Source organism: Ceratotherium simum, chromosome 6 (genome assembly GCF_057802395.1).
Source record: "Ceratotherium simum simum isolate JZ-2026a chromosome 6, ASM5780239v1, whole genome shotgun sequence".
NCBI classification, from domain to species: domain Eukaryota; kingdom Metazoa; phylum Chordata; class Mammalia; order Perissodactyla; family Rhinocerotidae; genus Ceratotherium; species Ceratotherium simum.
Genome location: NC_141905.1, coordinates 79,581,945 through 79,825,737, shown reverse-complemented (window position 1 = coordinate 79,825,737; position 243,793 = coordinate 79,581,945). Strand labels below are relative to the sequence as shown.

The following is a 243,793-nucleotide window of genomic DNA, read 5'->3' as shown; positions in this document are numbered from 1 at the left end:
TGGTTAACAGAGAGTTTATTTTGAGAAAGTCAAGGAACCTTGTTAATTTTTTGTTTGTTCTTCTGACCTCACCAAGAGTGGGATTGCCAGACGCACATAAACCCCATTTGATCCCCCTCAACGATGGCTGTGGGAAACTAACGTCACAGACGGTGAGTGGTAGAACCACGTCTCTCGTCTCCTAGTCCAGCGCTCGTCCTGCCCAACTGCAGGAGCCTCGATCAACAAACGTGCACCGCGTGCCCATGACGTTGCCAGCCTGTGGTTGTGTCCTGGGGAACCAAAGAGACCTGGGGAAGGAGAAGGACCCTGGGGGACTAGACAACCACGATTCTAACCCCCTTACAGTGTGAATAAGTGGGATCTTAGTACTATCCACCAGACGTCAGGGCCCTGCGGTGCCTCCCGTGCCGGCCCGGAGGCGCTCTAACCACTGCGCGCGCGCCGCGGCCCGCCGCCGGCCTCCCGCCACAGGCGTCGCTGTGCGCTCGCGCGGCCTGGAGCCGCGTTCCGCAGGGAGCAGGCGCTCGCGCCGAGCAGAGGTTTCAGTTTCTGGCGCGAACTTCCGCCGTTCCGAAGTTGCACGGCGAATTGGCGCGATGTCGGGGGACAGCAACGGCCGCCGGTCCGAGGGCAGGGGCCGGGGTCGCGACCCACACCGGGACCGCACGCGCTCTCGCTCCCGCTCGCGGTCCCCGCTGTCGCCCGTGTCCCGCCGCGGCTCCGCGCCCGAGCGCAGGGAGGCCCCGGAGCGCCCGAGCTTGGAGGAGGCAGAGCCGTCGGATTCCGGGGACGAGCTGGTGGACCCGGCGAGCTTGGAGGCGGAGACCGACCACGGCCTGTGCCGCCAGATCCGCCATCAGTACCGGGCGCTCATCAACTCGGTCCAACGTAAGGCGGGGCGCGGGGCGGCGCGGGCCGGGCGGGCGGGGGCAGGTGCCGGGCGCAGGCCCCGCGCGGCCCGGTGGTCAGCGGCGCCCGAGGCCAGCCGCGCCGCCTGGCCGCGCCTCGATTGGCTCACAGAGTGCTCCCCCTCCGTCGTGTCGATCGAGCTGCGCGACCTTGGCGGGGGCGCGCAGGGCCCCGAGGGGCAGGACGGCGCGGCTGGAGGCCAGGCGCAGTGGGCGACTCGCCCGAGCCCAGACGGCCAGGAAGGGGGAGAGGCGGGACGCGGTCCCCGGGCTCCCATCCTTGCATTCAGCAGGTCCCCAGCGTGTGGTCGCCGGCCCAGCAGCGGCGCCCGGGAACTGTGAGAAATGTAAATCCTCGGACCACACCCCAGACCTACCCAGTCTGAAACTGAGGGTGGCCCGCCCATCTGTTGTTGGCCCTCCAGGGGCTTCTGTGGTTTGCCGAGTTTGAGAACCACTGTTAGTAGGGGAGCCCTTTGGGTGAAGGTTTGAGGGAGCCGGGTCATGCTATTTAAGGCGTACGGTCACCTTTCTCTTTCCGTGCGGTTTGGTTAACAAAGATAAAGATATTTGGCCTTCCTGCAGGTGGTCACTTTGTCAACTTGTCAGTGAATGTCGAGCGCATTTCCCAAAGCTTGTATTTTTTTAAATAGAAAACCGAGAGGATATACTGAATGCCAGCGACAAATTGACAGAGGTCCTTGAAGAGGCTAACACTCTGTTTAATGGAGGTAATTCGTTTTATGTATGGAAGCTTTTTGTTATAAGTTTCAGGATCATTTTAATTAGTTTTATATAAGAGCTAAATTATTGACATGAAACAGTTCCCACGTTTATAATAGTACTTGGATAGTTTTGGAACCTTTCACTGTAGTGATAATACTGGCTTCCCATTCCCTAAGCATAGCCTAAGGCTTCATGGCAAATCCTGGGGGCTGTGATCTGTTTTAACAACTCCCCAGGTGGTTCTATTGCTTGTTGAGGTTTGCGAACTTGCATGTGTTTTTATCTTTCTGTTGTATTTACTGCTATATCCCCAAGATATATTTGTTGAATGGGTGAATTAAAGAACTGAGCTGGTCTCTGACATCCTGTTTCTTTCCTGTCCTCCTCCCAATCTCCCCCACCCCCCACCCCAGCTCCTTGCTTTTAGTCCACCTATATAACCCAGTGGGGGTGGCCATGTCTACAAGTGGACTTGTAGGTCTCCACTCAGGGCTCAGTGTGTGTGTGTGTGTGTGTGTGTGTGTGTGTGTGTGTGAGAGAGAGAGAGAGAGAAATTTCAGAGCACTGAGCTCTAGACCATGGTGGGGGGGCTTTGAAAAGTAATCTTGGTTTGAATTAAAAGCAGCAGCAGTGTTAGTGGTAGCAGCAGTCTGTTGGATGACAGAGGACAAGTCAGGGCTACCCTCTGATGTGGGCACTGGGTCACAGAGCCCTAGGGCAAGTCCCCAGACCACTTTTCCCTCTGGGCCCTCTCTAACAGTTGTGTGGGGATAGAGAGGGGGAATGCAGACAAATGCAACAGTAAAGAAGAGTCATCAGAACTTGCCCGACCACAATTCCTCATGTTCTTTGAGGACCAGAACTTTTATTTCTAGTCATTCCCTAGTGTGGCTAATGGTTTAGATGTTGTCCCCTTTTAGCATTTTTCTGTCTGTATGCTCTCAGACATGGGTCTGCCTTGCTCTGACCACAGCCTCCTTACCATTCCCCACCTTGGTCTACCACATTTGCTAAATCTCGTCAAAAGCTTCCAGAACTGAGCCTTTCCGTTTCACCTGGTTACATTCCTCCTCTACCCTCTTTAGCTTTTCTTCTCTCCCACGCCTGGATCCCCAGTCAGTCTCCTCGGGGTTACTCTTGCCTCATTCACTCCCATGACGTCTTACTGTGCATCTTACCAGTTCTTGATCCACACGTCATTTCCCCCTCAGCTATTTCCACTGTGCTGACTCGGTCACCTCTTTAAGACAAAATGATTCACTCAGCTGGACTCCAGGAGTTGGTCAGCAAACACAGAATTCTAGATCCTTGGCATTCATGGATTTGATAGTCTTCATTTTAACCCGTTAGAGGCCTTAAAGGCACTCGTGACAGAGATGTGCACTTTTCTCATGTAAGTGCAGCAAGGCTAATGGGTGAGGGAGATCTAGAAGAGCCCAGGAGTGAGTCTCCTGCAGCTGCCTCTGCTTTGTTCTCTCACTCAGTGTCACTTCCACAGTAACTCTCCAAAATAAAATTGAGGAAAAAAATGATGTATAAAAACAAAAACTGGAGTCAACAAGTTCACCAGCTGAGGAGTGTTCAGGAAATCAGTGATTCAAATGAAATGGCCTCAAGGAGCAAGCCAGGCATCGGCATTTCTGCATTTGAACTTGGCCGTGTTCGTCTCTTCTTGGCTTCCTTTTCACCTTTGCAGGTGTTCCCAGAGCACTTTTTCACACTCCCTGTTCCCTACGGAATCTGATTAAGCCCAGTCCCCTCAGCGCTGCCTGTTTCCTCCAGTGGACCCTTCCCTCATCTCCCCAAACTTCATCCTCGGTTTTCCTGCCCCATTCCCTCTGTCTCCTTTTATTTAAATCTTGTTCTCTCAACAGCTTATCTTAAATCCCCTATCCTCTATCAAACGTTTTCCATCATCCATCCTCAGAGGTCACTGCCCTGCTGCCTGTAGACTGCATTTGGTGGTGCTGGTGCTGCCATGCGGAGGTGTGAGTCTCCTGCTGCCCACCCAGCACAGAACCATTATTTCACTTGAGGCTTCTTGACAGCTCACCTATTGCTGGTCAGCAAACCACCATGCCAAGCACAGCGCCTTACAAGTAGAGGGCAGTCAGTTGGCCTTACCTCAGCACGGGTGGTAATAGTGACTAGGATGGGTTCCTGGAGTCAAAGGGAAAAGCCAGTGTTAGAGATGATAGAGGTTTTGTTAAACTGGGGTTAGAAGAGATTGTGGTTCGGTTCACAGGAGTAGGAACACTGGAGACAGAGCTGGCTTTGAGGAAGACTGGTCAGCGTTGATTCCAGATTTTGGTGAGTTGGGCAGGGGAGTCAGTTTTTAGAGGGAGATGGGGATGTTTGAGATTTTTTTTTTTTTGAGCCAGTGGGAAATGCCGAGTAAGTACGTAGTTGGAAATTTAGGGAAAATACCTGTGGATGTGTGTTTTGTAATTAGTGTGTTTTCCTTCTTTTTTGACTAGTGTCCAGAGCAAGAGAAGCAGTCCTCGATGCCCATTTTCTTGTTCTGGCTTCAGATTTGGGCAAAGAGAAAGCAAAGCAGCTGCGTTCTGATCTGAACTCGTTCGATATGTTAAGATACGTTGAAACTCTAGTAAGTTCAAAGCTACAGAATCTTAATAAAAAAATGTTTCATCTGCCACATATTGTATAATTATCTCCTTTGCTTATATCCATACGTAAATGGGTTTCCGTTTCACTTCACTGTTGGTCTCAGATTCCTCTAGAGAGATCTTACCAAACTAAACAGATGACAGTAGAGCTGTGTGGTGGAATTTAGGGTGGGAGCTCAGAGCAGTGTGAACATCTCTTAGCTTTCTAAGACTCTGGGTGCTATGTTTATTTACAAATGGCCATTTTTTCCTGAACTATCAGTTCATAAGTGTTCCAGTGACCTGGGACCTTTGTCCTAAGCTGGGCAAAAGCCCACACTGCAGGTAGCAGAGCTCAGCTGAAGATGAGTTGAGCCTGGTGGAGGGGGCATGTTTTGGTCTATCTTTGAGGATATTTCAGAACCATACAGATAGATATGATTGGAGTTTTGCTTTTTTGAGTTTTTGTTGTTGTTGTTTTATTTACCTTTCTTTGCCCCTTAATAAGTTTGAATGTTTGTTTCCTGAAATTTTTAAAACTTTTCCTTGATGGATTTACCAAAAAAAGCACAGTGATACTGACCTCATATCTTACTCTGTTGGCTTTTTTTTCTTGGTTCTACTCTGAGCCAATCTCTGTCCTAGCATCGCTGCTAGGATGTTGAATTTCTGACTGGATGTTTGTTAAATGGTTATTGAAATGATTTAGTATCATGAGGTCTGACCAGAAAAATTCATTATCTTGTAAAGGTATGAGGCAGATGAGATTTTCGTTGTTTTTAAAACCTTAAAAATTTTAAAATTTAAATTTGACTTACTTAAATTTAAAACCTTAAAATTTTCTTTTTTTTTTTAACTTTTTTTATTGTGAAGTATAATGCATTTAGAAAAATGGACACTAATGTACAGCTCAGTAAATAAAGTGACCATATACTGGGTTATTTTTTTTAAAGTTACTTTTATTTATCAGGGTAAATTCTGTACTTTAAATAACATATCAAAATAAATTCCAGAAGTCTTAAAGCATTCAGTGTAAAACCTAAATTAATAGCTGTTTAGACTCTGGGTGGGAAGACCTTTCCAAGTATAACACTAAGTATAGAGACTATAAAGAAAAGATTGATAGATTTGACCAGACAAAAGCTGAAACGTCCTCCGACAAGCGTGTTGTAGCATGGGGCAGCAGGGCAACTGAAAGGAGCTGACCATACCTCTCTGACTGGGTTCTCGTAGCCTCTCTTTTCTTCAAAGTTCGATTACCTTTAATAGGGCTTTTTGATTATTGTTTATATATGATATTACCATTTTAATTTGATAACTCTTAGGCATTTTATAATGTAGTAAGTGTATTTTCATAAAAGTAAATTTAATATACATTTTCTATAAGACAGTGTGAGATAAGAGAATTATTAGACTTCCGCCAACTCCTCCCAGGAAGGCAATTTTAAGATGAACGATTCTCTCTCTGATGCTAGGCCACTGCTCTCTGGATATACTGAGACACAACCTGACTAGATGTCTCTAGGAGTTTGGCTAAAGATGAAAATCTGAAAGCCAGCTAAACTTCCCTATTCTGTCTTGGAATTTTTGATTTGGGATGTGATTTTATATTTTTATGGTAGTAGTTTTCCTAATACTTTAGAAAATGAACTACTTGTGATCCAGAAATCCCCAGTGGGCTTAGTTCTTTTGGCATACCTAAACCCTTCAGCCTGCCAATGGGCTAGAGCAGGGTTTCTCAGCCTTGGCACTGTGGACATTTTGGGCGGGGTGAGTCTTTGCTGTGGGGACCTGTACTGTGTGTTGTAGGATGCTGAGCAGTATCCTGGCCGCTACCCACTAGATGCCAGAAGCACCCCCCTGCCCAGTTGTGACAACCAAAATGTCTCCAGATATTGCCAAAAGACCCCTGGGGGGCAAAATTATGCTGGTTGAGAACCATTGATCTAGATCATCTCACTTTCTCACCAAAAGGTTCTAAGTGCATTGAAGAATATTTTCTGCCAAAAAGAAGTTACCTTTGAAAACAGGAATTTGTATATAAAATTATCTTTATAATAAGAAATTTAGCCAACATGTTAGGACACTGAAAACTGGCTTTGCCTCTGGTCTGTTAAAGTTTAGCGATACGGATTGTTGGATGTGGTGAGTGATTGCTCATGGCTTAACTGGGGTTTTTGTTTCCCTTCATTTTTGTAGCTGACACATATGGGTGTAAATCCGCTAGAAGCTGAAGAACTCATCCGTGATGAAGATAGTTCTGATTTTGAATTCATAGTCTATGACTCCTGGAAAATATCAGGCCAAACAGCAGAAAACATCTTTAATAAAACCCATACATTCCATTTTCTGTAAGATTATTTTAAAAATCCGACAGACCAGCCATTTGTAAATCTTAAATTGTTTTTTATTGTAGGGACAAAAATTATTTGGTATTATAGAAGTGACGATCATGATGCCATTGTTTGGAGACTTTCTAAACTTTGATTCAAAAGCTCATGAAATCTTGATGTGGATGGAACCTCATCCTGCTTAATTTAAGCAGGAAAGGCCATGGGCCAGAACCTCCTTACCAAGGTGCTCTGCTGGCTGCTTTGCTTTCTAGCATGTGAGACTTTGGGTCTGTGGCATAAAGTTGGGCTTTGTTTTATCGTCTTTAAAATCCTTATCATGTAGGAGGATGATACCTCCTATGGATGGTATCTTAAGATTCCACCAATGTATGTAAAGTGCCATTTATTATAAGTCCCTGTTGGATGATCACTGACCTATATTTGAAGACTACTTGAGTCACTGTCACATAAACTGCCAGTTCATTTTTTGGATACAACTCTAATTTGGAAAAGTTTTTCTTTATACTCAAATCAAACTGGCTTCTGTCTTAATTTCCTAGCTCAGTCCTATGGAAAAACTAAGAACAGCTCTTACTGGTTCTTTCGTAAGACAGCCTCACACACACTGGTCCTGTGCCTCAGTAGACACTTCCTCTAGGGTAACCAACCAAGTTGTTTCCTCCGTAAGCGGTATAGTTCCTGGGCATTTGTCTGTTCTGATTCACCCTTCTAAACCTCCTGAGATGGTTAGCATCTCAGTTAGAAGGTTTAGGAGATGCAGATGTAGTAGGTCTGTGGTGTGGGGCCAGGCATCTGTTTTTAACAAGCCTTTGGGTAACTCAGGTGCCCAGAACCACTGTATATATTATAGCATAAAGATGAAACTTCTTTATTATAAGATAAAGTCCAAAGCTTTGTTTTTTGCTGTTGAGTTCTAGGCTGTGTCATAAATCCTAGGATCTAAAGATAGCCTTTTGTGGTGTGACTTATTAAACTTTATCTCATCATCCAGCCCCACTTCCAGCCACAGTGAATGACTTACAACTTTGTGCCCTTGCACTTGCTGTTCCCTTGGTCTACAATGTCCTTTCCCCCATCTTTTTCCATCCGGTAAGATGTACTTGTACATAGGTTCCAACTTGGAAGCCCTCAGTAACTTCCCCAGACAGGTATCAGTATAGGATCAGATTTCCCAACCAGATCACTCCTGTGTCTGGGTAGATATCTCTGCCCAAATGCTCACACAGCACTTGAGTAACACTCTATTACAGCACTATAGGATCTACCATATTATGCTGAAATGGATCTGTGTGCGTGAATATACATCTGGCCATCTACACTGTATACTTTGATCTCCACATGGGTCCATATTCTCAGAGGCCTTGATCTACATGACACATCTATTACTGTAGCTTGAGTCTACATTAGGGCTTTTTTGGGGGAGTGGAGTGCAGGAAGTCCAAAAGGGAAAGGAATCCCAAGGCCTTTGCTTGACCTGTAATCCTAAAACAGGTGTGTTCTGTAGTCCCAGGCTGTGAGCCTTCACCCTAGCTCCCCTAGTCCAAAAGCTTTTAACTCCAGTGGAGCTGTTTGTTCCCTTTCCCCACAATTTCATCCTTCCCCTGATCGCTGAAGTTGGCTTTGCAAAATAGTAGGCTAGCTGGGAAGACCACAAGCATATTCACTGGCTTACTGTTCAGAGCAAAATATGAAGGTGTTGGAGGAGGTATCTGTGGTTGAGTAAAGAAACACAGGGAGCAGAAAGGATGTCACAAACCTGACAAGAGTCTTGGTCTGATGTCAGCTCTTATTATCGCTGATGCCTAGTCTGAATTTGACTATACCATGGCAACTGCTTTCAGATAGTGAAATTTGTTTAAAAAACAGAAAAAGACATGAAAGCATATTTTTCATTAGGTTGGGTTCAATACAAGGAGAGTTCCCTGTGCCAAAGCCACGAGCCAATCGTCCAAGAAAAGTTCCTATGATAGAACAACATAAGGAAATGCCTTCCCAGGTTTGTTTTTTTAAATGTTGCTTTGCAAAATACCTAAAGTTAAAATAGCCATTAATATAGTGTACATGCAATTGGGCCATCTTTTCTAAGCTTTCGAGTCTGGAGTCAGGTTTGGTCACTTAAATGTTTAGCCTTTTAAACATTTTATTGGATTGACCACTTGTCTTAGTTTTAACTCATTTCTGTAGTTTGGATCAGTTCTAAACCAGGGTTTCTCAACCTCAGCACTATCAACATTTGGGGCTGGTAATTCTTTGTTGTGAGGGGCTGTCTTGTGCACTGTAGGATGCTTAGCAGCATCCTTGGCCTCTTCCTACTAGATGCCAGGGGCATCCCTCCTCCCCAAGTTGTAAAAACCAAATATTGGCACACGTCCCCAGGGGGGCAAAATCACTCCCAGTTGAGAACCACTGTTCTTTTTTTGTCTCCTGAGGAAGATTTGCCCTGAGCTAACATCTGTTGCCAATCGTCTTTTTTTTGCTTGAAGAATATTAGCCCTGAGCTAACATCTGTGCCAGTCTTCCTCTATTTTGTATATGGGACACCGCCACAGCATGGCTGGTGAGTGGAGTAGGTCCATGCCCAGGATATGAACCTGCAAACGCAGGCCACTGAAGCAGAGTGTGTGAAATTTTAACCACTCAGCCATGGGGCCGGGCCTGAGAATCACTGTTCTAAACTGCCCTTTCTGTATTGTGCTATTTTATGTTCAATGTGAAAATGCTTGATTTGGTAATGTTACTCTTCTATTAAAAAATTAATATAAAAATGTTACTGAAACTAGAAATTTTTTTTTTTTTTGGTGAGGAAGATTGGCGCTGAGCTAACATCTGTCTCAGTGTTCCTCTATTTTGTACGTGGGACGCTGCCACAGCATGGCTTGATGAGTGGTGTGTAGGTCCACACCCAGGATCTGAACCCGCAAACCCCAGGCCGCCGAAGTGGAGCGCGGGAACTTAACCACTACGCTACCAGGCCAGCCCCTAGAAAATCTTCTTAACTTTAAATTTTAAGATGAGAATAAAAACTGCTAGCAATCCCCAATAAAAGACATTTAGAGGAGTTTGGGTGTATAAGAGAGCAGAAAAGGTTAACAGGCAGGCAAGTAGGTCAGTCTGCTTGATAACGACTTTATATTTTCAGCTAAAAAGAATGGAAGAATCTCATCAAGAAGCAACAGAAAAAGAAGTAGAAAGAATCTTGGGATTGTTGCAAACATATTTTCGAGAAGATCGTAAGTATGATAGAAGTTCAAAATGGAGCACTTCATATTTATCAGATGTGTCACTTTCAGAGAGAACTTATTATTTAAAAGGCATTTTCAGGTAGATGTAATGTTTGAATCATTGTGATTTTTTCTTGGCATATGTATTTAATGAGGCATCTCCCCTTTAGAAATTCCATGTGAGAACGCTGGTGAAGTAACTTTTCATTGTTATTTTTAAAAGATGGGGTACTTTTCTGTTACAAAAGAAAAGAAGCCATAAAAGTGAGAAAAGTAAAAAGTCAAGTACCTATTCCACCTCTCCTCACTCCCCAGAGGTAGCCACTTGTAAAACGTGTATATTTTCAGATTATCTTATGTTTATGTTGGTCATATAAATATATACATAAGTAGTTGGGATTTCTTGTATTTTTAAATGCTTTCTTCAAAGCTAATCGTAATACACACATTCTTCTGCAACATGACTTTTCCCATGTGGTCATTCTTCATATCAATACGTATAGGTCCCCCTTATTGTTTTCAGTGATTCCCACTGTATGGCTTGTCATAAATACATTTAGCAAATCCTCTATTAGTGGATGAGTAAGTTCTTTGTAGCATTTTACTCTTGTATAAACTGCTGAGGTGAAAAATCTTGTAGACAGCTTTGTGCACGTGCACTAATACTCCTGTAGGACACCTTTTGGAGGAGCATTGCAGGTCGGCACACATTTTTAACAGACATGCCACATTGCCCTCCAGCAGGGTTGTATCGACTGACACTCCCACAGCAGGATGAGTCCCATTTCCTTTCTCTGGCTGACACTAGAGAGTATTGGTCTTATTGATAAGCAAAATCATTTTTCCTGTTTTGAAGAATTTCTTCCTCTTTTGTCCATAGCTGATACTCCTATGTCCTTCTTTGACTTTGTGGTTGATCCACATTCTTTCCCCCGCACAGTGGAGAACATCTTTCACGTTTCCTTCATTATAAGGGTAAGATTTAAGATTATGTCTCAAATTGCTTTTATACACTTTTATAAGGATAAATAATAAAAGCTATAGATAGGAGCTGGCAAAGGTATCTGTCCTAACCAGTATGTATTTTAGACCCATTGTGGTAAAACATTAATTGACATGTAGGCAGAAGAAACGAGCTAAAACAAGAAACAAGTTGTGTGCTTGTTTTTATGTTTTAGAAATTATGTAGTGAAAGAATTGGCAAAATTTGAATATGGAACTATAGATTAAATAACTATATGGTATAAATGTTAAATTTCCTGGATTTGATAGTTTTCATGTTATGTAAGAGAATATTCTTGTTCTCAAGAAGTGGACACTGAGGTCTCAGGGAAAAGGGGCAGGTTGCCTATCATTTACTGTCTCATAAAAATTAATAATATAATATATATAGAGAGGGATAGTGATAAAGTAAATTTGGCAAAGCTCGGTCAATTGGTGAAGCTGGGTGAAGGATATTATAAGAAGTCTTTACAGTAGTCTTGTAACTCTTTAAGTTTGAAATTATTTCAAAATAGAAGGTTCAAAAAAATGTACTATGGAAATCTGCTTTAGACTATCTTTAGTCATATATCAGGTTGCATTCCTGCACATGTAAGATGAATTTAATTTTAACCTTATCTTAGATAAAAATCTTGTGTTGACCAAAATATTTTCCCAGAAATGATAACAAAGGCATATTTTGTCAACAGTAAATGATACAATTATGCATAATAAAATGTGGAGTATTCACAAATATGTATGAATCACTTAAAGAGGCAAAACAGAGATCTCAGGATAGAAGATGTGTCTGGACAAAAAAGCTGATTAGAAACCTGATAGATACCCCAGGTAAAGAAAGATATTAGAGAAGTCTTGTCCATATAATCTCCTCATTATTGTTGTGGTACATTTTGATTGTCTGAAATACAGAATTTTCTAATTAAGTAATTTTTTTCATCCAATGGCTATAGGTTTTGAATCTAAATTTTAGTCTTCTAAAATCATGTTTGTGTTTTAGGATGGTTTTGCAAGAATAAGACTTGACCAAGACCGATTGCCAATCATAGGTAAATGATACTACATTCAGAAAAATTACTTTTAGAGAAAACATATTTGTTTTTAGAGTTTATGTAAATTAAGTTTACATAAGTTTATGTTTATGTAAATTAAGTCTTGTAAATTTAGAGTTTATGTAAATTAAGAGTATGTAAATTAATGGAGTTTATGTAAATTAAGTTGAATGTAAATTGAGTTTTCATTTTACGTAACAAACTTTTACAATGCTGTGTCTTGCTCAACTGAAAATACTGAAAACGTGGCCATAGTTTAAAATCAATAGACTCATTTATGTCATTGACTCAGCATCTATTGCTGTAAAGATTGATAAAAAATAACATAATTTCTCTCAAATTTTAATATAGAAAGTTAGTAATTACAGTTATTTTTGTAGTTTCCTTCTTTCTAACTATTTTTCTCTGAAGCCAGCTCCTTCTCCTCTCCCTGAGAGAATCTTTAATTCTTAGTTAATAATTTCACACTCTCCATTACTCTTTTCCTTCTGAGGTCTCCGGTGGAGAATGAAGTATTTCATTGCCCTTCTTGTTACTTTAAAAGTTCTCAATTTCATATTGGACTCACTAGGGCTTAGCTGGTGCAGAGATGTTCAAATGATTAGAGCATGTTACTCTACTACAACAACTCGATGCCTGAAATCCTAATAAGTATGTCATAAGTACCTTCTTGATACAGGTTTCATTTCTGTTATCAGCTTCTGTTCAGCTTACCTCTTCTGATTTGATAACCTTTGACAACTTTGTCTTTCAACAGAGCCTGTTAATATTAACGAAGAAAATGAGGGCATTGACCAGAACACCCAAATTAGGAATCAAGGAATTATAGCTTTGAGTTATCGAGACTGGGAGGTAAAGCTCTGCATGTTGCCCCTGGGTAGTTCTGTGTCCGATGTCATTTTGTGTAAACCCGGTGCCCACATGTTCTTTGTTCTCTGCCAGGAGATTGTGAAGACCTTTGAGATCTCGGAGCCTGTGATTCCTTCAGGCCAGAGCCAGCAGAGGCTGAGTGCTGATGCCAGCTGAAGGTACCATTTTCTGTGGGATAGTGCACATTTTTATTAAACTTTACTTGGCATTCCAAACCATCTTACTTTTTCACATTTTGGTGAAATTTGGATTTTGCCTCCCTCTAGTGCCCCATTCTTAGAACTGTGTGTGCTGATGAGAAAGGCAGACCAGGACCTAGTGGTTGCAAATTCCCTTCTTTGGAGTGATTACTTTGGTGTTCTTAAGATGTGCAGTTGACAGAGGCAGAGCAGGAGTTTGTTTTTGGTTTGGCTTCCCCCCCCCCCCAAAAAACTGATAAATTAGATAAGTGGAAATTTGAATCCTCCCATCTGTTTTGTTCGCTGTCCCACTAGATTTGCTGGTTTTATACGTACAAAGCAGAAAAGGAGAATTAGGACAGAATTACCTTGGAATGATATTAGTAAATGGGCATTTCTGAAATTTGAGTTAGGCTATGAAATAATTCTTCATTTTTATGAAGGAGAATATTGTTTTTTTTTTTTTTTTTTTAAAGATTTTATTTATTTATTTTTTTCCCCTTAAAGCCCCAGTAGGTAGTTGTATGTCACAGCTGCACATCCTTCTAGTTGCTGTATGTGGGACGCGGCCTCAGCATGGCCGGAGAAGCGGTGCGTCGGTGCGCGCCCGGGATGCGAACCCGGGCCGCCAGCAGCGGAGCGCGCGCACCCAACTGCTAGGCCACGGGGCCGGCCCAAGAATATTGTTATAAGGAAATCTTAGTAATGATCTGGCATTCTGTACTACAAACAGCTATGGATGGGAATCAGGAGACCTGGATTCTGTTGGCCCTGCCCCTTACTCTTAAAACATTGGGCAAGTCACTTGATCTCACTCAGCTTCATTTTCCTTATCTGGAAATATATCTATAAAATGGGGGGATTTTGAATTAGATAATTGCTAAGGTTTTTTGTTTTTAGCTCACGTTTTCTATGGTTTTGAGATTAAAATCAGCTTTTTAGTACTTAATGTATACTCTTAATATGTGCCTTAATTAATTGAGCTTCTTTTTTCCTAAGATAATTGAGGGAAAGTGAATAGATATAAGATATATAATGTGGGTTAACCTGGGCCCTACTCACTGAGGAAGGACTAGTTGTTAGATTTCATTTATGTATATTAAATGAAATTTTGATTTATCATTTATAAACTGTTAACCAGCTATTTTTTTCCTCCTTTTTTAGGACTCGGATGGATAGTGAAATCCAAAAAGGAAAGCAGCGTGTATTGTATATATTGTATGATTAAACATTTTTAAAGACAGATTGTTTTTAGTAAAATGTAGCTTTTGATAGTTAATGAATTTGTCATGGTTGTCTTTGATTAAAGGAAATTCACTGCCATATTCACAAATAATTGTAGTTACTCTTTATTTTCCCATCACGGGAGAGTTTCTCCTTTCCCCATTCTTGTCCCACTGAAAGTTTTTTAGTTAGGTTGTTACTGGTTTATGGATCATTATGGTTCTTTTTATATATCTTTAGCTGTAAAGTTAGCTAGTCAAGTCAAGAAATTACGGTTGGGTTGAACCATATGCAATTGTTTTTGTAGGTAAAACATGTCACATATCAGCAATTTCATATGGTTCAGCCTATGATTTACACACAAGAAAGTATTCAATCCTCTGCCAAGCCAGGCTGGACTACCTTCCCAGCAACACCAGCCCTGGATGCATTTCACCAGCAGTCTTCTGTTTGTACCCAAGGGCTGCTGATTGCCACAGAGGAAACCATATAACGGTGGAGTAGTGCGACTCCCATGCTTCTCATCTGTGCTGGGCCTTCAGGTCTGTCGATGTTTTCTGAGTCCCTAGTTGGTTCCTTTTCCCACTCCCCAACATTCTACATCGATCCTTTCTTATTCCTTCCTTCTGGTGTCAGGCAGTCGAGATGTCTCTTCTGTGGAAGGCTCTGGATTCTAGCTCTTCCTGCATCCTCAGGTCTCTGCTCTGTCAGTCATCCCTTCTCTGTCTCTAGTGCTTTCCCTTCAACCATGCTCATTTCTCATCTTAAAAAAGCATTGTGACCCTTCTCAAGTTACTGTTCTCTCTCTTCTTTAAGTAAGTATCACATGCTGTCTCCCCTTTTGTCAGTCCTGAAACCATGCAGTGTCGCACCTCCTTTCTCATCGTTCTGCTGAGGCTATTTTATGCCAAATTTATTAGCAATTCTTTTGCAAACTTAAATCCAACGGATAAATGCTGTGCATTTGACACTTGACAATGTACTCCTTGAAAACTGTACATCCTCATGTCCGATGCTTTCCCTGGTTCCCCTTCCACCGTCTTACTCTCATGATTTATACTACATCTGTATCCTGAACATTCCCAAAACTTTATTTGACTAACTTCTCTAAAAAGCTACAGATACATGTAACTAATGGCTTCTTGGGCAACCTATGGGCTGTTTTAAACATATATATAATTCAGCCCCCAAATCTGTACTCCTTGTAATCCCTATACTGGTACTTTTACTACTTTATATTCCTCAGACAGAAACCTAGGGTTTCTTTTCTCTTTCCCCCCCAACAACCTCTACCTTAATTGGTCACTGATTCCTATCTGGTCTCTTGATTCTCTCCATCTTGCCCAGGTTTCTGCTGCAGACTTCCATCTGGTGCCCCCACATCCTGTCCTTCAAATGTCTTGTACATCTTCGACACCACTTGTCAGGTTCTCAGTGATTCCCCATTGCCTTCGAGATTTGAAAAGCCTGAGCTCTTAAGTGATGTTCAAAGCCTTGCGTGATCAGGCCCTTTGCCTACGTTTCTAGTCTACTTCCTCCTCTCTAAACTCTGGCCATCTCTTTCATTTTGGTTAAACAGCTTTATTTGAGATATATTTCACATACCATACTATTCACCCATTTAAAGTGTACAATTCATTGTTTTTTCAGTCTAGTGTTCACAAGACTGTGCAACCATTACCACAATCTAATTTAGAACATTCTTGTCCCCCCCAACCCTGTAACCCAGTAGCAGTCACTCAGCCTTCCTCACCTACCCTTCTGACGCCTTAGCCCTAACCAACTGATAGTGTACTTTCTGTCTAAATTTGCCTATTTCTATCTCCATAAATTTGCCTCTTCTGGACATTTCACATAAATGGAATCACACAACATGTGGTCTTAACATTACAGTTTTCAAGCTTGAGTGTTGAGAGTGCCTTCCTCCTTCCCTTTCATTCGTCTTCTTTCTACTTGTTTCAAACACGCCTCATGTAAGAAACTTCAAAGTGGTTACCTTTTACAAACCAAGGTGACAACGCTGTTAATTTACATTTTGTACCTTTCTGTAACTGAGTTTTCTAATTGTGCACTTTTTCATTATTTTTTAAAAATTATCAACAGAAGGGGGGCTGGCCCCGTGGCCCAAGCAGTTAAGTGCGCGCACTCTGCTGTGGCGGCCCGGGGTTTGCCGGTTCGGATCCTGGGCGTGCACCGACGCACTGCATGGCAGGCCATGCTGTGGCGGTGTCCCATATAAAGTGGAGGAAGATGGGCATGGATGTTAGCCCAGGGCCAGTCTTCCTCAGCAAAAAAAGAGGAGGACTGGCGTGGATGTTAGCTCAGGACTGGTCTCCTCACACACACAAAAAAATTATCAACAGAAGTTATCTGGACAGGGAGATTTTGGGCCACTTTTTCTTTAAACTTCTGAATAGAAAACAACTAATATATGTTATCTTTAAAAAATCAAACTCAGGTCACATCCCCAAAGCCCTTCTTTTCCTCCAGAACTTTGTGTTTTAATAGCACCTTGTTCTCACCTCAGTCATCCTGTGTGTGCTCCTCCTGGTGTTTATTTGCATGTCTCTTCAAGTGGAGTCCCCCAGGGCCAGGTTGTGCCTTATTTCTGTGCTGAGGGTGGCTGGTGGGAGGTAGGCATCCATGTTGAATGAGGCCCTGCTTTCCTCACTGCTCCAAGGAGTCATCCTCCAAGGTGCCAACTCAGGCTCCACATAAATTGCTACCCTGCTCTCTCGTCCATATTCTCAGTATAGGTTTTTATACTACAGAATTGGACATGCGCTGCTTTATTTCTTTTTTGTTCTTTTCCCCAAAAAGATTATAAGCCCCTTGAGAGGCTACTGCCAAGAGTCTTGGATCTCTAGCAGGCTAGGGCTTAGGCTTAGGTATATGACATCCCATTAAATTTTAGCTGAATTGGAGATAACACAAGACAACGTGGTATCTGCATAATAATTATAACAGGCTTTTACACCTTCTGTCTATAGTTACCTCTGCAGAGAGGGAGCCAGGCCTCTTTAGTCAAGATCAACTCAGAAGCTGTCAAATTGTAGGCTTTTTTTTTTCACATAAAAATACTTGTTTAGTTTTTATGAGCAGTGTTAATGTAAAAGAACAGTGAAAGTTATACTGAAGGATAGAGGTGTGTGATAGACTTTTCAGAGTCTTGGAGTGCTAGATTAAAAAACGACTCCAAATGTTTCTGAAAGGAAGAGTGTTGAATTTGTGCTGTCTTGGTGACTTGTTTAAGCAATAGAATATGGTAGAAGTGATGTCCTGGGACTTCTGAGGCTGGGTCATAAGCAGCCTTGTAGCGTCTGACAGGTCTCTTGGAGCCCTGAGTCACCATGTAATAAGTCCAACTATCACATGGCCCTGAAACCACATGAAGAGGGGAGACAGAGGGACCAGCTAAGCCCAGCCTTTTGTCGTCCCTGCCAAGTGCAATGTAGGGGAAGAGATCTTGGACCCTCCAGAATAGCCCAGCCATCATCTGAATATCCCCATGCAGCTCCAGTGGTGCCACATGGGGCAAAAAAATTGCCCAGCTGAGCTCTGCCTGAATTCTTGATACAGAATTGTGAGACATAATAAAAAGGTGGTGGTTTTAAGCTACTAAAACCACTACTAAAAGTTTTGAGGTAGGTACACAGATAGGTGAAACATTTCAGAATGCTGTGCTTGTGGTTTAACTTTTTTTTTTTTTCCCAGTTTGATGCACTAAGAAAATTAGGGGGTATAGGATTTTACTGCACTAACAAATATGAAAGTATGCTAAAAAAGAAATACAATAATCTAGAAAACAATTTAAACTTTATTTTTCTCCAGTTGACTTCTCAAAAATGGTGGCATACTCAAGAGCTCTCTTTGGAATGTTTTTTTAATTTTATCTTCTTTTTTTGACTTTTCCATCAGAATAGTCACTTCTATAATTGCTTCCTGGTAAGGCTGGGCAATTGGATAGGCTGTGACCCATTCAAATTCTTTGACTTCCTCTTTCTCCGCTTGAGATTTTAGGAAAGGAAGACCCTGGGAGGAAAGTTTCTGAGCACCTCGTTTATCATTTCTTTGTTCTGTGAGTTCTCTCCCTCGCATCATTCGATCGCGGTGTCCCTTTATCTGTTTCTTTGCCCACGCCACCTTGTGCTTTTTGGTTTTAGTTTTGGGTGTTTTCTGCATATTTTCAGTCTTTTCATTCTTCTCGAGTGTTAATATTTGGGGGAAAAGTATTTCACTTGGAATTCTTTGAGGGAGTAGTTGATACTTGTGGTCCTTGAGGCCTCTGGCACGTTCGGCTCGGTATATGTGTTTCTCTATCTGGTTCAGCTCCCTCTCAGGCACTAGATAGTCCCATTTTTTAGCATCTGTTGTTTCACTTTGTGGTCTCTTTTCGTCTAGTTTAGTTTCCCATTTTGGAACCACGTATTTCCATGCTTCTTCCAGCATCATTTCTTGATGTCGTTGATAGTAGTATGCCTCTGCTCTGGCAAACCGGAAGTCAAAAGACACGGCCTTAAGTTTATGAAGTGTTTCATTCTCCTTTTGAAACTTTTGGGCTAACAGTTTCCTCACTTCTGAAGAATGGACACCACCTAAACTCTTGTCAAAGGAAAGTATTAGAACTTTTTAAGTTGGATGTCCTTTATTATACACAGTCCATGGCACAGCTCGCAAGTGGCTGTTAGCCCTGCCTGGCACTCCTACAGCATGCCCCAGTTAGGGTCTCTTAACCGTGTGTCATGTCTTCCTCTCAGACCTCCTGCACTCTCCTCCCCCAGCATTCCCTCCTTGTTGAAGACTTGCCTTATGCTTCCTTGAGAAAACAGAAGCAGTCACTCAGGCACGCCCTTCTCTTCCCACTGCCAGAACCACCACCATGCATCATGCCGGACTCTGTCTTCCTGCCTTTATAAGGGAAACACTGCCCCTTCCTCTGTCAAAAGCCAGTTCTTCACCTGTGCTTGTTGAGCTTCAAGAACATCAATTTGTGATTACCGAATTCCCTTTCCTGCTTCATCACAATTCCCCATCTACTGGATCACTCCAAAAATATGCTTCAGTATACATCATCTTTAAACAAAAAAGGAAAACTCTTCCTTTACTGCACATCCCTCTCTAGCTTCTACCCACTTTTTTGTTCCCCTTCACCTTGAAGCAGTTACCTATAGCCCCTCTCCACTTTCTCACCACACATTTTCCCCTCAATCCTCTTCAATTGGATTTGCATCCCCGTACTTCTCTGAGAGTGCTCTCATCTAGGTCATGAGTGATCTCATAGTGACAAATGCAGTGGTCCTATCTCTGTCCCTGTCATTCTTGACCTCTCAGCAGCATTTCTACAGAGGTGACCACTCTCTCCTCCTTGAAATACTTTACTTTCTTCTGGCTTCCAGGCTATGGCCAAGTGCATGTGTCTAAGGCTATCTTGGAACCCCTAGACTGTTCCAGCCATTAGCTGAATATCCCAAGTGAATGAGTATCCCCTCATCCTCTTCCTACCTCATGGTCACAACCTCCATCTGCTTTGCTGGTTCTGTCTTTTAAGTGTAATGCAGGAAAACATAGCAGAGAAGTTGTCACTTAAGATAGAACTCAGTAACATTACGCTTCCTTGGACACAGACAGTCTCAATCATTCAACAAGGTGACCTACCCTGTTCCAGCACTGCTCTAGAGAGTGGGAATAAGGGAGGAGCAAGACAGTTGAGGCACACAAGGCTGCCCTGTGCTCACCTCTCAACTTCAGACCTAGATACTGTCTACCTGACATCTCCACTTGGCTCTTCCTCCAAAGTGTTTTCTTCAGTTTCCTCCTTCTCAATGCTGTTACTTCTAACTTCAAAATGCCCCCACCCTAGGGTAGCAGTCTAACCAGCTTCCCTGAATCCATACTTCTCTCCCTCTGCCCCCAGCCCCACTAGACCAGTCACACAGCAGCCAGAGTGATCTTTGTATTACATAAATCTGAGCACGTCACTTTCCTGCGTAGAAACCTGGGATAGCGTCCTATTGCTTTTAAGACAAAATCCCAAATTCCAGTTTGGCGTACATAATCTGGTTCCTGATTGCCTCTAGACAACCTTCTCAGCTCGACTGCGTGCTCACTCTGCTACAGCCACAGTGACTTTTCTGTTCCTCAAAAACCATATTTTCTTTCCCACCTGAGTATTTTCATGTGCTCTTCCTTCATATACTCCCACACACACAATGTAGCAGCTCTGACTGTGGTCCTTATGTACATAATTTTTAGATTTCAGCTTAAATGTCACTTCCTGAGACCTTCCACATACTCATTCAAAAAAAGTCCCATTGTTTCATGACACTATCACAGTCTGTGCTAACTGTTTAATGTCCACGTCCCTCACTAGACTAGCCCTGTGAGGGCAGGGGCCGTGTTTATTTTGTTCAGGGCTGTCCCGCCACCACCAAACGCTGAACTAAACATAACAGGCAACACACTCTCCCTTGAAATGCTCAGGCTTTCTCTACCTTGGTGATAAACTTTTTATGATTGTATTACTGGCTCCAGAGTTCATGGTAAATGTATTTCCTCACCTTAATCTTCTTTTCTAGTGGGGACTGGGAACCTACTGCAATCCGAGGGTCTTGAGTATTTTTGGCCCAGGCCAACCTGGAAGATCAAAAAGAGAAATTATACTAGGATTTACAGAAAGGTTTCAGGAAACATGCTCTGGTGTGAATTGTATGACAGAGTTGATTTGGGACTCACTTTTCATATGTAGCAAAAGGCATTTCTCTGTGCCAATAGGAAAGACTCTACGATATCTTTAACTTCTATCTTTCCTTGAAGCATGGAAGGAATGCTCTCTGATACCACTATAAACAAAGAGCCACACTGTGTTTGAGGTTGAGACTGTCAGAAGCACCTTTATTTTAACACTGGAGAGGGGAGGCTGAGTTGCTATTTCAAATTCCACAAACCACTGGTTGTGTATATTGTTGGTAGAACAAAGAACTTACCTTTGATGAGAAAATAAGTTTTCAAAGTTGGTAAGTCCATTTTAAGTTCAGTTATGCGTAAAGTTATTAACAATATAACTTAGAAGCTATCATTAATTTCCAACAACTAACTATAACATATTTAGTTATGATTCTCAAAGGTTTACATTTTAGATAGATAAAACAATTTGATGGCAAGAAAGTTTTTTTAATTTAATGCAGAAAAATACAGCAGAGAAATCTGTCAATTAATATAGAGCACAGTCACATTTAGGCATCTGCAAGACCTCATTATTTTTTTTTTATAATTTTATTTATTTATTTAATTATTCCCCCAAAGCCCCAGTAGATAGTTGTATGTCATAGCTGCATATCCTTCTAGCTGCTGCATGTGGGACGCAGCCTCAGCGTAGCCGGAGAAGTGGTGCGTCAGTGCGCGCCCGGGATCCGAACCCAGGCCGCCAGCTGCGGAGCGCACGCACTTAACCGCTAAGCCACAGGGCCGGCTCAAGACCTCTTATTTCTTAACCTGCTTAGTTAGAAAATAGGTTCTATGTTTAGCAATCTAGGTTGTAAATATTCTTTTTCTCTGACTTGTCTTAGCAGCAAAAGAGAAGGATTTTGTGACAAAGAACTGGAAAAAACAAAACTATATTTGCCTTTTAAATAAAGCTAATTTCTTTAAAAGACATTTCTGCTTTTCTATTTTTCTTTTCTACGAGGTTCTTATATTATTTCCCTAGGAACATTTATTGAGTTTACTATACACTAGGCATTGTGCTAGGAATGTAAATGGATTCTTTTACTTAATCTTCCAAACAACCATTTGAGGTGGGTACTCCTTATCCCCCATTTCATGGCAAAGAGGACTGAGACCAAGAGAGATTCAGTGACTTGTCAAAGGTCCCAGGGTTAGTTTCAGAGGCAGGATATGTGCCTGTGTGACTCGAGAGCACAGAATTTTCATTCCTGTGCTACACTTGTTCCAGATAAATGAATATTCTCCTGCCTCTACGCAAAATGGAAGGAAAATAATACCCACTGTTCTTCTGCACTCAGATCCAACCATTCTGAGTCTGTCACCGAAAGAGGGTGTGAGGGTGGGGTCTGCACTGCTGGTTGATCCTTCCATAGACCCCCACTGCATCCTCTCCTCATAGCACCTTTGGTCGCTTCTGCTGTTCTTGTAGCATCATGCTGTTTATCTCTGTTGTCTTTTGTTTCAGCCATTGCCCTATCAATTGCCAGCTTTACGAACAACATCTTTGCTCTTCACTCTCTTCCTCTCAGCATCTGCTCTCCCAGCTCTACCCTCTAATCTCTCCTCTATTCTGTAAAGTACTGTCTTCCAGCCATTAAAATTTCTGGCCTTCTTTCAGACTTGCAACTATCTACTGTTGATCCTTTGGGATGCCTTGGTTGATTTCTAGGGCAACCAGAAGCAGTCACAAACTTTTTTGTGTCATCACTGTCCTAGATTGAGACTACTGTGAGGTGGTAGGTGAAGACATTGTCTGGTTGGCAGGGAATGAATTTCAGTGTGAGCTGGGCTGAACAGCCACAGACAGAAAGTAGAAGGGGCTGTGTTTCACAGACATAGGCATCCTATCTCAGTGCCATTAGAGAAAGCATCTTTCAAGGCAACAGGAGTATCTTCTTCATTTTTGCTCTCTTTTGGAATATATATTGTGTATCCTCCGTGGAAATGCGATCGGAGTGGATCCTGCACACTCACAGTAGTTGGTAGAGGTCTGACGAAGGTGTGAATGGCCCAGTCATGTGGTCTCATCATCATTTAGCTGGTGTGTCACAGCTAAATACTGCTGCTGCTATGGAGGTTTTGAGCTTTAATACCATTTAATATAATTTTAGTCACATATTGTTTAATTATGATCATTACTGGTCATTAGTTAAAGACAAAGAAGCAGAAAATACACCTGTTTAAATACAAATGAAAATGATTCTGTATACTCACTTCAAGATACTCTTCACCATATATGTAAGCTGCATCCATCCAAAGTCCTCATGTAGCCTATTAAGATGTCTCTAGTTCTTAAAAAAATGTGACAAGGAGAAAATATAGTGATTAATTACAACCTGGCTTCTTATTTATTAGGAATAAAATCTATCGCTTCCAGGGCCCGGCCCCGTGACGTAGTGGTTAAATTCAGCGCGTTTTGCTTTGGCAGACTGGGTTCGCGGGTGCAGATCCTGGGCATGGACCTACACCACTCATCAACCACGCTGTAGTGGTGACCCACATATAAAGTAGAAGAAGACTGGCACAGATGTTAGCTCAGGGCTAATCTTCCTCAGCAAAAAGAAAAAAAAAATCTCTCTCTTCCAAAATGTGCTGTTTGTAGAGATGTGCTTGAAACTATAGCCCCAAACTCATATTCAGAAATAATACAGTTACAAAAGTAAATATAAGTATTTTATGCTTAAAAAAATCAAAGAATTTCAAACATCAAGTCATGACAGTAGTTTCTATTTTCACACCACAGCACTAAATTAAATTGCAATCTACATTTTAATACTCACTTGCTTCCCAAACCAAACAAGATATCCATTTTAAAACTGATAAAAAGTCTTGCTGCTTAGATGTCAAACTCATATGATATTAATTCAGCCAAAATTTTTATAACACCTGTGACCTGACAGCATCATACTACCACTACAAGTTCCTAATATTCATTGAATATGAATAAGGCACTGTGTGAAGTGCTAAAAGGCAATATCTTACTTATCCCACTGTGAAAACAGAATAATAGAAGTCTCTTTTTTGATAAAGAAAAATATGCAATTCTTAACGTGAGCCTCTCCTTAAGTAAGGAATCAGCTTAATTAAAATAAAACTTATATAAAGACAATCACATGGACCTAAAAGTACTTTTAATCTAAGTACTATGTTGTAAATTGTTTCTCTTTGCTGATAAGAGAAACTGAGGGATAAAAAATATTTAAAAGCCAGGGAGATAAACAAAGAACATTCTTGACGGCAAATCAGTTTGGAAATACTAGAGTTTGGAACAAGACTAGACTTTGCCCTAACATAAGCAAAAGACGGCATGAGTTGTTTTTTTTCTGTGATAGATATAAAAAGAAAAGGACTTGGCTAACAAATATTTTATCATATATCTAAATTTTAATCCTTTGTCAAAATCATGAAATATATTTAAATAGTTATGGGAAGTCCTAGCTGGGGAAGGAGATGATTATGTTTCCTGAACCAAAATTATTGTTAACCACTTCTTATGTCACTGAACTTGAAATAAACTTCACAGTATAATCACAGATTAACTTCTGGCATTGGAAACAGCACCTTGCCTGCTGTCTCCATTTTGCAGGAGTTTGAAAACAAACTTAAATAAAAAATAAAAGTGCCTCTGATAGTATCTCAACATAAAACACTGACAACCCAACCACCCTATGAGGTAATGTTGTTATTCTCCCCATTTTCCGTATCAGGCAATGGCAGCTAAGAGAGTTAAGTGATTCATTCAAGGCCACGCAGCTGCCAAGTGGGAGACTGAAACTTGAACATGGATGTCTAAAAGCAAAGCTTGTGATCATAAGCCCATGCCATCCCACTTAACCTTGGAATACTGGAGGAGTGGAAACACAATCCTCACCTTTGCAGCGCTTACAGTCCAATTAGGGAGGCAAGAAATGTACATAGGTGCACACATGATATAGAGGTACAAATGGGATGCTTAAGTATCGGGAGAAAACAAAGGGCAGGAGTCATTAGTGTGAGGTGGGACTCAACAAGGAGGACTTCTTGGGGAGCACATTCTGAGCAGAGTGGCAGAAATGTGGGAGACACTCCTGAGACAAGCCAAGCAAGAGATGACTCAGTCCGAGTAGCTGTTAACTAGAGAAGTTGCACATGCAGAGTACTATATGGAGGGAGGGATGCTGGAGGCCAGAATATAGAATACAGTATAAGAGGAGAGACAATGGAAACAGAATATGACATAGAGGAATTTTCATGACTTCCCAGAACAAATAGAGAACTATGAAATGTTGTTAATAGGAAAGTGACTAAAAAGAAATGGCACTAGAGAAAAGATCCTGAAACTGTAGGGCCCAGAAGAGACACAAGGTGTAAGCAACCACAGAACTGTCTTCCAAATTGGCTGTACATTTTGCATCCCCACTAGAATGAATAAGAGTTCCTGTTGCTCCACATCCTTGCTAGTATTTGGTGTTGTCAGTGTTCTGAATTTTAGCTGCAAGAATTGGAGCTGCAAGAACTTGGTTCTAGACCAGCATTGTTCAACAAAAATAGAATGCAAGCCACAGATGTAAATTCTTCCAGGAACTACATTTAAAAGAGAAAAAAAAAAAAAAAACACAACAGGTGAGATTAATTTTAGTGATATATTTTATCAGGGCAAAACATATCCAGAATATACAAAATATTATCATTTCAACATGTAATCAAGTTAAAAATTTTACATTGTTTTTTAACTAATAACTTAATTTTTTTAGAGCAGCTATAGGTTTACAGAAATATTGATCAAAAAGTACACTCTTCCCCCAAGTTCCCCCTATTTATCTCTCGTATTAGTGTGGTACACTTGTTATAATTGATGAACCAATATTAATACATTATTATTAACCGAAGTCCATTGTTTACATTAAGGTTCACTCTTTGTGTCACACATTCCATGGGTTTTGACAAATGTATAATGACAGGTGTTAATCATTACTACCACATACAGAATTGTACCACTGCCCTCAAAACCCCACCATGTTCCAGCTATTTGTCTCTCCCTCACTCCGTGCCCTAAACTCCTAGAAACCACTGATCTTTTTACTCTCTCCATTGTTTTGCCATTTCCAGAATTTCACATCGTTGCAATCATACAGTATGGCTTTTTCATACTGAAAAGCCTTCTTCAAATTGGCTTATTTCACTTAGCAATATGCTTTTAATGTTCCTCCATGTCTTTTCATGGCTTAATAGCTCATTTCTTCTTGTTGCTGAATAATATTCTATTGTATGGATGTTCCACTGTTGGTTTATCCATTCACTTATTGAAGCACATCTTGGTTGCTTCCAAGCTTTGGCAATTATGAATAAAGCTACTATAAATATTTGTGTGCAGGTTTTTGTGTGGACATAAGTGTTCAACTCAGTTGGGAATATACCAAGGAGCACAATTACTGTATGGTATGGTAAGAGGATATTTACTTTTGTAAGAAATCATCAAACTGTCTTCCAAATTGGCTGTACATTTTGCATCCCCACTAGAATGAATAAGAGTTCCTGTTGCTCCACGTCATTGCTAGTATTTGGTGTTGTCAGTGTTCTGAATTTTAGCCATTCTAATAGGTGTGTAATGGTATTTTATTATTGTTTTAATTTGTAATTCACTAATGACATGATGCTGAGTATCTTTTCATATGCTTATTTGCCATCTGTTTATCTTCTTTGGGAGGTATCTGTTCAGATTTTTTGCCCATTTTTAACTGGGTTGTTTTTCTTATTGCTGAAAAATTTAAGAATTCTTTGTATGTTTTAGATACAAGTACTTTATTAGATAAGTGTTCTGCTAAGATTTTCTTCTAGTCTGTGGCTTGTCTTTTCATTCTTATAACAGGGTCTTTCATAGAGCAGAAGTTTTTAATTTTAATGAAATACAACTCAATTTTTTCTTTCATAGATCACGGTTTTAGCGTTCTACCTAAAAAGCCATTGCTAAACCCAAGGTCACCTAGATCTTCTATGTTATCTTCTAGGAGTTTTTAGTTTTGTGTTCTACATTTAGGCTTATGATCCATTTTGAGTTAGTTTTTGTGAAAGATATAAGGTCCGTGTCTAGATTTATTTGTTTTGCACATGGATGCCCAGTTCCAGCACCATTTGTTGAAAAGACTGTCCTTTCTCCATTGAATTGCCTTTACTCCTTTGTCAAAGATCAATTGACTATATTTGTGTGGGTCTACTTCTGGGCTTTCTACTGTGTTCCATTGATCTACTTGTTTGTTCTTTAGCCAATACCACATTGTCTTGATTACTGTAGCTTTATAGTAAGTCTTAAAGTCTGGTAGTGTCAGTCCTCCAACTTTGTTGTTCTCCTTTAACATTGTTATTAGACTCAGGTTATTCTGAGTCTTTTGCCTCTCCATATAAACTTTAGAATCAGTTTGTTGACACCAACAAAATAACTTCCTGGGATTTTGATTGGGATTACACTGAATCTAAAGATCGAGTTGGGAAGAAATGACATCTTAACAATATTCATCTTCCTTTCAATGAACATGGATCATCTCTACGTTTACGTAGATCTTTGATTTTTTTCATCTGAGGTTTGTAGTTTTCTGCATATAGACCTTGTACATATTTTGTTAGATCTGTACCTAAGTATTTCATTTTTTTCCTGGTGCTTATGTAAATGGTACTGTGTTTTTAATTTCAAATTCCAATTGCTCATTTCTGGTACATAGGAAAGTCATTGCCTCTTGTCTATTGATATTGTATTCTGCAACCTTGCAATAATTGGTTATTAGTTCCAGGAGATTTTTGTTATTGTTCTTGTTGATTCTTTGGGATTTTCCATTTGGCCAATCACGTCATTTGCGAACAAAGACGATTTTACTTCTTCCTCCCGATCTGTATACTTTTTATTCCTTTTCTTGTTTATTGCATTAGCTAGGATTTCCAGTATGATCTTGAATAGGAGTAATGAGAGGGGACATCCTTGCCTTGTTCCTGATCTTATCGAGAAAGCATCTAGTTTCTCATCAAGTATGATGTTGTAGGTTTTTTGTAGATGTTCTTTATCAAGTTGAGAAAGTTCCTCTCTACTCCTAGTTTGCTGAGTTTTTTTTTTTATGAATGGGTGTTGGATTTTGTCAAGTGGTTTTCCTGCATCATTGATATGATCATGTGATTCTTCTTCTTTAGCCTATTGATGTGATGGATTACATTAATTGCTTTTGTAATGTTGAACCAGCCTTGCATATCTGGAATAAATCCTACTTGATGGTGGTGTATAATTCTTTTTATAGATTGTTGGATTCTATTCACTAATATTGTGTTGAGGATTTTGCCATCTATGTTCATTAGAGATATTGGTCTGTAGTTTTCCTTTCTTGTAATATCTTTGTCTGGTTTTGGTATTAGGGTAATGCTGGCCTCACAGAATGAGTTAGAAAATTCCCTTTGCTTCTATCTTCTGGAAGCGACTGCAGAGAGTTGGTATAATTTCTTAAACATTTGGTAGAATTCACCAGAGAACCCATCTGGGCCTAGTGCTTTCTGTTTTCAAAGGTCATTAATTATTGATTTTACATCTTTAGATATACGCCTATTCAGATGATCTATTTCTTGAGTTTTGGTATTTGTGTCTTTCAAAGAATTGATCCATTTTCTTTAGGTTATCATATGTATGGACATAGAGTTGTTCATAATATTCCTTTATTATCCTTTTAATGTCCATAGGATTAGTAGTGGCGGTCTTTCTTTCGTTTCTGATATTGGTAATTTGTCTTCTCTCTTTTTCTCTTAACCTCACTAGAGGTTTATCTATTTTATTGATCTTTTAAAAGAACCAGCTTTTGCTTTTGTTTTCTCTATTGATTTCCTGTATTCAATTTCATTTATTTTTTGCTTTAATTGTTATTTCTTTTTTCTGCTTATTTTGGATTTAATTTGCTCTTCTTTTTCTAGTTTCCTGAAGTAGAAGCTTCGATTATTGATTTGTGGTCTATTTTCTAATACATGCATTCAATGCTAAAAATTTCCCTCTAACCACTGCTTTTGCTGCATCCCACAAATTTTGATGTCGTATTTTCATTTTGTTCAAAATATTTCTAAATTTCTCTTAAAACTTCTTCTTTCACCCAAGTGCTATTTAAAAGTGTTTAATCTCAGTATTTTGGAATTCTCCAGCTACCTTTCTGTTACTAATTTCCAGTTTAATTCCATTGTGGTCCAAGAACATACTTTGTATGATTTCTATTGTTTTTAAATTTGTTAAGGTGTTTTTTATGGCCCAGAATGTGGTCTATTTTGGTGAATGTTCTATGTGAGCTTGAGAAGAATGTGTATTCCGCTGCTGTTGGATAAAGTACTCTATAGATGTCAGTTAGATCCCGTTGATTGATGGTCTTGAGTTAAATTATGTCCTTACTGATTTTCTGCCTGCTGGATCTGTTAATAACTGATAAAGGGATGCTGAAGTCTCTAACTGTAATAGTAGATACATCTATTTCTCCTCACAGTTCGATCAGTTTTTACCTCATATATTTTGCCACTCTGTGCTAGATGCATACACATTAAGGACTGTTATATCTTCTTGGAGAATTGATTCCTTTATCAGTAAGTAATGCCCCTCTTTATCTCTAATTTTCCTCACTCTGAAGTTTACATATCTGAAATTAATGTAGCTACTCTGGCTTTCTTTTGATTAGTGCTAGCAACAGCATATCTTTCTCCATCCCTTTACTTTTAATCTATCTGTGTTTTTATATTTAAAGTGGGTTTTTTTTGTAGATAACATATAGTTAGGTTTTATTTTTTTTAATCCAGTCTTACAGTCTGTCTTTTAATTGGTATACTTAGCCCATTGACATTTAAAATGATTTGATATAATTGGATTAATATCTACCATATTTATTACTGTTTTCTATTCATTGCTCATATTGTTTCTTTTTTTTGTCTTCCACTCTTTCTGCCTTCTCTGGTTTTAATTAAGCATTTCATGATTCTACTTTTTTCCTCCTCTTTTGGCATAGCAATTATACTTCTTTTTTGCTTTTTTAAGTGGTTGTCCTTCAGTTTGCAGTACACATATACAACTAACCCAAGTTCTTTCAAATAACACTATACCACTTCACAGGCAGTGCAAGTCTCTTATAACAGTCTACTTCCAGTTCACTTCCTCTCCCCTATCCCTTATAACACTGCTGTCATTCACTTCACTTATCCAGAAACTATAATTATCCTATACAAGTTGCTATTATTATTTTGAACTATCTGTTATGTTAGATTAAGATTTTAAAAAATGAAAAATTTGATTTTACCTCCATTTATTCTTTCTCTAATGCTCTTCCTTTCTTTATGTAGATCTGAGTTTCTGACCTATATTATTTTCCTTCTTTCTGAAGAATTTTTTTAACATTTCTTGCAAATCAGGTCTACTGGCAACAAATTCTTTCCATTTTTGTTTGTCTGAGAGTCTTTTCTTTCACTTTTGAAGGATAATTTCGCTGGATACAGAATTCTACGTTGTTTTATTTTTTTCTTCCAACACTAAATATTTCACTTCCCTCTCTTCTTGCTTGCATGGTTTTTGAAGAGAATTCTGATGTAACTCTTATCCTTGCTCCTCTATAGGCAAGGAGTTTTTTTTCCCCGATTTTCCTGTTGGTCTTTGATTTTCTGCAGTTCGAATATGATATGCGTACAGGCAGATTTTTTGGCATTTATCCTGCTTGGTATTCTATACTGCTGCAATAAAAAAATTCAAATACATTCAAATAAAATAAAAAGTTCAGTTCCCCTGTCACATTAGCCAAATTTTAGGTGCTCAATAGGTACATGTGGCTAGTGGAGAGGGCAGCTCTAGACAGTGAAGGGAAGCGGTCTAATCTGAGGCCTCTTGGCAGTGAGTGGCCCACAGAGGAAAACATCTTCTAGGACTCCACCACCAGCAGCAGCACCTGAGAACGCTGGTGCTCCTACCCACCTCCCTGCCTCTGCTCATACCATACCTCCCTCCTAGAGTGCCCATCTTCTCTGTATTTTACTCTTTTTTCCCTGGCTTAACTGAGGTCCTATCTACTCACAACACTTTCTTCAGAAGGAAAGACGAATGTGTTTCACTTCATTCCCTTTAATTCAAGAAACATTAACTGGGCTTGTCACCATGCAGATTCTTTCACATCGTCAGGGCCTAGTACTGAGCCTCACTTTTATGCTTTGCAGACTTGATTTCACATTCAGTGATACAAAAAATGTTAATGGGACCAAACGTGCCAGAGTTGTCAGCATTTTATTCTGTCAAGTAAGAAAATTAAAAACAAAGACAACTGTCTATTATGGGCAATTTTATAAATAAAAGGACATTCTAATAGTGCCCTCCTCTCCATCTCCCCCACAAAGTTCCCCCCCACAAAGGGGGAACTAAATGAAGCTTTGCATTATTTTTCTCATTTGGGCCTGGAACATGAAAACTTTGTCTCTGACCTTCAGCAAAGTAAAGACATCTAGGGACCACTGCCCTATGTAAGTCCAAACCTAGTATTTGTTATCTCTTTTCCTCTTCAATTTATTTTATTTTTATCACCTATTCCCCCTCCTATATGTCTCTTACTAGTTGTATGACCTTGGGCAAGTTATTTAGCCTCTCTGGTCTTTGTTTCCTATGCTGTGAAGGATTAATAGCATTTAATAATCCTATGCTGTAAGGATTAAATCAGTTAACACATATACCTAGGGCTGTGGACATTCTCATTGTTGTTCAAGGCTGTTATGTCCTAGAGTGCCCTGGCTGAGGTTGGTCTAGGGCTTGGGATAAGGTTGGAGCTTCAAAGAGACAGAAGTGAAGTGGGACAAGACTATAAGAAAAGACCAAATAGCCTCCTGGCCTCCTACTCTCTGTCCTGAGCATGGCACTCTGCTCTCTGTTCATTTCACAGGCCCTTATTTTCATTCAAAATGAGAGCCTGTCCAAAAGGACTGGGAATAGTCAAACCTGCCATAATGAACAAAATGGTCAGTCTTAAGAACATGAGTACTGAGATTTAGCAAGAAGCCTTCAAGTCTGAGGAGTTGAAGGAGCTGGAGAAACCTAGAGGGGCCCTGAAAACCTCCTGCATGCTACACAGCTATCCCTTAGATTCTTTCCCATTGTGTGGGGAACCAGTGATGCTTAGCAACGGAACAGGTCACTGCCACAAAGAAACCTCTTCAACTTAACTAGGCACATATCTAGCACAGTGGACCTTGGGGTCAAGAATGTTGAACCTGACCTTAAAAGTTTACCACTGCTTCTCCAAGTTTCATGATTTCACTTTTTTAAACACTGCAAAAAGATAATCAGCTTTATTGTTGCTGGGAAAATATAAAGACAGACAGGCTTAAATTATCTGTACACACAGAAGTAAAGACTAAGGAACATTATACCTTGTTGCAGGTACTGCTTTTTATACTTTGCCCCAGACTTTCACTCTCTAAGAAATCCTCTTAAAAATAGTGGTTGCAAACTGGAGGCCCATGGGGTGAATTCAGCTTATATAAATGTTTTGTTTGGCCTGTACATTAAAAGAAATTCTTTTAAAGTAACATTTAAAAGTAACATTTAAAAATGATACTTTAAAAAACAATCTAGATTTCCAGCTTTTCTTTAAAAGTTGTAACATATGGTGGCACCCGGCTTACAGTGGCACGAGGCAGCAAGTGGGTTTGACAGTTGTTTCCTTCAAAAGTGTTAAGCGTTCTTTCAATTTACCCACCCCAGCCACCATAGAATGCCTGCAAGCGCACTTGAACCTATGGGCATTTGAGTGCTTGCCGGTTTGGAAGAAGCCCGAGTTGGCTACCCACATGGTGTTCAGGGTAACTTTTAAACTGAGACCTGCAGAAATGACTGAGTGATCACAACCTCCGTGCCTCAGTTTCCTTATCTGTAAAACGGGGCTGACAACATGCAGTTGCGGGAAGGCCTGGCGAGGCAGCACGCAAAGGGCTGGCCCTCACTCGGGGCCCGGGGACACGAGTGCCATCCAAGCTAACGTCCTGGGAGGCCCCCGAGGAGGGACGCGGAGCTGGGGCACCGGGACGCACCGCGCCGGGCCTCGCTCTCCACTCCTCCCACCCGCGGGCCCCGGGCGCCGAGAGGCGTGGCCGGCCCGCGCGGACCCCGGCGGCGGCCATGGCCTCGGTGGTGGAGTACAAGGGGCTCAAGGCCGGCTACCACTGCGGCTACTGCGACGCCGAGGAGGGCAAGGCGTCCTGCGGTGAGTGTCCCTGTCGACGGGGCTGACGCGGCCGCCTCGCGTCCAACCCCCGCACCGCCCGCCGCGGCCCCGGCCAGCCCCTGGCGGGGAGCACCCAGGCCCGGCTCCCCTGCTCCCGCTTCCCTTCCCCACTCGTTTCTTCCCCGATCGTTTCCCTTCAGGCTCGGTCTCTCCGCCTCACCCTCACCGAAGATGGCTGTCCCTCGCGGAGAAGGAGCGGAAATAGCGAAGGGCTGCCCTCGGTCAAGATGGCGCGGGGGGCGTCGGCACCCAGGGACTCCCGGCGAGGCCCGGCCTGCGGGCGCCCGAGCGGCTTCGCGCGCGCCTCGGGGGCGCCCGGGCGGCGCGGTGCATTGTGGGGTGGCGGCGGCGGCGGCGGTGTGGGGCTGGGCGGCGTCGCGTTTGGAGGGCCGAGACCATGGCTTCTTGGGCCGCTCTTTCGCCCAGCATCGTGGAGTATTTCGAGGGCGAGGACTTCTACCGCTGCGGCTACTGCAAGAATGAGTCGGGCAGTCGCTCCAATGGTGAGCGGGTCGGGCCGGCGGGCGGGGAGGGCGCCGCGGCCTCGGGGGCTCCGCGGCCGGCCGGCGTCCTTGGGGGTCGCGCCGACCGGCTCCAGGGACCGCGGCGGCCGGAGCCCCTGTCCCGCGGAGAGAGTGCGGAAGGCGGCTGCCCTGGAAAGGCTGCGACTGTCAGACTAAAAATGGACCTCACCTCTGATTCAGCAGGGAAGCTTCTAGGTGCTTATTCCTCACACAGGTGCCCGGACGTAGTGAGTGTCTCGCAGTAGCTAAGCGTGGAAGCGGGTGTCCATCATCAGTGGGAGACGGTAGCTCGATGATGGCATGCCGTGCCGGGGAGCTCTGTGCTGTGGTCGTTCACGGCTGGGGCTGACCTGTAAGTGCTGGGCTGATGTGGGAGCATCCCCGATAGGCAGCGCAGAACGCGGGGTGCAGGACTGAGTGTCGGGTGATGCTATTTGTGTAGGAGGAGGTGTGTGTGCACGTGGGCGTGGGCATCCATGGATAAAACGTCTTTGGAAGAATATACAAGACCCCGGTGACCGTAGTCGCTGCGGCGAGGGAGCCTGTTTGTACTGTTGTGTTGGAGAATTTTCCCAAGTGCTTATATGCCCTGTCATTTCTCCACCCACCTCGATGACGACGACAACAAAGCCAGCCTACAGTTTTTTTTTTTTTTTTTTACCCTCTTCGTGATTCAGGTTTCTTTCGGAAGATTTCTTGTTTGTGAACAAAACATTGTGTTTATTTCTTGCTGTGTCGTGCATTGGCAAATGTAGAATCTCTTATTTTAAAGAGTAAGCCAGCATTGTGGAAAATCCATGAAGGTGTAAATTTAGATAGTTTCCATTTAAAAAAAATTTTAAATGCCCTACAGTAGGGGAATGATTTGCACGATTATGGTGTGTCCATTTGCTTATTAATTAAAAGTGTTTTTAAGGTGCTTTTGAGGGTAAGGGGGAGTAGAATGTAATACAATGCAATCATTAGGAGTGACGATTATGAAGACAAGCTAAGCGGAAAATGTTTAGAGGGTAGGGTTAAACGGAGAAAATAAACAAGAAGCAAATGACATGTGGCATGGTTACAGCTCTGGGAGGAAAAAACCCAGGAGAAGCACACCATGGCGACAGTGGTTGCCTTAGGGCATTCGAGATTCCTCTCTTTTCTTTTTCACAATTTTAGTGACTATAATATATATGTAATAAATAATTTATAGTAAACATGTCTAAAATTAGTATTTTAATAGATCCTTAATTATTTTTTCCAATAATTTTAGTAAGAGAAAATTGATTAGTATAGATATCCTTTGTTTAAAGTCCTGTAGAAGAAACCGCTTTCAACCTTTTAACCTAAGGAGATAACTATCATCTCAATTTTAATTCTAATAATAATCTTTACTATAGGACATCCACCTATTGGGTAGGTAGGATTTATTATGCCTATTTTACTGATGATGAAGTTGAGCATCATAGAGTAACTTGGTGTTTATGGCCCCTGCCAGGCTTCTGGACATTTCAGTCGCACTCTGGTGTCCATATTTTTCTCACCACGTCCTGCTCTACCAAGCCTACCTCTGTCTTTATGTACCTCTGATGCAATTTACTGTTTACAAGAGAAAAATCATTTTTCTTTTAACATTAACTCAAATATACCTTTTAATGTTTTCTCACAGTCTTCATTTTTTTCATGGTTGCATATTTTTCCATCATATTGATAACATCATAGTCCCTGTAATCACTTTACTGTTCCTGGGTATTTGGGTTGTTTTCAGTTTTTATACTTAAAAGGAATATTGCTTTATACTTTTGTCCTATTTTCAATTTCAAGACTGCTGTTAAACATATATAAAAATCAAGAGAATTTATATGCACAGGAAAACGTTTGCTTTCTAATTCTTTGGAAGAGACTAACTTATTAAATTATTGGAGATATTATTATGGCTTAAAGATGCAATGTAATCTAATTGCCACAAGGACCTAAATTTATGGTGTCGTAGAGACTGTTGACTAATCCTGAATTAAATGTAATCACTTTGATGTGTTTGGTTTTTTAAATTAAGATAAATGTATTTTTCATTTGTGTTGTGTATTATGTGAAACTAACAAGTAATGAAATATGTGCAAACTTTCATTTCTCCCAGGTGAGCTAAATGTTTTTGGCTTAATATTAAGGCAAAAAAAATTATTATATATAAATATATATTATTATATAAAAAATATTAAGGCAAAATTTAAATACATTTAAAAAATAATGCTTTGCATTAAAAAAAGTAAAAAGTTTAACCTGCTGTAATTAACGTGCCACTTATTTTTTTAGGCATGTGGGCACATTCCATGACAGTACAGGATTATCAGGATCTTATAGACCGAGGATGGCGAAGGTAAAGCTCTTTACTAGAAAAGCACTTCTCTTATTACTCAGATGATTCTTATAATGGAAAAAGATTATTTGCCTTTAAAGTGTTTTCCTGTTCTTGGAAAGAGGTTTAAGAAATTTTTTATTCTTTGGTATAGTGATTTTGTTCTTTCTTCTTTTAAAGATGTTTATTAGGAAAACTTTCAAATATACACAAACAGAGAGAGTACATTATAATGAACTTCATGTACCTATCACCAAGCTTCAGTGGTTGTTAACATTTTGCCAATCTTGTTTCATCAATTCTCCTTGTTCCCTGTGCTGGACTGAATGTTGTGTCCCCCTGAAGTTCGTATGTTAAATCCTAACTCCCAGCGTGCTGATATTTGGAGGGGGGGCCTTTTGTTTTGAAGATGGAATCTTCGTGAATGGGATTAGTGCCCTTTAAACAAGACCACAGAGAACTCCCTTGCTACTTTTGCCACGTGAGGATACAACAAAAAGATGAATCAGGAAGCTTGTCTTCACCAGACACCAAATCTGCCAACACCTTGGCAGATTTGGACTTCTCAGCCTCCAGAACTATGAGAAATAAATTTCTGTTGTTTATAAGCCACTTAGGCTATGGCATTTTGTTATAGCAGCCTGAACAGACTAAGATACTCTTCTTCTCTCCCCGCAAAATAATTTAAAGCAGATTTCAGATATCATGTCAGTACACCTATAAAAAGTATGTGTTTCTGAGAGAGAAGGATTCTTTTTTACTTTTTAACATATCCATAATACCATTATCGTACTTTACAAAATCAATAATTGTGTGTATATATATATATATATATATTTGTGAGGAAGATTGGCCCTGAGCTAACATCTGCCAATCCTCCTCTTTTTTTGCTGAGGAAGACTGGCCCTGGGCTAACATCCATCCCATCTTCCTCTACTTTATACGGGTTGCCACCACAGCATGGCTAGACAAGCGGTGCGTCGGTGTGCACCCGGGATCCGAACCTGCGAACCCCGGGCTGCCACAGCAGAGCGCGTGCACTTAACTGCTTGTGCCACCGGGCCGCCCCCTAATAATAATATTTTGATGTCACTTGTTACCTAGTTTTGATTAGATTTTCTGTTTGTCTCAAAAATGTCTTTTTTTTTTTAAGATCTGTTTTTTTTTTTTTTTCGAGGAAGATTGTCCCTGAGCTAACATCTGTTGCCAATTTTCCTCTTTTTCTTTTTTCTCCCCAAAGCCCCAGTACATAGATGTATATCCTCATTGCAGGTCCGTCTAGTTCTTCTGTGTGGGACGTGGAACGCACGAACTTTACCACTATGCCACTGGGCCTGCCCCAATCTCTCTTTTTTTTTTTTTTTTTACCGTTGGTTTATTTGAATCAGGATTCCATTAAGATTCACACATTGCCTTTGATGGCTAAGGTTTTTTTGGTAGTTATTTTTATGTAGATGATTTTAAAGTAACTATTAGGTAAAGTTCCTTACATAAATACAAGCAATGTTGAGTACCCTGTGCCAATACTCCCCAAAAGACATGGGATTGAGCACAGCAAACGAATCTTCACAACTTTCCTTGAACTTAATGAGGCCCAAAAGGTAGATAGATGAGATGTTGAAGGACTTTGTATGCCATGATAAGGAACTTTTGTTTTTTAAAGGTAGAGGAGAGCTGTTAAAGGCTTCTATGTCAGAGAGAAATGTGATGGAATTTGTGTTTTTGAAATGATCATTCAGGCAGCAGAGAGGTATTTGAGGGGGTGATCCTGGAGGCAGGAAGCCTAGTTCCAGAGATTATTGCAGTGTCCGGATGTGAGATGGTGAAGGCTGCTGTCATCGTCAGAAGCGGTGGTGGTAAATTAGGAGATAGACAGGAGGGGCCAGATTTAAGATACATTTTAGAAGTAGAAAGCTTACTGACAGGATATAGAGGTGCATTAGAGAGAGAAGTCTTGAGATGACTTCCAGGTTTCTGGCTTGGGAACTGAAGCCGTGTGTGTTTGCTCGGGTGCCGTGAAATGCCACAGATTGGGTGGCTTAAACAACAGAAATGTATTTTCTTACAGGTTGGAGGCTGGAAGTCCAAAATCAAGGTGTTGGCAGCTTTGGTTTCTTCTGAGGCCTCTCTCCTTGGCTTGCACGTGGCTGCCTTCTCACTGCGTCCTTATGTGGTCCTTTCCCTTTGTGTGCATATCCCTAGTGCCCAGTGTCTCCTTGTGTGTCCAATTTCCTTTTCTTATAAGGACACCCGTCAGATTGGATTAGGGCTCAACAGCTTCATTTTAACTTAATCACCTCTTTAAACGCCTTAGTTCCAAATACAGTCACATCCTGAGGTACTAGGGATTAGGGCTTCAACATATGAATTTTGGGGGTACAAACTTCAGCCCATAATGTCATGGTTCTGCCATTAACTGAGATCCAGAAAGCATTGGAAAGGATCAAGTTAGTTTTGGGGTACTTTGTGCTGGTGTACATGGAACCACAAGTGTGAATGTCTAGGCAGCAGCAAATGTTAGTCCCACAGCATCTGGGGCATTTTTCTCTGATTGTCCTTGTGGTATTGAGGATTGGTGCTAGGTTGAGGCATGGAAGTGGTTATGGATGCTGATGGGAAGGTAATTGAGATGATTCACCTTGGAGTTCGTACATAAAGGTTTAGGAGAGCAAAAGCTGGGCTCTGGTCCTTGGTACACCCACGTTGCAAGATTACTTAGCTTATGACGAGTAACTAAACCTAAATGCGTTATTACATTATTGATTAGATTTTTACCCTAATTAATTTTGTGCTCCTGTACTACTCTACTTTGGGACATGTGAGAAATGTGTAAGAAATTAACAAAACTATTTTATAATTTTAGAAGCGGGAAATATGTGTACAAACCTGTCATGAATCAAACATGTTGTCCTCAGTACACAATACGGTAAGAATTTTTGATTAATAGAAAGAGGATCTATAATATGAAGATTGTGTATAATTTTTTAGTAGAAACTTGCTTTTTTTAAATGTTTATTTTTATTCTAGGTCAACATTTTTTATAAGGAAAAACAAATGAGTTATGTCTTTTCTACATACTGATGCTATATTCACTTGTTGATCAATAGCTTGTAATAATGTTTAATTGGTTTGGATATAAATAATGATATGAAAAAATACCCTTTTTATTTAGCAGTCTAGTCAATGATACCATGAAATATTGGGAAGATATTGGAAAATACTCAAATTACTTTTAGATATCAAATTTTTATAGGTGTTAGCTTAGGGCTTTCCCCATTCTAGTGTGTTACTTGACACAGTGCTTATATTCAAACAATGCTATAAGATCCTATAGGAGGAGGAGGACGGCTGACACTTAATCGGCCACATATATTCAGAGTCCAGTTTTCTTCATTGGAAAATTTACACTAAAATGTCTGTTTTCCTACGTAGTGTTTGCTTAATTTTTCATAATCTCTTGGGTTTCCCTTGTGTCCCCCTCACCCCACCCTAACATGGAAGGATTTTCCCTCCTTCTTTGATTATAAAGGGTCTCCTTCTCTCCCTCATTGTCTTCCTCTTCCCCCTTATTATCCTCCCACCCACCCCCCTAACTCCTCCCACCCCCGTTATCCTCCTCTTCCTCCCCTTCCCCTTCTTCTGGTAGAAAATAAGGAAATTAACATTGTGAAGCGTTTGTCTACAGTTTCAATGTGTATATACTCTAGATGAAAAAACACACACAGTTGTATCCATCTCTTTTTGGCTGGTCCTCACAACTATCTCCCTTAGTCGCCCTTAACTTGCTTTTGGGTTGTAGACTGTTTTGAGAATTTGGTGAACGTTATAGACTCTCCCTCTGCAACAAAACAAAACAACAAGGGGAGGGGCATGTAGACAAAAATATGTAACATTCTACATATTAATTTTAGAATGATCATAGACTCCCAAAGTTGCCCTGATTCCTGGTTAAGAATCTTTTCTCTTATCTAACTGGTCATAAGACTGGGACAGTAAGGAGAAAAGATGGGGCTCTGGTTTGCTGACACCATCTCATTTATTTTGTACAAAGAATAAAATGATAGAGTAGCTGTGCTGTCCTCTTTCGGCTTTAGTGGTTATGAAGTGGTGACGTGTTCAAAGGAAGAAGTCATTTTCCTCCAGATAACTATTGATTGTTGGATTATGGCCAAGATTCTGTTCAAGTAAGTCTGAAGTTGATTAGCCTGAACCTTGAGAATCTCTAATCAGAAAAGACAAGTTTCAGTGGGTTAAAGAAAAAGGTAAAGCATCTATAATTTATTGGGTACCTGTCACATGCAAAGCACTGTTCCAGGTATATTGCTTTGATGAAAAGGGATTCAATTAATATTGCAAAACAAAGTAATTATAAAATGTGATTTTTTTGCATTTTAAAATTTTGTATGGAATCAAATATTTCCTGAATTGTTATTCTTTAGACAACTTCATTATTTATATTGATCTTAGGGAGACATTCTACATATTTACTCTCTTGGTTATTTCACTTTGTTTACTGCAGGAGTTATAATGAGACCTCACGTAAAAGCAAGGCAGATATAGCCTATAGTTGAGCTTCTTGTTAGGCAGATGTTAGGGGCTGCCCAGTACGTGAGTATAACTGAGGATGACCTTCCCTGGCTATGAATTTTTTTTTTTTTTTAGTTTTTAGTTTTATATAGAATTATATATGCTAATAATTTAAAGAATCAAAGAGTTCTGTAAAGCTTATTTTGCAAAATAGCCGTCTCCGGAACCCACCCCCCACCCCTGTCCCATTTCCTGTTTCCCAATGCAGTCACTTTCAAATCTTTTAACTGATTCTTTTGCTTTTTCATCTCCCTAAGTAACACACTTATATTATTATAATCCTTTGTTTGTTTGTTTTCTCTATTATCTCTGGGCTTCTCTCTTTGAAAGATAAGGATTTAACTTTGTTTCTCTCCTGTTCCCCCATCACATTCATGTCCCTTTTTGTCTTCATCCTTAACTTTACAACTTAGAAGTATTGTTATTTTGGATCGATGTAGTCGCATTGTTATGACCATGTAAATATGCTTCACAATTGAGTCATGTTGTGAAGCTATGATTACTTTTTCTTTTCTGAATAAGTTTTTGCTTTCCCTGGAGTTGATAGTTGTCTTTTTTGTTTGCAAAGTCTTCTATGTACCTATCACCACTTTATTTAGAGACCTTCCCCCAGCTGCGTAAATTTTCTCTTGGTATGTTTAGATGCTTCAGATAGTCTTACTACTTTTATCATCTTGATGAAAATCTCTTGTGGAGTCTTCTGACTTGCTCTGATCTGGATAGGTTGCCTCTACACCTGATGCATCACTGTCATCCTGGGATCTCTTTTTGCTGTCATCTTGGGGATTTTCTTTGGCTCTCAAGTTGGATCCCGTCTCCTGTCTCCTTTGCCCTCTTTCTTGGATTATTCCCTCATTTTAGTGAAGCACATCTTCTGATAGCTTCCTAAGAAAAAGTACATGAGAGGTCAATTTTTTGAGACTTGGTGTGTCTGAAAATGTTTTAATTCACTGCTCAAACTTAGCTAATAGTTTGGCTGAGTATAGAAGTATAGATTGGAAATAATTTTCCTTTAGAATTTTGAAGGCTTTGCTCCAGTGTTGTCTTATTACTATTGAGAAGTCCAGTGGCATTCTGATTCTAGTTCTGTTGTCTGAAATGCGTTCTTTCTCTTTGGAAGCTTTTTTGTCCTTAGTGTTCTGATATTTCATAATATGTTTGGTGGGGTGTCTGTTTTCATCCATTGCATACAGACTTGAGGGGCCCTTCTTGTCTGGGAGCTCTTCTGATCATATTCTTCAGTTTAGGGAAATTTTTTGTGTTATTTTGTTGATCTTCTCCTCTCCATTTTCTTTCTTCTCTCCTCCTATAATGCCTTTATTCAGATATTGGACATTTTAGACTGGTCCTCTAATTTTTTCTTTTCTCTTCAGTTTTCCATCTCTTTTTGCTGAATCTTTTGGGAGATTTCTTCAACTTTATTTTCCAAGTATTCTAATTAATTTTTTATTTCTTTTATTAAATTTTTACTTCTGATAGGTCTTTTTGTTCTTGGGCTCTTTTCTTTTGTAACATCCTATTATTGTATGGCTGTAATGGCTTAAGAGAAATAAGAGAGTTCTCTGAGGATAATTTTATTTTTATTTTATTAGGTTCTCTCCTTCCTGCATGCTTGATATCCTCCAAGTTACTTTCTCTAGGGTTTTCGGCACCTATCTTTCTAGTAGAGGCCCTCCTCAAGTGTCAGGTGATTCCACTTTCCAGTGTCCCTTTGGAAATTATGTGTACTGGGCAGGTCTTGTTTACTGTGGGCTTTGAGTGGGGTTATCTGGCTAGGCTATTCTGTTGGGGAATCTCTGATGGCAGTATTTTTATGTCTGATCACATTCTGGAGAGACAATATCATCTGCTGGTGTTTTGGGGATGGGTTGGGGAAGTGGGTTGGGGGTCTCAATATTCAGTGTGTAGACTTTCATTTAATCTTCCTGTTTGCACTACATTTCTGTTGCTTTCAGATGTGCCTGTATCCCTCATGTAAGAGGCTCTATTTTTTACTCTTTCCTAAAAGTTTGCATTTTTCTGCTGGGTTGCTTGGGGAGTCATCTGTGCAGCGCTGGGGGGGCATCTGGCACCCAGGTACTTTCAAAACAGACTTTCAGGGGATCTTCCTGTTTTCAGACCCACCTTCACTCATATCTCCCCAGGTATCAGCTATCGCCAATCCCTAAGACTTTTAGGGGTAATGTAGATAAAATTGGCTATCTTCTTGGCTTTTCTCACCATAGGCTTAGGGTTCAACTTTCTTTGGTTGGTCTGCTAAGTCAGTTACCACTTGTACATCTGCTTTCTAGCTTCTAACATTTCTGCTATTCTATTTTTCCTAATGGTTTGTGTGTTTTTGTTTTTTTCTAATCCCTTAGGTGTAGTTTTAGTGAGCTTTGGGGTGGGATTAGAGGCTACATTAAGCCCCATCTTTACCCAGAAATCCCAGGTGTGAGCTTTGCCTCATTGTACTAAATAGTATTTTAGTAAGTTTAGGTTTTATTTCTTCAAAGTTTGAGTTTACTTTTTAAATATTTATTTTGCTTTCCTAGGTGTCGACCTTTACAGTTTCAGCCATCAAAATCTCACAAGAAGGTTTTGAAAAAAATGTTGAAATTTCTGGCTAAAGGGGAAATTTCTGAAGGACATTGTGAGGGTAAGATGAGATGGGGGTCTGAAAACTATTTCCTTTAAATTTGATCTATCTTTCCAAGGTTCTCACTTTCAATGATTTCTTAAGTTATGTGGGGGAAGGGGTCCTTACTACATCAGGTACTGTTACTATGATGGTGATGATTGCTGTTAGCACTGCTGTTACTGTTACACGGGCCCCCAAGTCAAGCATATGGAGAATATATGCCAGGGAAAAGCTTGCTTGGGAAGAAGATTGAGGACCATTTTAAAGATGTTGTGATTTCTTGGAGTTTATTGAAATTTTAGTTTTCACAATGCTCTTATCTTATTTGATCTTAATAATATCCTTATGAAGTAAATAGAAAGTGGTATAATCTCTGGAGAAACAGATGCTTATGTGCAGCCTACATAAGATTGTACAATCACTTTTAATGCTGAGTAAAGCTCAGATTTTCTGTATTTGAGTAAGTCTTACTTCAGTAAATTATGTTGCCTGAAATTCTATTTCTTATTTGTCTGATAAATTTTGGATTATGAGTGAATTTCCTAAATGATAGTCACATTTAATTTGGTTATAGATACTTCGCTTTTTCAGTATTTTTACTTTGTTTTTTCTTAAGTTTTCCTATAGGCAGTGCCTAATACATGAGCATAAGAATTGGGAATGCCACCCATTCTTAGAGCTCTCTCTCACTTCTGCCATAGGAAATGCCTAATCCTAGGAGCCTCCCACCCCAGGGAATATTCATTCCCTGAGTATGTTTTGAGGGCCTACAATGTCCCAGTCTCTGTTTTAAGCACTGGAGACAGTAAGTTCTTTGCCCTCATTCACTGTCCTTAACAGACCAGGATTCAAGACAGCTTGGAGCAGACTTGGCAGAACTGGGGACAACAAAGAGGACAGAGGCTCAGGGTCGTAGGTTCAGGGGCAGTTGGAGCATTGGGAACATCAGAATTTTTGTGCAGCTCTGATTAGTATTGTCAGTGCATAATCTTAAAGGTCAAATAGATTTTGTTGGTTAGTCAATATAAAATTTTTTTCTGTGGCCAGGAATCATGTTCTGAGTTTTAAAAATTAATATTCAGATAAGCTTTGAGGATGCTGTCCATTTGTAAATTGACGGTTGCCTGTCTTTTTATGTAGCTTTTACTTTTGGTTCTTTATTTGACTTGTTATAGTCTTCCGAATAATTTATGTCTGCAACTGAATTCATAGGAGCGATGTACTCATTAGGGTCAAAGGCAAAACAGCTGTAACAAAGAGACACCAAAATGCAATGACTAAAACATGATAGAAGTCTGTTTCTTTCCTCATATAACAGTCCAGTGTAGGTGCTCCACGTGGGGCTGCAGCTCTTCTCTCCCCTGGCCATTCTGGGACTCTCTTCAACATGTGATTTCCAAGGTCACTCTGTTTTTTACTAATCCAGCCGGTGGGGAGGGGAAAGGGTGGAAGTTCAGGGTCACAAATTTCCTTTAAAACAAGAGAGACGAAATTGGACATATCAGTTTGGTTATGTTTCATTGGCGGGAGATTGATCACAACTGGCAAAGGGACTGGCAGTGCATTCCGTTGCTTGGAGGCCACAGTCTTAGTTGAAGCTCTGTGACTTTGGAAGACAGGAGAATGGATTTGGTGGACACACAGTAGTCTCTGCTACGTTGGATACAAGGGGCATTTTTTTCCTTTATGTATCTTAACTGTGTCAAATGGCCTGGCTGATAGACTTTGATTTCTTCTGATTTGTAGATGAGCCCATGGAGCCTACCGTGGAGGATGCCGTTGCTGGTGACTTTGCGTTAATAAATAAATTGGATATACAGTGTGACCTTAAAACGCTCAATGATGACCTCAAAGAGAGCTTAGAGAGTGAAGAGAAGAAGAAAGGAAAAAGCTCAAAGAAAGAAGAATCTAATGAATTAATTCAGTCGCAAGAAGTAGAAAAGAAGTTGGGCTCTGGTGAACCATCACATTCAGTTAAAGTGCATGCAGTTCCTAAGCCAGGTAGTGAGTTTGTTATCAGGCCATATTAAAGTCATATTAAATGATTTTCTCTGTGCTTGAGACATTGTAAGCCCGGGGCCCTCTCATCAGCTAAAAAATGAATTACTTATGAAATCTGTAAAATAGGTCCCTGTTTTGTACAACTTATTATTACCTGGATTTAGATGGGCAAATCATGTCTTTTTTAAATTTCTATATTTAAAAAGCCTGAAATGATAGCCTTAGTATCCCCTAATACAGACATTTTAAGAGTTCCATTTCTTCTTACTACCTTAGGGCCGTAGAAGTTTGAGAATCAAATTTTTGTCAGTGAAAGGGTATGGTGCTAAACATTTTTATTTTGGTGTTAAAGGAGATAAATTTTAGATATTATGTCCAGAATACAGATGTTGTAAAATTTTTTAGTTTATCATTAGATTTCTTTCTGTAGTCATAATAAATTTTAGTTTAAAAATTTCCAGATTTTGGGGCCGGCCCAGTGGCATAGTGGTTAGGTTTGCACGCTCTGCTTTGGTGGCCTGGGGTTCGCGGGTTCGGATCCTGGGTGTGGACTTAACGCACCACTCGTCAAGCCATGCTGTGGTGGCATCCCATATACAAAATAGAGGAAGGTTGGCATAGATGTTAGCTCAGGGCCAATCTTCCTTACCAAAAAGAAAAAAAATTCCAGATTTTGATATTTAACTTCACCTTGAATAAGGTAAGATTTTTTTCTATCTTTTTACTTATAAAAGAATTAGGTTTAAAAAATTTATCCAGTCTTAAATGGGTTTATTATATATGTATGTGTGATTCTTTTAAAATTGTTTCATAAAATGTCAATTTGGATGGTTCTTATGCTTCAGTTCTTGGATTTGTTCTTATGTTTATTTATACAAAATGATCCAAAGGAGAGATTTTTAGTACAAAATTATTTTAGTTTTCTAGTTTTCTTGTCTAAATTATGTTACATATGTTAAAGCACAGGAAACTTTCTGTTTGCATTTTTATTGAATAGGTTTTTTTGCATAGAGCTTTCATGGCATTTAAATTGATGTTGGTTTGAGATTTCATCCTAATTAATAAGAATAGTCCAGTAAAATATTTTGAATGATTTAGATAATTTCTTTCAACTCTTACTCTCTTGGGCTATAGAGTCAGTTCTTTTATTATTTTTATATTTTATTATAAAAATTACTTAGCTTTTATCAAATTTAAAAAACCTTTTTTAAATTCTCATTTTGGAGAATTTCAAACATAGACAAATGTAGACTGAATATTATAATGAACTTCTATGTACCCTGCCTTCAGTTTGAAACAGTTATTGACTCATGATAGCCACTCTCGTTTCTTCTATACTCATATCTAGTTCCCCTCTTCCAGTGTTATCCTGAAGCTAATTCCAGACATTATATCATCCTGTGTTTCAGAACGCATCTCTAAAAGATAAGAACTTTAAAAAACATATTCACAATACCATTATTATATCTAAATAAAATTCCTTAATGTTACTGAATATTAGGTGTTTAAATTTCCAGTTTTTAAACATGTGTTTGCATCGGGATCCAAATAGTGTCCACATACTGCAATTGGTCAATATATTGAAAAAATTTCTTTAGATTTATAGGTTCCCCTTTCATCGCTCCCACTTTTTTATTTACAGTTTATTTTGGTGAAGAAACTGGGTTGTTTGTTCTGAGTTGTTGGTCTTACTCTTTCTGTTTGACCCATAACATCTGCAATGCTAAACTAACCTGTTTTCTGCCCGCCTGTAAGTTGATAGTTATCTAGAGCCTTGGTCAGATTCAGGATTAAATTGGTTTTTTTGCATTTTGGAGGGGGGGCAAGTCTTAATCAGATTTAGGTTCAAATTAGTTATTTGAGGATAGGTAAGGTTACTTCTTGGGTGGTGGAGTGTTCTTTCAGTGGACACATAAAATCTGGTGGCTCTCTTTTTGTTAGTACCAGTAGCCATGAATGCTCAATGCCTAAATCCGTTGATCCGTGAGATTTTCTATCGTTCATTGCCTGGAATACTTCTGTAAAGAGAACCTTCCCCTTGTCTATTTGTTTCCCTTAAGAACTCATAGCAAAAGCAGGATAAATTCTTGGTTCTTAGATTTTATTTTCCATTCTTCAAAATAACATCTTCTAACAGTGACCAATTCATTTTTTTTTTCCTTTGGTATCATTGTGAACTCATGGATCTAAACACATTTGCTGTTATAATTCTTTGCTCCTATGGGAGCTTCTCTAAGTTGGCTTCTGAGTCTTTTTGATAGAATTGTAGTAGTCTTGGTAGCTTCCTTGCTGTCTGGTATGACATGATGCTCCTGGATTATCTTGTCCAGCCATTTCTCCAAGGAGTCTTGGTTCCTTTTAGTGGGAAATGGTATTTGGAGATCACAAACTAAACTAGAGGCCATTATTGCTGCTGGCTTGGTCATTGTTTTCTAGGCCTTTTCAATGAACAGACTTAAGGGATCATGAGGTCATATTGATACTTTGGATTTAAATTCAGGGCTGTAGTATTTTTACCTTTTGTTTCCATTACATTTGTATCTTCTTTCTTCTATACCGAGAAACATAGTTCTCAAGGACATTGGGGATGGTAGAATTACATGAGAATATCACACTTACCCATTGGCTTTATCCCACATTACACAACAGTTTTAGAATGACAATACTAACCTTACCTCTGCTAGTATGACTACTGAAACATTAAACAATTTTGTGTAGTTTTTTTTCCCTTAGCATATCTTTCACTAAGAATGCGCAACTATTCTTTTAAAACCTAGGAATCTTTGGATTTTTTTGGGAAACCTGTGTTTCCACTTTATTTTAAAAAATATAAAAGTATATTCCCTTGAATTTGATTAGAAATTATGCAGGTCTGTTGAACTCTATTCAAAACACTTGAGACTAAATTAGATTTCTTGAGTGGTTTGAACCTCTGAGGATGCAGGGTAGGTATGGTCTACTGATTTTATGTTGACCTATTTTCATTTTGCTGAAGAAATTTATTGATCTGGGGATTTATTATATCCTCTAAATTTATTAAATCCCCTAATTTGCTGTCTATTGCAGTTGATAATGTGATAGTACATAAATGTATAGTAAAACCATGATAAGAATTGCTTAGTCCAATGAATTAATTGGTGTAAAGTTGACATAGGTAGTCTTTCATAAAAATACTTAGAAGTTGTTTCCAGCTCACTCTAGTTTTATAATTTATTCATAATTTTAAAACTTTGGTAGGAAATATAATTTTGAGTAACTTGGAAAGCGCAGGGTTTTTTTCCTTATTACCATTTATGGAATGCCTATATAGGTAAAACATTATTTTAGGTATTGGTGATACATATAATAGCTAATGATAATAAATAACCCTAGTTGAATGGTAGGTACTGTTTTATGAGTTGCACATGCGTTAACTCATTTAATCCTCACAGGAGCTCCGTAGGTAGGACTGGTTATTATCTTTCTTGTACAGACAGGGAAACTTGCCCAAAGTTATCTCACTAAGTGGCAGAGCTGACCTCAGGCAGCCTATGTTAGAGTGTGTGCTCTTAACCAATATGCTGTTGTGCCTCTAGAACAAGGTTGAGAAGACACATTTCCTGGCTGAAGAAAATGAATTCTCTAAGGCAATAGAGTAATGACTGATTATAGAATTAGTCTTCTGTTTCCTGGTTATTAGACGTATTCAAAGTCTTTTTTATAGGTAGACTGTTTTTAGTTGGCAAAAGTGTTAGTGAAGTTGTAATATGGTCTCTGTATTAGTGAACACATTATTTTCTCATCAAATTCGTTTTGTTTTGACCAGCTCTTGGTCTTCTGCAAGTCCCTTAACATTCTAGGTCTTAATTTTCTTCTCTATAAAATTGAATTGGCTAGTCTTATAAACCGTCCATTGCTGACTTACATATAATTTGTGAATACTGTATTTCAGCGTCTTAAAAAAAAGGCATATTTCTTTAATAGCTTTTTAAAAAAAATTACAAAGTTATGTTTGACACTAAAAAAAAAAGAGAGAGAATTCTCTATTTCTAAACCCAAGTAAAGTGACTGTTAACATGGTGGTATATTTCTTTCTAGGCTTTTTGCTAAATATTTTTGAGGTATATGTTTATACATAATTGGAATTATTTTTTTAACATCGTATAATGACAAATCCTCTAAAATTTCTAAAGCATTTTTAATGACTGTATGATAGTCTGTTGCTTATTTTAAAAATTGTATAATTATTCTTTAATTTGGCATTTAGAGTATTTTGAGGTTTTCATTTGTGTAATTTGCCTCTATCACATATGATTTTCTCAGGATGGATTCCTTGACGATAACTTACTAGCTTAAAGGGTACTAACTATAATTTACGGTTTATAGTAATAGTTAACATTTTTATATTGTAAAGGGCTGTTTGATATTTGCTCCTTTAATTAAAATAAAACTCTGATTAACTAGAGACTCCTCAATTAGATGGAGAGAGACATAAATACTTTCAACTAAGCAAACATATTTTTTCATTAAAAAACATTTTTTTCCCATAAAAATCCCGTCAGTGTGTTCTGGGGTCAGTACTCATTTACACCCAATTCCTAAGCTTATATCTATGTCACCAGTGCTTTCAGAGAAATGTGTCTCAGAAATATGGGCTGGAGACAGCAGTGTCCTGAAGCAGAAGATATTTGATTATGTTCTTTCTACTTAGAAAAGCAGAGAAGTAGATGAATATTTAAAAAAAAGAGAGATTTTTAACAATAAGAGCTGTCTGAAAAGTTCTGTGACTATTACTTTCTCTGGCAGTTCCTGCTTCTAAGGTAGAATTTTAAGATCGACTTGGGGCTCTACACCAGGATCCTCTGAAACATCTACCCCAAAGCTACCCTAACAGTTAGAACTCTTTGGACTTATTCTGTGGAATCTTTGAGACTTTTAAAAAAAACATTTCTAGAGCCAAATGTGATTGGTCTAATATTTTGAAATTCTTTTTAGGCGAAGGGGCAGATTTGAGTAAGCCTCCATGTCGAAAAGCAAAGGAAATCCGGAAAGAAAGGAAAAGGTTAAAACTCATGCAGCAGAACCCAGATGGAGAACTTGAGGGTTTCCAGGTTCAACGGGAACCACCATCTTTGTTCCCAGCGAAGGCTAAATCCAACCAACCCAAATCACTTGAAGATTTAATTTTTGAATCTTTACCAGAGAATACATCACACAAGTTAGAGGTACTTTGGAGAGTGGTGTTTTTTTTTTGGTTTGTTTCATTTTTTGTTGAGTACCTTATATATTTTCGTTTGGGGTTATACTAATCAGTTGATGTGTTGCTGTTTAAATAATGGGAAATTAAAGTGAACTGGGATGGAGTAACATTTGTATTTACTAAATTAACTGCTACTTGAGAGAAACTTGTTTTTTGAAGATTAAAAAAAATACTTTAGGCAGTTTGACTGCTAAAGTTGTGAAAACAATTCCAGTTTTAGCATGTTTGTAAGGTACTCTGGTTTTTTGTATCCCTTGATTGAAATTTATTAGTTAAAGTGAAAAAGAAAAAATACTATTTAAAATTTCATTTTTGGCAGTTTTGGTTTAGATAGAGAATAGATCACACTAGGCAAATCACTGTTTTATCCGTCCTAATATTCTGATCTTGATCAGGGCAGCAGATGGTGTTACATATGCAAGCCAGCTGTTAGGAATTAACTAAATAGTACTAAATTGTACTACTATAATCCTCTCTTATTAATTCCCCCAAACCAATTTAGTTATAATATGAATACTTTTAGAGTATTCCTATTATTTTTCCCAAATTAATTTATATTCCAGATGAAGTCTATATTTTTCAGTATTAGTTTGATATAAATTTTTTTTCTAAAACATTAGCCATAATGATTTTATCATATTCTCATACCTGATTAGTAACTGGTCAGCCTTTGAATATATAGCTTAATATCATCATCTAAGTACATCACTTATCACTAAAGACTTGATATTAAAAATTAACTTTGACACCGTCTAAACCTTAGGACAATATATATTATCAGACATAAGTTTTAACAGCTTTGACTATTATAATTCCTTGGCTACTCTGATTTTGGTATTGACTTTCTCCTTCCTAAATTGTAAAGAGAATTCCACACACTACTTAAAATATTTTATGAGGAGTCTTTTATCTTTTGATCGTAAATAGTAATGTATTCAGGGCACCAGGTACACCTAGCATAACATTTCTATAGTAGGCAGCTTTTACTTTTTTAATGTAATAATATCCAGGTAGATAGAGATTTGTTGTCCACTGGGTGTCACTCTTTCTTCACAGAAGAATTACTTCTCATGGCATACATGAAAAGTTTCCAATGATGGTTTTTATTACATTGCATTTGATTTTCTGTTTTACTATTCTATTTTGCTAACACATTTTAACTGGTTAGTAAATAATTAATATTAAAATAAATGTTAGCCATTACTGTGTGCAATTACTATTTTTAACTCGTCTTCATTTTACATATGAGGAAACTAAGGCACAGAGAGGTTAGTTTATTTACTTGACGAAGATGGTGACATTGAGATGTGAGTAAAGGAAATCTGACTTTAGAGTCTTCATTTTTAACTATGCTAGGAAATAGGAACACTTTGTGAGGGTTGTCTTTTACCCTTATAGAAAAAGTTGTAAGTTTAGAGTCAGCAGTAATGCGTGAAAGAGTATCCAAAAATATATTCACATTTTTAGTCGTTCAACTGATTTACTGAAGGTGAGTTGCGTACAACTAAAATTAAAGAGTGTTTGTGTTTGTGTCTTGAGTGCCAGAAGTACTCTGCACTTTATAATAGAGGCAGGCTTACATAATTCAGTCGTACAACTTAGTCTTAGAATTTAGACAGGATCCTCTGCTTTCATAATAATAAGTTGGAGAAATAACTTTTTTTATTTATTTATCAACTGGTTGATTTTAATGTTAAAATATTATTATATGTTTATGCTTTAATATTTGTATTGAAACTTTTGGTTCTTTTTGGTGGGAGTAACTGTTAATGCATATTCCATAGAATAAGTAAATGAATTAATGAACATTGTTTTTTAACTCCTTCTGAAGGTGAGGGTGGTGAGATCATCTCCACCAAGTTCTCAGTTCAAAGCCACATTTCAGGAATCTTACCAGGTCTATAAACGTTACCAGATGGTTATTCACAAGGACCCACCTGATAAACCAACTGTGAGCCAGGTCAGCAGGCCAAGTGTAATTTTTCTGTGCAATCGGAACTTTCCCCTCCATTTGATATCGTTATGTGAATTCTTGGTTTATTTGTGGTACATTTTATTCATATTCAATTTGCAGCATATCTGCAAAGAGATAGGACTGTGGAGTAATGGACATTCTGAAAGTGCAGATTTTACCTAGTGCCGTGTTAAGTGCCAGTCATGTGTAATTTCAATGTGGAAAGTAACACATAAAATGAATTATCTTTGTTTAAAGTCACTATATTTAGATGCATTTATCTAAAAGTTAGTAATAAATAGAGCTCTGTTAAGATATTTATGAGAAAAAAGCAAAAAAAACCTATATTTTTATGGTGGGCATACTTTGCACAACATGGTTATTATGCTTTATTCCCATTTAAGTCACGTTTAGAGAGAGTTTATAATAGCTAAATCACTCTGTTGGTGTACTACCCGTACACAACTGAGTGGAGCTAGAAAAGTCACATAGTAGAATGCTTTAATAGAAGTTCTCATATGCTTGTAATTTTATAAGTCAAGTTACCCAAGAAAAATCTGGAAGGGGAAAAGCTTAAAACGCTTAATATAAGTAGAGGTGACAAAAGTAGTGGCCATTGCCATTAGCAACAGTATTGACGCTATTGTGTGCAGAGAAGCGCAATAGGTAGATAGAGAAAAAACCAAAATAAAAGAAAAATCAATTGTCCTGGTCCTTCTGCGTTTAAAATTTTCGTGAGTATTAGTATAAAGTTAGCCCTGTGTGCTCTGAGCCAGTCAGCCCATTCCAGGGTTTATTTGTTTCATGAGAAGTCCCAGTGCTGAGCTTTGGAAGTGGATTTGCGGAGATCTTACTCTAGCCTCACCTTCAGAAGCATGTCGTCGGGTGGAGATGTTTCACTAGCATTTGCTTGTATTTTCCTTGCTCTGAAGGTGAGGTTAGTGCCTGTCTCCTTTGAGGACCCAGAGTTCAAGTCGTCCTTCAGCCAGTCATTTTCTTTATATGTCAAGTATCAAATGGCCATACACCAGGATCCGCCTGATGAATGTGGGAAGACTGAGGTACCTTTTGTTAAATGTTCTTTCCTATGTTGATGAGGTTATCAATGAAGAAGCATAATACATAACTTTCTTATGCCATTTTCTTATCTGTTAAGTAGAGCTGATGATCCTTTTAGAGTGTACTACTGAACTTTTGTGAAAACGAGTCATACATGTGAGCATTTTAAATCCCTGAGAAAAAAGGATATGTTCTTATTCAGTGTTCTCTCCAGGAACCTGAATGTAGTGTGTTTATATGTTCAGTCATTGGACTCAGTCAGCAGACATCACTGATGTCTGCTCGTCCTGTGCCAGCCTGTGTGCTGCACCATGAAGGGAGGAGTCTCTGTCTTCAAAGAGTTGGTGATCAAATGGGAAAGATGGACCAATAAACAAACATATCTAAATAAGAAGCAAGTGGGAAAGAATTAAATATGTTCAGGTTATACAGAGTGTCATTTAACAAGCATTTATGGATTTTCCAGGCTGGAGATATTTAGATGAACAAGAGATTGCATAGTTGTCACAGTGGGACAGTGATGTGTTGCAAGAAAGGTGCCAACAGATACAGAAAAATTAAAGTTTTGATTTTTGTTTGTTTTTATTTTTTTAATGACACAGAATGTGTTAGCTTAAAAGAGATGATCAATAAGGCAGGAGTTAAGGCTGCATGTTCCGTGAGAGAGGGCTGACTTCCAGGTCTCCCAGAGCCTTGCTAGTTCAAGTGTGGTCTGCAGACCAACAGCTTCTGGAATGCAGAATCTCAGTCCTGACCTCAGACCTACTATATCAGAATCTGCATTTTGAACCAGGTCTCCAGGCAATTCATAGCACATTCTGATTTGAGAAGCACTTCCGTAAGTTCCCATTAAGACATGCAGCTGTGGATGATAGCATTTACAGCTAGGATTCTGCCAGGTACCAGAAACTCCCTTTGATATTCTCAGGGAGTCTTATTCATTTCTGAATATCACTCCTTCCTGCTACCCTGGAGATTCTGGCTTTGTGTCTGCCTGCTTACCAGGTATGAATAGTTGGGCCAGAACACCCTGACATGATCCAATGTGTTTGCTGGGTGAAGTAAAGATCACTTTCCCAGGAACTCCCCCGCCACACCCCCATTAGGCTTCAGGCCTCTATGGAATCTATTCCTGCAGACTTAGTTCATTGCTATGGGCGTTCACGGTCTAACTGGGGAAACAGATGGGTGTGCAATTCCAGTGCTGTTGGAGTTAGCTATTGGATTAGTACGGAAAGCCATCTAAGTGTGGGGCAGGAGGTTAGGGAGGTTTTTCTGAAGGAGGTGACATCTGAGCCAAGTCTGAAAAGGTGAGTGTTTGTCCAGCCAAAAAGGGAGAAGGGCATTCTCAGCAACAAGACTCTAGTCATGTGTCGCTGAATGACGGGGATATGTTATGAGAGATGCGTCATTAGATGATTTCGTGGTTATGTGAACATCATAGAGCGTATTAACACAAACCTAGATGGTAAAACCTACTACACAGCCAGGCTATATGGTACTAATCTTCTGGGACCACCGTGGTATATGCCATCTGTCACTGACTGAAATGTTGTTAGGCAGCATGACTGTATATGTAAGAAGTATAAAGCACCACCCATGGAATAGTCTTGCTAAAGAAATTGAACCTGAATCTACAAACTTCTAGATGTAATAATAAGTTTACAAAAAAAATGAGAGAGAAAGGAATATGTTAAAATGACACCTGGGCAATTCTATAAGACGAATGACCTTGTTTCTTTAAATACATAATAAACACTGTTTTAAAAAAGAGAGGGAAATCTACTCTAGATTAAAAGTTATAAACTTTAAAAAAAATATATAACTACAGTGCTATAATCACACCCAGCAAAATTAACAGTAATTATGTTATCTAATGTCCAGTGCATGTTTGATTTTCTTTAGTTGTCTTAAAAATGTCTTTTTACAGTTGGTTTGTTTGAATCAGGATCCATGTAAGGTCTATACATCACATTTGATTGATATTCTCTTAGACATCTTTTAATTTAGAACAAATTTCCCCCTTGGTTTTTTTTTTTTTTTTTTGGTGAGGAAGATTGGCCTTGAGCTAACCTCTGCTGCCAATCCTCCTCTTTTTGCTGAGGAAGATTGGCCCTGAGTTAACATCTGTGCCCATCTTCCTCTATTTTATATGTGGTATGCCTGCCACATGGCTTGATAAGCGGTGCGTAGGTCCGAGCCCAGGATCTGAACCTGTGAACCGTGGGCCACTGAAGCGGAGTGTGCGAACTTAACCACTACGCCACCGGGCTGGCCCATTCCCTTTTGTTTTTAATAGCATTTTTTAAAGAAATTAGGTCATTTATCTTGGAATTAATTTTGCTTCCTTCTTTTGATTCTTTTTGAAAATGTAAGCAGATAGATATGTGGCATCTATGGGTGTGGGTGTGTGTGTAATGTTACTCTCTATATGTGCAGTGTATGTGTATGTATATACATGTATATGTATCTGTATATGCATGTTTAGACTACATATACATATAGTTACACATACATGAACACCTTTCCCCCTCTTATACAGAGGTAGTGTATCAGACTTGTTTATATCTTGGAGATCGCTCCATAACAATATATGGAGAGATGGTCATCATTCCATTTTCTAGCTGCGTAGTATTTGTTTCATGGAATTACCATAATTTTTTCAGTCGTATCATGATTGATGGCCATTTGGCTATTTCCGGTCTTTTACTCTTGCATAGTGTTGCAGTGAGTACCCTTGTGCATAGAATTTTATGTATTTTTGTCAATGTGTCTTTGTTACAGGTTTCCAGATTGCTGGGTCAAAGGTAAATTCCTCTCCAGAGAGGTTCTTCTCTATAGGGGTTGCACCCTATTGTAGCCAGCAAACTATGAGAAGTCCTATTCCACAATGGCCTTGGTCATAGAGTATTTTGTAAGAATTTTGAATTTTTGCCGTGTACATAGGAATGAAATTTCTGCATGGTTTTAATTTTCATTTTTTTAAATTATAAGTGAAGTTGAGCATGTTTCCTTATATTTAAAATCCATTTGAATTTTTTCTTCTATGAATCATGTGGTCATATTTTTGCTTGTTTACCTAGGGGTATTGGTTTTTTTCTTTTCATTTCTTAGAAACTATATATTAAGGACATTAGCCCTTTGTGATAAAAGTTGCAGATATTCTTTTCTAGTTTGTCATTTATCTTCTTACTTTGCTTATGATATTTTGTAATGCAAAAGTTGATTTTTATGCCGTGAAATAATCAAGGGGCCAGAATTTGTAGGGCTGTATGAAGGGTCTTTGGATTTTAACCTTAGTGTAATAGAGAATTATTGAAGGATTTTAAATCGTGGAGCTGTAGAATTCAGTTTAGTTGTTAAGAAATACATTAGTCATGACTTGATGGGCAACAGAGACCAAAGTTGAATTGATTTTTTCAAAGAAAGGATTTATTTGCATATGCAACAGAAGTCCTGGCTTGTTAGATCCTAGGCAGATACCATCAGGGCTGTGTCTCCTGCTTGTCTCCCAGCTCCAGTTTTCTCTATAATGGTTTAATCTCAGGCAGGCACATGATGGCAGAGATGAAGACTGCCAGTTTAAGGTACATCATTGTCATAGCTAATGATCTTAGCAGAAAATAACGTGTGCTTCTTTTCTAAAGGTTTCAGTAGCAAGTCCCAAGGAAGGTACTGATGGGCCCAACTTGAGATACATCCTTATCCCTGAATCAGTCACTGTAGCTGGGGGTGGAGAACTCTGGTCATGCCCGGATCGCATGCCCCACCCACGAGCTTAGGTGGAGGAGGGTCCTTGTCTCAACTGCACATTTGAAAAAGAGTAGAGGAGCGATTCCTCTCCAGTAATGTTGGGCGCCCCAAAATCTTGCGTGGTGCTGAATGTTACTTTGGTGGCAGGGTTGTGTGGGAGGTTTATTCACAAATGATAATACTTGAGGCAGAGCCCAGGTAAGGTATGAGGGAACTTGAAGTAAGCAATGCTAGGAAGAGGATGGTAAGGATACAGCAGCTACTCTGGAGGTAGAATCGATGTGGATTTGGTGTCTGACTTGAAGGACGTTTGGGGAGTTGGAAGTGGAAGAGAGGGAAGAGTCCAGATTGATTTCGAGTTTCTGGCTTGGGTGACTGGGTAGATCGTGGTGGCTTTATCTGAGAGAAGAAATACAAGAGGAAGAAGAAATTGTGCATTTAGGAACAGAAGATGAGTTCTGTGTTGGGCAGGTTGAGTTTGAGAAGCTTGTGGGACAACTAACTGTGTGAAGATACTAGTCAGAAATGAGCATCTGGCGCTTCGCATCTGGAGAGGCTCTAGGGCCGTGTTCTGTGTTTAGACACAAGATATGATGGAGGCTTTTTAAAAAAGGCTTTGCATTCTGTCTTGGTACTAGGTTACATTTTCTCAATTTTATTTTATATTATGGTACAACTCTAATGTGTTATTTAAATGATCATATTATAGAGTAGTAATCTATACTATAAAAATGATATTTTTTTAAAGAAAGAAGAACATAGCATTTAATTAAAACCCTTTTACAGTAAATTTTATTGTGAGCCTGTCAGATTTTTATTTCCTTTTGTATGCAGTTACTGTACGTGTTTAATTTACATTCACTACCATCAGTAGTACTGAATTTGGGGACGTGATTTGACCTTGTGTTTAAATAGAAGTATATAATGGGTTCTTTATTGTAGCCAAATAGTTTTGTCTTAATGATCCGTTTTATAGGGTCACACACATACTTATAATAGCAAATTTGCACTGGTGAAAAAGTTTTTGACAGTACAGTAGTCCCCCCCCATCAGCGATTTCGCTTTCCACGGTTTCAGTTACCTGTATTCAACCCCAGTCTGAAAATATTAAATGGAAAATTTCAGAAATAAACAATTTGTAAATTTTAAATTGTGTGCCGTTCTGAGTAGCATGATGAAGTCTCGCACCATCCTGCTCCATCCCATCTACAACATGAATCATACCTTTGTCCGGTGTATCCACACTGTATATACTGCCTGCCTGTTAGTTACTTAGTAGCCATCTCGGTTATCAGATTGACTGTCGTGGTATCACAGTGCTTGTTTAAGTAACCCTTATTTTACCTAATAATGACCCTAAGCGCAAGAGTAGTGATGCTAGCGATTCAGATACACCAAAGAGAAGCTGTAAAGTGCTTTTTTTAAGTGAAAAGGTGGAAGTTCTAGACTTAATAGGGAAAGAAAAAAATTGTATACTGAGGTTGCGAAGATCTATGGTAACTTTTATTACAGTATATTGTTATAATTATTTTATTATTAGTTATTGTTAATCTCTTTCTATGCCTTTTTAAAAATTAAACTAGATCATAGGTATGTACGTATAGGAAAAAGCATACTAGTATGTATAGGGTTTGGTATATAGGGTTCAGTATTATCTGTGGTTTCAGGCATCCGCTGGGGTTCTTGGAACATATCCCCCAGGTAAGAGAGGACTACTGTCTAGTATTTTGATTTCATACGAATGGGTATATTTGGCTTTGATAAATCCTTTGACTTCGAGATCACTCATAGCATTTTATTTACCTGATGTCTAACTGAATTCATATGGAGTTTTCAGAGACTTTTGAAATGATATTGTTTTTCATTTGGGCCGATTTGTCATCTTTCTCAATATGGTTTCAAAGAAATAACATGAAATAACATTTTGCAAGTCAAGACTGTGCTGTGCTTTATTATTTATAATAGCTTTATTGAGATTTAATGCACACATCATACAATTCACCCATTTAAAGTGTATGATTCAGTGGTTTTTAGGATATTCACAGAGTTGGGCAAACATCATCACTAACTCTGTGACATTTTTATCACCCCAAAAATAAACTCCATACTTGTTAGCAGTCATTCCTCATTTTCCTCCAAACACACTGGCAGTAGTCGACCACTACTGTACTTTATGTCCCTGGATTTACCTAATCCAGACATTTCATGTAAGTGAAATCATACAGTATGATAAAGTATGTGGTCTTTTGTTGAGTGGCTTCTTTCACTTAGTGTAGTGTTTTCAAGGTTCATCCATGTTGTAGCCTCTATGAGTACTTTATTCTTTTTTAGGGCTGAATAATATTTTATTGTATAGATATATACCACATTTTGTGACATTTGGGCTGTTTTCATTTTTTGGCTTTTATGAAAAATTCTGCTATGTACATTCATGCACAAGTTTTTTTTTTTTTTTTTTTTTTTTGGTGAGGAAGATTGGCCCTGAGCTAACATCTGTTGCCAGTCTTCCTCTTTTTGCTTGAGGAAGACCGGCCCTGTGCTAACATCTGTGCTAATCTTTCCTCTATTTTGAATGTGGGTCACTGCCACAGGATGGCTGGATGAGTGATGTGGGTCTGTGCCCGGGATCCAAACCTGCTAACCCTGGGCCACCAAAGCAGAGTGCATGAACTTAACCACTATGCCACCGGCCCGGCCCTTTGTGTACGAGTTTTTACGTGGACATATGTTTTCATTTCTCTTAAATATATACCCAGGAGTGGAATTTGCTAGGTCACATGGTAACTTTATGTTTGCTTTTTGAGGAATTGCCAGACTGTTTTTCAAAGTGCTGCACCATTTTAAATTCCCACCAGAAGTATGTAGGGGTCTACTTTCTCCACATGCTCACTCACCCTTGTTTTTTTCCTTTTTTTTTTCCTAGTGGTTGTGAAGTGGTGTCTCATTGTGGTTTGGATTTGCATTTCCCTAATGGCTCAATGGTGTTGAGCATCTTTTCATGTGCTTTTTGGTCATCTGGATATCTTCTCTGGAGAAATATCTGTTCAAATCCTTTGTCCCTTTTTAAATTGGGTTGTCTTTTTTGTTATTGAGTTGTAGGGTTTCTTTATATAGCTTGTGGATATAAGTCCCTTATCACATATGTGATTACAAATATTTTCTCTCATTCTGTGTATTATCTTTATCTCTAGTAGGATTTTTTGTTTTAAAATCTGTTTTGTCTGATACTAGTATAGCCATTCCATCTTTTTTATGATTCCTATTTGCATGATACAGCTTTGCCATCCTTTTACCTTCAGCCTATTTGTATCTTTGAATCTAAAGTATGTCTCTTTTAGACATAATATATTTGGATTTTTTTTTTTTTATCCACACAGAGAGCGGTCTCTCCCTCTTCATTGAAGTTTAATCCATGCCCATTTATTGTTATTATTGACATAGTTGGATTTATGTTTTCCATTTCACTTTTGTTTCTATGTCTCATGTCTTTGTTCCTCTATTCCTCCTTTACTGCTTTCTTTTGCATTAAATGAATATTTTCTAGTGTAACATTTTACTTCCTTTAATGATATTTTCACTATGTGTTTTTGAGATGTTTTCTTAGTAGCTGCTCTAGGGGTTACCACATACACCTTGACTTACAGGGTCAACTTCAGATTTATACTAACTTAATTCCAGTGAGATATAAAAAGTTACTCCTGTATAGCTCTAGTCCCTCTTCCTCCTTTTTGTGCTGTTATTGTTATACATATTACATATATAAGTTACAAACTCAGTATACGTTGTTATAATTATTACAGCCACTATAGAAAACAGTATGGAGAGTTCTCAAAAAATTAAAAATAGAACTACCATGTGATCTAGCAATTCCACTTCTGGGCATTTATCTGAAGAAAATGAAAACTCTAACTTGAAAAGATACATGCATCCCAGTGTTCATTGCAGCATTATTTACAATAGCCAAGATGAAGAAAATGAAAACCCTAACTTGAAAAGATATGTGCAACCCCATATTCATTGCAGCATTATTTACAATAGCCAAGATATGGAAACAACCTAAGTGTCCATTGATGGATGAATTAAAAAAGAAATTGTGTAAACACACACACACACACACACACACACACATACATACATACACAATGGAGTACTACTCAGCCATAAAAAAGAATGAAATCTTGCCGTTTGTGACAACATGGATGGATCTCAAGGGCATTACGCTAAGTGAAATAAGTAAGAGAAAGACAAATGCAGTCGTTCCTCGGTATCCAATAGGGATTGGTTCCGGGACCCCCTGTGGAGACCAGAATCTGGGGATGCTCAAGCCTTTAGTTGGCCCTCCATATCCATGGATGCAGAGCCCATGGATATAGAGGGCCAACTGTATTGTATGATCTCTCTTATATGTGGAATCTAAAAAAAAAATATATATATGTATATATATATTTAGCAAAAACCAAAGCTCATAGATACAGAGAACAGATTGGTGGTTGCCAGAGGCAGAGGGTGGGGGGTGGGAGAAATGGGTGAACTGTTTTTGTTTTAATTTAAGTAAATAAAAAATTATTATTGCTTTATAGAATTTTATGTCTTTTTTAAAGCTGAGAAGAGGAATAAGAACAAGTATTTATTTATAATTTATTATAATTAGCCTTTTTATTTACAGTTTATGGCTGTCTTCATTTGTTCCTGTGGATTTGAGTTACCATCTAGTATAATTTCTTACTGTAGTACGGCTTTGTTCCCATCCACCTTCTTTATGATGTTATTGTCAAATACATTACTTTTCTATGTTATAGTCCCAACAATACAATTATATACATATGGTTTTATACAATTGCTTTTAAAATCAATCAAGAGAAGGCAGGAGAATATGCATTTATATATGAGAAGCCTCTGATGTCACTCCTATGGGGCGCAGCCTTGGGCGTTGCACAGTCACCCTGGAATGGCAGTGGCCTTAGAAGTGTTCTCTTTGTCTCTTTCCCTGATCTCCCTGTAAAGATGTTACCGCACCAGGTCCGCTTTTGCCCGCTGCCCAGAAAGCCAATCACCGAGACGACGAGATTGCAGAGAGAGAAGGTTTATTAATCACAAGGCAGCCAAGTGTGGAACCGGGAGAATGAATCTCAAATCTGCATCCCTGAAAATAAGGACTCAGGGATATTTATGAGCAAGAGGGCAAGGTGGTCTGAAATGATTGGAAGTGAGGAGAGATGTGGTCATTTATGATCTGCACAAGCGTAGTCAGGCGTCATGCCTCTTCGTAGGAGGCATGTTCACAGAATGGTGGCATTAGCATGCCCTGAGGGTGCAGTTCCAACCTCTTGCCGTCAAAAGGTTGCTTATTGGACACGTGTCTGCGTGGGCCCAGTTGATGGATTGGTGGTCTCAATCCGGCCTGAAGTGGACTAGGGGTTCAGTTCCTGGAAAAAGTAGCTCAAACACCCACTACTGTGGTGACCCCAGCTCCAGGGGGATGTTACCTATAGGAACCTAGTGGGAGTTAGATAGCATATTGCCTTAATAGCACAATTATCAATGGCTAAGTTTATCATGCAGATTTAAGTCTTCACTTTCCATTCTGATAAGTTTCTAGGTAAGGCCATCCACCCCTTCTTGCTGGTACAAGGAAGAAAATACCTTTACAAATGGAGATTTTCTTTATGAATCTAAATGTCTCTTATAAAGGGGAACCAGAACTAAGAATGGGATTAGCACAGACCCACCCAGATACCCGGAGATGTCTATGGTAATGGCCTGTTCTGGGGGCAGGCCTCCTATCTCCAACTCCTGTGGTTCGTTAGTGGGGGTGGGGGCCAAAGTGTCATTCAGGCGGGGACATATTTTGAGGTGACCAGTTCCGATCCTGATGCTTAATCATCAGTGGCTAATGGCTGATTTCAAAGATGTTTGCCTCTGTTGGTATCACACCCATCTCTTAGGCTCCACTAATTGCTGGCTGATTGCTCTGTTGTTTTCAAGAGTGCCCTGGCACATAAATTGCTCCATAGTTTGATTTAATTACATTTAGGCCCCTTTGTAGGAGCTTTTTTTTTTTTTTTTTTTTTTTTTGTGAGGCGATCAGCCCTGTGCTAACATCTGCCAATCCTCCTTTTTGCTGAGGAAGACTGGCCCTGGGCTAACATCCATGTGCATCTTCCTCCACTTTAAAATAATTTTATTTATTTATTTATTTTTTCCCCCAAAGCCCCAGTAGATAGTTGTATGTCATAGTTGCACATCCTTCTATTTGCTGTATGTGGGATGCGGCCTCAGCATGACTGGAGAAGCGGTGCGTCGGTGTGCGCCCGGGATCCGAACCTGGGCCGCCAGCAGCGGAGCGCGCGATCTTCCTCCACTTTATATGGGACGCTGCCACAGCATGGCCTGACAAGCGATGCATTGGTGCGTGCCCAGGATCCGAACCGGTGAACCCTGGGCCACTGCAGCGGAGCGTGCGCACTTAACCACTTGTGCCACCAGGCCGGCCCCTGTTGGAGCATTTTTTGATGCCAGTTTTTGAAGTTTGTTTTGACCCCAAGAGGGCTCTTTTTCAGCTTTTTTCCTGTTTCACTCTGGTAAACCAACTGGCCTACAGTTTAGTTTGTTGTCCTCATGGAACTACTAGCCTCCTCTTTGTTGCTTACCACCAAAATCGCCATTGTTTTCAGGAGTGCCCTTAGGCAAGCTGTGTTCTAGATATAGTCACTTCCCTTGTATATTGCTGAGGAGCTCTCTGTTCTTAGGGCCTGCCCCCTCGTGCCCCCTTGTGCCACTGCACTGTGGCTCATTTCTCTTTGAGTGACTCCCCTGCTTTATTATTAGCAGGGCACTGGTCAGGAGCAGTACCTCTGGTCTTCTCTAGGTAAGAAAATTAAATTTTTGGCTCATTAACAGGGGATTTCAAGCCTGTGAACTGCCCTAGTGATAATTCTGTGTAAGGAGGTGGTCACTGCTGTGGAGGAGGTTCTTCACCTGCTGTGTTCTCATTCTAGAAATTCTTACTTCACTTGGCAAATCCTTGCTTACAGACAGAGAGTAAGCACTCTCTATCTGTGGGCTAGCTGCCTAGAGAAACTGGCTTGGACATACTACTCTGCTTCCCAGTCTTAAAGTGTGGCATTTTATATTGAAGGAACTGAATTCTTGTCATAGAGTACAGAAGTAATTTCCCTTTGTACATGTTTTCCACATGAGTAAATGGCGAGTGGTCCTGTGCTCAGAGGCAGAAAGAGAAGCCGAAAAAGCTCTCCTTGGAAAAGTTTCAGTGTCTTCCTGACCTGCTTCAGGGGCTCCCTGCAGGGCTCACTGTGGTGCACTTTTGTTTATTTAATGGGCCAAACTAATTTAACTATATTCAAGAAAATACATTTTTTGCTCTTGTTGTTGTAAAACATTTAAAGTAAATAGCAGTCAACATAACTAACTTGGGGATTTGAAGCAACCCTATCAGTGCATAAAATCCATTTTGACTCTGTTGGTAACTGTAAAATAATCATTTAAACCCTCTGAAAAGTAGGTTATTTTTTGAGATATTTGCTAAGATAAATAAATATAGATTGCTTTGATGTCCAAAATAGCAAGTCAGTTCTTTTTAGTAACAGCTTTAGAAAAGTAGCACATAATTGAAGATAGTGAGGTTGTGGAGGACTTCACGAATTACTCCAGTGTGTTTGTTTCCGTTATTATTTTCAGTATTTCAGGTAGATACCACATTTTCAGAAAATAATACAATATAAATAAAACGGGAGTAATTTATGACCTATCTTTTGTATAATACAATATAAGACCAACCTTTAAGAATCTTTGTTTATCAAAATACCAGTAATTCCATATGATATAAACATGGAATTTTATCTGAAATTTTATTGATGTTATATTATAGAAAATACCATTATCTAATAATATTTACTAAGTGCCATTGGTTCCTTAGAATGATTAAAATTCATCTCAACTCTTTTAAACTATTTGAAAAACAGACTGTAGTCATAGCCCCAGTAGTCTCCGCATACTTCTGAGGCACTGACTAAATTGTTTTCCAAATTTTATTAACTTTCAAACTTAAAGGAAAATCAAAAGAATAATATACTGATCACCTGTATACCCATCACCTAGACTCAACAATGGTTGGTTTTTCCGTTTGCTTTATCTTGTTTTGTGTGTGAATCATTTTAACTTGTATTATACATTATGACATTTTACTCCTAAATTCTTTAGCATGCATCTCTGAAAAATAAAATATATTTCTTCAAAACACAGTATCGTTATCACATAAGAAAATTAACAATGATTTATAAATATCATCTAGTATCTGGTCCTTATTTACGTTTTCTGTTTTTTAAAAATTAATATCCAATCAAGGTTTGTATATTATAGTTGTTTTTTAATTCTAGAATAGCTTCTATCTTTTAAATAGTTTTTGTGATATTAACTTCTTTTCCCCAACTTTTTACTTTGAAATTTTTGAAATTTATGAACAGAAAAGTTGAAAGAATACAATGGACACCCACAAAATGTTCACCAAGGTTCACCAGTTGTTGACAACTTTGTCAGACTTGCTTTCTTTCTCTCCGTTTTTTTTTTTTGTTTGTGAGGAAGATTAGTCCTGAGCTAACATTCATTGCCAGTCCTCCTCTTTTTTGCTGAGGAAGATTGGCCCTGGGCTAACATCCATGCCCATCTTCCTCTCCTTTACATGGGATGCAGCCACAGCATGGCTCGATGTGCGGTACATAGGTCTGCACCCAGGATCCGAACTCATGAACCCCGAGCCGCCAAAGTGGAGCACGTGAACTTAACCACTACGCCATCAGGCCAGCCCCTCCTTTTTTTACCTGAACCATTTGTAAATAAGTTGTGAATAACACTTCAACTGTATACTAAGCGTGCTTCTCCTAAGAAAAAGTATATTCTCCTACATAACCACGATATTTATCATTCCTAAAAAATTAACAGAAATTCTCCAATTATACCAAAAATACCTTTTATAGCTTTTTTCTTTTAATATAGGATCCATTCAAGTTTCATGCATTGCATGAACTATTATGTTTTTGCTATGTTGATAATATGGCTAAGTTTCTTTAGTCTTTTTTGATTTTTTTTCTTTCTTATGACTGACATTTTTAGAGTCTAGGCCAGTGGTCTTTAGAATGTCCTGTATTCAGGATTTGTGTGTTTCTTAGTGATTAGATTCAGCTTCAGTGTTGTTAGGTGTAGGTGATGTCTACTTGTTAAAAAAACTTTTTATTGAAGTATAATGTTCATACAGAAAAATACACGTAAGTGTTCAGATAGATGAATTTTCATGAATTGAACTCACGTGTGTAACTGACTCTCAAATCAAGAAATTCACTACTACCAGCCCCTCAAAAGTCCCCTCTCGTCCTTTTCCAGTCACTGCCAGTACTCTCTTGACTTCTAAGAATGCTGATTAGTTTGCCTGTTTCATACTTTATAGAAGTAGAATCATGTGTGTGTACTCTTTTGCTTGTGGTGTTTTTCCCTCAACGTTATGTTAGTGCAATTCATCTGTATTAGTGTGTGTTGTAGATTGTTCAGTCTCAGTGCTGTATAGTGTTCTACTTATGCATATACCATAATTTATCCATTTCTGCTGTTGATGGGAATTTGATTAGTTCCATGTTTGGGGCTACTACGAATAGTGCTACAAATGTACATCCTTGTATGTATCTTTTGGTAAGCGTCTGGGCACATTTCTGTTGGGTGTATACTTAGGGTAGAATTGCTGTATCATCAGCAGATGTTCAGCTTTTAGATATTGCCAAACAGTTTTCTCTAGGGGTTGTGCCAGTTTTTTTGTTCTGCTGTATCATATCAGGTGGCACATAATGTCAGGTTGTCCCTTATTTGTGATGCTAGGTCTGCTCATGTGGTTGGATAGCTATCAGATCTCTTTATTGTTAAGTGAAATTCTCACTTTTGTAATTAGATTTTTCCATTGTAAAGGCACGTTATACCCTTACTATTTAAAAAGTAATCTGTGGGATGATAGTTTTGAGATATTTTGAATAACCTCTTTCCCAACAACCTATTGTCTAATCGTTTTAGCATCCTTTGATGCAATTTCATTTCACTGGTGATTGTGGAATAGTGATTTGTTTAGCTTTTCTTTTTTAAAAAAATATATTTATTAATAGCCATTCTTTGTTAAGGAGGCAAGATAAATGCTGAATTTTTTCCCCTTAAATACAAATTTCAGAGTAAGGAGTTAGTGGCAAATTAGTATCCCTCACCTTCTTTTTTTATTTTTTCCTATAACTGAGAAACTCATGGATTTTTTTTCATGTAGTACTTTATAATAACAATCATTATTCTTTTTGATGTTCAAATTGTCCCAAATTTGGCCAGTGCAAAATTCTTCAAGATATCCCCACTGCATTTTGATAGTCTCCTTGTAGTCTTGAGAGCCTTCCTGCTTTCTAGAATAGAAAGACACCTCAGTCTCATCTTCTGCATTTCCCAGCTCAGTCTTGGAACCTGCCAGCTGTTCTTCCAAGAAGCCTTGGTTCCTTATAATGGAGATTGAATTTAGAGACCAGGAAGAGTTGGGTAGTATGAATTTATGTTGAAATTTCCAATTCAAATTCAACGTTGTGGAGTTGTCTTAACTTTTCTGATTTTACATTTGTTTCTCTTTGTGTGTTTCTTGATCACATTAGCATCTTTATGAACTTGCTTTATGTTATGATATACATAGAATAGATCCAGTATTACAATATCAATAACAATACTGACAACTGATGGGTGAAATTTATGATTCTTTTTTGTCCCTCGAATATATCCTACTCAGATGTTCCGTCAGAATACTTTGTTCAGAAGTCACATGGAATAATTATTTTTTCTTATGTGGTTATGGTACTAAATTGACTTATGTTCAATTATTTCAGTTTGTTTTCAGTTTTGGGGTTTGCTTCTTAATTTTAGTTTTTAGTAGGTAATACATTTATGTGGTTCAAAAGTCAAAACTATGTAAAAAGAGAGACACTCAGAGAAGTCTCCTTTCCATATCTCCTCCACCCTGTTGCCTGCCCTCTGTTAACCATTTTGATTATTGTCTGGTATATCCTTCTAAGAATTTTGTGTTTTTTTGCAAAAATAAGTAAGTATATATGCATAATCTTATTTCACCTCCTGTTTTTCACCAAGAGACACAGTCTCTGTGTACTTTTTGGTACCTTTCTTTTTTCCGTAAAAACATGTCCTAGGGATTACTGTCACATCATATCAGAGAGATCTCTCTCATTCTTTGTGTTTTCAGCCACATATTGTTCCTTGAGTGGACATACTGTAGTTTATTCAAGCAATCTCCTATTAATGAGCATTTGGGTTGTTTCTAACCTTTTGCTGTGACAGGTAGTATAATTTTGTCATTTTGTATTTATATGAAGATAAACTTTTATGGTTGATTTCACATACTGCATCAAAGGGCAAAAGTTCATATAATTTTGTTACATAATGCCAAAATCCCTCCATAGATGTTGTAACCTTTTGCACTCCAATATATGTGAGTACCTTTCTCCACAGCGTCCTCAAAAGAGTGTGGTATCAAACTTCTGGTGGTTTTTTTTTTTTTTTTTTTTTTGTGAGGAAGATTAGCCCTGAGCTAACGTCTGTGCCAGTCTTCTTCTACTTTGTATGTGGGTCACCACTACAGCATGGCTGGTAAGTGGTGTAGGTCTGTGCCGGGGTCTGAACCCGTGAAGCTGGGGCTGCCGAAGTGGAGCGTGCCGAACTTAACCACTACCCCTTGGTCTGGCCCCAGACTGTTGTTGTTTTGACAATGGGTGAGAAACGTATCCCTGATTAATTTTTAACTTATTGAAAAGATGTTAGGAAGAAGTGTCTTATTTTGAATAACTTCCATTGTCATAGGCTGAAATGTTTAGAAAGAATTTTGTTTTGCGTTCCAACTTTATATAGTTTTATGAAACAGGTTAGAGACTGATGTTGATGGCAACAGTAAAATGAAAGGGAGCAAGCAATAGCAATCGAAGGGATGATAAAAATGATAGTCCTGTTATTATCCCTAATAATATTATTAACAATGTAAACTATGAGGTTTAAAAATTATCTTTCTAACAAACAGCCTTTAATGACTTGTAACATTTTTCTCAGAGAGAATATGAATCTGCCCTGTTAAACTTAGTAATTGAATCCAGGTAATTGCCTTAATATTTAAGCAGCAAGAAATCAGACCTTGTCCAACTGGTCCATAAGAAGTGTTCTTTTTGCACTTACATTGTGCCCCTATTTCCTCTCATTGTAGGATAAGCGTATGGTGTGATTTTATATATATATATGTATACGTATGTAATGTCATAGTCACATTATTATAGAATTAAAGGAAATTTTATGTAAATTTTTGAGAGGGACATATATTCCTCTCCCTCCTTTTTTTGTGAGGTCAAGTCTTTTACCTGAAGTACAGTTAGGGAGGATAGAAAGTAAGCCTGGCCTGAGTGATTTGCTTATAAGTCACCGTGTGGCCGTGAATTGCAGCCTGTCTCTTGTCAAGCAGGGAAGGCCCTCTGGTGGCATCATTGTTATGTAGCCCTCTTCGTTGCTTACAATCCCTGTGGCTGGGGTGAGAGGTTGGGCAGCTGCTGCCCTTGGGTTGTGACTCCTCTGACTTTATTCTCCTACCACAGTGTTAACCAGACCCTTCTTGAACCGTTTGTCCCGTGGCTTTGTTATCTGCAGTGGACACCTGCCTGCTTGTAATAAGTTCCTATTAAAGATCTGTACTACAAAAGGATTTCCTTTTGTGAGCCTGCCATTTCCTGTCTAATTATCCTATCTAATTAAACAGAGAAAGGTTCTCAGGCTTCATGGTCATCCTTGTTCCATGTTTTCATTCTTCCTTCTAGTATATCACACATTCACAAATTAGTAACATGAAAACATAATAATGGAAGATGAAAATAGCTTATCACCTGCTAGGTGTCTGTGTCAGCACTAGAGCCACTCTGCTGGTATAGATTACAGAGCACATCATCTTTGCTTCTGTTCAGATTGTTTACAACACAGCACTCTGAATCCATGGATGAAGGTAGTGGAAATGTTATCCTAGGCCACAACTACTCAATTGAATAACGTCAGGACAGTTTTCTCTATTTGTTTGTAGATAATCAGGATGTTCACAATGTTACTTACCATGTATTGTTTTTGTTTGTTTGTTTGTGAGGAAGACTGGCTCTGAGCTAACATCCATTGCCAGTCTTCCTCTTTTTGCTGAGGAAGACTGGCTCTGAGCTGACATCTATGCCCATCTTCCTCTGTTCTGCATGTGAGATGCCACCACAGCATGGCTTGATGAGCAGTGCGTAGGTCTGTGCCCGGGATCTGAACCTGCAAACCCCAGGCCGCTGAAGTGGAGCACGCAAACTTAACCACTACGCCACCGGGCTGGCCCTGCCATTTATTGTTTTTTAAAGAAATCTTTAAAAGTCTCCTTTAGAAAAAAAGATTAATAGAGTTTATTTTTTAGAGAAGTTTTAGGATTTTTTTTTAAAGAAGTTCACATATTATTTGAAAGATATTTCCCTAGGATTAATAAGTAAGTCTGAGTCATATATATATATTTTTTTTTTTTGGTGAGGAGGATCAGCCCTGAGCTAACATCCGATGCCAATCCTCCTCGTTTTTGCTGAGGAAGATTTTGCTGAGGAACATCTGGGCCCATCTTCCTCTACTTTATACAGGACGCCGCCACAGCATGGCCTGACAAGCGGTGCGTTGGTGCGCGCCTGGGATCCGAACCTGCGAACCCCAGGCCGCCGAAGTGGAACGCGTGCACTTAACCGTTGTGCCACTGGGCTGGCCCCATAAGTCATATATTTTTACTTTAATTTAAAAATATCTTGGGCCGGCTCCGTGGCTTAGCGGTTAAGTGCGCGCGCTCTGATGCTGGCGGCCCGGGTTTGGATCCTGGGCGCGCCCCGAGGCACCACTTCTCCGTCCAGCGCGAGGCCGAGTCCCACGTACAGCAACTAGAAGGATGTGAACCTATGACATACAACTATCTGCTGGGGCTTTGGGGGGAAAAAAATGAATAAATAAAATCTTTAAAAAAAAAAAAAATAAAATAAAAATATCTTTAAGATTGAAAATTTCAGCCATTCATAGGGTAAAGATAATAGTATAGTGAAACGCTGTATGCCCATCGTTCAGCTTCGACACTGTCAACACAGCCTTATTTCCCCTTGCCACCTTTTGTTTGTTGGGTTATCTAAAAACAAGTCCCTGAAATCATGCCCTTTTACCTATAGATACTCTTTTTTTTCTGATTCCATTAGATGATCTTGTATAAATTTAAAACCTACAATAACTGAAGTTATTTCAGACTACTGTGCTTTCCCAGAAAGCACTGTTTTCTAAGTTAGTTCAAAGAACTTCCTATGAGAGACTCAAATGTAAGGAGACCTCCACTTCTGAGGGATACTTATTTTGGGGAAAGTTATCTTATATTCAGTCACATATGAGTAGACAGTAAGTGTGGTAAAGAAAAGGGAAGAAGTCATGATGTCTCTGTTCTGATCCCATGGAGGAATGGAAGGAGGGGGTAGAACGCTGGATTGTTGTCTCCCTCCAGCCACCAGGTGGTGGTCTAGATCTAGAACAGGTGTGCTCTTTCATCCTGGCTCAGCTCTGTCCCTGTGTGGATGTGCAAGGTGTGTCTTCACAGCCTGTGAAGGATGGATAAATGCTTTTCTTCTGCCATTGTTAGAAGTAATTTGGATTGAGACATTGAATATGATAATTACAAATGATTCTTTGGTTGTTAAAGATTTAAATATTGTCTGGAACTTAACCTAGAGAACCTTTCAGCTTCATTTTTCTCTCTTAATAGCCTTCTTTATGTATATGAAAATAATAACATATTTAGAAAATTATTCACTGTATTAGACTGACATTTTCCTTCAATTATGCAAAGAAACCAATCATATATATGCATATACTATTTTATAAATATCTGACTTTGGCATATAATTAACAGAATTTGAGCATTTTGAAATATTTTTTATGTATTTTTAAGTCCAGTGTTAACTTACTTGAATAAAGTAGAGTGCTTAGGCATTTATTTGTACAATGAATCAAAAAAGCCACTTGTTATGAGTACCCCCTAAGTCAGAGCACTTTTATATTGTAGTCTATCTTAAGGTGTGTTGCAAGACATTTATTACTAATAGTAGTTAAGTTACCAAAGCCCTTGAATCATTTACTTAAATAAATTAGAGCAGAGGCACAATTGTATCCCCAGCTGAGGTAATAGAAAATATATATATTGGTCTCTGCCCCCAGTTCCTGGCACAGAGCTCCTAAACCCCTGTAATTTCCTAAGTGATAAGAGCACTAGGAGCATCTTTTATTCTCACGAGGTGACTCTAGATGGACTCCTGGACGGGGACTGGTCACCAGAAAGACCAAGCTGTGATTAGAAGCTTGGAATTATCAGCGCCACCTCTGCTCCTCTGGAGAGGAGAGAGGGGCTGGAAATAGAGTTAATAACTGATTATGCATTTGTGAGGAAGTTTCCAAGTGGGCAAACACATCCACACTGGGAGGGTGAGGCACCTCAACTCCATGGGGGCAGAAGCTCCTGCACTTGGGACCCTGCCAGACCTCGCCCTATGTATCTCTTCGTGTGACTGTTCATCTGTATCCCTTACCATATCCTTTAATAAACTGGTAATCATAAGTAAGTGTTTCACTGAGTTCTCTGAGCTGCTCTAGCAAGTTAATTGAACCCACGGAGGAGGGGGTGGTTGGAACCTCCTGTTACAGCCAGTAGGTCAGAAACACAGATGATAACCTGGGCTTGCCACTGGCATCTGGAGAGAGAGAGAGAGAGAGAGAGAGAGAGAGTGTGTGTGTGTCTGTCTAGGGAGCAGTCTTGTGGGACCGAGCCCTTAACCTGTGGGATCTAATTCTATCTCCAGGCAGATGGTGTCAGAATTGGGTTAGATTGTAGGACACCCAGCTGGTGTCACGGATTGCTTGTGGGGAGAAAGCTCCACGTTTGGTGACCAGAAGTGTCAGAAGTGAAGTGTTGTTCTATGTGAGTAGTAAAGGAGACTCAAAGGGAAGAAAGACATAGTAAAGAAGAATTGGCTTTTTCCCTACACAGGTGGAAGATTGAGTTTTTCCATTACACCAGCACAATGTTAATTTTGGGGGAGATGCAAAGCAGTGGAGTTAAAGCTAGCACTGGGAGAGTTTTTCCTTAAAGTTTCTTTTGGTCAATAATTTCCAAAAACTTAAAACATAAAATCATATAGCATCATATAACATTAGAGACGAAAGGACCTTAGTGATTGTGTAGGTTAACTTCTCTTATTTAGAGAATTAAAGTAATTTGTCCAAGATAACATGGGTGGTTAGTGACAGAGCAATATCTACAAATTTCAGTGCTTTTTATGCTAGACCACAGTTTTGCTGTATGAAGTTAAAGAGAGCCTAAATGATTGATGTAGAATAACTGACATCAGTGAATGAAACGTTCAACATAAGCAAATTTTCCAAATAATTGAAACATTTTTATTGCAAGATTTTATGTACTGTAATCATTTAAAATGACAGGCTTTCTCAAATGTATTGTGCTCTTCCCTGCCTTCTCAAACAGTTTACTGGACAGGCCTGCCTGTTGATAACTGGCCCTCACATTCCCTCGGGAGTGTTCAGCTCGTGCTGTATTTCGGTGTGCCACACGCCCTCAGACTACTGCTTGTTACTAAAGTTATTCTCTTTTAGTCTTTTTTCCTTTCTCTTTTAGCTGTCAATTCTTGCCGTGTTAGTTGTCTAGTTTTAGTATACTTTCCCTTTCTAATTTGTGGTTTCTTGTGTTTGTTAAAATATTTATTGAGCACATAACTGTGTGCCAGGTGCTGTTCGAGAGGCATTTGCTCGAGTTAGCAAGTGAGTGAAAAAGTCAGATAAAGATTCCTTGCTCTTGTGGAGCTCACATTCTGGGGTGGGAGGGAGTGGTGAGAGACAGTCATAAACAATAAGCATAACAAATTCATGAATTATATAATAGGTTAGCAAGGGATAAGTGTTAAGGAAAAGTAGAGCAGGTGTGAGGGAGGAGTGGAAGTATTAGTCATTGGCTTGAAAACTAGATCACTGAGTTTATTGTTAGTAAAGTAACAGTCAAGAGGAACATGGGAAAAGGAGCTTGAGCAATTCTTCTGTGAGTTGGGGACATAAGCGTTAGGAAATAATTGGTTAAATGTCTGAAATTCTGGAGTAGCTTGATAATTGACCTCTAGTTATGGTATAACTTAAGTATAACTATTATAGTTAATATGTACATACTTATATTTTCTGAAAGCTTAGGAATGAGACAGTGAAATGAAATGTAGGTGCCAACAGTGATAAATTTCAGTTGAATGGTACAAAGATAATACCGGTACTACCAAATAGCACTTGTTATGTTTATAATCCCATACGTGTTGGGTAAGAATATTGATGACACAAAGGCGAGTAGCATCAAGGGTGACAGTGTGAGCTCCAAGCAGACATTTCTGCCTTAGTGCTCAGCTTCCCCACTTATTACCTGTGTGGCTTTGACCCAGTTCTGATTCTTCAGCTTTCTTCTCTTCAGGTTCCTCATTTTTTTTTTTTTTTTTGGTGAGGAAGATCAGCCCTGAGCTAACATCCATGCCAATCCTCCTCTTTTTTTTTCGCTGAGGAAGACTGGCCCTGAGCTAACATCTATTGCCAATCCTCCTCCTTTTTTTCCCCTTTTTCTCCCCAAAGCCCCAGTAGATAGTTGTATGTCATAGTTGCACATCCTTCTAAGTTGCTGTATGTGGGACGCGGCCTCAGCATGGCCGGACAAGCGGTGCGTTGGTGCGCGCCCGGGATCTGAACCCGGGCCGCCAGTAGCAGAGCGCGCGCACCTAACCGCTAAGCCGCAGGGCCGGCCCCAGGTTCCTCATTTTTGAACATGGAGGGAAAATAGTACAGCAGGGTTTGTTGTGAGGATTCAGTAAAAGTGAAGGTGCTTGGCTAAATAATCATTGACTCAACTTAAGTGCTGGGATGTGGGTGATGATAAACCGTTAGGAATCCTCAGAGATTCTGAGGTCAAGAGCAAATAAGTGACACTTCCTGGTCCATCCAGCTAACATTTGCAAATGAAATTGTATTTTTTCTTGTTGTTTTGCTTTTCCATTTTAATTCAAATATTTGTTTGAATTAAAAGATCACGTTTTAAATTTTAATATTAAATTAGTATTAGTCCTTTCAAGGGAAAAAATACTATTCAAAACCATTCAGTTTAGTTCATCAACATATAATTTTAGTCTTTAGAATCCTATTATACCACATAAAACCTATAAAAGGTATCATTCGGTGAAGATTTATGTGTATATTTCTTAATTGCTTAGAACTGGGTATTTTTTTTACTGTGGGTGATAGAGCTTCTTGCTTTATTCTTAGAGTAGATCTCTCCTTTTGAAAAATTAGTTATATTAGAGTGCCATACACCAACTTATAAAAATCCTGTGCCAGTCAGAAGTAATCCACAGTGCCCAGGGGAGTGCCTGGAATGGAGCAGTTGCCCAGTGAACGTTCATTGGATGAGTAAGCAGCTGAGTTGACTGTTCTCAAGAAACAGCTGAACAGAGAACTCACTTATGACCAAATGGAAAACTACTCAGAAAGAAAATGGTGTTGTTGAAACTTGTGACATGAAGCAAAAAAGAAAATTCAAATGATGTCAAAAGCTCTTGACAGTTGTCCTTCTATAATAAGTAAAAGCTGCTTTTAATTTCCTGAGAGAGAGTGTTGAGAAATCTACCTACAACGAGTTAAGCACATTTTAGTGCGTGCAAAGCTCATGTGATAGGAATAATCTTGTTGTGAGTGCTGTTTGTCTTTAGTTTTTGTGTATTTTAAGTCTGCTTTTTCCATTAAATCTGAGGAGCCTCAAATTTTATGACCTCCTGGTAATGACTTGACAAGTGAACAATACTACCTATTGATGACTAGTCTAAACAAGGAAAGTTTGTGTTTTTGCTGTGGTAATTCATTTGATGTGCCAAATAATTTTAGGTAACTGCTTGCATGATTAAAAAGCAGTTGATTTTCTTCTAGTCAGTAGTTATAAAAGTAAAATATATATGTAATATGCATGATTATTTATCCAGAACATAATTCTGCCTTTAAGAATGTGTAAAACTTGGATATATTTATGTAGGTCTGTAAATATTGATAAATATATATGTTAGCTTTTCTGTGACAGTCATTCTAGAAATAGCTCAAAATTTTATACTTAGAATGGCTTCCATTTTTCTCTCTCCTGGGCTGTGGAGGAATGTGATTCTTCTATTCAACCAGTCATATAAACACTTAATTCCAAGCATGTTGCAGTCACTGTGGTAGGTCCTGGGGATGCAAGATGAATAAGAGATGGTCCTTTGCACATTTTAGCTAACAAATAAAATGAATTTTTAAAAAAACTTCTTTTCATAGGTGTGCATTAATGTTAAAAATGTTAAAATACTAATAATATCAAATATTATTGGAAATATGTACTGGCATGATGTAGAGATTGATCTTGCTTGGAATCAGTTGGTCTGATAAGTATGCAAGGGGTATCTATAATCAGTATTAATATACTTGTTAATATAATCAAGTATTAGTTGTTAATAATAATTAAATTGCCAATAATATGTTTTATTTCTTAGTTCTTTGACCAGAGGGCTTTTAAAATAAATTTTGTCTTGACTGTGGTTTCCTGCTAATTTTTATTGCTAGGTTTTGTGGTATTTTTTGCTTATCCCTAATTCATGTCATTCTTATTGGAAGACACCCAGTTTTTCAAGGTGAATTTGAATTCTTTTACCCAACTTAGTGTCATTTAAATGATACCTAGTTTTGTCCTCAGAATCTCTTGAGTAGTTGCTCCTCAGAAATAAGACTTACTGGAAGTTTCCCTGCAGGAAATTAAAGGCATGCCTGTAGGACACGGATATTCCTAAGAAAATCTAACAAGAAGGGCACAGGTTGTTTCTTCAGTAATACCAGCTCATGGTTACTGGTGACTGCTACTCTCTGTTTATGGCATCTCACCTTGACCAGATGACCCAGTTCTGCAGAGTAACCAGGGGCCATGAAGAGAGATAGGGAAAAAGAAAAGAATGTGAATATTCATTTATTTGTTTATGAATTAATTCCATTCACAAATGAATGAATGCATGTAGGCATTTAAGCAGCAAATATTTGAGTCCCTACTATGTGTCAGGCATTATTTTAAACTGGGGATGCAGCACTGTGAATGAGACAGAAAAGTTCTTGCCCTTAGGGAGATGATATGCTAGTGAGGAAGAGGAATAATAAACAAGTATGCAGTATGTTTTCAGAGTAATATGTGCTAGCAAGAAAAATGAAGAGGAGGTGAGGGATGGATAGCAGGGTTGGGGAAGGGTGATCTTAGGTATACAGCTTGTTGAATTTTTACATATGTATATTCTTTATAGTCATTACTCAGATTAAGAAAACATTTTCAGCATGCTAGAAGGCTCCGTCATGCCCCTTCCCAGTCAGTATTCTCCCCCTCAGAGGAAACTACTGTTCTGACTTCTATCACCATAGATTAGTTTTGCCTATTCTTGAGCTTCGTATAAACATAATCATACAGTTTATACTCTTTTGTGTCTTCTTTTTTTAAGACAATTTTTTATTTATTTATTTTTTTTGTGAGGAAGATCAGCCCTGAGCTAACATTTGGTGCCAGTCCCCCTCTTTTTGCTGAGGATGACTGGCCCTGGGCTAACATCTGTGCCCATCTTCCTCCACTTTATATGGGGTGCCGCCACAACATGGCCTGACAAGCCATGCATCAGTGTGCGCCCAGGATCCAAACCCCAGGCCGCCGCAGCGGAGCGCGCGCACTTAACCACTACGCCACCGGGCGGCCCCTCTTCTGTGCCTTCTTTATACTCAACATTCTGTCTGTGAGATTCATCCACATTGCATGTAGTAGTAGTTTTCTTTCAATCCTGTGTCATATTCCATTGTATGGCTATAGCTCAAGCAGTCCCTTCTTCTGCTGATGGGCATGGGGCTTATTTCCAGTTTTTGGCTATTATGAATAAAGCTGCTGTGAACATTCTTGTACATCCCTTTTGATGGATGTAACACTCATTTCTCTTGGATATATACCTAGGAATTACATAGGGTAAACATATCTTAGGTTTTGTGAGTACTGCCACTTTTCCATATTGGTTGTACCATATGAAAATTCTCATTATCCCCCATTCTTACCAACACTTAGTAGTGTCTGACATTTTAATTTTAGCCGTTCTGGTAGGTATATAGTGGTATAATGTTGGAGTTTTAATTTGCCTTTTGCTGATGACTAGGTGAGCACCTTTCCATAAATTTATTGGCTATTTGAATATCATCTTTTTTTTTTTTTTATGAGGAGGATCGGCCCTGAGCTAACATCGGCTAATCCTTCTCTTTTTTTTGCTAAGGAAGACTGGCCCTGGGCTAACATCCATGCCCATCTTTCTCCACTTTGTATGGGACGCTGCCACAGCATGGCTTGCCAAGTGGTGCGTTGGTGCGCGCCTGGGATCCGAACCGGGAACCCCAGGCCGCCGCAGCGGAGCACGCGCACTTAACTGCTTGCACCACTGGGCCGGCCCCTGAATATCATCTTTTTTTTAAAGTGCCTGTTTAAGAATTTGCCCCGCCTTTTAAAAATTGGGCTCTTGTGTCTTTTTATTGATTGTGAGAGTTCCCTATTCTCTGGATATGAGTCCTTTCATATCTATGTATATTCTAAATATCTTTTCCCAGTCTAGAAATAACTATACTCACTACTTAGGAAAATATTATTTTTGTAAGAATGCAATTTAAAAAATTTTTCAGTTTTGATGCATTCCTGAACACTAAGCTTAGAGATTAAGAAAGTCAGAAAGAGATTTAAAAGATTTCTCTTAGTATATGAAATTTGGGTCCCAAAGTTGACTTAAAAAAAGTCTTAAGGTATTATTTCCACATTTCTTATGAACTATTTTAGTATTTTGTGCTAGTCCTTAACTTATTTAATGTTGTAAATAAGCGTGTCTTTAGGTCATTAGGGTCCTGTGGCAAAATGACTCTCCCATTAGAGAAGCAAGTGATTCTGGGCTCAGTACACGAGTCACCAGCACTTGAGTCTTTCCTTAGTGGATGTTCCTTTGGGTGACTTTGCCAAGAACTTCCTTGTCTTTGCATTGTGATAGGAACTCTGTTTATGGTAATATTGTTTGCTGCTGGTAATGTTGAAAAGCAACAAAATTCTTTTAGATTCCATTCTCTTTGAGTATAGCTCTTCAGACTATAGAATTATTCTATTCTTATCTGGATTTGTAGATTCATATTGCAAATTTAACCTTTTAATTTTAGAAATAAAAACACCAGAGTTACAGGTAGTAAATAATAAGTGAATTTTTAATAAGTTCAGATGTATACTGTTTGTGTTAATAGATATAAAGCCGCTATTTATAAAACATACAATTGTTACTATAGTGAACACCTGAGGTAAGTGTTAGTGATTGACTTAATTATAGCCCAAATCCATGTTGCTCTTAGAAATTGGGGAGAGAGTTGCAGTTGGTAAAAGATATACATTGAAGTAGCTCACTAATTAGGATGTGCGTTAGCAAACTGTGGAATCAACACTTAGAGCAAAACATTTATATCTAGCTCTATTAGTGTTACAGGTTCTTGTGATTCTGGGCAGATATCAGAATCTTTTAGGAGGCATTTTATTACAGTTCCTTCCATGGTGTTGGCGTGAGCATTAGCTCATTCACCAATCCAAAGTGCTAAATCTTGCAAAGATCCCCTTGAGAGATATTTGGGTAGGAACCAGTAACTCTTAGAGGGGAAAAAAAGGGCCAGTGATTCATTGATAGTTTGTATTAGATTTTCCGACACTGTAAACAACCATACTGAGTATTTTCAGTGAGTGTTTTTATTAAGTACAGATTGGGGAAAATGAGTCAGAGCTGGCAGGGACCAGTATTTCCTAGAATGAGTTTTGTGGAAAATTGGTTTTGTGGAGTATTAATCAATTTTACATGAAATTAAAAACAAACCAAAGAACAAACAAGCAGAACTCTCTGGTCATGTAACTTTGGAAAGCACTAGATTAAGTGAAGTTGAAGGGTTTTTTGTTTTTCTGACTTTACTGAGATATAATTGGCATGCATCAGGGTGTACAACATGTTGATTTAATACACTTGTATATTGCAGTATGGTTACACCATAGTGCTGGCTAACAACTGCCGTCACAGCACATCATTACCATTTCTCTTGTGTGGTAAGAACATTGAAGATCTACTGTCTTTGCAACTTTCCAGTATGTAGTACAGTATTACCATCTATAATCACAGCACCATGCTTTAGGTCCCCAGAACTTATTCATCTTCTAGGGTTTTTTGTTTTTAACTGCAGGAATTCTCAGAGCCTTTAATTTACCAGTATACCTTGTAATTCTCTAAAATGAGGAAGAAGAAGTGAGATAGCAATAGTATGCAGCATTTCGCAAACTTACTTGGTCATGGAATCATTTTTTAGGGGGTTTCTCAGTAGCCTGGCATTTGCCCATGGAATCATTTTTTAGAGAGTGTCTCAGGAACTTGGCGTACCACAGAGTATGGTGAAAAGTAGTTAGGCTGAAATCATGTTACAGATAGAAAACTCAGGCCCAAATACTTTGTTACTCAAGCAGATAGAGCTTGTGAGATTCCACACTGTCTCTTAGATCACTGTTCTCTCCAACAGCAAAAAAGGAGACTTAATGGCTCAGAAGACAGGTTTAAATATTTTAGAATGTAAATAAGATTTTCATTGTCATCTTTTAAGGTTTATTGAGGCTTAACGTCTTATCCAAGGTTCTAGGTCTAAATAAAAGAGGCTGTACAAGTGGTTAGTCCTTTCAGCTGCATTGCTAACAAATGGAATAGAGAATAGCTGTAAAAATAAATTTGAGTTACCTGAAACCGCTCTTTTTTCTCCCCACTAAAATTAGGATACACAGGATCTTAGTTCTCAAACTTTAGTTTTGACCTCCTGTTAAGAACAGATTTAATTTTCATTGTGTTGATGACTTTTTAGATGGGTGTTAGCTATGTTTTTAGGCTGCTTTTGAAGGTTTCATTTTTCTGCAGTGAAATATGAAATAATGAATCTTTTGTGGAATCAATTTCTAAGAATTGTAGATTTATGAGAGACATATTCTTAACATTAGACTTAGTTTTTATACTGCCTTGAAACAGTCAATTTAAAATAGTATAAATATATGTACCAGAAATTGTGGGCAGGATAGGAAGGGAGTCTAACACATTATTTAACGTGCTTTAGACTCTTAACTGAATTAAAGCTTTCAAATTCCTGATAGAAAAACTTAGTATTTTACACTGAAGTATGATTTAGATTGATAATTACAAAATGTTAAATAAAGATTTTATTAGATTATAGTCTAAAATAGTCAGACCTGTCCCCTGACAATTTGTAAGATAGTTAAGTACCATCTGCTAGGGTGAAAGGCCAAAAAATAGGACCAGCAGAAGAATTTTGTTAATGCAAGAACATTTTGGATAATCTATATGAGCAGTTATAAGATTTGGAATTCTACTTTGACAAATAGGTACACCTCCCTGATATTCCTTGGTTTAGAAAAAAAATTTTGGCTTATCTTGTAAAAATTGCTGTTCAGTGTACCTTTTTGTTTAAAATGTAGGAATTTAACATGGTTCCCTATTGAACAGAAGAGCCCTTTCAGGAACATAGTAGCTTAAATTACTTATGTGTTGAATATTTTATATTACTAAGATATATAATTAATTATAGTTTTACTGGGATATTTTGACAAAATTAGTAGTATGTATTCTTCTCTACTTTTTATTACTTCCCCTCCCCCCAGTAACTGGCATGGCTAGTACAAGTCTTGAAAAAAGAAAGAATTTACTAATCGTAACTGATAGGAGGTTTAACTACAATTTTGTGTGCTTAGAAAACTGTTTAGAAAATTTTGGTAAGCATTAAGTGCTTCCCTGGAAGGAATGAGAAGGTGTTATGTGAGACAGGCTACCAATGACAAACAGAGTAATGGTGCTCCGAGCACTAAGTAAGAAGGCTTTAGGAGCAGCTAGGTCAGTAAGTAGCTAAGGAACACAAGCACTGGTCTGTGTGTATCCTTTTTCTCTTTTAGAGGTCTAAAAGATTTTTAAAATGGTACTGATGCCTTTTATGCGTGGATTCTAAATATAGAACATATAATCCTTGGGTTTTTTTAAAAATTCAAGACTAGACAGAATAATTGACATTTAAAATTTTTATGATTAAGTATATTTTTGTCTGTAAAATCAGTAAGATATTTTGTAAAACATACTAAATTCCTTATTTTCTCAACATTATGCCTAAATATCTAGAATAAGATTGTTCTCTTAAATGTGTTAACTATACCTATACACGGTGTTCTTTGAAGAGCCACATTAGAAAAGTGGTGTTAATGTGGGCTACCAGCTGTGGCCATAGTCTTTTTTGTTGTTGTTATAATAGACTATATTTTTTAGAGCAATTTTAGATTCACAGCACAATTGAGCCTTTTTTTTTTTTTCATCTCCTGTGAATAGGAGAGTAAATGTGTGTCTTCTGATTTGTTATTCTGTTTTTACTGCTTTGGGGATTGAGAACTTTTATTTATGTATTTCATGTTTTAGCAGCTTCAAACAGGGCAAGAATTTTCGGGTCTATTTTGAAAAAGCTGTGATAAGAGTGTTAAATATACACATGACAAAGATGTATGTAAATTATTGGAGCTTCAAGGAGACATTAGTTTTCTTCAAAAGTATTGGTGTGCTTCTCTTTATTGTTATTTAAAGTAACTTCCATCCTAATTAATGCATCAGTTACTACTAAATCAGAACTACTTCTAAATTCCGAAATATAATGTATGTAATATAGTTAACATATACATACTGGGGGAAAGCATAGAAACTTTATAATAGCAAATTTATTACTTTAAAATAAAAATTCACCATGCCTCATTTTTCTCCACTATTAAAACTGGCTAGTATTTCAACTATCACTTTTTACTCTTGGGAGGAAGGGTAGGGATTATCTTATCTTGGGCTACTGTAAAAAGAGTCTGAGGGGCTGGCCCCATGGCCTAGTGGTTAAGTTCAGCACGCTCCACTTTGGTGGCCCAGGTTCGTGGGTTCGGATCCCTGGTGCAGACCTACACCACTCCTCAGCCATGCTGTGGCAGCGACCCACATATAAAATAGAGGAAGATTGGCATAGATGTTAGCTTAGGGCTAATCTTCCTCAGCAAAAAAAAGAATCCAAGACCACAAAGATTGCACTTTTTGTTTTTTAAAGTAATTGTTCTTTTTTTTTTTTTTTTGTGAGGAAGATCAGCCCTGAGCTAACATCCATGCTGATCCTCCTCTTTTTTGCTGAGGAAGACCAGCTCTAAGCTAACATCTATTGCCAATCCTCCCCCTTTTTTTCCCCAAAGCCCCAGTAGATAGTTGTATGTCATAGTTGCACATCCTTCTAGTTGCTGTATGTGGGACGTGGCCTCAGCATGGCTGGACAAGCGGTGCATCAGTGCATGCCCGGGATCCGAACCCGGGCCGCCAGTAGCGGAGCACACGCGCTTAACCGCTAAGCCACGGGGCCAGCTCAGAGATTGCACTTTAAATTTTAATAGATTTGTTTCCTATCAGCATTATGAAAATTTAAAATTTTGGTACATCTTGCACTTTCAGAAAGTTCTCTTAACAGTTAATATAATCTAATTGCATATTGATATCATTTAAATGAAGAAAAAATTCTTACGGTCTTTGTATTTTAGTACACCCCATCAATTAGGGCCTAGATGATACTAGTTAATTATGTGGCTTTGGCATGCACTGGTAATATTTTAGGATTGTATTTGCTTTAGTTTGGGGGGGAGGAAGCGTCTGATAGATTTTTTAAACTTTAAACATTCACAAAGTAGAGAGAATTGTATAACGAATCCTCATATATTCATCTCCTGTCCTCACTAATTTAATCTAATGGCCAGTCTCGTTTTATCTGCACACTTCCCTGCATTACTTCCCTCCTCACTTCAATGTGTATCTCTAAAAGAGAGTCAAATTATTTGTATTCCCTGTGAGTGCTAGCTAGCTTTGTTGTGGAGAGGAAGTTTAAGAGTGCTTGGAAACAGGCCCGCCATTGCATTTTATTGTAGTTAATTTGCATTTAGAAAGATCAGGAGTTTATACTACTTGGGTATTTTATTATTACAGTGAATCTCAAAGGATTTGAAATGCTGATGTTATAAATAACGTCTAAGAAAATGTGATGAATTACCGTCATGAGTTTGTATGAAGTCATATGACAGTCCTTATTTCAGAGCTAACCTGCAATTTGCTTTGTCATTTGTTCACAGCTCTTCCCCCCACAACATTTATGTTTCTTTATTTAAATACTGAGAAACAGTCAGCATATAACACTTAGTTTCAGATGAAATTCGATAAGCCTCTGTGTGTGTCAAAGAAACAGAGAGCAGAGAGCAAAAATACTGTGTATGGGGCTGAGAAAAAGAGAACGGGCAGAGCAGGGTAGTCGCCACAGCCCAGGTGCCAGCTGTGGAGGGGTGATGTCCCCTTCTTCACTCTGTCCCCTTCTCGCTCTCGCTCACCCAACTTCCTCACTTGGTCTTGACTTTTATTTCTCTCTCTTCTGGATTCCCCCTTTGGTTTATATCTTTTTCTTCTCGTGGCATTTACTTAACTTTGCCTGTGGCATTTATGATCAGGAAGATTGCTGATTCCTCCCTTAGAGGATGTTTTAGTATATGTGGGTTGTAAGATAGAACTTTAAAAAACTAAATATTTCAGGACTAATTTGTTGTGCTTTATTTACTTTTATATAACTTTTTAAAAATGTTTGTTTAAATCAAATAGTTACTATACGTAAATAAATCAAATAGTTACATACTTACTATGGGCTAGGTTGAACTTTTCTATGCTCTGTGGATAAATTATACAATGTATGAAAACGTTAATTTTATATAGACTTTTAGGTTTACTTTAGATGCTCTTATTGAAAAATTGTGTAATAATTTTTCCTTTTTCTGTGTGTTCCCTTTTGCTGCCCATTTATTGGATGAAACTGATTCTATTCAAATGTGACTCTGCAGTTCACAAGATTCCTTTGCAACTCACCTTTGGAGGTAAGAGTTTACTAACTGACCTTAATACTAGAATTGCTAATTAACATCACTGTTGGTATCTTTTGTGAGGCATTTATTTGATCGTTTGGAATGATCATTTTGTTGTGATACGTGTGTTCTTCAATAATGGTAATGAGATGAATGCAGACTTTTTTTGATAAGAATTCCTATAAGTTACAGAGCTATTCACCTTCATAACAGGTCGTTGTCTCTTTTAAAATACATTTTCATTTTTAATAGGTAAAGTGAAATCAATCCTTCATTTTTTTTTTATAATTTTTTTTTTGCGTGAGGAAGATCAGCCCTGAGATTATGTCCATGCCAATCCTCCTCTTTTTTTTTTTTGCTGAGGAAAACTGGCCCCGGGCTAACATCTGTGCCTATCTTCCTCCACTTTATACCACGGCATGGCCTGACAAGCGGTGCCTCGGTGCGGGCCGGGGATCCCAACCGGGGTTGCCAGCAGCGGAGCGTGCGTACTTAACCGCTACGCCGTGGGGCCGGCCCCTCAATCCTTCATTTTTGAAGAAGCTTCTTGTATCTCTGTTACTTCCATAACTGTTTAACATCAGCTTAGTTCTTAATAAAGAACAAAGGTGTGTAAAAAGAGCTGGAGAAGCCATAGGCAGAGGCTGTCATTGAGAAAGTTTCAGTTGGTTCAAGAGATCGTTTTAAAATCCATGAATTGATTAGGGAAGAGCAAAGAACTTACCTTTCATTGAGCTTCTGTTATAACAAGGGCACTATTGTAGGTGCTTTCTTCACTTTATCATTTAATCTTCATGGCAGTTCTGCAATGAAGAGCTGAGAATCCAGTGATAAAATTGTGAGATAAAGAAAAACTGTTAGATATTCAGAGAACCAGATATCCTTGTGAACTGCTGTTGATAAGGAACAACTTGTAGAAGATGAGCAGGACTTTGAGAAAGGAGTAGGAAAGGGGAGGCCACAGAGTGTGTGGAGACGATTGAACTTGGGTTCAAGATCACATCTTCACTTATTAGTCACTTAACCCTGGGCAAATCACAACTTCCCTGAGCCTCAGTTTTCTTATCTTTAAAATGCAAACAATAGTTCTTATCTCTCAAATGAGGCAGTGGACATGGGAATAGTTTATAAAGTGCTATTCAAATCTTAGTAATATTTTGTATTCTCCTCTTAGGCTGTACTTCAGCTGCACACAGTAAAACTGTTTCTGCCTGTCAGTTGTCCTTCCTTTTGCCTCTATTGTTTATTTCACTTTATGTTCCCTTCACCGTTCCCACTTTGTTCAAATCATACCCCTCTTCGGGTTGAGTCTAGATGCTAGGTCCTCTGCAAGGCCCTCTCTGACCTCTCCACATGGAGGAAGTTGTTCCCTTTTCTTCTTCTATAACATTGTGTTCACATGATTATGGAAACTAGCATTGTTGTGTGGTATAGCCCAGCCTGGCACAGCGAACATTCCTCGTGGCCAGTTTGAATGATTGCCAGGGGCAACTGACCAGACCAGAGAGGCTAGTACCATCCAGGCTTTGTTTCATTTTCTAACTATCCAGGATTGAAGGGGAAATAAAGCTATATAGTGGAAAGATTCTGGGCTTTGAAATGACAGAGACTTGGGTGGCCCATGAGCAAATCTTTTGAATAATCTAAAAATGGGGATAAGAATACAGGGGTATTACAATAAAATAACTAATATGTGGCAAACACTGAGCACAGTGCCTGTCACATAGAATTTTAAATAAAGTTTAGTGTAAAAACAATAAAAAGCCAAACCATAAGAAACTGGAATATAAATTATATGATCTACTCTTTAGCTAATGAAGTGCTTTCCAAGCATAGAAGAATGGGAAGTATCACAAGGAAAGGATGGAAAAGTAGATTGGTTCTGTAAAAAATCCTTAATTTGGTCATGAAAACAAATATAGTTAAAAGGAAATTTGGGGAAAGTGTGATAAAAAGGTTATTATACTTAATATAATGGGGCCGGCCCCGTGGCTTGGCGGTTACTTGCATGCGCTCCGCTACTGGCGGCCTGGGTTCGGATCCCAGGCACGCACTGACTCACCGCTTCTCCGGCCATGCTGAGGCCGTGTCCCACATACAGCCACTAGAAGGATATGCAACTATGACATACAACTATCTACTGGGGCTTTGGGGAAAAAAAGGAGGAGGATTGGCAATAGATATTAGCTCAGAGCTGGTCTTCCTCAGCAAAAAGAGGAGGATTGGCATGGATGTTAGCTCAGGGCTGATCTTCCTCACAAGAAAAAAAAAAAAAAGACATTTAATATAATGATCTCCTGAAGTCAATTTAAAAACGTACTATTTTCAGGAGCCGGCCCGGTGGCACAAGTGGTTAAGTGTGCGTGCTCCGCTGTGGCAGCCCAGGGTTCACAGGTTCGGGTCCCGGGCGTGCACCAACGCACTGCTTGTTAAGCCATGCTGTGGCGGCGTCCCATATAACGTAGAGGAAGATGGCCACGGATGTTAGCTCAGGGCCAATCTTCCTCAAGAAAAAAGGGGAGGATTGGCATCAGATGTTAGCTCAGGGCTAGTCCTCCTCACAAAAAAAAAAAAAAAAGTACTGTTTTCTTTTACATACTATTTGGTTGGATTTTATCAGATAGTTGATGAGATGAAATACAAATGGTGTAATAAATGTTTTAAAAGTTTAACCTTAGGGCCGGCCCGGTGGCGCAAGCTGTTAAGTGCGCGTGCTCTGCCGTGGCGGCCCGGGGTTGGCCGGTTCGGATACCGGGCGCGCACCAACGCACTGCTTGTCAGGCCATGCTGTGGCGGCGTCCCATATAAAGTGGAGGAAGATGGGCACAGATGTTAGCCCAGGGCCAGTCTTCCTCGGCAAAAAAAGAGGAGGATTGGCAGATGTTAGCACAGGGCTGATCTCCTCACAAAAAAATAAATAAATAAATAAATAAAATAAAAATTAAAAAAATTAAAAAAAAAAAGTTTAACCTTATAAGTAGTCAAAGAAATGCAGTTTAAAGCAATAGTCATACACAATTTTTTACCTATCAAGATATCTTTTTTTTTTTTCAGTGAATGCTTGGGAAGATGTGATGAGATGGCATGTTTTTAAACTTCATCCTTTACAGAAATCAGTTTGGTTATTTATACTCAAGACCTTAAAATTCATACCTTGTCATTGAGTAATTCTAGTCTAGGAATCACTGCCAGAGAAATAATCAAAGATGGGGACAAAACTTACATAAATATGTTTATTATAGCATTATTGTTAATGGCAGAAAATTTATAAACAACCTAAATGTCCAGCAATAGTAAAGAGGTCAAGTAAATCATGGTACACCAGCCGTGTGATAGAACACTGTAGCCACTAAAATGGGGATCATGCGTGTATGTTCACGAGTACATACTGATGAACAATAACAGTGTAGAATACTTTTGCTATATTAAGAGATAAAAGCAGGATGCAAAATTATATATGCAGATCTCAGTATATAAAGAATTTCAGTGTACAGAAATCAGTTAGGAAGGAGGCACACAAAATGTTAAATTCTTTTACCCTTTGCTCTTCCATGAAGGAGCCACATGGGGAGAAGAGGCACATTTGGTAGGTGTTTGGTGATGGCTCTTGTAGTCAGTGTTTGACTGGGGTGTACATCAGGGAAGGGCTAGTCTTGGGGGGAAAAAAGGACTGGTAGGAGCCTAGAGGAAGAGATAATGTTGATAATATTTAAAGCTGGACTCTCATTTCAGCAAGAGCTTAGAGGAGTAACCAGGAATAAGGGTTCTGAGCAGAAGGCAGTTAGACTGGAGTGGCTTACCTGCACCAGGAGTAAATAAGATGGCTGGAGTTTGATGTCCACTTTACTGGGGCAAGTAGCAGTTGGAAGATGTTACTAAACCATCGCAAAGATGCTTTTAAATAGACCTCACTAACAGACTTTTCTCAAACGTAAGCTCAGTGAGGGAGGGTCCTGTTTTTATGGCCTCCTTGTGTTTCCATTCTTAGTATAGTAGGTGGTATGTAGGAGGCACCGAATAAATATTTGTTGAATGAATGAATGAACGAATAACTGAATGAATAAGTAGGTGGGGCTGGGGCTGAGAGTGGCGGGCTTTTATCCCTAAAAGCAGGACAGGGATAAAAGGATAAAGGATAAAAGGATAAAAGCAGGACATATACTAAAGGCAGGACTCAGCTAAAAGCACACAGGGTCTAATATTTATGTTTCAGTGTGGTTAACAGTCTGTATTCCCAGCTAGACTGTAGTTACTTAAGATCAGGAGCTCTGTCTTTTTCATCTTTGGATGCTCTCAGGTGTAGATAGGGCTTGGAGTCTACCAACCATACACCTAGAGTTGTACCAAACAGGTATTTTTTTTTTTGAATTATATCTTGCTACTCTGGTTAAATTGGGAATCTGTGTGTGGAAGGTTTACTCTTCGGTGAAAAATAGAAGGGAAAGTATCATGATCAAAGTTTAGTGATAGTTTTGTTGTTTTCTATCTGATCTGCCTTTTCCACTTAATGATCTGGAGTTGTATTTTGCCTTGGCTAAGTTGATCTTTTGTCTTACTGGGCTTATGGACATGGAGGAGGAAAAAAAGTCAAAATTAAAGATGACCAATGTGCTTTTCTTTTCTTGAAGTGTGTTGGGAAATACTTTGAGGACCTTCTGTTGATATTTTTCTAGCCTGGAATTTCATGGGGGCCACCTGATGGCATGGTTAGTAGCTGCTGCCTCTAAATCTCCCGCAGCACTGAGCTCAGGATTCTGTTCCTTTGCCACTGCACAGAGCCTGAGAGCCAAAGCAAAGCCAAGGCAGGAGCATATTGGGAGTCTCTAAATGTTTTATCTTGCCTTTAAGCTTATGTTTTAGCTGGAGAAGGAAAATTACAAAGATGGTAAATACCCAAACACCTTCCCTGATTTCAAATAAAAGAAAAATAATTCTGGTAGGGACAATAAAACATGCGAGACTAGCAGTTGAAAATGAAGGAGACTTTAAATTTCACTTTGTCCACAAAAACTACTACAAGTGAACCACGTGCCTTTGTTGTAAGTCCTAAACAGTTAACTGCCACATGAATCTAACGAAATTGTCAGGTTATAGTAATTACATCAGTAATTTGATCTGCTGTCATTTGAATGGAGCCATGTGTGGAAAGTCAGTTACTTCCCTCTGTGGGGCTGACCCTTTTACATTCCTGTAAGCTGAAGACTAATAGAGCTCATTAAGCTTTATGAGAAAAGAGCTTTTATCACCTCGTCAAGTCAGGCAACATATTTCCACTATATTCCTAATTTCGTGTGGCTCTGTAGTTGCTGATGTGCACTCCCCTGCTAGGTTTACATCAGACCTCTTCCCTTACAGACATTTTTATTGACATTTCTAAGTCTGAGTTACATTTTGTGTGGCACCACCTGCAGATGTCTTCAATTAAATATAGGTAAATAAAAGGGATTATATGTCAGAGGCTAAAAGATTCTTGAAATTCTCTTCTGAGTCAAAGTTTGCCAACCAATCCAGTAGGGTGCAATCTCATCGTCATTTTGGAGGTAGGGAGTGACAGGAGAGGCATTTGTAAGAAATGTGGGAATGTAGGTTACTTAGGTTTCTCTTCAGATATGTCCTTCTATTCCTTCATTTCAGATCAGTTAAAATCTTCTTCATTAACTGTTGTCGTAGTAACTTATCGAGAAGTTAGCACTTGTAGTGTGTGGGTCCTATGCTAAGCTCTTGGCTTACATTATTTTAATTCTCACAGAATATCTGTGAGGTAGATATTCCCAGTTTTCTTAAGAAAATTGAGCCTAGAGAGGTGGATTAGTTGAGCTCAGTATTATAGCTACTAGTGTGTGACAACAATATGCTGTAAGATTCTTACATTACCTGAAGTGATAATACTATTTGAAGGAAGACAGTGATAAGTTTGAGGTGTATTTTGTAAACCCAGAGCACAGTTTCTCAACCTTGGCACTACTGATATTTGGGGTCAGATAAATCTTTTTTGTGGATGTTATCCTGTGAATTTTGTGATGGTTAGCAACATCTCTGGCCTTTCCAGTAGATGCCGGTAGCACTCTCCCCCTTGAGTTCAAACAGAATGTCTCCAGACCGTGCCAAATATTTGTAGGGGGTAAAATGGCTTTCTATTGAAAACTGCTGCCCTAGAGCAGCCTTAAAAAAAAAAAAGAACAAAGAGATAAGAGTTAATAATCCAGTAGTGAAGACAATAGCAATGATAACACATTTTCAGTCTCACAAAAGGCAGGAAAAAGAAGGAAAGGTGAATAGAGAACAAGTGAGACAAATAGAAACAAAATAGCAAGATGGTCCACCTAAATCCAACCATATTGATTATCACGTTAAATATAAATGATCTAAACCAAAACTCTGCTGTATGGAAATGTTCTACATCTGTGCTGTCCAGAACACTTGTGTAGCCAATGGTCATACATAGCTACTGAGCTCTTTAGGAACTGAATTTTCAATGTTTTTTATTTTAGTTAACTTATGTAGCCGCATGTGGCCAGTGGCTATCCTATTGGATGGTACAGGTCTAAATGCCCCAATTAAAAGTCAGAGATTGTCAGACTAGATAAAAGAAAAAAAGCAAGATCCACCTTAAATATAAAGACATGGATAGGTTAAAAGTAAAAGACCCGGGGCCGGCCTGGTGGTGTAGTGGTTAAGTTTGTGCACTCCACTTCAGTGGCCAGAGGTTCGCAGTTTGGATTCTGGGCACGGACCTACATATTGCTCATGGAGCCATGCTGTGGTGGTGTCCCACATACAAAATAGAGGAAGATTGGCACGGATGTTAGCTCAGCGACAATCTTCCTCACCAAAAAAAAGTAAAAGGCCAGAGTAAGACATACCATGTAAATACTAATCAGAAGAAAGTTGGAGTGGCTGTATTCATATCTAACAAAATAGACCGGGCAAACAATATTACCAGAAGGAAAGAGAGACGTTTCATAAAGATGAAATAGTTTGCATAGGAAGACACAGTAATCCGAAATGTGATACACTTAATAACGGAGCCTCAAGATACATAAAGTAAAAACTAATGGAACTGAAGGAGAAATAGTCAAATTCACAGTTATAGTTGGAGACTTTAGGACTACTTTCTCTGTAATTGATAGAAAAATTAGACAAAATTAGAAGAGATATGGATTTGAACGATACTATCACACAATTTTGCTTAGTTGGCATCTACTGAACACTACACCCAACGACAACAAAATACACGTTTTTTTCAAGTGCACCAAGACAGATCATATGCTGTACCGTTACACAAATCTCAATAAGTTGAAAAGGATTGAAATCATCTCTGCTCAAAATGGAATTAAATTAGCATCAATAACAAAAAGAACTCTTATAGCTCAATAATAATGTCAACCTAGTTAAAAAGTGGATAAAAGACTTGAATTACGTATTTCACCAGAGAAGACATACAGATGGCTAATAAGCACATGAAAGATGCGCGTCATCAGAAAGGGAAATACAAATTAAAACCACAATAAGATACCATCATAAACCCATTAGAATGGCTATAATCAAAAGACAATACCAGGGGTTGGTGAGATGTGGAGAAATTGGACCCCTCATACTTTGCTGGTGGGAATATAAAATGGTGTAGCCACAGTTTGGCAGTTCCTCAAAATATTAAAGATAGAGTTACTATATGACCCAGAAATTCCACTTTTAGTTCCAGGGCCGGCCCCATGGCTTAGCAGTTAAGTGCGTGCGCTCCGCTGCTGGCGGCCCAGGTTCCGATCCCGGGCACGCACCGACGTACCACTTCTCCAGCCATGCTGAGGCTGTGTCCCACGTACAGCAACTAGAAGGATGTGCATCTATGACACACAACTATCTGCTGGGGCATTGGGGGGAAAAACAATGTATGAAAAAAAAAAAAAAAGGAATATACCCAAGTGAAATGAAAACATACGTCCAAACAAAGACTTGTATGTGAATGCTCATAGTAGCATTATTCATAACGGCCAAAAGCTGGAAACAATTCAGATGTCCATCAACTGGTGAATGGATAAGCAAAATGTAGTATTTTCATACAGTGTAATACTATACAGCGATAAAAGGAACAAACTGTGATACATACTGCCCATGGATGAACGTTAAAAACATTATGCTAGGTCAGAGAAGCCGGACACAGGAGACGACATAGTGTGTGTTTCCGTTTGTGTGAATTATCCGAAAAAGGAAATCTGCAGAGCCAGAGAGCAGATCAGTGGTTGCCTGGGATAAGAGGTAGGAGTGGAGAACTGACTGCAGATGGGCTTGTGGGAATTTTGGGGGGTGATAGAAATGTTCCCAAATTGGATTGTGGTGATCACGGTTTCACAATGATATGAATTTGCTGAAAATCACAGAATTCTACGCTTAAAATGGGTGAATTTTATCATATGTTAAGTACACCTTAATAAAGCTATTAAAAAAAAAGCATTTATCATTTCTTAATCCTTTAATTTCCCAAAATGCTATGGAAAAGATCTGACTCAGCTTGGCATCTTGCTTCAGTACTACGTCCCTAATTGTGATATAAGTGTTTGCACAGTTTTAGTATTCACCAAAATAATATTGTGTTATTGAAATAGGTGTGCTTTAATTAATATTTAAATAGTAACTGTTTAGTTAATACTCAATATTAAATGATGTTCGCGGGCTGGCCCTGTGGCTTAGCGGTTAAGTGCGTGCGCTCCGCTGCTGGCGGCCCGGGTTCGGATCCCGGGCGCACTGACGCACCACTTCTCGGGCCATGCTGAGGCCGTGTCCCACATGCAGCAACTAGAAGGATGTGCAGCTATGATATACAACTATCTACTGGGGCTTTGGGGGGAAAAAAATAAATAAAGAAAATCTTAAAAAAAATAAAAAATACAAAAATAAATAAATGATGTTTGCCCTTAGTATTTTTTGGTAGCTTGTAAAACAATCTTTCCAAGCTTTCTTGGGGGAGTTGGGAACTACTTGCTTCTCACTTGAAGCTCTGTGATAGACTGGGATAATATGTGGATATTTGGTTGTGTGTGTGTGTGTGTGTTTGTATGTGCACTGATTTCAAGCTCAGGTAGCAGGAATGAGGATCTACCCTAGTCACTGGCTTTATAGTCACTGGTAGCATTCATTTTGCTGTCAGGAAAAAAAGGACCATGAAAACCTAACCATTTCTTCAGTCTGTCAGCATATGAAATATCATTGCTTGGCGTGGCTCTGGTAGGTATCAAGATTTTTCCAAAGGTCAGAATTTGGAAGAGAGAATGACTGTTACCCAAACTGGGTCTTGTAGAAATGAAAGGAGCTTGCAGAGATAGCAGTGGAGGGTGAGGTAGGCAGAAAGTTGAGTTGCTAAACTTGGGAAGGGAGGTCAAACAATTTTTTTTTGTGTGTGTGAGGAGATCAGCTCTGTGCTAACATCTGCCAATCCTCCTCTTTTTTTGCTGAGGAAGACTGGCCCTGGGCTAACATCCTTGCCCATCCTCCTCCACTTTACATGGGATGTGGCCACAGCATGGCTTAACAAGTGGTGCGTCAGAGCGTGCCCGGGTTCCGAACCGGCAAACCCTGGGCCACCGCAGCGGAGCGTGCGCACCCAACCACTTGCGCCACCGGGCGGGCCGCGAGATCAACCAATTTTACTGAATAAGGAGGACACTGAGAATCAGACATCTGGAGAGCTGGCCTGAATTGGAGCACTGTGAGATAAGGCTAGGAAGAGGTTGAGCTGGTGAGTTGGGGGAAGCTTTTACCGGCTCTCTGGTATAACTCTTGGGAGGAACAGCTGTGTTTAAAGGGCCAGGGCATACAGAGGTAACTAAAGGGGGGCTAGATCCCCTCAGAGAATGGTTGTCATTCTGCTACTGGTACTAAATAACCAGAAATGGAAAACTAGGCAGTGGCTTGATCCACTGGGGAAAAATGGGAATAGAAGTGAAGGTTGTTGTTTTTCTAGTTATGTGGATTGGGAAATAGTCATGTGGTTTTCAGGCTGAGCCCCATTCTGTAGAGTCACAGGTTAAGTAGGCAAGGTAGTGCTGGTCAGAGGCACCAGTTAGAATCTGGAGCCAAGTCCCCCAAGTCATTGGGATTGTCATTTGATTGTTCTCCCCTTCATTTGGGTCTGAGGGCCGTTGGGCAGTTCTGGTTGGGATGGAACTGCTGACAAAAAACCAGTTGAACTGAAGGCATTATTCCTTGCCCTCAATTCACTTCAATAATACTTGAACGTCTTTTATGTGGTAGTCAGAATAGCATTCCCCAGGCTCACAGAGGCACTCAGTAAATGTTGGCTGAGTTGATGAATGAACTTAACTTCCAATTAGTTTCTGGATATCACATAATAGTTGAGCCACTGTAAGTTGAAAACCATATATTTCATAGTGAAATTATATCAACTGGAAGTCTTTTCCTGGAAACCGATCTCATATGATAAAAGGATCAAAATTGAGAATAAAAGAAAGCACACTAGAACAGAAAACCAAACATTAAATAGAAAAATGCCATAAATTTCCTTATTAAAAGTTTTTTTTTTGCATGGAGCTTGGATTAGTTTAGGCATCTTAAAATCTAAGTCCATTCAAGATATCTTTTTGGCAAGTCAGTCTTCCTTTAGCAAGTAGTGGTATTCAGCATTACTCCAAGGATCTTTCATTTGTGTTCAAAGTTAGAGTCATCTGCCTTGACAGTTTTCATTACCCATTAGATGTGCATGAATGTTTCAGAGAATGTTTGAATGGTAAATCCTGGGGTGGATTAGTTTCCCTGGGGATGTCAATCTTGTTTGATGTTGGCAGTCATTGAGTTCTAAATAAAAATACCAGTTTGGGGTGTCACTGTGGGATGTTTTCCCCCCATAAGAAAGATTGGAAAAGCAGGAGTCTCAAATTGAACTGACATAACTAAGGGCCCACATTAGGACAGTAATTCTTGATTCTAAGGTGTTGTAGTGCTCAATAAATACTGTCTGCTCTGTAGAATTGAGAAGTTTGGGATTCTGTAACTTTTCCTTATGTGCATTTAGATAGTGCCTCACTAACAGTTGTTTTGTTGGATAATTAGGATTTAAAATATAAGGAAATGTCAAAGTAAAGTAAACAGATTAACATCTTAATTTTTATCTATTTGTTCTGCATTAAAAACGCAGAAATAGTGCCAGCCCCGTGGCTTAGCGGTTAAGTGCGCGCGCTCTGCTGCTGGTGGCCTGGGTTCGGATCCCGGGCGCGCACCGACGCACCGCTTCTCGGGCCATGCTGAGGCCGCGTCCCACGTACAGCAACTAGAAGGATGTGCATCTGTGACATACAACTATCTACTGGGGCTTTGGGGGAAAAAAATAAATAAAAATAAAATAAAAACGCAGAAATAAATTCCTTTCTTATTCCTGTCACATTTATTAAAAACATTTACTGTAAATCTTTCCTCCCTCATGCCTTGTAAAGTTCAAATTTTTGTCATTACAGTGCTTCTAGTTTTAAGTTGTAAATGTCAGGGTAAACTTTTTGCTTCCTTTGAAGCATTTCAGTTCCTAAGAATTAAGTCATTGAGAAGTACATTTCTTGATTTGTCCTTTGGTTCAGAAGATTGCTGAAGTCTCTTAATTCATTCGGTTAATATATTGTGATTGTGTTTTAGCATGGTACCACAGAAGCAATGTCCAGTGAGAAAAACACTGAACTGAAAGTTGAGAATTCCAGGTTTTGGTCCTTCTTAGCATTCCCCTAAATTGGCTTTGTGATCTTGGGCAAGTCCCTTAATCACCCTGACCCTCACTTCCTCACTTAAAGTAAGTAAGAATATCTCAGATCAAGATGTCCCTCAAAACTGAGTGAACTTAGCCAACATTGAAACATATTTTATAGCTTCTTTTAGCTTCTTTTCAGACTCAGAGATTATAAACCAGGCAAATAAAATATACTTCCCCCAACTTACAACTTGCTGTAGTTCCTCAAAGTTATGTCTTTTACTATGCTTTTTTATGTTCTGGAACAAGCTGACACTTTACTTAGAACAATTCTACTCACCTTTTTCTATGAAAACAAGTCTTATCCTATTACCTTACATATACAAATGTATTCTCTCTTATTTTTGCTCTTAATATGGTCTCAACCATTGATATTAATTATCTCCTTTGATAAAATAATAACTTCTGTTTCATAGAGAGAATTTAGGAGGTAGGTAATTGAGAACTACCTATCATATATAAGCATTTTAGCAGACTGAGAAAATGCATTAATATAAACATCACAACTTTCTTAAACATCCCTTTTACACCTTCTCAGAGTGGCAAAGATGAACATATTTGTTGACGTGACCCAAAGATATAGCCCTTCTGTAGCATATATAAATAAGAAGGAAAAGTATATAAACTTAAAATTATACTCATTGTTTTAGTGTTCATTCTTACTTAGAAACTACCTAGGTATCCAAAGGTTATTCATTAAATTTGTTGATTTACATTATTCCACATTTTAAGATTATATGAGAATCCTGGAAATTATGTTTAAGCCAACACAAAACATAATAATATGTAAAAATGTAGTTGCTCAACATTACTAATCATTAGGGAAATGCAAATCAAAACCATAATGAGATATCACCTTCATATCCGTTAGGATGACTATTATCAAAAAAACAGAAAAAAATAAATGTGGACGTGGATGTAGAGAAATTGGAATCCTTGTGCATTGCTGGTGGGCATGTAAAATAGTGCGTCCTCTATGGAGAACAGTATGGCGGTTCTCTTAAATTTATGTTGGTTCTGTTTTAATTTAAAAAATTAAAAATAGAATTACCATGTGATCTAGCAATTCCCCTCTTCTGGGTATAGACACAAAAGAATTGAAGGTAGGGACTCAAACAGATATTGTACACCAATGTTCAAAGAAGCATTATTCACGATAGCCTAAATGTAGAAGCAACCCAAGTGTTTATGGACAGATGAATGGATAAACAAAATGCAGTTTGTACATACAATGGAATATTATTCAGCCTTAAAAAGGAAAGAAATTCTGACACATGCTATAGCATGGATGAACCTTGAGGACATTATGCTAAGTGAAATAAGCCAGTCACAAAAGGGCAAATACTGTATGAAGTACCTAGAGTAGTCAAATTCATAGAGATGGATAGTCTAGTGGTGTGCTAGGGGCTGGGAGAAGGAGATAATGGAGAGTTACTGTTTAATGGATACAGAGTTACAGTGTGAGATGATGAAAAAGTTCTGGAGATGGATAATGGTGATGGTTGCACAACAGTGTAAAGGTACTTAATGCCTCTGAGTTGTACACTCAACAGTGGTTAAAATGGTAAATTTTATGTTGTGTATATTTTACCACAATTTAAAAAATATTTTAAAATGTCAGAATTATAATTCAATTTGGTTGAATACAAATTTACATTTTTCAAAACCTTAAGCATTATGTAGAAATAATGTTAACTTTTTTGATTAGTAAACTAATGAGTAGTTTTGAAAGTTTAAACTATTCTCTTCGTTAGAAAACAAACTCATATATTATTTTTAAAATCCACTCGTGTTATACTTAATACTAATAAATCTGAGAAAAGACATAACTTTTTTTCTTTCTTAAAATTATTAAGCCAGTTTGATTTATCTTTAAAACGTTTCTGAGCTAGTGATTTCTGTAAGGACTTGATTTATTTTCTGTGAATTTGGAGATTATTTGATCTATGTAAATACTTATCTCTGTAAATCAGTTTTACAGAACTCCTGTAATTAAGAGATGTAATAGTGTGATTTATTAATACCCTCTGAAGGAAAATATTTCACATAGCAACAAGAGGTAAAGAACTTTTCTGAATTATAGATTCACAAACATGTAGAGAGCTCTTGGCTTCAGTTCTGCGACTTCAGTTACAGATCAAAAGTAAACACAGAAACTCATTGGTTCAGATCTCAAAGAGCTGTTCTCCTTAATTGATTGAACTCACAAAAAAACAAACAAAAAGGAACAAACCAGGTTCTCTGTCTTCTCTCCTCCAACAGGTCATAGATCTCCATCGTCTGTCTGTCAGAGACCATAAACCAAATCCAACCATTGCTGCCACTAATGGAGATAACTTAACTGGTCGTAAGAGAACCAGTTATTTGTTACACTGGACAGAAATCTCTCAGTTAACCTCTGCCCCAACCAAATTGTAAAATAACCCAGTCCGTACAAAATCAAGCCCAGAACTGCACTCAAAGAACACCCAGTAATTATTTGTCCTTTGTCAAATTTCAGATACTATCTATTCTATTTAACACTTACTAGTAATTCTTCAATCTTGGTTTTTAAAACTTTTTTGATTAAACATTAATGCATGTTTATTAAAAAATATGGAAAATCGAGAAAAGAATAAGAAAAAATCACTCCTAAACTCTTTACTGATAATGTTAGATGGTTTTTTCCCATCTTTACAAGTTTATGTATATGTGTACATATCTCTATATATACAGAGAGAAATTTTTCATGTGACTGAGATCATACATCCCATTTTATATTGGTGTTTTTACTTAACTTGGAGAAATGTTTGTAATGTTATTAAAAAGTCTTGATAAAAATAGTTTTTTAATTACTACGTAATAGTTTCTCATATGAATGTACTATAATTAGCTTATTTTATTTTACAATTTTGTTTAATTTGTTTTTTTCTCCCAAATTTGGAAGTGAAGTTGTCATGCTATCAATGTCATGGCTTTATTTAATATGAGCTGATTAAATTTTTTTCTTTTGAGGAAGATCAGCCCTGAGCTAACATCCATGCTAATCCTCCTCTTTTTGCTGAGGAAGACCGGCTCTGAGCTAACATCCATTGCCAATCCTCCTCCTTTTTCTTTTCCCCAAAGCCCCAGTAGATAGCTGTATGTCATAGTTGCACATCTTTCTAGTTGCTGTATGTGGGACGCAGCCTCAGCATGGCCAGAGAAGCAGTACGTTGGTGCGCACCCGGGATCCGAACTCGGGCTGCCAGTAGCGGAGTGCGTGCACTTAACCGCTAAGCCACGGGCAGGCCCCTGATTAAAATTTTTAAGTCAGACACTACTTACTGTTGTTTATTAAGATTCTCAGCAGAAAGTGAGGCAGATGGTATAATTTGTTCCTCTCTAATGATGAGATAATCTTCGTCAACTCAGAGATCCTGATGAAATTGAGGCACTTAGATGTTGACCCAGCATGAAGTACTATATAGCAACTTGAGAGAATTGTGTGAATAGGAACATCGAATGAATTCTTCCTAATCTTAAAGCTGTAAAAATTGTCATTTATATTACTTAGTAAAGTTAGAAAATGTTGCTTAAAATAGAGTAACAGAAAATATTATTTTTTACATGTACTTTTTTTTCTCTTATTAGGATTATTTAAACTTAATTGTCTTTGAATTGAAATATAGGTGGTATTGGAAGTAATCACGTTAGAATAAGCCTGCATAGACTAAAAATTTTGGTGCAATCTTGTTACAGAGTTAGCATTATTTAATTTATAAATATATATAACTAAGATAATTGAAAGTTTTGAAGGCTATGATCAATAAATTTGGCGTCTGTAATATAAAATGGGCTGTAAAATGTTGATATATCAAATCAGAGTACTCGCAATTTTTGTTACTGTCAGAATCAGCAAGGAAAAAAGTAACCTTGAAATATAAAATATTTCTTGTTGGTGGAGATTACAGTGAATATTGGTAGCTAACCCCATCAGGTGATGTTCCCAGCCTAGTTCAGGGTGATAGCTGTCTTTTCAGGAGGGGGGATTTTGCAGGGGAACAGAGACTCATTGAATATCATACCTTGTGGTAAGAACCATTCTTTTACCACCAGAAGAGCTGCCTTAGTGTTGTCTCAGTGAATGGAAGTGCATGGTTATGGGGATATTCTCCTTTTCATGGACATTTAGAGGATTCTGATTAGAGCAAAATGGACTGTTCTTTGGTAGAACTACTGTTCAACCACATGTTTCCTCAGAATTGGCCCTTAAAGTATTTTTTGTGTGTGTGTGTGAGGAAGATCAGCCCTGAGCTAACATCCATGCTAATCCTCCTCTTTTTGCTGAGGAAGACCGGCTCTGAGCTAACATCTATTGCCAATCCTCCTCCTTCCCCCCACCCCGCCCCAAAGCCCCAGTAGATAGTTGTACGTCATAGTTGCACGTCCTTCTAGTTGCTGTATGTGGGACGCGGCCTCAGCATGGCCGGAGAATCGGTGCCTCGGTGCACGCCCAGGATCTGAACCCCGGGCCGCCAGTAGCGGAGCGTGTGCACTTAACCGCTAAGCCACGGGGCTGGCCCAGGCCCTTAAAGTATTTTAATTTCACATACTTTGGACATTAACTATAAACAGGGTTGGAGTCTTTTTCTAGATAGATTATCTTATATCTACCGTACAATATAGCTGTGAACCAGAAAATGTGTTAATTTGATGACCATCTTTAGTGTACTAATTGTCCACCAGAAAATTAGGAATTGGTTGCATTTGATTTTTAAATGACTTATGCAAAACTATGTGATATATTAACCATGAGTATTGCTATTTGCATTTTCCAAATTAAATTTATTTTCTTTTTCATAATTATAGACTATATTATTTCAAATTTTCAAATTTAGTTTTCAGATTTTTTTTAAGAAATCATGTAAATTTTGATGCATAGTGGGCTTAGCACACTTTTGGGTTTCCATTTTTGAAATGAATCTGAACTTTAGTGCAATGTTTCATGAATTGTTAACAAAAGACAAAACAATTAGGGGGATGTTATTTTAAAACAATGGAGACTTTAATCAGGTGCTTAAAATGATCACCTTTGGGGGCCTCCATAAACTATTGCTTAAAAAACATTCAGGACACTGGTTGTCTAATCGTAGATTTTTGTGTGAACACGTGACTCGGGAGAGACGCTTTTGGATGCCTTGGAAGGGAGGAGAACACAGGTTCTGCTCTCTTAAAGCCCCTGAAGACTTTCCCTGTTCCTGTCTTTGAACCCTCTGGTTAAGTCCCCCAAGTACTCCCCCTGGTGCCTGGCGTATGACTGCCCCTTTACCTCTTCCTTTGAGTCTTAACAATGTTTGTTTTAAGCATAACTGAGGTACATGGAGGCAGGTGGGTCAGAAGACAGGTGTACTTTATCAGAGTAAATATACACCCATTTTGGGAGCAATTTGGCAGGAAGCCGAAATTGGCCTGTTAATATTGATGTCGTTGTACATAGTGCCTTTGGTATTGTACTGCATAGCTCATTAATCACAGAAGCCATGCCGTCCTTCCTCAACATTTAAGACGTTTCTTTCTTTTGTATAGCTAGCGGTGAGCTTTATTATATTTTTCCTGTTATTAGCAAAATCCTTGAAATTGAAGAACTTCTGAAAAATAACTTTACTTATTAATTCTTTCCCATATCCAAAACTGCAAAGTGCAGGCATGAGAAAGATAAACTATTAAATGTTGCTAATCACATCACTCACTTATTTATGAGGAAATTAAAGCTAGCAGGTATTAATTTAAATAACTTTGCTATTAAATGAGCTACTGATGTAGTTTCATAGACATAATCTTTTAGGAAAGTGCCATTCAGATCCCTGAAAACAAAAACAAAAACTGACCCAAATTTGCTCGCAATCTGCAAAGTGCTTTTGTTTGTACATCATCATTTGTTTCTCACAACTGCCTACGAGGGTGAGTAGTAATATGATTCCTGTTTTAAAAATGCAGAAACTGATACTTTTAAAAGAGGTTAAATTATTGTTTTGCTAAGGTGAAATAGCCAGCAAGTGTACAGTGGAGTTAGAGCTCAAATCCAGATATTTTGATTCCAAATTCTGGACTCAAGTCACTATAAGCTGCTCCCTTTCTCTTTGCAGCTTACAGTTTATAGACTCTTCCTCTACATTACAAATACATTTGTATGAGTGGTTTTCAAAAGTGTGGTACTACAACCCGTGGTGGTCTCTGAGGCCTTTTCAGGGGATCCTCAAGGTAAAAATTATTTTATTAGCCTTTTTCAATTGCATTCTCTTATGAGTATATGGGGATGTTTTCCAGAGGCTACATAATGGCAACAAATTAAATATAGAAGCAAATATGAGATTTCAGCTGTCCTCTGTTAAGCCAGATGTTAAAGAGATTTGCAAAAATATAAAACTGCTGTTTTTCTCACTAAATTTTTTTTAGTTTTTGAAAATATAGTTTTTTTTTTTAACAAAATTTGTTAACATGTAATGAGTTTGTTGTTGGGTTTTTTTTTTTTTTTGCTGAGGAAGATTTGCCCTGAGCTAACATCTGTTACTAGTCTTCCTCTTTTTTGCTGAGGAACAGTCACCCTGAACTAACATCTGTTGCCAATCTTCCTCTATTTTGTGTGTGAACCGCCGCCACAGCATGGCCACTGATAGAGTAGTGGTGTAGGTCTGTGCCCAGGAACCAAACCTGGGTTGCTGAAGCAGAGCGTGCTGAACTTAACCACTAGGCCACCGGGGCTGGCCTGAGTTTGTTGTTATTTTTAAGTGAATTACCTACTTTTAAACGTCTCAGTTTTAATATCTAATACAATAAATATCTATAGATATAGTCTAATAAGCAAAAACTCTTTGGGGTCTTCAATAACTTTTCTAAGCGCGAAGGGATTTTAAGACCAAGAAGTTTGAGAGCCGCTAATTTACACTGTGTCATTGAGGCAGCACCTTTGTTACTTTCCCTTTGCCAAATAGTGTATTTTCCTGCATAATCTGTAATTATATAACCTTCTGTGTTTGTAAGTGACAGTTAAAGAGTATTAACGATTAAAAGGCCTTAACTAAGTAAGAAGTTAAAGAAATGCAACAATCCCAAATATTGAACTAGCATTCTCAAGGCAGTAAATAGAGAGTAGTCAGTGACTTGGGGAGGCCTCTCTAATACTGGGGGCCTGAGCCCCTTGGAGAATTAAGCGAAGGGACTGTTCTAAGATGTGGCTCTTTCTGACTTAGTGGAGGTGAGGGTGACAAATCTATGTTAGCTGATATTTAAATATATAAATTTTCAATAAAGATAATTTCTGGTTGCTACTTATTTGCACATTTGTAATCAACAGGTGTCCAAATAATAGCATATTGAAGCATATGGCATGATAAAATTCAATGAGTCTAGGTTTCAAGGATGTTATTGAATGACTGGGGAGCCATACCAAGAGTTCTGCTGATTTCACAGATTTAATTATTGTTCTTTCTGTTTTTCTCTCCTATACTTTGTCCCTCAAACTCCTATATTCTTTCCATGTTTAAAGTGTTAAATAATTTGAATTAAGGGATTGTGTTTGAGGGAAAGAAATTCTACTGTGGCAGTTTTATGTTAGTTGGAAGGATAGATCTGATTCAACAGATGTGTGTGTGTGTATATAGACAAATATCAGGCATGTTAGTTAAATCAGTTCGGTTTATGGTATTGGAAACATGTAGACACTGAATTTTTTTGGTTCCAGCTGCAAGGAGAGCCAAGAGAATCAGTATCTCAGGTTCACCTCTAGCCCATTTTCCACAGTTGCCAGGTACCTGTTGAAAACTTGAAAGTATTGATTGACTTACTAACCAAATTGAGGACAACAGATCATTATTAACCAGTAGTGCTAAGACAACCAGATGTACTTTTAGGAAAATAGCTTCTTATCTGCCTTTACTTGGATCATCTTCCATTTTTGAAATCTGTTTTTTGAGATTAGATCAGTGAGGGCCCCACAAGCGAGAAAAGGAAATCATTTATGTTTTAATTGTCAGAAAACATGTTGGAAAGAAAAGGAGTACAGCAAAACAAGTTTTAAAAAAATTTTTTTTAAAAACCGTGCATTGAAATACCTTGTTTTTCATGTTGCTGTATTTACTGACTTGGATATACTATGGATATTCAAAAAGAGAGTTTATTTAAATGTATTTGGTTAGCTGATTTTCCTATAATACCGTAAAAATAACATTGAGCTAGGGGCTAGGAGGCCAGTTTGTGAGTCAGTTTATAACCCCATGGTTTTATGATCATTGTATTGCTTCACTGACTCCTGGATTTCAGGTTTCCTCATCTGTGATGTGTTGGGGATCAGAGTGGATAGTTATGTGGCTTATTCTTTTGTAAGTAATTATAAACCAGCCCATATCTATATATAAATATGCTATATTTCTATATATAAAATGCTTGGCACTATATATATGTGCACACTATATATAAATATGCTATGTATCTATATATAAAGTGCTTTGCAGAAGGGGAAGACCCCCAACTTTCACGTGAATTAAGAGATGGGAAGAATGCCTGTGGTAGGACAAATTGGTCGTGGCTGGACTCATGGGAGAACAAACCAGTGAAGTAAATGGAATTAGGTTATTAAATGGGAGGTCCAGGGAATGAGAGAAATGATGAAAATTGGAAACTGAGAAGGTAATTGCGGTTTGAAAAAATATTTAAAGCTGGTACAACTAGTAGGACTGATTTATATTTAGGGTTAACAAAATATATTGGTTATTTATTAAGAATATATTTACTGAGTTCATACTTTTTATGTCCTTGATAAATACATTTTTGAATGAATAAGTACACACATCACAGTTAATTTGTCCTAGAATGACGCACTAAACTGAAATCATGGAAGAACTTAGATTCATTTCAGAGTCATCCAATTAACTTTTGACTTGGAGGTTTTTTCTGACGTTTGACAGGCTCCGCGCCCTACCTATCATGACCTGACAGCTTTTCTCTGTCTGTGTCACTGCAGGGGTTGCTCTCCTGCACGATTATTTTTAAAGACAGGGAGCTTCGTTCTTATGAGCCAGGGCTTACATTTAAAAAATGGATTTCAGGAAGTTCAGTAATATATAGGAATTTGTTTATTTCTTATTACATAGTTGGAGCATTTCTGTTTCTCAAACAGGTGATTGGGCTTCAAGTCTATTAGCAATTTAGAGTATTGGTATCAAGTCAGATGTTGTAGTTATAACAGGTTAATATCGTTTCCTTTTTCCTTTTGGTTAATGCTTCTGTTTGTTTACCTATTCTTTTCTTCAAACTATATCTGTTTCTAGGGAAATAGTAATGACTTTTTTAAGAGCAATGCTATATGTGACAGTGAATGCTAAAACCAGGGTTTGACATAATTTATTATTGTAGTTGGTGGAAGCTGTTAAAAGTTTAAAGGTGTATTTATTGCCCAAACATTTTAACTACAGCAATAGAAGTTTTAGAAGTCACTGTTACTGCTAGCACCTTACTAAATCCTCTTGTTTGTTGTTATTGACCTTGGTCACCTTTTTTTACCCCTTCCTGTATTGTACTCTTTGGAAAGAAGTCACTCTGTGCAGCCCACACTTACATAGTAGGGAGTTATACTCTCCTGCTTTTAGGGCAGAGTATCTACATAAACTTTTTGGAATTCTTCTTCATGGGAGATTTGTCTCTTCTTCCTCATTTATTCAATCCTGTATATCAGTATGGACTCATAGATATTTATTTTATACTTTGGTTACAATCCAATACTCCTTTATTTTGTTGCTCAAATTGCTACAGCTTTGGTCATTGGGTGCTCTTTCAGTTTCCTGTTGCCCCTTTGGTGTGTGTTTGCTCCATCAATGTGTGTTTGTTTTTGGTGTTTGGTTTTCAAGTACTTCCTTACTTTTGGCACTTCAAGATGCTCTAGGATCGTCTTGTATATTTCTTGCCTCAGTCTTGGAATCAGCCATTTTTCCAAGCAGCCCTGGTTCCTTTTGTTACAGAAGGATATTAGCAGCCAAGATCTGGGTGTTATATGAGCTTCTTGCAACTAGGGTATCATTTCTTTTAGGCCCTCTCATCTGACAGAGCAAAGAAATATATGTGTGTATACTAACCCTTGTATTGTATGAACATATCTATAATATATATGTACCTTTAAATATTTCTGTGTATAACCATCTATGACTATATTAAGCTAAACATGAATTCTGACTCATGTCTCCAACTGTAATCCATTACCACATGGATCATTCTAGCCTCGTCCCCTTGCTTATCTGTAAATTTCCACTCCAACAGTGAGCAACCTGTTTCCCACCATCCGTCATCCATTTACTTAATCATTCAATTCCAGTATACATGTATATCAGTATCAGAATTGTAACCTGTAGTCCTCATGGGAAACAGCGTTATCAGGTAGAATACAATGCTTATGAGCAGATTTCCTTTTTCCTTCATGCTTATTGACCCCAAAAGTTACTTAAGTTAGCACCTTTCCCTCCCCAACCTCTTTCAGTAAGATTGTTTCATACATTTGTAATAGATTCTTTTGTCACCATCTGCATTCCTTCCTGGGATCCCTTAACCAAATGCTTTTCTTTTATTTTGCGTACATTAAGGTTTACTCTTTGTGTTGTAAAGTTCTTTGAGTTTTACCAAATGCAGAATGTCACATATCCGCTACTACAGTATTATCCAGAATAGTTTCACCCTGAAAGTCTCCTGTGCTTCATCTCTTCATCCTTCCCCGTTCCCCTCGCATTCTTGGCAACCACTGATCTCTTTACTGTCTCAATAGTTTTGCCTTTTACAGAATGTAATTGGAATCATACAGTATGTAGCATTTTCAGACTGGTTTCTTTTATTTAGCAATATGCATTTAAGGTTTCTCCATTTTGTGAGTGGCTTGATAGCTTATTTCTTTTTATTGATGAATAATATTCTATTGTATGGATGTATCACGGTTTGTTTATCACCTATTGAAGAATATCTTGGTTGCTTCCAGTTTGGAGCAATTTTGAATAAAACTATTATAAACATTTGCATGCAGGCCTTTGGGTTTTTGTGACCTAAATTTTCAAAACAACTGCATAAATGCCTAGGAGTGTGATTGCTGTTTTGTATGGTAAGACTATGTTTAACTTTGTAAAAGAAAACTCCCAAACTGTCCTCAGAAGTGTCCATACCATTTTACATTCCCACCATCATTGAATGAGAGTTCCTGTTGCTCTGCATCCTCACCAGCATTTGGTATTCAGGTTTTTGGATTTTGGCCATTTTAAAAGTTGTGCAATACTCTCATTGTTTTTTTAATTTTAATTTCGTAACAACAAATGATGTTGAGTATCTTTTCATATGCTTATTTGCCATCTGTACATCTTTTTTGGTGAGGTGTCTGCTCACATATTTTGCCTGGTTTTCAAATGAGTTGTTATCTTGTTGAATTTTAAGAGTTTTTGTATTTTTGAATACCAGTCCTTTATCAGGTATATGTTTTGCAAGATATTCTCAAGTGAGTGGCTTAACTTTTTATTCTCTAAACAGTGTCTTTCGCAGAGAAGAAGTTTCTAATATTACTGAAGTTCAGCTTATCAGTTATTTCTTTCATGGATTGTGCTTTTAGTGTTGTATCTAAAAACTCATAACCAAACCCAAGGTCACCTAGATTTTCTCCTATGTTATCTTTTAGAAGTTTTATAGTTTTGCATTTTACACTTAGGTATACGATACATTTTGAGTTAATTTTTTTCTAAAGATGTAAGGTCTGTGTCTAGATTTTGCTGTTTTTGCATTTGGATGTTCAATTGTCCATTTGTTGTAAAGGCTATCCTTTCTCTATTGAATTGTCTTTGCTTCTTTGTCAAAGGTCAGTTGACTGTATGTCGGTCTATTTCTGGGCTCTCTATTCTGTTCCATTGTTCTATTTGTCTGTTCTTCACCAATATCACACTGTCTTGATTATTGTACCTCTATGGTAGATCTTGACATTGGGTAGTGTCAGTCCTCCAACTTTGTTCTTCTATATTGTGTTGGCTTTTCTGGGTCTTTTGCCTTTCCATATAAACATTAGAATCAGTTTGTCAATATCCACAAAATAATGTGTTAGGATTTTGATTGGGATTGCGTTAAATCTGTAGACCCAACTTGGAAGAATGGACATCTTAGCAATATCGAGTCTTTCAGTCTATGAATGTGTAGAATTTTTCCATATATTTACATCATCTTTGATTTCTTTTGTCAGAGTTTTGTAGTTTTCTACGTATAGATTCTGTACATATTATACTTAGGTATATAATTTTTTTGGTGATTTTATAAAGGTATTGTGTTTTTAATTTCAAATTCCAGTCATTACTGGTATATAGGGAAACAGTTCACTTTCGTATTTTAACCTTGTATCCTGTGACCTTGCTATAATAGCTTATTAGTTCCATTTTTTGTTGTTGTTGATTCTTTGTGATTTTATATATAGTAAGTCATGTCATTTGTGAACAAAGAGAGTTTTATTTTTTTCCTTCCCAATCTGTATGTATACCTTTTATATCCTTTTCTTGTCTTATTACACTGGCTAGGATTTCTAGTATGGTGTTGAATAGGAATGTTGAGAGGATATCATTGCCTTCATCCCAATCTTAGGGGGAAAAGAATCCAGCTTCTTACCATTAAGTATAATGTCAGCTGTAGATTTTTTGTGTACATTCTTTATCAAGTTGATGAGGTTCCCTTCTATTTCTAGTTGAGAGTTTTTAGTCACGAATGGATGTTGGATTTTGTCAAATGCGTTTTCTGCATTAATTGATATGATCATATGATTTTTTCTTTTAGCCTGTTTTTATAGTGGGTTGCATTAATTGCTTTTCTTTTTTAAATTACTTTTCTAATGTTGAACCAGCCATGCATACCTGGAATTAATCTCGCTTTGTCATGGTGTATAATTCTTTTTATACATTGTTGGATTTGATTTGCTAACATTTTGGTAAGGATTTTTGCATTTATGTTTATGAGATATTGATCTGTAGATTTCCTATCTTGTAATGTCTTTTTCTGATTTTATATTAGCAAATCTGCCTTTTTTATTTTTCTTTATTCCCTTCTAGCTTTTTTTCCATACACATTCTCTGTAATTTTAACTGTGTGAAAATGATATATAAGTTTTGTTGCAAGTTTTGTATGACTTAATTTGTTAATCTCTAACATCCATTTGGTCTTTAGCAAAGCATTTTTTATGCTGCTTCATAGTTTTCATTATACAATTGTCATTACACAACAGTTATATTTAAAATCATGTTGGATCTTGAAATGAGAACTATCACTCAACTAACTAACTACAGAAAAACGATTGTACTCTGAAATCTCCATATTTCTGTGGGATTACAGTTACATTAAGGTAATGATAAGGAAATAACTTTATTTTCCTTTAGCTAATAGGGAGAAATGTCATAGCTCTGTGTATGTACATAGGAACTCTTACCTAGAAAAAATAATGGGATCACATGCCTTACCAGTGCAGGGTAGTCATAGTTCAAGGCCTAGCTGGCAGTGTGGGGACAGTTCTCTATTCTCACCCAGTCCCCTCCTTTTATGTTCTCCATCTTTCTCTCATTCACATTTCTTTCCCAACTTTTGTGTAGAATAGAAAAATATAGTTTAACAGTTATTATACTGTAAAATTGATATTTCCTACTGTCAAATTTTAAAATAAGTTGAAAAAAAAAATCTTGTTGATTTTCTTTTTCGTCCTTTTGTTTGGTCAGTGTTTCTATAAGTAAAAAGTTTTACAGGGTGTGACTACAGAAGATACTGGCAACCAAGAGGAAATTTTAGAACTTACTAATCTGAGTAAAATAAAAGTATAATAGGTTAATTATTAAGATTTTTAATATAAAGAGAAAAGTTACAAACTGTTCATGTTTGTGTGTCTACTTTTTCACAGGCAGAGAATCCCCCTAGTGGACCAGATTGTGGTTATGGCTCCTTTCACCAGCAGTATTGGCTTGATGGAAAGATCGTTGCTGTGGGAGTGATTGACATCCTTCCATACTGTGTATCATCTGTATATTTGTACTACGATCCTGATTATTCATTTCTGTCTTTGGGTGTCTACTCTGCACTCCGGTAAGATTGCTTTTGACAGTTGTAATGGGTCATATAAAACTTCAAATAATTCCATATTTGATAATGTTTCATCATATAACAGTAGAAATCCTGTTTGATAAAAATAGTAATTTTTTGCTATAGTAGTCTCTTATATATTGATATTTAGAAATACCACTTTTAGAACTGAAGCCAATGTCTGATGGTAATTCCCTAGCTTTTTAAGGTATCCATTCTAGTCTAGTGTATGGGAAGTCATTGTATTTGTGGGATGCTTTTGTTGTTTAGTTTATGCATTTATGTAAGCTCTGCAACAGAACCACTTAATGTTCCATAAATGTTATATTCTTTATAGATTTTTTCTTGTCATTGCTAATATATATATTTTTTCATAATTAATTAAAGGTTAAATGAATCTGGTATAAGTGACTTAAAGCAATGTGTGTCTGTTGGAAGAAATACAGTTATCTAAAATATATAGAATACGACTGGGGACAGTCCCTGACTGTCCGCTTGACTCTGTGACCCTCACCAAAAGATGATTTCTCTTTTATGTCCATGGCTGCAAATATTTGCAACACAGCACAAATATTTTTAGGTGCATTATCATAATGGTAAAAAGATTGGGGTCTTATTCCATGAAAATATTTGTTTCTATTTTTATTCCTATTTATTTGTGTGTAGATGTGGCAGAGGAGGGAAGGAAGATTGAGAATTATTTTTCTATTATTTGTCTGGAGCTTGAGTCTCCCTTTTTCTCCCTCTTTATCATTGTGTCATTTTTTTTTACTTTTCCCAGTCTTTTTGTCTGATGGTCACATTTTCACATCATGGTGAAATATATGCTTTGATATTATTTATTTTATTTATTGTATATATGCTTTCTTCTGACTTATAAAAGTAGAAGAGTTGATATTTTTCTTTAATCATCATTTGATTTTTTTTTTATCTGGTCCATAATTGATTTTTTTATGTGTTTCAATGGCCCACAATATAAAGAAGTTCTCTATCTTGGTATTTTCAACCTGACCTCTCTCTTCATGCCAAGTTATAACAAATTCACATTTATACAATGTTTACAACTGATCTTTGTAATAGTCTTTTATTTTTCTTACGTATTTTGCATTTTATGTAAACTAATTAAAATATTTATGACTCTTGATGATGTCACTGAAGTTGGGACTGATAAATTAAGTTAAAGCATTCACATTTTGTATCTTTTGAAGTGTATATTTATTTCAGAAAAGATACATTTTCTTTGTACCAAAATCGGTCAATACTTTGAAATTATTACCATTTTCTTTCTTGTTTTATTTTTATATCTATTACTTTACAATGTGTAGCTATGGATTTTTTTCTATACTTCTCAGATAAATATTGACTGATACTTATTCCTACATAATAAATCCTAGCCTGTGTATGAAATGTCATTACATGTCTCAATAAACTAAGAGAGAGTTTAGAAATTCTACTGTGTTTGAGATAGTAAATAATCAATTCCCAGGAAAATTAGAAAGAGTTCTACTTATTGCTTGGTATATCTTTGGAAAAATTCTAGAGTTGGAGAGCTGTGAGGAAGTAGCAGAGGAGGCTGAGAGCATGAAAGTTGTTGTCATTTGAGATTGGGGAGATGGGCACTGCATGGGAGTCTTGTCACTTCCTCTCAGTGCTCTTGAGAATACAAGTTGCTGAGTTTATAGAAGAAGAAAGGCAGCCAGGAGATTTACATTTCAAAGCAAAATTGAGGAGAGTAGGTTGCAAGTTGCCAATTCCATTATTGATTTTAATGTATTTTGGTGAAACCTGTTTGGGTTGTTTTTCCTCTATTTCTTATCAATATAGTTTTAATATTTTAATCTGTAATCACTGTAGATTTTTATGTAATCTAGTCTGCATATTTAAAAAATGTTTGAATTGGGGATCATGAGCATGGCATTTATTTACTTTTCTTTTTTAGCAAGGTGAATTTTAGAAATGTAATTAATTTGTTTAACAGATGTTTATTTGAGCACAGTCTGTGTCCTGGTACCATTCATAGAGATGAATAAGACAGACAGGGTTTCCAGCTTTGTGAAAGCAGACAGTAAATTAGAAAACTGACCACATAAGGTTGGATACTCCATTGCTCTGTGACTAAAATAAAATCATGATGGTAGACATAAGGCCCTTTTTATATAGGGTGGTCAGGAAAGACGTCTCTGAACAGGTGACATTTGAGGAGCTAAGAAAGAAGAAAAGGAGCCGGCTATGTAAAAATCTGAGGGTAGAAGTCCAGGTAAAGATGTCAGTCCAAGCACCCTGAGGTGGTCGGAATAAAGAGAAGGAAGGTCTTAGGATGTGAGGTAGGATGTAGACAGAGTTATGCAAGGAGGGCAGAGAGGCAGGTGGCGTTGGTGAGGGGAGGCAGATGAACAGGGCTTGTAGGTCATGGTAGGGAGGTTGGATTTTATCTTAAGTGTGATACCAACCCAGTGCGAGGGGGAAGGGTTTGGGGAGGTTACCTGATCTGATTAATATTGTAAAAGACTACTGAGACTGCTCTGTGGGGTTATGGAGGGGCAAGAGTGGAAACAGGAAAACCAATTGAGGGGCCACTGCCATTGTCTAGGGGAGCCATAATGGTGGCTTGGACCAGGATATCTGAGGTGGAGGTGGTGAGAAGTGGTCAGATTCAGGGTATATTTTGGAGATAAAGCCAGCTAGACTTGTGGATGGCTTGGATGTGGGGGTGTGGGGAAAAGAACAATTAAGGATGACTCATAGGTTTGGGGCCTGAACACCTGGGGGAGTGGAGTGGTGTTGCAGTAAACTGAGATGAGCAGGGCCAAGTGAAGGAGTGCCATTGTGGCAGGGCAGTCCTCGTCAGAGTTGGGTGGTCCCATTTGTTGTATTAGTGCATTCTTCCTCTGTTTGAACCTTGCAAGTGGGTTAGTTCTAGGAAGAGTAGAATTTATTCTGTTATAGCCTAATAATGTTCACTCTGCTTGAATTTAGAAATACTTTTATTTTAAGGATAAATTTTAAACAACCTTTCAATGATTTAAATTTGAACTTTCAAAAGGCATAGACTATTCCTTTAAAAAATGAATTTCTCCTTGAATTTCAAGCATCTATTGCTACTAAAAAAAAGAAGAAAGAAATTAAAGAAAACCTTCAAGAAACAAACATAAAAACAAACAATTTTTCTCATACTTCAGAAATGTACTGAAGTTTTGCTTAAAACTCTCAAAACACAGCCAAGTCATACAGTTGGGGAAGTAGGATGAAATTCTGTGCCCAGATTTATCCAGATACAAATTAAAACCACTTCAAGCATAGGCATTGCTGACAGCTTTTTTGTTCAGTTAATCCTTGCCTATGCCAACAAATAGAGAAAAAGGGGTGAGATAAAATGATGTTTCCCCGTCTTTAGTTTTAGGGAAAATAAATATTAAAGCAACATCTAGATGTTATATACAGTTGAAAATGTTTGTGTGTATATGGTCGTTAATAATAGTTATTCTTCCTGAAATTTGTTGGCCTTTAGGTTTCTAAAATTTGCTGTACTGTTTATAACCTGATAAATCCAGTCTTTGAGAACTCCAGGGGATAATGAATAACAACAAGAAACTGTATTTAACAGACCTCTTTAATTTTATGTTACTTGAAGTTCAGATCAACTACTGTGCTCAATAAAGTATAAAATCTGAACTTAGATGCATTTGTTCAAAATAATCTAGAGTTTTTTGGATGTCTCTTTAAAAAAATAATTTTACAGTGTTTTTAAAATTGTCTTCCAACACTTAGATTTTTTTTGATTGCTTAATATCAGATTTTATCAAATATTTGTCATCAAATTACATAGTACTTTGAATATTGGAACTGGACTTAACTGTACCTTCATTTTTCTTCTTCTTTTGGCAGAGAAATTGCGTTTACTAGGCAACTTCATGAGAAAACATCTCAACTCAGCTATTATTATATGGGTTTCTACATTCATTCATGTCCTAAGATGAAATATAAGGTAAAGTTGATTTTCACATGTGTCTGCTATAGATTCAGGTTATAAAAATTAGTACTTTCATAGTTTCTCATCATATTAACTTGCTCATACATTTCTAATGTAAATCATGAATTATTTTAAAATATGTCTTAAACTTTTCATAGACTCTAGCTTGTTCGTTGCCTAGAACAGTGCCTGACACATAGGCACTTAATATTTGTTCAATATAGGTTAATATCTAGAAAGAAACTGGATATTTAGAAATCCCAGCTATTCTGGAACTTTCAGTGGGGCCCTACTTACTTGGGGTAGCACAGTATATCCACTAAGAAATCTGCCTTCTCCGGATACATTGTAACCCTACCCCCGCCCTCCATTCCTTCTCCTTCCATTTTGTTGTGGCTTTGTTTCCTCTGGACCCAGTCACAGTCCAGAAAAACTTGAGCTCCATGCAAGCAGTGAGATATTTTCAACAGTATAATATTTGCAAATGCTTGTAAGGTTTTCATTATAGAAAAATGAATCCTTAATATGATTTTTGTCTCATGGCATGGGATTTGGAGCTTTGAATGGGGGACAAATGGGTTAATTAAGGAAATGTCTTTGCTGCCTCAGAAATGAAGCTTTCTGTAGTGAGAACCATAGCCTCTACTGCTCTTGCTTTGTAATTCTTTATATTATTGTGAGATTTAAGTATATTTCAGAATTTCCCTTTTAAAAAAAAGGTTTTACCTTTTATGATTCTCTTTAATGAAACTCTTGGATGTTTTCTAAGTATTAATATCCCGCTGTAAAAACTCTGGAAAGTATAGAGCAGTGTAAAGGAGCAGACTCCCTACATCCCGCCCACCGTAACAACAGTAACCAAACTCCTCTGCTCCAGTGAGAGCACTGCTTTAGCTCTGAAGATGCGAAAAGATGTAAATGTGAATCTTCCTCTTAAAACTTGTAATCTAGGTGACGACTGGGGTATTTTTCGTAGAACCAGGTCAGTACAGTGGTCTGGTAAGGACGTAGGAGGCAGTGGGGTTTACTACACAAGGTGTGGAAGAGGAAAAGGTTTAACTAAAAGGGAGGAGAGACCCAAGAAAAGAGTAGGTATGATGGGGAAACACATTTCAAGGAGAAGGAGCGTATAAGGATTCAGAGGTGACCGTGCCCATGACATATTCATATAAAAAAGGGCAGGCAAAGGACTGTGAAAGCTAGTCTAAGGTATTTAGACAGTTGGGAGTCTGCCAGTTTCAGAGCCAAGAGCATGGCATGTGTAAATCAAAAAATATAAGTATATTCCTATGTAAAATTATTATTTTTTTAAATTATGGGAACTTTTAAAACATAAGCCAACTTGAAAAGTGTGATTGAACTGCTGTGTACCCATTACTCAGCTTCAGTGATTATTAGTACATCTTATTTCATCTGTTCCTTCAGATGTCCCGATTCCCACCTCCATCATCTTTTGAATTATTTTGGAATAAATCTAGGATATCATTTCATCTGTACATATTTTAGTATGTATTGCTAAAAGATAAAAGCACTTTGAAAAAATAACCACATTCTCATCATCATACCTCAAAAGTATTAACAATATTTCTAAATATTGTCCTATATCTAGTCAGTGTTCATATTTGCCCAGTTGTCTCTCAATATTTTTTTATAGTTAATTTGTTTGACTTAGGACCCAAACAAGATCCATACATTGTGTTTGGTTGCTTTGTCTCTTAAATCTTTTTAATCCATAGATTTCCCCTCGCTCTTCCCCCTGACACCACCCCCCCCTTACAAAGGAATAATCCACAGAAGTTGGTGATTAACTAAATGTGGGAATGATCAAGAATGGTTCCAAAGCTTTGAGGTTAAGTACTGAATGGCCGGGGAAGTGATGAGTCCATTGTTAGAAATTGTGGATTCTGAAAGTAGAACTGGCTTTGAGAGGAGGGCGATTCACAGTACCTTGCTTGTTGTATGTTGACAGCCCAGATAGTCTGGTCAAGGTGTCCTGCTGGCATTTGGAGGGTCTCTTTGATCTCATGTTTAAGTGTACATGGTAGACAACTTCTGAATTTGGTCTTCAAAAATTTTCTTTATGTCTGAATTAATAATTTACCTGATAGGTCTAAATATATTCTGTGCAGAAGGAAAAGCATGAACATATTTCTGTTTTCCTAAAATACTTATTTGGTACTGTTTTTACTAGCGTTTTCTCCTTCTAGCTCATTTTGTGGTACTAGATCTAAATTAGTTCAGGGTAGGAAACTCAAGTACTCAAGATGATGTAACGCAATTATAACACTCAAAATCGGCCACCCTATATATTCATCTTCCTTTATGTACTTGTGCATGACCCATTGTAAACAGAAGTATTTTTGTACCAATCTTAGGGACTTGTAGAAATTTCACTTTTACTTCCTATCTTTAATAGCTGTTCCAGTGTCACAGCATTTTTCTTGGTGAGTTTTTCCTTATACCTAAGGTAAAATCTAAATGACTCTATATTTTAACCCATTTCTTCTTTTTTTTGGTCATTAGTGGAAATATTGACCATGGTTTCGTTTCGTCAACCCTTTCCTCTGTATGAAGAAGACTTTTAATCACACCTTTGTTGACTCCAGTCCAGACTAAATATTCTGTGTTTTTCAGTCCCTTCCTAGGTAGAGCTCTGCCTGGAAACAGAAGTCTGGCTCATATCTAGTTTTTAGTTATGGATTTTAAAAATGCCCTCCATGTAGTTCAATTTAGCTTAATCATATTCAGCCTAAATTTGTTATAATTATAGCTTCAGGGTACTTTTCAAATTCCATTTGCATGAGAGATACCCCCCCATGCCTACTTGTCTTCTGGCTCACTTTATTCCTTCATCCATTAATATTTATTGAACTCCTACTGGAAATACAGCAGGGAACACTACAGGCAAGATCCGTAGTCTCAAGGAACTTCCATTCTAGTGGGACCTGCGATAAATTAATAAAGAAGGCAACTGTCAGATAGGGGTAAGTACTATGTGAGGTGGTAAACATTTAGTAGTTATGCCCTCTCTGAGGAGTAGTGTTTAGGCTAAGATTTGATTGACAAGAAGTCAGCCAGTGAGAAGATGAGGTGTCATTTCAGGAAGAGACTGAGGGGACAGCCACTGCAGTGCTGCTTAGCTTTTGAGTTGCTGCTGCCATCAGTTTCAGCTGTACTTTAGAGTGACCTGAGGAACTTCTTAAAAATACTGATGGTTGGGTCCATCTTTAGAGATTTTGATTAATTGGTTGGCGTTCGGCCATGAGCATCAAATCTTTTTTTCACGCTTAGAAGATTCTAAAGTAAAGTCAGATGTGAGAACTGCTGCACCAGATTAATTTTTCACATCTTAGAGTCTAATGATAAACTGGAAAAATGACTATTTCTCATTTTAAAGTTTGCTATTTTCTGTTTATTAAATTCAGAATCACTCATACTGAATAAGCTCATATCTACACTTTGTTTTCTGGGGCCTGGGATATAGAAGGCTGACCAGAGTCTTTCAGCTGGGTTTTCCCACCTGAGGGCCTTTACCCATGCTGTTCTCTTATTTTTCTCCCTTCCTCTGCCCATCCTCCCCACTTGCAAACTCCTCATCCATCATTTCTCAGCCTAGGAGTCACTTTCTCCTGTAATCTATACTGGACCCTAAGACTAGATTTGACCACCCACCCAAGCTGCTCCCAGCTCTTGTAGCATTCTACATTTCTTCCCAAAACTCACGTCTATCTCCTATGCATACATTTGTGAGAATCTGACGATGTTTATCTTCATCATGTATTCCAGGTGCCTAACAGTGTGCCTGCTACACAGTAGATGTTTAATTCTTAGTAGACATTTGTTGAATTAATAAGTAGAAATCCTAATGCTGAGGGTCAAGAAGTTATGTAGAGTAGTGAGAAACTCTTTCATTTGTTTAACAAATGTTTTCTGAGTGTGAATAGGACAACTTCTACTTTGTAAATAGGTTATAACTTAGACACACAGACAGTTCTAATAGAATGTGACTAGATATCACAGAGTGTAATAAGTACTCTGATAGCAAAGGGAGCTGGTGACACAGGAGTGTGCAACAGTTTGGAGAAGTTGCTTAACTACAGCTGGTCTTGGTTTTTGCAACTGTAAAATGGGAATGATGTAGAAATTAGATATACTGTGTTTTTATCTCATTTTGAGTGTAGAGTCTTTTTGCACTGACTAATAGGATAGAGCCTACCCAGTTGGGTAGCATTCACAAAATCATTACCTGTACTTTTGTTGGGACCTCTGAAGGTTCTGTGTATGTATGTTGGTAAGTGGCACCCAAACTTCTAAATGACCTGCTTGAGCTATTAGCCAGACTTCTTAGTTTAGTTCAGATGCTGGGGAAGAGGAGAGGCTTATGCTAGTGTATACCAGCACTTCCTCCCTTTATGAAAATTCTTGGCATTGTGGATACTTGTCTTTGGCTTAGAGGAAAGTGGCACTGAACTCTATTGGGGTTGGTGCTACAACATGGTGAACCTCTCAGTGATAAATCCTGCCTTGTGCCACACAGTGTCTGTTGATTTTGGCCTTATTCATTCAGGGCAGAAAGTCTCAGAGCTCAGATGTTTGTTGGTGGAATAAAATGACTATTTTGCCCCATTGAAGTGAGGAGAATTTGGTATGTACCAGGACTCCAAGCTGTATGTCATAATTGAGGACAGTCTGACTGATATTCAGTGCAAGCCCATTTATATCAGAAAAGAGGATCTTTTTATATGCTAGCATAAATATAATATTCCTACATATCTCACAAACTGAGCCATTGAATTTGAGGACTTGTCAGGGGGTGTGACAGAATACCGTGTCACCTTCTTCCATATGTTGTATCAGAAATTAAGACTGTGATTTCTGTTTACTTAAGGATAAAGATAGGCAATAATTTGTGGTCACGATAGATTAAAGCCATTTCATACCTGTTTTTAAAATAGTAAGTTTCTGTGTCTCTAGGAGAGCTTAGAGCAACAAGTGTCATGAAAGGAGTGCTAGTAACTTTGACGTTATACATTTCCTAGTATTAGTAGCAGGTACAGGTTGATAGAAATCACTTCAAAAGCAGATTGGTCTTTCTTTTAATAGAGTAAAGCTAACATGAAAGCTAGTGTTTCCGTGTGGGAATTTCTTCCTGGCATTTCTGGGTCAATTTATATGTTTTTTCAAATCATGAGTCCTGAGGAAAATCAGCTGAGAAATGAGGAAATGGGGGGAAGGTATTATAATTCTGCCACAAGAATTAAAGCTGAACAACCAACATAGAAATGTTACTGGTTTGAAGGAATCCACCAACGTGTAGTTGAAAACAAGGAGAAGTTGGCATTTGTAGGAAGAAAGACAGGAGTGTGGAGGAGGGCAGTCACAGTCTAATTAGTTGGTCTTGCTTGTGACTGTAGCCATGTTATGAGTGTGTTTTGTGGCCCTGTCTGCTGTTAACAATGTAAATATAATAAATATTGATCAGTTTATATACAAAGTATATGAGTGGTGTTGCAAGAAATAACAAGTTTTGCAGGCAAAATTAGTTCATAAATTGGTAATTTCAACTTGGGATTCCACGTAGTGCTGCTAACATACTAAGAGATCCAAATGTTAGGGTATTGGAAACAGTACCTAGTAATGTTTGCTGGCATTTTCCAGTGTTTTAATATTCTCTTTAGGCTAAAGTTCTTTGTAAATACTACTAAACTTGATATCTTTCTTATTAAATAACTTTTAAGATATCCATATTAATGAATAAAGAGTATGAAGAATATTGGACGTATTTTAAGAATACCATAACTTATAATTTCAGGAATCCAAATTTCTCATTTCCTAATCCCGAAAAGTAGTATCTGTTTGGAATATGGAAGCACTATTGAAACCTATAAAATTATTGAAACCTTACAGCCCAGAGTGGAAAGGTGGGGGACTCAGTTTAACCAGTCAAACAAAACTTTAAATTTTTTCCGGTATATTGTAGGTACATTATATTTTCTTGGGAGAGACAATTCTGAAAATTTGCAGTATAGTTAGTGATTTTGTAGGTATTTATGAAATAATAATGATAAAATATTTGAACATCAAATTAATTTCATAGGGCCGGCCCTGTGGCTTAGCGGTTAAGTGCGCGCGCTCTGATGCTGGCGGCCTGGGTTCGGATCCCGGGAGCGCCCCGAGGCACCACTTCTCCGTCCAACGCGAGGCCGAGTCCCACGTACAGCAACTAGAAGGATGTGAACCTATGACGTACAACTATCTACTGGGGCTTTGGGGGGAAAAACTGAGTAAATAAAATCTTTAAAAAAAAAAAAAAAAAAAATTAATTTCATAAAGTGAGCATTTTCCTGGCATGGTTGTTTGAACACTTTTAGGTCCTCAAGAACATGTTGGTTTTAATTTTTATGTTGTTTGTTTAAGAAAATTGTTTCTGTTGCATTACGATTGAAGATAAATCATTTTAGGTAACCCAGGAATAAAGACATTTTAATTTCAGTTAAGAATATTTTATTATATTTTGAGCAAATGAGAACTCTCAGTTATGAAGGAATAGCACAACTGCTTATAAAAAATGGGAGTTTTCAGTCAGAAAATGTGTTGTTCAAAATTGTAAGATAGATGTTGGTCCAAGCATGAATACTTCTCATTTCAAGTTGAAGGTCTGGAGCTAGAGACCAGCAAAAGAAAACTCACAGAAAACAAATTGCACACTATTGTAAGATCTCTCATTTTCAAGATTGAATGAGCGTAAATTTAGTATATAACTACAATAATAGTTTAAAATTGTATCTTCTTTCTTAGAGCATAAGTAAGTGTTTAAAGCATTAGTAATGGCACATTTTTGCCACATTGTAAAATGTATATGGGAGAACCTACAAAAGTGTTTTCTGTTTGGTATTTAAAAAGGAATATATTTTAAAATAGGAATATTTTTAATAACTAAGAAGGAGCAGTCTCTTAGGTGCCTGGTACACACTAGATGCTGGAAATATAGTTATAAGCAGTGTAGGTGGGGGCTCTGCCCTGAGACAGGTTACAGCCGAGGGGGCATGTAGGCAATTATAATACAGTGCATAAAGTGGCACCAAGTGACGTTTAACTGTACCTGAAACTAGAGTAATGATTCATTTAGATTTTCTTGTGTAGATTTAGACATGTTAAGTTAGAATCTTCATCATGTAATACATTTATTGTGTGATGTAGAGCAAATTAAAGTATTTAACATCAGGTGTGAGATACACAAAAGAGCTGGTTTTACCCTCTTTGTTTTATTGAGTAATGAGCTATCATGAAGGCATGCTGAAATGACAAGTCTTTTTTTTTTTTATTGATATTTTAATAGTTTTTAACATTGTGAAATTTGGGGTTGTACATTTTTGTTTGTCCATCACCATATATGTCTCCCTTCACCGCTTGTGCCCACCCCCCACCCCCATTGCCCCTGGTAACCACAATACAGTTTTCTCTGTCCATGTGTTGGTTTATATTCCACATATGAGTGAAATCATACAGTGTTTGTCTTTCTCTTTCTGGCTTACTTCACTTAACGTAATACCCTCCAGGCCCATCCCTGTTGTTGCAAATGGGACGATTTTGTTTTTTTTTATGGCTGAGTAGTATTCCATTGTATATATATACCACATTTTCTTGATCCAATCATCAGTCGAGGGACACTTAGGTTGCTTCCACTTCTTTGGCTATAGTGAATAATGCTGCAATGAACATAGGAGTGCATAAGCCTCTTTGGATTGTTGAATTCAGGTTCGTTGGATAGATTCCCAGTAGTGGGATGGCTGGATCATAGGGCATCTCTATTTTTAATTCTTTGAGGAATCTCCATACGGTTCTCCATAGAGGCTGCACCAGTTGCATTCCCAGCAGCTGTGTATGAGGGTTCCTGTTTCTCCACATCCTCTCCAACATTTGTTGTTTTTTGTCTTGGTGATTATAGCCATTCTAATGGGCGTGAGGTGATTTCTTAGTGTTGTTTTGATTTGCATTTCCCTGATGATTAATGATGTTGAACATCTTTTCATGTGCCTGTTGGCCATCTGTATATCTTCCTTGGAGAAGTGTCTGTTCATTTCCTCTGCCCATTTTTTGATCCAGTTGTTTTTTTGTTGTTCAGTTGTGTGAGTTCTTTATATATTATGGAGATCAACCCCTTGTCAGATGTATGTTTTGCAAATATTCTCTCCCAGCTGGTGGGTTGTCTGTTCATCTTGATTCTGGTTTCGTTTGTCTTGTGGAAGCTCTTTAATCGGATAAAGTCCCACTTGTTTATTTTTTCTTTAGTTTCCCTAGTCTGGGTAGGCATGTCATCCAAAAAGTTTCCTTTATGACCAATGTCAAATAGTGTGTTGCCTATATTTTCTTCTATGAGTTTTATAGTTTCAAGTTTCACCTTCAGGTCTGTGATCCATTTTGAGTTAATTTTTGTGAATGGCAATACCAGATGGTCCACTTTCATTCTTTTGCATGTGGCTGTCCAGTTTTCCCACCACCATTTATTGAAGAGACTTTCCTTTCTCCATTGTATGTTCTTAGTTCCTTTGTCAAAGATTAGCTGTCCGTATATGTGTGGTTTTATTTCTGGTCTTTCAATTCTGTTCCATTTATCTGTGTGTCTGTTTTTGTACCAATACCATGCTGTTTTGATTACTATTGCTTTGTAGTATGTTTTGAAATCAGGGATTGTGATGCCTCCAGCTTTGTTCTTTTTTCTTAGGATTGCTTTAGCTATTTGGGGTCTTTTGTTGCCCCATATGAATTTTAGTATTCTTTTTTCTATTTCCGTGAAGAATGTCATTGGGATTCTGATTGGGATTGCATTCAATCTGTAGATTGCTTTAGGTAATATAGCCATTTTAACTATGTTTATTCTTCCAATCCACGTGCATGGGCTATCTTTCCATTTCTTTATGTCATCATCGATTTCTTTCAATAATGTCTTGTAGTTCTCATTGTATAGGTCTTTCACCTCCTTGGTAAGATTTATTCCTAGGTATTTTATCCTTTTTGATGCAATTGTAAATGGTATTATCTTTTTGAGCTCTCTTTCTGTTAGTTCGTTATTAGCATACAGAAATGCAACTGATTTTTGTAGATTGATTTTGTACCCTGCAACTTTGCTGTAGTTGTTGATTATTTCTAATAGTTTTCCAATGGATTCTTTAGGGTTTTCTATATATAAAATCATGTCATCTGCAAATAGTGAGGGTTTCACTTCTTCATGACCTATTTGGATTCCTTTTATTCCTTTTTCTTGCCTAATTGCTCTGGCCAAAACCTCCAGTACTATGTTGAACAGGAGTGGTGAGAGTGGGCAGCCCTGCCTCGTTCTTGTTCTCAAAGGAATGGCTTTCAGTCTTTCCCCGTTGAGTATGGTGCTGGCTGTGGGTTTGTCATAAATAGCCTTTATTATGTTGAGGTACTTTCCTTGTATTCCCATTTTGTTGAGAGTTTTTATCGTAAATGGATGGTGTATCTTGTCAAATGCCTTCTCTGCATCTATTGAGATGACCATGTGGTTTTTATTCTTTGTTTTGTCGTTGTGATGTATCACGTTGATTGATTTGCAGATGTTGAACCATCCCTGCGTCCCTGGTATAAATCCCACTTGATCATGGTGTATGATCTTTTTAATATATTGCTGTATTCGGTTTGCCAATATTTTGTTGAAGATTTTTGCATCTATGTTCATCAGCGATATTGGCCTGTAATTTTCCTTCTTTGTATTGTCTTTGTCTGGTTTTGATATCAAGGTGATGTTGGCCTCATAGAATGACTTAGGAAGTGTTCCATCTTCCTCTATTTTTTGGAATAGTTTGAGAAGGATGGGTATTAAATCTTCTTTGAATGTTTGGTAAAATTCACGGGAGAAGCCATCTGGTCCTAGACTTTCATTTTTTGTGAGGTTTTGATTACTGTTGCAGTCTCTTTACTTGTGATTGGTCTATTCAGATTCTCCATTTCTTCTTGGTTCAGTTTTGGGAGGCTGTATGAGTCTAAGAATTTATCCATTTCTTCTAGATTGTCCAATTTGTTGGCATATAATTTCTCATAGTATTCTCTTATAATCCTCTGTGTTTCCGTGGTATCCGTTGTAATTTCTTCTCTTTCATTTCTAATTTTATTTACTTGAGCCTTTTCTCTTTTTTTCTTAGTAAGTCTGGCTAAGGGTTTGTTGATTTTGTTTATCTTCTCAAAGAACCAACTCTTTGTTTCATTAATCCTTTCTACTGTTTTTTTGGTCTCAATTTCATTTATTTCTGCTCTGATTTTTATTATTTCTCTCCTTCTGCTGACTTTGGGCTTTGTTTGTTCTTCTTTTTCTAGTTCTGTTAGGTGTAATTTAAGGTTGCTTATTTGGGCTTTTTCTTGTTTGTTAAGGTGGGCTTGTATCGCTATGAGTTTCCCTCTCAGGACCGCTTTTGCTGCATCCCGTATGGTTTGGTATGGCATATTTTCATTTTCGTTTGTTTCCAGATAGTTTTTGATTTCTCCTTTATTTTCATCAATGATCCATTGGTTGTTCAGTAGCATGTTGTTTAATCTCCACATTTTTGTCACTTTCCCAGTTTTTTTTCGTGGTTCATTTCCAGTTTCATAGCATTATGGTCTGAAAAGATGCTTGTTATGATTTCAATCTTCTTAAATTTATTGAGGCTTGCTTTGTTTCCCAACATATGGTCTATCCTTGAGAATGTTCCATGCGCACTTGAGAAGAATGTGTAGTCAGCTGTTTTTGGATGGAGTGCTCTGTATATGTCTACTAGTTCCATCTCATCCAGTTTTTCATTTAAGTCTACTATTTCTTTATTGACTTTTTGTCTGGATGATGTATCCATTGATGTGAGTGGGGTTTTGAGATCCCCTACTATTATTGTGTTGTTGTTAATGTCTCCTTCTAGGTGTGTTAATAGTTGCTTTATGTACATTGGTGCTCCAATGTTGGGTGCCTATATATTTATAAGTGATATGTCCTCTTGGTGGAGTGTCCCTCTTATCATTATATATTTCCCTGGTCTCTCTCAACCTATTTTATCTTGAAGTCTACTTTGTCTGATATGAATATGACAATACCTGCTTTCTTTTGTTTGCCATTAGCTTGGAGTATCGTCTTCCATCCTTTCACTCTGAGCCTGTGCTTGTCTTTAGAGCTGAGATGTGTTTCCTGGAGGCAGCATATTGTTGGGTCTTGCTTTTTAATCCATCCTGCCACTCTGTATCTTTTGATTGGAGAGTTCAATACATATACATTTAGGGTAATTATTGATATATGAGGGCTTAATTTTGCTGTTTTGTCACTTATTTTCTGGTTCTTTTGCATTTCCTTTGTTTCTTGTGCCATTTGTTTCAGACTGCCAATTCAGTTTGGTTGTTCTGTCTTATGACTCTTGTAGTTTTCTCTTTGTTTATCATATGTGATTTTGTTTTGATTATTTGTTTAGTGGTTACCTTGAGGTTTGTGTAAAAAATCTTGTGTATGAGAGAGTCTGTTATCTGATGGCCTCCTATTTCCTTATACTAAGTCAATTCAATCACTTTCCTCTTCAGCCCTTCTAAGTCATTCTTTTTATACCTTATTCTATCTTGTATTGTGGGTGTGTGTTTACAGTGATGAGGTTAAATTTATTTTTGGTGGATTCCTTCCTTTGATCTTGGTTTTGGTATTTAAGTGGTTGCTAACCTATTCCAGTAAAGATCTACTATTTTTCTGAGTTTGTCTACCTATTTTGCTCCTTGCTCCAAGCTTTATATTCCCTTTCTCTTCTTTTTTTCAGGCCTCAGGGGCTTCTTGAGTATTTCTTGTAGTGGGGGTCTTGTGGCCATGAACTCCCTTAGCTTTTGTTTATCTGGGAAAGTTACTATTTCCCCATTATATTTGAAGGATATTTTTGCTGGATAGAGTATTCTTGGCTGAAAGTTTTTGTCTTGCAGTATTTTGAATATATCATTCCAGTCTCTCCTAGCCTGTAAAGTTTCTGTTGAGAAATCTGCTGAGAGCCTGATGGGAGTTCCTTTGTACGTTATTTTTTGTTTTTATCTAGCTCCCCTTAATATTGTTTCGTCATTGACTTTGGCCAGCCTTACCACTAGATGTCGGGGAGTCGGCCTTTGCCTGTTGACGTATTTAGGTGATCTGTTGGCTTCGCTTACTGGTATTTCCTGCTCCTTCCCCAGATTTGGGAAATTCTCAGCTTTTGTTTGCTTGAATAGACTCTCTGTTCTTCTTTCCCTCTCTTCTCCCTCAGGAATACCTATAATTCTTATGTTACATTTCCTAATAGAGTCAGATATTTCTCAGAGACTTTCTTCATTTCTTTTTAGTCTTAGTTCTCTCTCCTCGTCCATCTGGAGTATATCTATATTCCTATCCTCTATAATGCTAATTCTTTCCTCCATATTCTCAGCTCTGTTCTTTAAAGATTCCATATTCTCCTTTATCTCCTCCATTGTGTTCTTCATCTCCATCAGCACTGATTGGTTTTTCTTTATGATTTCAATCTCTTTTGTGATGAAACTCCTAATCTCATTGAATTGTTTGTATTGTCTCGTATTTCGTTGAGTGTTTTTATGATAGCTATTTTGAAATCTCTGTCGTTTAGGTTATAGATTTCTGTGTCTTCAGGGTTGGTTTCTGGGTGCTTGTCATTTTCCTTCTGGTCTGGTGATTTCATGTACCTTTGCATTGTAGTTCCTGTATTGGCTTTGTTTTTCCTCATCCTGGAAATAACTGGTTGCAATTTCCACCCGCCACCACTGTGTGGGGGTAAAGGGCTGTGTAATGTGAGCCCCCTGCGCTCCAGTGCGGGGGTCGCTGCGATCCGCTGATCGCTTGGTCTGGTCTGGTTGGTACACACCTCTCTCTCTCTTTTGCCTGCTGGGTCCCTGGCATGGGGGGCTTCTCATTTGCCCCTTGTTATCCGCTCTCTGGGGTGCTCAGATGTTGATGGTACCCCGTAGCAGTTCTGAGTCCTCTGTGTGGGAGTTTCCCACTGGCTGAGAGAGCCCAAAGAGCTACGGTTTCCCTGCAGAGGGCCACCCCGCCCCCTCTCTGGGAGCCGCAGGGACCGGGATCGCTGATCTGATGGGGAGGGAGAGGAGTTCTCCTTACCTCTCCCCGCTTCCTCGGGGGGCCCAGCAGGTTCCACTCTCAGATGTGCGGCAGTGTGGATTTTTCCGATCTTGCTTTTCACTGTCTAGGATTCCGTTGTTGGTCTGTGACTGTTCCTTTTGTCGTATCTTATGGGGGAAGAGTTTACGGGCAAGCTCACTCTGCCATGACACTGACATCACTCCTGACAAGTCTATCTTTTATGTGTAGGGAGGACTGTGGTTTGATAGGTGATTTCCAAGGGTGTCCACCATCAATTTCTCTTACCCTGTAGTGTATGCTGCTCCATCCATCAGAGACAGATTCTGTTTCCCTCACCCTGGATGGACTGGCCTTGTGACTTGCACTAACTAATAGGAGACCACGGAACTAACTGTCTGGGACTTCAGGCCTAGGCCTTAAGAGGGCTGGCAGCTTTCCTTTCCTCTGTCTTTGGAGCCAGCCATCATGTAAAAGGTCCAACTACCCTGCTGGAGAGAGAGGCCACTTGGGAGGCCTGAAGCCATCTTGGATGTTTCAGCCCCATCCACGCTCCTGGCTGAATGCAGCTGCATGATTGAGCCTAAGAGAGACTGGCAGAAGAACCACCTCGCTGAGCTGTTGCCAACTCACAGAATCATGAGGAATAATAAATTATTGTTGTTTTAAGCCACTAAGTTTTGGGGTGGTTTGTTAGTCATGGTGACTGAAACACATGGTGCAGGATGGAAATCACTAGATATAGGTGTAGATTTTTATGTAGATGGAAATCATTCTGTGTTGAGCTGAACAGACTCATGTCCTGAGTTGAGCTGTGAACTGTTATGGGAAGTTTCTGATGGCTCAGTGTGAGAGAGTTTTGGCAGAGTCGATTAATTTCCATAGAGATGTGCCCATTTGGCATATGAGAATTCATCTCTATAAGGCGTTTTATTTAATATCCTGACTTGAGACTACAAGGCATTTCTTAACATGATGACAAATTTTGATTTTGCTTGTCTTGCTAATGGTGAGCACTGCAAGATGAAAACCACTGTGTGGTCATCTTCATAGTTACGTAGAGGGCATGTGCTGGCAATAAATTCTCCTCTCAGAGTACTCATGGTTTGCTAGTTTCTAGCAGTTATATTCTTGTGCATCATATTGCCTAAAATGCATTTTTACTGGATTCTTTTGCTTTTACTGTTCTTTGTGTGTATATGTGTACGTGTGTTAAATAAAGGTCGATTTACATAAACATTACATAGTTCGATATATTTTGTCTGTGGCCATAGTCTTACATGTAAGGCTCAGGATAGTCACAATAGAATTTAATGAGACCTGGAAAATAAAGTCATTAATGAAAGGATATTGTGTTGATATGTTGTGTTATCGTTGCTCACATTATTATAATAATTGTGGCCATTTTAATGGGACTTGGTACTGTTTTAGCATAAATCAGTACCAATTTTGGAAATCAGGAACTGGCTGAAATGAATGGAAATTATATTTTCAACTTAGAAGAGCTTCTCCTTGGAGTTAGCTAAAGTGAGAGAGGATGGTATAGTTTTCTGGCTGCCATCCTCAGTGATGCTCTTCCTCTTGGTCTGCTCTTCTCACAGTTGCAAGATGGTTGCTGTCCATTCAGGCATCACAGGCCACCAGCAGTGGCTAGAATCAGAAAAGAAGAATGTCCTCTCCTGTGTGTCTCTTTTTTAAAAAAGTATTTTTAATTGTGGTAAAATATACATAACAAAATTTATAATCTTAACCATTTTAAGTGTACAGTTCAGAAGTATTAAGTGTATTTACATTGCTTTGCGACCATCACCACTATCCATTTCCAGAACTCTTTTCATCTTGTAAAACTGAAACTCTGTACCCATTAAACAAGAGCACTGCATTCCTCTCTCCCCCCAGCCTCTGGCAACCGCCATGCTACTTTCTGTCTCTATGAATTTGACTACTCTAGGTACCTCATCTAAATGGAATCATATAGTATCTGTTTTTTTGTGACTGGTTTATTTCACTTAGCATAATGTCCTCAATGTTCATCCATGTTGTAGCAGGTGTCAGAATTTCATTCCTTTTTTTTTTTTTTAATTTGTGGTAACATTGGTTTATAACATTGTATAAATTTCAGGTGTACATCATTATACTTCTATTTCTGCATAGATTACATTATGTTCTCATGTTCATGACCCAAATACTAATTACAATCCATCACCACACACATGTGCCTAATTATCCCTTTTGCCCTCCTCCCTCCCTTCTTCCCCCCTGGTAACCACCAATCCAATCTCTGTCTCAATGTGTTTGTTGTTTTTTTTATCTACTACTTAATGAGTGAGATCATATGGTATTTGACCTTCTCCCTCTGACTTATTTCACTTAGCGTAATACTCTCAATGTCCATCCATGTTGTCACGAATGGCTGGATTTCATCGTTTCTTATGGCTGAGTAGTATTCCATTGTGTAGATATACCACATCTTCTTCATCTGTCCGTCCCTTGATGGGCGCTTATGTTGCTTCCAAGTCTTGGCTATTGTGAATAACACTGCAATGAACACAGGGGTGGAGTATCTTTACGCATTGGTGTTTTCATGTTCTTCAGATAAATAGCCAGCAGTGGAATAGCTGGATCGCATGGTAGTTCTATCCTTAATTTTTTGAGGAATCTCCATACTGTTTTCTGTAGTGGCTGCACCAGTTTGCAACTCCACCAGCAGTGTATGAGAGTTCCCCTCTCTCCACATCCCCTCTGACACTTGTTTCCTGTCTTGTTAATTATAGCCATTCTGATGGGCGTGAGGGGATATCTCATTGTATTTTTGATTTGCATTTCCCTGATAATTAGTGATGTTGAACGTCTTTTCATGTGCCTGTTGGCCATCTGTATATCTTTTTTGGAGAAATGTCTGTTCAGGTCTTTTGCCCATTTTTTAATTAGGTTGTTAGTTTTTTTGTTGTTGAGATGTATGAGTTTTGTATATATTTTGGAGATTAACCCCTTAGCAGATATATGATTTGCAAATATCTTCTCCCAATTGTTAGGTTGTCTTTTTGTTGTATTGATGGTTTCCTTTGCTGTGCAGAAGCTTTTTAGTTTGATGTAGTTCCGTTTGTTTATTTTTTCTATTGTTTCTCTTGCCTGGTCAGACATGCTGCTTGAAAATGTGTTGCTAAGATGTCGAAGAGCGTACTGCCTGTGTTTTCTTCTAGAAGTTTCATGGTTTCTGGTCTTGCATTCGTCTTTAATCCATTTTGAGTTAATTTTTGTGTATGGTGTAAAATAATGGTCTACTTTCTTTTTTTCGCGTGTGGCTGTCCAGTTTTCCCAACACCATTTGTTGAAGGGACTTTCCTTTCTCCATTGTATGTTCTTGGCTCCTTTGTTGAAGATTAGCTGTCTGTAGATGTGTGAGTTTATTTCTGGGCTCTCGATTCTATTCCATTGATCTGTGTGTGTGTTTTTGTGCCAGTACCATGCTGTTTTGGTTACTATAGCTTTGTAGTATAATTTGAAATTATGGAGTGTGATACCTCCAGCTTTGTTCTTTTTTCTCAGGATTCCTTTAGCTATTCGGGGTCTTTTGGTGTTCAATATAAATTTTAGGATTCTTTGTTCTATTTCTGTGAAAAATGTTGGAACTTTGATAGGGATTGCATTGAATCTATAGATGGCTTTAGGAAGTATGGACATCTTAACTATGTTAATTCTTCCAATCCAAGAGCACGGAATATCTTTCCATTTCTTTGTGTCTTCTTCAGTTTCTTTGAGCAATGTTTTCTAGTTTTCAGTGTACAGATCTTTCACCTCTTTGGTTAAGTTTATTCCTAGGTATTTTATTCTTTTTGTTGCAATTGTAAATGGGATTGTATTCTTTTTTTTTTTATTGATGTCATAATAGTTTGTAACATTGTGAGATTCCAGTTGTACATTATTATTTGTCAGTCACCATATAAATGCACCCCTCCCACCTTGTGCCCACCACCCAGCTCCCTTCCCCCTGGTAACCACCAAACTGTTCTCTCTGTCTGTGTGTTAGTTTATATTCCACACATGTGAGAGGTCGTACCGTGTTTGTCTTGCTCTGTCTGGCTTATTTCACTTAGCATAATACCCTCCAGGTCCATCCATGTTGTTGCAAATGGGATGATTTTGTCTTTTTTTATGGCTGAGTAATATTCCATTGTATATATCTATACCACATCTTCTTTATCCAGTCATCTGTTGATGGACACTTGGGTTGCTTCCACATCTTGGCTATAGTGAATAATGCTGCAATGAACATAGGGGTGCATAAGCCTCTTTGGATTGTTGATTTCAAGTTCTTTGGATAAATACCCAGAAGTGGGGTAGCTGAATCATAAGGTATTTCTATTTTTAATTTTTTGAGGTATCTAATGGGATTGTATTCTTAATTTCTCTTTCTGCTACTTCATTGTTAGTGTATAGAAATGCAACTGCTTTTTGTATGTTGATTTTGTATCCTGCAACTTTACCATATGCATTTATTACTTCTAAAAGTTTTTTGTGGATTCTTTAGGGTTTTCTATATATAAAATCATGTCATCTGCAAATAGTGACAGTTTCACTTCTTCCTTTCCAATTTGGATCCCTTTTATTTCTTTTTCTTGCCTGATTGCTCTGGCTAGGACTTCCAATACTATGTTAAATAGGAGTGGTGGGAATGGGCATCCTTGTCTGGTTCCTGTTCTTAGAGGGATAGCTTTCTGTTTTTCACCATTGAGGATGATATTAGCTCTGGGTTTGTCATATATGGCCTTTATTTTGTTGAGGTACTTTCCTTCTATACCATTTTATTCACAGGTTTTATCATAAATCAATGCTGCATCTTGTCAAATGCTTGCTCTGCATCTATTGAGATGATCATGTGATTTTTACTCATTTTATTAATGTGGTGTATCATGTTGATTGATTTGCAAATGTTGAACCATCCCTGCATCCTTGGAATAAATCCCACCTGATCATGGTGTATAATCTTTTTATTGTGTTGTAGGTGATTTGCTAGTATTTTGTTGAGGATTTTTTGCATTGATGTTCATCAGTCATATTGGCCTGTGATTTTCTTTTTTTGTGTTGTCCTTGTCTGGTTTTGGTATCAGGGTAATGTTGGCTTCATAGAATGAGTTAGGGAGCTTCCCCTCCTCTTCAATTTTTGGAGGAGTTTGAGAAGGATAGATATTAAGTCTTCTTTGAATGTTTGGTAGACTTCACCAGGGAAGCTGTCTGGTCCTGGACTTTTATTTTTGGGGTAGGTTTTTGATTACTGTTTCCATCTCCTTGCTGGTGATTGGTCTATTCAGATTCTCTATTTCTTCTTGATTCAGTTTTGGAAGGTTGTATGATTCTAAGAATTTATCCGTTTCTTCCAGATTGTCCAATTTGTTGACATATGGCTTTTCATAGTATTCTCTTGTAATCTTTTGTATTTCTGAGGTGTCTGTTGTAATTACTCCTCTTTCATTTCTGATTTTACTTATTTGAGCCTTCTCTCTTTTTTTCTTGCTGAGTCTAGCTAAAGGTTTGTCAATTTTGTTTATCTTTTCAAAGAACCAGCTCTTGGTTTTATTAATTTTTTCTATTGTTTTTTTAGTCTCTATTTCATTTATTTCTGCTCTGATTTTTATTATTTCCCTGCTTCTACTGATTTTGGGCTTTGTTTGTTCTTTTTCCAGTTCCTTTAGGTGCACTGTTAGATTGTTTATTTGAGACTTTTCTTGTTTGTTGAGATAGGCCTGTATCGCTGTAAACTTCCCTCTTAGAACTGCTTTTGCTGTATCCCATATATTCTGGCATGTCGTATTTTCATTTTTATTTGTCTCCAGGTATTTTTTGATTTCTCCTTTAGTTTCTTGGTTGACCCAGTCTTTGTTCAGTGGCATTTTGTTTAATTTCCACATATTTGTGGCTTTTCTGATTTTCTTCCTATAGTTGATTTCTAGTTTTGTACCGTTAATGGTCAGAAAAGATGCTCGGTATTATTTCAGTCTTCTTAAATTTATGGAGACTTGTTCTGTGGCCTAATATGTGATCAGTCCTGGAGAGTGTTCCATATGCATTTGAGAATAATGTGTATTCTTCAGTTTTTGGATGGAATGTTCTGTATATATCTGCTAGGTCCATCTGTTCTAGTGTGTCATTTCAGGCCAGTGTTTTCTTATTGATATTCTGTTTGGATGATCTATCCGTTGGTGTAAGTGGAGTATTAAAGTTTCCTACTATTACTATGTTACTATTTCTCCTTTTATGTCTGTTAATATTTGCTTTATATATTTAGGTGCTCCTACGTTGGATGCATAGATATTTACAAGTGTTATATCCTCTTGTTGGATTGTTCCCCTTGATCATTATGTACTGCCCTTCTTTGTCTCTTGTTACTGTTTTTGTTTTAAAGTCTATTTTGTCTGATATGAGTATTGCTACCCCAGCTTTCTTTTGATCTTCGTTTGCATGGAGTATCTTTTTCCATCCCTTCACTTTCAGTTTTAGGTCTGAAGTATATCTGTTGTATGCAGCATATATATGGGTCTTGTTTTTTAATCCAGTTAGCCACCCTGTGCCTTTTAATTGGAGCATTTAGTCCATTGACGTTTAAAGTAGCTATTGATAAGTCTATACTTTGCCATTTTTTAACTTTTTTTTCCTCAGTGTTTTGGTAGTTCTTCTCTGTTCCTTTCTTGTTTTCTTGTTCTCTTCCCTTGTGGTTTGATGACTTTCTTTAGTATTATGTTTGTGTTCCTTTCTCTTAGTTTTTTGTGTATTTATTATAGGTTTCTGGTTTGTGATTACCATGGAGTTCATATATAATAACCTACGTATATAGCAATCTAAATTAAGTTGATGGTCTCTTTAGTTTGACCTCTATCTGAAAGCTCTACTCTTTAACTCCCCTCCTCCCACATTTTATGTTTTTGATATCATATCTAACCTCTTTTTTGTGCATTTGTATCCATTACCCTCTTATCATGGAAACAGATAATTTTTCCTATTTGTGGTCTTCTCTTTTCCCCTTAAATCAGTCCCTTTAGCATTTCTTGTAGTACTGGTTTCTTGGTGACAAACTCCTTTAATTTTTGCTTGTCTGGGCAGCTTTTTATCTCTCCTTCCATTTTGAATGATAACCTTGCTGGGTAGGGTATTCTTGGCTGTAGGTTTTTTCCTTTTAGCACTTTAAATATATTGTGCTACTCTCTTCTAGCTTGTAAAGGATCTGCTGAGAAGTCAGCTGATAGCTTTATGGGGTTTCCTTTATATGTAACTTGACTTTCTCTTGTGGCTTTTAGGATTCTCTTCTTATCTTTAATTCTGGACATTTTCATTATGATGCGTCTTGGTGTGGGCCTCTTTGGGTTTATCTTGTTTGGGGCTTTCTGTGCTTCCTGTACCTGGATATCTGTTTCCTTCCTTAGGTTAGGGAAGTTTTCAGCTATTATTTCTTCATATAGATTCTCTCCCCTTTGTCTCACTCTTCTCCTTCTGCGACACCTATAACACGGATGTTAGTGCGCTTGATGTTGTCCCAGAGGTCTCTTAGACTGTCCTCACTCTTTTTAATTCTTTTTTCTTTTATCTGTTCAGCTTGGGTGATTTCTGCTAGTCTTCGTCCAGCTCGCAGATCCATTCTTCTGTATCCTCTACTCTGCTTTTGAGTCCCTCTAGTGAATTTTTCATTTCCAGTATTGTGTTCTTCATTTCTGATTGGTTCTTTTTATATCTTCCATTTCTTTGTTGATGTTTTCACTGAGTTCGTCCATTCTTCTCCCAAGATCAGTGAGCATCCTTAACACTCTTTGTTTGAACTGTCGGGTAGGTTGCTCATTTCTGCTTCATTTAGTTCCTTTTCTGGGGTTTTGTCCTGTCACCTTACTTAGAACGTATTCCTTTGGCTCCTCATTTTGCCTCTTTCCCTGTGCTTGTGTTTATGTATTAGGTAGGTCAGCTATGTCTCCTGATCTTGGAGAGGTGACCTTATATAAGTGATGCCTTAGGAGGCCCGCAGTGTGCTTCCCTCAGTTTCTAATGTTCCAGGAGTGACCCCTATGTGGGCTATGTGTGTCCTTCTGTTGTGGCAGGGTTCTTCCCGTAGGTGCCCAGGGAGGCTGAGCTATGCCCCTGGCCAGCTCTTGTAATGCTCAGCTGCTTGTAGTTGTTGTGGGCCCTTCAGTCTCTTTATCAGGTGTGGGGAGCCCCAACACAGTTGGCTGCAAGGTCTAATAGCACATTCCTATTGCAGTATTTCTGTTAAGTGAGTAGGCCCCCAGGGTGGCAGGTTGTTAGGCTCAAGGGCTTACGTTTGCTGTAAGCCTCCGGCCTTTAAGTCTCTTGTCAGCTCTCTGAGGATTGCAGTTGGATGGGGCTGGCCTCAGGCATGGGAGCAGCTGGTTGCTTCAGGCTTTGGAAGGTGGGGCCAATCCCCTGTGTGGCTCTTTGAGAAGCACAAGTCTTCCGTAGCTGACAAGCCCCACCGCCCACAGGTCCACACACACAGTCAACACAGTCCTGCCCTGTGTGTGCACCCTGACCCCCTGAAGTGGACCCAGTCTCTCAAGACGGGAGCCCCACACACTCTACCACCGCCCCACCCTCTCCACCCACTCCTTGAGCATGCCCTGCCCTACAGAGGTGGTCCCATTCACCACGCTGCAGAGAATCCAGGCAGTTCACTTAGCAGGCCCACAAGTTGCCCAAGGGCTTGTTATTGGGTGGGACCAGTCCCTAGGGTAGGCTGCCTGCCCTGGCTGAGCTGGATTAAATCAGTGCTCTAGTGGTTGGGGCAGACCCTGGGCTAGCAGGCCAGGTAAAGAATTCCAAGGGCACCTGCGAATGTCTGTGTCAGCACGCCCACACCAGGTCACAACAACGGCCGCCAATGTCCCAGTCCCTGGAGCGGTCTCACCTCTCGCTGAGATGCACTCAGAGCCTATCAGGTGAGTCTGTTTTCAGCGAAGGACTGTGCACCTTTCTTTCTGGTGATTTTAGGTTGCTTTCTGAAATGGGTGAATTTTTGCATGGGCCCTTTAAGAGCCAGCTTTCATTTCTTTGTGAACCAGCTTTCTGGGGGTACTCCCCAATGTTGTTAGTAGCAAGCAAAGTCAGATATTATGCCACTCATCTTGGTTGTGCTGGGTCCTAAAAACGCCTGTAGTGGGCACGCTCCCAGGCTCACGTCCCTGCTCCTCCAGCGGGGGCTGTGTACCTTTGGGTTGCTCCCGGTGGCCGTGAAGCATTGTGGCTTGTGAAGGTGGCATTTTTCCTCTCCAGAAGGGAGTTTCTGCCTTTTCCACCCTAATTAGGATCGTTGTCTGTTGCAGGGGTTCCTCCTATCCAGTTTTCAAGTTCTCTCTCAGGGGTAATTTTTCCAAGAGTATTTGTAAATTGTCTGTGTCCCTGGGAGGAGGTGAGTTCAGAGTCTGCCTATGCTGCCATCTTGACTTCTCTCCCTCGTTCCTTTTCAGGGCTGAATAATATTCTATTGTATGCTTATGCCACATTTTGTTTATCCATTCATTCACTGGTCGACACTTGGGTTGCTTACCCCTTTTGTGACTAATGCTGATATGAACATGGGTGTTTAAGTCCCCACTTTCAGTTCTTTTGTGTATATATCCAGAAGTGAAATTGCTGGATCATATGGTAATTTTATGTTTAATTTTTTGCGGAACCACCATACTCTTTTCCATAGTGGCTGTACCATTTTACATTCCCACCAACAGTGCACACGAGTTCTGTTTTCTCCACATCCTTGCCAACACTTATCTTCTGGTTTTGTTTGTTTTGACAGTCACTATCCTAATATGTGTGAGGTGGGCTGTATCGCTCTCTTTTTGTTTTTGGTGAGGCTTAGTGGCTCTGAGCTAACAGCTGTTGCCAATCTTCCTCTTTTTGCTTGAGGAAGGGTGGCCCTGAGCTGACATCTGTGCCCATCTTCCTCTATTTTGTATGTGGAATGCAGCCACAGCATGGCTGATGAGTGGTGTAGGTCTGTGACCAGGATCCGAACCTGTGAACCCTGGGACGCTGAAGCGGAGCGCACCGAACTTAACCACTGCGCCACTGGGCCAGCCCCTGTATCTCTTCTTAAGATCAAGGAAAATCTTACTAAGAAGCCTCCTAACCCATTTCACTCATTTCATTTGTCAGAGTTGTACCTCTAATCTATGCCTGAGTCAATCACTGGCAAAAGGAATGGAATTAACTTAGGGTAGCTCTGATTGGTGATGGGAGAGCCACTTCCTGGAGCACATGGCACTGCAGAGGGTGAACACCTGAACAGGTTTTTTTTGCATTCTGCTAACAACCATTATTTTTTTTTTTAACTGAACTATTGGTTTATATTTATTTATTTTATATATGTATTATATAATTTATATATATTATGTAGTTTATATATATCATTATTATGTATACTTTTTAAAATTGAGCTGTTGGCTTAAATATATTTAGTTTGTTTTCTAAACCTTTTTTTAAAATGAATTTTCCTGTGCTTTCAAAATGATTAATACTTGCAGGTAAAGCTTAGTTTATATTATCTGTTTTGACTTCTTCCCATACATTTCAAAACTATTTACTTTCCTTTGAAAGTGAAAATTGGGGTGTATAGAAGTGGTGTTAGATACAATTTAAAAAATTTCTTCATGTTGTCTCTCAGAGTGCTGCTGTAAGGCCGTAGTGTGATCTGAAGGAGGTGTTTTGGCAGAATTCTTCATCCAGATTCATATGTGGGCCAAAGTAAACAGTGATTTCAGGTAGTCTACTTTGGTGTCATGACATGGCCAGACATCAGAAGTTGAAACTTCAGAAAGGGTTCGGAAATGTCAGAAAAGAAACAAAAAGCTAATTCATCTGTGATTAATCTTAAACTCGGTGCCTCAGCTTGATTGTGGTCAAACAGCACCCCTGGAATTCTGTAAGAGTTTGCCTGAAAGAAGGTAGTTGGCATTACTGGTATAAATGCACCTACCAAAAAAAAATACTTGGAGTTTACAGAGCTGAATCTGCAAAATCATGTGCTGCTGAAATCCCAAAGCTTCCAAGCTTTTCAAAGTTTCCTGACCAGACAAATTAGCAAATGTTATTTTACTACAATCTTACAGCCCAGGGTGATGCATTTGGATACATGTGGTAGTGACTTTGCTATTGCTGGTCTGAAAGAAATACAGATGATCTCATCAGTTACCCACAGCATGGCACAAAACACTGGAGTTTTTGATTCAGCGTCTATGTTTCTTGATGTTAAATGTCCAGTGAATTAGACATAGTCAGTAGAAAAAATTACCACAGAATAATTTTAGTAAGGGATTTTTGATGCCTCCTACAGGCAGTGGGAGGTAAAAGAATTCACATACTCATCACAAATTCTTGTTTCTAAAGTTGTCACATGTGGAGTTTTGCCATATCAGAGTCAAAAGCAGGTCCTTAGGGGTTACGTGTTCTAAGCTTTCATTACAGATGAGAAAATTGAAGCTCCAGATGGTTAACTTGCCCAGAGTTTGCATTAACTCACATTTTAGCAACATGAAGGAGAGTTTCAAGAATTGAAAGTCATGTAAGTGGCATTGTTTATCAGATTTATGACAAGGTAAATAATAACTTTTGATTTTGGAGAATCCTAAAATACTTCCATATTAATTAAAGGTAAATGTTAACTGGGGAATAAAAACATGTTTAATCATGTGCCTTATTTTTCCCCTTCTTCGTATCTCTCTCTCCACAATGAAATAGAAAGCTTGGTATAGTACATGATTCCTTACCTTTGAAAAATATCAATCACCTTTGGAGCTTTTGAAAAACAGTAATGTCCGAGCTCTGCCCTGACATACTGAAGAAGAAAGTTTGCTTCCCTCCTTTGCACAGCCCCATTCTCTGATGGCCAGGCACTATTTTATGTACTCTTGAACTTCACTCCCTCCATGCTGTGTGCTGTCTCTCACACCTGAAGGGTCTTTCACTATCCCTGCACGTGTAAGTCATAGCTTTCTTTCCAGACCAAGCTCATGTGCCAGTTCTTCAGTGAAGCCATTCTCTGATCTCTAGCTTCAGCCCTCACCCACCCTTCTCCCTACATGCTGAAACTGGAGGTCACCTCTCTGGTTCTGTGAACTCTTGTAGTTTCTGAGCACTTTATCTGCAGCTTTCCTTGTGCTCTGGTTGTTTGTAGGCATACGTGATCAGTCAATGTTTATGGAAGGCCAACTCTGTATATATAAAACATCGTGCTAGATGCCAGGGCAAGAGGTAGATGATCAGACATGGTCCCTGCTTGTCAGTTCCTTGAGCAAACCATGTCTTATCTGTCATTGACCCCAGTGCCCAGCAAATTAATTGGCAAATAGAAAGTGCTCAGTGAGTTTATTGACGTGCATTGCATGTGGAAGGCAAGCGTCTCTCTGCGGGGAAGCACTGAGAAGTGAAGGAAAGTCGTGTGTGGGAACTGCCAGGAACTGGCCTTCTTCACAGACTGTCCTAATTGAAACACTGGGCTTGGGAAAAATTTATAAGTCCCATCGCAGTAGTACAGTGTATACATTCTGTGAGTTCTTCTCTTTCTACCTACCTCTATTTTTCTAAAATAAACTTGTTACTGAACTGTGGTGTATATACAGCAAAGTACACTGTTCTTAAGTGTACAACTTGATAAATTTCCACAAAGTGACCACACCTGTGCAGCCATCACCTAGATCAAGACACAGAACATTCTAGCCCCCCACAAGCCTCTCTCATGGCCCCCTTGATTATTATCCCACCCCCAAAGATAACCACAGTAGACTAATCTTGCCTGTTTTTATATTTTACATAAATGGAATCACTCAATGTATTTTAGTTTGTGACTGACTTATTTCACTCAACAGTGTATTTTTGAGATTTATCCGTGTGGTTGTGTGTAGCAATAGGTGGTTAGTTCTCATTGCTTATATGCCCATTCTGCTATGGGGGGACTGTTTCTAGATTTTGGCTAATATAAGTGCAACTGTGAACATTTTTTTCCGTGTCTTTTACTGAACATATGTATGCATTTCTGATGAATTAGACCTAAGTGTGGAATTGCCCAATCATAGGATATGTGAATATTCAGGTTTAGTTCATACTGCTTGTTTTAAAAGCGATTGTATTAATTTACACTCCCATCAGCAGCAGGGGAGAGTTGCATTTGCTTCCTGTCCTGATAGATTTTGTATCAAGGATGGTGCATTGTAGTTTTAATTTGCATTTTGCTGTTAACTGACAAGGTTGAGCACCTTGTCACATTTCTTTTGGCCATTTGTGAAGTGTCTATTCAAGTTTTTTGCTCCTTTGTGTATTGGGTTGTCTGTCTCTGTTATTTGTAGAAGTTCTTTATACATTCTGGCTAAGAATCTTTTGTTGCATAAATGTTTTACAGAGACCTTCTTGCACTCACTGCTTGCCTTTTCATTCTCTTAACGGTATCTTTTTTTTTCTTTTCTTTTTTTTTTTTGGTGAGGAAGATTGGCCCTGAGCTAACATCTGTTGCCAATCTTCCTCTTTTTGCTTGAGGAGGATTGTCCCTGAGCTAACATCTGTGCCAATCTTCCTCTATTTTGTCTGTGGGACACTGCCACAGATGGCTTGATGAGTGGTGTGTAGGTCCACGCTGGGAATCCAAACCTATGAACCCTGGGCTGCTGAAGCAGAACCTGCAAACCACTATGCCACCGGGCGGGCCCCTCTTAACGGTATCTTTTGATGAGCAGAAATTCCTAATTTTAATGTAGTTCCACTTAAAAATTTTTTTCCTTTATGTTTAGTGCTTTTGTGTCTTGTTCAAGAAAATTTTGCCTACTCTATGGCCATTGAAATATTTTCCTATATTTTCTTCTGTGGATTTTATAGTTTTCCCTTTCACAATTCAGTAATCTGTCTGAAATTGATTTTTGTGTATCGTTGATGAAGGGGTCAAGACTGGTTTATTTTTTCCCAGATGGATAATTGCTTTTCGTTTCTTAAGGGCACTGCCCTGCACATATCATTTTAATAAGTATTTCAATTAAATTATTTCTATGTCATTGTATTTGTATTATGATAAAATTTTCCACCTTTCCCTTTTCAGAGCTATTCTTAAATGAGCAGTTTAATCATTTAATTTTAGATTTCTCCCTATAGAATGATATTGGCCGGTCTCTTCTATAAGGAATGTTTGATTTAAGTACTGAAGGGTGTGCAAATAAGTCACTTGCTCTTGTATACTTCCTTCACATAACTTAAAAGAATAAAAGCTGCAGAGAACCTCTTTAATTAAAACAGGATGATATGTTTTATGGAAATTCAGTTAAGAGAATGATTAAACCACAATGAAGAACCCTTTATGTATTAATAGTTCTGATATCACACATTTATCATTTGCCATTTACAACCCATTTTGTCATTTACTTTATATCATTGTTTATGGTGTGTATATTTGTTTAATTATACAGAAGTTTTAAATTTTTATGTAGCCCAGTCTATTAATCCTTTTCCTTTATGGCTTCTGGCTTCTGTATCATGCTTGTAAAAGACCTTCTCTACCTACATATTAAAATAATAATCCTCCCTTTACTCCTTTTCACCTTGCAAGATTCATCTCAGGTTTCCTTGCACTGTGAGACCTTGCCTGATTCTCCTGGACACAAGTGTACATTTTCATTGCTACTTATATGCTGGTATCTAACATTTATTGCATTGTATTACAACTGCTTGTTTTCCCATCTGTCTGTCTCTTTAGACTCTAAGTTTCTCGAGAGATGGAGTTTGACCTCATTTATTGCTTATTTTGGCAGCAATCCCTGATTTGTAGTAAATGTGGATAGATGGATGAAGATATGAGAATAATGAATCGTTTGATCATTGGTTAAGGGGAAAGTGCATATCTGTGCTAAATAAAGTGGCATCATCTGGCATTTCTACAGGATAGATCTTTTTATAATTTCAGCAATATTAATTGAAGATAAGTTTATTAAAAAGAATGTTTTCTTTTAAAGTAATGAGAAAGTTGTTTTAGTTGTCAGATGAAACGTGAAGATATTCTTTTTTTTTTTTTAAAGATTTTATTTATTTATTTTTTCCCCCAAAGCCCCAGTAGATAGTTGTATGTCATAGCTGCACATCCTTCTAGTTGCTGTATGTGGGACTCGGCCTCAGGATGGACGGAGAAGTGGTGCCTCAGTGCGCCCCCGGGATCCGAACCCGGGCCACCAGCATCGGAGCGCGCGCACTTAACCACCAAGCCACGGGGCTGGCCCAAGATATTCTTGCATTTGCATTTTTCTTCAAATTGAAAAAGCATTGCAAATAATTTAGAACATTTGTAAATCTGAAATGATAGTCCTGTATAATATTATATGTGGTTTATCTTTGAATTAATTGTTTATTTTTAAATAAGTTGATTTAGAAATGTATCTAATTGAATAAAGTTCATTATAAGGAAAACCTTTGAAATAACAGAGTACAGTATAAATATTTTTTTCTAGGGAGTATGATTTTAAATGTAATGTTTAGATTGTAGTGTAAGTTTTTGATCTAAACACTACGTTAACTAACATTAATTTGTTTCATGATCTAACATATTAGCTGTAGTAGGGCAATGAAGGAGTGTCCCACTCTGACTTCCTGTTCCTACTTGCCTAAAACCGTGATTCTCTATCAGGAGCAATTTTGCCCCCCACCGCATCTCTTGAGACCTTTTGGATTGTCACAACTGGGGCCATGGGGCAGGGGTGTATGTGCTACTGGCATCTAGTGGGTAGAGGCCAGGAATGCTGCTCAACATTCTACAAAACCCAGGGCAGGCCCCCTCAATAAAGAATTCTCTAGCCCAAAATGTTAGTAGTGCCAAGGTTGAGAATCTCTGTTTAAAGGGTTACCTACTTGCCATTGAAGTCTGTAGGGCTTTACGGTTGCCGAGTTACTGTGGGTAATTTGACTACTGCTGTCAAAAGGGAACTGCCAGAAAGATTAATTTTGGGTTACCATAATAATCTTGAAATAAACTATCTTGTATGACACACAAGAGAGAAGTTTCTTGTGTCTAATTCATGACACTGTACGGCCATAAACTCATTGATGACTGCAGGATTGTCTTAAATTTTCTTTGGGGGGCTTACGTGTGACCTACTTGTCAACTTAAGGATAAGTTAATGCTTCTGTACAATAAGATACATCTAGCAAATCATGAGGTCTCTTAGAAGGAACAGCAGCAACGACAAATAAGGTTAAAATTTCCAAAATGTGATGCTTTCTTTTTCTAGTTCTGATGTGCATGGTAGGGTCTGTCTTGAGTATAAATCATTTTGTTTTCCTTGTTATTGTAGAAATGAAACTTTACAGCTTCATAATAACCAAGTGAATTGAATTACTCTTGTCTTAGCTGCTGAATTCAGTTCATCTTTTTTAGTACAAAGAGCACAGTGTTGGCATATACATTTTAGGATGAGAGGTTATACTTATTTTCAGCTTGACTGGGACAGAGATGTTTGGAACATCCTGTGCTCCTGTGCTTCAACTTAGCATGGTTGGAACTAAGCTGTCTTAGAGAAGCACATGTATTTATTGTTTGTTTTGCCTGGTAGTCTACCTTGGTGTAGATGTTAGAATGAAACCAGTTCCCACCCCTCCTCCACTGCTCCGGGACTCTTCATCACAGCTCAGGTATTCTTTCCTTCTTGTATCTATACATGTTCTCTCGGTTCTTATGTCTTCATTCTGTAAAAATAAGGTAACTGTAAGATTTTCATACATGACACTTTCAAAAACCTTATTGTCTAAGTTTTTGGCATTAGCTAAAGGGATGCAGCCTTGAGTAGTGTAATTATCTTGGATGTACAGCAGTAAGTTGAAAACAACGATGCTGAGAAGCAGAGGAAGCCTGGTGTCCACTACTGGAGGACCTTCCCAGTCATTGTCGCCTCACTCCCTTCCACCCTGTGTCCAGCCTCAACCACAGAATTATTCAAGGATGATTTACGTTGTGTGAGAATCGTTTGACTAGAAAATCTGTAGTGTCTCGCACAGTTCTCTTAACCCCAGATTCCTTTGCTTGGTTCTTCAGGGGTTCCCTTTGCTTCCTGTTCCTCGTTGTCTGCCTTTAGACATCCTCTGCCCATCAGGATATGCTTCCTTTCATTCCTTCCACCAGTTCATTTCTCTTCTGTTTGTAAAATACAGTTTAAATTTAAGACTCCAATAGTCTATCTTACCCTGCTGTTACCATCCTTTTTTTGGCATCCCTTCACCCGTTATTTAGTTATGGATGTACATAACATATAATTTATAATTTCATCTGTGGCCTGTGTGGTAATTTGCAGTTATCTTCTCTTTTTTCATTTATGCTTGTCCTATACAGAGAAGTCCATTGCACTCAGATGTCTGCCATGCCCATACCCCTTTTCTGAGGGAAATTGCTATTCCTGTAGACTCTGCCAAAGGAAATGCAGCCTTTGAGTTTAGGTCACTGTGCTTAGTGCCATATGACCCTGCTATCTTAACCACTATTATTTGGACAAGGCCTTTGGGTGCCTTACCCAAAGGTGGTTCAATCCAGAGTAGATTCATGTTACATAAGGCTCAACATCAAAGCTTTGCCCACTGAATAGTGGGTGACCAAACCAATCAGATCTCCTTTTTTAAGGAAGTTTGGATTGAGACTATAGGGAAGATCAATGGTTACTGGGGGTATTCATACAGAGAGCCACCCAGAGAAACAGTAACAAAAGCTCAGGGGTAGATTAGGGCTTCATAAACACAGGTCCGTAAGGTTTCAATTGTAGGCAAACTTTTTTTTTTTTTTTTTCGTGTGTGTGTGAGGAAGATCAGCCCTGAGCTAACATCCATGCTAATCCTCCTCTTTTTGCTGAGGAAGACTGGCTCTGAGCTAACATCTATTGTAGGCAAACTTTTGTACACATGCACATTTATGTTGAGGTTAGAGTCCGTGGATTTCTTTCATCTGGTTTTCAAAGGGGTTTGTGAATCAAAAGATATCAAGATAAGAGAGTGGTGAGATGGTAGGGGGAGCAGAAGCAGAGACAGCAAAGAGCAGATGAAAATACAGATAGGAGCCTCCTGCTGCTGAAGGGACACAGATAACCTCCTGTTAGACCTACCTGCCTGTTCTTGAATTGTAATCTATTATCCTGAGACCTTCATCTAGCCTGGGTTTCCTCCTCTCCCTGGATAGCTTGGAATTCTCTGGAGCCTGACCTTACATGGGTAATATTTCTGCCCTCATTTTCTTATGTGCCTCCCTAAAATGTTGTGTTCCCCTCCACCATTAGTACCAGCCATTTGCTGGATCACCAGAGTGAATGTCTTTGTTTCTTTAACCCAAAGAGCCAAACTAATAAGTTCACCTACCAGCAACATGGATGCACCAGAGAGGCTCCAGCACGCCGTTTCCCTGGGTACTCAGTACTATGGTCATTACCTACATAGGTGCGTCCACATAAGTAAACCACTTGCCCATGCAAGATTGAGATGGAGAATAAGGAAGGAAAGACCTGGGAAAATATTTTGAATAAACAGGACTTGATAAAATCTCATGTCATGAATAGTTTTTACTTTTAGTCTTTCCCATCAGTGAAACATTTCATTCTCTATTTCCAAGATGTCCTTAGGATTGTGATAGAAGGTTCAGAATAGTGGTTATTGAACCATGTTTGTATCTGGGCTTGTAGTATTTAGTGAGATAAATGCTACATAAAAATCATTGATTAAAAATTAATGTGAGCAGATGGTAGAGAGTATCATCTGAAGTTTTAAAATACTGAAACATATTAACAAGGTTGAGAATTTTCTTCCCTGAGAATTTTAAAAAATAAAATGATGACAAACATATCTTCATTGTCACAAAAGAGATCCATGATCTTCATACCTTGAAGACAGAGAGAGGACCATCCTCAGCTCTTTTGGCCTAAATCTATGAAAACTGAGACCAAGGTGGTAATGAGTTTATGGTTTTTCCTAGGACATATCACAGTTGCTTTTGTGACTTGGAACTACCCAAGTGTAACTTAATTTGAGCAATAATTTTTCCGAGGATTTGCTGCTGCTTCATTGCCTGTTTGGCTAGGCAAGGTTTTGAACTTGTTTTTCAAACCGAGTTATGGTGAAGGATTGAAGAGAAGGGAAAGGGCGTTGTCCTAGAAGATCAAGCAAATTTTTTTCACTAATTCCCCAATAAAGTTTTTATTCTTTTCATTAATTTTCTTATGAAACAATAAGTTGAAACAATGAAAATCAGAAATGTATAACTTATTTAAACTAACTAGCTGCGTTTCTTTGAATTTCAGGGTGGGAAAAGTTTCAAAGTGCTGCACGGCCACCTTGATTGGCCAGGAATCATAAATACTTAGAGAGAGACTTAGGAAAGTAAGACCTTTTTTTAGATCTATTTCTCCCTTCTTTGTTATCACTTATTGATTTACTTTTTAATTTTCTTCCCATCAGTTTTGGGTAAACTGAGGAAAAATTACGAAGGACACTTGGGTGCTTGGAGGCCTCTGGTATTATCATGGAGTCACATAGACTGTAGCTACCAAGGGAAATTTCCGCCTTCTCTGTATGCAAGGTCCCATATTCCACTACAGCACCATGTAGTCACACTGCCCCTGGCTCACAAGGAAAACATGAGAATGATAACATATTTTCATATTTTTAGATATGGAATCCTAGAAAAAGGAGTCTAGAGAGATGCTAAGTATTTTTATTGCTTTAATTCAGTTTAGATCTAGTAAATTCATTCCCAGAGGCTTTGTTAAATTCTTTTGGGGTCAGCTTAGTGGGATTGGTGAGTCTTAAGTGCGAGTTTGGCAAGCGGTTTTACTTGTTTTCTGAGCCTGGGGTAAATGTATAGTTTTGTTAATCCATCTCTCCTTTGGAAACCTTGCCATATCCAGACATGGCTCAAGGCCCTTAGTTGGTGTTCTAAGTGAGATAGTAAAACCAGAGGCTTCCATGATCATCTTGTATTATAATTAATAGCAAAATGGTAGACTTTCTTTTTATTTAACTGTTTATTTGGAAATATTTTCCAGCTTTCAGAAAAGTTGCAAGAATAGCAATACAAAGAGTACTTGTATACCCTTCCCTCAGCTTCACCTTTTGGTAACATTTTACCCCATTTGCTGCGTCTGCTGTTCCTTCTCTATCCCAGCCCCCCACATATACACAGATATGTGAACACGTGTGTTTGTACACTTAGACACACACACACCCTATTTGAAAGTAAGTTAAATGTATCGTGTGATTCTTTACTTCAAAATACTTTGCTTACTATGTGCCAGGTACATTTTATAAATAAGCATTTTATAATTATTAGCTCAGGTAATTCTCACAACAATCCTAGACATGAGTGTTATTATTTTTAGCATTTTGTAGATGAGAAGCCTGGGACACAGAAGGGATAAATAACTTGTCCAGGTGCATACAGCTAGTGAATGTTGGAGGATTTGCATGCAGGTGGACTGAGGCCCGTCTGTGCTGCTTCTCTTGTAGGAAACTTCCCATGCGAACACGTTCACATAGGTTTAAAGGCACTCTGAGTTCTCACAGGCTATGTGAGTCCATATTTAATCTATTCTAAAACGCACATTTTTTTTTTTCTCATTTTCACATTTTAAAATCCCGGATGTGTATCTTACAATGGATGGTGCTGTAGTTGTCATTACATACATGTGTCTGCAGACTTGGTTGTTATTTTTGGTGGCATGCTTGGACAACTGAAGCCTCTTGACACTGTATCAGTGGTGGCCACTGTGGTGTGTATGTGTTTTTCATTTCCCACTTGAAAAGGAAAATAATATTCTAGATTACCAGCCCCAAGGGGTGGAGGGGCTGTTGCATTTTATTTAATATTGTAGACTTGCTTGAAGACCAGATATGCTAAATTTTCACAGGTAAAATATATAAATATTTCTGAAAAGACATCTAAAATCTCCTTAACTGTTTGACTTTGTATCACTTCTGGGTTTGTGAAAATTATTAAAGTTGATCAAGTAGAATAACTTGTGCAATTGCAGAATTACCTTCCTTGAAATGATTATTTCCTTCTTCCTTCTATTTGCCCTTCCTCCCCATTCTATTCTTTTCTTTTAATTTTAAAAATAATTTTTCTTGTGGAAAAGGGAATAAATAAGGGCAGTATTAAGAATAAAAATTGCTGACAATTCTCTCACCCAGAGCTAATCGCTGTTGACATTTTGCTGTATTTCCTTAGGCTTTTGTAAATATAAATGCATTTCTTTTTTTCTCGCAGTTGTTATTAGGGGATACAAGCAATTTTCTTTTCTACCCTTGTCCTCTTGTTTCTTGAGTATTTTCCTTTAATCTATTTTATACCCCTGATTTTAAGTGACTGTAAATGTTTTAACATAATAATGTGTCAGATTTATCAACCTATTACTATACATTTAAGTTCTTTCCACTTTTTGTTATACATAATGTGTGACAAACATATTTTTGTGTATTTCTTTTTGAGACATTGTCACAGAATTAGTTCCTTTGCACATTCATGCTAAATGTAAGGAATCCATCCATATTGTGTCTATTCATTTGGGAAATTTTCTTCCAAGGAGAGTAGAGGAACATCAGATACTAGAGCTACTTAAAGTTAGATTGGAGAACATACACAAGAACATAACAAAGGATACTTCCTGTTTTAGGGAAGTAAACCAGCTGATTTTCTATTTTAATTTTTCTGTTTCTTTTAAAATTTAAAGTAAAAATTCACTTAACTTGCCTGCCTTTAGTTCTTTATAACCTGATAAAATGTAAGTTTATCTCCCTGTTCCTACGGTTTTTTGGGTTTATTTAGGTACTAATACATTTATACTACCTTTTAGGGGTCAGTAGTGCTGGTCTCTGGTGGCTGTTGTAATTTCAAGTTGAAGTTCTAAATGATGACTGTTCTCTCAGTGCTTCCCAGCCTTTGTGTGCAAGTTCTCAAGAGGATTATACGGAACAGTGAATAAGTCAGTGATGTCAGCCCCCTTTTGTAATAAGGGAAATAAAAGTCCTCTTTTTAAATTTATTTCTCTTAAGAGAACAGTTTGGCAGGAAAAATGAGGAATACCTCAAATAATATGAAAATAGATAATTGTCTTTTGCCATTTTTGTTCTTTTTTCCCTACTTTAGCTTTATTTCCTCTTAGGCCATCTACAGTGGAACAGTGGGTCTGTCCTTCCACTTTTTTCTTTCAACTCCTGATGAGGGTCACCCAGTCTTCCTGCAGATGCACCTTTTCAACTCTCACCCTCGGTGCCCAGAATATAAGAACCCCGTAACTGTGGTGTGCTGGATCAGCATCGTGTCCTGGTTTAGTAGCCTGAGCTCTGGCTGGCTTCTCCCTGCCCAGCGCCTCGAATCTGCTCCTTATGTTTTCAGTTTACCTGTTGTTGTCTTCCATTTCCTGCCTAAAACTTTCCCAGTTTTAGTCTTAATGCTTATGGCTGGTAGACTACACTACACTTGAGTATACATTCATGTCTGTTTTTATCAGTTTTTTTATGCCAGTTTTTCTTGTTATTGTAATGATAGAATTTAATTAAATATTAAGTAAACTGAGAAATGATGTCTCAAAAAATAGTTATTTGCATTAAACTTAATTTGAAGGCTTTGGATAGACTCAAAGATGAGTCATTAAAAAATTGCTGCTGAATTACTTGTGGATGAGATAGCTAAAAGAGTTTCGGGTAAAAAAAATCCATAAAAATCTGGAAGGATTCTACACTTTCCTAAGTATCTAAGTTCTAACTGCACTTTATAGAACCAGTAACTGAAAGTCATAGTGATGCATCCTGAAAGAAAAGGCTTGGGGGGCAGGCCTGGTGGCGCAGTGGTTAAGTGCACATGCTCCACTTCGGCGGCCCAGGGTTCGAATCCCGGGCACGCACCGACGCACTGCTTGTCAAGCCATGCTGTGGCGGCGTCCCATATAAAGTGGAGGAAGATGGGCACGGATGTTAGCCCAGGGCCAGTCTTCCTCAGCAAAAAGAGGAGGATTGGCATTGGCTGTTAGCTCAAGGCTGATCTTCCTTACAAAAAAAAAAAAATGCTTGGTCCTAAATCAAAGAATGGCCAATAAGTGTACAGTTATGTTTTAACTTGAAGTGTTTAAAGTATGCATGTTTGTATGAATTTTCCCCCTGACACACAGTAATGAGCATTTTCAGTTAATTCACCACTAATCCTGTTCACTTCGGATAAGGTGGTAATATTTACAGTTGAAAATACTCAAGCAAATTGTAAATTTGTAATAACAAATAACAAGTAAATATTGCTGAAAGGTTTGCAAGCCTTCCATCTTGGCATATTAGTAGGATTTGAGAGTAGTAGAAATGGCTTTGTGCCTGTCCACTTCCGTGGTTGCCCCTTGTGTTAAATCAAAGCCGTGTTAATTTGCCCCCCTCTTCCAGTCCTCCTAGATCGTAGAATCTTGCTGTTAAACCCCAATCTGTGTTGGTGTGTCTGTTACTTGAGTTGGATCCTGCTGTTACTGTGTTTGCCTGCGTTGCTTTTAGTTTTCTGGAACCTTCTCTAAATGACTTGCTCAGGTTGATTTCTGTAATTTCCGTATCTGGCCATACATAGTCTGGACTCTTTGTCGGAATCAAACCCTGGTTCTGACACCAGTGATTTAAAAAATCACTATTTTACATGTTTAGTTTTGGAAACATTATCGGAATGTTATCTCTTTCATATATCCTTAAATTTGCAATAATAGGAGGGTTTTTTTTAAAAAAAGAAACCTTTTTATTTAGGCATACTTACACATATAGAAAAGTGCACAAAAGTGTAGAGTCCCATGAATATCACAAGGTAAACATACCCATGGGTTCTCATTGCCTACTGGAAATTGAAATTTCTTTCCCTGGCAGTCATTCTGTAAAAGGCCAAATAGTAAATAGTTTAGGTTTACAGGCCATCTGGTCTACCATTGCAGTGAAAGCAGCCATAGAAATATGTATACAAACGGGCATGGCTATGCTCCAGTAAACTTTACTTATGGACATTGAAAATTGAATGTCATATAATTTTCACATGTCGCAAAGTATTATTCTTTTTTTGATTTATTTTCAACGATTAAAAAAATGTAAAAACCATTCTTAGGTTGTAGGCCATATGTAAATGAGCAGCAGACCAAATGTGGCCCGTGTCCATGTCTGCTGACCCCTCCCTCTTTTCTAGTATGCCATTAACCTACTTTTAGCTCACTCTCCTGCTGATCCAGCCTATACACGTCTAAATTAACATTATCGTCATCCTCATCATCTAGCACATTATAGCCATTCTCCCACAATTACAAAACCCAACTATCAGAATGATTTGCTATGTAAAGTTCAATGATAAAATTGCCCTGGTGTCTCAAGAATACGTATTTCTAACTTGGGATACAAATTTTAAAGTGGATTCTTACCTACATAAATTTAAACTTAAACTATATGAGGTAATAAACCATGAGTTATTCCATAGTGGTTTACAAACCAAACATAATAGTGATTGTTTACCTTTGTTTACTTTTCCTTTCTTTTTTTTATTTAACTTTCCAGATAATAACAGTTTAAAAATTATCCTAAGTTTAAAGGATTATATAGTATAATTTATCAGTCATGAAATAACTCTGTTGTGAGGGCTTTATAGTATTGTTAAAAAGTATTTATTATCGCTCACATGTTGGTATCTTGGAAAAAGCAAATATTTAATTCAGCCAGCATTTACTAGACTTGCTCTGAATGAGCCATTTTGAGGACCTATGTGAATAAATCACTCTACTGGTGCTGAAGAATTAGACATATGCCCTGTCTGCAAGAAGCTCTTGGACTGGTTAAACATTTGTAAAATTATCCTGCAAGAAAGAATGTGGTAAGTTCTAGAAAATGGGAACAGGTGACTGTGGGAGCACAGATGCGTGGTAGAAAGAAATATGTATTTGTTGAATGTGATTTTTTTCCCCCAAATTTTGAAAATTTCAAACGTACAGAGAAGTTGAGATAATAATACAGTGAACACCCATAAACCTTCATCTTGAGTCACTAGTTATCAACATCTTGCCACGTTTATCTCTTTATATGTATACATATATAATTATATGTATGTTTGTATGCTTTTTTTTTCTGCTAAACCATTTGAAAGTAAGTTTTAGAGATCATGACATTTCACCTTAAGTACTTCACATGGATCTCCTAAGAACAAGGGTACTCTCATACTTAACTATAATACCATTATCACTCAATAAATTTAATATTCTTACAATAATTCAAATATACAATCAATATTCAAATTTTCCAGTTGTCCTAATATTATCTCTTATTTTTTCCCCTCAATCTGAGATCTTATCAAAGATTATATATTTCATTTAGTTTTATGGGTTTTTTAAGTATCATTTAATCTAGAACTGTAACTTTGCTTTTTTGCATTTATAACATTGACATTTTTGAAGAGTTCAATGTCTCATAAGTTGAATTTGATTATTTCTTCACAATTTTATTCAGGTAAAACTTTTTGGTCAGAATACTACCCAGGTGATGCTGTGTCAGTCTCGGGACCTCACATCTGGAGTCCCTTAAAGTTGATGCGTTCCATTATAATAGGTGATGATAAATTTGCTCACTTGGTTCAGGTGGAATCTACCAGATTTCTCCATTGTAGGGTGCTTTTTTCCCTTTGCAATTAGTAAGTAATCTGTGGGGTCATACTTTGAGACTGTGAATATCCTGTTCCCGCAGCCTTTTACCCAGTGGTAGAATCTTTTTCTTTTCTTCTGAACGTTAGGATTTTAAAAACATATTCCATAGTTCCAGTTGTTTGCAAACATTTAAAATTTAAATATTTATGCATTCTCTTAGTGAAATGCTGTTGAAAGCTGGACTATAAATATATTTCCTAATAGAATTTAAACATTAATTATATCAGGAGAATGCAGAGTTAAGATTGAGCTCCCAAAGATGAAAGAGCTGAGTTCAAATCCTGGTTTCATGCCTTATTATATGTGCAGACTTTCTAAACCTCAGTATCTTTACCTGTAAAATGAGGATACTAATCACCACTCCTTATGGGATGATTGTGAAGATCGATGAGGTAGCGCATGTAAAGCAGTTAGCATGGTGCGCAGCTCATAGTAACCATTCAATAAATATTAGTTTATGTTGTTATTTTTACTAATACTGAAATTACTTATCTAATTATATATATAGACGTAGTCTTTACAGAAAATTAGTGACTTCAACTTATAGAAAGAAAAAATTAAACATTTGTTTATAGTTCTTTTACTCGAATTTGATTTGAAAATATAATTAATTTCCTTTTTTTCTCCCAATGCATTTGACTTATTCTAGTTTTTAGATTTTTTGTATATGCCCTTCAGTTGGGGCTAGATACTTTGCTAAAAGTGCTTTGGAAAGCTTACATTTAATTCTGTCTTGTGTGATTCCTTGCAGTGATTTGTAAGTACTTCATGTTGTTATTATAGGAAGGAGACTCAGATGCTCATAGGCTATACTGTTCCTCAAGACTAAAGTTAAATAACTAGATGAAAGCTTAATTTAGTGATAGATTTTCAAGTCCCTTGCTCAAAAACAGTGATGTTTCAGGATAGTTAAAATTCCTTTAATAAACAGTCTATGTGAAGATAAAATGAAGCTAGCAAGCATGGAAGCTATCATAAACTATTAGGGTTGAGTCAGAAGCTCTTAGGAGCCAACTTAAATTGACTCCCACTGGCCAAAATATGGGCTGTTTGAGCATCAAAGGATAACTGTGGTGGATTGAAATGCATTAAATATCTTTAGATCTGTGAGCTCATAATGATGTAGAAGAATCCTTGCTAGAGCTTGTGCTGTGTACCACGTTGTATTTCTTAGATACTGCATCACCAGAAGCCTGTAGAGGGCCTGTAGATCGATAGCTTCCAAACGTACTCAATGCTCCACACTTTTAGGCTCAAAACCATTCAAATACCATAATTTCAGGCTCTGCATAGTAGTAACTTGTCAAAATTAGACTTTCCCACATCTGGAAGTTGTATATTTCAGCTTCAATTTTATTTATACTATTTCTAGAGAGTTCTGACATGGTAAACTGACAAGATAATTGTGCTTTTTTTTTTTTTTTTGTGAGGAAGAGCAGCCCTGAGCTAACATCCATGCCAATCCTCCTCTTTTTGCTGAGGAAGACCAGCTCTGAGCTAACATCTATTGCCAATCCTCCTCCCCCCCGCCGCCCAAAGCCCCAGTAGATAGTTGTATGTCATAGCTGCACATTTTTCTAGTTGCTGTATGTGGGACGCGGCCTCAGCATGGCCGGAGAAGCGGTGCATCGGTGCGCGCCCGGGATCCGAACCAGGGCCGCCAGTAGTGGAACGCGCACACTTAACCGCTAAGCCACCAGGCCAGCCCGAATTGTGCTATTTTGATTTCTTCAAACTGTTAATTGGATAGAAAGGTGATGATTGGCTTCTTAAAATTTTAAGATAATGTATTTTTTGTGTAAAATCAAAGATACCATTATAGAAGAACTTTATTTTAATGATATACCCATTGGAAACTTTAGCCCTTTATATACATATATTTTAAAACTAAGTTCTAAATAACACTTTCAAACCATGCATGAAAATATTAGAAATCCTTACATCATAAAGATTTTTTGTGTTTAGTACATATTTGGTTTTGTAGTGGGCTAAAAAATGGATAAAATGATAACATTTACAGAGACATTAATGATTACTATGATCTTGACGGTCTTTATAACTCTTAAGTTCTATTCTAACAACATGGTTAATTGAGTTTGGACCAATATGATACTGTAGGCTGGATGTCTTAGAAGAAATGAAGAAGTAAGGTTTCTCAAGTTGTCATCCAAGATTATTTGATGTTTGTAAAATAATAAATTCTTCACAATAATTTATCTAAAATTCTGTGGGCTTGATTTGCTTACCCTGTGATTAACTATGTTTAAAAGTGATTATGTTCTTTATAATTACATAACTGATCAATTAGAAAGGGAGCAAATAATCTATTGGGTATCTTTTGAGCTTGCTTAAGTGTAGACACTCCACAAAGCCACATTAACCTTCTACCAAGTCCCTCCTTGCAGAGAGACACAGAATACTGATGATATCCAAGGGGATAGGATGTAAATTCTACCAGGACTCCTACTGCTCCACAGTTAAGGGGGAAAAGATTATCCTTAAACTTGAAGCATTTAAGCCATTTGTGGTGAATTTTCCATCAGGCAGAAAAAAAGGAATGATTACCAGAGATCACACCCCTGGGATAAATATGAGGTTATGGCTAACTTCTTATTTCCCTCAGGAGTGTAATTAAACAGACTTTTATGGTTAAGGTTTTCAGGCATTGAAAAATGTTTACTGAAAAAAAATAATAGCTCCAGTTAGAGACATGATCAATCATAGAGAGCTTACTGACTTTATTAAAGCTGTGTATTTGTCATGAACTGTTTTTAGCGTTTGTTTGACTCATGGCATATCAATTTGAAAATGAATGTTGAAAAATAAAGCCAGTAATATTTTTAAAGGGGCCAGATTCTAAATGATTCTAATTTGGCAAATCTTCATAAACAAGAACATAGGATATTGCTAACACACTTAAGATGTTCATATTTTTGTCTGGTTTTAGCTTGGGAATTTTAACAAAATATTGAGATTGAGCTAATCTTGGCTTGCTGGTAATTGGCCTTAAGTTACTTAACTTTTCTGCCTCTCTCCCCACCAACTTTTTTAGTATTAAATGAAACGATACTAATTAGGGAAGTCTAAGGCCCTTTTAATTTGAAAATTATCTGATTCTCTATTTTTTTTTTTTTTTTAAAGATTTTATTTATTCATTTTTTTCCCCCCAAAGCCCCAGCAGATAGTTGTATGTCATAGGTTCACATCCTTCTAGTTGCTGTACGTGGGACTCGGCCTCGCGCTGGACGGAGAAGTGGTGCCTTGGGGCGCGCCCAGGATCCGAACCCGGGCCGCCAGCATCAGAGCGCGCGCACTTAACCGCTAAGCCACGGAGCCGGCCCTGATTCTCTATTTTTAAGGAATACAGTTTGACACAATTTAGTTTAATTCAGTAAATATTCAGTAAGTATTTATTGAGAACTCAGGTCCATGCAAGGAATTTCGCCTAGGTACAAGGAATGCAAAGAAATAATGCATTCCCAGCTCTTAGGAAACTCTAAATTGGGATCGTGGAGTGGGAAGGGGTGATATTACAGAAGTAAGAGAAGCACAGCATGTAAACAGACAACTCCAGTAGATTGTGTTAAGTTCTAGAATAGATTTCTGTAGAAACCCAGATATCCCCTAAAGATGCCAGTCCTGAGCCTCCCAGTCTAAATTAGGTTTCCCTGTTGTACTAGCTGATGTGCTTTTTCTTCATAGTATTTGCCGTACTTTGTAATGATATGTTTCTGTATGATTATTTCCTTGAAGTCATCTCCGCTTCTAGACTAAGAGGTCCCTGAGAACTGAAACTGCCAGTGTTATTGTTCACCATGGCATGCCCAGGACCTTAGCATGGAGCCTGGCAAATGGCAGGTGTTTAATAATTACCTGTTGACTTGCAGGAATGAGAGCACAGGGGATGATTCTGCCTGGGGATGAGACCAATTGGTGGTGAGGTGAAGCAGAGTCCAAGGAAAGCTTGGTTAAAGAAGGAGTAGGCCTCATTTAGGTTCGGTTTCAAAAGTGCAGTAGGCATTTAGACCAAATGAGTAGTCACCCCAGGCAGAAGAACAGCCTGTGCCTAGCTGTGAGTGCCCTGGGGTGAGTGTGCTGGGGGTAGGAAAGTAGGCTGAAAGCAGATCTTGTGCCATACACTCGAGATATGTGGTATCCCTAAACCAGGGAGCAAGAAGTCTGTAAATCCATATGCACATTGTGGGTATAGACTAATAAGCATGTGAGTACAGAACTGTTATTTTGCAAACATATGTAGGTTCTGTTGTGATTAGTAAAATTCAAACTCATTTAAAAGCATTAATGAATTGTTATTGTTAGTGCCATCAAGTGGATTTTGTAGTAACCTTGTGTACGGCAGAGCGAAACCCTGCCTGGTCTTTTTGCGCCATCCTCTCACCTTCTCTGTATCAGACAATGCTCCTCCACTGTTCACAGGGTTTTCATAGCCAGCTTTTTTGGAAGTGGGTGGCCAGCTCCTTCTTTCTAGTCTGTCTAGTCTGGAAGCTCTGCTGAAACCTATCCACCATGGGTGACCCTGCTGGTATTTGAAATCCCAGGGTTATAGCTTTCAGCATCACAGCAACATGCAGCCGCCACAGCGTGACAACCGACAGACGGGTGGCGTGGTTCCCTGACCGGAAACGAACCCGGGCCACGGCGGTGAGAGCGCCAAATCTTAACCACTAGACCACCAGGGCTGTCTAATAAACTTGTAGTGGCTTTTTATCTTGTGTAATTTCTCATCAGCTATAGCTAAAATTACAAACACTATCTTATAAAGGCCTGTGAAATCTTTTTACTTTTAAAAGGTAAAATCTTAGTAGTAAGTATCCAATATCTATAGTAAAATCTTACTTTACTATAGATATTGGAGAGCCAGTAAGGGGTTTTAAATAGAGAATTTACACAATCAGTTCTGTCCAACGGCCATAGGAGGATGGATTCAAGGGGGAAAACTTGCAATCAGCCCCTCTCACTGCCATCCAGGTAAGGATGGCTTCACCTAGGGCAGTGGCAGAACCAGTGATTCTAAATGCCGTTTTCCAAGCAATAGCCTAAAAAAGCAAACACGTAAATTGTTTTTCTTACCAATACGGTGAAGGCCAAGTTTAATGTACACATACATATACATATACATGAATATTCATATGAATATTTAATCTTTAACAGAAATTAAGCTTTGGATTTTACTTTTTTATTTTCTCTTATATTATTTCCTTTGTCTTCATCTTTCATTCTATTTCTTTCTTTTTTTTTTTCCTTCATCCATTTCAACTTATGACCCTTCAGTTTGAAATTAAATTTGGGCTGTAAGTTGACTCCCTGAATCTTTTCTTCACAAGCTTTCTTTGTATTTTCTAGGAGAAAAAAGATTAACCCAGGGTTTCCAAAATAAAAACAAAGATTGTGATTAAAACTGAATTAGAATCTTTATTCTCTATTATTTGCTAATAGTAAAATAAATAGCCCAGCCTTAAGGAAGCTTTAAAGTAAGTCCTGGAGTCTTTGCGAACCCTTGGATTTTAATTAAAGAAACACAGAATACCATCACTTTCTGTTTGTCAGTGGAAAAAATATGTATTTTTAAATTTTCAAAGCTTAGCCTAGCAGCACATGGAGTACATCTGTTGGCTTTCAGAATTTGAGGAACACAAATGGATTCAGATGTTTAGGCCCTTTGTCTTCAGTGGTCTCAGCTCACCTCGCCAACTGAGCGTGGCACAATCCAAACGCAGTTTCTGAAAACAGAGCAGCTAGAGTTACTTCTCAAGCACTCTCTTGGGGACTGATAAAGTCAATCTCTGTTTATGTAATGAAATCAGGGGGCAAGGGGTCTGCTGTAGTACTTTGTGGATGGGATTCCATTGGTTTTGTCTTTCAGGGAGAAGACTGGATTTAATAAGCCCTTATTCTTACTCTCTTTCTCTGAAGGTACAGTCCACTGTAATAGATTATTTTGAAGTATTTTTGTTTATGTAGTGTTGGAGCTTCTCTTTAAGCAATTGGTTTTAGTAAAATCAGTAGGTTTATTGTAGAAAAATGGGATAGCGACATCAACTTTACCTGATAAAAAACTTGAATGTCCAGTTAATCTTTTTTGTTCAGTGCTGCTGGTGTTCACCGTGTATGTGTGTGTGTATTTAAATAATATTGTCTTTTTAGTGTTCTTAGATTTTAATTTAACTTGAACTTTCAAAACAAACTCTGTTTATCCTCTTCTCAAATATTTATGAAATCCTTCATATTTTTCAAAATATTTATAAAGTGTTCTTGAGAGTGAAATCTCATAAAGATCTTTGCTTCAGGACCAGAGTTCAAAGGAAAGTCCTTTTGGTTTTAATTTGAAAACTGTAAAAACAAAATACCCTCAAAATGGCAGAGTGTGAATTGGTAACTTCAATTTTATTGCAATCTGCCAAGCCCATCCCCAGATGTTTCCAATTAAAAGCCAAGAATGCTAACTTGGGTGAATATCATATGAAAGCATGTCCTTACTTTTCTCTAATATTTTTTTCCTGAGAAAAATAACAGTCTCAAATCCTTTAACTTTAATTAAAAAAATAACTTCTCATTTGCATATTGTTTAAACTCATACAAAGAAAAATGTAATATTCAAAGAGAATTCTTATATATCAGGTGTGCAAACATGTAGTCCTGATTGCAGAGGGGTTCACACGTCTTCTTATAAAGGCCAAAAAAAAAGAAGATTTTAAAAAGATGTTAAAACCTTTTAGAAATTAAAATCATGTATTTCTGGATTTAATATAATCAAAGAGTGGACCTTTTAACAATGTGAATTTGTTTAAAAAGGGGTAGTCATTTCAGTCCTTTCTTCATGATTGTTATAGGGAATTTTCCATTATAAACAAATAATAAGCTTTTCTTTTATTTTTGATCAATTATACATTCAATTGTAAGAAGTACTTCTATAGTAATATAGGAAGATGTAATAAGATAAAAGACCCCAGAATGTAATTTTAAAACTATAGGTTTCATAATATTTCTCCAGATAATACAAGGTTACAAACAGCAGGATGCATTCACGAACTTGAGAGTTGCTTCGAATACATCATTCTGTATTAAAAAGAAAGATACCTACTGGTAATAAATTTGAATTTATGGAAATTGGCATTTGTTCAGTGAAAAGATGGAGTTACTCTTTATAACTAACCTAACTTTAACATTTTGAATGTAAAGCTGAAGATACATTTATTTTTGAAGTTTCCACAAACCATATAGACACAGGAACGCATACCAATCTGTGGAGCTGAAACAGTGGTTTTTCGTTTCATTTCCTGTTTGGTGAAGTTTTGATGGGCATGTATTTGGGAGCTCAGGAGGGAGACAGCTGTGTAGGTCTGGGGTCTGTATTTGCTTTAGATAAGTGCCTAATTTTTTTCCCAAACATAGTGCGGCTCAGCCTTTAAGACACACTGCAGAAGGGGTCTCTTGAGGAATCTCCAGAGAAAGCTGCTTGTTTGACTTTTGTGTTCCACCAACAGCTTGTTTATAGTCCTGGTTGCTCCTCGCAGTTTTGTGGCCCATGTCGTCTTCTGTTGCGGCTCCTTTATGCTTCCATAGCACCTCATACCCGCCACCCTGCATTTATCACTGGCTACGAAAGTCGTTGGAGCATAATAGCCTCCTTTTCCCCCAGCAGGCGATGAAGGCCTCACAAGGCTCATTTCATCTTTTCACCTTGTTACTGAGCAGAGTCGCTTGTGCGTATTGAACTGAGTTGTGATTTTTAGGATTTTTGGAAGTTATTTTGAAAATACTTAAAGAATTGTGAATAGTTTTAAATTTAGGTGTAGAAAGAGCCATTCTCTTATTCCCATTGAATCAGGTGTCCAGTTCTGAGTTCATCACTACCAGGACATGATCTTATTGTTTTATCTGTATTACCTTTTTAAGTTATTCAGAGATTTAACTCAGATGATATGTAAAATTGTTGAGGACTATGTTCTTAACAAACAGGGAGAACTCATTATTATTGTTATTGTCATTAGCAAAATGGCACTGCTCAACTCTGAAGAGATAAGAGGGCTTTTCTCAGGTCTTATTTCCCTCTCCTTTTTTAAAAATGAAACTTAATATGAAAAGCTATGCTTTTCTTTAAAAGAAAGTGTATGCCAGTGAAATAAGGAAAAATATTTTCAGCTTTGAGGACAAAAAACTAAATTGACATGAACTGGCAGTTTCTATCTTTCTTGAGAACACCCTTTTTAATTTTGGTAACTCGTACAGATCCTGTCATGATAATGTACTCTACTTTTAGTATTCGATGATAATTCACTGAATTCCCAAAGGTTGGGAATTATTCTTATACAATAAAAATATGGTGGAGCTGCATCATAAATACAAATTCAGCTGGTATTGATTGGTTCATGTGTGCAATGTTAATGTGTGAGACATAGTGTATTAAAGTAACATCTACTGTGTTCAGAGAAGGAATAGAAAAGGGAGGGTGGGGTGGACCAGATTCATTGTTCATTCATCCAACAGTTATTTACTGAGCAAGTCTGGGGATATGTTAGTGAACAAATCATGCTAAATCATCCCTGACCCTACATTCTAGCAAGGAGTTTCTTATAGATATAATAAATAAGTAAATTAACAAGAGTGTTAGAAGGTGATAAGTCCTATGGAAGAAAAATAGTAGGGGGGGGATAGGTGGGCTTCATTGAGAAGGAGACATCTGAGCAAGAACTTGAAGTGGATGAGCGAGTTGGTCATGGGACTATCTGTAAGACTGGAAGAGAGAGCAGTCAGTGAGAAGCCCTGGGGTGGGAGAAGGCCTGATGTGTTCCAGGAGCGGCAGGAAGCCAGGGTGGCCCATGGTGCGTGATGGAGGAGGGGAAAGTAGTAGAAGACAGGCCAGAAAGGTAACGTGGGCCACCTCACTTAGGGCCTCGTAGGCTTGTCGTGGCTTTGGCTTGTCCTGTGCCTCAATTAGGAAGCGTGGCCATGTAAACAAATAACCCATTTGAAAACAGATGGCCAATAGATTTAGTGGTTGCCAGGAACTTGGGGGAGAGGGAATGGGGAGTGACTGCTAATGGGTACAGAGTTTCTTTTTAGAATGATGAAAATGTTATGGAATTAGGTAGTGGTGTTGATTGCACAACCTTGCAAATATACTAAACACAACTGGACTGTATACTTTAAAAGGGTGAATTTTCTGGTATGTGAATTACATCTCAAAAAAATTTGATTGCTGGGGCTTGCTAGAACCATTTTTTGCCCCTCTTCCATCTACTTAATGTAGGTTTTGCCTTTGAAAATTCAGATTTCTAACTAGTTATACATTAACTGAGGGAAAGTCTCTTAGTGGTGTTGGCTGTGTTTTCATTAGAAGTAAAGAATGTTAATCTATTTTCAAGTATCCTTGCTGAAATTGTTAATGATTTGTGAAATCAAACTTTTCCAGATACTCGTTATACATGTACTTTAGATACCTTTGTTCACTGTTGGTTAGAAATGATAGTGAGATGTTTTTAACCTCTGGCTGTCAAAATGAATCTAATTTTTAGGCTGAATTCTATTATGTTTTGCTAAGCCAAGATATTCTCCATATAATTTATTTTGTGATTCTTATATAGGGTAGAAAATTAGATGAATGTGCAAATGCTCTTCACATTATGGTCTAAAAGCATGCAAGTGAAAAGAATGCCTATTCATTCTGTTGACCAAAAATCAAAATTGTATGATCTCCTCTTCCAGAAGAAGCAGTTATTGTTAATAGAAATAGAGCAGGAAATGTATTTAGCTGGGGTTTTTTTCCCCAGTGTTTTAGATTTAACTTTGGCATTTCCTCAAATTTCAATCTATGACAGCCTAGTAAAGTTGACTGAAATATTATGACCATATTTTACTTTTTTCTCTTTTTAATCGGGGAAAGTATAGTATAATTTGGGTTTTACAAATAGTCTAAATGGTTTTCTTTAAAGAAAATAAAACCATTGAATACTACAGTCATACTCTGAGCAAAACATTCACTCTTCTGTGGCAAGTCAAAATATACGAAAGTTACAGAAGCTGTAACCGTTGGTGAAGTTACGGATCACAGAGTTTGCTGAACTGATTTCCTTTTGATGACTTTGAGTTGAGTGGTTATCCCTCACCAGAAATGTTTAATTAATAATAAAAAATATACGTGCCTTCCTCTATTTTTAGGCTCTTTAGAAGATAGCCTTTACCTTTTCCAGGCATCTTATCTTGAACTCCATTATCCTGTCCTGTAGCCTTCCCTCTTGACATAGGGCTCTTGCCTGCTAAGATTTCACTATAGGGCTGTCCTTGTAGAGTGGTGTACTTGAGACAGTCTTGGGGAGTCTAGAGCTCATCTTCTAAAATGTGGATCAAGTTGGAAAAATGCTCTAAAGAAATTGTAAGATAAGCCCTGTCAGACCAATTACATTCAAAATTTTGAGTACTTTAGAAATATGTAGTAACTCAGATTTCTTATTTACAAAAAGTCAGCACCCTAGGAAAGATTAATCTGCTTTTACCCCATTGTTCCAATATGAATGAATGTACTTAGAGGTTGATTAAATATTTTTTCTTCTGACGACGGGAAAGTATGTCCAAATCCTTAAGTAATTACATTCTTAATACAGACATTTCTCATTTTCTTACCCTAGCTGAAAAGGCGGGGTAGCCCTCAAGTCCTGTGCTTCTCATTTGTGTGATGGTGACTTTAAATGGAGCTGTAAGCACTTTGGTCACTGAACTCTCAACCAGCTAAGTTTAGAAAGCATAACATTTCAAAGTGGTTTATTTCATAAAACTCTGCATTCTTTGATGGCTTAAGAAAATATTTGAAGCACTGAAATAAGCCTGTATATGGAGAAAAGTAATGTTTTAACCTAATCTAAAAATTGGTTTTGGCTGATGAGCAGAAATTAAAATGTGTACGTTTATGGTTTTTCAATGAGATAAACTAAGTATTTTTTTTTTTTTGTGAGGAAGATCGGCCCTGAGCTAACATCTGCCAGTCTTCCTCTTTTTTTTTTGCTAGGGAAGACTGGCTGTGTGCTAGCTTCCATTGCCCATCTTCCTCCACTTTATATGGGACGCCGCCACAGCACGGCTTGCTAAGCAGTGCCTCGGGGTGCACCAGGGATCCGAACCGGCGAACCCTGGGCCACCGCAGCAGAGCGCGTGCACTTAACCACTTGTGCCACCGGGCCCGCCCCGAGATAAACTAAGTATTTAAAGAGTTAAAAATAAAATATCTGACCTACTGTTGTGAGCAAGTATTGCCTTAAAAGAACATTGTGAAAATTTAGGAACTTTGGACAGTTGTGCATGATCACACTTAATATATTCTTATGTGTACTTCATCTTGGTCCCCATCTGTTGCTCCCCATGGACTGGATTATCTAGAGGTGTGCATTGATACATCTTTTTGTCCCAGCACCTGGTGCCTGTCACAGAGTCAGGATTCATTTAATGTTCGTTGACCAAATGTTTTTGATTGTCAGCATCGTTGTTAAATCCAGGCTCTGGGTTCGGGTGGCTGTGGATGAATCTGCATAGAATGTGTCTGTTTTAACCTGAGAAGGTGATGCCTAATCCTCCCTCCCAAATATTTGATCTCTGCATCTTAGCCAGTCATCTTTCAGTTCCTCCTTAAATTAGAAGATGGTGTCATTTGTATGTTTTGGGTTTTATTTTGTTTTTTTTTTTTATTTTAACTTAAGGTGATACATATATTTCTTTTTACTAGACATTCTTGAGATTGGGATTCTCTTCTTTTATGTTCTGCCATGGCAATAGACAAGATATACCATTCCATTTTATTACTGTTTCCTTGTTCATATTGGTAATATTATTTTAGTACATACAGAATCCTAGAATAATTAAGCAAGAAGAGCCAGAAAATTCTGCAAATGAAGAGCAATGAGGGGGGTTTAGATCTATCAAATATTAAAATATAAAGCTTTAATAGTTAAAACTCTGTGGCACTGGCACCTGAGTAGACAGATCAGTATAACAGAATAAATAGAAAGTCCAGAAAGAGATCTAAACATATATAGAAAGTTAGTATGTTATCAAAAAGACATTTTAAATCAGTAGGGGTAGTGACAGTTGTTCGAAAACTGATGTTGAGGCCACTTGGTAAACATCTGAAAGAAGTTAGGTTGGATCCTTTTCTTCTATCTTATACCAAAATAAATTCCAGATGGAGCGTAAATGTAAATATAAAATTATGAAACCATAAAAGTACTAGGAAAAAAAACGAAAATGTTTTTATAATCTTCAAGTGAAGGTGGCCCTTATAATTATATTGCAAAACCCAGACGCCATTTTAAAAACATGATAAGGGGCCAGCCCGGTGGTGTAGCAGTTACCTTTGCGCACTCTGCTTCAGCTGCCCCGGGTTCACAGGTTTGAATCCCGGGTGCGGACCGATGCCCCGCTTGTCAAGCCATGTGTGGCGGCCTCCCGTATACAGAGTAGAGGAAGACAGGCACAGATGTTACCTCAGAGCCAACCTTCCTCACCAAAAAAACAAAAAAAGAAAAGTTTGACCACTTATGAGATTTCCACGTGGCAAAAGAAGCATGGCATAGAGCCACGTATCAGATAAGCTAGGAGGGACAGTGTATTTCACACAGTGGTAATTTTCTTAATATATGGAGCTTTTCCATTAATAGAAATCTAGCAACAAAATGGGCCAGCTTTACGGAGAAGAAAATACAAATTCCTTTAAGCATATGGAAAGATACATAACGCAAATTAAAACTACAGTGAAACGCCGTTTCTCAGATTGCTAAAGATCAAAAGTTTCGATAGTAACTGTGTTGACAAGGATGTGGGGAAATTAGCACTTGTATACATAATATTGCTGATGGAAATGTACAATGGCACAACTTTCATGGAAAATAGTTTTATGCTGTAAAACTTAAAGCTCTTATACCTAGCAATTCCAATCCAAGGAATTTATCCTAGACATATTCACAGATTATATATGTATAAGAATATTAATTTTTCCACAAATGGTTATACCATTTTAAACCAGCAGTATCCAAGTTCTAGATAGTCCAAATCCTTGCCAAAACTTGTTTTTCAGTCCTTTTAATTTTAGCCATTCTAGTTGGGTATTCAGTAGTATCTTATTCTGGTTTAATTTGAATTTCTGGTAACTGATGTGGAACATCTTTTCATGTGCTTATTAGGCATTTACCTATCTTTGGTGAAATGTTTGTCTTTGCCTTTTTTAAAAACTTGCATTGTTTATTCTTATTATTGAATTTTTAAATTCTTTGTTTTGGATACAAATCTGTTTTCTAATAAATGTTTTGTTAATATTTTCTCCTAGTCTTTGACTTGCCTATTTATTTTCTTTCTTTCTTTTTTTTTTTCCCTTTTTTGTGAGGAAGATCAGCCCTGAGCTAACATCCATGCCTAATCCTCCTCTTTTTTTGCTGAGGAAGACTGGCCCTGGGCTAACATCCGTGCCCATCTTCCTCCACTTCATATGGGACGCCGCCACAGCATGGCTTGACAAGTGGTGCATCGGTGTGTGCCCGGAATCCAAACCCAGGCCGCTAGCAGCAGAGCGCGTGCACTTAACCGCTACACCACGGGGCCGGCCCCACCTATTTATTTTCTTAAAAACTTTTTGAAGTCAGTATGTAGTTTTCATGAAATCCAATTTGTCAGTTTTTTTCTTTTAGTTAATGTCTTTTGTGTGCTAAGAAATCTTTGTATACTTCCAAGGTCAAGAAAATTTACTCCTTTTTTTTCTCTAGAAGTTTTATATCTTGAGCTTTTATATTTAGCTTTTTTTTCGCATCAGATTTTCAAAATTGTCTGTAACCCAAAAGGAAAAAAAAAGATTTAGAACCACTGCTTTAGACTGCTGTCTAGTTTTTCAGATTTGTTAATAATATGGACAGTATCACATCATGCTGCCCCTTGCCACCAATAAAACAGTTTCTGAGTTAAGGGAGAGAATGACATTGCTTTTGATAAGATAGGTGTCAGTAGAATATCTGGCTTTATTACACTTACTAAATAAATTATTAATTCATTTCTAAAGAATCCCATGTTAGAATTTTAATGTTAGGTGAGTATGTGGACCACCTGGAGCTGCCCCTTATGGATGACCTTTACTGCTCTGGGGCCGTAAGGTGTCAGCAAATGCAGTGAACACTCTCGGAACTTCAGTCAGAGACCTGAGTTCTGGTCTACATCCTGCCATGCTTTCTCTCTTAGCCAGCAGGCATTCCCATTTCATAGAGAATCAAGTCCAAAACATGATTTTTGAGGCCCCACACTATTTGGTCCCGATCTAACTTTCCATTTCTGCAATGCCCTGCTATTTCCCAGTCCTCAGAGTTATCTTGTACTAGGCCCAACTCAGCATCTTTGTTTGTGCTGTTCTCTCCATCTAGATTGTTCTTGTTCCTTTTCATCCTGCCCTAAACTTAATCCAGTCAATCTATTAAGTCCCCAGTAAACCTCCATATCCTCCTTGAATTCTCTCCCAGCCTCTCAAGCAGGAATTAATTTGTGCACATTTTGTTTAGGTACAGCCTCCTCCATTAGCTTACAGACTTCTGAATGCTTCGAATGCCGGGAGGGCGTGGTGTTTGTTTATATCTAAGTGATACTTCAAATAGTGACTTGCAAATAGCAGGCTGGTTATAGGGTGCCTCTCTGATGTAAAGCTGTATAACAGCGCTCAGCCCTTAAGCAGCAGTATTCTTTGTAAAGGTTTTGCACTACATAGTGTTTTTCACACTCTGAGGTTGTGACCCATTTACTGTTTGTGAAAGAAATTTTGGTGGTTCCAGAGCATCATTTTTTTAAAAAAATGAAATAGAGTAGAATAGGAAATAAAGGATTACATAACGTGGGTAAGCATTCTATAGTAAAAGATTTGTTTCTAGTTTTATATTTGTACATATGTTTACTAGGTTGTGATGTAAAATATTTCTTACTATATGTTGTAGTAAAAAAAATTGAGAAACACTGTGCAGTCATGCGTCTCTTAACAATGGGGGTATCTTAGGAGAAGTGTGTCGTTAGGCGATTTCTTCATTGTACAAACATCATAGAGTATACTTACACAAACCTAGATGATATAGCCTACTACACACTTAGGCTCTATGGTACTAATCTTATGGGACCACTGTTGTATATGTGGTCCATCATTGACCGAAACATCGTTATGCAGCGCATGACTGTGCTAAATTTTAACCTCTATAATGAATTTTGAATTTTCAAGTTTAGAGAAGAGACATTTGAAATTTGAATTAACTTTGATATTTCTGAAAATTTTCACTAAATGATTTCACATAATTTGTACCATCATCTGTTAATTGTCTACCAAATTACCCTTAGGCAAATGATTTTTTTCTTCAGCATCTATTGTATCGTCTTTGTTTTGGATTTGGGGTACCATAAGTGAGTTATAAATATATAAAAGAAACTTTAGAGGATTATTATCACAGCTGTTTCCCTGAAATTTCTGTGTTTTTTAAACTTATCTTTATTTACATCCATCAGTTTAGATTGCTCATGGAAGGATGTGGACAAGACAGTACTTTTTACTACATTAGAATGGAATGAATATTATCAACTGAGTCTACAAAATTAAAAAATTGTGACTAGGGAGAGTGAAATTCCATTTTGGAAAATAAGTTCATGTCGTATATAAATTATAATGCTTTCATATATGAAAAGAAATTTCACTTTGTTATTAACTAGCATTTAAAAACGAGATTTTGGAACTGGGTATTCTTAGCAATCAACTCAGCGAGAATCGTATCTTAAATACTTTTTCCAAAAGAAAGTAGAAAATCGAATCTTCCAAATCAACACAGGCATCGCCAGTGGTTATGTATGACTTTTAGAGAGCCTTTGAATCATGTGTGCATTCTTGAGGTGGGAAAGCAATTACTAATAGAGTCATTTAGTATTTACAGTAGAGCTGTTTCTGGTTGACTTTGTTTAAATTTGTGATTAAAACCTTTCCTGGCACTCTAGAGCCTTGTAACCAGAAAGTTACTGCTTAGTAATGTCTGTGCCTTTTTTCTTCACTTCTCTGTAGGGTCAGTATAGACCTTCTGATTTGCTGTGTCCTGAGACATATGTGTGGGTACCCATTGAGCAGTGCCTGCCTTCGCTTGAGAACTCAAAGTACTGCCGTTTCAACCAGGACCCAGAAGCAGGTATGTGTGAAGCACAGCTCGGCTGGAAATGGTTGGTTTTGTTTTTAGAATCCACGTGTGTGTGGCTGTGGCTCTTAACAGCGTCCAGGTAGCTTTTTATATATTGTAGAGTGTGCATGCGTGCCTGCATGTGTGTGTGTGTCTATGTATGTGTTTGTAAGATAGAGGGAGATACAACATGTGCACACACACAACACTCACACTCACAGTTTTGCAAATGAGTGCAGAAACCTCATGTGCTTGTGCTACTTACTGACCCAGCTTCTTCCATTAGGTTAGTTTTTACATGCTTTGAGGGCTGACACCGTTAGCCATCTCTTTTACGGCTATCACAGTGCATAAAAATTGTTCACTAGGTTATTTAGCCAATGTAGAGAAGATAGAAATATTGACCAATTGGAGTGAATAACGTTGTGGAATGGTTTCCTAAGGGCCAACCGGCTGCCGTGGGTTTTTATAACAATACTTCTTTTTACATCTCTGATGCTTCTCCTTTTCTGTCCTTTCTTCCATCTGCTGCCCAGTGTGGCCCCAGACATATTTTATCTCTTAGGATTCTCCTTCAGATACTCTGTGCTCAAGTGGTACGTACAGATAGTGAAAGTATAGCCCTGGAGTCAGACTTCCTGCATTCAGACCCTGGTCCCATCATCAGCAGGTAAACTGTGTGCCCTTAGGCAATTTAATAATCTCCCTGGCCTCAGATTCCTGGCCTTCAGAATTAGGGTAGTAATAAGACCTACCATATTGAGCTGTAATGAGGTTTAAAATAAGACAGACGTGCTGAGAGTAACCCCCTATTATTGTTGTGTTGGTGATTGTTGGGCAAATTATGCCATATATACCTCAGGCTTTTGTCTGCATATGCCTTTATTTGCTCTGATCCCTCTCTCGAATAAAATGGCAGTTCTGTTCACCTCCCTGTTGTCTAGATCCCACGCGCAGTCCTCCTCCACACAGCCCTCCTCATCCTCACTGCATTCCGCTGCGGCTTTTTAATCAGGCACCAGTGTGATGCTCTCTCTCGTGACGGGTTACAGGGTTACATTACATTGTCGTGTGTGTCTCCCCCAGACTGAAGTTCCTGGATGTTCCATGTGTGCTTCATTGACCTTTGAGTCCTCACAACCCACCAGAGGAGATACCCAACACACACTTCTTAACAATACAAACATTTTTCTACTAGCCACCCATGGTCTAAGTTTGGGGCAAAAGAAGGAAAGAGAAATGGAAAGGCCAGGGGAGGGGAAGGGAGTAAATGGAAAAATCAAGTAGGAAGACATAGGGGGAGGAAAGAAATGCAGTAATTTCTTCTGTTCTAAGATGTGCATTTTTTTTCACAAATCAGGTTTTTTCTTATTGAAAAAATTATTCATAAACCATTGTATTTTGTTATCTTGAAAAGCTGTTATGAAATCGAGTGGGCAATTCTTACACATGATGACCTTAGAATCTGAGGAAGAGTGGCCCTAGGCACCCAAAGTTAGCCCCAGGTTTTCTAGATATTTAGGTTTTATAGAATGACCAGGACTTTTTAGTTCCTGCACCTGAAATTGTTAATCAGAATTTCATCATTTCATTCTAAGTTGCACCTCATGGATGAAACAAACAGATATGTTGCTTAAAAACAAACATGTTGAATTTGTCAATTAGTCTTGGAGCCAGGCTCAGAGCGAAAGGCAATAGTATTTTAGAGGAAAGCATATACTTATCCGCTGTCTCCCCTCAAAAAGTTTTTGATCTATTTGAAAGGTTGCTTCTTTTCTTATATAATACTTAGAGATTAAAGCAATCACAGACTCTCCCTGTTTTGTAAAATTGAAAAGGTGACTGAATAATTTCCACGCAGAGTGGACATTCCAGTAAAGATTCACTCACGTTAATAGATTTTAAATCCATTTTCCAAAGTAAGCACTAATGAGCATTTCATGGCAAAGAAAATTGAGTCTCGTGTTGACCGGTTTGTCAAGTGTGTCCTACACCCTGGTGAGTGAGGAATATAGAGCGTGTGCTTTCCCTGTAATCTGAGTTACATTTCTTCTGGCAATAGCTCTCTCTCTTCATATGCATTGTTTAGGATTCATTTACAAAAGTCAGAGGGGTGAATTTCTTTGAGAATAGTGCTTCGAAGAAAATGAAGATCCTTTTCCATATGCTGAATCTTTGGAACTTGCAAGAGAACACCATACAGTTTTATCAGTATTGAATATCACAGTCCAGACACTATTTGAAATCAGACTTATATCCTGTGGTTTTAGGAAATTAAAATGCAGTTACATGCTGGAATGTATCGAGCATGCTGTGAAACATGGTCGTTTGAGATTTGAATGGCAATCTGTGAGAAACTGTTTTCTTCTCTGGGGCCAGTTTTACTTTTACATGACCCATAATCTGACTCACAAAAAATACAGAGCTTAATATGGGCAATATTGCTAGTCGACATGGTGCTTTCTTCACAAAATCTTGTTTCTCCTCCCAGCTGTTCGGTAGTTAAGTTACTCTAGAAAAGGCACAGCTGATCGCCATAGGTCTCTGTAAAACAGTTTGACCACAAGGTGCATCAATGGCCACTTGTCAGAAAAATTACATTTTCCCCTATCCTGAATTGCTGTAAGCCTCTGGAAATCCTGTTCCTCCCTGCCCTTGACACCCCCCCAAACCCCTACATTTTAGAGCTTTGCGTTCTATGCCTATTTGCTCAACTAGGAAGTCTGTGTAACAATAAAAACCTATTGTGTTTACTGCTTTACCAGACTATGGGAGGAGGGGCTGACAAACTGAAGTAACTTGGAAAATTTTGAAGACATCCTTTTGTTCATAAATAGGTCTTTTGTTTTTTAATGCAGAACTTCTGCCTACTCTAAAGAAGGGATTTCAAAAGTTTCTCAAATGATTAAGTAAAAGTCTCTTAGATTTCTTTTTAAATTTATAGTTGGATATGTATAGATTTCAAAAATTCTACATCACAGTTACATTGTACCTTTTTTGTTTAAATTATTATTATTTTTTTTGTGTGTGAGAAAGATCAGCCCTGAGCTAACATCCGTGCTAATCCTCCTCTTTTTGCTGAGGAAGACCGGCTCTGAGCCAACATCTATTGCCAATACTCCTCCTTTTTTTTGCCCCCAAAGCCCCAGTAGGTAGTTGTACGTCACAGTTGCACATCCTTCTAGTTGCTGTATGTGGGACGCGGCCTCAGCATGGGTGGAGAAGCGGTGCATCGGTGTGCACCCAGGATCCGAACCTGGGCCACCAGTAGCGGAGCGCGCGCACTTAACCGCTAAGCCACGGGGCTGGCCCCTAAATTATTTTTTAAAAATATTTACTGGGAATACTAGTAGAAAATTGGTCCAAATGCATAAAACCACTACTAAGAAGAAAATTAAGATGACCCAGAGTCTTGTCATATAGCAATAATCGTTAATATTTTTATGCTCCCCCTCTGATCTCTTTTATGCATATATCTGTATTTTTTAAAAAACAAAACAGGAATCATGCTTCACACCTTTTTTTTGTAATTGAGGTAACATTGGTCTATAACATTATATAAATTTCAGGTGTACATCATTATATTTCAATTTCTGTGTAGACTGCAGAGTGTTCACCACCCAAAGACTAAGTACCATCCATCACGATACATGTGTGCCCTGTCACGCCTTTCGCCCTCCTCCCCCCTCTCTCCTCCCGCTCCGGTAACCACCAATCTAATCTCTGTCTCTATGTGTTTGTTGGGTGGTGTTGGTTGTTGTTGTTATCTTCCACTTCTGAGTGAAATCATACAGTATTTGACTTCTCCGTCTGACTTATTTTGCTTAAACACTTCACACTTTTGTTGTTTTTACTTAATATTTTGTGTTGCTTCTTACTTTTAGTAAGATTAAAACTCCTTGACTGTTAATTTGATCATTCAGCAAACTTACGTGATACAGGCAGTTTCTAATATAGATGTTTTACAAGGATCATTGAAAGAGTAAACCAGATGTTTTGGAGTTGGTTTTAAAGCCGTGATAAACTATGATTTGATTTGACTCTTAATGATGTTGACAAATACTGTGTTATTTATTGTTGGTAGTAAAATCTTTTTCATTCTGGATTTACAAAAAATTAAAACTTTATTGAGCATGTGCTATTTCCCAAGCACTATCCTATATTTTCCCATGTTACCTCAGTTTATCCTCAGAAAATAATTGAATGTTTCGGCATTGACCCCTCAGATATTATTTGTTTTAATATATAACAGCTAATATTTGTTTTAATCAGAGATTTTAAATAATTTTAATTCAAGTATTACTCTATAATTTTTGTAAGTACTTATTTTTAGTATTTATTTCAAAGGTGCTAATTAAAATGATCTTTATTTCTATTTCTTCTTATAATTTCAGTAGTAGACATTTTACCAGAGATTTGTCTAGATTTCACTTTCTCTTTTCTATACATATTTTTGAAATGTCTGTAAGAAATTTCCTAATTTGTCTCTAATGTAACTAAATCATAAATATTAGTAAGGATATTAAATTTAAATTTGCTTTAACAATAACAGCACCAAATTTTAGCTTAGTCCTTTATGCATTTATCCAGGTTAGAGAATTTCTAGGACACCTTAACTCTTCCCAGCTGTTGCTGAAAATCTGAACTAATTTAAGAAGATTTTTCCTAGTTTAATCTCCTGAAACTCTAAGGCTCTAATCTGTGTTATTTTATGTTGTTTCATTTGTCTCTTGTCTTCTCTCTTTACTCCATTCTTCTTTCTTGTTGATATGGTTCCCTGGCATTTTTTCGATACTTCTATAGTTTCTGTCACATATGCCCACAGAAAAAACAAGTCCCACTCTGACTAGGCCTGTGTGTATGAAGTAACCAGGTTCAGAAAGAGCTCTGTCCTGTGTTCACTTGCCTGTTTTTCCAAGCGTGGTGTCACTTCCTGCATGTTGTGTATATGGTCCCTCACAAGGGCATACCTCAGTCAAAATGTCGTCTTAATCATGAGGAAACAATGCCTAATGAGAAAGCAAATCTACCAAAACTTCCTAGGGCCCCTAAAAATGTGCTGCAGTGATAATTTAGGATTAAGCGGACAGCGTCTTTCTTAATTGTTTTAGATGTATAATTAAACTGTTGTTCTTTTAATACCTCTGTGGGTTAAAATTGTTTTCACGTCTAGATTTGAGGTTCACCTACCCACTTGAAGTTGCAAAAATGCATGATGTTGATTGTTGGATACTTAATAAACATATATTCTTTGTTGCCAATAAAGATGTGGTGCTTGGATGTAGCCACTTGTAGCCTACTACATGTCCTAAAGGAGACAGGCATCAAACCAAGAAAACATCTTTGGAAATTTGGTTTTTATATTTGGTGAATCTGGAGAATGTGTTTCGATATGGAAAATGTAGACAGTTACAGTCTCCTAATTTTTCAGTTGACTCACTAACCACTTAAAAATATCACTTTATTATATTATTACTCTTTTCTCACTTACCTCCTTTTCAGAGATATCCTTTCTTATCCAAATGTTAGTGTAGTGCTCATACAACTCCTGGTTTACAAATTAGAAACTAGATTTCCCTACTTTGCATGGTCTTTTAATGAGGACACTAAGGAGTAGAAAAACAAGTCTTTCGTACAATATTTGTGCAAAAGACTAGGTATTATAACTTTATTATTTGCATTTTCTATTAAAAAATGTGAAACTAAGACTTATTAAGGTAAGCTTCAACAGTTGTCAATGACTGTTCCCTTTTTTGGTTCTTTGTTTTTTTGTGTGAGGAAGATTGGCCCTGAGCTAACATCTATGCCCATCTTCCTCTATTTTGTATATGGGAAGCCGCCACAGCATGGCTTGATGAGCAGTGTGTTATGTTTGCACCCGGGATCCGAACCTGTGAACCCCGGGCCGCCGAAGTGGAGCGTGCAAACTTACCCACTACACCACTGGGCTGGCCCTTTTAAGAATATTTGAAAGCCAGTCTTGCAGAGAAACTTTACAAATACAGTTTTACAAATTTTTACCACCCAGTCTTTGCTCATTGAGCCATGCGTGAGCAGTGAGCCAGTAACTGAAAATTGTTAGAGAACCTGGCCAGAGACAGACTGAAACAACTCTTTAAGGGTTGAAAAGTAGACTGAAGATTTCCATTTAGCTATTAAAGATATATTTCTCTGATCCCCTTCTCTTTTCTTATAGAATAGATAAAATTTTTTAAATAAACCATTCCTTTTATAGTCACTCAGTTTTTTATTTAATCCTGTGATAAATAATAAAAAATCATTTCAGTATCATTCCAGCAGGCTCAAAAATATCATGATGCTTCAAACATGTCTATAAATGCTAGTTCTGCCTGGTTCTAATATGTGACATCTTACAGTGCTACTTTGTTTGTTTGAATGAAAAACTGGTATTTTTTTATATAATGAAAAGGTTGTCCAAAATGTCAGTTAAAGAATAAAACTAAAGCCCATACCTGCTGTTTAAGTGCTGGCTTAACTATGATGTTCTGTTGAATGTGAGACATCATCAATTTTAAGTCCTTTATTTTATGTACCACTAAGAAAAAGAAAAAATGTTGCTATTTAGACCAAGACTCCACAGTTATAAGATGTATCTGGGTTTCAGAAACATCAGAATGTGTAAAAATGTGAATCTTAACATAGAGGTTCAGTCTGTGCACCATAATACCTGGTAAAGCTGTAGAGAGTTACTTGTTTTTATGTGTTAGGGAGCTTTGTGGCATCTTAATTCTAGGCATTAAATATATTATAGATGGAGTGGACGCTTATGTATCAGAGTTGGAAGGCATTGATTTCAGGTACTTTCATATAAAAATAAGATTACTATCATTGATTGATGGTAATAATAGAGTTCTTTTAGTACTCTCTACTTGAGAAAATTTTGAGAAGACATGTAGACAAGGCTTTTTTATTGTAATGAAACTAAAAACTTTTTAGTACCCAAAAGCATTGTAATTCTGTAAGCATTGATTATCTTCATGCAGCCTGGTTTTAAACAAATTTAAAAGTTTTAAAAACTTAGTCCAATGTGGGAAGTAGGCAATAAAAGTAGAGAATTTAAAAACTTTGCTTAGCCAATAAATTCGGTGATCTCTGGCAATTGATGGATTGATTAAAGGTAATAAAGAAAAGGCAAAAGATGGTATCCCAGGATGTCATCAAGCTTGTCATCAGCCTTAAAATAATCTGTAATTGATTGAACATTTTCCAACCTTGTGAATTATCAGTAAATATTCTTGGTTTAACTTGTGGCTGTATAGTAACAGAACATGAATCATTAACTTAATTGAGAAAAATTCTTAAAGGATACTTGATGCTATATTTTGCAACCTACATCGTTTGATATTCAATATAGTGTCTGCTAGCTATTGGAGGAACTGACCCAAAAACAGACATAACAATCCAAAGGTTTCTTAAATCATTCACACCCAACTTCGATGTAAGATTAGAGTCTGCATTTGTCTGCAAGGTATTTTTAAACTGTTTAGATTCTGCTTTGTGGATGTTAATATTTAGTGTCTCTGCAGAAAAATAAGCAAGCTGTAACATGAAGGTATGAGAAGGTCTGTTTATAACTATTCTTTTATGTGATGCTAGCAAAACGTTTTTAATATTAACATGGAAACTGGGGTATAATTCCTATTCTTGTAAGAAATGTATTTTCCTAGCTGCCATTTGTTTGAAATAGACATCATTTAGGGGACACTTGAGTTGTTCATGCTTCTGTGGAGTGTTCACTGATAATAAAATGAAATTTGTCTGAAAGTGGGAAGGACATATTCACAATAGAGAAAGAATGAAAGTTACCTGCTTTACTAACCTCTATCAAAATAAGAAAACAAGAATAAAAAGCTAAGCATTTCTAATGCTAAAGAGATTCTTAGCCTGGTTTCTTTCCAGAAGCAGATCCTGAAACATGGGCTTGCATTCAGGTAATTTATTTGGGAAAGGGTCTCAGGAGCAGGAGTAGGGGACTGGGGAGAGTGACCTAGGGAAGGAGGAAAAGACAATATAAGGATGTGTTATTGTGTGATCCACCACTTTAAGGACTGGAGTTCAGTCCTTTGAGAAACCTTCTGGTGTATATCTCAGAATTGGCCGCCTGAGTGATCAAAGGAAGAAGTATGTGTCCACTGGTTTCTGTTCTCTGCTGGTCAATGATGTCTTACTGGGTGTTAATGCCCCTGCACTTTCAATTTGTACATGTACAAATGCAGAGCAGGCTCCTACAGGCACAGTAGGCTGCTGTGTGTGAAAGGCAAGAAGCAAGAGAGACAGACCTGGCCAATCTGCCCTTCTCAGAACCGTACACTATAGTCATAGCATGAGTTGGAGGTGAGGCTAAGGGGATAAGAGGCAATCAACGCCCAAGAGGTGTCTAATATAAGAAAAAGTACAGAATGAGGTGGCATGTCCCTGAGGTCAGTTGACCATGTCAGTTGCATTGGGGCAGAGAGAGTAAGGACCATAAACATGAGAAAGTAGTGTTCTCTCTCTAAAAAAAAAATGCTGGCTCAATTTGAAGTAATCAGAGAAGTCAATCAAGAATTAGAAACATAAATTTGAATAATTCATAAAATCATTTACTCAACAAGTATTTATTAAGCCAGGCATTATGCTTTATGATGGGGTGTAAATTACTCATTCCAGCCCTCAGGGAACTTAGTGGAGGACGCAATTATCAAGCACTTTCAGTAAAGTGTGATAAGTAGTATATTGGGGGTAATAGATGTAGTTTAGTTAGTCCACGTATGAAGGTCCTCAATCCAGATTTGGACGGGTGTAGGAGGGCAAGGAACGCTTCTTACATGAAGTGATCTAAGTTAGAGTTTTAAAAAGGAGAGAATGCAAGAGTTGCAGGCAGAAAGGAGCATAGTCAGAAGGCCTGGGGCCGGGGGGGGGACAGATAGAGTTTAGAGTAGGAGGGGGCTAGGTGTGGAAAGATGTAGCTGGTTAGTAAAGGACTTTGTAAATCATTATAAGGAGTTTAGATTTTTCTCCTGAAAGCATTGAAGGCCATGCAAAGGTTTTAAGCACTGGAGTGACATCAGCAGATTTGTCATTTCTACTCCACATGTGGAGAATGAATGGGACTTAGTTAAAACTGGAGGTAGGGAGACCAGTTTAGGAGGGTTTTGCATACAGTACTTTAAGCAAAAGATGACAGTGGCCTGGACTAGAAGGTAACAATTGGGAATAGAAAGGGAGGGAAAGGGGCCGGCCCCGTGGCTTGGCGGTTAAGTGCGCGTGCTCCGCTGCTGGTGGCCCGGGTTCGGATCCCGGGCGCGCACTGACGCACCGCTTCTCTGGCCATGCTGAGGCCGCGTCCCACATACAGCAACTAGAAGGATGTGCAGCTATGACATACAACTATCTACTGGGGCTTTGGGGGAAAAAAATTAAAAAAACAATAAAAAAAATAAAAAAAGAAACGGAGGGAAAGGATAGCAAAGATATTCAGGAGGTGGGATTCACAGAACTGGGTAGTTAATTGTGTACAGCGAAGTTGTGTGGGAGAGACTTGTCAAAAGAGTTGTATAGCTTCTGACACGAGCTGAATTACTGCTGACTTGGTTTCTGAAATGAGAAACATGGAGGAGCAGATTTTGTGGAGAAGGAGGAGAATGGTAAGTTCAGCTTTGGACATGCTGAATTAAAGGTGTTTGGAGACATCCAGTAGAGGTGTTGGGGAGGCAATTGACTACGGAGATCTGACTCTGATAAAAGATCTGGGAAGGAGGCAGAGATTTGGGAGGCACTAGAGCCTTACAAGTGAATGTGATTGCCTAGAGTGAAGAACAGAGGTCTAGGAGACAACTCTGAGGACCCCCAGCATGTAATGGCTGAGTAGATGAAGAAGAGCCCCATTAGAGGCCAAGGGTCTAATTCGAGTGTGGGGTCAAGAAGCATTTTCAAGAAGTGGAGAGCAGTAGCAGTGTCAGATTCTGCTGAGAGGACTTGAGAAGCATCCTTGGAGGATCCTGGCAAAGACTTGTTTTCGTTTTGGTGAGAATGAAATAGTGTCATGGCTTAAAAATTGAGTGGAAGTTAAGAAAGTGACCATAATCAAATTTGATTTTTGAAGACACTAGCTAGAGAGGTAAGTCTAATGGAGGAAGGCCTTTAAAAAAGAGGAGGGGAGAGGTTTGAGCAGTTTTAAAAGCCGATAAGAGTTAGGGGAGAGAAAGATTAAGGGTATAGAAGAGAGGTGAAAATCAATATATCAAGATCTCTGAGATGAAACGTGGGAAAGATCAAGAGTACAGACCGGAAGATTAGCCTTAGATGGTAAGGACCCTTCATCTGTTGTAGGAGAGGATGAGGAATGGCTAAGTGCAAGTGAAGACAATTGGTGTGGTGAGAGCTTTCTCACCTGATGCCTTTTCTTTTCATTTGAAGTCGGTGCTGATGAAGGGGGAGGTGACAGGATAAGAGAAGAATGGCAGGTCAGCTGATTGCCAGTCCTTGTTAAAATCAGTGCTGGTGAAGTTATGTAGATGTGATGCTCCTTGAGCAGCCTGGAGAAGGCAGACAGTTGTATTGTTTCCAGGGTGAGAACTGGTCAGGCTTTTGCAGTGGAAGGGCTAGAATTTAAGGCTATTGACAAAGAAATGGTTGAAATATGGTAATGGCATCTGAATTCAGTTAGGAAGGAACTAAAGATAGGATAAATAGAGGAAAATGTCGTAGAAAGGGTCAGAGGATTGGAGGTCTCTGAGAACTAGGGTAGTGGGGTAACTGAACAGGCTGGAGGGATAGGAATGGTGTGCAGAGAGAGTATCCGATTTTACTATTTCAAAGGTGTGACAAGCTATGGCCTTGAGTTTAGGAAGCTAAAGTAGAATTAAGGTGCGAGTTACTGAAGACTCTGAAGCAGCCAAGATGACAGCCTCATTGTTTAACGGAAGATGGACCCGTCAGATTTAGTTCCTTGGTGCCATTTAGATGAGTGGTGATGTCCTTAAATGAAGCTCCTTTTCACTTACAAATAGCTCTAATGCTGCTAACCCCCCTGCCCCCTGAACATAAATGCAGGATAAAGTGCCTCCTGTGTATCAATATATGGTAGAGAATAAATAGAATACTGTTTTTCAGAAAAAGCTCATTTTGTAGAGATGGTGATCCTCAGGGTATCTTAGTATTTTTCAAACAGCTTTAACTACAACTCATAGAAAGAAATACAGTTTATATCTACACCTAGTACATGGTACTTGCACGCAAGTATTGTATATGTTATGTATAGATATAAAATTGAAACCAAAGTTTTATGCAATAGTATTTATCCTCTGTAGATGTGATGCACTCTATTTTCTTTGCTATTCTATCAAAAAGAAAATAGCTGTCTTGACCCACTACATTGATTTCACAGCCCACTAAAAGATCACAACCTACAATGTTTAAAGACACTGGTTTATCTCAACGTTTAAAGGTATATAGTAGATTTTCAGATTTGTGGGCATGTAGATATTAACTGTTCAGTGTTTAAGTTTTTGGTGCCCATGAGCATGATTTTCATTTGCAAGAAAGGCAGTTCTAAGGTTCACTTTAATTTCAGAAATTATTATTCAATTCATTGAAGTAACATCTGTTTCTTCTTTAAATGTTTAAGTTCAGATTACAAATCTTATTTTCAATGTATAAGTCTTGTAGTCATTTTTAAGGGGCTTTTGAATAATATTTTATTGCATTTACAAAATGCTAATTAAATTTCTTTAAACATTTTAAAACTTCTTTTATAAATGCCATGTCCTCGATTTCCCTCTTAACTCAATTGTCTGACAAAGTACTCTTATAAATCCAATAAATTTATAGACATAATGAACCTAAATTTTTGCTTAGTTTGAAATCACAAGTCTAAATCAATTATTTAATTATGCATTTCCTGTTGGAGATACAAATTATTGTTTAGATAGAAAATTTCCAGAAGTCTACTAAACAACTACTGGAACTAATAAGTGAATTTTAGCAAGGTCACAGGATGCAAGTTTAATATACAAAAATCAATTATATTTTTACATGCTAGCAGCAAACAATTGGAAAATGAATATTTTTTTAAATTCACTTACAATAACATACAAGAACATACAGTGTTTAGAAATATATTTGTCAAGACCAGTATGCTGGAAACTACAAAGCAATGCTCAGAGACCTAAACAATGGAGAAATTTATCATGTCTGTCAGCTGAAGACTTAATATTATTAAGATGACAAATGAAGTCATGAGAATGACCTATTGTAATTCTAATGGGCCCAGTTCTATCAAACATTACAAGTACAGAAAATAGCAAATATGCTCAGATTTCTTGACACTATTATTAACACCATGGTATTTATTCCCAAACATTTTCCTTCTTAATTCAGAGTTTTTCCAGGTTGAAAGACACACACTGAAGCCTATTTACAGTGCCTTGTCAATGACTCCATGTCCCAAAGAGGTGGTCACATAGCCTATGACCAAATGTTCCCTTACCTAATTATTTGGTCTACTCCCTGAAGTTTGCATCCTTTAAGCCCAAAAGGTTATGTCTTGACTGGCATTTGCATTGCATTTAGGTGTTAAGATATATCATTGATTCCCATCTAACGAAAGATCTTTGAACTTGATGGAATCCTGCATTGTCATATTCTTAGAATCACTCCAATTAAGATTTGAGGGCCAGCCCCGTGGCTTAGCGGTTAAGTGCGCGTGCTCTGCTACTGGCGGCCCGGGTTCGGATCCCGGGCGCGCACCGACGCACCGCTTGTCTGGCCGTGCTGAGGCCGCGCCCCACATACAGCAACTAGAAGGATGTGCGACTATGACATACAACTATCTACTGGGGCTTTGGGGAAAAAAAGGAGGAGGATTGGCAATAGATGTTAGCTCAGAGCCGGTCTTCCTCAGCAAAAAGAGGAGGATTAACATGGATGTTAGCTCTGGGCTGATCTTCCTCACACACACAAAAAAATGATTTGAGTGATATTATATCCAGTTGAATTTTAGGTATCTTTCATAGCATTTTCTGACTATTCATTCACAACTTCCAAAATCAGTCTATTAACTTTATTTATACTTAATATTTAATCATTACTTCTATATAGTAGCAGATAACTGGAGCATGAATGCCAACTAACATTATTTTCATATTTAAACTAGAAATCTAAAGACAAAGGTTCTGGTTTAGCCACACATTAGCTTTGTGACTTTAGGCAGGTCACAAGTTGCAGCCTCAGTTTCATTATCCATGAAGTGGGAAATTAGACTACATAAAGTTAAGATCTTAGTATGTTTTGTGACCACTGAACCTTTAAGACTTTTTGTGAGGATCAAACTGCTTAAAAACTAGAATGCATTACACAAAGGTAAGGTATGTGATTCTGAAGCATTCAAGTTAATATGCACCTAGTTGTAACGTTTTCCACAATTGTGCTGAATTTTACTACCCTGACCCTGTTCATCCACCTTCTCTCTTCCTCACTATTGTGATCAGAAGATTCAAGTTGTAGTTTCGGGAGAGGCCAAGTAGTTTAAGATAATGTTTTCCAAACTCTCACCTGTGGTCTAATATAAGAAATGTGACACAGTACGCATTTCCACGTGTACCTGCTCACAAACACACACAGCTGGAACAAAAATGTGCTGAACAGTCCTCATGCAGTGCACTCTAGTGTTTTTGAATTTCTTCCAGTTTTTTATTTTTTAGGAAATGTTGGTCATGATCCATTACCATCCATCCATTGATTTCATAACCACCACCACCCACAATTTGAAAAACACTAGTATGGGAGCACTGAGGGGCTGGGAGTGGGAGGGGCTGGATTCTCACTCCAGCTCTGCGTCTATTTGGTAGACGTAGTAGTAGTAGCAGTGATTGCTGTGATTAATATTTATTGGTCAAGCATTGTGCTACATGCATATCCTGTATCATCTTATCTCATCCTCACAATGATTCTGTTGCTCTTTCCTCTAAATCAGTATTCATGAGACAAACAACTGATTAGAAATAGAAGGGGTTTGGGATGGAGGGAATATAGTAGAGTATTCCTGTCACTGGAAGGACCTATATACATTACTAAATAGACATCTCATGGTTGTAGTTAGCTAGAATCCTTTGCTGAGTGGTGGGTCTTGTCTCTAGATAGTGGTTACATCCAGCCCCTGGTCCTGAAAACTGAGGTCAGACTGAGGAATGTGCCACCACAACCAAGTTACTGGCCTCAGTGGCCATGTTTGAGTGACCAGTTACTACCCTAGACAGCTTCAGTAGAGGCCTCCCAATTGGATATTGTGAGTCTGTATGATGAAATTCGGGTGTTTGAAATAATGGAGCCACTCATCAAAAGTCTGAGGTAAGTTTTGGCTGTAGGCAAGAGAATAATAGTACAAGTTTAAACCCATCTATATTTAATAGTAATTGTACCTTTCTGGGCTTTCCTTGTCTGTTGCTTACAGGCCTCTTCTCTGCTTCTTAATTCTAGTGATAACTAATAACTAAGATAGCAACTTTGCACATGGTTTTCATTTTGTGTTTATTCTCATGTAAATACACATATATGGACTTTGGGTAAGAAATGTCAGTGATAAATTGGTGAGGTGTCTTTTCCTCTTCTCTGCTGCAGTAGATTTAGACTTAGGACTGTAGCACAGGTTTTTATGTTCTTATAAAGGGGTCTGCTGTCAATCTTGGTCAAGATTTTAATTTTTTTTTTTTTTTTTTTTTTTTTTTAAAGATTTTATTTATTTTATTTTTTCCCCCCAAAGCCCCAGTGGATAGTTGTGTGTCGTAGCTGCACATCCTTCTAGTTGCTGCATGTGGGACTCGGCCTCAGGATGAACGGAGAAGTGGTGCCTCGATGCGCACCCGGGATCCAAACCCGGGCCGCCAGCATCGCAGCGCGCGCACTTAACCACCAAGCCACAGGGCCGGCCCAAGATTTTAATATTTTTAAATGTTACTGGAGTCTGATTTTGTAATTTTATTGATCAAGTATTCCAAAGATTATGTCTTTAACTAGATATTTAACTGAGAACTGTCCAAAACTAAACAAAATTCTATTCTGTAGTGTCATACAATAATATCATTATCGTATGTTTTAGCAAACTACACAATCATATGCCTTATTTTTAAAATACTCTTTGTTTTTGCTTTGTTTGCAATGTAACTATCTTTGTCTACCAAGTGTCTGAATCCTCCAAATGTGTCTGCCATTTGAAAAAGATGTGACCTTATAGGCTTATCTCCTTGGGCAAACTCTGGACTGAAGTACCATGTCCATTGATTTTATTATGCAAAGATGCTTTTTAAAAAATATTTTACTCTAAATAAACATTATTTGAGTACGCTAGGGAAAGTTTAAATAAGTACAATTTGTTTTTCTCTTTTAATTTCTTTTTAGCTCACTTAATGTCAAGCTGAGTAGATAATTTCTTTGACCAGACAACAGCAGAGAAGGTTAATGCAGTTATCTGAGGCTTGGTGTCAAGAACTCTGAGTTCGAATTTCACATTTAGATCTAAGTTAAGTTCCCTTCGTAAAGATCTCTCTCCCTTTTCTAAAGAGTAGGTTGTGAAGTGTGACAGTTGGCTTGTGAAAGAACGTAAGGAAAGTACTCAGTAGAGCTCTGTCATAATCCTAGTGCTGTTTGAGCTTTCTCATCCGCATTTTTCTCACCCGCCGTCTGGACAGGCTTTATCAATCCCAAGCTAATTATTGTTCTTACGGGAGCTTTGATCTTCATTTTAAAGTAATGCCAGCTAATTCCTCAAACCTCTGAATTAAACTGGAAAAAAATTTTTCCTGGTTAGTGAAGTTAGAAGGTATGGGGAGGGAGGGGATTAGATTCTGTCATAAACTGACTAAATATAAATAAGTATAGTTGAACTAGTTTACTAAATTTGCGTAATCCTTGTCGTTTAAAATATGTTTTTAGAATAGTCCCATGGAGTCTAGTGATTATAAATTGAACTATATTTTTATGTGTCTTTTAAAAAATACCCTATTGTTGAATCTGTTATTGTGAATCCTTTGATAAAACAAAGGCCCTTTTGTAATACAGCTAATCAGCCACTATTGTCATTTTAAAAATTAGGATTTTTGAACATGTTTTCTTAAAGCACTCAAACCACATTCAAGAAGGCAAGAAAAAGCGGAAGGGACCATTTAGTTTATTTGCACTTTTTGAATGTGGCGGTGGTGCTAGAGTTTGCTTTGGGAGCATAGTCCTGGCTGGCTACAAACTGCAGCCATTTCTTACGTAATTACGCACTTTTGAAAGTATTTTGAAAACCGATTGTGATTTTCAAAGAGAAAAGAGTGTACACAGATTTAAAAAACAGTGCTTTGTAATGTTGGTTTGTTTTTAATCACAGTGCTTTATTTTGTTTCTCAAAATACGTTAAAGGAATAGTTGAGATTTTTAAAAGTATGTTAACAGTAACAGGTTTCCATTAAAAGGACTAAGCAACACTGCTCTGTAAAAGGCCTCTGATTCTGTACTTTTGTGTTGTTGCCCTGAAAAATTGTATAGCAGGCTCAAGACTTAGGAAGAAGTACTTGGGACATAGGAAGAGTTCAACTTTAAAAAACTGGAATTTACTTTAGAAAGTCTCAACTTTTAGAGTCTTGTAAATAAATCATGTAGCTGAGCAATACAAGACCAGGACTTGGTTTCTGTGTCAGAATCTGTTAGAGCTGATGGAGGACACAGGAGAGCGTCCCAGGAGTGGCCTGAACAAAGCAGTTTCTTCTGTGCTGCTGTTGCCCACAAGTTCTATGTATCCACGGTAACACTTTGCCTTAACTGAGTTGGTTGCTGGTTAGCTTGCTAATTTAATGAGGAGAAGGGGGTTTCAATGTTCTTATTATGTCCCCCACACCTTTTCATTGTTAAACATTTTGCTACAAGGTAGACATTTTCAGTGCAATGTAATGAAATGAAAATGAAAACCAAGAGCATTAGATCATTTGGAAGGAATTGAGTCAGCAGGTGAAAAAATGGATTCCACTGTAAGCAAATGTGAACTAATAAAAGCACAGCAGAAATTCTGGAAGTACATGGAACATTCCACTGAACTGGTAGCACCAAAACCTGAGTAGCTATAAGAGGTTAAAAGAAAACATTTCTTCCTCTGAGCAAAGGGATAATATACCAAAAGAAACAGGCAAAGCTTATTCAGTTGAGTACTTTTTGTTTATCACCTTGGAGAGGTGAGTTTGCTTTGTAGAAGTGGGTTGCATGTTCCAGTCTAGTATCTAAAGATAATAGAATCCAAACACTCGGGTGATTATGTGCGTTGAATTGGGAGCCAGTAACCAGTAGGGCTTTTGAGCAACAGCTAGGCATTTTGTAGTTTATGGGCATCTTCAAAAGTATCTGTTGAGTTCTGCTCAAGCGTTGACTTTGGCTGTGACAACTTATCGGGTTTGGACCCAGATTCCTCTCTTCGTACAAATCATCAGTTGAGCTTTGCCAGTTACTGAAAGAGCTGGAGCATGGGTATTCTCCACAGTGTCTTTGTTTCTGAAATTCTCAGCCTCTCTGGAGAAGCAGACATAGACTACTCCAGGATGTGTGCATGAGACAGAGCCTTTCATTCCAGGTAAGCCTAGGCCATTTTTGATGGGGTGTTTGCATTAGCATCATTTCCTTACATTTTAGTGTGGTTAATTAGCGGGAGTTTTATGAAGATTTCGGATACCATTCTTGTTCTAAAAATGGATCAACACAGAGCACAGTTTAAATCTATTGTGACCTGATTAATTTCAACATTTATAACACATTCAGAAACAAAGGAAACTAATCCAAGAATGATTTAATTTGAGAATTCAGACATTGAGTAATAAACATGTGGTACTAATTAACAAGAAAGTTGATAAAAGCCGGGTAGTTGCTCTGAAGATTTGTCTTCTGTTGCTTGTCTCCGAAGAGTGTGAGATTAAGATCAGCACTGTGAGCAACAGGCATTTACCAGATGCCCACTTGGCACTGCACCTTATGTGTCTCTGTATTCCCAAAGTCTAGGGAATGTGGTGTCTGGGCACAGGGTGGGGGGTGGGTACAAAGATAAGGTAAGAAGTATCAGTTCCCACAATCAAGGAGTTTACTGTGAGGTTGAGAAGGCCATCCACATATAAAATTATAGAGAGCAACCAGAATATTGTTCCTATAAATAACAGGGTTTTTCTGCATTAAAAAGCACTGTTTTTGATGGATGTGTTAATTAGCTTGATTCTGGTAATCATTTCACAACGTATATGTGTATCAAAATGTCCTGTCGTATGCCTTAAGTATATACAATTTTAATATTTACTTGTCAAGCATACTTTAATAAAGCTGGAGGGGAAAGCACTATTTCTATGTGGTTGTAATAAAAGAGAAGAAACTAAGTTGACAGTAAGATGGCTTACAGGAACAAAATTGCTGAAAATTTAAACTGCATTTTTCCAGGTGATGTTGACTGACATGTAAAATGAATAATGCTGTGTGCATTTTCCTTGTTGCTAATTTTTCTCAAATATTGAGCTAATTGCTCATTCCATTTTAGTCTCTAAATTGTGAGAATAGATAGACATTAGTGGAAATGTAAAATCTGCGTTTTTTATAAAGGACATAAGAGTTACATCTTCTCTAATTTTTTTTGCATAAAAGATCTTGGAAACTTTTACTGTATCCTTTAACTCTATTTATTGGCCTTTGCACTCCTACCACTGTTTGGGATTAAAAATAAAATCTAAAGTATGTTTCATATCTTGAGTATGAAAAGCTTTAGGATCCTAGGATAACCTGGATTATGGCTGGTCAGTCGGGGGTTAGAAGAGGAGCTCCCTCTAACTTTTCTTCCTAGGTGAGTAGTACCTGTGTGTGCAGTAGGCATGATTTATGGCGTAACCCACCAATTTGTCATTATTTTGGCATTCAGAAAATCACTATTTACAGTGGAGAGAGATGGCTGTGTGTAACTTTGCCTTCACCTGTCTCAGCCTTTTGTGAAGATTTTTGAGGGATCTAATTTGAGGTTTTATTTTGTTTTTGGTTTTTTTCCTGACAGCCTTGGTTTCATTTGCTTGTGTTAAATGTTCCTTTATTTAAAATTTTTTGCAAGCTTAAACTAGTTCAGAGCCATTCTTATAGATATCCAGGTTTGCTTTAAGGCTTATATGTTTTTGTGTGTAAGAAGTTTTACACGTTCATTCATTCACTTAAGATACTTTAAAACAGTGAATGTGCAGAGTCTCATTTTGGGGTTGCTCTTAATTGCAGTGGATAATGAAAGGTCCTGATTGTTTTTTTCAGTTAAGGAAGTGTCTTATAAATCCCCCACTCATCCTGCATAATAAATTATTAAAAATCAAGCACAGTGAGTTATTGTTTGTCAGATCAGACATTAAAATTTGGCTTTATTGATCAAAGTATATGGTTTATAGCATTGTTTGAATTTTAAAGCACAAAGAAGTATTTGGTTTTCATATTCAAAAACAGACAGTTTTAAAGAACATGATACATAATAAAACCTGAAAATATTTTAAATTTTGCATAAGATATTATAGTTTTCCTTTTGCTTATGAAAATCAGTAAAATCCTGAAATATTACCTTTGACTACTAATCTCAGAGATTATTAGAGATTTTTATGGTAAAATAACTAAACTGCAAAGACATGGCCCAATAAAAATATCCCAGATATTTTACTGTGTTTCCTTTGTGAGTTCCCTCTCTCTCTTTCCCTCTTTCTCTCTGTCTCTCTCTCTCTGAGTAGTGTGTGTACGTGTATTTCTTTCTCTCTGTCTTAACAGAGAATGTCAGTTCTTACAGATTATGGTAAAGATGTTTCAATAGTCCATTCCTTCTTATTGCTGAGTAATATTCCATGGTATGGATGATAGATGTACCACATTTTGTTGAACCATTTACCTGTTGAAGGACATCTGGGTTGTTTCTAGTTTAGGACTATTACCAAAAAAACTGCTATAAACATTTATTATACGGGTTTTTGGGTAAACTTAAGTTTTTGTTTCTTTGGAATGAATGCCCAGGAGTACAATTGCTGAGTTATGGTTTAAGTATATGTTTAATTTTTTAAGAAGCTGCCAAACTATTTTCCAGAGTGATGTACCATTTTATAGTACCACCAACAGTGTATGAAAGATACCGTTTTTTCACATCTAGCCAGCATTTGGTTTTGTTACTATTTTTTAATTTTGGCTGTTCTAATAGGTGGAGAGCCCTATCTCACTATGATCTTAATGTGTGTTTCCCGTCATGACTAGTGATGTTGACCATCTTTTCATGTGCTTATTTGCCATCCATATATTCCTTTCAGTGAAATGTGACCTCATGTCCTTTGTGCATTTTCTAAACGGATTGTTTGTTTTTGCATTGTTGAGTTATGAGAGTTTTTTGTATATTCTAGCTACAAGTCCCTAGTAGCTTATCTTGTCATCCTTTTAACAGGGTCTTTCACTGAGCAAAAGTTTTTAATTTTGATCCAGTCCAGCTTATCGGGTTTTTTTTCTTTTATGGATCACACTTTTGGTCTCATGTATAAGAACTTTTCACTAAGCCCCAGGTCTCAAATATTTTCTCCTGTGTTATCTTCTAAAAGTTATACTTTTACATGTAACATTTAAATCTGTGATCCATTTTGAATTAATTTTTGTACAAGATGTGAAGTATGGATCAAGGTTTAATTTTTTGCCTATGGATATCCAATTGCTCCAACACTATTTGTTCAAAAGGCTCTTCCTCCATTGAATTGCTTTTCTTAGTCTAAAATCAGTTGGCCCTACTTATGTGGGGCTATTTCTGGATTCTCTATTCTGTTCCATCGATCTTTACGTCTTCCCTCTGTCAATACTACACAGTCTTGATTACTGTCGCTATATAACAAGTCTTACAAATTGGGTAGAAGATTCTTCTCTAACTTTATCATTTTCCAGAATTGTTTTAGATCTTCTAGTTCCTTTGCCTTTCCATTTTTTAGAATACTCTTGCCTATATCTGTAAAGATACTTGCAGGGATTATGATAGGAATTGTGTTAAATCTGTATATCAATCTGAAGAGAATTGACATCTTTCCCATAGTCTTTCAATCCATGGATTATCTATCCATTTATTTAGATCTTCTTTGATTTCTTTCATCAGCATTTTGTAGTCATGTACATGTTCTTGTAGATTTACACCTAAGTATTTATTTTTTTAAGCATTTATAAATTTTAAGCAATTATAAATGGTGTGGTATTTTTTATTTCAATTTCCATATGTTTATTGTTAGTATATTGAAATACAGTTGATCTTTTAAAGTTAATCTATTTATTTAAATTGTGGTAAAATATACATAACATAAAATTTACCATTTTAACCATTTTTAAGTATACTATTCACTGGCATTAAGTACATTCACATGGTTATGCAACCGTCACCACCATCCATCTCCAGAACATTTTTTGTCATCCCGTATTGAAACTCTGTCCCCAGTAAACAATAACTCCTCATTCCTCCCACCCCTAGCCCCTGGCAACCATAATTCTAATTTTTGTCTCTGAATTTGATGACTCTTAGTACCTCATATGAATGGAATCGTATGGTATTTGTCCTTTTGTGACTGGCTTGTTTCACTTAGCATAACACCTTTGAGGTTCATCCATGTTGTAGCATCTGTTAGAATTTCATTCCTTTTTAAGGTTGAATAATAATCCACTGGTTTATGTATATACCATATTTTGTTTATCCATTCATTTGTCAATGGATATTTGGGTTGCTTCCACCTTTTGGCTATTTTGAATAATGCTGTGAACATGGGCATGCAAATATCTATTTAAATCCCTGATTTCAGTTCTTTTGTGTATATACCCAGAAGTAGAATTGCTGGATTATATGGTATTTCTAATTTTAATTTTTTGAGGAACCACTGTATGTTTTCCATAGTGACTACATCATTTTACATTACCACCAGCAGTGTGCAGGGGTTCCAATTTCTCCAGGTCCTTGCCAACACTTGTTATTTTTTACTTTTTTGACAATAGCCATCTTGGTGTGAAGTGGTGTCTCATTGTGGTTTTGATTTGCATTTCCCTAATGGTTAGTGATGTTGAGCATCTTTTTGTGTGCTTATTGGCTATTCGTATATCTTCTTTGGAGAAATGTTTATTCAGGTCTTTTGCCTGTTTCTAAATCAAGTTATTTGGGTTTTTTGTTGTTGAGTTTTAGGAGTTCTCTGGATATTAATCCCTTATCAGATATGTCACTTGCAATATAGTTGGTATTTGTATGTTGGTCTTGTATCCTGTGACTTTGCTGAACTCACTTATAGTTCTTGTTTTCTAGAGTCCATGAGATTTTTCTGCCCAGACTATTATGTCGTATGCAAATACGAACAGTTTTATTTCTTCTTTTCCAATCTGTATGCCTTTTAGTTTCTTTTCTTGCCTTATTGCATTGGCTAGAACTTCCAGCACTATTTTGAATAAAAATTATAAGAGCAGACATCCTTGCCTCATTTCTAACCTTAGTGGGGATAGCATTCATTCTTTATTAAGTTGAAGAAGTTCTCTTGCATTCCTAGTTTTCTGAGAGTCTTTATCATGCATGCTTGTTGAATTTGTCAGGTGTATTTTCTGCATCAATAGGTGTGATAACATGATTTTTCATTTCTAAACTATTAATAGTATAGTAGATTACATTGCTTGGTTTTTTAATACAGAGTTAGCCTTGCATTGCTGGAATAAACTCAACTGTTGAATGCTGTTTGTTAATATTTTGGAAAGAATTTTTGCATCCATATTCATAAAGGATACTAGTTTGTAGTTTTCTTTTTTTGTACTGTCTTTCGGTTCACTCCTCTTTTATTTTCTGAAAGAGGTCATGTAGAATTGGTATTAATTCCTCTTTAAATGTTTGGTAGAATTCTCCAGAGAAACCATCTGGGCCTGGAGATTTCTTTTTTGGAAATTAATTGCAAATTCAGTTTCTTCACTAACTATAGGGCTATTTACATTATCTGTTCCATATTGAGTAAGTTGTGACAGTTTGTGTTTTTTGAGGTTATTGTCTAAAAGTTTTCTTTCTTACCAGGCTGTCCCTTTCCTTGTCCTTTGGGTAGAGGGAGAAGGCTTTTTTTGGTAGTTTTTTTTTGGTCTGTGTGTGTTGGCTTTTTAAGGTTGCCAGCGTCTCCGGTATCCCATCTGGAATACATGAGGCAAAAAGAAAACCCAAGGAGCTCACCACCATGTCCTTCCTTGGGTCTCAGAGTCCCTAGTGGGCTGCTGCCTTCTCTCACCTTTCAGAATCATCTTATGTTTGTTTTATATATGATATCCAGGGTTCTCTGTTGTACTTAATGGGACAGTAGGGGAAAGTAGGTCTATCTCATCTTCCTGGAAGTGGAAGCCCTCCTCTCTTGTCTTGTCTTAATTTTTTAAAAAGTCCAAAGAACTATTTTTTGCTAGTTAGGAATGTGTAAACTATCATTCTTGTTTTAGCTGTGCATTTCTGGCTATACAGTGAAGAATATTGAACATGTTACAGATAGTTAATATGTGGTAAATGAGTAATTGAGTTAGTATTACTAAACTTAGTAAACGAAACGCTCAAGTTAGTTTACTGCCTAGTAAAAATCGAATTTGATAAAATCTGATCCAAGTTTTATAAAAGACTTATTTGTATCACTCTAATATTACTACTATATTAACTTTCAGAGAGATTAGAGCAACCACTTTTAAAAATCCAGAAAAGAAAACCAAATTTTAAAAGACTAAATCTGCGACAATAGCAAAGCACAGTGACAATGGATGATACCACGGTGACAGCCCCTTACTCCTCCTGAGCTTTTGATGTTCTTAAATTGATTTTTTAAGGGACCATCAATATCTCCCTCTCCCCCCCTTCCTCCCTCATCTGTGGTTAATATACTGGTTTTTTATTCTCTATAGATTCACTGTATCAAATTACAAATAAAATTAAACAGAAGTCTGCTAACTTATAATACAAAAATAGTGAGTCAAAACATCGTACTAAGATATAAAATGACAGCTTTTTGTGTGTTTGTTTTGTCTATTCTTATTTGCATTGTTATTAAGGCACACCTGAGTGTCACTGTCTCCATTCTGAAGCTTTAATAGGAGCAGAAATGAAAAATGGCAGTATAGGAGTTTTCCTGCTACATCCATGGAGGTTTTTTGTTGGTTTTTTTGGTTGTTTTTTGTTTGTTTTTTAGTAATTATCTGTCCTGGAGCACTATTTTAAAAGCCAAGTGGCAAGAAATTGTTAATGCACACTTAAATTCATGCACTTGTGTTTTTTTAAGGCCATATTCATATATCTCTGATTACGTGATGAGGGTATTTCTACATCATTATCTGTAGGCCCCACTCTTCCCAGACAATCTGACGGTCCCACGGTATATCCTGAGCATCAGAATTTCCTAAGGCTTGCCAAGTGATTCCAAAGTGCAACCAAGGTTGAGAAGCACTGCACTAGAATTCAGCTCACTACGTTTAACATGTGTTTTCTTTGCGAGTCTGGCAGAGCTTTTTTCAACTGCTTCCTAGACCATTCATTTGTACCGAAGTTTAGATGAGCCTTCAGAGGCGACTTCTCACTGAGATGCAGGTCCAGGCCTGTGACAGGCACTGCCTCGGAAACTCTGCAGGATGAGCAGTCCCAGTCAGCTCCCTCAAAAGCTCCCTCCTCTGTTTCCAAGTGGGAATAAGCCCAAGAGAACACATTGGGCAGTGCCCTGAGGGGGACCCCCTCCATTCTCTCTGCCCAGCTCTGGCTCACAGCAGCAGATGGTGAAGGCAGCACAAATGTGAGTGCTCTCTTTAAATAAAGGCTTATTGACCAGAGTGAGAATTCTTGGTTGTGCTAAAAACAGTAGCACTACTTTTACTGACATCAACAGTAATAATAGCTCCTGCTATTTTTAGCCACCCACCTTGTGCTAGACGCTTCATATTTGTTCACCAACACTTTAACTCTCTAGACAGCTTCTTTTTATTTAAAAAAGTTTTTACTACCCACCAGCTGGGAGAGAATATTTGCAAAACATACATCTGACAAGGGGTTGGTCTCCATAATATATAAAGAACTCACACAACTGAACAACAAAAAAACAAACAACCTGATCAAAAAATGGGCAGAGGAAATGAACAGACACTTCTCCAAAGAAGATATACACATGACCGATAGGCACATGAAAAGGTGTTCAACATCACTAATCATCAGGGAAATGCAAATCAAAACAACACTAAGATATCACCTCACGCCCATTAGAATGGCTATAATCACCAAGACAAAAAACAGCAAGTGTTGGAGAGGATGTGGAGAAACAGGAACTCTCATACATAGCTGCTGGGAATGCAAACTGGTGCAGCCTCTATGGAAAACGGTATGGAGATTCCTCAAAGAATTAAAAATAGAGATGCCCTATGACCCAACCATCCCACTACTGGGATCTATCCAACGAACCTGAAATCAACAATCCAAAGAGGCTTATGCACCCCTATGTTCATTGCAGCATTATTCACCATAGCCAAGAAGTGGAAGCAACCTAAGTGTCCCTTGACTGACGATTGGATTAAGAAAATGTGGTGTATATATATACAGTTGAATGCTACTCAGCCATAAAAAAAGACAAAATCGTCCCATTTGCAACAACATGGATGGGCCTGGAGCATATTATGTTAAGTGAAATAAGCCAGAAAGAGAAAGACAAACACTGTATGATCTCACTCATATGTGGAATATAAATCAACACATGGACAGAGAAAACTGTACTGTGGTTACCAGGGGCAATGGGGGTGGGGGGTGGGCACAAGGGGTGAAGGGAGTCATATATATGGTAATGGACAAACAAAAATGTACAACCCAAAATTTCACAATGTTAAAAACCATTAAAACATCAATAAAAATAAAAAATAAATAATAAAAATAAAAAAGAAAATAAATAAAATTTTATTCACCCCCCCCAAAAAAAGTTTTTACTAGAAACATGATTGATTATATGCTTGTTATTAAAAATCTGATGTGGAAAGTGACAATCCCACAACACATCCCGGTGCACACCCACATTACACCTCTGGCTCTGCGGAGGTAAGTTCTGTTGAAGTTGGGTAGGAAGGCTTTGGGGTCTTTTTCTGTGCATACATTTTAATTTTTAATTATATAATTTATTTAAACATACAATTTATGTATATAAATTAAATCATTCTAAAAACATGCTATGGCTTGTTTTTTACATTAAAATTAGGGTATCTTGAAAATCTTTATTATATAAAGAACATTGTCATTCTTTTTAAAAATAAACTATATTTTAGAATAGTTGTGGATTTAGAGAAAAATTACAAAGATGGTGTAGAGCATTCGCATATAGCCCACACCCAATTTCCCCTATTGTTGATATCTTACATTTTTCTCATTCTTCTTTGTTTTTTATTAATAGACTTTATTTTTTTGAGCAGCTTTAGGTCTACAGAAAAATTAAACGGAGAGTACAGAGTTCCTGTATGCCCTCCAACCCTGCATCCCCAGTTTCTCCTATTATTAACATCTTACGTTTGTGTGATACAGTTGTTACAATTGATAAGCCAGTATTGATCCATTATTATTAACTAAAGTCCATAGTTTACATTAGGGTCCACTCTTTGTAGTGTATATTCTGTGGGTTTTGACAAATGTATGATGACGTGTATTACCGTTATAGTATCATACAGAATATTTTCATTGCCCTAAAAATGCCCTGTGCTTCACCTGTTCATACCACCCCCCCATCTTCTGGCAACCACTGATCTTTTTACTGTCTCCATAGTTTTGCCTTTTCCAGAATGTCATATATTGGAATCATACAGTCTGTAGCCTTTTCAAATTGGCTTCTTTCGCTTAGCAATATGCATTTAAGGTTCCTCCATGTCTTTTCATGGCTTGATAATTCATTTCTTTTCATCACTGAATAATGGTCCATTGTATGAATGTACCACCGTTTGTTTACCCATTCACAAAGGACATCTTGGTTGCTTCCACATGTTAGCAATTATGAATAAAGCTGCTATAAACATTCGTTTGCAGGTTTTTGTGTGGACGTAAGTTTTCAGCTCCTTTGGGTAAATACCAAGAAGCACAATTGCTCAATCATATGATATAAGTATGTTTACCTGTTCTTTTTTAGTGGTTGCATACTGTGATATATATTATTGATAATAACTCCCCCCAATTGATGGATGTTTTACATTTTTTGCTATTACAAATAATACTACAATGTACATTTAAATAAAGATCCTTTTGCACACATACTCCTATTTCTGTAGGGCAGATTCCTAAAAGAAGGATTGCTCTGACCAAGATAATATGAATTTGCCCTCTGAAAGGCAAATTGTGTACTATAGCCACCTACCCTGAGCCATACATAATATTATCAAGTCTTCTGAGGCTCAGGAGAAAGATTTAGCCTGGAACTGAGGATTTGGAGGTCAGACTTAAAGATGGTAATTGAATCCACGGACATGGATGACATTTCCTAGGGAGAAAGTGTAGAGCAAGAAGAGAGGATGACCTGGAACAGAAACTGTGTACCTCCCAATATTTCATGGTCAGGTAAAGAATTGCCCTGGCAGTAGAGGATAACCAGGATAAGTGGTGTCAGGAAAGCCAAAGGCAGAGTGGATTTCAAGGAGGAGGAAGTGGTCCTCTGGGTTCACACTTTGCTGAGGGTGATGAAGTCTGAAATGTGTTCATTGTATTCAAGAACAAGGAGACCCTTTGACCTTAGTGAGTTGAATGAAGGAGACTGAGCCAAGATACACATTGAAATAGATTATAGAGTGAGTGGGAGATGAAGAAATGGCCATTAAATAAATACTCTTAAAGAAGGAGAGAAAAGTAGAGTAAGGTAACTGAAGGGTAAGTAGAGGTCACAGAGTTTCGTTTGTGCAGATGGCAGAGCCTAAGCTTTTGTAAAAGTTAGTGGAAAGGAACTAGTACAGAGAAAAATTGATTATGGGAGAATTGTATTCTACAGAGATTATATGCAGATTGGATTGAGGCCAAGAATGGGGGAGAGAACAGATTTCTGGATTGAGACCTTTGGCAAAGAAAAGTGAATTTGTATTTGCCTGTAAAGTAAATACTGTAGTTTCTAATTTGATTTTATGCCCCAGGAAATTCTCAAAGGTTTTGCTGCTTGAAGGTACTTTTGGAAGTCTCCAGTTTAATTCCCTTGGAAGGAATCAAAGTCAACCCAATGGCAAATTCACTCTTTGGAAATTAGTATTGTAGCTAGCTTTCATTGTAAATGGGAGTTCAGCTTTGTGACCTAATGAGTTACCTATCAATGAGGTTACCAATGAGATTACCAATTACCTTCATGGTAATAGCTTTTGTGAGCTATCAAATATGGCGGAACTTAAAGCTATTGATTAAAAAAAAAAAAAAACTGATTTGTCAAACCAGCTGAACATCATGGATCCTAAAATGAACTGATTCAGTGTATTTGGTAAAAAAAATTATCAGCTATCCATATATTGACTTATATTAAACATAGTATTACCTTTTCCTTTGCCTTTTTTTCAGGTCTCTACAATTAAAACCTCTACAAGGTTTTAATTCTTGATAGCTAAATTTCCAGGTACTGTAACATGTAAGGATCTCTAACATGTCAGAAGAAACTAAACAATATGAAAACACTTCAATAGGCTGGAGTGGTGGGAATATGTCAGAACAAAATTTAACAATGGAAAAAGTACAGATGTAATGCTTGGGTTCCAAAAACACACACATATGAGGGAATATGATGGGAGGCTGCAAAACATAGTTTAGCATTAGCATTTGTTAATTTTTTATTTTGAAATGATTTCAAATTTACAGAAAAATTGTAAGAACAATACAAAGAACTTCTGTGTACCCCTCACCCAGATTCGCCGGTTGTTAACATGTTACCACGTTTGCCTTATCCTTTCCTCCCTTTTACTCTGTATTTTTTTCTGAACCATTTGAGAATAAGCTGCAGATAACATTGCATCATTATCCTTAAATATTTCAGTGTGTTGCCTGAAAACAAAGACATTTTCAGTCTACATAACCAGAGCACAGCCATCAAAACTGGGAAAGTAGTATTGATGTATTATTACCGTCTAATCCACAGACTCTCTTCAGATGTCGCAGATTTTCCCAGTAATGTCCTTTATAACACAGAAACACACACACACAAACCTGCTTTCCTTTTGCCTTCTTTTCTTTCTGATCCAGAGTTCAAGACAGGATCTTGTGGTGCATTTGTTGTCATGTCTCTTTAGTCTCCCTTTATCTGGAACAATTTCTTAGTATACCATTGTCTTTTATTACCTTGACATTTTTGAAGAATACAGTCCAGTTACTTTGTAGAATATCCCTTAATTTGTGTTCATCAAATGTTTCTTCATAATTAGATTCACGTTATGTAGTTTTGCAAGAATACCCTAGAAGTGGTGCTGTGTTCTTCTCACATCATCTGAGGAGTCAACACTCACTGTCAGTTTGTCTCACTGCTGGGGACTTGAATTTGTATCACTTGGTAAGGTGACATATGCCAAGTGTCTCCACTGTAAAGTTAGTATTTTGTATGTGTTAATAAGTAATAAATATTTTGTAGAGAGATACTTGAGACAATGTAAATATCCTATTTTTTTTCAAGCATACATCCACTAGTTTTTACATCCATTGATGATTCTTGTTTGGAATCATATATTATGAGATGGCTGCCAATCATGATTTTCTAATTCCATCATTCCTTCTACTTTTATTAGTTGGCATTCTACTGTAAGAAAGAGCAGTCCCTTCTCTCTGTTTGTTTATATCAGTGTGGACTCATAGAAGCCTATTTTAGTCAAGTATTATAATTCATTACTCTTATTGTTTATTTTGAATTCTCAAATTATCTCAGATTTGGCCAGTGGAAACCTTGTCACGGTAACTCCTGTATTCTTTCGACATATCCTCTTCATTCTTTGAGCATTTACTTATTTCCTGGCACAAAATATTCCATGCTCATCTTTTACTTTCGTTGACCCAGCTCTGCATTTAGGCACTTCTCCAGGGAGCTCTAGTTCCTTTTCATGGAGAATAATATTTGGAAAACAAGATCTGGGCAATAAGTATGCTCATTGCTACTGGGTTTCATTGCTTCCAAGCCCTCTCAGCAGACAGATCTAGGAAATACATTTGTATACACACACACACACACACACACACACACTCTCTCTCTCTCTCCCCCCGCCCGCCTCCCTCCCTCCCCGCCCCGTCTTTTATATCTCTATGTCTATGCAATGTATAAAAACCATGAGTTTTACCAGTACCTCCAATTCTAATCCAACATAGCAGAATTTGTTCTAGTCTTCTCCTTTCCATCCTTTCTTTGATAAAGAACTCTGACTCCCATTTTTCTCAATATGTTTATTTATATGATCAATTCTCTTGTATATAAGTAATCCCTTGACCACACAGGGCAAAGATGGCCCAGGCCTGCCTGAATTCACAGACTGCCTCTTTGAGCCCAGCCCCAGGACACAGCAGTAGCTGTGCAAACCAGCTTCCCCTTTATCTTTGAGAAATTCTGTAATGGCATGTTTTACATGTTTTAATTTCCATGTCTTTCATTATATTGTTGTCAGTTTTCTTTTTTTTTTTTTTTTTAAAGATTTTATTTATTTTATTTTTCCCCCCAAAGCCCCAGCAGACAGTTGTATGTCATAGCTGCACATCCCTCTAGTTGCGGCATGTGGGACTCGGCCTCAGGATGGACGGAGAAGCGGTGCCTCGATGCGCACCCGGGATCCGAACCCGGGCCGCCAGCATTGCAGCGCGTGCACTTAACCACCAAGCCACAGGGCCGGCCCCTGTTGTCAGTTTTCAAATGTTGCTTTTATTAAGTTAAACGTTGATGGTGAAATAGGAAGTATTGAAGAGAGTATTAAAGGGTCAAAATACATAGAGTAGAAATTGGAGAGACTGCACCCTTATTCATCATCAGAAGAGGGTTTTTATTAGCATTTTACTTAGACAACCGGTATTAACTAGTCCTACCAGCAGTATGCTGAGGCAGGAGATAAAAGTGGTGTGATTTTTGCATGCAATCAACGAGTCTGGCATTATTCTGCTTTTCTCTGGTGACCTTTTACAGGACTTTGATACCAAATGACCATAATATCAGAACTAAACTGGAGTTCTTTCTGGATGGAATCATCTTGATGAATTATGTTTTATATTTTGTTAGGTGATTTCTGGGAGCCGAGAGTTATTTCTAGTCAGCATCCTACTGTGAGTTTAATAAGATTACATAGTTTTTTTTTTTTTCCTTTAAAAATGATATTTTCACCAGGACAGTTAGGCAAGAAAATGAAATAAAAGGAATCTTGGCTGGAAAGGAAGAAGTAAAACTGTCTTTATTTGCAGATGACATAATCTTATATATAGAAGATCCTAAAGAATGTATTAAAAGCTATCAGAACTAATAAACGAGTTTAGCAAGGTTGCTGGATAAAAGATCAACACACAAAAATCAGTTTTACTTCTGTCCACTTGTAATGAACAATCTAAAAATGAAACTAAATAAATTGTTTATAATAGCATCAAAAATAATAGAATTGTTAGGAATAAATTTAACAGAGCAGTGTAAAACTTACATTCTGGAAAAATACAAAACGTTGAAATAAATTACAGAAGACCTAAATAAATGGAAAAAATTCCATGTTCGTGGATTGAAAGGGTTAATATTGTTAAGATGGCAGTACTCCTCAAATTGATCTACAGAGTAAATGCAATCCCTAGTAAAATAACTGGCTGACTTCTTTGCAGAAATTGACGGTTGGTCCTAAAATTCACATGAAAATTAAAGGAACCCAGAATAGCCAAAACAGTCTTGAAAAAGAATAAAGTTAAGACCATGTGTTTCTGGCATATAGATAGACCTATATATCAATGGACTAGAATTAAGAGTCCAGAAATAAACTCTCATATTTATGGTCAATTGATTTCCAAAATGATACAGAGACAGGCAGCGGCTCTGTGGCGTAGTGGTTAAGTTCGTCACACTCTGCTTCGGCAGCCCGGATTCACAGGTTGAGATCACAGGCATGGACCTATACCACTTGTTAGCCATGCTGTGGCAGCCACCCACATACAAAGTAGAGGAAGATTGGCACAGATATTAGCTCAGGAGAAATCTTCCTCAGCAAAAAAAAAAAAAAAAAATAAAAGGAACATTGGCAACAGATGTTAGGGTGAATCTTCCTCAGCAAAAAAAAAAAAATGATACAGAGACAATTCAGTGGGGGAAGAATATAGTCTTTTCAACAAACGGTCCTGGGTCAACTGGACATGCACATAAAAAAGAATGAAATTGGTTCCCTATTTCACACTTTCTACAAAAATTAACTCAGAATGGATTGGAGCTAAAATATAAGCAAATTGGAGCAAAATCTAAGAGCTAAAACCATAAAACTCTTAGAAAAAAGGAGTAAATCTTTGTGACTTGGATTAGGCAATGGTTTCTTAGATATGGCACCTAAAGCACAAGTAACAAGAGAAAAAAATAAATTAGACTTCATCAAAATTAAAAACTTTTATATTTCCCAAGACACCATCAACAAAGTAAAAAGACAATCCATAGAATGGAAGAATGTATTTGCGGATCATATATCTGATGAGGATCTAATATCCAGAATATATAAAGAACTCTTACAACTCAATAAAAAGATAACCCAGTTTAAAAATGGGCAAAGGATTTGAATAGACATTTCTTCGAAGACGATCTATGAATGGCCAATAAGCACATGAGAAGAAACTCAACATCATTAGCCGTAGAGAAATGCAAATCAAAACCACAATGGATACCACTTCACACCCACTAGGATGGCTATAATCAAAAAGACAGATAATAACGAGTGTTGATGAGGATGTGAAGAAATTGGAACTTTCATACACTGCTGGTAGGAATGTAAAATGGTGCAGCCACTTTGGAAAACAGTCTGATAGTTCTTCAATAGGTTCAACCTAGAGTTATCATATGACCCAGCAGTTTCACTCCTAGGCATATATCCAAGAGAAATGGAGACACAGAAAAACTTTTACATGAATGTTTATAACAACTTTATTTGTAATAGTTTAAAAGTTAGATAACCCATATGTCCATCAACTGCAGAATGGGTAAATAAAAAGTGATATGTCCATACAATAGTATATTATTTGGCAATAAAAAGGAATGAAGTGCTGATACGTGCTACAAAGTAGGTGAACCTTGAAGACATCGTGCTAAGTGAAAGAAATTCAGTCACAAAAGATCACATATCGTATGATTTCACACAGACAGAAAAGTAGATTGATGTTGCTTAGGGCTAGGGTAGTTGGGGGGAAATGGAGAGTGACTGCTAATAGGTGCAGGTTTCTTTCTGGGATGCTGAAAATGCTCTAAAATTGATGGTTGTGATGGTTGCAGAACTCTGTGAATACACTAAAAACCATTGATTTGCACACTTTAAATGGATGAATTATATGGTATGAGAATTATATCTCAATAAAGCTCTTACTAAATGGTATTTTACAAATAAGCTAAGTTTAAATTTGTTTTCTTAGTTTCATTTTTACCAAAAAATATTCTGAGTGAAATGACTAGCAACAATATTCCTTATAGAATATGAAAATGTGTAATTCTCCCTGATGGACTTCCAGAGCAATTTTGAGCCTCCCTCCAAATGAGCCTGAAGAATTAGCTGGTTGAGCACAGTTATTTCTGTCATAACTACTATGCATTCCTTGCCAAGCCCTTTGCTATCCCATGCTAAAAAGCTTCCTTTCACAATTTCTCCCCACCTTCCCCATCCCCAGCCCCATAGTGATTAAAATATTTCTTAATACCTCCTGTCACTTTAAAATAGTCTAAATCATATTTGACTTGGAACTTTCCAGAGTTGAGTTTGGTTTCAGAGTTGAGTTCTATCATGCATTGGTTCAAAATTTCAAATTCTTCCCTTACATCACAGTTTTGCCCAACTATATTTAGCTTCATTAACATTACCAAGTCTGCCATTTATACACCTATCTTCATGAGACATTCTAAAGTATGTAACTTGTTTTCATGTTTACGTAATAATGCTGTAGCAATAAATAAAGAAGTTAAGCAAATAGACTGTTTCGTCATTTTCTGGAAAGCCTAGAAGTTATAAAGTCTCTTTAAGAATAATGAATGAGTTAAAGCCCCATAAGAGGCAGAAGTAAAGCTTTGATCTCTAGATTCTGTTCCTTTGAAAGCACCTGGGATGTACAGTTCACCTCCTGCGAATAAAAAGCGGGGGGGAAATCAAGCTGTTGTTGCCCACCGGACTTTTCCTTGAAGATTAAAACATCATAGAGTTGACAGCATTTTTGTATCACTAGTGATCAAATGCTCATCTCAGAAAAGAGCAGAATTGTCTTTGTTTTTTATTTTATGAAATTAAATTGTGATACATTAGAGAAAGGAAAGATGGAAAAGGTTTTTGTTGGTACACATTTCCATGACATCTCAATAAAATGGCAGTTTCCCTTAGATGAGATTGCAAATGATCTTTATTCTCAGATTGGCTTATTTTTCTAGTATCTTCATGGTCCTCTCAAGAAGAGGCCTTTTGTGCTGTATGGGTTACCTATGTACAAACGCTGGTGACATTTATCAGGCAAGCAATACAAAATGATTAAAAAAGGGTTTTTTGAGGATTTGGGATGCATTTTTTTACTTTAGTAAATAAATTAAAATAACTAATTTATTTTCGGTGTCTTAAGTATCTGGTAGAATTTTTCTTGTTTAATTTTTAAATTGGTTTTAATACTTATACAGAATGTGCTAAGAAGCAGAATCTGCTTATGTTGCGAACATAACTAATGATTGTAAAACTGTAGACTGTTAAGCCCAGAAAACAGAACTTTATTTTACCTATAAAATAATCAGTGGTTTCTGAAGTTAATACAATATACCCATTGAAAGGGTGATTGATTTGGCCTTAATTTAAGGTATAGCTAGAATGAGATCCGAAACTTTGTATCCAAATATTTAAATGCATCTTACGAAATTGTTCAACACTGGTAACTCGGATGGAAGTTTGGTGGGACGAAGAGGAGAATGGTAGGAGAAAGGATTATATATGGGGGCTAAGATCACTCTCTATTTGTTTATTTCTATATTTTTTGAGTTTTTACAATAAGCATTACTTTTATAAAGGTATAAAATAAAAAATTAATGTGCTTTTTATTGAATATTCAGTAATTTCATTGATGACTAATTCCCAGGAAATTTGTTGAGTTAGTTCAAGTTATTGAAATATCAAGTTTTGAAAAATTTATAGTGTATCTTCATTTCTCTTACTACATGTCTTTTTGGTTTGTGTTCCCTTTTTCTAAAGTACTGGCATTTTTAGGTTGACATCTTTGGCATCTTTGGGTAAGCAGAATTCTAAATTTACGTTCTAAGCTTGAGTTGCAAATTAAGTTTATTTAGGTGGGAAAAGATACTGTTTAGTGCTACTTTTTATCTGTATGATGTTCAGTGCCTTTTTTATAGTCAGGTGTGATAATGGGAAAATTAAAGAATTTGGGGCAATTAAGAAAACTAATTTGTATTTCAATAAATTAATTAAAAGTTTAAATTAAGTCTCAGCGTAATCTGGTGAGTTGGTGATAAAATTAGTACCACATTATTTGGAATATTAAACAATAACCTTAATAGCAACCCCATGAATTTCTGAAGTATTTGAACACTAAGACCAAATATATTTGTGTCTTCAAATGACACAAATGACACGAATGACACATTAACATTGAAGAGAATGAGGAGAGGATTTTAAAATCGCCACTGTTTTGTAATTATTTATGATGTTAAAAAGTGAATAGCTAGTTGATATCTACTTTATAAGTATATTATGCATTTGACTACTTGATCCAGAACAAACACTCAAAAGTATTTGGAGTAAAAAGAATTATTGAACTTGATTGATTTCTATGCTGTAAGGCTCTCTAAAAATGCTATAAATTAATTGAGAGATTTTATGAGACTTAATTATATAAATGTGTTAAACACTAGAGATCAGCAGCATCACAAGCTGGTTTGGAATTCAGTGTTTGAAACTTGTAGATTGTAGTATTTGCCCCAAATTTGATATGCATATAATTTTAAAGCTTTTCCTGTCATCTTAATAAATAGAAATGAAGTATATATTTTGACAAATGAAACAATACAAAATTTCCTACTCTGTAGGAGGAGTACACTTTAAAATAGTTCATGTAAATTATACATAATGGTGGGTTTTTCCTAATCTATTTTTATATGTCATACTAGAAAAGAATAGAAATTAGAGGGTGGCATTTCATTCTAGATAAAATAAGATGATAGCATATCAAATTTTATGTTTTTATTTTCTGGGGTGTTCCATTCATTCAAATCTTAAAGTATGTCTGTCCTATAATATTTTAGGATAAAGATTTAAACAGTTAAACATCGTTCTGTATAGTTAAATATAGTCATACCTTAAAATTCCAATTTAAAAAATCCAAAGTTTTAAATTTAGAAGATTTTGTGCAACTTGGCCAGTATTCTTGCTTCTCTTCTTTGCTGTTCTCACTGATCTTTACTGGTTTTCTATGTGTATTAGACTCTACACACACTTGAATCTACCTTCCTCCTGCTAGTAGCCTTTATAGCCAGGTAATGGAGATAGTTGTCTGCGTTGCAATATGCATACATTAAAATATTGAAATTGACAGCAGAAACCAGTTTGCTGCCTTTTCCTTCGCTTATCACTTACCCTAGTGAGGGATGTGGTAACCTAGTAAATGTTCAATATTCAGTTGTTTTATAAGTGGATTTTCTGCTTCAGCTGGATAAAGTAATGTGTAAGGGACAAACAACAACAGTGTTTTGAAGTTGGTGTGTCTGACCAGGAACACCAGGACCACTTCAGGTATTTGCAGCAGAGAACACTTAATGCAGGGCATTGCTGAGAACAGGTGGTGGTGTTGCTAAGAGCAGAACGAGGCACAGAGAGGCGACCCAGAGATTAGCACCAGCAGGAAGCCGCTGCCACCCTTGGGCTGCAGAGAAAAAGGGGGCCAGGGCCACCAACAGAAGCTGGAACCTTGACAACTTCAAGAGCAGCTGGAGCTGCTGCCAAAAAGCAGAGCCAAGGAAAAGAGAGGAGAGGTTTTGGGGAGAACGTCCTGGCTTCTGTCTCCCCCGGCTCCAGCCTCCTGCAGCACAGAGCAGAGCAGAAGGCGGGGAATGGAGCTGAGGGCACGCAGGCCCAGGAACAGTGCTGGGGATAAAACAGCAGTGCTGAGGAGATCCCTTCTCCTGCCATTTCTATCCTTCTTCAGCTGACCTCTTCTGAATATGTCCTGGGTCAAGTGAAAATCTCGAACTATACTGGCATTCACTTCTGGGGGTGTGAGGACCCTCTGGCTGCCGTCCTTGGTGTTCCCTTTCTTCTCATCCCTCCATACCTTCCCGAGCTGGGTTCTGAGTGGAAGAACGTGGTCTTCTCTGACACTGTGGAACTTCTTTTTGGATAATAGTACATGATGAGCTGGCATCCCCCCATTAAAAATTTCTAAACAGGCATCGAGTGCGGTCAGTTTTGGAATGCTCTAACTCACTTTCTCATAAGGTGATTGAGATTGGCTAGCCTGTGAGACGAGTCCATACAATGGGATCTCTCTTTCTCTTTTAGATATTAGAAGAATAGTGTTACTTCTCTCTTTTCTGAAACTGATCTTGGATGATGTATCCTGATTAATTAACAAATATCCCATAGAGAAAACAACATCAGTTGAGGAAGAATAAATGTTTTATATTTGTTGCTTCCATTACAAAATAATGAGAGATGTAATCCAACTTAAGTAATCAAATCATCATGAGGTGGGCATCCAATAAAATGTTTAATTTATAGTGATTCTTTTGTAAAAAGTTGATTATTGGCGTGAAGAAAGACGTTTATAGGTGAAAGACCCTAAGAAATTGAAAACAATTCTTTTGATTTGTAGAAAAGGAAACTAGCATTTCCACTTTTCATTTTCAGAAGATGCAAATTTAGCAAAGAAATAAAATGCCTAAATCAACCTTAAAAACAACTTTTTAAAATTATAAAAGCCTTATGCTAATTATAGAAAATCCAAAAAATGATGTGTGTGTGTGTGTGTGTGTGTGTCCCCGTGTCCCACAATGTGAAAATCTCTTATAATACTGCCCCCAGAGATAGATTTGTTCATTCATTCAGCAAATATTTATGGAGCACCCACTGTGTCAAGCATTGTACAAGACGGTGGGGAAATATTAGTGGGCAGAACAGTCATGATTTTTTATTTGTTTTCATTCTCATAGCACTTCCTAGTGGAAAGGGAAACAGGCAGTAAGTAAATATATATGTCAGGTGTGGAAAGTGCTGTGAAGGAAGATGCGAGAGAACAAGGGAGAGTAGGGAGGGAGGCCCTCTGAGGAGCTGGCATTTAAAGTGATCTGATGAAGGAAGAAGGTGGGCGAGGCAGTTCTAGGAAAGGGAACAGTGAGAGATGCGTAGTCTTAACAGGTCAGTGTGTGTCCAGATTTTCTCCCATGCATACACTAAGCTTGTAATAAAAAGAACAATTGTTTATACTGTACCTACTTTTTGTGTGTGTGTGAGGAAGATTGGCCCTGAGCTAACCTCTGTTGCCAATCCTCCTCTTTTTGCTGAGGAAGATTGGCTCTGGGCTAATATCCATGCCCATCTTCCTCTACTTTATATGTTGGACGCCTGCCACAGCATGGCTTGCTAATTGGTGCGTAGGTCTGCGCCTGGGATTCGAACTTGTAAACCCCAGGCCACCAAAGCAGAGCATGTGAACTTAACCACTACGCCACAGGGCTGGCCCCCAGACTTGGGTATTTTTTTTTAAGATTTTAAGATTTTATTTATTTATTTTTTCCCCCCAAAGCCCCAGTAGATAGTTGTATGTCATAGTTGCACATCCTTCTAGTTGCTGTATGTGGGACGCGGCCTCAGCATGGCCGGAGAAGCAGCGCGCCGGTGGGAGCCCGGGATCCGAACTCGGGTCGCCAGCAGTGGAGCGCGCTCACTTAACCACCAAGCCACGGGGCCGGCCCCAGACTTGGGTATTTTTTAAAAGCTCCTCAGATGATTCCCATGTGTAGTCAGGGTTGAGAACCACAGCTGTAGGATGATTCTTAGAAGTGGGCTTGCTAAGTCAATGATTAAAAAAACATACATTTTAGTATATATTGTAACATTGTTCTCTATATTAGTTAGGATTAGGAACAACTGCCAATAATAGAAACCTAAAATAATTTGGCGTCAACAAGATATTTTATTTCTGTCTTATGTGAAATTCTAGACATAGGCAGTCCAGGGCTTATAAGGCAGCTATGTTCCACAAAGTCCTCAGGTACCCAGGTTCCTTCTAGCTTTTGTTTTTGCTGAACTGAGGGAGAACTCTTAACCTCAATCTCCAAGATAGAGGTTAGAGCTTTTGCCATGACGTCCATGTTCCAGGCAGCAGAATGAAGGAAGGGTTGAAAAACGAAAGAGGCAAAGGGCATAGGCCAGCTGTCCTTTTAAAAGATTCCTGGGAACTACCACAAAACACTTCTACTTGTCTCCTATGGGCCCGCACTTGGCCACGCCCGGCTGCAAGGAGGGCTGGGAAACAGGCTTTCCTCTGGGTGACCTGTGTGCCCTGCTGAAAACCAGGGGTTCTTTTATGTGGAGGAAGAGGAGAGCTGATAGTGGCAGCCACTAGCCGTCTCCTCCATGCCCTCCGTGAAAGCTGTGAGAATCTGCCCCCGCCCACAGAACATGCGAGCCCATTGCCCAGACCTGACCAGCTCAAGTCGGCCAGCACTGCCGGGTCCGCAGAAGGCCTCGTTGCAGAGAGCCTGTTAGCTTGGGGAGAGGCAAGATAAATTTACATCAGACTGAGGACAGATGCTGGAGAGTTGTAAACTTGATCATGTATGAGAAAATAATAAAGGCGTCAAAGGCCAGTTTTTTAATTGCATGTAATTCTTTCTCTCCCTGATGTTTCAGCTCTGAGGAGGGAATTTATTTCCTTTCAGCAAGGCATTTGTTATTTAACGTATTCAAGTTAGTCTTAATATTAATGCTGCCCTCATTTGAAGATATTGCTCAAGAGGACATCTTAATACATAATTTTTACATTTCAAAATAAGTATTTTTAAATTAGGAAATGAAAAGTAGTTTGATATGTGACTTTTTTAATCAGTACTTTTGTTACTGCAGTGGATGAAGGTCGCAGTAAGGAACCTGACCGACTGCAGGTGCTTTACAAGAAAGCCATAATGCCTTATGGCGTTTATAAGAAGCAACAGAAAGACCCGAGCGAGGAGGCCACTGTGCTGCAGTACGCCCGCCTGGTAGGGCAGACGTGTTCCGAACGGATGCTGCTGTTCAGAAACTGAAACAGCTCGGCTCACCCTCTGCCCAGGCGCTCCTGCGTTGTGCTGATGATATGTGCCACGGTACAGGTTCATTACCCTGGGGAAATTCCGTAACCATACACAAATTAGACTTTTTTATTTTAACTGTTACATGGCTTTTCTAAAATATTTTGTGGCAATGTATTGTGAGAATCTCATGACTAAAGATTTTAAAAATGTGTTATAACCTAGCCTCACAATTGGAGTTTATCATTTTGGAAGTTTGTTTTATGAACAAGATATGGTAAACTTCTCTTGTTAATATTTTGGAAAGTAAAATTAATAAGTGAATCATAAGTGATTTAAATCACAGTTGTGCTTTTTGTTCTGTTACAGAAATTAAAACAGACTGTTTCCTCAGATCTACTTAAAACATTAGTTTAAGCAAAAAACCTGAAGTGTGGGGAAGAAGGTGGGAAGTCTGTTTCATCACTTAGAAAATGTCTTCTTTTCTAGAGAACATACACAAATTAGCGTGCTGTTACTGAGTGTTCCATGTTAAATTATTGCCAAATGTTATATTATGTAGTTTAATAGAAAACTCAAAAAAAGAAAACACAAACATTAGAAAAAGGATGTCATGTTAACATGGGACATCTGTTTACCAGGACAGTCCTATTCATGTCTGTTGTCTTGGCGTGATTATTTTTCTTAGAATAATTATTATTAGTACTCCCTTTTACTCTCAAAAGTATCCCAGTATGGACAATAAAATATGTGATTACCCTAGTTGTATCTTATATTATTTGCCCTGTTTCTAAAAATCTTAAGAAATTGAGTTTTTTAAGGAAAATGTTGGCTCCTGCCTTGACCTAAGCCCCATCAAAATTAAATATACACTAATTTTTCATTCCTTAGAACTCAGGACACTTGTCTTTGGTTACTGATTAAAAATTAGTTGATATCTGACTGCTTTTATAGCTCTGCTACAAATGACATTTAATTCGACCTCTTTCAGGGCGTGAGGTGAAACAGGCCATTTCTTGCCCTTTGATTTGGGAGTCAGAGAGGAGATGCTACACTTAGTAATTTGAAGCAGAGGCTAGCCTCTTCTTTCCCTCTCTCTTTCTTTTGTTTGGTCCTTCACCCATTCAGCAAATGTCCCTTGTCCACCACCGTCAAGGAGGCAGGCACTGTGCTGAGAGGAAGGAGGAGAATCAGATGTGTCAGTTCATCGTTAGACTTGAGTTGTGTTGGAGATGGGGAAGAATGGAGGAGGGTTCCTTTCTTGTGCTCTTTCTCAGCTGATCTCCATCTTCTGTTGCCAGCTGCTTGGCCACTGAGTCCTTTTCATTCCCCATTTTGCCCATTTTTCTATTTTCTGTTGATTGATCTTTTTTAAAACCATATTATAAAACTTAATAGTTTGAATCCCACTACTGATTTTAAACTTTTCTCCTAAACGCACTGAATTTAGATAAAACATTAGAAAATAATTTCAGCTATCTACAATAAAAGGATCATACATAACAATCGTTTTAAAAATAAATGTCTAGAAATTTAACATCCAAGTAAACTGTGTATTTATTCATTCAGAGAGTGTGTATGTGTGCAACACCTGCCACGTGCAGGTGCTTTGCTAACTGGGGAAAGTACTGAGCAAAGCCATCTTCTCTGATAGTGTGGATTTTGCATTCTTTTGGAATTTTGTCCTTCCAGGTAGTTTCCCAAGAGCATTTGGTAGACTCTTATTTAGAACTGCCTTCAGAATCTATAGACCATTTTCCCTTTTTCCCCTCTAAAATGAAGATAGCTTAATTTTTTTATGATTACAAAAATGATACTCACTGTAAGCAATTAGCACATTAAGAAAAGTATAAGTAAGAAATTAAAATAATCTGAAATCCTACCATACCAGAGAAGGAGAAAATTGTTATACACACACACACACACACACACATAATTTTAATGTAAATAGAATTATACTCTACATGCTGTTTTGTTTCCTCAACAATAAGTTATGGACTTATATACCTGAATTTTGAAAGAAATTTCAGAATAGGCTTTCAGAAGTGTTGAGAGTGATCTCAGTATTATTAAAGTAATAGAGTAGGTCAGTGCTTGGTACTCTTGGCATTTCAAATGTCCAGGTTGATGTCACCAGCTCCATTCCACTTACTTTCCCTTGGTGATGAGCATGTAGAATGGTCTTCATAAAGATCACAACTCGTGAGTATCAAATGAAGAGAAAACTTGAATCTTACATCTTACTACATTTCTTGTTTCTTCTTGCAGAATTCAGTTTAGGGTTCCTTCAGAGGAAAATGATTAATAACTCCCCTGTGGGAACCGTGGTGCTGTCCCTGAGGGTGGGTGGCATTCTAGGTTAGCTCCAGTGAAGCTCCAGATCTAGTTGGGCATGAAGATTCTTCTACTCGGTTGCTATATTCATGCGTTGTTTTTTTGAGAGTAGATAGTATATTGATCCTAGTGAGCAAAGTGTCTTCAAAAGACAATTGTTTGTTCTTTTGAGCCCTAGCTGAGTGAATATTGATAGTGGGCTAGGAAAGGACAGTCAAAGAGAGTGGCCTGGCTTTGTCAGTTGACGGGCAACCTAGCTGAGAAATCTGATTTTATGTTAATGGCTTTCATCTAAAGAAAGACATATGAGAACCCTTCAGAGACAGTTTATTTCTTTTCAAGGCTGGAGCTTTGCATTACAATCTTAGTGTTGCAGTCTCTTCCTGATTTCAGATAAATTCACACCTACCTCCTTGTCTTGGGAGCAAAAATGTAGAGATTCCCCATGCTACCATCTTTATTTAAATTATTTCAGTTCTGTGAGATTTTCATTATCTTATTTTTTTTTAAATATAATCTGAGCACTTTTTTTATATTCTGAAAGATAGAGGCTATTATCAGATGAACATATTATTCATTTGATTAAAATTATTTAGATAAGAAAATATTACTATTTGTGTTTGCTTTCAGATAGCTTATCCTATTTTTTATCCATTTTGCAAAATATCAGTTGTGTGTGGTTTCTTAACATATCAGAATCTATTATATAAATGAAGCTTTTCAGATTTCTGAACAGTATATGGGTTGATTTTATAGGCTTTATATTATTTCAGTATGAATAAAGATGAGAAAGAATATGATGACCAGTTACCTAAAATGTATCTACTAACGTTGAAGAAAATAAGGAAATTAAGTGGAAACAATTGGGAAATGTTTGAAGTAGAAGTTACTCAAATGTGTATTCTTTTCCAAAAGGAAACCAGTGACTGTAAGGCAAAACAAGTTTGATTGTATGTGATACTTTTTGCTCTTGTATATGCTTTTTGAACAGGCCATTTGATAAAGCTTGAATGGAAAAAAATAAAGCTGTTTCTATCTGCAGTGGCTCTTGCTGGTCAGTGCTTAAAAGATGTATGTCCTTGTCTTTTAAATTCTTGAGTACATTTTACCTGTAATGAATATGCAGAAAACAGAGGTAAAACATTGGTTATATGAATCATAATATTTAATTTTCGATAATTGAATTCCAGATCATTTGGTTACTTAAATCAAACCATGATGGATTCCTTTCTCGGGAATAAATAAAAGTAAAATAAATCTCACTTTAAGCAAAATGTCTGGTGATGAATTAGGGAATAGACATTCTTTTACCCAAAGGGATTCGAAATAAGATTTAAGTAACAAACTCGAATATAATTTCTCTTAAAAACTTAGTTTACAGAGAAATTTTCATAAATATCTCATAAAGCAAAGTGTGCTTTAATCATTCATAATAGTCCACAGTATATTTATGGAATACACTTACAAGTGTTTTGTCTTTTTTACAATAAAATAGGATCCTGGTAGTTTTATGATAAAATGAATCCTATTTTCCAAATGATTTAAATATTAATTATACTTCCCACTGACTTTTTTTTCCAGAATGGAAATAGGTTTGTTGTTTTTCTTATTTGAAATATTCAGTGTTCACCAGAAAACATTTAGGCAATATAGAAAAAGATACCAAAGAAAATAAAAATCACTTATAATGCTATCACCAGTACTACTACCATCACTGCCGTTCACGTTTTGGTGTATATCCTTTTAAACTGTTTTCTGCCTACATGAAAGTATATGTTTTGTTTTATTTTTTAAATAAAAATGGAATCATGCCATGTATACTGTTTCATATTTCTTTATCTATTTAATATATTTGAACATCTTAGTATATTGTGAACATGAAAAATGAGGAAAAATATAATTGTTTTAATGGCTGCATAATATTCCACTGTGTCTATTATCTTTTGAGAAAGGAGGCTTAAGACTTTAGCCCCTCCTTATGGGTAATAGGAGTTGTAATTGAGCAACATTCATGTTTTTTATCAGTTCTTTGTAACACTTTGGTAACATTGTTCTCATTCCTTATTTCTTGCTTCCCTTTGCCTTTCACTGGACAGTAGGAACTTGGTCCTTACTTGAAGGTTCAGAAAATGTGTAGCTTTTACAACTTAGTGCCTCTCCTCTCATCGTCCCTCAACTAAATATTTTCTGGGAGACCTATACTACTATTTTCACAGTTTTCACACATCTAAAATTTCCAGTTAGAAAATGTCTTATTAAGGTTTTGATTCATTGATTGTTTATAGAACAAAGATCTTTAAAATGGGTACCTGGAAAGAGTGGGTAACCATACCACTATTATTTTAGCTAAGTTTTTTACTTTTAAAAATACATTGGCTATTTATTTTAGGATTTAATTCTAAGTAAAAGTGCATTTTCATAACCAGTTGGTTGTCACAGTTGGTATCGTCAATCTAGTCCTATCCAGAAAATATTTTAACTGTTTCAGTTAGACCAAGAATTAAAGTTGTTGAATAATGTTTTGCATGCCGAATTTTTTCTTTTAGAGCTTCCAAATAGCTTGCAGATTTTAATAGCTTGATTTCCTCATCACATCTCTTCACCTGCAATATGAAGAAGCAGTTCCAAATAGAAATGCTGTTAAAACAGAACAAAACAAAACAAAAATCTAACATAGCAAATCTTAATGGTATGTAGTATTTGTGATTTTTAATAGTTAATTACCCTTTAATATGGCACTCAAAAGTAAATGTTTCAGCCATCCTGGAGGAGGAGAGAGAAACAGCCTTCACTTGTCTGGCATGCATAAAGCAGACTATTAGTGACTAGCACAAAAATCTTTGTTTCTTTGATCATTACAGTTTGATTAACACTGGTGTGCAAAAAGAGGTTTTTAAATTTTATCTATTTATTTATATGTTGCAAACTAGAGACATTACCAAAAAGGTATAAATGTAGGTATAATTATTGTGCTCCTAACTTGCATAATTCAACTGTGTGATTTTGGATCATGTTTTCCTCTGAACCTTCATTTTTCATGCTTTTGTCAGTCTGTGCCAGGGTCTTAAAATCATTTAACATAGGCCTTTTTTTTTTTAATTAGCGTTAAATGAGAACTCATGAATACTTCATGAAGTCCAATTCATTGCACTTTGTTAATTCAGTATTCAGTGAATCTGAATAGCATCTCTCAGCTAATGGAGCTTTTCGATCATGCAACAAGGAAAACAGCATTTTAGGTTTGTGAATTCAGAGCTTAAGGCTCTCAGTGGTATGGGTACAGTTCTATGTACTTTTCCAGCATATTTTAAAATATTGGAAGATAGCCAGACTATAATTTGGAAGCTAACTATGGCTGATGTTATTTTATTGACCAGTAGAGCAAAGATTATATGTACATATATAGACAGAAAGATCATATACTTAATTAAAGCTTGCTAGTAACAGTATGATTTATTCTGTTTTCATTCAAAGAATCTCAGTTTTCACTCACCCTTGATAAAGGATTTGGATTTATAAGACTGTTGTAGAAGTCATGCAGACTGATAAAGCTACCGTTTCCAATAAGGTAGCCAGTAGGCACATGTGTCTATTCAATTTAATTAAAATTTAGTTCCTCAGCCTCACTAGCCCACATTTCAAATGCTCAGTAGCCACGTGTGGCTCGTGGCTACCGTATTAGTTTCCTGGGGCTGCCATAACAAGTTACCACCACCTGAGTGGCTTAAAACAACAGGAATTTATTCTCTACCAGTTCTGGAGGCTAGAAGTCCTAAATCAAGGTGTTGGCAGGGCCACGCTCCCTCTGATGGATCCAGGGAGAATCCTGCCTTACCCCTTGCGGCTTCTGGTAGTTGCAGGAAAGCCTTGGTGTTCCTTGGCTAGCAGCTGCATCATCCCCAGTCTCTGTCTCCACGTTCACATGGCTGTCTTCCCTGTGTCTGTTTCTCTGTGTCATCTTCTCATCTTAGAAGGACACCAGTCATACTGGATTTAGGGCCCACCCTAATCCAATATGACCTCAATACACCTGCAAAGACCCTAATTCCAGATAAGGTCACATTCACAGGCACCTGGGGTTAGGACTTCAGCATATCTTCCAGGGGGACACAATTCAACCCAGAAGAGCTGCCATATTGGACGAGTGCACATAGTGGACACTTCCACCATTGTAGAAGGTTCTATTATTAGTGCTGCAGTAAGGCAGTTTAGAAAAACTAAAACATGTCATGGTTTGATACATTTTTTAGGTTTCTGTATGGCAAAATACCATGGAACTATTACAGCAGAACATTTAGGGCAACTTATTTTGACACTTTCTGGTTTCTCGTAATTTCCATTGAGCAGTCTAGTTCCATCTTTGAGTTAAGTGCAGCCGTGCATATGTGTGAATTACCATGGGGCTGTGTCAATTTTTTAAGATAAGTGCCATGTCATTATGATTTAAAGTTAAACTATGTACAGAGATGATGTTTCTTTAAAGAACAATTTGAATGAAAGATTAATTCAGAACTATTTATACAGGATTCCTCCTATTTTATGATATCCATTTTAATATTGCATCTTGAATTTTCTGTCAGGTTTCTAGATGTTCTAGTTACATGTTTATTTTGATCAAATAGAAAAAAAATTATAAATTTATCAATAAAAATCTCTGAATCTATAGCAATAAAAGAATATAAATGCATCTCAAAAGAAGTCTACCCCAAAACACGCAGTGACCTAACTTTGCAAAAGGAAAAGTGGGAAAAATAAATCATTACAACACCTCGCATGCTATTTAACATACAGCTGGTGGTTACCTCATGAGTCAGTCAGTCCAGAAGAGAGATTAGGTTGATTTACACCTCTGCTTTTAAAAAAAATTTTATTCCTTTATTATTGTGTTTTTAAGGATAATTTTGATTACTGTTTTTTTCCTAGTACAGCCTACTTCTCACCAAAATTACATATCGATGTCCTCAATACGGAGATCTTACAGAATTCACTAGAGGCATGTTATTTAGATACAGAGAAGTTAGTCTGGGCTCGCTGCACCAAAATTGGTTGCAGACACCGGTGAGCAGAGCTGGTGGTAGCGAGAGAGCCGGAGGAGCCTCCGAGGGCGGTCTTGGCCGCTGGGAGCTCTGCACAGTGTGAGGGACAGCGTCCACAGCGGTTAAGAATTGCTATCTCTAGCCTCCCTGGTTTGCTACCTGTCCTTGAGAGACACATTGTGGTTTGCTTAATACTGTTCCATCTGCTCTTTTATTAAGAAGGCCAGAAAAACATCAGTGTGTGGCCAACTGTGTGTAATTAGAAGTTCTGCATCTACAACAACTGGTGGTTCATGCTTGAGGTAGTTAATATTTCTGAAAATGTCACCAAAGTTTCTGTTGGGAGAGTTTGGAAATAAAGGAACCAAGTTTAGAAGAAAAAATCTGGAGAACAGTTTCAGCTTGTTAGAACCCAAGCATCCTTCATTTCTAGTCCTCCTTTATTGCCTTCGTCAAGATAGGGAAACTGTGAGATGTCAGCGTTATCGGTGAGTGATGATGAGTCGTGGGCCTCACTTATCTGCAGGTTGCTTATCTAGCCACTTCACCATCTGGAACGTAAATGGAGTAGAAAGTAACAAAAAAAAGGAAAGAAATCAACTTGCCTCTTAGCAGCTAAAATGGGCTTGAATCCAGGCACAAAAGCTCATACCCTACTCGTGGGAAAGCCATTTGGGCCATGAGGCATAAGGAGAAGAAATTTTTGGTGCCAAAGTAAAAGGATCAAGTGAACTAGAAATGACATGTTAATGGAAGAGTGCACTTCATCTGGCCAGCTCTTGCCGTATGCACGACCGACATACAACACTGCGCCCATGGACAGCTGTGCTGGTAGTCTGGACTTGGGAGGGAAAAAGGACTGTGAAGGACTGTTGCGGGGTAGTGCTGACATCACACCTAGAGCAACCTGCCCACTTCCACTAGCAACCAGATCCTTCTAAGTTAACAAAAGGGAGGGCAACCCGGACTCTACAGGCAAGCCGGACTGCATTCAAGTCCCAGGATCATTTACTAATTGTGTGACCTTGGGCAAGGGCACAAGGTCAGCAGACCTCAGCTTCCACATCAGCAGTGGTGAGTTGGACAGGCTGGGGCCCAGCTGGTAGGAGTCGGTGAGATTCGCCCATGTAGAAAGCTTAGCCTGCTGCCTTGCTACTCCACTGGTCTTCATCCCATTACACCTTGCCCAAAGCAGAGGTCAGCAAAAAGAAAGGTAATAAAGTTTTAACCAAATGTTAAAAAAGAAAGAGTAAGCCCTGCTAATCCAAGGCATAGAACCCTAAACATCTCAACAGCCCCTGAGCACCGAACAGTTTAAGGCCAGTTGTAGTTGACACTGGTCGTGACAATGCCGAATTGTCCAGGAAATGGTTAAAGTACATTCAGTCTAATATAGGAAAATGTATAATCCATTTTAAATATTCCCATTCAAAATTGGTAAAGTGATAAAAAGATTCTATTACTGGATAAATTAGTTATCTGCAAAATTCACAATGTTGGAACAGGTCTTCAAGACCATGGAATTAGAATCCATTTTAAATGGCTGTTCACAAAGGACGCTCTACTGTTGGAAGGGTAAAAACTTTCTAATGGCTGTCTTTCTCTATTAGAATGTGGATAAACAATTATTCATAGGAACCCACGGAGAGAGCCTCACTCCAGTGGTGCCACCATTCAGCATTTCCTTGGTATAATGGGAGAATAAAATGGATTTCGAGGCCTGGTACAATTATGCACATTTTTATTTGTTTTGTTTGAGACAAAACTAAACAACAGGATATCTGGAAAACCAGCAGCCTTTCGTGGGCTCTGCTGATTGCTCTGCGCAGCAGGCTGCCATATCCAGTTACAGTTTAACTGATAATGACTGGACTGTTCTCATCTTGCCCCCAACTGTTCCTGCTTTTCTTCGTCCTTCTCCTACATTGTTCTTCTGCATGAAGGCAAATTCTGCAGGAGGCATTACATCTTAAAATTGGCTTTTCACAGAGTCACAGGTTAGCTGAAGAGCATTGTCAAATAGGTCAGAAAATCAAGAGCACATTTGTTAGGATGGAAAAGTGGTGGTGACATTATGTAGGACTGTGGAATGCTGCCTGAGTGGGAAAGAAAACGTGAGGTGGAAGATGAGACTTGGAAATAGATTTGTAGCTTTTACCAAAAAGAGAATACTTATATATTAATAGTAATTTTCACCAGCCTGATTAAGAGTGAATTCTGTTGTGTGTGGAGCTGTGTGCCCGGCTCCTGGGCCAACGCGATTTGACACGGGGGCCAGCGGAGCCGTTTCCTGAGCATTGTCAGAACCGCTCTGTTTACAGGTCACGTTCCAGCTACTGCGCCGAGAGCCCCGGTGGAAGTGGACTTAGAATCTCAGCAGCCGACTTGCCTGTCCAGCTGGGAGTGGGCAGAGCCACCTGCTCGCACTCAGCAGAGGACACTGCGGCGGCCCGACCTCGACTTGCCAACCTCAGGCCGAAAGTGGACGGTGGTGGGCAAGTCTGCAATGTGGAGATGTGTGAACCGTCTCCGTTACTGTGCAGAGCAGTGTTTGCTCAGCTGACATTGAGTGCCAAGTGGAGAAACTGCCCTTTCAGTTCAATTTTCCCGAAAGCCACCAGGGGGCAGGAAGAAACTTCCTTGCCTTTTTTTTTTTTAACTCTTGACTAAATATACGTGGAAAGTTAAACCTTTTTTTTGGTCCATTTGGGCCAATGTTCTTGATAAAAATTATATTTCCCATTTGCCATATCTTTAATTTTTTTCAGATTTGGGCTGTCTTTGAATTAATTCTTCCTGCTGAAATAAAGCAATCGTGAGGGGGAAATCTGCATATACGCAACATTTTATATAGGTTAATTTAGTTACGCGATGCCCAGGCCTGACACAGCATCCCTGTCTCTCCTGTGTTATCCTCCGTGCTGCCAGCCTCGCTGGGCTAGGGTGCGCCCTCGGTACCTCTTATCAGGATTATTGCAAAAGCCTTTCGACCAATCTCTACCCAGCCTCCCCCAGGCCAGTTTAATCTGCCCTGCACTGCCCCTCTCATCTCTCTCCTGGACCGGCATCAGACAGCTCCTCACTACCTACTGAATGAAGTCTACACTGCCTCACCTGGCTGGCCCCAACTTCTTTTTCAGCCTTTTTCCCTACATCTCCCTTCCATAAACTCCAGTCTCAGCTCTTTCTTTCCGGTTTCCTGATCTCCGCTGTGTCTGCCCCTTCACCAGTCATCCCTAACCCCTTTTGAACCAGTTCTACTGGTTCAAATCTGCAAGGTCCAGATCAGGTACCCCCTCCTTATGAGCGCCTTGTCTACAATATCTGAATTCTTCTTCATTTGGCAATTCTTTCCTAAGGCTCGAGAAGATCCACACAACTGGGACTGTAGGAATAATGCACGTTGCTCGCAGTCAAGCCAGCCAAAGACTAGACTCACTTGAGAAACCTCCCTGGAGAAAGTATGCTTGTGTCGGGTGCATGCTGAGGCTCAGCATCCAGGACCCCAGGACAGGTCTGCTCCTCAGAGTTAGTTTCACAGCACTGGGTGGAAACGTTCAGGAAGAATTCCTGAGTCCAAAGCGGACCATTCTGAACTTTGCAGGCTCTTAACACATATGAACAGCAAGAGAAAGGAACAAATAAAGGACCCCATGAACAGCTGGGAGTTGACATGCCTCAGCAGGGAAGGGCACATGTGGGGAGGAATTGTCTGGGGATGCTTGGCTGTTGGTGGAACAGTTGCTTTGCATAATGAATTCCTGGCCTGATGGGTAATGTGGTCCCAGTACTTGGGGCAGGCCTGGTTTTCGTTTAGTGCTCACACACCAAAAAAATAGAATGCACCATTATGAATTGAAAATTCCTAAAGGGGATCAGTGTAATCCCTATTTAATTTGGACTTTTCCTCTTAAATTCATTTCGCGTACGGTAAGACATTCTTGCAATGGACACAAAGGCATTTTTGCACATGCTGAACATACTCTTCACCCTGGGAGCAGTCCACTTGCACCTAATTGAGATCCTGAAAAGAGAAAAACCTTGCAAATAAACATCTGCAAGTGCAGAAAAGAGCTCCCACCACCATTCGAGTGGCATTTGTAACACAATGTCACCTTCCCTTCAGGAGCTCACATCTATGTATGCCTTGACAGTGTTCAGACAGGGGTGCTGAAGTGAAGCTAAACATTAATTGTGAAGATTTCATCGCTGTTTCTTTTACCTGATCTTAAATTCTAACTCTTCCTAAATTTTACTGCTTTTCCTCGAAGCTCATAGGGCACTCAAGAACAGGCCCAGCTGTGTGAGATGTGTTGCTCAACTCACTTGGATCATGACCTGCTTATAGAGACGAGTGCATGATGACTTGGCAGAGAATCACCACATCACCCAGCAGCAGCGAATGTCCATTACAACTGGCTGGCAGGGAGGGGTGGTTCCAGGGCAAACAGCCTTAATACTAATCCAGAACATCTTGGGGCTTCAGACCAACATCTCTTCCAGAGGCCTGGGGCACTCAACCTGCTTGCTCTTGAAAAGCTCTATTCGAAATCCAGGTCACACATATACACTTCATTCGTTTCTTTCTTTCTTTCTTTTTTTTTTTTGGTAAGGAAGATTGGCCCTAGGCTAATGTCTGTTGCCAGTCGTCGTCTTTTTCCTGAGGGAGATTGGCTCTGAGCTAACATCCGTGCCCATCCTCCTCTATTTTGTATGTGGGATGCCGCCAGAGCATGGCTTGATGAGCGGTGTGAAGGTCCACGCCCAGGATCTGAACCTGCCACCCACAAGCCGCTGAAGCAGAGCTCAGGAACTTAACCACTACGCCACCGGGCCGGCCCCAATTCATTCATTCGTTTCTTGATTGATATTTCATGCAACGACTATCTGAGCACCTGTTCTGTGCCAAGTGTTGTGCTTGCCACTGAGGTGAACAAGAGATGGAGTCCCCGTCTTCTTGGAATTGCATTCTGGGGAGAGAGACAATTTACAAGTAAACAAATTAGCTGGATTGTGCTCAGTAGTACGAAAGGCCACTTTGGATAGCACGGTCAGGAAAGGCCTTTGTGAAGCAGAGACAATAAATGTGTGTTGAGTGAATGAAACATATGAACACATGGAGTTAATAGAGATTCAGAGGTGGAACGGTCAGTCGTGTTCTTTGCTCTTTAGAAGTTCACAGTCTCAGAGCATAGACTCAACATCGTGAGATAGAATGAGAACTGCTCTAAGAGTATGGATGAAATCCAGTGGATATTCTAGGAAGAAAAGCTTGCCTCTAATTGAAGGCAATCAGAGCGGTTTCTGGAGAGAGCTGATCTTTACCTACAGTCGATCTTAGGAAAGGAGAGTCAGGGCATTCCAGGCAGAAGGAATGGTGTAAGACCCTGTGTGGAGGCAGAATTCAGGGCATGTTTAGTGAGCAGCATGCAGTTTAATTCTGCTGGAATATAGAGGACTCGCAGCAAAGTCGTGGGTGCTACAGCTGCACAGGCCCAGTGGGGCCCCTCCCGGAGGGTGGGCTCGGGCAGCTGGCATGTGTTGTGTGCAAGCAGGGTTCTCTGGCAGCCAGGAATCGCTTTCAGTGGTGGTGGGAAGGAGCCATGGCTGGACGGAGGGATGGCCTGGGAGGAATCTCCCAGCCAGAGAGGAAAGGAAGCCACATCCTCATCTCCCAGGATGGAAATGGAGCACACTCAGCACAAAATCAGCAAGCCCGGATTATTTCTCACCATCAGCTAAACTGGTCTGTTGATTTCATCAGGAGGCCGGGGGTGGAATATAGGAGAATCCTAAGCCTCTCCCACAGGGAACAGCCAGTGTGAGGGGGCGGCCAGGCAGAGGCCCCCACATAAACAAGCCTCAGGAGGATGCAACTTGGTGCGTGGCCAACTGCAGTGACCAACGTGGCTGGTGAGTCAAGAAACTACTGTTAAAATCTGGGAGAAAAGCATTTAAAAGTCGTTGAGATCAGTACTTGCCCAGTTTTCCTAGAGGAGTTCTAACCTGTTACTTCCTCAAAACCATGGGTTTTGTGAGCTTGCCCTCCAAACCCACAAAAAACAGCTGCTTTGGTGAATTTGCTGAGGGCCACACTTGTTTCTCCATAAACTGCCATTTTCTTTTCTGGAACGCCACTTCCTGGATTAAGGATAAAAACACACAATTAATGTGGTGCCAATGCAGGAAAGAAATGGCCTTCTAACAGATCTCCATAAAGGGTCCGCCAAAATCAAAAGAAAGAGCAGAATACGAAAGTCCCCACAGGTGACCAAAGTGTAAGCATGCCACCCTCACGTCTAGTGGGTCCAAGTGGTGGATTTAATGACTCTGTGCTCCCGGGTTTTTGCACCGATGAGGCCCCTCCTCAAAAGTCAGTTCAATGCTCATAAACTCATGCGTAGAGGATGGCACCGGGGACCAGGGCCCCGATTTTCATCCTGATTCTGAGCCATTCACTTGCTTGATGCCTTTAGGTCTTTACCCCTCAATGTTCCAGTCCATGAAGAGGGCGCCATATTGTCTGCTCTTCTCCTTCTCAGAGGATGGGCATGAAGGACCAGTGAGTAGACGTGTCGAAGGAAAGAGCCACATATTCTGAAGTGGAGTCTGACTGGGTGAAAGCTGCATGGACTCAGGTCTTATCCAACATCCAGAACAATAGCGTGTACTAATTGTATCTGGAAAAATGGGAGAAATTAGATTCATTAATTTTTAATATACAGATTGACACTGACACCCACACTCTGCCAAGCTATCACACTATCAGCTGTATATCAGACCATACATGAGGTCTCCTGAGGACCATCAGCCCCGGGGTAAATGAATTTACACTTTTAACTAGATGAATACTCACAAAATAAGTGGCTTAAAAAGAGCTATAAACACACACACACGGACTGAAACTAGTTCTAATGGTGCCAGCACAAGCAAACCAAAAAACGACTGTGGAGGCTTCTGTCCTTGGGACGGGCTCCTCATCCAGCCACGTGGTGAGGGAAAAACAACTTATCTGACAAGAAGATCCACAGATTTCAAAATAATGAGGGCACCTTAAGGATTAACCTCACCCTAAGTGTATACTGGGGCATTGCTATGGCCTAATGAGAGTAGTACCCGTATTTAATATATAAACAAATAATTACAGATATTGCAGAGGAGCAGAATTGTCTTGGGTCAGATTTCCAGGATGCAGAACCAGACGGGGATCCTTGGGCAAGGGCGTGTGGGGGGTGTTCTCCGGGGAAAGGGGAGAGGGGCTAAGCAAAGCTGTGGGCTCAGCTGCCGGCGTGGGCTCAGCTCAGGTGAGGGTCAGTAACCTCCCAGGTGAGGTGGTTTCCGCTCAGCCGAGGGCAGCGCTCCAGCAAAGCGGGCAGCAGTGAGCTGTCAGCGGCCAACCTTCACAGCAGCTCGGGTCTGGGCAGCACAGCAGTGTCCTCTGCGGTGCTCCGAAAGGTTTGCTGATGGGGCGTCTGAACCAAAGTTCCGAGGCCACCCATAAACGAATGTCAGCCCCGGGAGCAGGAGGGAGGGGCGGGGGCTTCCTGCAGACGAGGTTCAGAAAACCCGGAGACAGCTGCCATGTCCACACCAGCTTCACATTCCCATCTTGCTGGAGGCACGGCCCCTCCAGCCCTCCTCTTCCTGGGGTCAGTAGCCGCCATGACTGGGGTCAGTCGTCTCTGGGGTCATACCCTTCGACTATTTGTGTGCTCTTGGGTGAAGAGTCCCCAAAAGAGTCACCTTTTGATTGTTAAGAGCTAGAAGCACATGTTGTTGATACTAGCCGGAGGAGTGATCTGGAAAGATTTAAAGAATGGCTTGAAAGAAAGGATGGGGCATTACAGGAGATAAGAAATAAGGCAAAGCTCAGAAAATTGACTTGATAGTAAAAGAAAAGGCGCATGCGCACACACAAGAGCGATTAGATAAACGCAGCGAGCCACCAGGGACCAATGAGGGGAATGGGTGAGGCCTAGGTCTCATCCTGGCTCTGTCACCAAAGAGCCATGGGACTTGGACAAGTGTCCCACCCTCTCCAGACCTAGCCTGAAGAAGAACATGATGCCCGCCCACTGCATTGGGTCCTAGCTGCCGGTCCTACCCAGAATGTTCTCTGTGCTCCAGCTCTGCTGGCTTCTCCTCAGCTGGCTTCTCTTTCCTCTCTATTAACTTAGGGCCCAACCATTCTCTTTCAACACAAGTAGAATGTTGTTTGCGTGCTCGGCATAGCCCCGCCCTCTGTAGACCATTTTTCCCGTTTCTTTCACTGTCTGTCTCACCACTGGATTGTTAGTTCTATGAGAAGAAGGGGCCACCCTGGCTGCCCACTGCTCGATCGCCCGGCACTACACAGCACCTGGCCCCTAGTAGGCTCTCAGTAAACACTTTCTGAATGATTGAAGAGGATTTGCCAGGGGAAAAAAGATAAAAATGAGAAAGGACTAGGGAAAATTTGAAATTCTGTGTATACCTGGCATTAATAATATAGGCATTCTCAGCTAAGGTCGTGCCATATTTTTCTTTGGGAATATACATGGATATTCATTTTTAGATCATTTTTTCTTCCTTTGGAAGTATGGAAACATGATAATTAAGGTGATTGGTTCATATCTCAAATGATAAAGAAAAAGCAAATATTTGTTTTATTTAAATTGTGGCTTTGGTTTTTTCCTTCCGTTTGTAAGAATAAAACTGGAAAATCCCCACCTATGCCTTTCTTATACATAAGGTGACTTTTGTCTACTGCCTGGGCCTTAATTGTCCCTGAACCTCCTTGGATGAGCTGATGTTAGGGAACTACAAGCCTCCCCCTGCTCTGTCTGCCCACCCAGAAGGGCCCATGAGCTCTAATATGCCGAGACAGACGCTCTCCCCACTCTTCACTCTTTTCTGTGCTACCATCAAATACGTAATCGATAGGCAAGATCTTTGGAGGGATGGGTCGTCTAGTAAGTCAGCAACATCAGGACTACTGGGACCTGGGCTGGAATAAGACACCTTGTTATGTGTTGTTTTGGCTGCTAAATCTGGTACTAGCACCCCATTTCCTCAGGGAGTTTTGGGGCCACACATTCCCAGACCCCCACCCGGCTCGCACGGACTTTAATAGGAGACATGCAACTGAAACAACATGCTGGGCTTGGAAAATGTATAGGCTGACCCACATAGCATCTCCAGGGAAAGGAGATCTCTCACTACTCTCTGAGTCTGTCAAGGACAACGAAAACCAATTGTGTCTGCATTGCATGCGAGTCCACATAGATGTCTTAACACGCGCACACAGAAATTTTGCAAATATTTGTTATCTGTGATAGGTTGGAGGTAGTTACTGTAGCTGAAATGTAAACTTGTTGATGGTTCTGTAGAAGGCAGAATGCTCAGGACTTGAATATGTTTTGTATGCCCTGTTCTTTCCTCCTTGTTGTGGCTGAAAAACACTGACTTGATCACCAATTATATTCTGTGGGAGAACAGCTGTTTCCATATTCAGTTGAGAAAACGTTGTATGCATCTAAGGTAGCATGTACTTCCAACTTTGCAAATACACTTCAAATTTTCTTACATTTCACCTCCATGACTTGTCATTGCTGCCCTGCCATTGGAGGACGTGCATGGCTTTCTCCATCCCCCGGGAAGGAGGCACAGCCGACCTGCTGGCAGTAGCAGGAGACTCACGTTGCTTTTCTTAGAAGTGTTTTAGCCTGCAGCTCCCCGGTGACATGCGGATTGCATCTTGCAAAATGAAGAGCGGAGAGTCCCTATGCCGGCTGTGGCCAGGGACCAGAGAGCTGCTCATTAGCCAGCCCAGGCTCGAGCCTGTCATTGTACGTGCCTTTGCTGGAATGTTTCGGCCCAAGTTGGGGAAGGTTTTTGGCTCTGCTCAGGGTGAAATAGTTGGCAGCACACTCTATATGGGACAGCTTAATAAATATTCCTTTATTCTAGCAACAGCCCCCTGATTTCTGTTAATCTCCTTCAGGGGTGCCATCCACACTCAAGGGGGTCGCCTGTCACCCTCTCACCTCTGCTCCCAGTTCTACTTGCTAATACCTTCATACTTGAGCTCCTTCATTGCAACTCGGTCCTCCCCCACCAGCTCCCGCTCCTTCTCTCCGGATCTGCGAATGGCATCAATTCCTCTGGTCATATGCCTTGCAGCCTCGATCTATCATTGACTCCTCTCTCTCTTTTCTGTCCAACGTGGAGCCAATTGAAAAGCCCTTGTCAATTCCACCTCCAGTGTAGTTCTAGCATCTTTATCTTTCTGTTCCCTTGACATTGGTTAAGTTCGCCTGCCCATTAACTATCAGCTCAGCTAGTGCAATAGGCTCCTTCCTGGGCTGGCTAGCTTCAGTCTTTTCTCTCCAATCCAGCCAAAATCTTGCTAAATAATAGGCAAAGGACATTGCTTCCTAAAATAAGATAATTAATGCCTTCCATGCCTTTTCATTGATTCCTGATATTTCTTTGACTGAGTCAGCCTTTTATTGTTCCATTAAATGCTAAACTTAAAATTTTAACCTCATACCCATTAGGATAGCTACTATCAAAAAATAGAAAATAAGTTTTGGCAAGGATGTGGAGACATTGGAACCCTTGTGTGCTATTGGTGGGAATGTAAAATGGTGCAGCTGCTATGGAAAACCATATGGTAGTTCCTGGAAAACTTTAAAGTAGAATTACTGTATAATCCAGCAATTCCACTTCTGGAGATATATCCAAAAGAATTGAAAGCAGGATCTCAAAGAGATATTTGTACACCTGTGTACACGGCAGCACTATTCACAATAGCCAGGGATTGAGGGCAGTCCCCATGTCCATCCACAGATGAATGGATGAACAAAATGAGAATACATACAATGGAATATTATTCAGCCTTCAAAAGGAAGGAAATTCTGATGTGTGCCACAACATGAATGAACATTGAGGACATTATGCTGAGTGAAATAATCCAGTTACCAAAAGAAAAATACTGTATGATTCCATGTATATATCTAGAGTAATCAAATTCATGGAGACACAGAGCAGAACGGTGATTGCCAGGGGTTGAGGGGAGGCAGAAATGGGCAGTTGTTATTTTGTGAGTACAGGGTTTCACTGTACTCACAAAATGATGCAAAATGAAAGAGTTCTGGACATTGTTTGCACAACAATGTGAATATGCCTACAACTGCTGAACTGTATATTTAAAATTGGTTAAGTTGGTAAATTTTATGTTATGTGTATTTTACCACAATTAAAATATTTTTAATTTTTAAGTTAAGCTTACATTATGACATAGCAGGCTGGTTGTCTGTTTTACTGTTTCATGAAGATGAATTTCAGCATTGGGAAGAAGGAGTTAACTATGAAAACGACGTGAAACTCGTAGAATAACAAAATGTAAATTCTAAGGGCAGACACTCAACTTTCTTCCAAGAAGGATGAATTAGATCATGTTGTAAATGTGTAATATTTATGCGATTCTTTTAGACAAAGCTTTCCAATTTAAACTTTGTTCTGTTATTGAAATGACCAAGGATCCATGTGTTCTGCTTGGCCCAGCATTCTCAGCAAGTACAGGTAGCTGAGAACCTAGAATCTCAAGAAGGTGAATTGCAGGTATACGTTCTGGTATAGCAGCACAAAAGGATATGAGGGTAGTTGGTTACACGGATCTGGACCATGCCTCTGTCCGTTTATCAGGAGACTTTCCATCCCCATTTCAAAGAGAAAGAAAGAATAATAAGAACCGTGTCCAGACCATTTTAATACATACAAAGTTCCCCAAAAGGCCCACTGTTCCAGACCTTATGGCTCCTGCCAAATCCTGAAAAAATAAAGATTAAACTGTACGGAATATTTGTTTTGTTCTGATTGCTGTTATTTTGTTTGGGTAATAAAAGTTCCCAGGCATCTGGCCGAAGAGAGTGCTGACGGCTCTAGCTTTTGAACCACTCCTCACCCGCCCCTTAAAAGGAATCACTTCTTCCTTGGCTGTATAATACTCTGCTCCCCTGGAATCACACACTCTGCATTGCTCGCAGGGAGCCGGACAGTGCTAGGCTGCACACAGAAGTGCTGGGTTCTAGCTGCACTTGCCAGAGGGGCCTGGGTCTCAGATTCCTCATCATTTCTTAAAATTTTGCATTTTTAAATAATTTCAAGCTTATGGAAACTTGCCAGAATAGTACAAAAAAAACCACTGGAAACCTTTTACCCCGGGGCGTCAAATGTTAATACTTTATCTTTCTCTCTATTTCTCTCTCATATAATCACAGTACAATGATCAGACTCAGGAAATTAAACATTGGCACAATAGTATTATCTACAGTGTATCTAATTTCACCAATTTTCCCAATAATGTCTTCTACAGTTATTTCTTTTTCAGTCTAGGACTACTCATTAAGTGCATTTAGGCAGCAGGGACTCATTCATTTCTGACCACCAATTAAGCAAGTCAGCCCTTCCCCCTCTGTCCCACTTTCCAATAGAAAAAGAAGTCAGTGATCACAAAGAATTGGAGAACAATGCAATTAACTTGTTGTTTCCAGCCTATATGAGTCAATTATAATTTACTCTTTAAAATAAGATGAATTCATATATGACTTTGTGTTAGCAATGTATTACCCTATAATAATTGAAAATAGCCTAAGATAAATGAGAATGTTCATTTGATTCTATGTTGTAAACTATTTAAATAGTACAGATTCACAAGTAGCATCACCAAGAAAGTGTCCCTCTGCCAAAACTGGGGGGCGTTATGAGGCAAACACTGTAGCAATAGGGACAATGTCTTGTTTGTAGGCTAAAATTACTGTTGCATCACTGCTTTCCATAGGGTTAACCAAACAACTCACAAGAAACCAAACAGTATTAAGAGGAAATAGACAAAACGGTCAGAAGAAAAGTTCATAGGCCCAGGGCGGAAGGAAGGCCTCTAACGATGGCCATATGTGCCACCACACCTCATCTGACACATTCAAGTGAAGGCTGGATCAAACCTCTAGAAAATATTGTCTGTGCTATTACTCTATGGAACAAACCTCCCTTTCTCTAGGAAGGAAGACTCCCAAAGGAGGAAATCTTGAGTTTTCAGAGTTTGACGGTAGAAAGGAGGGAGTTGGACTTCAATAATTGTCATTTTAATGCCCTTCTTCTCCACCCCCTGTCCTAGGGGCGTGTATGTGCGCACGTGTGTATGTGTGTGCGTGTGTGTATGTGTGTGTGTGTAGGGTGTCCCTCTCAGGCTGTCTTTGGCCAGGGTGTATTTCTTTAGGTCAAAGAGACTTCTGTATAAGAGGGAATGACAATGGTCCCTCACACTGTAGGAATGTCGACCTTAAGAGAGCTGCGCCTAGAAGTTTCAGGTGTTATTAAGTTACTGGGATTATTGAAAAATGTCATTCAAGGTGCCCGATGTCAGATCAGAAAATAGAGACTAGCCCCTTGGAACTGCTGATTATCCCATTGAAAAAAAGAAAGAAAGAAACTTTGTATTATGGAAAATTTCAAACATACGAATTGGAAAGAGTAATACAATGAACCCCTCATGTACCCATCACACAGCCTCAACAATAATCATGTCTGGTGTTTCATCTGTTACCCTTACCCTGACTCCCCTCTCCTATCCTGAATTATTTTGAATAAAACTCTTACATCATACCATTTCATTAGTAAATGTTACAGAGTGTATCTTTAAAAGATACAGGCTCTTAAAATAATTAACCATAAAACCATAGCATTCCTCATCACATCTCTGTTTTTGTGATCATCAATAATTCTTTAACATCACTGAACATCTGTTCAGTGTTCACATTTCCTCACTTATATTATAAATTGTTTTTACAAATTGTTTGTTCAAATTAGGATCCAAATTAAGTCCATACATTGCAATCAGTTAATATGTCTTAAATTTGTTTTAATCTGTAAGTCCCCTCTGCACACTTTTTTTCCCATGCAAGTTATTTGTTGAAGAAACCTGGTCATTGGTCCTGCAGAGTTTCCCAAAGTCCAGATTTGGTTGATTGCGTCCCCCTGGTGTCATTTAACATGTTTCTCTTTCTTTTGTTCTTCTTGTAAATGGCTGGTTCTATCTCAAGGCTTAATTAAATCCAGGCTCAACTTTTTAAATAGGACTCCTTCATAGGTGATGGTGTGTTCTCCCAATAAGTGTCAAAAAATGTCTGGTTGTTTCTCTTTTTTGATATTAGCAGCCATTAATGATCATTACCTAGATCCATTATTTAATTAGAGGTTGAAAATGGTGGTATTCTAATTTTATCATTCTATCTTCACTTGTTATCTGGAAAGATAACTTGCCCTCATCAACTATTCAACCCCAAAGTATAGTTTATATCGAAAACCTAAGCTAAGTGCTTCATTCTTGCTCTTTATTTAGCAACTTTCAAAATAAGGAGTTGGTTTCCTAGCATATCCCAAAGGTAACCAATGAGTTTCTTTTAAAGTATCATATGAACAAATGGATTTAAACAGAGTTGGTGGGTTTTAATCCATTACAGTTACTATCCTTCAGTGATTGCTCAATTATCCTTTCTTTGGGCAATGCGAGCCTTGTCGAGTTTGTTGCTGTGCCCTTTTGACAGAATCCCGGGAGTCTTTGATAGCTTCTTTGCTTTTTGGTATGACAAGTTGTTTCAAGCTCATCTTGCAAATTTCTGCCCACTCCTAGAACCAGCCATTTCTCTATGGAGTTCTGGAGCTTTTCAGTGGGAAATGGTATTTGGAGGGCACAAACTGGGTACTAAGGATATTCATTGCTACATAGGCATTTTCAAGGAACAGGCCTAGGGAATACTGTTTTTTTTTTTTTTTAACAAACTATATCATGAGTTCATAATGATATTTCCAATTCAAATTTAGGACTCTAGGGATTTTACTTAACCAGATCAATCTTATATCCACCTACATCTCTTTTCTCTGTGTTGAAAAATCCCAGTTCCCAATGATACCAACATAATTACTCATTTACTTTATCCTGCAACACACACACACCAGTCTCAGAATAACGATACTAACACTGTCACCAATGATACATTTACTGAAATGGGTTTTCAGTTTAAGAGCGCACTATGTGGGATTTGCTTGAGTGACTTAGACTCTTAACTACTATTTGGAACAATGGCACGTGCTCAGGGAATTAAGATCTCACTTAGGATTCAGCAAACAAAGGAATAACTCTGTGGAATTTCAGTGGCCTTGTTCATGATTGCAAAGAAGGTTGGGAAACTGTGAAGTCAAGATGGAGTCAGTCTGCAAGTATCCTTCTTATATGTCCCATGCCATAAGACTAATGACAAGACTCTTTGGTCACCTGTTGTTAGATTTTCCTGTTAAACATTATTCTCCTTCCGTGGGGCCTGGTTTCCTTTTAGGCCTAAACTGACTGTTTGAGCTCCTGGTTGTAGGCGTGGCTTCATAGGATATGGCTCTAGCAGGAGCTGCAGCTTCAGGGCGCACCCAGTCCAACCCTCTGATATTGCAAATGGGGAAGTTGGGTTGCTGAGGGGTGTGTTGTGCTTATGGTATATTTTTAATGAATGCAAGGTAGGAGGAAGTGCTCATTTGATCAATTTTTGCTGGATTTGGGAGGGGAGAAGCTTAAATCCAAATAATTTGCATAATGACAAAATTTGTTTTATTAGGAATTAGGTTAAATTTTATCATGGCAAACAAGATGTCATAAACTATTACGAAATGGATAAGAAAGTACAATGACTAGTTCTCTCTTATGCTGTCTGGCCACACTGTGTAATGGTAGACATTTCAGAGTGACCAAATCCTAAAATAGAGGAGCTAATGTTTTACCAATGAGGTTACTTCTTTTAGTAATAACAAGAAAGGACAATATCCTTGAAGGCATCTGAGTTAGTGTTCTAGGTCTCTGATCCCTTTAAGAAGAAATGTAAGCTTGATAAAAAAAAAAGTGTACAGAGGATTTGAACATATAATTCACAGAAAAAAAGTTACCAATAAGCACATGAGATGATAAGCAACTTCACTCACAATTGAAGAAATACAAGTCAAATCATCAGTGACATACAATCTTTCACTTATTAAATTGTCAGAAATGTAAATGTGTGGTGATAACCAGTGCTATGAATGATATGGGGCAATAGGCACTGAATACATTGTTACCAGGAGTGTAAAACATTGTGAAAATGTAGATGGTATTTTGATATTATCTCTCAAAATTCAAAATGCACATATCTTTGACCTACTAATTCAGTTGCTAAGAAATCCACCTTACGGATATACTTGCAAAATTATACAACAATCTCTGTACTACGAGGCTCACTTCAGCATGTTTATGGTGGCACAAAACTGCAAGAACCTAAATGAATATCAATAAAGGACTGGTTAAATAAATTATGGAATGGATATATAATGAAATAGTATTCAACTATTAAAAAGAATGGGGTAAAGCTAAAAGTGCTAAAATAGAAATTTTCCCAAAATATATTATTAGTGACAAATGCAAGGTAAAGACCAATCTGTATACTATGTGCAATTTGTGTAAAAATAATTCTAAAGACTACACATATATTTATGTATTTACTACATGTATTTGCATAAATTATTTTTTTGGAGGTGCACATATGGAGCTGTAATGGTTATGATTTAGGGATGGAGAAACTAGAAACAGCCTTTCATTTTTATTTTGTATCTTTTACTTTTTTTATTGTTTAGATTTTTCACCATTTGCATGAATTAATTTTATTTCAACTCTTTTTCAAAGAAGAGTAGGTCCTCAGATTTGAAAAGTAGGTAGTCAGTAAAGGTAGGCAGGCTCCAGCCCTTTAAGATCAGCATCTGGAAGTTGTATATATCACTTCCTCTCACCTACCAATGGCCAGAATCTAGTCACACGGCCGCATATAGCTGCAAGGGAGCCTGGGAAATGTAGTCTTTAACTGGGTGACGATGTGCCTTTTCACTCTGCTATGTGCAAACCCTGTGTAGACCATCAATTCTCCAGGTTTGATGTGCATACGAACACCCAGAGATCTTGTTAAAATGGAGATTCTGATTCAGTAGGCGTGGGTGGGGGTGTTGAAATTTTGCATTTCCAACAAGCTCCCAGGTGACACAGATGCTGTTGGTTCTTGGACCACACTTAAGTACCACACTGCAAGGATACAGATGACCACTTGGGAGGACTGTCTGTTTTCAGGGTGACCCAGTCTTGCGGGCCACTGTCATCTTCATTAATCTGTCACTGCTGCTCCTGCAGCTATTTGGGTAAATACCTATGGAGGATGCTATGTATTCGTATTAAATACCCAGATAATGGGCCAGGGTACAAAGTATAATTAGAAGGCTCTTTGCCCAAAGTAATTTGTATATTAGCTTTTGTTTGGAATTTGGAGTTTTCCCCTAGGATTAGAAAGTTTGGGTAATAGTATTACTAGCATAATAATAAAAAAATGAGTTATTTTCTAAACAGAAAACAAATCACAGTAGCCCACAGGCTTCACGGTATCATAAATATTTAGATTTGTGGCCTGCATCCAATTTTCTTCAAACACTTTTGAAAGTGTGAATAATTATACTTTATGCCAGTATAAATAGCATTTTTATTAACTAGAGAAATCTAAGCACTTCAACGCCCTTTAAGTATGTTGTCTTTTAAATTTTGTTAGTAAAAATAGAAGCGAGCATCCCTGGGAAGCGTTCCTTGCCTCTTTAGGCATGGGTAGCCACCCCTGCTCTGCACTCCCACTGTGCCCTCCATCTCTCCAGCGTGGCACTGAGCTGTCAGGATGGCAGGACTGTCTCCCTCTTGTTCACCCCTGTGTCCCATAGCCTAGAACATTCCGGTCCCCAGGGCTAGATTTTGAAGTTTGGATTTCTCGGCTTGTTTCGTCCAGCAACTGGCCTTTTCTGCTTGACCTGGCAGTGCCTGGTGCAGGGCTTTGATCTCCCTCCAGCGAGGCACAACCGGGGCTTATCAGGGTAGCCCAGGTCGTTAGGAGATTGCGAGAAGGAAGGTAAGCGGAAGCTCTCTGTGAATCATAGAGTGCTGTATAAATGTAACGGAGCATTGCTCTGGATAATGACAATAATAATTGTCATAATTTTTGAGCATTTACCATGTGCCAGGAAGTAAATGCTTTATACGATTCTCTCCTTTAACTCTTATCTCCATTTCACAAATGGAGAAACTAAGGACCCCAGAGATGCAGTACCTTCCTGAGGTCCTACAGCCGCGCTGTGGAGCCAGGCTCCGACCCAGGCCGTCAGACTCGAGAGCCGACACTCTTACGTTGGGTACATTTACATCTGGTTCCGTTATAAGGCGAGAACATATTTTTGAATGTGTTCAGGTTTGAGTCTGGATTCTTTAATCATAATTATATTTAGTTTCTTTTTATGTTCCAAAATACCCACCAGGAATGTCTTCTGACAACTTTTAGTTCATGGTCTCTGAATTGTAGTCTTGATCATCCTTCCTTATATGTGCATCAGAGGCGCGGGGCTGCGTGGGAGCTTTGTGTCTCAGCACCATCTTTGTGGGAGAGCTAAGCCTCCGTACTTTTGGTTTACCTACCCGGAGGAGAGGAGACCAGGAACAAGGGCATGAAAGAAGGCTGGACTAACAATGCCTCCCACCCATCCATTTGAGATCCTGCAACCTGTCAGGACTATTATCTCACCCTGTTCTGCATGTTTTAGTCCAGATAATGTTTATTTCCCCCCCTTCCAATTTTGAAAATCACTTACCCTACAGTGTATAAAATAGGAACGCTGTGTGCTTTAGAAAGATGCACAAAAATGGAAAGGGAATTTACCTTACCCCCTCTGGGCATCTCAATGAGCCTTTTTAAAGATGCTTAATGAAGCATAGGGCTTCTTTAGAGCGGACTTACTTACATTCAAGCTGCAAGCTTTGGATTTTTCTCCCCCATCCCCTGTACAGAGTGAGAGCAGATCTCATCTCTCTCCCCACCCCCAGCTCCAAACAGCTTCCATCTACCACCCCCTAACCAGGCAGTAAATATCCCGTGGCTCCCTCCCCCAAATCAGCCTGAAAACAGTGCTCAGAGGGAGAGAAAGCAGCTTTAGGGTGTGTGACCTGAGCAGTCAGCTTAGGCGAAATGTGCACAATAAACTTCTCTCTGGACTGAATTGTTCTGTAAAGTGGCAATCACTTCCCAGACAGACAGGCCCTGGAGGACCCGCCATTCTGCATCTTTTAATCACTGTTGCTATGGAGAAAGCCACTATTTCATTAGAGAAAGCGCCTTAACACAATTAACACATAGTTCAGTTGTTCCCCATCCCTTTTGGGCCCTGAGATGGAGGGAGAGATAGGGTATTGCTTTCTCTGGGGGCCCACAGGAGACAACAGGCCAAGCAGGGCAGGGAGGGTCCTCAGGAAGTACAGGACTGGGTTGTAGATTAAGGGATGTCAAAAGGAGGAACAGGCTTAAAATTAACAAAAACTCCGGAGGAGGGTTGACTCAGTGTTTCAGAGCAAAGCAAAACAAAATAAAACAAAGAAAAAGTCTCCACTGGGTACTTTTTATGTTTGGAAATATACTGAAAATCCCTACACATCCTCTGGTGAAACCAAGTTTTCTGCTATTTCTTTTTTTTTTTTATAATTTTATTTGTTTATTTTTCCCCCAAAGCCCCAGTAGATAGTTGTATGTGATAGCTGCACATCCTTCTAGCTGCTGTATGTGGGACGCAGCCTCAGCATGGCCGGAGAAGCGGTGTGTCGGTGTGCGCCCGGGATCTGAACCCGGGCCGCCAGCAGTGGAGTGTGCGCACTTAACCGCTAAGCCACGGGGCCGGCCCTCTGCTATTTCTTATATTAATTTTTGTACAAACCAGTACCAGGCCGAGTGTGCGTAGACATGACCACTGCCACCCCCGCCTCTCAGCTCCCCGTGCCTGCCCCTCTGCCTGGCTGCTGTTTTAAACTCCCTTCCACAAGCTCATTTGCAAAACAGGAGAGATAATATTTTCTACTTAATTGGGTCATCATAAGAAACTTTCCCCATGGTACCTGCCTGGCTAGAAAAAGGGAATGCTAATAAAAATGACGCGTTTTGATGGTTATGAAATGAGGGTTTGGGGAAGTGTTTTCCCAAGTTGCTAAATTCTGGACATTTCCCAAAAGCGGGACTGCAGTTTTATGCCCCTGTCCTCGCCTTCCTCTAGCTGTAAAAGACTCAAGCAACAATGTAACTCTCAATTAACAGTATTAAAAAAAGAAGAAGTTACACTCATGCATCCTCTTCTAAGAAATCCGTCTGGAAAGAGAAGGGCAGTGGAAGAGTTGGCCAGCGAAACAAAGAAGTGGCGTATATATCTTGTATGTAGATGTTCTGCATCATCCCTAATTAGCTAATGTATTTCTTTCCTCTGTACTCTTGGAAGAATTCTCAAGCGTGTCCCCTGCCGCTCCTGGAGACCGCAGAAAAGCAAATGACACCGAATTTTCCCTTCTTAATTAAAATGTTAAACAGGGTTAAGATGCCAAGTTTCATCAGAGATATTTGTTCCCCTGGTGAACTCTTAAGTCCTGCTGGGGTTCCTTTCAATGGGAGTTATTTGAGTCAACACATGTTATTAAGTTTCCAAATGTAATCAGCCCAGATATTTTAATGGAAACTTTCTCCTTTCTTTTAATAAGCATGTGGTTTGGTTAAAAAAGCTCTTGGGTTAGGTGCCCTACGTTGCCCTTCCGTAACCAAATCGCCATAGCAACAGGCAGCTGGTTCTACAAAGCTGCTGGGCGCTGCGAGGGGGCCGCTGCAGGAGCCCAGCCCGCAGTGGCAATGTTTGGCCAGGCATAAATATCCTCAATGGGATTAGAATGTTTAAGGGCTAAAGGCTGTGGGAAAACTTTTGTCTGCCATATTTATCTCTTCTGCTGTTGTGTCTTAACGTTTCCACTCGGGGTACAATGGGGTTAAAAGTAAGAGCAAACGTTTTGATGGGTTTATTTTGAATTATGAATTCATGGGTCTGCATAATCGCCCGTCAGCCTCAACCTGCCGAGGGCCAGAGATGGGTGGGGGTGAAGGCAGTGGGGATCTACACCAGGGAATAGCTTCGGCGTGGAGAATTAATTACACGGGGTGAGGGAGACGCTTTTGTCCCGGGGTGGACACTCCGTATCTTAGAGACAGGCCTCAGGCTCACAGCCCTGCTCCTGGGCTAAGGATGATGCAACGAACAAACCTTTTTTTCAGACCGGTTGATTATTATGGGGGAGGAAAGAACTGGGAGGCAGGTGTTTCTGTCTGCTGGTCCTCATACTCTACATAAGTTGGAAAGGATGCTATGTCCAGGGCTGTGGAGAGTATTCCCCTGTTATGAGCTGAAATGTGTGCCCCCCAGATTCATATGTTGAGGTCCTAACCCCCAGGACCACAGCATGTGACTGATTTGGAGATAGGGTCTTTAAAGAGGTGATTAAGATAAAATGAGGCAGTTAGGGTGGGCCCTAGTCCAATCTGACTGGTGTCCTTGTAAGAAGAGGGAATTTGGACACACGCAGAGACGTCAGACACGCATGTGCACAGGAGAAAGACCATGTGAGGACACAGCGAGGAGGGGGCCATCTGGGAGCCACTGAGGGAGGCTTCAAAATAAGCCAAGCCTGCCAACACCTTGATTTACACTTCCAGCCTTCAGAACTGTGAGAAAATACATTTCTGTTGTTCAAGCCACCCAATCTGTGGCATTTTGTTGTGACAGCCCTAGCAAACCAATACATCCCCCCAAACTATTTGCCAACTCTACTAGAGATGTTGACAACCATGCCTCAGAAGAAGTAGATACAGAGACTCTGCAAAGACAACCAAGGCCACAGACCAAAACCTCTCTCTCCCTCTCTTTCTCTCTCTCTCTGGAAAGAAACAAATGTCCCAATCCCAAACCAAAGACCCTACCATTAAAGCCAATTTAGCATGCACATCTGTCAACTCCGTTCCAGGTGGCCCACCTTCCTCCACTCTGCTGGTATCCCTCTTCCGTGTTACACGTTATTGGCAAGTTTAATGGAGCAGATATTGATTTGCACTATTGTATAAAACTTCTGTGCTGAATAGGATCAAGATGATATGCTCGTTCTTATTATGCGTCCTAGGAGCCCCAGTGGTGAGGGCCCAGGAACGTCCCCCCATGGATCCTTTGCTACCCTACACTCAGCCACTCCTGCCCCACCCTGCACAAGTGAGCAAGGAACATCCTTGTTCCATCTGCCCTGGAGGAGGGGCAAGTTTGAAGTGGAAAGCCGTTAGGCATGCCCCAATTTTAAGCAGAACTGATGTATCAAACTTGGATTTGAAAACAGACAAATTTAAGGTTGATGCTTTACGTTTCTATAACGTGCACTTTGCAAAAGTATACGTGAAGGATCCATTGAATAACAGACTCGTTCGGTACATTTAGAATTGGGTTCAATGTAGAAAAGTCTGATTTGGAGGGAATTTCTTTCAGAAGGCTTGCATGCAGCGAAGCCCACCTGTAGAGGAGGAGAAGGCACTGATGAGTAACCAAGATCGCTTTCTTATGCTGCTGCTGGTCGGGATGAGGGGTGGTACAGTCAGACTGGAGGGCAAGTACAACTTAATAGCCAAATATACGTACACACGTTAATACAGCTCCATAGATTCACATATAGAGGGATGTACATACGTACACACATATACATGTATGTGTGTATACGTATGATTACACACACACACAATTTCTTGCAGTTGATGCCTTCATTCGAGAACCATTTATCGAGTGCTTGCTCTGAGTGTTATGGTGCTAGGTGCTTAGAACACAAAGACAACACATGGTTTCTGCTCTGCTCTCAAGGAATTCACAGTCTGCTAGAGGAGTGAGATATGGAAATACAGAATTATAACCCAGATGAATGGTAACACAATAGGAGTTCGTGCAGCCACATGGGATGTGTGCCAGGCACATATTCCCAGGACTACAGTTCATTGTACTTCCACACCCACTGCTTGTGAAGTCCAGCCTCAGTGTGTCAGGGTCACCTGCCACTTCTGCCCCCGGCTTTGAGGAGGAAGAAAAGAGAATTCTGTGCCAAGATGTGGTCATGTAGATCCTTATCCCGTGTGTTAGAGGTGATAAAAACAGGAAAATTAATGAAATATATTGCAAATTTGTCTTAGGATGGTAATGTAAGTTTTTCGTACCTGAAGTTGATCTCAAAACAGAATCTAACAACCAAACAGGAAACAGTTCAATTTTATTTTCAGCCCTTATAAGCCAAAGCTTTTGCTGGTCCCCTGTTTTGGAGTTTGGGTTCACAAATATTCGTATAGCTCCACGGAGAAGGTCTGGGTTTCCCTCATCCGTGTTCTTCCTTCTCCCTCCCCACCGCACCTGCCATCCTTCAGATCACCTCACCTTCCCTTGTAGATGTGGTAGGAACCCTCCGTGTCACCCCACCTTGCACTGCTGCCTGGATAATAGCTCTAAAGCACAATGATGCCCTCCTCTGATCAAAAGCCTCCAGCATCTTCCAATCCTGGTGTATTTAACATCGATTAGCTGCCGTCACTATGCTAAAGAGTGTGCATATACGTGGCTTACAAAACAAAGTCCTAACCCCAACCAGGCCTTCAGGGAGCTCCATGGCTGGGGCCCACCTGGCCTTCAGATGCTTCCGCCGAGCTCTGTGGCGTGCTGGGAGTCCAGTGCTCCATCTTTGCGGTGCACCCCCTCTGCCCCCCGTACACCTTTCCTCTCACCTCCCTCTCACCTGTTGTTCTCTTCCCACCTGGAGCAGTTTACGATAGATGAAAAAACAAAGTCATGAACACATTCGTGTAAAAGAACAATACTTTTTTAATAAACAATGAAGAAACAAACAAAAGCCCTCATTTAGAAAAAAAAATTTTTGAAGAAAAGACCAGAATATTCAGAGTGGTAGTTTCTGGGTAAGGGGGTCGTGCACGAGCTTTGTTCTTCCTTCTGCTTCCTGTGCTTCCTGAATTTTAAATATCAAATATATTTTGCCTTAATAAGGGGGCAAAACAAAAAAGGATTTCAAAAATAAAACCTATGTATTCTTTAAGGCCTAGCTTGAGATGGTAGAAAATTCTGCTTGTAATGGTGGAAAGAGTATGAGCTTTTAGCTATTCAAACTTAAATTCAGATGCTGTTTTCACTACCTAGTAGCTGGTATTGGCTGTGTGAGCCTCAGTATATACGTCTGTAAAATGGGATGATGTCTTTCTTATGAAATGTGGGGATAAAATATAATGTCCATAAACTGCTTGGCACATTGCTATGTAGTAGGAGGTTAACACATTTTAATTCTTTTCCTTTTCTTGCCCTCCATGGAGTCTACAGCCCCATCAGGAAGTACTCTCTTCTCACTTTCGTGTGTCTATGACGGCCCAAGTGTGTGCTATGATGATTTGAATGCGTAGTACCTCCTCGACCTGATGGAGAAATCGAGAACCGGAAAGGTATTGCAAGAGTTACCTCTGTATCTCCTGCAGCCTCTTTTCCTGTAATAGGCACTTAATGAATATTGTTTGAGCAGAAGTAAGTAATCAATCTCTGTATTGAAATAATACACCAGCATGGTTCTGAGAATCCAAGATACAATGAAAAACAGACTCAACCAGAACAAGCAAAAGCAAATGAAAAAGAGTGGCCATTTTGAACTCACGTTAGAGTCATAACTATCAGAAAATTCAGAATTATGACTCCCTCTCCTGCTATAACCTTTTCACATCACACATATGTAATAGAGACCATAAACGTTAACACGGCATTCGGTAGTGCACGTTACAAACAGATCGCGTGATGTGGTTGACTTACAGTGGCGATGGGAATCATAACTTCGAATTTCCTCACTTTTGTGCATTTGTAATAGCATCAGCCATTACTGTGCGTTAGCAGCCTGGTTTACACGTGGAACACAAACTTGATTTATAACTGGAATAGAGGGGGAAGAAGCCACCACTCACAAGACCCTGAACCTGCCCTGGCTGTCTTGGGGGTTACAGGTCTTTGTGCAAGTTTTCCAAGTGACCGTTTTCAGAAAGATATTGGAATAAGTGGAATGTTTTCCCCTGAACATAGCGTCTTGCTTGAGTTTACCAAACAGTGTTTATTTTCCATTAAAATAAATGCTTTCAGCCACGGGCTGCATCAGTGTGGCCACGTGGCTTGCAGTAGGAAGCTCTCGGCTTGGGTAAAATGGAGACTTCACAGAGCACGAGTGACGCTCGGCGCTCATTCCACACCTGTCCCGCGTGCTCTCGGAGGCTTCACAAATGTCGCCTCAAGGAGAAGCCACCCACCCTGAGAGAATGCAGGACGTGAAATCTTGGGCTGAGAGGTGAACTGGCTTCCTGTTGCCGCACCACAAGTGGAGGTGTCTCACAAGATCCTCAGCTCTGTGCCCGGGGGAGTGGCTTCCGTTCTGTAAAAGATGCGCAGAGAAGGAGCTGGCCTGCCTTTCTCAGGGGCCTGTCCCTCGACTAATGATTCCACTGGTTAGGAAATTATACCTTCATTGTCACCTTAATCCTTCATTCTTGCTCCCAATCTTTTTCTGTAACTGTCTTCTCCCAGGGTGGAGAACAGACAAGGCCTCTGTCTTTTCAGGAGCCTTCACAAGCCTGCGGGATGTTAGTAAGGTTTTCTTCACTCTGTCGTCTCCAGTCTACGTCAACCCAGCATGATTTGAGCCTTCCTCCTTAGGCCTTGTTTTCTTTCCCTTTTATCAGCATTGTCATGTTCTCGGAGAGGCTCCCAAGACTCCGCTCTCTGGGGCATAAACAGTCATCAGATGAGTAAGTGTGAGCTTAAGGACTGAA

General features: G+C 38.5%; 3 protein-coding genes across 12 annotated transcripts; 2 read left to right on the top strand and 1 right to left on the bottom strand.

The window, feature by feature from the left end:
- The first annotated feature begins 538 nt into the window (after nucleotides 1-538).
- NSMCE4A (NSE4A component of SMC5/6 complex) lies at nucleotides 539-14,254 on the top strand. Of its 2 annotated transcripts, XM_004428142.3 has the most exons (11): nucleotides 544-891; nucleotides 1,565-1,642; nucleotides 4,115-4,245; nucleotides 6,443-6,594; nucleotides 8,494-8,593; nucleotides 9,737-9,827; nucleotides 10,699-10,793; nucleotides 11,818-11,866; nucleotides 12,627-12,721; nucleotides 12,812-12,897; nucleotides 14,083-14,254. In XM_004428142.3, the coding sequence occupies exons 1-10, from the start codon at nucleotides 600-602 to the stop codon at nucleotides 12,893-12,895; spliced, it is 1,167 nt and encodes a 388-aa protein (XP_004428199.1). In that variant the 5' UTR covers nucleotides 544-599; the 3' UTR covers nucleotides 12,896-12,897; nucleotides 14,083-14,254. The 2 variants fall into 2 exon arrangements, with proteins under 2 accessions (XP_087288863.1, XP_004428199.1); XM_087432737.1 differs by lacking the exons at nucleotides 6,443-6,594; nucleotides 8,494-8,593 and having other exon boundaries at nucleotides 539-891.
- Nucleotides 14,255-17,941: 3,687 nt separating this feature from the next.
- Nucleotides 17,942-34,162, bottom strand: LOC106801500 (putative uncharacterized protein ZNRD1-AS1). Of its 4 annotated transcripts, none has more exons than XM_087432741.1 (4): nucleotides 33,792-34,162; nucleotides 23,080-23,156; nucleotides 20,700-20,775; nucleotides 17,942-18,744 (listed from the first exon to the last, which is right to left on the bottom strand). In XM_087432741.1, exons 2-4 carry the CDS (start codon nucleotides 23,112-23,114, stop codon nucleotides 17,953-17,955), a joined length of 903 nt encoding a protein of 300 aa, XP_087288867.1. In that variant the 5' UTR covers nucleotides 23,115-23,156; nucleotides 33,792-34,162; the 3' UTR covers nucleotides 17,942-17,952. The 4 variants fall into 4 exon arrangements, with proteins under 4 accessions (XP_087288867.1, XP_087288866.1, XP_087288864.1 ...); XM_087432740.1 differs by lacking the exon at nucleotides 33,792-34,162 and adding an exon at nucleotides 33,265-33,397; XM_087432738.1 differs by lacking the exon at nucleotides 33,792-34,162 and adding an exon at nucleotides 33,259-33,394.
- Nucleotides 32,974-214,756, top strand: ATE1 (arginyltransferase 1). Of its 6 annotated transcripts, none has more exons than XM_014785808.2 (13): nucleotides 32,974-33,077; nucleotides 35,918-35,981; nucleotides 38,824-38,886; nucleotides 43,082-43,185; nucleotides 44,914-45,168; nucleotides 50,143-50,372; nucleotides 52,239-52,367; nucleotides 53,294-53,422; nucleotides 85,396-85,428; nucleotides 111,063-111,244; nucleotides 115,127-115,226; nucleotides 170,056-170,176; nucleotides 210,443-214,756. In XM_014785808.2, the coding sequence occupies exons 1-13, from the start codon at nucleotides 32,993-32,995 to the stop codon at nucleotides 210,619-210,621; spliced, it is 1,674 nt and encodes a 557-aa protein (XP_014641294.1). In that variant the 5' UTR covers nucleotides 32,974-32,992; the 3' UTR covers nucleotides 210,622-214,756. The 6 variants fall into 6 exon arrangements, with proteins under 6 accessions (XP_014641294.1, XP_004428197.1, XP_014641295.1 ...); XM_014785807.2 differs by lacking the exon at nucleotides 32,974-33,077 and adding an exon at nucleotides 33,441-33,601; XM_004428140.3 differs by lacking the exon at nucleotides 52,239-52,367.
- Nucleotides 214,757-243,793: the final 29,037 nt, after the last annotated feature.

Coding starts and splice junctions, on each gene's coding strand:
- NSMCE4A (XM_004428142.3), top strand. CDS start 600: ATGTCGGGGGACAGCAACGGCCGCCGGTCCGAGGGCAGGGGCCGGGGT. Junction 1,643..4,114: donor TAACACTCTGTTTAATGGAG/GTAATTCGTTTT, acceptor TTTTTTGACTAG/TGTCCAGAGCAAGAGAAGCA. Junction 10,794..11,817: donor ACGTTTCCTTCATTATAAGG/GTAAGATTTAAG, acceptor TTTGTGTTTTAG/GATGGTTTTGCAAGAATAAG.
- LOC106801500 (XM_014785841.2), bottom strand. CDS start 22,367: ATGTTGTTCGTAAAGCTGGCAATTGATAGGGCAATGGCTGAAACAAAA. Junction 20,776..22,146: donor GATCTGAGTGCAGAAGAACA/GTGGGTATTATT, acceptor TTGATCTTCCAG/GTTGGCCTGGGCCAAAAATA. Junction 18,745..20,699: donor CACTAGAAAAGAAGATTAAG/GTGAGGAAATAC, acceptor TCCTTTGACAAG/AGTTTAGGTGGTGTCCATTC.
- ATE1 (XM_014785807.2), top strand. CDS start 33,496: ATGGCTTCTTGGGCCGCTCTTTCGCCCAGCATCGTGGAGTATTTCGAG. Junction 33,602..35,917: donor GTCGGGCAGTCGCTCCAATG/GTGAGCGGGTCG, acceptor TTATTTTTTTAG/GCATGTGGGCACATTCCATG. Junction 38,887..43,081: donor TGTCCTCAGTACACAATACG/GTAAGAATTTTT, acceptor TTGCTTTCCTAG/GTGTCGACCTTTACAGTTTC.